This window comes from Echeneis naucrates, chromosome 6, assembly GCF_900963305.1.
Source record: "Echeneis naucrates chromosome 6, fEcheNa1.1, whole genome shotgun sequence".
Taxonomy (NCBI): domain Eukaryota; kingdom Metazoa; phylum Chordata; class Actinopteri; order Carangiformes; family Echeneidae; genus Echeneis; species Echeneis naucrates.
In genome coordinates, this window is record NC_042516.1 from 9,182,340 (window position 1) to 9,470,697 (window position 288,358).

The 288,358-nt window shown below is 39.5% G+C and overlaps 5 protein-coding genes and 1 non-coding gene across 9 annotated transcripts; 2 read left to right on the top strand and 4 right to left on the bottom strand.

Moving 5' to 3' along the window:
* The first annotated feature begins 761 nt into the window (after positions 1-761).
* On the top strand, positions 762-79,960 carry dnah5 (dynein, axonemal, heavy chain 5). Of its 3 annotated transcripts, none has more exons than XM_029503497.1 (87): positions 762-851; positions 8,468-8,602; positions 8,760-8,873; positions 9,240-9,350; positions 10,232-10,450; positions 10,868-11,005; positions 11,499-11,675; positions 11,841-11,954; positions 12,092-12,199; positions 12,609-12,731; positions 12,966-13,181; positions 14,417-14,524; positions 14,808-14,893; positions 15,331-15,538; positions 15,649-15,762; positions 16,015-16,221; positions 16,476-16,556; positions 16,924-17,014; positions 17,194-17,339; positions 17,846-18,017; positions 18,279-18,533; positions 19,166-19,362; positions 19,530-19,623; positions 20,348-20,490; positions 20,641-20,717; positions 20,846-20,970; positions 21,101-21,336; positions 21,688-21,906; positions 22,128-22,190; positions 22,448-22,686; positions 23,361-23,508; positions 23,674-23,766; positions 24,780-24,979; positions 25,133-25,286; positions 25,616-25,779; positions 25,986-26,142; positions 26,382-26,594; positions 26,878-27,102; positions 28,080-28,252; positions 29,413-29,483; positions 29,912-30,019; positions 30,135-30,322; positions 30,769-30,963; positions 31,561-31,695; positions 32,014-32,121; positions 32,616-32,769; positions 33,662-33,808; positions 35,184-35,425; positions 35,872-36,048; positions 36,633-36,837; positions 37,068-37,210; positions 38,706-38,840; positions 39,213-39,335; positions 41,497-41,710; positions 42,066-42,289; positions 43,210-43,408; positions 43,545-43,714; positions 44,220-44,350; positions 45,765-45,918; positions 48,247-48,514; positions 49,288-49,411; positions 49,583-49,690; positions 50,455-50,569; positions 50,964-51,140; positions 53,136-53,339; positions 54,165-54,344; positions 55,917-56,054; positions 57,795-57,930; positions 58,147-58,328; positions 58,597-58,731; positions 60,397-60,552; positions 62,823-63,005; positions 64,330-64,434; positions 64,820-64,958; positions 65,393-65,507; positions 65,838-66,028; positions 66,881-67,002; positions 69,119-69,268; positions 69,907-70,152; positions 70,345-70,564; positions 71,554-71,759; positions 72,393-72,596; positions 74,674-74,889; positions 75,844-76,056; positions 76,824-76,976; positions 78,176-78,407; positions 79,809-79,960. In XM_029503497.1, the coding sequence occupies exons 1-87, from the start codon at positions 762-764 to the stop codon at positions 79,958-79,960; spliced, it is 13,926 nt and encodes a 4,641-aa protein (XP_029359357.1). The 3 variants fall into 3 exon arrangements, with proteins under 3 accessions (XP_029359357.1, XP_029359359.1, XP_029359358.1); XM_029503499.1 differs by lacking the exon at positions 762-851 and adding an exon at positions 5,469-5,525 and having other exon boundaries at positions 9,225-9,350; positions 17,846-18,023; positions 18,300-18,533; positions 19,169-19,362; positions 20,363-20,490; XM_029503498.1 differs by lacking the exon at positions 762-851 and adding an exon at positions 5,469-5,525 and having other exon boundaries at positions 8,760-8,865; positions 9,193-9,350; positions 17,846-18,023; positions 19,169-19,362; positions 20,372-20,490.
* A 1,873-nt stretch (positions 79,961-81,833) lies between these two features.
* Positions 81,834-129,919, bottom strand: adcy2a (adenylate cyclase 2a). The gene is made up of 25 exons (XM_029503500.1): positions 129,674-129,919; positions 125,815-126,012; positions 116,086-116,247; positions 104,714-104,863; positions 102,405-102,553; positions 102,145-102,256; positions 101,808-101,935; positions 100,471-100,629; positions 100,195-100,327; positions 99,931-100,107; positions 99,793-99,836; positions 99,579-99,659; positions 98,600-98,669; positions 98,298-98,395; positions 97,989-98,073; positions 95,051-95,188; positions 93,861-93,980; positions 93,568-93,752; positions 89,042-89,126; positions 87,083-87,241; positions 85,710-85,856; positions 85,356-85,466; positions 85,146-85,260; positions 83,723-83,847; positions 81,834-81,986 (listed from the first exon to the last, which is right to left on the bottom strand). Exons 1-25 carry the CDS (start codon positions 129,902-129,904, stop codon positions 81,834-81,836), a joined length of 3,315 nt encoding a protein of 1,104 aa, XP_029359360.1. The 5' UTR covers positions 129,905-129,919.
* A 25,957-nt stretch (positions 129,920-155,876) lies between these two features.
* LOC115044933 (terminal nucleotidyltransferase 4A-like) lies at positions 155,877-165,741 on the bottom strand. 2 transcript variants are annotated; one of them, XM_029504307.1, is made up of 12 exons: positions 164,841-165,741; positions 164,416-164,539; positions 162,458-162,504; positions 161,674-161,794; positions 161,414-161,521; positions 161,203-161,331; positions 160,138-160,351; positions 159,450-159,576; positions 159,251-159,354; positions 158,893-159,077; positions 158,522-158,659; positions 155,877-158,346 (listed from the first exon to the last, which is right to left on the bottom strand). In XM_029504307.1, exons 1-12 carry the CDS (start codon positions 165,560-165,562, stop codon positions 157,903-157,905), a joined length of 2,463 nt encoding a protein of 820 aa, XP_029360167.1. In that variant the 5' UTR covers positions 165,563-165,741; the 3' UTR covers positions 155,877-157,902. The 2 variants fall into 2 exon arrangements, with proteins under 2 accessions (XP_029360167.1, XP_029360168.1); XM_029504308.1 differs by having other exon boundaries at positions 158,893-159,095.
* A 629-nt stretch (positions 165,742-166,370) lies between these two features.
* Positions 166,371-175,353, bottom strand: ice1 (KIAA0947-like (H. sapiens)). Its single transcript, XM_029504489.1, has 20 exons — positions 175,136-175,353; positions 174,922-174,980; positions 174,108-174,219; positions 173,873-173,949; positions 173,748-173,785; positions 173,557-173,639; positions 173,330-173,406; positions 173,210-173,247; positions 173,010-173,092; positions 172,894-172,930; positions 172,546-172,602; positions 172,324-172,422; positions 171,910-172,205; positions 168,955-171,444; positions 168,482-168,653; positions 168,232-168,392; positions 167,810-168,000; positions 167,572-167,672; positions 167,374-167,472; positions 166,371-167,110 (listed from the first exon to the last, which is right to left on the bottom strand). Exons 1-20 carry the CDS (start codon positions 175,223-175,225, stop codon positions 166,929-166,931), a joined length of 4,542 nt encoding a protein of 1,513 aa, XP_029360349.1. The 5' UTR covers positions 175,226-175,353; the 3' UTR covers positions 166,371-166,928.
* Positions 175,354-185,934: 10,581 nt separating this feature from the next.
* On the top strand, positions 185,935-186,006 carry trnae-cuc (transfer RNA glutamic acid (anticodon CUC)). The gene has a single exon. It is a non-coding gene; the product is annotated as a tRNA-Glu (tRNA).
* Positions 186,007-189,413: 3,407 nt separating this feature from the next.
* adamts16 (ADAM metallopeptidase with thrombospondin type 1 motif, 16) lies at positions 189,414-237,402 on the bottom strand. The gene is made up of 24 exons (XM_029504491.1): positions 237,009-237,402; positions 236,770-236,860; positions 233,699-234,057; positions 224,132-224,585; positions 221,610-221,812; positions 219,843-219,926; positions 218,928-219,087; positions 217,267-217,372; positions 216,738-216,875; positions 213,267-213,420; positions 210,911-211,006; positions 208,084-208,232; positions 206,264-206,436; positions 206,019-206,149; positions 205,515-205,638; positions 205,124-205,368; positions 204,793-204,928; positions 203,194-203,320; positions 192,962-193,166; positions 191,694-191,888; positions 191,517-191,573; positions 191,213-191,416; positions 190,916-191,063; positions 189,414-190,810 (listed from the first exon to the last, which is right to left on the bottom strand). The coding sequence occupies exons 1-24, from the start codon at positions 237,090-237,092 to the stop codon at positions 190,695-190,697; spliced, it is 3,939 nt and encodes a 1,312-aa protein (XP_029360351.1). The 5' UTR covers positions 237,093-237,402; the 3' UTR covers positions 189,414-190,694.
* Positions 237,403-288,358: the final 50,956 nt, after the last annotated feature.

Sequence of the window (288,358 nt, forward strand, 5' to 3'; positions counted from 1 at the left end):
CTAGAAAGATGTGGTGAATCATCTTCCTTAACTCTCCATGTCACTGGAATCCCCATCATAATAATCTTCAAAGCATCTTCGGCAATGCAGTATTTGCTTTTCAAAAATAGACACCAAAAACGAATCATTGTGTATTTCTTCTCTGTATAAGGCAATTTTTTGGTGCAAAACACAATAATTAGCAAATGAGCCATGGCAACATTGAACATCATGATACAGCAGGTTGCGTGTATAAAATGCAATTTAAACAGGATGAATAAATAGAATTCAAACTGGTCTGGAGGTATAAAGTTTTTCACTGTTTGCCACAACAGCCCTTAGAAGAGACTTCTTAGGGTTGTATTGAGAATGCAGACACTGTGTGATGGACAGAGGGAACAGCCAATCAGATGAGGGTTGACTCATGACGCACTTGTGGCAGGTGTCAATAAAGTTGCCCCTTCTGTTTCCCCCAGGTGTAAGTCCGCTTCAATCAGAACCGACGTCCATTGTGTGTTGATTTCTTTGTAGAGTTTTTTTTTTGGGTTGTTGTTTGTTTTGATGCTGACAACACTTAACACACCGCCCACTGCCCCTTTCACAAATACCCCGTTACCTTGGGAACCGCTAACAACATACGCGGTCGTCGACGACTGCAGTAGAGTCTGATACCTTTCGAGGAAGATCAGGAACATAAAAAAACAAAACAAAACAGAAAACAGAGTACACAAACAGAAAAGGAAACTGGATATTTCCCCAGGAGGTCTCTGAGCAGAGGAGCCATGTCCTTCAGCTCCAGGCTCACCAAAGTTAGCTACAGGAGCCGACCGTCACAGCCGTCCGTCCAACTGGAGTCACTCAAGGAGACGCAGGTTTGATTTCCAGTTACTCAGTGATAATCATGACGAGATGACACTTCTCTTTCTGTCTTTCTTTCTTTTATATCCAAAGACAAAACTCAAGGTGAACAGGTGAACCCTAAACCTCGGGCCTCAACTGGCCCTTCTTGTCCATGTGGCCTTGGAAAACACTGAGACAGGCATATGATAGGGGGGATTATCTGTTAATGGGATCTTTTTGTTTGCGTTTTTAAAGAGTCCTCATATTGACATGTAGCCATTACAACTGTTTGTATAGAGGTCTGTTTTGTTTTGCTACGTGCATAGTTGTCCAGCACAGCATTAAACATGTATCGATTCAGCAGGTACATGTTAATGTCATATGCGTATGGCCATCTTGCCTATTAGAAAAGGATCCACATCCAGTTGCAAGATGAATAGGTACACCTCCATGAAGCTTACATGTTTCCTTCAGGTAGAGCTTACCCTGACTGATGTAGGTGGGCTGAACAAGGAGAAACACCTGGTTCTGATTTTTAAATTTCACTATTTCCCAAAGGCCAGCACTGTGCAAAACACAAAACAGGAAATGCCAGATACATGGGATCATGACTTGGGACAGTGACACCTTACATCAGAATTCCCTTTGCTCATAAGTGGAGAACACAGAGGGAGGAATTAATCTGCACTTCATTTTCAAATTCAACAGCATCCTCAGACTTTTTAACAACTGCTATGGGAACTCCTACACAATTAGACTCCCTGGGATCACAGCAGTAGTCAAAAATCGCTGTTAGAAAACTAGTTTTAAGATGCGCAGATTGCATTATCGGGATTTGACCACGAGATGGCGTTGTGTCCATTGTGTAATTGCTGTTGCCATGGGCACGCGATTCATGACAATGAAGAGGTAGTGGAGCTGTCAACTTTAGAGGGACTATATTTAACGTGTGTTGGTCTTAGTGAATGTGCGGATATATCAACTATGTTATGAAATGAATTGTTTTTGTGAGCGATACATTCTGTGTATGCAGCCACTCCATAACGCAGTTAAAATCCAGAAAATTCAACTTTTTTTGACTTCACTTTTTAATTTTTTTATCGTCACTCATCTCTTCAGATTCACCCCTTCCACAATTGCAGCGTCCAGTAAAAGAAATAGATTGACCCAGCACAACATACCCTGTCTTGTGTGTATCAATAGACCATTAGAGAAGCAGTCTGTCTAAGTCTAATAAAAGAGATAAGAGATAAGCTAAATTACTGTACAAAACAAATCCAACACAAAGTGATCTATTGGATTACATGCAATTGCACCCAGGACTGTGTAGAACAAAACAGACAAAGTCAATGAGAAGAGAAACAGCACAAGTCAAAATCCGTGTTAGTGGGAGCATCCCCTGGGAGAACCATGGACCTTCTTCCATCTCTGTCTGCCTCTTTTAGATTCCACCACCTCCTCATTTATAATTTAGGGTCACTCTTCTATTTCATGACAGCTCCCAACCAGACAGTTCAACGTAGAAAATCAGTCATGGCGAAGTAAAAAATTGATGACCCAAATGCTTTTAAATGCAATGCTTTGCAATCATTTCTTCAACATCAAACCATCAGTCAGATCCACATGGAGAGAAGTGTGCTCTCTATCTGCTGGATGCCAAATTGAAAGCTAATGGAATTTTATATTAATTGATTGAAGGTCTATGTTTTTGTGTATGTCGCATGAGTGAATATGTCGTGTTCACTGGGTGAATTATTAGTGTCTCCACACTGGAGTGGCAACTAATATTTAATTTCTTTCAAGTCAATTCCTTTCATCTATAAAATGTCAAAGTGGCATGTCTAAATTAATTGTTTTATAATAATAAAAAAAAAAAAAACTAAATTTGAATATCCAATGATATGCAGTGACAGATTGGTAGCAAATTCTCACATTTGAGAAGCTAGAAGATTTGTAAGATTTTTGTATATTTGCCTCATAAAAATCTTGCAATTTAATAATCTTCGTTAATGTCGACTGTCTAGTTAAATTTTATTTAGCATCTCATCTCCCCAAAATGCATATCATTAAGTTAAATACTGTCTGCCTGTAAATATATGTGTTGACCCAGTCAGCATTAAGTCTGATTTTATTCTTGTTTTAAAATTTTATTCATATAAGTTTAATTTAATTTAGGGCAGCATTGCGACATAGTGGTTAACAGATAAGCTGTTGAAGATGGATTGATGAATTAATGAATTTAATTTATTGGTGATGCTTATTATAATCAAAAAGTACTTTCCATGAGAAACCTATTTATTCTTCAATGGGATCTTAATATCTTGTTGGGGGTTAGTTTTTATTTCCTTCAGCACTGATACACAGCATATTTTATGTGCCAGTGTTTGCGTTTATGCATTGTTTCAACAGTTAGTGCTTTTATCCACTGTTTGTATATTCCTATACATCAGTGTTTGAGAAACATTGATGTATAGGGCGGGGCACGTAGACATGCCAGGGGGCCGCGTTTGAACCCCAGGGAACAGGCCTTAGCAAATGTCTTAGCTTTTTCGTTGCCACACCAAAACAAAGCATAATTACACACCCGGTGCAGTAGCTGGTGTGTGCATTGTGTCTAAAAACTCTGGCAGTGGACAGCATGAAGCCAAATAAATTGAGGTGGCACTTAGACATTACACCCCAATCACACTGATAAGCTGCTTGAGTTCTGCCATTAATCCTGTGAAAGACTTAATTATTTTGATTAGAAAAATCAGCACAATGTTTTTAATTTATTTTCTTTTTGTAGATTAAAGTGGGTTTTTTGTTGTTCCTGGGGAATGATTTAGCAGTTACACTCATCTAATTGTTTAAGGTTTACAAGGATTTAAGTTTGTCGAAGTTAGTGCAAATTGATGCATGTTTAGTCTTTTCTGAAAATGCACTCAGAATGAAAAACAGGGTTAATAAAGTAAACCTTTTTGTAAGCAAGCTCAATACTAACATACTAAAGTAATACTAGTATAGTAATACCATACTACAATACCCATAGTTGTGGGGGGGGGTTGCTGCTTTGTAGGGGGGGGCATAACAGAAAACAAGTGAGAATGACTGCTATACATCAACAACCTTCCCACCCCTACATTCCCCCGCATCCTTGGCTCTCCATCCCGTTGTTGTGACAGAATTGTAAGGTGAGAGCGGGCCTTGGTAATTGTCCTACTGACAGGTGGTCATCCAACACCTCATTATCTACTTAGCAGTCCCCTTTTAGGAGCATCTCATAATTTCAGGGCAGCAACCTTTCTCACATGGCAAATAAGAAGGCTGATTGCTCACATTCTGTATGAAGGCCAGTTGTTCCAGTCTTGTCTTCTTTGTCGAACACTGTGATTCTCTAATGTCATGAAATGCAAAGCCAATTAAGAAGGTGGAACAACTTGAAAAGAGGTTTCAGCGTGAAAGGCCATTGCTGACAATGCTGCATTTTAAACCAGACTATCAAAACAAGGTAAGGTGACCCAAGCGTTCTGAAGTTACAGGCAGCTTGTCTTCTTAGCTAACTGCCTCAGCCAAATGTAATTCATCATTAATGTGTGAGGATTCAGTATACAGCTAAATGTTTGGATAAAATGGTAAAGGGTAATGGCAAAAGTCAGAGAAAGCATAGAAAATCTGCTGCTATCTGAAAATGTTTTTCTGAACTCCCAAGTTATACTGTAAATACTCAGCACAGTGAACCGTAATGGCTGATTTCATGGTTATGGGAATAAAAAAAAGACCGAACTTTTTACAAAATATATGTATATTATTGCTTTTATTAGAGGAAAGAAAAACATAAGAATCCAGCAATTATTGCAGTCGGTAGGCTGATCTGGTTTAGTACTGTTTTTTTTTTTTTTTTTTTTTTTTCTCCCATTTTTGCTGTATCATCGCATGTACAAAAAATATAAACAAGAGAAAAAGAGGAGTGGTACTGTAGCCTAAAACTACTGCTAATCCACATTGAGTCAATATAAGTTTATTGCAATCAACGGACACACTGATACTGGCCTGTTGTGTGATGTTTTGGCATCAAAGTTTGACCATTTGTGTTTAACTGTTTTATAGATAAAAAATATACACATTTTCCCACATTTAACACTACATCATTTGCATCGTGATTGTACAAGACAACACAAAACATGCCCTTAAGCACTTACTTGTACTAGTTTGTTACTTGCACTAGCTTTAAAGTGAAAATTCACAGCTCTATTCCGACTGACTCACCTACTTTGTTAAAGCAGTGACACCAGAGGTGTGTTTTCTTTGTTTGTCCGTATGTGTTCATGCATGCGCATTTTTTAGCATGTTAATGTAAAATGCTTACATGACAAGCTGTCAGTGACCCATTCTTCATCTGTATCTTTACACACATTGTGAAATCACAAACGTGCATGTGATGACCCTGTGTGTGCCGCTGGCCTGCGGACCGTTTTGAAGTTTGTTGGAACAGTTGACCAGTTGAAAGTGCAGCATCAGCTCTGAATGAGCTGGCTTCGGTGGTCACCGGTGTAAACTTGATAGGTCTAATCTCGTTGAGGGTGAGAGGCATCCATCTGTACGTGCAGATGAGAAAGTGATAGCAGGTTGCACAGAAGATGTAGAAGGCTCTGGGGTTAGGAACTGTCATGGCGCAGGTGTTTAGTAAGCAGCTCTGGAAAATAACAGTTTCCAAGGTCATTCAGGTAAGACAAATATGCAGCAGTGTTTTTGTGGCGCCTTGTAAGGTTTTATTTCTCATTTCAGTGAATCCAGCTGCATAATTTTCCCCTCTTAAGGGACAGCTTCCCTCTACTATGACGGAAACCACTTTAAATCAAATAGACAAAATTTGCTCCAAAGCTTTATCCACACCCACTGCTCTGACTTTGACAGTGCATGTTATTTCTATTGCCCAGAAGATGTGGATTAAAACAGGACTAAATCGTTATCTGTGTGTATTTGAGATTTGCCAAAGCACTGAAAACATTTTGCATTACTTTTTAGAAAAAAATATTAGATAATCAGATAACTACCAAACGTTCTGCTGCACAATTTTTGTCACAGCTGTTTTTGCTTTAATTCCAAAAACTCCACTTTGTTTGTTACAGGGCTTGTCAGATTCATAGCTTATCTCAGGATGAGGCTTTGTTTTCCCTTTGAAAGCTATTAATGTTGTAGCTTTTATTACGTTGGTCTTGCTGGCTTCTGTGTCTGTTATGGGAATAACTAAATATGGATGTGTTTGGGTATCTGTCATTGTTGGAGCCATTTATTGCTGGCTAGTTCATTTTATATTTTTATGTATTGCATTCAGTGGTAACTTTTTTTGTATATTGTGCACCACAGTGCTTTGTGCCTATATTGTTTATCTCTGTGCAGCAGACACTTTGTAATAAAGACAGAGAAAGTGTGCAATGGCTGGTTGCACGGCAACTGTTGGTTTGGCGTGCTTTTTTTTTATGGTCAACCTGTAATGTGGGGATTTGTACAATGTGTGTGCATTGCTCTAATAAAGACCTAATCAAGGTTGTTGATATTCATTGCTGTGGTTCTGAAGTTGCTTATTTAAACTTTTTTGCAATATCTTCTTCTTGTGAACGCATCATGCACGTTGGAAGCTATAAAATGTAGCTGCTTCATGTTTGGCTTGCTTTAAAGTGAAATACAACTCAGCACATAGAAAAAAACCAAGTAAAGAATGCGAGGAATGTGTGACGTGAATGAACTATGACTCAGACCTCTAGTTTTGCTGCACTTAATAACTGCCCTGTTATCTGTTGATGCAGCCGCTGTTCCTGAGAGTGGTTTGTTATTGCTTAGCAGATTTTACCATGCATGCTGAAATAGTAAATAAATGTGTATGTATATTGAGTGGCTGATGCAAGTGCAGGGCAGGTGCATCTTTTTTTCACAGATGTCACCGTGGTCACTGTCTGATCTCTTATAAAGATGCTGACTGGCTAATGCATTGCAGCTTTTACTCACCGTGCTGACACTCACAGCTTGTGAGGTTGTTGTTATACACCACCTCACTCTGGCCTCTCATCACCAACCACACATGCTGTAACTAACAAGGATCAATACATTGAGCCTTACCGATCCAGAGTTGCAGTGTAGCAATGTGTTGTCTCTTTGTACAGCTCTACGTCCCTTGCCTTTTATCTTTTGTCTGCCCCCTCTATTTCTTTCTTTTTGTTTTTTGCCTCTTGTAATTTCCTCGTCCTCTTGCCATCTTTTCATTGGTGCATTAAGTTTTTGACTATGCAGTCACTTCTTTCCTTCAACACTGTCTTGTCAGCCTAATCTCTTCTAATCCATTTGTTTGATCTTGTTTCTCCATATGTTCCTTTTAGCAGTTTATCTGTTCTATCCCCCAAACCAAGTCATATCTATTTGCTCAAATCTGATCTCACAATAATCAATTAGGAATGGCTCAGTGTGCTTCCATGTGCAGTATGCCCTGCCCTCCAGTGGATGCTACTACCAAGACTTGAAGTAATTTTTAATTGAAACCCCCCCCCCCAAAAAAAAAAACAAAAAACCGCAACAGATATTTAAGGATAAGTTTACCTGAAGTAAAATCCTGGGTCGATGAAATGCAGCCACACGGATGTCTCTCAAAGCCCATAGAAGAGAGCAGAAAGAAAGGTAAAACGTGATAGAAACCCAATCACTTAATTCATCATTTTGAATGTTAAACTTTAATCCAATTGCTGAAAATTGTTTAAATGGACTGGCATAAAAAAGAGCAAGTTCTCAAGTGTTCTATTTTTGGATTGCCAGTCGCAGTGGGGTGCTTCCTGCTTTGTTGCAGAACAGGGCCTTTTAAAAGATGGTCAGACCATCTTGACGTCAATGAAAAAAGTATTTTAAGCCAGAAAGAGCTATTCCTGTCATCCCCTGTTTAAATTCCAGACAGACAAGGGGGAAGGTAAATAAGAGAGTCTGAATGCACCCCTGCAGCTGGCACCCCACGTAAAACCAGGTTTCATGTAATTTATTGGCTGGCCTTGTTAGTGTTGCTAATCAGCAGAACCTGGCAACCCAATGTGGTTGACTTTACCCCCTTGAATCCAAGCCACGGCCTGAGGTAAATTTGCAGTGGCGCTGGTTAATCCAGTCAAAGACCCTGGAATTTTGTTGCATTTTGATAGTGCTGTGACCTTTTAAATTTTTTGGAGAAATCCTGATATTGGCTTTGGACATATTCTGTCATATTTGTTTGGAGTCATATACAATATAAAGAAAGATAATAATGAGGATTTTTTTTTTAAATGCTTGATCATAGAAAACTGTGCATGATGTGGTGATTGAAATTATGTCTGAGCCAAAGTGTAGAGCCACAGGCCTTCAGTCAACTGTCACTACCAGCAGACTCATCACGACACCCCAAGTATGTTAAATATAGATGGACTCATCATGCGATTCCTATGAAAAACACTGTACTGTATACTCTATATTATACTATACTATATACTTTTTTGTCTTTTTAAATTATCATCGGTGAGCCCGAGTTGGTCAGAATCCTCATGTTCTTTTCAGCAGGAAATTGACATATGTTGAAATTTGATTTTTTTATTATTTTTTTAATAACTTGATGGTACCCAGATAGCAATTATCTATAATTATCTGTGCTTATTGTTAGCAAAAGTTGAAAGAAGAGCGTGAAGCTAAGCGTGCCCAGCTGGATGGAAGACATGACTACATCCTCAGTATTGTTGCTTCATGCCTGGGACTGGAGAAAGCCGATGTGGAAGATGCCATACTTGAGGGCAGTCAGGTAATTCACACTCAAATTCTCACATAGACTGTTTAGAGTTTGGTCATATTTACAGTGAGAGGAGAAAGCCCTGCAAAAACGCCAAAAAATCTCTTATTTATTTACACAGTTGTGTCTGATTGTGGATTTTTTTCTTTTTTTTTTTAATGTTTCTCAGATTGACCGTATGGAACAATTTTTTATGGTGGAGGGTCTTCCACACCTCATGTTCTACCATCAGGACACTGAGCCAATGGAAGCAGGTAACATGAAAATGTACACTCGTATGACTGTATCTGATTGACTACAACACATCAAGTTGAGGTCTTGTATGTTATTTTTTTTCTGTCCCTGAGGGAAGTTATTGATTGAGATCTTGTGTAAATTGTTTGTGTAAATTCATCTTTGGCCCCACAAAGACATACACGCAGACAGGACTGCAGAGCACATACAACATACAAGAGCTTCTGACACCACAGATGGACAGACATGTAGCATCACATGTTAATGTGCAAAATACATACGATGACAACTCACAGTGATAAATTAAAGCCTTGTGCTGTTGTGTGTCCAATTCTTTGCTTTAGCTGCACCAGCAGCCACAACACCAGCTCCTGTAACCTCCCAGGTTGTTGGTCAGCAGTCTAGTTCCAGCAAGAAGTTTAAAGTGTTTGTGACAGATGGGAAAGACGTGGCGTTGACAGGGGTCTGTGTCTTCTTCACCAGAGCCAATACCTCAAAGGCAATCACCTCTGAGAACATACACAGAGTGAGTCCCTTTGTACAATTTTGTTAAAACCAAGCATGACATTGTGCTCTTTCAGGGTAAGTGAATGGTGGTCATTTCAAATAAAGAAAAGCTGTGGACTTATTTTAGGCAAAAACAATGATTTTTATTAGTATTGCACGTTGTATATAGGAAACTTTTCCCTACTCCATGCCATTCTCCTTTTTCTTTTCATACATACACTCTTCATTGTCCTATCTTAAATGGGTCTTTCAATTTTTCCTACTATGTATGAGAATATGGCTAATGGCAACCATTTAAAATTTAAAGTTAGGAGAAGAGATGACATAAGATAGTTTCAATAGCTTTATATGGGCTTCAGCAGGAGCAGTACTGGCTATTGTTTTGTGCTGATCACCATGAAAGCAGTAACGCTAATCACTGCTACTGATAACAGGACATGTTTGCTGCAAGACACTCACAGCAAGAAGTGGAAGGTTGACAAATTTGGTCAGTGTGTCTGCACAAAAGAGACAGCACAATAGAGGTACACAGGCACACTGAGGTACAAAGGAGCATTTTGCACTTCATTAATATAGTATTTTTTTCTTTCTAAAACTATTTAGTTTAATCCAAATAAAAATAATCATGAAATTATATGTGAATTTGGGTTTGTGTTTTGGTCACCTTGATTCTAATGCATTCGTTCTTTATCTGCTGTTATAGTGAAAATTACAATGCCACAAATTGATTTCCATAGGGCTACTGGCTACTAGATGGCTTTAATGTCTGAACATGAACAATGTTTTTCTGTGTCTGCTGTGGATGCTTTGTATTCAACAGGCAATACAAGACAATGACTGCATGGATGTTTACTTTTTGTAATGATGTCAGTTTTTTTTTTTTTTTTTGTATTTTCTTAGGATGTAAATTTCAACATGCTGGACACAACAGAAGGGGGTTTGTTAAAAAGTGTGGAGCAGTTGCTCTCTGACATCTTCATCCCCACACTGAGGAAGATGAACCATGGCTGGGGAGAGCTGGCCAGTCCTCAGGCTGAGGCTGTCAAACAGGAGTTCATATCATCACTGGAAAGCTTTGTGTCAGTTTTGTCTGGAGCACAGGAGAGTCTGCAAGAAAAGGCACGGAGCAGACACTCTTCAAGAACAAGTTTAATTCCTAATTTATAGCCAATGAGGAAATTGCTCCAAAAATCCAAATATCATTTTAACTATATGTGCACTAACCAGATATCACAACCATGCCAATATATGTATGTTGCTTAGCAAAACAGGTAATTGCAAAATGATTTGGTTGACTATATAGACATGAAGGCCTTGCATCTCTCAAATAAATGTGCACAGCCTGTTTTGAGCACTTCCTTTAGATACATTTTCCCCAGATACAGTACCAGTCAAAGGTTTGGACACAAATAAATTAATTAAATGAAAATAAATATGAAACAGGATCTGTATTTCAGTTCCAGTACACACATAGGCATAAAAGAAATTAATCATAAGACCACAACAAAAATGAGCCATGTAATTGTTGGCCTCCAGGTTACCTTGAAGGAGTGTGATACACTTGACCTGAGTGTGCTTAAAGGGCCATCAGACTACATGGCAGCAGCAGGCAGCACAGAGACCACAGAAAAGATAGAGGCCTGCATGAAAGTCTGGATCAAGCAGATAGAGCAGGTAAGACATTTTTATTTAATTTAACCTTTATTTAACCAGGGGTATTGCAAGCATCTTTTACAAGGGAGACCTGGCCGAGATAGGCAGCAGCAATTAGTTAGACATATTAGTTAACAGATAAGAAGCTATGTTCAAACTAATTACAATTGTTGCCTATCTTCAAAATCACTGTAATTTTGTACTCTTAATTATAGCAAGCGAATGCATTTAGAAAAGGAAAACGTAATATCTGATTTAAGTCAGCTTGAAATGTCTTTGAATGTGCCATTATAACAACTACAGATACAAAGCAGTTAACATTTAATTTTATTTTTTTTTTCCAAAACATTAAATGGTCCAGACTAATTCAAAATCTTTTGAGGGAAAAGTACAACAAAAGCATTACAAAATGGAATATGCTAAATTCAGGGAAAGTAAAAGAATACGCTGCAGTAATGATGTATAAAACATTTAGTATTGTCACAAGTGTTTATCATGTATTTCTGTGCTGCAGGTCCTAGCTGAGAGTGACCAACTGAGAAAAGAAGCTGATGACCTTGGCCCACGTGCTGAATTGGAGCACTGGAAGAGACGAATGTCCCGCTTCAACTACCTTCTGGACCAGCTGAAAAGCCCCGGTGTTAGAGCTGTACTCGGTGTGCTCCTGCTTGCCAAATCTAAACTTATAAAGGTCAGATATGACTCTTAATCAGCATTCAATTTTAGTGACTATATGTACCAAATGTAAACACGCTGTCTTTCTCTGCTGCTTCATAGGACACTTAGTTATCTTAACATGTCTTAACCAATCCTGTCCTATCAATTGTGCAGCTTTTTCACTGTTTGTTCTATGCAGTCGTGGCGGGAACTGGACACCAGGATTACTGATGCAGCCAATGAGGCCAAAGACAATGTCAAGTACCTCTATAGTCTGGAGAAGTTCTGTGATCCTCTTTACAATAGTGACCCTGTAAGAAAAAAATTCTTTTTCCAAACAAAACCTTTAACCACAGGCACTGTCTTCAAGTTTAAGTGTCCTGATCTCTGAAGAGGGCATATGCATTTTTGTTATTACATAAGTAAAATGTAATTTCTGTTTTATCCCAGGTGTCTATGGTAGATGCAATCCCAGGCTTGATCAATGCCATCAGGATGATTCACAATATCTCTCGCTACTACAACACATCAGAAAAGATTACATCACTTTTTGTTAAGGTAGGAAAGGTTGCTGTTCACAATACTACAACAATGACAATTGTAATTAGAAAATTATATTCTAACCAACAATGCAATTCAGCCAAGTTGCCTGTCTCCGGTCTGTTTTGATTTGAACACTCTGGTATCTATAATTGTCATGCTTTTATGGATGAATGAAAAAAAAATCAAACATTCATGTTTTGTCTCCTAAGGTCACTGTGACATTAAGGGATTACTGAAATTGCCATTTTTAACATTTGATGTACAAATTAAAAGGTTACTTTCAAAAGATCAGGTGTTCTTTCTCATAACAATGTGTTTGCTAATATTTTGATATTCTAGTTACACGTATAGGCCCATGCTGTTTGGACCCAAAAACAGTTCAGATGCCTTTTCTTCTTTTCATTACAACCATCACTATGTCCAGGTGACAAACCAGATGATCACAGCCTGCAAGGCTTATATCACCAATAATGGCTCCAATTCAATATGGGACCAGCCACAACAAGTTGTTGTTGATAAAATCAAAGCTGCCATCCACCTGAACCAGGTACTGGATTGTACACATTAGGAGAATACGTTATTTATCATGTGTTCATATTATTATCAAATGTGGTGTCTTTGTGGTATTTTGTGTATTTTTTTCCAAAAGTATGTTCATCTTCACTTGGTAAGAAGGGAAGCAATGTTAATTTTTCAGGCAACAACTGCTGCAATTTTGATGTGATAAATGGATGAATAGGAATGGGATTTGTTTTGTAACATGTTAACCTGTGTCCTTTAGGAGTACCAGCAGTGTTTCCATAAAACCAAGCAGAAGCTGGAACAGACCCCTTCAGAGAGACAGTTTGACTTTAGTGAAATGTACATTTTTGGGAAGTTTGACACATTCCAGCGCCGACTCATCAAGATCCTGGAAATGTTTGACACATTTTCAACCTACTCTACGCTGCAAGACTCTAAGATAGAAGGATTGGAGACCATGGCCACCAGATTTCAAGTGGGTGAATTAGATCATATTGTTGTTCAGAAATTTTTATTAACATAGAGAGCTATTCCATTAGCTGATGAAATGCAAGTTCTAGCCAGCTGAGCCTGCACTTCTTCTGAGAGCCATTAGTGTTGGACAGTTTCATTGTCAGGCTGCCAAAGCTGGTTGTACAATGAACAGAACAAGTTTGAAATCTCTTGTACAACTAATACATCTGTACATACAATTTAATTGAGGATGACATATGATTTAATTCATTCACTTTCTCAAACATTTGCAAAACAATGAGGGGAAAAATATAGACAGATAAATATATAGGATATGTATGTTGAGGTATATGAGATATAAATAAGAAAAAAGGCAGTGAAGCTCAGGAAAGAAAATATTATGTACAGTAGGATTTAAAAAATATATATATTATTTATATTATATTAAATGATTATATTGCCCTGGCTAATCGAGAAGAACACTTGAATTTTTGCTTAGTCATTTTTTTTTTTTTTTTTTTTTCTTAATCAATTCATCAAACTGGTGTTTATGATTTCCCTTGGGAGTATATATATATGATGTGACATATCTGTTTGTTTCACCTTCCCTGGATGTGCAGACTGCTGAAATGCAGGGAAAATGGGAGGTAATTTCTTGCTTCAGTTTTTGGCATATAGTATAGCTTGGCCTACTTTAATAGTTGACTGCATGCAGTTGTTAAATTCACATCCATCAAACTTAAAAGAAAACGCCACCATATAATGCATAATAAGATAATACTAACTGCATGGAGCATGAAAAGAGGAGAATGTGTTGTTCATATTGGTTGTTTCATTTTTTTGTTGTGCATTCATTTCCCACAGCCAATAAATCCTTTTCAGGCTGTCCTGTTTACCTAATGTAATTCCCACAGGCTTTATATTACCAAAACAAAGAGAACTGCATTCATAGATTATATTCTTCTTTTGGCAAACTTCACAGTTTTGTGTATGCATAATTTACAGTAAGGTTTAAGATTGCGCATTTCATTTCCGCTGTTTTAATGCATTCTATTCCTTTGCAATAATAAAACTTTGATTCATTTCACAAATGTGCCCACCATCATAAAGCCCTGACTCATAGTTGATCAAAGAAACAGGATTTACGATAGAACAGTGGTGAGAAGAGAGGCATTAAAATTTCAGATTTTGAACTGATGAATGTGCAGCAATTAAACTTGTGCATTGCATTCATACATGTTTGTGTGTATGTTATAGGCTATAGTGCTGAACATGAAGAAAAAACACTACAGTTTCTTAGACCAGAGAAGAACTGACTTTGATGTTGACTATGAGGAATTCTGCGAAAACACTGCTGATCTCCATGTAAGTAAATGATTATAGACAGTATCTATTAGTTTATTTCCTCCATATTAGAAATAAAATTACTATTCTACTAATTAGACACTTCTGTCTGTGTACTAGAGGGAATAACAAAGGTGTAAATTGCACTGCCTCAGCAAGTAAACCAAAACTACCAGGAAAGGTTGATCAAGCTTAGTTAATGTGCTTACTCAATGTGCTGAGAAAATGTAAATGAAAAGATGTGTGTCTGACCTTATTAGCCAGATATTTTGATAAATGTTGTAGTTGCTCCCTGTGTTTTCAGAATCAACTTAAGAGTTTCATGGATACCACCTTTGAAAAAATTCAGAATACAGAACGAGCTCTAAATGTCCTCAAGAAATTTGAAAGGTAATCCATGTTATCATCCCATGTGTAACAGGTATTTATAGCTGCCAGTGGGTGACAGACATCTGCATTTCTCTGTCACCTAAGGTTGACACCAGCCCGTAAATAAATCACAAGTCATACATTCTCACCATGGATCCTTTGACTCATTTCTAGGGAGGGTTACTGCTGGTCTAGCTAATACTAAATTGCATTAAATTTGCCTGTTTAATGGTCCCGTTTGTGCATATAGACTCAGACATGATTTATTGGCACATGTAAATGGAATGTGGTCATTGTCAATGCTCTTAGGTCACAGAAGAACCTGAAAGTGTTGCTAAGTGTTTAGGGTTTATGATTAAACTCTTGTGTTGTAGACCTTGACCAAAAAAGTCAATACTCATTGTCCATTTTTAAATTCTGATGAACTGTTTGTCCTTTTGAAATTGACAAAATAACAGACTAGGGATCCCAAATCTTGGCATCGATGAGAAGTATCAGCGGATACTCCAGAACTATGGCCGGGACATTGAAATGGTCTCCAGAATTTATATGAAACAGAAACTAAACCCCCCCATTGACCGGGATTTACCACCAGTGGCAGGTCGGATTATGTGGTCTCGGCAGCTTTATAACAGGATTCAGGGTCCCATGGATCTCTTTCAACAGGTAATACAATTTCTTTTGTGTAATTAAACTGTTATTTTTATGTTTATGCAGTATTATAGTTAGTGTATTTATCCTTCTAAGTTATACAGCACCATTTATTTCTTGTGTAGCACCCTGGTGTTCTTTCCACACCAGAGGCAAAGAGGATCATCCGGAACTTTAACAAGGTAGCAAAAGTCCTGTTGGAGTTTGAGATGCTTTACCATTACAACTGGATGAAAAAGGTAATGGAAGAAACAATGAAAGAAGGAAAATGAAATTTTATAGATATAAATGTTACAACATATAGTATGGAACAAATAAATGAGATGTAATTTGAACAAAACTAATACTTTTATGAGGAAAATATGTTTAGAATCTGGACATTTGCAATGTGCACAACATACATATATGCATGTATATTCTTAATCACTCTACTTTCAGTTTCCTTTTTTCACACAATTGTCTTTAAACTGCACATTGCACCTCATTCCCAGGTGGAGCATGCCCGTTTTGGCCTGCAGGCCTCTTTGCTGGTCAGATCTCCAGAGACGGGGGAGCTGTTTGTCAACTTTGACGCAGAGATTAATACCCAGATCAGAGAGGCAAACTGCATGACAAGGATGAGTTTAGAGATTCCTCCCTTTGCTGCTTTGCTGCAGCAGAAACAGGACACCTTGAAAAAGAACTATAACATGATACAGGTGGATATACAGTCATATGCATCTGCAAGTACTTACAACATAAAGAAGAGAGAGGGAGAGAGTGTTTGCTGGTGGCAGGATAGCATGGACTTTGTTGGAAATTGAAAATCCATTAATGCAAATCATTTAACCAAGACAGAAACTATAAAGAGAGAAGAACAAAAATACATAAGTGCATATTGCAAAAATATTGTTCTGCTGAGAAAGTAATTTCACTGTCTAAATAAAACTGTGTAAATATATTTCCTCTGTAGTTAATGCTGAGTGAGAACACCAGAGTGCGGGCAAAGATTCAGAGTGCTTTTGAACAGCTGGCCATGCCGCATGTAGCTAAGGTAATGTGTGATTATGCTCGTTTCATTCGTCCTCTGTTTGAGCTTTTTTGGGATTGTATTGTCTCTGACTTTAATTGATTTTTTAGCACTTGGAAACTCAACACAGTTTTAGTTAAAATGAGACAAACTCATTTAGAGGAAGGGAAGACTGCTTCAGGAGAAAGGGACACAAAAGACAACAACACATTTGGAAACGTTAATGTAATATATATATATATATATATATATATATATATATATATATAAATTTAATACATTTCCAGGGCTCACCATATTTAAACAACACGTTTTTTTTATTGCTTTGTTAGACATAGTTTATCTGAAATAAATTGTACATAGTACATATCAAAGATCACTTACTTTACAGGTGGATGAGGCTATACAGCCAGGCTTGACCTCCCTCAATTGGACATCTCTGAACATAGACAAGTACCTCAGCAACATTGACAAGACTTTGGGTAAGAAAAAAACCCCCCAAAATTCAGCACAGGCGTTATCTGATAAAACATGAATATGTTCTTTGTGTACTCACTAGTGTGTGTTCTGAAGAAAAGCTTAAAAAATAAAAAATATTTTCAACTGTTTTCACTTTTTTCCACATTTTATTTTTGCTTCCTCTTCTTCCTCGTGTCTTCAGTCGACTTGGAACTGTTGATGGACAGGGTGAACGACTTGGTGAAATTTAGGATAGATGCAGTGCTGCAGGAGATGAGTGGCTCCACACTGTGCGTCCTGCCTGAGGATGAACCGATGACCTGTGAGGAGCTTGTTCAGACCACCAGGGTAAATACATAGGAGTAAAAACGACACCATTAACCTGTAGTTCCAATCCAACCTCCATTCCTCATACAAAGAAAGTGTATACAGAATTTAATAAGAAAGAGCTTTTGAATGAGCTCAAATGGCCCTGCGTTCCAGGCTGCAGGTCATCAGTTATGATTTATTCACATGGGTGAATAGCTGTTGTGATATGACAACAAAGTAATTTTAATGATAGCAAAGGGAATGTGCTGTATATTAAAAATGTGAATGATGCATTGACTCATGGGAACACTCTTGGAGCCCCAATGCATGGAAATCACTGACACTAATTGAAGCTGACATAATTTGAGGTCTGCATATCCTCATTTAAGTTATACCAGTACTTTGATTGGAAATTTAAATAAATACAAAAATTATAAATATACATGTTTAGATATTGTGCTGACTTCTTAACAGAATGCTATGCTTAAATGCACAGCATTAGATGTTATATTAGTTTATGTCACACTATATACATATGTGTACAGGACCTGTGCATAAGACAGGCTCAGAATCTCCATACGAAAAGCTCACTAGTGGAGGAGGCTGCTAATGAACTGATCAACATGCTGTTGGAGTTTGACCACGTTCAGCGGGAGGAGGTGGAAAGAGTTGAAGAAGAAAGCTGCGTCGAGCGCAAAACCATGGATCACGCGGATAGTGAAGGTACATGAACATTTTACTCTTGAGATCAAGTAGAACCAGATAAAATATGGTTCAACAAAATAGCTGGAAGATATGTGAATGTGAAATAGCATATCATCACATGATTGCATGTATGAAGGCTGAATTAGACACATTTCATTTTTTTGAGTATTTAGAACTTTAGAACGTGGTGTTTATTCACATTTGAAATTCTTCAACTATCAAGGCAAACTGTAGTCAATGTTTCTTATAAATGTGTCGCTTCCTTCATCTAAGGGGATGATGAGGGCCACTCAGAGAGCCACCTCTTCTCCAGGAACACTTTGCTGCCTTCAGCCAGTGTTGGACCTTCCTCACCCTTGATGAGGAGAAAGAAAAAGAGAGATCTAATGGAAGTGATGGAGGAGGAAGCCCAGGAGCTGCTCTCCTACTTTAACCACCGCAACGTGGACGCATTGCTTAGATTAACACGCAACACACTTGAGATGCTTCGCAAGCGCATCCATGCTTCTTCACTCACGCTGTTTTTGGGTGGGTCCTGTGTGTGTGTGTGTCAGGGTAATGATAGTCTTCACATTAGAGCCATGGCTCTAATGAGCCTTTCAGGTGAAACATCTTCCATAACCTAAAAGAAGTCCAGTTGCTGTTGTTCCAAGCCCTTGACGCTGTGTAACCATTTTAAAACATAAGTGCGAGTGAGTTATCGTATTATAAGTATTATATAATTGTTACCTCAGTTTTTTTTTGTTTTTTTTTAATTCAACAGTTAATCGGCTACTTATAATAGAAACTGAATGTCATATTTTTAAATGAATGAAATTGATACCTAATACAAATTGAAAACATGGTACCTTAATCTACTCTATTTCATGTTCCATTTTCACATGTAGCTATTGTTTGTATTGTAGCTATTACTGCTATGTTGATAAGTAGTGGAGCAATAAAACACATTAGATGTTTTGGAACTCTTGATATTCACTGTAGCCTCAATAGACCCCAACTGGCCATAAAATGAATAGCCTAAAATTTTATAATGGATATAAAAAAAGCTATGCTTGTTAAGGATTGTAAAAATATACAGATCTTTTTTCCAACTAAGTAATTCTGCGCACATAAAATGTCTTTAAATGAAGTGTCAGAGCATCTTTACTCTCCCACTGCAGCAGAGAATGAGTCGACCAGTCAAGGCAAAAGCAGCAGTCAGCAGGCAATCTTCAGGCTCAACGTTACCCTCTCCATCCCGAACATTGCTGTAGTTCCAGCTCTGGAGGAGGTTCAGCAAGCTTTAAATCGGGCTGTAGAGTGTGTGGTCAGTGTCAGCAAAGGAGTGGCCCAGTGGAGCAAAGAAAGGATTTCCAAGGTGGGTTTGAGCTAAAAAGGGAACAATAATTTATGGCAAGTAAAAAACTTATTCTTGCGATAACTGTAAATAACTAATGATACTTGATACTTTTAATTTTCTGGATTGATAACTTCATGTTCCTGTAGTCTAAGATGTCCCCTGTCATTTTCTTTTTCATTTCGCAGAGGAAAATGAATGAAAGACGCATGGCAGCCCTGAAACGAGACAGTTCAGAGAGTGAATCAGAGGATGGAGCAACAACACACAGGAGCCTGGCTGGTATAAGCAGAGGTGACATCTAATTTCACATAATCTGAACAATCCAACATCTCAACAGCTGGACAATAGAGTTATTTATCTATATTGTTTTCAACATGAAGAACGCAAAATGCCAACTACTGCACCACGCTCTTTTGATATTAAAGATTTCTTCATTACACAGTTCAGCAGAGCAAATCACATTTGACTAGGAGTAGAAAGAAGTGTGTTGATGGAACTGACATGAATATGTCCATGACTTTGGAGGCAAAATAGTTACAACAACAGACCTAGTCACCCACATACAGCAGCTGTTTGATTTAAATCGCACAATAGCTAACATGGAGTTAATGTAGTGAAACACTCAAAATACACAAAATATTCTCAGGAGGTTCACTGTAGAGTCACAAAAACCATGTTCAATAAACTCCAAAGTTGGTCTCTTTGATCGTTGGAAAAATACAGATGACTAAAGCATCCACTGACTTAAACATAAACACTGTCAGAAAATGCCAGTGTAAAGTGATTTTATATATATATATTTTTTTTTTATATATTTTCAAGTATCAAACTTGTAGCTACAGTGCTCACACTTCACTCTAACATTTATTTTTTTTGTGTGTGTTGGTGCAATTATCGGTGAGAGATTAGAAGCAGGTTTAATATGCAGATAATGGGCACATCCTGCGTATGCACTATATGCACTTTTTATCAAAATGTATTCTGTCCTCCCAACTCTTTCCAGATGGCAGCACCTCAGACATTTCAGCATCTTTTACTCAGGCCATGCCATTCCAAGCCAGAAACTACTATAAGAGTGTGTCTGAGAACAAGGAGATAGTTAAACTAGTGTCTGTTCTCAGTACGTCCATCAGTTCCACCAAAAAGGTATATCTTGTTTCATTCAATCAGATGATTATCTTAATGAATAGTACATATATGGAATACGCTAAATCTGTACAGTCAGCTGTAAAGCTGCAAAGGCAAAACAACTGTATTTAAGTTTTTAATTCCCCCCACTTCCTACATAACATGCAGGAAGTGATGACTGCCCTAGATCGTTTCAGCTGTTACCATCACATCTGGAGAAAGGACCGTCAAGACACCATGCAGAAGTATAATAAATTGATCACTGATCATCATATCTGACTTTTATCTCAGGCAATTACAGCCTTTAAAAACTACAAAAACCATCATGCCTTTTCTTGTTGTTTTTTTTATTTTTTTTGTTTTTTTTTTACAGCTTCACCCAAGGAAGTCCCCTGCTCTCAGAGTTTGAAAGCCAGATCCTTTTCTATCGAGATCTAGAGCTGAAGATAAACTCAGAACCAGAATTCATTACAGTTGGAGCTTTGGCGCTGTTCACAGGTTGGATTAAGTTATTTGCTGGAGCTGTTACTTGCAATAGCTATAACTTAATCACTACCTTTCAGATTCTAAAATATGACACTTCAATTTTCATAACTGGTAAGAAGTTTCATCTACATCTTTGTCCTAGCGGACCTGAAGCTGTCGCTCACTTCTGAAACCAAGAACTGGATGGTGGACTACGGACTGTGCTGTAACAGGAAATATCGCTCAGAGATGGAGCATATCTTTGCTTTTGTAGATGAAGCAGGAAAGAAACTGAATAGACAAATCAAAGATTTGGATGATATTCGCATCGCCATGGCAGCACTCAAGGAGATAAGGGAGCAGCAGATATCTCTTGATTTTCAAGTTGGACCTATTGAGGTAAAGCAGAGCATAGTAACATTATTCTGCCAACCTCCACACACAAACAGATCGACACAGTGGAAAATATCTGGATTATTCCAGAAGTGTGCTTGAGAGCTTTTTAGCAGTGTTTGTTTAAGTTGTGTGTGAGTGTGCGCTTATGTGTGTGTGTGTAGTGAGATCATTTGTAAGGCCCAAACATGAAGGTCACTTTAGTTGAGTATGAAACATTTAAGTGATATTTATGAGAAGAAGAAATCCACTCAGGAAACCTGATTCAAATGTTGGAATAATAAAAATTAGGATGTACGGAATGTGTGATTTTTACATTTTTAGATGTGAAATTATAGCATTTTTCCCTCCTCACAGGAGTCCTATGCCATGCTACATAAATATGAGCTTTTAGTGGCTAAAGAAGAGGCCGATAAGGTGGATACGCTGCGTTACACATGGGAGAAGCTGCTTTCCCGAAGCACAGAGGTGCAGAATGAGCTGGTGGCCCTGCAGCCAAACTTCAGAGGAGAACTTGTCAGCAATGTGGGGGCCTTCCTAGAAGATTGCCAACACTTTTATCAGGATTATGAGAAGGTGAAGGAAAAACGGCTGTACACTGAAAGGCTTAGGTAGCCTTCTCAAACACTTACAGTATAGTCCTAAATACCCATCCAGCTTAAAACAATGATTTGCTTAAATTACATTGATGACCATTGTGGCACACAATGATTATGCTGTTATTTAAATTGCCAGATTAAGATTTAGCTGAATACCAGCTGGCAAATTTCAATTTCTTTTTTTTTTTTCTGTTTCAGGATGGCCCTATGGCGGTAGGGCTCGCTCCTCAGGATGCCAGTGATAGACTCATCATGTTCCAGGTTTGTTACTGATAATGACTTTTTCTGATAATCAGTAAATTAATATTTTTTTCTCTGTCATTTAGTGTTTTTATAACACTGTTGTAATGGTTGAGCTGTATCCTACATGATACTATGACATACATAATACATACAGCTTCACTGCCCATGGATTCTGTAGAGCAACTCATTGCCAATATCACACCAAATCAGGATTGTTAGAACTTTCATTATTGCTTGAACTGATTCAGGATATTTTGTGCCATTGTTCTCTTTAGAATCGATTTGACAACTTGTACAGAAAGTACATCACTTACACAGGTGGAGAGGAGCTGTTTGGACTTCCTGTTACCCAACATCCTCAACTGCTGGAGATTAGGAAGCAGCTGGCTCTGCTGCAGAAGCTGTATGGCCTTTACAACAATGTAATCGAAACAGTCAATGGTTACTATGAGATCCTCTGGGCTGACATCAACATTGAGAAGATCAATAATGAGTTACTGGACTTTCAAACAAGGTTAGACATTAATGTAAATTAAACTCATCGGTATAGAAAAGTGACAATATATAAAACAACATATAAAGAAAAGTAATGTTACAGAGAAACAAAAAGAAAAACAAATTGAGTCAAATGGGCTGATTCACATTAGTCTGCCTTTCCCAGCAGCATCACCCCTGTCCTGCCTAAAATTGGCTCCTTCCTCTGGAGTTATGCTATAATGCTTTTCATTGAGTATTGCATGAATGCTCCAAAAGATTTCAATTTCACCATTCCCACCTATGTTTGTCTCTGCACTCTGTCCTCTACAGGGGTTTATACATTCTGCACATGTCAAAGGGAAATTGCAGGAGAAAGAGAAATGAAGAATATTAAAGTACCATAAAGTGGAAAAGTAGTTTTTAATGTCTCCACTTTTTGTGTTCTGTTGTGAGTGTGAAACAGGTTGAGCGTTGTAAGCAGTTAGCAGGAACCAAGAGAGTATGTGCTGATGTAAGAGGTGACTATTATAGGACATCTTCACCCTCTGGCAGCCATGGTGTCTATAAGTTTTTAGAAGTGCACAGAGCAACTGTGCAATATTGTTGGTGCATGTACTTTCTAAACAGAATGCACACAGATATCAGGCCTGTGGAGTTCGGTAGGCCGGTATTTGTTTGTTTTGTTGACTGTTGCATCACCATGACTGGCAGGTGTCGCAAGCTGCCTCGTGCTCTAAAGGAGTGGCAAGCCTTTTTGGACCTGAAGAAAACGGTTGATGAATTCAGTGAGTGCTGCCCACTGCTGGAACTCATGACTAACAAGGCTATGATGACGCGTCACTGGAAAAGGATAACTGAGGTCAGAGACACAAGGCCACCACTACATGGCACTGCAGTCCCTAGTTATTTCATTTCAGAATGACTTCAACACTCACTGTATGCGATACATTAGGCACTGTTGTTGACATGGTATGCATTGACAACCTAGATTCCTTGCAACGAATTTGTCTTTTTCTGGGAGCAGGTGACTGGACATACATTTGAAGTAGAAACTGATACATTCAAGCTTCACAACATTATGGAGGCTCCACTGCTCAAGTACAAAGAGGAGATTGAGGTAAAAATGGATAGAATGCTACCTATATGGGAAAACATTGATTTGGAAAAGCACCTTATTTTTATAAATGCATCATTGACATCTTTGTGGGTTCCCAGTCATTCAGGTCATACCTTTCTGGCAGAGTTGAACGTAGGATTCATTCACAACTGGATTCAGTTGGAGATTCTTGAATCATATCAATTTAGAAGAATCTGTTCATCCATATTATAGATGATAAATAAAGTAATGGCCTTTGGTCATTTATTTTTATTGATCAAATCCTTGAATTACATTAAACTAATATATGCCCGTACAGCAGCCCACAAAATGTCAGTGTCTGGATTGCCGCCTGTTCCTAAAAAAATGTAAATAAAAATTGTCATCAATATTCCGAATTTACAATCCATTTAAAAATAATGCAAATCAGATTTATTTCTACTGGAAATAAAAATAATTCACTAGTGGCAGAGATGCATAGACCCAAGGGTGAGGAGAGGGAGCCCTCCAATTCTCCTCCCCCCTTAGGAAAATGCACCCAAATGGGCTCTATAGCAAGAGGTAACAGAACTGCAATATGCCTTAATGTTATCTTCACAACGCACTGAGCATTAATCTTGGTTTCAAATGAATGTGTTGACGCTCCAGCAACATTTTATACAGGCCATTAAATAAGCTGACAACACATTAATAACTGTTTTGTTCTGGTGATAAAAATCAAGTAATGTCTATACAGAAAGCATCGTTCAGTTATTATACTTCTGGCATTTTGTCAAAAATTGCTGATGATAATGATGATAGCAGAAATTAAAAAATGTTAAAAATTAAAAATGTTTGGGGATAATATTGTTAATTATGCTTGTTATCCTGACAAAGATTTAGCACTTTGTTATACTATGCTCCTATTTTAATTTTCTGCTACTGACATTTATGGGATGACACTGACATTCGGTGGTATGCACTGTGTATATACTAACTGACAGTACTCCTGTGCTCTCTGCGGTATTGCTTATGATTTCTCAAATTTCATGCAGGATATCTGCATCAGTGCAGTGAAGGAGCGTGACATTGAGCAGAAGCTGAAGCAGGTGATTGCAGAATGGGACAACAAAACCTTTACGTTTGCCAACTTTAAGACCCGCGGAGAGCTACTGCTCAGAGGAGACAGTACCTCGGAGATCATTGCCAGCATGGAAGACAGCCTGATGATATTGGGCTCTCTGATGAGCAATAGGTATGTCTGTGGTCAAATTACTTTGATGAGAAAGGATCAATACATTTTCTGTGCAAAACATGTTCTGCCACCAGAGGACTGGGAAATGTGATTTGATCTTTTTGGCATGTGCTGTAATTTAAGGTTGACAGGCTGATGTAAATGCGTTCCCAGGTATAACACCCCTTTTAAAGCCCAGATTCAGAAGTGGGTACAGAATCTTTCCAACACCACAGATATAATTGAAAACTGGATGACTGTTCAGAACCTCTGGATCTACCTGGAAGCTGTGTTTGTGGGAGGAGACATTGCCAAACAGATGCCCAAGGTAGATTATAGAAATCCAAGGAATTTGTTCTCTAATTATGTCTGTAATTTTTTGAAATGGCATGGTTACCATGGTTAAGTCTCTATTATTAATACATATAATATGATGTCCTGGAAGCATCCATTAGCATGGTGTGCAATCAAAATGTGGTAGAAATGTATGGGTGGCATGTTTAAAAATGCAATCTGTTTCACATTTTTTGTATTATTGCCAAGAATATCCATTCAATATTAGTGTCCTCTGCAAGTCTTTGTTGTTAGCAAAAGCCAAAAATGCAATCTCTGACGAAGAAATGACGAATGGACTTAACTGATTCTAACCTTCTCTAGGAGGCAAAGCGTTTCTCTAACATTGACAAATCATGGGTGAAGATTATGATGCGAGCCCACGAGATGCCCAATGTGGTACAGTCATGTGTTGGAGATGAGACTATGGGACAGCTGCTTCCCCACCTCCTTGAGCAACTGGAGATATGTCAGAAGTCACTAACAGGGTGAGCATGAAATTGGAAAATTGTATTCAACTCATATGTCCAAGTGATATGACTATTCAAAGCTGATATAGCAGAAAAATTATTCCAAGTGGTGTGCTTTTGAAAACAATTGTAAGAAAAAATATTTTTTATAGTTCTGTGCAGATGTATAGACACATGTATAGAAAAAGTAACATAACTTTTTTTTTTATCATGCTGTCAAACAGCTATTTGGAGAAAAAGCGTCTACTCTTTCCTCGTTTCTTCTTTGTCTCTGACCCTGCCCTGCTTGAGATCCTTGGCCAGGCCTCTGACTCCCACACCATTCAGGCCCACCTTCTTAATGTCTTTGACAACATCAAATGTGTCAAATTCCACGATAAGGTAATTGGTTTTATGCAGCTGCTTATCATTCTTATTGTTTTGGGATTTTTTCTGCTCAGTGTCACAGATCATTGGCATCTTTAAACCCTTCTGACAAGGAAAACAGAAGGCCATAGTATTAAATTTAGTAAACATAAAAAAGTGAATGTGAAGAATGTATACATATTTGATATGTTATATTACATATATTCATTGGATCAGTCTCATTCTAATAAATAAAGCATTTTCATCTCTCACAGATATACGACCGTATTTTAGCTGTGTCATCCCGGGAGGGGGAGACTGTGGAGCTGGAGCGTCCCATCACAGCAGAGGGAAATGTAGAGGTTTGGCTCAACGCCCTGCTGAAGGAATCGCAGCGCTCTTTGCACTTGATTATCCGACAGGCCGCCCTTACCATCCAAGAGTCTGGCTTCCAACTCGCTGACTTCCTTAACTCCTTCCCTGCTCAGGTAGGCTGTAGTTGGATTTAAAGCAGTAATCCATTACAGTATAAAAACCTGGGCCATTTGTTGACTGTGGGCTGTTAATTAGAGGAAAACATGTGAGAAACATGAAATTTTAGGGTTATCTACACCAACTAAATGAGTCTGCTTAATGTTCCGAGGCATGTGTTGTCCTTGTCCTCATTTCCTGTAATGTCAGTTTCGATTTGAAAGCGCTTTTTTTTTTTTTTTTTTTTTTTTTTTAAATCATTCAGTGATCTAATTCTTCAAGGTGTTGTTGTTGATCTAGGTGGGCCTGCTAGGTATTCAGATGATATGGACTAGAGATTCTGAGGAGGCTCTGACCAATGCTCGTTACGATCGCCGCATTATGGCCAAAACCAACCAGCTCTTCCTGGACCTGCTCAACACACTGATTGACATGACCACAAGAGACCTGGGTTCAGTGGAGAGGACAAAGTATGAGACCCTCATCACCATCCATGTCCATCAGAGGGACATATTTGATGACCTGGTGAGTATCCTGTTGATAATTTAGTCATACCTCTTCACCTTTTGTACAAAAATATATTGAACCAGAAAAAACAAACTTTGTATCATTTCTCCTCAATCTTATATCTAATCAGAGTGTAGGGCACTCTGATTAGATATAAGGCTCTTCTTTTCATGATGTACATTCACTATTCACCCACACTGGAATTAGGGTATCAGAATACCGAATGTTGTTTTTTGCAAAAAGTCACTCTGATGAAAATCTTCAAAGCATTTCTTATTGGCAGGCAAGTGATATTTAGAACTACAGAAAGGGTGACTTTGAAGTCTACCCCTCCAGACACAATGAATTACAATGCTGATATCCAAGGTGAATAGAGCAGGTGTCAACTAACTTTATTTTGATGCTTTTTCATCATTATTATTTTGCTCACTTTTAAATTGCTTTGGATTGAAGCACCTGCCAAATAACTTAATGTTAATCTAATTCCACTCACAGGCTGTATTCAATTCTCCCCCTATGCTTTGCTCCTCACCTCAATGGCCTCTCATATAATGTCTGTTGCTCTTCTTCTACCCAATCCTCTTTTCCTCTCTGCACCTTTTCATCTTATTTCATCTTTCTATTCATCACATTCTCTTCTGACTGTACCTGGCATATTCATGTTACCGATCCCCTTGACTTGTGTCCTTCCTGCTTCCTTCTCCTGTATCCTATCTTTTGCTTACATCTCATATTTAAATCATGGCCTTTCACCTTTTTGCTTTCATCCTCCATTACTTACCTTGCAACTTTGTCTACCCATAACCTTCCATTCATTTCATGCCTCTTCATACATCCTACCCTTCTATTCCTCCTTCTCTCTTTCTTCTAACTTTTATCTCTCATTTCTTGAGTGTTGACCTTCACCTTCCTATTCTTTACTTGCCTTTTTCTTCCCCCTCCCATCTCTCCCTTTTCCTCGTCCCTCCTCTCACCCTCACCCTTACTCCATCCAGTGCCGGCTGCACATCAAAAGCCCCAACGACTTTGAGTGGCTGAAGCAGTGCCGTTTCTACTTCAATGAGGATTCAGACAAGATGATCATCAACATTACAGATGTGGGCTTTGTCTACCAGAATGAATTCTTGGGCTGCACTGAAAGGCTTGTCATTACACCGTTGACTGACAGGTATAGGTCCACACATAAGGACACAAGGAAAAAATAACACACTGACACACAAGACAAAGGTTAAATGATAATCAATCTTTTTGACTGTGCTGGCCAGAGATCAGTATGAAAAGGTAAACAGATACATTTATATTCTTTGTACATGTTAAAAAAGGCCAATATTTTTATGACCACTTGTTTTTTGTACAGTTTGAAGAAAGATAACAAAATTTTGGAATAATTACTGGCTGCCAAAATGCTCTTACATCAGCCAGCAAATATGTGAAAGACAACTATTTGCTGATGAGCTAATATGTATGCAGCTATTCGGAATATGTTAAGGCACTGTTATGTCCTCTGTGATGATGCAGGAAACAAACGATTAGTTTTTCATTGAAAAGAAGAAAAACTGATGCAGCTCAAGGTTAGCAACTGTTAGTAACGGTTGTCTCTTTGACAGTAGAATTGGTCACTGTAACATCTGACATCAGCTGACATCAGACAGCATCTCTACAAAGAGGTGGCATGCTGCCCTTCTGGCTAAAGGCAGCAGGGTAGCCTTGTATTTTCCCTGCCTCCTTTTCATGCCTGAAACATTATCTGATTCACTGTCTTTAGCTATGATGTATTTTGCTGTTTTCTTTCAATCACTGATTGTTTTTTCTGATTCTCTCACTTAATCTGTCCTTTATTCTCTCTACCACTGCCTCACCTCCAAAAATGAGTAAATGTGGAACTGATGCCACATGAAAGCAGGAACAATGATGATTGGAAAATAATCCAGCGGACAATCTATTGAAAAGCAGTAGATAATAAATCATTTATTTGTTCTTTATCCTCTACAGTACACAAAAATTATTGCATGCACAGTTTTAGAATGAGGTACAGACCATCTTTTCAGTAAAAAGGCAGAACTTAGCCAGGGCCAATTTCAGGTCCTATTGTCAGTCACCTCTCTAACCAAGGGTCGCTGAGCAAGAAGCTGAAACTCCATTGGCTTCATGAGCAGCCCTCTCTTCCTCTACCTGGCATCTAGGCTGCCTGAATGATCATACCACATTACTTTCATTGTGTGAGAAATCAAATGTGAAGGGAATGACAAGCGCTTTGTCAGAAATTTAATTCTTAACCTTCTATGCCTATGAAATCATATTGAAGTTTGTGTGTGTGTGTATTTTCAGGTGCTACATCACCTTAGCCCAGGCTCTCGGTATGAGTATGGGTGGAGCCCCTGCTGGCCCAGCAGGAACAGGTAGGCCTGGAAAAAAATCAACATGAAAACTAAAGAAAAATACAGTTTTGTTTAGTTTTGCTGGACCCCAGACATTTAGAATGCAATATAATAGCTGATGGAACTGAACACAATGTTTTGCATGCATGTCACTAGTGTGGCAGTACTGTAATGATGTTAATTGTAATTGACATAGTGTTCAAAAGATTTTGCCGACTGCATATGTTCCTCTCTGTCTGTGGTCCTGTTGCAGCAAGGATTTCTAACCTGGTCTGTGGGATATTTCCTGCACTGATCTTGAGACATGGTGGAAGAGGGGTTGTTACTTTTCACAGATCAAAGGATTAGCATTAGTTTTGGTGTTTTAATGTGAGAATGATCTATTTCTGTCAGCATTTAAATGGCTGTAGTCATTGTAGAAAGTGACAAAACTTCTTTTTGCTTTTTAGGCAAGACTGAAACCATAAAAGACATGGGTCGCTGTCTGGGAAAGTACGTTGTGGTCTTTAACTGTTCTGACCAGATGGACTTCAGAGGCTTGGGAAGAATATTCAAAGGTAAAGGTCACAGAGTAAATTGGTGCTTTTATGTTACGTAAATAACTGAAAAAGGACATTTGGGTATTTTGAATATTTCTAATTGACCACAAAATTGCATGTATCTGGTCTCCAGGTCTGGCTCAGTCAGGCTCCTGGGGCTGTTTCGACGAGTTCAACCGCATCAACCTGCCTGTCTTGTCAGTAGCCGCCCAGCAGATTGCAATAGTTCTCACCTGCAAGAAGGAACGTCGAAAAAGCTTTGTCTTCACTGATGGAGATAATGTGGATATGAACCCAGAGTTTGGAATCTTCCTCACCATGGTCAGTAGCACAACAGTACTACACACACAAGCCAATGTGTCTAATATTCAGGACAAGGGTCAGTCAGTTAATTACCATTAGTCAGTGTTCATTACTGTACTCTTCATCCAGTAATAGTAATAACAGCCTCCAAAGGCAAGTCTTTAAACAGAAGAGTGAAATAACTCCAGCATGTGTGGAGAGGAATCATTTCTCTTTATCTTACTGTGTGACGTCACTGAAGGATAATGCTTTCTGTAAATTTTAATGATAATCAACATTTTTATAGTTTGTGATTATACATTTGTTATAAATTTTACAGTTTTCATGCACCTGCTTTTTTGTTTGTTCCTCTGTAGCACAGGTTCTAAATATTTTATGTATTGCAGTGTGCATTATTTCTTCATAATTAGCATGTAATTGTTCCCTTTTCCGTCTTATTTAAGAGTCTTTTTCTGAATAATCAGAATCCAGGTTATGCAGGTCGCCAGGAGCTTCCAGAGAACCTGAAGATCAACTTCCGCTCAGTGGCCATGATGGTTCCTGACCGTCAGATCATTATTAGAGTAAAACTGGCGAGTTGCGGCTTTATAGACAACATAGAGCTTGCCCGCAAGTTCTTCACTCTCTACAAGCTGTGTGAGGAGCAACTTTCCAAACAGGTAAAAAAAAAAAAAATGCTGGAAGAGATCTGATTGGAAAATCTTTAAATTTTAATATTTTCATCTTTCCCTTTACCTTTTTGAGTAAATGTCGTATTTTAGCCATGCATTTAAAAGTTTGGGTTTGGGTTAGGGTTATTTATAACACAAGGTGCACTTGTGCTCATTTCCGAACCACCATCAAGAGCACAATTTTTAGTGGAGAAAATAAAGTTTTTCATGCAATGAGTGACTTTAGTTGTAGTATTATATCCCTCATGTAATAGCTAATTGGCCATTTGGGGACAAAAGCTTTGAAAAGGTCAGATTTAGTCACGTCTCAGTGATATTCTTAAGAGAAATAAAAGCATGTGTGCGTGTGTGTAATCCTTAAATCAAAGTTATTAAGTCACTATTTGAGCCTCATGTGGAAATATGAGTGGAAACTCATTCTTTGTCTTATCACCTGCATTATTATTTAATGAGTTATAGTGGAAAAACTAAAGGTTTATAGTTTTTGGCAAAAGGAGAACAGCGGAAGGGGTGGTATGAAAACTCACTTAGAGGAATCCAGTGTTGTCAAAGTAAAATCTAAAATGTTTTTTCCTGACTGACCAGGTTCATTATGACTTTGGCCTACGGAACATCCTGTCAGTGCTGCGGACGCTGGGAGCAGCCAAGCGAGCAAACCCAAGTGACACAGAGTCCACCATCGTCATGAGGGTCCTCAGGGACATGAATCTCTCCAAACTGGTAAATTGAGAATAGAAAATGGAAAATGAAAAAAGGAATAGAATAGTCAACCCAAATTCTATATTTTCACAAGAATATTAGATAATTGCACATATATATATGTATATGTATATATATGTATATATATGAATCTCACATGACTCTGTATGACTGTATGACTCTGTTTCAAATTGTATGTATGTCCTTGTATTTCAAGTTGATTTGATGACATAAAAGAGTCATGATGACATACAATTTGAATCAGATTTATGATGAATTATTCTCAGTTTGGATTTTTGCTAGCTTGGCTCACCCTGTATGCATTTGTGTATTTGTTAGATTGATGAGGATGAGCCACTTTTTCTGAGCTTGATTGAGGACCTTTTCCCGGGAATCCAACTTGATAAAGCAGGCTACCCTGAGCTAGAGGTTGCCATTGACAAACAGGTAGGAGGGAGTGAAGAACGAGTTTGTTTATGGGAGAAATGTACAGTGAGAGAGCGGAATGGGACCCGATGAAAACAGGGTGGAGAAAAAAGGGAAAAAAGGTGAAGTTAAGTAGATGACTGAGGGATTATAAAACCCTTCTTTCTTCAGGTCTTCAATGTCATTCTTAAATGCCTCAAGCTACAACAACTGATGGGTTATGCATGATGTCTGTCACTACTTGTTAAGGGCCTGGCCTAAGTAACTGTGGAAATCAGTGCAGAAGAAAATACAAGTAGTACAGTTAAATATTGGGTCTTCAGGCTGTAGTCTGTTTTGTACTATCATCTCTCCATTAATCTACACTTGTCTTGTCTCCATATGCTATATGCTGTCCAAACAGTATCAATTCAGATCATGTCTCTGTATTTATGTGTACATTGGTGTATGTAGATGCTTAGTATGGGAAATATAACAGTGCTGCAGATTAATTTACTATAAATATGCTATATCAGGTTGAGGATGCAGGTCTTATCAGTCACCCACCCTGGAAGCTGAAGATAATCCAGCTGTTTGAAACCCAGAGGGTCCGACATGGCATGATGGCCTTGGGGCCCAGCGGAGCTGGAAAAACAACATGTATACACACACTGATGAGAGCTATGACGGGTAGGATTTTGTGCACACAGGTATTATAGAGTTTGCATGCTATCCAGCACGCAACACCGTCAGGAAGGCAGCTGATCTGTTCCAGATTCATTCTACAGCATTAGACATTGACCCTCAGCATACAGCTTGAGTCAAAGAACTATCTTCAGAGATAAAAGGAGCGAGGAGTCTGACCCCCACAGAGCCCTGCTCTGAATATTTCATCAACTTGGAATTAGAGATAGATAACACTGAGACAGTTTAAACCCACTGAAGAACTATTGCAGAATACTTACTTGTCTGCCATTATAAGTAAATTTGCCTGGTGCTGCAGTCACACTTAAAATTAATTAGATCAGGATTCTTTACCCTGTTAGTAGATCGCCCTACCACACAGCAGCTTTTGGGCATTTGCTTGTGTTTGCTGGCACACGGAGAGTGACACGAGACACCTGTAGTCCCATTGAAATACTATGCTCTGCAAAATTTAAATGATTCCTTGAGGCAGAGGAAATTCCTCGATCATTTTTGTAATCGAGGTACTCAAATTATTTGAGGAATCGTTTCAGCCCTACTTTCCATTATTTTACAAAGCATTGTCAGTTTACCTTTTGTGCATCAAATTTTTGCACAGCTATATAGGTACGGAAGCATGACGAATGTTTTAGCTGAGTGTTTACATTGTTTACCAAGTGGGTGTAAAATTACTAGTAAATTTCCGCTTTGGCCAAACTGCATATCACTCCCATACACAAGTATACATGCAAGTCTATTATTATATAAGTTTACTGTCTCTTTTCTGCTGTTAGACTCACAGATGACACATCATAAATCATTGTTGAAATTGCTCTTCATTTGCATCCTTTTCTTGAAATAAATTGATTGTGCACGCAATACCTCCCTTTATTTTCAGATTGTGGTCAGCCCCACAGAGAGATGCGTATGAACCCCAAAGCCATCACAGCTCCTCAGATGTTTGGTCGCCTGGATGTGGCCACAAACGACTGGACTGATGGTATCTTCTCAACACTGTGGAGGAAAACACTGAGGGCAAAGAAAGGTCAGAGAAGTTAATTACTTAGTATTGATTTAATTTTTGGTGCAATGTGCTGATATTAATGGAGTTTAACATACAAGTGACTAAATTAACATTTGTTGAAGTGTTACAACTTTGTGTTAGTGAAATTATATTGGGCAACTCAAAAAATACAACACAAATGTTTCATGGCAGAATCCTTCCTGCTAAGTTAATATGAGAATGAAATAAAATATCAGTCATCAGTCCTGGCGACTGAGTCGCTGCTGTTTTCAGAAATGGATCTTGAAATAATTCATTGGTACGAATAAAAATCATTGATTTAGATTATTTTCCTATGAGAACTTTGAGGAAACCAGCTTACAATCACATTGCAGAGAACTTTAAATATCTTGGGACTTCCTTGCTTCCATAGTTAAAAGCAGCACCAACAGCTGTTTTATCTTTCTGCTCAGTCCTATGCCTACACACTTCATTAATAATGCATGTGTGCATTGGGCTGAATGCACATTATGCGCTTGCTTTTATGTGTCAAAATATGCATCTGATGTGTTCAGTTAATCCTACTATGCATATCTTTGAACACGATACATTCCTTATATTTCTAAATTGCCTTTGTGCAGCTGTTTGTGGTTCATGCTGTTTACAGACAGTAATCCAATGCAGAAAGGTGCTGTGACAGGATGTGAATGACAGGCCTACAACTGACATATTCTACTAGAAAAATAAAAGCCCCCAGAGAATATAGTATAATACAGGTGCATTTACCATTTTCAGGTACATTTCCAAGTATTGTCTATTTTAATAAATCATGTAAAATTGTGCTAATGGCTCATGTGAATAAAAGCAAGTCATAATTATATTTAATTATTTTTGACTCTTCAAACTGTGAGTCCATTTATTTAGCAGTGAATTTGGGTCAGTGCTCGCAGAGCAGAGCATAGCATAGGATCACAGTAATCTCAATACTGTGGTTAATACAATACTGTGTTCAAAAAGAACCTGATATATTAATGACAGCATCGCTGTATAATCTATCCTGATCAATTTCTTGATTTGGAGTTTATTCCTTTAATAGTTGGTCTTGTATTGGCACTTTGATTCCAGTTATTTTAGCTGAATAGCAACTAGATTGGAATTATATTTATGGCCAGTAATAATATAACTGATAAATTACAGGTCTGATGTTCCCTACAAACTGATAATTTTTTTCCTATTGAAAACCCAGTACATATCAGCAAGTATATTGCAAAAAAAAAAAAAAAGAAACAGTTGCACAATGTATTCTATGTATCAATGGAATATTCAGAGGCCTTTTAATTTAGGATTTTAGGTCAAAGCAGTAGTTCACCTTTTTCATCCATATGAAACCAAACAAAAACACTGTTTTCTCTCCCAGGAGAGCACATTTGGATAGTTCTGGATGGACCAGTTGATGCCATTTGGATTGAGAACCTAAACTCTGTGTTGGATGACAACAGAACTCTTACACTGGCGAATGGAGACCGTATACCCATGGCTCCTAATTGTAAGGTGGTTTTTGAGCCACATAATATTGACAATGCCTCTCCAGCCACTGTCTCACGCAATGGGATGGTGTTCATGAGCTCCTCTGTGCTCAGCTGGAGCCCCATACTTGAGGTGAATAAACAAAATGATTTTTTTACTCCACTATTGTATAAAAACAAATTGTTTTTATTATGATAATTTCTTGTATGATGTATGTAGTAAAATTAACTGCTTCATAACATCTAACTACAAGGGGAATTCCTTTGATAACTATTGGAGTTTGGTAAAGGATTTGGACATCAAAGACACAGTTTCTGTCCAAAGGTCCTCATTGAAAATTAAAAATACTGAAATTAAGCCATATTGCTTCTAAATAGTCCAGAAGTGGGCATGGCTATTTCATTCTGCAGGAAGAATAGTTTAGAGGAATTCACTTCTGTGCTATAAATAAGCAGGATATAACTGGGCCACAGAACCAATACATAAACAGTTCCCAGGCCTCATGAGGTTCAGCAGTTTGAAACTAATGTAATTCATATAATCTTAACTGACTGCAGTGATATGCTCGCTTCTCTCAGGGCTGGTTGAAGAAACGGTCCCCTCAGGAGTCAGATGTGCTGAGGGAGCTCTTCTCTTCCTCTTTTTCTGAGCTCTACCGCTTCAGTGTGCAGTCTTTGGAGTTCAAGATGGATATGCTAGAGGCCTTTGTCATCATGCAGTGCATCAACATGCTACAGGGACTCATGCCACCTAAGGTAAGGTTAAAATGTTCTGACTGCACTCGTACACCATTAGTGTATATTTCATGGTGAAGCTGATTCATCCTGCCAAGACAAAAATGACTGTTGCGGTGAAAGATGAAATTTACATAAATAGATGACAATTAATCACACAGAAAAATAGAATGGAAGCTAATTGATGCCACTAGCAGAAGTATAAAAGCCATAATTATGCCCAATTTTTGCAATGAGGGCATAAAAGCATTAACTCCAAATAATACATTTTGGATTTTGTTCCTTTTTTAGGAACAAAATAGGTATCATTACACCTTAAGTAGTGTTGGCCTGCCATAATTAGATCACACATCAATTGCTCAGTGGCTCAGTAGCCTTATTTTAGATGAGATTTGTTTTTTTTTTTCCTTCACTTTTGCACAATTTTTGAGAGCCTGGTAAAATTAGCATTGCCCTGTTGTGTTACACATAGGCCTTTTTTTGTGTTGATGCTAACACAATTTGATAAAAACTTTTTTATGTTTCTTTCTCCTCACCCTGTGTCCCTGTCTTCTCTAATATTAATTGTTTTAAAAGTACATGGGTATAATGGTTCTAATCTCCAGGAACAGTGTGGTGACTTATCCAGAGAGTACTTGGAGCGGCTATATGTCTTTGCGCTCATGTGGAGCATTGGAGCCCTACTTGAACTGGACGACCGTAGAAAGATGGATATCTGGCTCAGAGGGAATGACAGTATCCATCTGAATTTGCCAGACATTCCTCATGGCAGCGAGGACACCATGTTTGACTACTATGTCACAGCAGATGGTATGCACACATTGATAAACAGATGTTATCACCTATTGAATAGCTGCCAGGGAAAATTAAAGCTATTCCTTGACAAGCAGAGGCATCATACCTCTTGTTGCACATTTTGATTGCAGGTAAACATATTTATCAAATTGGAAAATAACCTGGAAGCATCATTTTTTGTGTTCATCTCAACACCATTGGTTATCTGTTGATGCTTTATTTATTTATTTATTTTTTTATTTAAGGTCATTGGATCCACTGGAGCACCAGAGTGGAGGAATATGTTTATCCATCTGACATCACCCCAGAGTACAGCTCTATTTTGGTCCCCAATGTGGACAATGTTAGAACAGACTTCTTAATTCAGACCATCGCCAAGCAGGGCAAGGTATGATGTGATGCAGAAGGTTACATTTATAAACAGGGGCAGTCCTTGGTAAAAGTATAAAGTAGTGTAAAGCAATTGTGTCATACATTTTATATATACATACACATTTACCTCTTCATTGATTTTGTGAAGGCTATGATAAAGTCAAAGCCAATTTTATTTATTCTCTATCCACGATGTAATGATTCATTTATGCCCTGTTTGGATAACATGGCAGAATAGTTGGATGAAGCATGGCTCAACTAAAAGACCAAAATTAAAATGATGTGGTCAGTATTCCGCTTAAAAGCCCATAGAATGCTCCACAACATGTCATTCATCATATTGTCTTTGTGTGCCTCTGTGCATGTGTTTACATAATGAGTCATAGCGCCACAAGCGGAAAGTGGGGAACCTCTGTATGCTGGTGTGCTTCTAAAGAAATGGTTTGTGGTGTCGATGAGATCTCTTTTAATTCCACTCATTCTGGAAGCTCTTTTCATTTTTATTGGGTGCGCTTAATTAGCTTTTTTCCAGAGTGTGTACAAAATGTACAGATAAAAAAAAAAAGTTATTTCATTATGTTTAATGTTAATAAAGGCTGATTTTATGTGTGTGTGTGTATATATATGTGTATATACAGTATGTGTGTGTGTGTGTGTATATATATATATATATATATATATATTACCACAGGATTTACCATTAACAATAATTTGCAGTTGAGTTTTCTCATCCCAGTTTCTAAGATCTTTAATCGTAGCATTACACTAGTTTAAATCCCAGGAGTTCCCAGGAGTCAAAAATCATCCATAATAATGAATCTAATAATGAATTAATAATTGGACGTGATCACTAATCGCTGATCAGTAAATTAAGGCATTGAAATATTGTGTTATTTTCAGCCATCTTGTGCAAACATTACACCCTTTTCAAACAAGCATATTAAGGCTGATTGAAAAATGTCTCGTTATGCTATCTCTCTTTTTGGTGCCTGTATTCAAATCACAGTGCACACATTTGTCCTGTGATGTCTCTTAGCCATTCAGAAGTTATTTGTGGTGGAAATTCTTATTTCATGACAAAATAAAATGTATTCAACTTTGCCCATCTTGACTGTTTTAATATAAGATATGTATAAGAAAATTGCTTTACAAATTACACTAGATAATAAACAAGCAGGCAACAAGGACAGCAACAGCCAGCAACAAACAAGAAAAAAAATAACTAAAAAAATCCAGGGTCACATTAATCCCATTCAGCTGAGTGGAGTCAGTTATTTTTTCCCAGTAAGGTTTAGAGAAGCATGACAATTCCTTTGAGATTCACATAAACTGAAGGTCTATATTCACAGGGCCTGGTTTATCTGTTTACCAAATATCAATCTTGTCAGGTCATTCAGTTCAGATTTACTTTTAAATTATTAATAACTGGAAATTGTGTTTTGAAATGTTAGCATACAGATTTTGTTCATATAGGAAGCTTAGGCCTAATAAAAATCTCCATGTTTTTCCAGGCTGTTTTGCTGATTGGAGAGCAAGGAACAGCCAAGACCGTTATCATCAAGGGTTATATGTTGAAGTATGATGCAGATACCCACATGGGCAAGAGTCTCAACTTCTCCTCTGCTACCACACCCCTCATTTTCCAGGTAAAACAGAACTTTCTCTTCACAACCTACTTAATTTGTTTGGATTCCACAGCTCATTGTGACACTTTTTGCAGTTTAATCTGATTGTAGATACTCTATGTCTGCATTAACTTGTCAAGGATTACCATGAACCTGGGAAGACTTATTGATCAATGTCTGGTCTGATGAATCATGTGCAGACTTGAGGAAGGAACACTGTCTTCTTTCTGTACATGGCTAAGCTGCATATTGATCAAGCTGTCAGAACAGATTATGTCTAAATGGAACTTAATAGATTGGCCATCTGTCTTTCTCTTCCCCTCACATTTTATCTTTTTTTGTCCACATGTGTTTTTTTTTTTTTTTCCTTGCTCCCCCTGTTTCCCTTTTTAGAGGACAGTTGAGAGCTATGTGGATAAGAGGATGGGGACCACGTATGGACCCCCTGCAGGAAAGAAAATGTCCATTTTCATAGATGATATCAACATGCCTGTCATCAATGAATGGGGAGACCAGGTTTGGGATCACTTCGATCAGTGACAACCTGTCCTTTAGTATTTCCACATATTTAAATGAATGTTGTCTTTGTCCAAACTTTCTCTATTGGTTTTTGTATAGAACAAACAGATTATAAATACTAAGCAGAAAAATATATTTCTATTTACATATATTAACATTGACCAGAGAGCAAATAAACAGACACACGAATAAGGAAAAACAAAAGAAAAGGAAAGGGGTGGGGCTCAGTTCATTTCTGCTACAATGGTCAGAGAGTCAATGTATGAGAGGAAGGGCTGCCACATCTTATAGAAACTGCTTGAGGAACCTTTCAAGGAGAGCCTAATCATCTCTAGTGTAATGCACTGCGGTACGTCTATAAACCATTCATTATGAGTCGGGGGAGGGGGGTGACCATTTTAGAAGAATGAGTCTTCGCAGTAGTAGTGTAGTAAGTAGTGTGGTGAATGCAATGATTTTTCGTGTAGACTGAGGCACACTGCGTTAAGAGTACAGTCCAAAGAGGGGTTTGAATAATATGATTTGGCCTGTTGCTTTACTAATTATTTCAAATATTGCTGCCCAAAATTCTGATAATTTAGGGCAAGACAAAAACATGTGCACAAAGTCAGCAAGAGCCTTCCCACATCTGTTACAGGAGTCTGTTCTGTCAGAGTAGATTTTGGCCAGCTTGGCATTATTAAGATAGGCTCTATGTAGAATTTTACATTGAAGAACTACTTAAGACCACCTGTAGCCTTCCTAAAGGGGAGGAGATCATGAGGGAGAAGGTCAGCGGCAGAGTTAATTGGTATGTAATCACTTCTTCCCAAATTAAGTTTGTAACCAGAGTACTTTCCAAATTTCTCAAAAATATCTAAAATTATAGGGAGACTGGACGCAGGGTAGGAGATGTATAACAAAAGATCATTAGCATAAAAGGAGATTTTGTGAAGCTTTTGTTGGCATGTGACACCCTCAAACCCATTCCCACTCCCCAGCCAAATGACCAGGGGTTCGACTGCCAAGGCAAACAATGGTGGGGAAAGGGTACAACCCTGTCGGGTGCGTCATACTGTTACAGGCTACAGAAAAAGTATAGAGAAGTTTTATCCAATCCATAAATTCAAGGCTGAGGCCAAATTTATCAAGAACATAAAAAGGCATCTCCACTCTAAAAACAAAACAAGTTCAGGGGAGAATAGAGAATATTAAGTAACCTGCTTGTGTTTGAAGATAAATGTCTCCCAGAGGTGAAGCCAGTCTGGTCAGGATTGATGAGGGTCGATATGACTCTCTAGAGGCAGCCTGCTAGGACTTTCGCTAGTATTTTAAAATCTGCGTTCAAGAGGGAGATCAGTCTATAGCTACTGCGAAGAAGCTGATCTTTGGCCTTTTTTCATAGCAGTGTAATTGAAGCCTCTGACATTGTGGGTAGAAACAGGCCCTTTACCTGGGCGCCATTGAAAACCCTAACAATTATTGGGGCAAGAGTTGCAGAATAGCTCTTGTAAAATTCAGTGGCGTAACCATCAAGTCCTGGTCCTTTATTACTCTGTAGAGTGCTGATTGCAACTTCAACCTCAGAGACTGTGATAGGTGCACCTAGGTCAGTAGCAACCGCTGGGTCGATTTGAGGGTACGTGAGCAGGTCAAGGGGGTTTGGGCCTACCCAGTCACATAGAGAGGTTTCGGAGAAGTACAGTTTAGAGTAGTAGTCTATAAACACATGTTAATAGCGGTGGGATTGGTTGTGGTGCCATGAGAATCTGACCTAATCCTAGGTATAAGTTTAGATTCAGCCTCAGTTCGTGCTTGGGTCCTGGACCTGGTTAAAATCACCTCCAATTATTATTTGATGATCAGCAGCATTTGGAATATTAGAAAAAATGTTGGACATAAATTTATCACCGTGCCAGGTTGGAGCATATATTGAGGCCAGGCCTCAGGGATGTTCTGTACTGTAGTCTTTGAGGAAGAAAAACCACAAACGATGATTTAATCTTGCATTATTAATTTCAAGTAGTTTTTATTGAATAGAACTTTTCTGTGGTTTGACATTTTTTGATGATTTAATCAAATTACAACATTAAATGAACTGATGCTAACAGCAACCATTTCTGTACCTTGTTAAGCATCTTCTTGGTTTAAGCCCCTGCTTTGTTTCCCTTCATCATAGGTGACTAATGAGATAGTCCGGCAGCTGATGGAGCAGAATGGGTTCTACAATCTGGAGAAACCAGGAGAGTTCACCAATATTGTAGATGTTCAGTTTCTGGCAGCTATGATCCATCCAGGAGGAGGCCGGAATGACATCCCACAGAGACTGAAAAGACAATTCACCATCTTTAATTGTACTCTCCCCTCAAACTCTTCCATAGACAAGATATTTGGTGGGTAAAGACAGTGTAATGGAGAAGTAAAATCCTCACCCATTGTGTGTTTTTTTTGTTTTTGTTTTTTGTTTTTTTTTAAACAATCAATCCACTGTCAATGCTACCAGAGATAGTAAAATAAAAATGATAAAACTACTAATACTTCAGCAAGACATGGACATGAAAACATTTTATTTGCAATTAACTACAATAACTCATCAAACTTTCTTATATTTTATTATCTATTGCTACAACAATACACTGAAAATGTGCTATTAAATTTTAATCAAAGGACACACTACGTATCATAGCTGTTTTTGTCGCTCCTGTTTTCAAATGAACAAAAATCCATCTACTTACTAATATTATACAGGAGTGATAGGTGAGGGCCACTTCTGTGCACGCCATGGTTTCATTGAGGAGGTCCGGGACGCCGTGCCCCGCCTGGTGTCGCTTACCCGCCATCTCTGGCAGTTGACCAAGGTCAGGATGCTTCCAACTCCTGCCAAATTTCACTACATCTTCAACCTGAGGGATCTATCCAGGGTTTGGCAAGGCATGCTCATTACCACTGCTGAGGTGGTCAACTCCATCCAGGTGAGAAGTTTTAAGCAGTGTTTACATTCATTTAATGAGCAGGGCTGTGTCTTGAGTTTTAAAATGTTATGTAATTAAGAGTTATATAATTAAGAAACATGGTTCACATGGCAGATTTGATAATCACAGTGCTTTAACTTGAGTTCCCCTTGATGTCTGTTTATGTGTATGTGTAAACACCATGGGGAGAAATATATGGAGTGTTATGTATGTATTATGTATATGTATTATGTAATAGAGTAGAACAGTGCAGTGTGCTTAATGATCACAGCATTTTAGTAGAGGAGGGTACTATGTGACTTCATGATATAATGTTATCGTGCAATAATATTTGCAAAAAATACACATTTTTGGTTGGTAAGAATGAAATGAGAGAAAAATGTACGGACATTTGAAGTTTCTGGCATTGCAAACTCAATTGTTGCTGAGAACTAAGTCTCTGTTGGTTTCTGGTCTCACCAAATAATAGAATAAAATGCAATATATCTTCTACTTCAGGCTTTCTTAACATTGTTGCTGAGGCAGCCAGTTTAGCTCAGAAGACTTTGGCTACAAAGGATTAGGCTTGAATACGCTAAAGCACATATAGAAGGAAAATACTGAGGTATTAAATCTTAATAAATGTGACTCTCCCAGCCTTTCATATGAAGGTGTGATATTCTATGTCCAGATTCATGCAATCAATAAATCAGTCAGTGTTTAGTCTATTGAATTTCAACATGAACAAATGGTCCATTGTCTGTCCTTCATGCAAGTTTTTGCAACAACCTTGTCCTCAAATACATGCAATTGTTCCAGTAAACACTGAATATGTACCATTCTTCACCTGTCATTCTGGTGTGTAGAGAGATTTTTCTCATCGCAAGGTTTTTCACCTTAGTAGACTGAAGGGGAGCACTTATGAAAGAAATAATTCCCAGGTGTTGCTGGTGTTGTGGAAGCACGAGTGCAAACGTGTGATAGCCGACAGATTTACCATGCCTGAGGATGTAGATTGGTTTGACCAAACTTTGGCAAAGCTGGTAGAAGAAGAGTTTGGCGAAGAGCACAAAAAACTGGTGGACTATGGAGTGGACAGATACTTTGTCGACTTCCTCCGAGACTCACCTGAGGCTACAGGTATGAAATTAATCAACATGAAACTTCTATAGCCAAGAATGGAAAAAAATGTCAGCAATGTTGTTGTTCTTCTGTAAAAAATGCAATTGCTTTGCCGTTTATATTGTGATTATTTTAAAATGTTCTTTCATGACAGAGGAGTCAGAAGGAACAGACCTGGATTTGCCCAAGGTTTATGAGCCAGTCGAATCATTTGAGTGTTTAAAAGACCGCCTGAACCTGTTCCTTAGCCATTACAATGAGAACATCAGAGGTACTGGGATGGACATGGTCTTCTTTCAGGATGCGATGATTCATCTGGTCAAGGTACTCTACGGGAATGTTTTAGCCACATCACTAGGGCATAATAGAACAATAAGTGTTGTAAAATACGTAGATTTCATGCACTTCAAAACAAACCCAGACAGAGCCCTGAACTTTTCCAAGCACATTTACTGGACACACCACTGGCACACCACATGGAGTTATTTAGGCATATTCTGCAAATATGTGTTTTGTTTTGGTTTGGTTTTTTTTGTTTTTGGTTTTTTTATTAAATTGGTCAAGGTTTTTCAGTGTGCAGATATTTCGGAACAGCCTCAAAGCTCAAAAGAGTCCAGTTTTACTTTAGGAGAAATTGATTTCTGAAGCTTTCTGAAGCTTGCTCACATTGACAAACTCACATCTCACAAATTGCAATTCTTTCTCTTGCTTGCTTATTTTATTCTTATTATGTTTCTGACACAAAAACATATATGCACATAATGAATACATTTATTGATTTTATTTTATTATTTTATTTTTTTGTCTATGTCTGGATTTCTTTGCTCAGGTGTCAAGAATAATCCGAACACCGGGGGGGAATGCCTTGTTGGTGGGTGTTGGGGGCTCAGGCAAACAGAGCCTGACCAGACTGGCCTCATTCATAGCTGGGTACCGGACTTTCCAGATCACTCTCACACGGTAATGCTCAGTATTTGAGGTGGATACACGCACATACTGTATGCAAAGCAATTATCTTTTCTCTATATTCCATAACCAGATCATAGGTGTTGCTGCAATTCAACTATCTGTCAATTGTTCTTAAGTTAATTCACCACACAGTTGGAAAAGACAAGTTTCAACCCTTCAAAATTCAATATGTCCTGTCATTTGCACTTTAATATGCTTTGCAATTAAATTTGTTGTATTGACAACAAATCTTCTTGATGGTCCACGTGTCACTTCATCTGTATAAATGCATTCTGGCTCAGTTTGACATTTGAGAAAGATTCATCTTTCAGGAGCTTTAATGAACATGCATTAACACTTCATCAGTTTAATATTTACTGTCCAATATTTTAGCAGCTCTGATGATATTGTTTCATTCTTTGTGAAGCAATATCCTCTTCTATGAATTGCTTTTTAGTGCCGTTACTCATTTTGAGTCAACTGTCATTTTTCCACTGCTCATTTTTGTGTCACACCCTGATCTTTCTCTCTCTCTCTCAACTGAAATGTTTTTCCTCTCTTGGGCCCTGTGTACATTTATTGCCATCATTTTCCCTTTCTCCTCTTTAATTTTCCTGAATTAATATGAATGAACCCCATGTTTCCCGATGATACGTCTCCCTGCATTGCATATTTCATTGCTGTCCCTTTTCTCTAACATTCGAACACTTACTTGCTGTTGCCTTTTACAGGTATACAGTATACAATTCTTGTCTTATCTCTGCAATGTGAAGTACTCACATATCTATCCCTTTTCAATTCTGCTATCCAAACTCAGTTATTCTCTTGGTAGATTTTTATTTTGTCTTTCTTTCACATTTTCCGTATTCCAAATGTATTCAGCCCATTAATCTTCCACTTTTACAGTCTTGCTTATTTTTCATTTCTATCATCATAAATCATTCAGATTGATGCACAAACAGAAAAAGATGGAGGCGCATTTGAAATTGGGAAAAGGAAATAGCTTTTTTCGCTCAATCTACAGATCAGTTGCTGCGTTAACTAATAAAACCAAATGCTGCTTGAAAATCCAACTGTCTGTATTAACACACAGTTGACACTGACAGTGTAGTAGTGTAACTAGTGGTTGTAGATTATTGTAGATTAAATCTGTGTTGTGATAGAGGTTAACATATTTGAGATTTGATTTAATAGAGATTAATGTCATTATAACACATAACAAACCTCTGAAATGTTACTCGCCACAGTAATGCACCCCTGACAGGTCAAATTTATGTTTTTTTTCTCTTCTAGTCAAAATTTTCCAGAGTCACTCACACACACACACACACACCATTTTCCTTCTCTCTTAGTTTTGTTTGGAATAAACAGTAGAAGGGGGAGGCGGTGTATATATTTTTATCTTATGCATCCTGTTTTCTGCCAGCTCTTACAACACAGCCAACCTGATGGATGACTTGAAGGGTTTATACAGAACAGCTGGCCAGCATGGGAAAGGCATCAGTTTCATCTTCACTGACAACGAAATCAAAGAAGAGTCTTTCCTTGAATACATGAACAACGTCCTGTCATCTGGAGAGGTTGGAAGTGCACATAAAAACAAAAACAAAATGTCTGTCTATTTGTTTTACACTTAATGTGAATTAAAGAGTTATCAATGTGTGAATGAGATGTATCAGGGATTTAAAAAGTACATTATCTCAATTTCAGTACAGGAAAAAGACAACTTCACTGTTTAATCAAAAGGTTGTATAGCTGTCGATCCACCAAATCAGCAGGTTTGTGTCAGAGGGTTAGGGTTTGAAACCCTGGTCTTTCTCAAAAAGGCAACCCAACGTTTAGATGTGGTTGTTGACCAAGCTTTGACTATTGATATTTCTATAAAAATCAGTTATATTTTCCTATGCTGAAATAAGCATTACACAACTGTGATACCAGAGAGCTGCACCACACACAGAAGAGTTAACGCAAAGTCTGAATATGGACTATGAGTAGTGCAGTTTATCTTAATTCAGTCAGGCTAAAATTGTAATGTCTCTTTCTCTAAATGTATACTGTTTTTTTTTTTTTTCACTTTCTGTCTTTCTCTTCTTTATCTACTTATATTTGAGCAGAGCTTTACATTTATAAGTGACCTAATATTGATTTTACACACATGCCGGACTATATGTAGTATCTTACCCCCGCTTAGTTTTCACTTTTCCATCCATGTGTACAGTATGAGGGGTTGCAATGATTTTAATACAAGCACAGCAACCAACTGTGACCTTTATCATCTTTTTAAAACCATTTACAGTCAACAATAGCAGCCATTTTCTGAGTTGTCTTTTTGTTATGTTTTGTTTTCAAATAAGTGTGGCTATGTGCTACTTTTGAAATATAGTTTATATTTCTAATGATCCATAATGAAAATAAATATGTGAATATACTTCCATTATCTTTTAATAATAACGACACAAGAAGATTTTGTCAACTGGAAGGTTACACTTGTCGACATACTTCTCAGTTTTGCAAAGAAATAAGTTTTTGTCCAGGTCTCTTTTCCCTGTGTCTTCATAGAAGCCAAAATGCTTTCAACACTAGGAGGCGCTAGTTGGGTTCTAAGGCCCATCTTATAAAGCTGTTATAGGCAAGGATTGAGTTTTAAATTTCTGATTATGATTTTTCTTATAGAAATGACCTCAAGAAAAAAAAAACATGAGGCATCCAAGAATCAATTTGTTCTTCCACCTCTATTTGACAGCCTCAGCAGCCTCCGCCTCAATGATCAGCAGATCCTTGAAAGTATATAAATTGCTGTGCTTTATCTTCCATCTACAGTGAAACTTGTCAAAGAAATTGAAAATTGTAAAACATTTTTCTCTGTTTCATTTAAATTCAATATTTATTAATGTAGGGCAAGTCAGTTCATCAACATTATGGGCTGCTTATTTTACGCAGCCCATTGTGTGCCCTTACTTTTTTATTTGAGTCAGTCCCTGCTTTTCTTCATGTCTAGATATTTAAAATTTTATATCCCATCTACGTCAATCCTTTACCTCCTTTTTTATTTTTATCCATTCTTCATTTTCTTTTTTTTTGCTCTCTAAACTGTCTATCTGTTTTCTCTTTTTTAACCCCCCTGGCTGGATGAAAATTTAAGCAGCAGCAGCTTTATCGGAGGGGGGAGGTAGAAGTTGGGAGAGTGGTGTCTGTGTTCATGTGTTATTTCTTTCACGTGAGAGGTTTGTGTGCTGTGTTTGTGGATGAGTGAATGTGTGAGACAGTTACCATTGTGACAGAAATGAGAGCCAAAAGGAGTGTGAGGTTGTTATTAATCTGAGATAAACCAGCAGATGGTTAGAGACATGGTGCTTCTGACTACAACACCTCAGATAGCAACTTTATTTTATTTATTTATTTATGTATTTATTTATTTTTGTCACCATGAAGCTAAAATAATAAAGCAAGCTTGAGGACAGCCTCCAGAAGTGCCTGTGGCTCTGTGCCAAACCAATCGATCATAAAATAAAATACAGATTTAAATCATCTTCTATCCTGAAATAAAATGCAGCTATTCAACCAAATTAAGAATACTATTGTGGTAAAGGAAATTCACACAAGGAAATTATGTAGCCAATCAAAAGCTAGTGGGAGATTTTAGATTATCTCTTCAGATAAGAAGATCAGTTACCAGGAGAGCTTTTTTTCCTCATTGTCCCTCTCTGAAAATCAGTTTTTATTATGTTTGTGTCACTATTTTATAATAATATTTATTATATTAATAAATAATATTTATTTATTTATAATATTAATATATTAATAACTGTATTGGTGTACTCACACACACACACACACACACACAAATAGATATGTTGCTCATTGATCAAGACTTTATGACATGAATGGTTGTGTATTTTTGTTCTCAGGTGTCCAACTTATTTGCTCGTGATGAGATTGACGAAATCCTCAGTGATCTCATCCCTGTCATGAAGCGAGAGTTTCCCAGGAGACCGCCAACCAATGAAAACTTGTATGAGTATTTCATGTCACGAGTCCGACATAATCTTCATGTGGTTCTTTGTTTCTCACCCGTTGGAGAAAAGTTCCGCACCCGAGCATTAAAGTTTCCAGCACTGATATCTGGCTGCACCATGGACTGGTTCAGTCGCTGGCCAAAGGACGCTCTTGTAGCAGGTACACGTCGCAGACAAATTTTATTTAATATTTATTTATGGTTTATGCCTGACATTTGTTGCCCATGATTTATACCATATACGATACACATGTACACATATTTGTACTAAACTTGGATATTAAAACATTTATTTCTTGGTTACCTTGTTAACTTTGTCATTCTTGTGCTTTCTCATTACTGAAAGCTGAAACAAAGTTTTCTAATTTTCCGGGTTTGTGTACTTGAATGAGATGAAGAAATTGAATATCCCATTAGCATCAATACAGTTGTCACCGTTGCCTTTTTAAATGTTGTTGCCTTCAGTAATGCTTTCCTTTAATTACATTTGTATGCAGTAGATCATAATTTCAGCAACTGTAATTTGGTGCATCTTATTTTGTTGAGAAAAATCTTTTTCAGCACATCTGTCAGGAACTGTTGGTTTGCTTTTAGAGAATTGGTTGTGATTTTTTTTTTTTTTTTTTTTCCCCCCAATTATCACCCACTGCTCTTTCCTTCTGTTTCCACTCAAGTTTGTTGAATTACTCTGCATTATGGCACAGCTCCTATAGTAATAAATCTGCAAAAGCCAGTTTTCCTTATTGACCTAGTCAAGAAAACAATAATGTAGATTTTTTTTTTTTTAAACTGTGTCATTGTGTTTTACAGTAAATAACCTGAGATACGTTTACAATTGCTGTCTGTGGCTAATTTCCTTTTTTCCCCCCCTCCAACTAATTCCTTTCTGTTTTTCTGACTCTTTTTCTTCCTCCGCTATCTTTCTGTCCCTCAGTTTCGGAGCATTTCCTCTCCATCTATGACATTGATTGCTCACCACAGGTGAAAAGTGAGGTTGTTCAGTGTATGGGCTCATTCCAGGATGGTGTGGCAGAGAAATGTGTGGACTACTTCCAGAGGTAGATGTATTTGGTATATGACTTCATTAGACAGCTAACAGCAGAAAGATGCTCTTGAAAATCTTTCAGCATAAAAGCCATGTTAATCACAACATAAATAGTTGCGCAGAAGAGTCTCCATCATTTTAAAATGACATAAAATTAACCCAATTCAATATCTTATCAATCCAGATACCGACGCTCCACCCACGTCACACCGAAGTCCTACCTGTCTTTCATTCACGGCTACAAGACCATTTACAAGGAGAAGAGGTCTGAAGTCCAGACCCTTGCCAACAGGTAATCGGACTCAAGAGGACACATTTAGATAATTGGTATGATTTCAATGATAGCCCAGTGCAGCTCTTTGCCAGCTTTAATTCCACCTTGGCCTAAAATTTCTACATCCCTTTCAAATGGTAAAGCTGCAGAGGTGAGTGACTTACTTCATGTTTGCAAGATATCAGTGAAAATGGGTTGGAAATGAATGCCTAGAAATGATAGAAATGGATTTTATAAGACTTGTGAGTCCCTCTGCGTGGTCAACCTGCGGTACCACATCAGTAATTATATTAGTCAGTAGTCATGAACTAGGTAATGATAGTGACACATTATCAAAATGCATGTTGTCGTCAGGGGTTACAGATGTGCTTTGTATTGTTTTCCTTTTTGTCATGATTTTGAACCCATGTCAGCTCATCAGCTATTCCCTCAGTCTCCCAAGATTTAATGGCAGCTCCTGAGGGGAAATCACTATATCTAAAATTCTGAGCAGATGCAAGATAGATAGAAAGCAGCCAAGAAGGAAAAGATGTTTTCCCCTAAAATAATAAGCAAGTATTATCCCCACCTGATGCCCAGTGGACCAATGATTCAGAATGTCAGTCAGAACGAGATGTATAATAATGCCATTCACTTCCTTTTTGTGTTTTATTTATATTTACAAGAAGCAGGACCGCAGGTGTAAATGTGAGGATGCCTATTAGATATTGTGGCAAATTGTAGTAAGATGTATGCTTAAATTGTAAGCAGCTTAACTGATTATGTTTAATATTTCTGTCTAGGATGAACACAGGTCTACAGAAACTGAAGGAGGCATCAGAGTCTGTAGCAGCGCTCAGCAAAGAGCTGGAGGTGAAAGAAAAGGAGCTCCAGGTTGCAAATGACAAGGCTGATATGGTAGGTCACAGAACATGCTTTTTAATTAGTCAACATGTCACTAACACTAGATATGAATTAGTTTTTGAATGAAATCAGAGGAACACTGGAGAGTTGGCTTGCATGTTCACATTGACCTGTGAACATTATTTACCTCAAGAACATTGTATTTGTGTTGTATTTCCCATATTTCTGGTTCATTGTGGTTGTATCAGTCAAGTCTATGCTGACATGGCTGTGAGTCTCATATATGTGAGGTGTGTACGTTTTTTGTTTTTTTTTTTTTGACTGAAAAACTGAAATTAAAAGTTGAAGGAATTAACATAACCTTTTTTGTTGATTCCTAAAAAGGGATAAACGTTGAGATTAGAGTGATTGATTGATTGTTGTTTGTGTTTACTGTGTGTATTTCTAGGTGTTGAAGGAGGTGACTGTAAAGGCCCAGGCAGCAGAGCGAGTTAAGGTTGAAGTGCAGAAAGTGAAAGACAAAGCTCAGGCTATTGTGGACAGCATCTCAGCTGACAAGGCCATCGCTGAGGAGAAACTGGAAGCTGCCCGGCCAGCTCTTGAGGAGGCAGAGGCAGCGCTGCAGGTATGAGTCTGAATGTTAACTTTGATTCTCTGTGATATCAACTCATTTTAAAAATATTTTTCAAATGCTTATATTATTTGAAGGATTCGTTAACTGTACAACGTATCATACATATATAGAAAGATTTTTGTATGTATGTATGTGTATGTTTTTGTTGTATTTTCCTGTGGCTCATCTACTGTACAAACATGTCAGGTTTCTTTTAAACGTACTGTGGAAAAGGTACCTCTCCTGACGGTCTCTGGAGTATACCTAGTTGAGCAGACACAGTATCTGTGCACAGATTTCCCCTAAAACATAGCCCAAGGGATAAAAACTGTCCCCCCCCCCTTACAGGTTACTTTGTGTTGCTTCAGGGCACACAGAGAGCCCTCTGTAGATACAGTGGGTTGTGCTTATTGCTCTCTCCCCCTGGTGTGTGTGTGTGTGTGTGTAACTGTGTGTGTAACTGTGGGTATATCTAAAGTTAGCTTGATGCTCTGGGCCTGGAGCTAAACTGTAATTAAAGCACTTCTTCTGGGAAGATGGCTGTATGCAGATTTCCTATGGCAGCCCTCTGATTGGGATTTTCATCTTGCTGCTGTAGATGGAAACCTTAATTATGCAAACAGGCAACCCTGGGCAGTCCACCTGAATTGATGGTCATGCATTCTGATCATGTTAATTTCAAGAGATATAGAATATTTTCAACTAAGGTGGGTGACTGACTTTGAAAAGTAATCTCTATAGTTAGTTATTTACACACAGTTGTGCTCTTACTGTAACTTGAAGACAATGCTGGAAAAACTTAAAGCAGCACAAGCATGTCTTTTTGAAAATTCTCGCAGGGCAGCCTGCAAAGCAGCTCCTGTAGAGCCACATACAATATTTCACAGGATCATACTACATTTATAATATCTATGATGTATTTATTTATCTTATAAAAAAAAAAAAAGAAAACATAATGTCAAGCCACAAAAGTCCAAACATTGACATTCTGTAATATGATCATGCGCTGGGCAGCATGGTGGCATAGTGGTTACAGTGGTTAGCTGTTATGCCACAATAAGAAGGTCACAGGTTCGGTCTGGGGCCTGGGGCCTTTCTGTGCAGAGTTTGGATGTTCTCAGCATGGGTTTCCTCCCACCGTCCATAGACATGCATGTTTATTTTAATTGGTGAATCTAAATTGTCTGTAAGTCTGAGTGTGAGTGGTTGTTGGTCTCTGTCTGTCTCTGTGTGTCGGCCCTGTGATGGACTGGTGACCTGTCCAGGGTGACCACGCCTTCACCAAATGGAAGCAGAGATTGGCTCCAGCACTGGCTCTAGCATTAGTTTCCAACAGCAACAATCATAAATGAAACAACAGCATTCAAATAGCACATGTTCTTATATTGGGTGAGTCAGATGTGAAAATCAAAGGTAACAATGCTATAGTCACGGTGGCCTTGCAGAGGATAGACTCTGCTGGCTCAATCTCTGGAGATGAGACAAGCAGGCAGGGGAACAGGTGAAATCTCCAAATAATGCTCACTGGACATTTTCTCTACTCTACTGCTTTCTGTCTCATCCTCATCGGTCTCTTGAAGTAATTCTCTGTCCGGCTTTACAGAATTCCTCTTTCTCTGTCGGCTTTTACACCAACTCTTTGTGCTTTTTTTCTTCCCCTCTATCTCTCCTTGTCACACATTCTGCTCTTTTCTTTCTTTTTTTGTCAAACTGCAGCACTGTGTGTCCTGTCAAAGAAAGTAGTACTGAATAACGAATGACCCTATTCTCATCCCAGTTAATTCTCTACTTTTTATATAAAATAGTGTGGCCTGTGCATATCCAATTTTACTCTCAAGTTAAATTATGCTACAGATGGGTGCAAGAAGTAATTATTATGTAAAAAAAAAAAAAAAAATGTGTTATAGCTTTCCTTGTGTTGTAAATAGTGTTAGGACTTTGCTTTAAAATTATCCAAAGGGTAAGACTTAAATGAACCCGTGTTGTCCTTTCTCTGTTCCCATTCAGACAATCAAACCATCAGACATCGCCACTGTTCGAACACTTGGCCGCCCCCCTCACCTCATCATGCGGATAATGGACTGCGTGCTGCTGCTCTTCCAACGCCGGGTCAACACAGTGAAGGTCGACCCAGAGAAGAACTGCAACGCGCCATCCTGGCAGGAGTCACTAAAACTTATGACAGCTGGAAACTTCCTGGGCAGTCTGCAGGTACGCTCGCCGTTTTATATAGTAAAACACCTGAAATTGGTGTATGGAGGGTTTGCCCACATATGCTCTAAACCACACACATTATTTATCATATTGAACATGAAAATAAGGTAAAATTGTCACGAAAGACCATCCATAAAATTTGTTCAGTAAAATTAAACCAGAAAAGAAAAAATATTAATCTGTGCAGATTTTTCTTGTTCTCACCATTGCTTTATTTTTCAGTCCACAGCTCTTCTTGTTCCACTTTGTCTTCTGTGCTTTAGTTGCTTTTTTTTTTTTATCTACCCATCTCTCACATTTTTTCTGGTACCTTTTATATCATCTCTCTTGTCACCCAACATCACTACACCAGGTTTTCTTTTTCTTTTTTTTTAATCTTGTGCACTCTTATCTTTTTGCATCCTTGCTTTTTTTTTCTATCTGTCCCTTTTTCTGTCACCTACTTTGCACAAGCTTCTTTTTATCCTGTTTTCTTTGCTTCTTAGATTTCCGTCCCTCATTTCCACATCCAGGCCTCTCTCTGTTGTTTCTGTTTTTTCTTCCCTTCCTGTTTACTCCATCTCATTCTTTGAACTCGTGTGTCTTTCTACCGCTCTTCTATCATTTCCTTTGCAGCTAGCACTACCTGTTCCCTCTGTCATTTTGTCTCATAACTACCATTACTCTGTATTTTTGTATTCTCTAACATAGTTTTTTTTTTTTTTTTAATTTTAGGGGTGTTACATGTGTGAATGATCTGTACAGTAAAAATCCAATTTCTTTCTGTTTAAAACATCCCATCCTCATCCCCTCCATTGCTCTTCCCCTCTGTCTTCCTTGCAGCAATTCCCCAAAGACACCATTAATGAGGAAATGGTGGAGCTGCTGCAGCCTTATTTTGAAATGCCCGACTACAACATTGAAACAGCAAAGAGGGTGTGTGGAAATGTTGCCGGTCTTGCATCCTGGACAAAAGCCATGGCCTCCTTCTTCTCCATCAACAAGGAGGTCTTGCCCTTGAAGGTAAAATGCAGATTAAGCAACGTGATCCTTTGGTGCAGCAGGTGGTGAAATGGTGCTTTTCTAGTTGCATGTGTATTTAGGACTGAAATATAACATTACTTTTGGTTGTGCAGACCTATAGATCATTTAAATTGTCTGCAAGTCCAGTGTGCACAAACAACAATAAACACACGCACATGCACGCACACACACACACACACACACACACACTCTCTGAGCAAAGTCCATGGCCTCCTACTCTGCCACCCTGATTATTCAGGAGCACTTACTGTGAAGGAGAGTGCTTGTTTTTCTCCAGAGAGACCCTGGGTTACACAAATAGAACATACTGTCTCTGTTATGGAAGGATTTGTTCATACTCCTACACTTTGATAGCAATAATTTGATCTGATGGTGTGTATAATATACATGGCCCAAATATTTAATACTGACAGCAAATTAGGCTTTAAAGACAAATAACATTTGATTCATGCCAAGTCTCATGACCAACTTTAATTTAATTATGTTAATTAGTATCTCTAAGATTAGGTAAGAGACTTATTTTAAGATTATAACTTCTTCTTCTCTGCAATATATAATCTCAAACGTGATACTTTTTAATATATTTCCATGCCTTCTTGTCCCTAAGTCTCGTTTTCTTAATTTCTTAACTTCTGCCACTTCTTCTTTGCAGCTTAATGTGTCTGCTCAACTTCATTTTCCTCACCATTCTTCTTCGCTCATTTTCTTCATCGTTCTCTTTCACGTTTTCCTCTCATTCTGTACAACCTCCATGAGGACTCCCTGCCTTTCCTCTTTGATCCTGACCTTTTGCAATAGCCTGGAACACAGCCTGGTAAATTGATTTTCAGCTCAGTGGTAGCTTCCTTTTAAGCTGGCTGCCAGGCTGCCAGACAGAGATGCAGTTGGACAGCGAGACAGGAAGACAGACAGACAGACAGTGATGGTCCTCTCTGATGTAAATTAATATTAAATGAATACTCCAGACTTCTTTTCTAGGCCACCCAAATATTCTTAGACATGCACACTTATACAAGCTCTCAACTTTTCTCCAAATCTGTCTCCAAACATTTTGCATTTCTTCCTCATCATTCCTCACCCAGCTCTTCCCACAATTGCTCCTTTTGGCTCTTCCTCACTTGTCCTCTGCCTCCCTTTCTTCTTACCTTGCCTTTCTCAGCACCCTTTTTTCCCTACTTTCTCTGTATCTCCCCCACTTCGTTTTGGAAAAACTTGAATCTCCAGTTTAGCTCTTAGACTGCACATTCATACGTCTGCACATGTTACCAATGCTCATACGCTTCTAAATTCTTTGAAAGAAGATTTCCATCCTTTCAAGTTTTTTTGCCAACCTTTCAAATGATTTAATATCATCAGTTTTTCTCTTGAGACAGTACTTGCTAAATATGTTATTCCTACCACCTTTCTCTATTTTTTTCAGTAAAATCCTCCCTATCTCCGTCTCATGTAGGTTTTCCTCTCTTTGGTCTTTTCTCTCCTCCTATCTCTCTCGTGCAATAAAGGAATTACAAATCCCTTTGTCTTTGTCTTTCTCTCTCCCTTCTGTATTAGGCTAACTTGGCAGTGCAGCAGAATCGCCTGGCCATAGCTAATGTGGACCTCCAGAAGGCTCAGGCTGAGCTGGATGAGAAGCAGGCAGAGCTTGATGTGGTACAGGGGGAGTATGAGAAGGCCATGATGGAGAAACAGGTTAATATTTTTATTCAACATCCTTGAGAGTCATGTGTAAATCAATTTACAGTTTACAATTTACTCCCAAAAGACATCTGAAGCAACACTTGGATCATGTGAGATAAAGCAGATGTGAAGTGAATTATTTACAGTGTTTCTGTTTCAACTACAGGAACTTTAGAGCATTACAATTTAATTGATGTAAATGCAATAAATGGGCAGCATTATATCATAGCGGTTAGTGCTGCCCTACAATAAGAAGGTTGCGGCTCCGGTTCCCAGCCTGGGGCCTTTCTGTGCAGAGTTTACATGTTCTCCCTGTGCGTGCGTGGGTTTCCTCCTTCCATCCAAAGACGACAGATTTGGGTTAACTGGTGACTCTAAATTGTTCGTAGGTGTGAGTGTTAGTGTGGGTGGTTGTTGGTCTCTGTGTGTTGGCGCTGTGTTGGACCTGGTGACCTGTCCAGGGTGTACACTGCACTCGCCCAGAATGAGCTGGGATTAGTTCCAGAACCTCTCACAACCTGGAAACAGATAAGCGGTAGAAGATGAATGAATGAATGAATATGTAATAAATACTGAAAGAATTATCTCCAATTCACAAATTGGTGACATTTCAAGGATTTTTTCTAAGACTAATTCATATCAGATGATGATTGGACAAGTAGTCTGTTCCTCTGAAGCCTCTAACATAATGAGGAATTACAATGTTAATATGCTTAACTGAGTTTTAATAGCAAATGACATTGCTCTGCTTATCCTACATTCAAATGGGTCAACCTTTTTTTTTTTTTTTTTTTTTAATATGGCTGGCACAGCTATCTTTGTGTTTTATTGTTAATTTTATAAATCCTGAGAACACTGAGATTACTCATCTCAGCATACTTGTACTCACTCATTCACTTAACAATATATTTTTATGCATGAATACAAGTTCAACCATTAATAAATAAATAAATAAATAAAAGTAAAATATGTGGAATGATCGCTGAAAGTATGATTAATATTTTTACTTGCATATTTGTTTAAAAAGATAAATCAAGCTTATGTTGTCCTGACAACAGTGCCACATAGTTACTTGTGAGCTGTGCTTCTTGAATTTGCTGCTGAGGATTTAACATCATTGCCATGACAATGAAATATTTTCAGCAAATATCAGCACTCAAAAACTCTTTTTAAAATAGGCATTTCCATAACTTGAACCCCAAGATGTCAACTTAACTTTAACCACTGCCTGAAGATCTATATTAAACTGTGTTATCCAACCAAGTTACACAAGTAGCACTTTGTCAATAAATGCGGTTAACATCAGTTGTGTATACTGTGTGCTTTTCTACATTGTAGTATGTGTCTGTTACAAATAACACCATATAAATGGAACACTATGTGCATCCACACTCCCTGATTAGGAAAACTGGACAGCCCAAGTGGACTCTTTTTATAATTCTCTGATTAGGACACAGAGCTATTCCTCTCTAGGGGCCTAAGGTAACATGGATGGCCCTTCTGTAAAAAGCTTTAGAACCACAGACAGTAACCTAGAAGTGTCATAAGGAAAGAATGTATTTGTCATGTCAAGTATTCAGTCGTATTGTACTGGGTTTACAAATAATATCAATCACATCTAGTATATCTGTATTTATGCATATAAACCTGAGATTAGCATCTATGGACATTGAGAAAAATCAGTGTTAGGGATGTGTTGGAGTTGGACAGTTCAACTTACTGACCTGTTTGTGTGCCATCCCTTCCCATCAGACATTGCTGGAGGATGCTGAGCGCTGCAGACACAAAATGCAGACGGCGTCCAGTCTCATCAGCGGTCTGGCTGGTGAAAAGGAGAGATGGACAGAGCAGAGCAAAGAGTTTGCAGCTCAAACCAAACGTCTTGTGGGTGGGTTTCTAATGATGGCAACAAAGCAATGTCTCTGGAACCAAATAATCAATAATCATTCATAACTTACTTTTTCAATGAATGCTGTATTGCTGTATTGAATGTATTAGACATCATTTAACACTATATCTGTTTGTAATCCATGGAGCAGAAGGCCAATACTTTAAACTAGCATGTGTTCAAAAGTTGAAAGATATTTTTGTCTTCTTGTTCCAGGCGATGTCCTTCTAGCCACGGCATTCCTCTCTTACTCCGGCCCTTTCAATCAGGAGTTCCGTAATCTCTTGCTGAGTGACTGGCAGCGGGAGTTGAAGCAGCGTTGTATCCCATTTGGCAACAATCTCAATCTGACTGAGCTGCTCATTGATGCACCTACTGTTAGTGAGTGGAACTTACAGGTCAGTGATCAGAGTGAAGTACATATAATTTAACATATAAATATACACCCATAATTACTAACGACTACCAGGAAGATAAGTGGAGAAGATAGGGTTAGATAAGATAAGTTATAGAAACGTTTCTCTGTGAAACATATTGAAGTGTGGATATATTTATGGAGACTTCATAGTGCAGTTGCCTCACTAAATTCATTATTATTTAGTTTTTTTAAAGCATAAATATGTTTATTGTTAAAATATCATCAGTAATTTGTCTGCCATCTCACAGGGGCTCCCCAGCGATGACCTTTCCATTCAAAATGGCATCATTGTCACCAAAGCTGCCCGCTTCCCCCTCCTTATTGACCCACAGACGCAGGGAAAAATCTGGATTAAGAACAAGGAGGCTAGGAATGACCTGCAGGTTTGGGATTTTTACAATTTATTATTTTTTTTTTTCATCTCTAGTTTCATCTGTACTTTATAACACAGTTGGACAGTGGCATTCAGTTTTATTTACACTTGATAACCCATGACGACAAGTGAAAGCTTTATAAACGTTTGCTAGATTATTGATCTGGTAAAAAAAAAAAAAAAGAAACCCAGATATCTCTCATTCATCTCATTTACAGTGCTCATATGCTCTGTTGTGGTAGTTAAAACTCTGGTTAAGTGCTTTATTTGTCCTTTATATATATATATCTCAAACTCTCAAACCTGATTGGTGTTTGTTACAAAGTGTTGTTGTTGGTACCCATATATGAGTTCCCAATGGTCACTCACATTGCATCTCAGGATGAAAACCAACTCATAGGTCAGGGAAAGGACATACATCCATTTGGGTCCTAAGCCCTGACAAGAATAGCATTGGTTAGGGGGCTAAAAAGAACCCAATGGCCACTTAAACAGAGCTTCAGTGATTTTCTGAAGCCGAAACTTCAGGCGTTTAGAGAACACCTGAAAGTGGCAGCTCCTGTTCCCATTCAGTCTGACAGTTTAAAGGATCTGCATGGAAGAAGGGGATAAACTGGACAAATCCAGGTCTGCAAACAAACCCAAGAAGACTTGAACATGTAATTGCTGCCGAAAAGACTTCTGCATAGTATTTAATATAGGATATTTTTGTAAATGAGGGGTTTCAGTTTCTGATTTTGAATAATTTTCAAACAAACAAACAAAAAATAAGTTTGAGTGCAGATTAAAAGGCCACATTCTTTATCCGTTGAAACTTAGAAATTAAATAAAATATATAAAATAAATAAAAAACCATAATAACAACAGAACTCTGATGGATAAATCAATTATGCTACACTGTCTTTTGACAGTGTTACTTCAAGGAACACAATAATGGCTTACAGTATGCCAAGTTATTTATTCTGTATTTTGATTCCTTTTTTCTTTGTCAAAAAATAAATATTGCAGAAATTGAATATATATATTTTCTTTCACATTGTAAAAGTCCTGCAAAATTCTGCAGCTGTAATAGGGCCAGCTGAGGTCACTGGCCCTATTAGGGGCAATCTCTGAGCCAAGTCACTGCATTCTGCGGTCCTATTATGAGCTTCCATGAAGCATTCCTCTAAGCACTGGGTTTTTCTGAAGAGGTCACTTGTGGAAGTGACCTCATCAGACTAACTGTCTTATTTAGTTATTTATTTATATATTTATTTATTTGAATTTTCTAAAAGAAAATCTTCGAATATATTATTAGTATAGATACTCTGGGCAGAGTCTATCCTTTGTACTGCAGAAGGAATAAGGGAGAAGTGAAATGTAGCCCTCAACAGAATCAGATTGTCCTCAGTTTCCGTTTTGTAAATTAGTGATTTTTCTCACCAATCAGGCATCAGCCTGCTGAATGAAAATGTGATTCCTGCTGAGGTCAGGTTTTAAAATGGTAGCATGGTAAAATTAACCTATTTTTGCCTTTTTGTTAGACAAAACATTTGCAAGTTGCACCCTTTTAGACCACATTTTTGGAATTGCATTGATTTATTATTCTGGCTACCAACTGCATACCATATTGAGGTCCCACTAATGGCATTTTTAAACCTATGTATTAACTAGAAGTTTACTTGTCTGATCCCAGATCACCTCACTGAACCATAAGTACTTCAAAAACCACCTGGAGGACAGTTTGTCTCTTGGACGGCCCCTTTTGATTGAAGATGTAGGGGAGGAGTTGGACCCCGTACTCGACAACATCCTGGAGAAAAACTTCATCAAAACTGGCTCCACTTACAAGGTATCACGACACAAATAACCCTCCCAAGAACTCTATGTACGAGATTTCCTTTTTTTTTTTGGGGGGGGTGGCATGTGAAAGAGACAGGTGTCTTGTGAGTGCTGGTGGGAGGCATGATGGGATGATGGGTACCCAGGGGCTAGTCCCTTCATCCCCATGCCAGCTGTTACACCTGTATGGCTGCAGGTTGATAAGCACAGAAGGAGGAAAGACAAGTCTGTTCGCTGGCACTGCACAACATGGACAGTGCTGGGTTGAGGAGGAGAGGGTCTTTGGTTTCTCTAATCATGCCAGCTGGAGCATCTGACCCAAATCATGTTAACTGTCTGGGGACAGGTTAAATTGTGCTCAGTGAGCCTGGTTTCTCACGCTGTGTTTTATAGAGTGCACACCCAGTGATTGTACAGAATTACTCCCTCCTTTTTGCCTGGGTCAGTGGTGTAATTGATTTCTATTTTTTTCATCATCATGTTTTATTTTGGCCATATTAGAGAAGTTCACCAGCATCGGCTTGCATTATATTTACTGATTTTGATGCTTAAATAATCATACATGCCATCTTGTGTTCCCTCGTGGATTAAACTCAATTCCCTGGACTGACAAACAAAGCTGTAAACATTTTAGAAAAGAAAATGAAGCTTGTTCAGGGGATTCACTGAGGAGATGGTGAACATAAGTTTATAATAAGTCATGTCACAGTTTCTGTACTTTGTTCAAATAGCCATCTAGTATTTTTGTAGCCTGTAAAACTTTTTATTTTTTTCCACAAAGCACTAAATATCCACATTATTTAGGCCATTTGATTAGCACTTTAAATATTTTTACATGAGAAACAAACAAAACAAGAGAGAAACAAACTTGATGTTCCTGCATTTAATATGTAGCCACACTCAGTGCTTTCTCATAGTTCATAATGATGACACTCTGAGCTATAAAATGAAACCACTGTATAATTCTATAAAGGGTCTTATTGGCTTCAAGAAACAGCATTTCCTGTTTATGAGAAATGAAATCTAATATTCCTTGTGGATATATTTTGCACTTGTCATTTGTGGCTGGTCGTTAAAAAGGAGGATATTTTCTATCTCAGCCTCCTAATTTCTTGCAGTGTTCTGTTGGCGCAAGATATTTTTCATTTAGGAAACTGCTGAGAATGAATCCTATTTTGTCTGCTTTTTGTTAACCAAAATGACATCACTTAGGTTTGCATGTTAGGTAGCTTTGCATGTGAAATGTTGGTATTAGAGGAGCATTGTGTGTGACGGAGAACTGTTAATTATACTTTCTACCAGTAAATTGTTTTGAACTTTCCAAATAGCGTTTTTAAGTATCTTTTTGTCTTGCTTGTTAAAAAAAAAAATAATAAAAAAAATCACTTGTCACATTCTTGATCTCATTTTCAGTCAGACCAGTCAGAGTCCTGTGCACACAGCTTGACAAACACAAAACACAAAACCATACAGATTGTAAAAGATTACTAGAAAGAGGCAGAGTGAAACTCGCCTGCAGGCATTTCTCCTGCTCTCTCTCTCTCATTATCACCTCTCAACTTGCAGCTCTGGCTGATGCTGGTTATTCAGCAGCTGACGCTGCACCTGCCTCCCTTTCTAACACATGCATGCACTCACACATAAATTGAAGTACAACTGCACTCATACTCACACCTTATGGTGACTGCAAATAAACAGGTGTTATATGTAGACAACACATTGAGCCAAAAGTCTCTTGGCTCCCTGTTAAGAGACCCAAGCATAGGTGTCAACGCTCTAACTGATGTCTCTCTCCCACCATTTCCTGAAAAGATTTAATTTCTATTAATATCCTAGTGTGATTATGAAGTGAAGGTGTCCGCAGACATCAGCTCCAGGCAAAAACTGTCAGATGGATGATTAAAAGTCATACTGTCATGAGTGATTAAACGCTGATCAGAGCAAACACACACACGGAACCATACAAACACAGGAAATGGTTCTGGGCACCAGTATCTGCTGGGTTTTGTGGATACCCTGAATACCCTGGCTGTGTTTCCTAGTGTGAACTATTCATGCATTTTTGTATTTGCTTAAATGACTGCTATGACAAATTATATGTGTCTTCCTGAGGTGGATTATGAATGACATGACACAAATGACACAAAAACTCTTTTTAACATTCTCTTTATTTTTACAATTGTGATAACGTAATCTAAATTCCAACTGTAAATTTGTATGCATAGTATAGTGTATACTATGTTATATAGCATATTCATAGTATCTGCCCTGTTTTTGCAGGTGAAAATTGGAGACAAAGAGGTGGATGTGATGAAGGGCTTTAGGCTGTATGTGACCACCAAGCTGCCTAACCCAGCCTACACCCCTGAAATCAGTGCCCGCACCTCTCTCATTGATTTCACCGTCACTATAAGGGGACTGGAGGACCAGTTGTTGGGCAGAGTCATCCTCACAGAAAAGCGGGTAGTTACTCTCAAAGAAAATGGGAGCCACTTTCTGTTTGTTTTAGCAACCTCACATAAACCAAGATGTGATGTTCTATTACATCATTACCAATTTGTTTTGTTGAATTATAACCCTGTTTTTTTAGGGAGAGTGCTATTCTGACCAAAATGCAATTTGCTTAGATCCCTGTTTTTCCCTTGTAGCTCCCGGAGAAAATTGAAATTCTGGCTGGCGACAGCTTTTCCTGCCGTGTACCTAATTTTTCTTGTCTGGAAAGCACACACTGTATGACAATATAACAGGGAGGTTATTAGCAGTGTTTGAATTTAGAACATGGCAATTGTTACACTCTTGAGACACAATGTGAGAAAGCAAGCATTCATCTAGAAGTAGTGTTCATATGTAACAATTCTAAGTCTGTTTACAATGACACCTGTACACGATCAGTGACTTGACTCCTTCATTTGGGGCAAATGCATTGTAATTGCACCAAATTCAGAGGGTGCATTGACTGAATGTGTAGACTGTAGCAAGCCCATTTTTCTCTAGTAATGGCTGATCATCAGTTGAAGGATTTATGCCTGATGTGAAAAGTGGCTCCATACTAAATATGGATTTAATCATAATGGGAGCTGAAGCTACTGACTCTGCGGCAAAGCCTGTGTCTCTGCAATTCATAAAGCTTTCACAAGCCCAACGATGTTCAGTTACTTGCTTTTACCTCATGTCACAGCTACAATGTATAGACAGTTTTCATCCTGTATGTCCTTTCCTATATATATACTGAATAGCAGGCTTCCAATACGCTGTATCACACGGTTTTACTATGGCTGAGAGATTGTTTGGTTCCTGCTTCTTAGAGAGGATGCATTCTCTTTAAATCAGTCAATGTGACAACCAGGACCCTGGCAGCTGAGGAGTGTTGAGGCAAATACAGTATGTCCTTGTGGACTCTTTTTTATTTCTTCTTTCTTCAATGTTCAGTTCTAAGGTTCCATACGAAATAATATTTGCAGTCAGATTTTTTTTTTTTTTTTTTGACAGAAAAATGTGAGAAGCATTAGGCCTCCATCCCTTAGAAACCAGCATTCTAAAATTTGGCCTTCAGGAAAGTAAGCTGTTAATCTTGTAGTATAATTGCTTTAAACCACATGAGTGATTCTGTCAATAACATGTGAAAGGTTTTTGTGCTTGTGAGAGCTGTGTCATTCACTTCTCTAAAGACCAGATATCCACAAAAGTTGGTTTGGATGAAAAGATTCAAGCTTACTTTCAGGGGTAAACTCTTTCAGTTTAATGGCTGGTATTATAACCTATGTGTATATGCTTTTGTTGACACCAGGAACTTGAAAAAGAGAGGACAGACCTCTTGGAAGATGTGACATCCAACAAGAGAAAGATGAAGGAGTTAGAGGACAACCTCCTCTACCGACTGACCAGCACACAGGCAAGGACGTACAGCACATTGTGTGATATATAAGAAAACCGACCTTTTTGAGAGTCATCGGCGTGAATACTGTGGTGGCGCAACTTGGAAATTTTTTATTTTCAATTTTTAAATTAGTTTATCTGCCTTCTTAATGCCAAAATAATACAGTAATACCTTATTGTTAGAGATATTTGCTGGAAAATATGCTCATCTGGTGTGCCTTAAAATGTTGGCCACTGCATTTGCTGTCAGACTGAAGAGCGTCATTAAGGATGTCACCCCAGAGACAAATAATAGTACATGCACAGTCTATCCACCTATGCCTCTAATTCTGAGCTCTGTTACCATGGATAGCGTTTCCATTTCCATTCATTTCCTGACTTGCAAATATATGTTTTTGTAGGGTTCGCTAGTGGATGATGAGAGTCTGATTCTTGTCCTTGGCAACACCAAACGCACAGCAGAAGACGTCACTCAGAAACTGCATATTGCTGCAGAGACTGAGATCCAGATTAATGCTGCCAGAGAGGAGTACCGACCTGGTAGGTCATGACAACTGATTCAAATACAGAGTTCGAAATGCAAATACAGTTTTTTGATTTTCTGGTAGTTTACTTTAGTGGAGTGTGTCTGCCATATTTCAGTCAAGGAATCAGGTGAAAATTTTTCATTTTCAGTGTGATTCAGCTCAATCAATGATAAAAATCCATCAATGAGAACATATTTTGTTTAGTGTAGCAAGATTGCCTTTCTGTGCAGCAAATTTCAACATTCAACAGTACACAGTTTGATGAAAGTGTATCACAGGACACAGGTGTGTGTGTGTGTGTGTGTGTGTGTGAGAGTGAGAAGAGATTTTTTTTTTATTATTCAAGATTAAAGGCCAAATATAGTGTCAATAGACATATTAAAGAATTCAGTTGCAAAGACCATCAGCCAAGTGCTGTTCCAATTGTTGTGTTGTGTGCATTCTTAGTGGCAACCAGGGGCAGTATCCTGTACTTCCTAATCACTGAAATGAGTATGGTGAATGTCATGTATCAGACCTCTCTGAGACAGTTCTTGGGACTTTTTGACTTCTCTCTGGCAAGGTGAGAATATGCTTCCTTTTGTCTCTCTCTGTAATCAACATTTTTAGACTTAACACACACCTTTGCTTCTGCTTAAACTGTAATACCAATATGCTTAAAGGCTAGATGTATGTTATTCATATCATAAGCATCACAACAAATTAAGTTTTGTCAGTAAACCTTGCACATAAATGCTCCTGCTCTCTAATCTGTTTAGTTTTTGATTTGCAGTACTTAATATTAAAACTCAGACTATGTAACTTTATAGCATTCTCCCAAATAGGAGCTGAAAAGATGCAAATTGTACTAAACTATGTGTGTCAAATTTGTTTTAAAATGCTGCTTTAAAAGGTCCTCAAAAAGCCCGATCACCAGCAAACGCATCACCAACATCATAGAGTTCATGACCTTTGAGGTCTATAAGTATGCAGCACGGGGTCTATATGAAGAGCACAAGTTCCTCTTTACTTTGCTGTTGACATTGAAGATTGACATGCAGCACAACAGGGTCAAACACGAGGAGTTTCTGATACTCATTAAAGGTAAGACACAACAATGTGCAAGGTTTATTTTGAAAGTTTCTGTTTTGCACTCATGCTGCTTAAAAGTTGGATGATATATATATATATATATATATATATATATATATATATATTTGCCACCTTGGTGCATTTATGTGTACACATTACCAAGTAAAACCAAAGGTTTTCAAGTCCTGTCAGTTTGAAAACATCTACACTGAGACATGGAGAAATTTCAGAATGTTACAGTATGAGACTGCAACAAAAGCAAAGACATTATATTTTAGCTGAAGTTTGTAGCAGTATTTTAAAACACAAAGGTTTGCCCTTAGACTGATTCCTGAAAACATGCATTGGATATGACTTGACCTTGCAGTCAAACATTGGCAGCATGTACCTGTTTCCACTTAGACAACATTAAAACCTCAACATGTAAAGAGGAGAAGCTACAAGTGTTGTTGTACGTCTATGACTCACCTCAGCACAGCCTCCAGGATGTTTGATAAAGTTGGTAAAGACCCAAAAAGATAGACTACATTTACTAATATTTTTATGATACATGTAAATGTTTTCATGATTCACTTATTGCTTATAGGATTTAACCCTAACCCTAACCCTTTTAAGCTTATCTTGGTTTCTTAACATTTCAAACATATTGGTAGTGCTGCAGTTCACTGACTCAGAGATAGTGTACCCCTCACTGCAGGGATGAAAGCCAGCTATGACAACTGGCAAGGCCAGAACTGCTACTTGCATGCAGCTTTGACCATCTGTCAGCTACGACCTGGTGAACATAGACTCACCACATGACTCTTATGAGAAGGTTATGTTTGTATGTCTAAAACAGTGTGTGTGTGTGTGTCTGTTATGCAGGAGGAGCATCTCTGGACCTAAGGGCTTGTCCTCAGAAACCAGCTAAATGGATTCTTGACATGACCTGGCTCAACCTTGTAGAGCTGAGCAAACTGTGGCAGTTCTCTGATATACTGGATCAGGTACAACACACACAGAAATTCACAGCTTGATCAACTTTGGTGAGCTCTCGCAGGTGCATGACATCTCTTTTAGTCGAAGGTTGTAGATACAGATTCTCATCTGTCATCTGTCTCACACACGGATACACACAGTAACACACACACACATACAGATTCAGAAATGGTCTCAAGGCACTTATTAAGTATTTTTTCACAGCTCCCTTTTGCTCTAGTAAGCATGTCAATATCGGTCTTGCCATGCATCACTGTCATTCCTCTCTTTTATACACACCTGCTGTCACTCATCGCAACTGACTGTGGTTTACATAAAAGCACATACACCCTAGTGGGTGACTGACAGCTTGGTGGCTCTCGTGGAGGGAAAACTCAGTGTTATGTGAAATTAGCTGTCTTTGAAAAAAAAAACAAAAAACCTACTTTCAATCAGTTTCTTCTGGTTGAGCATGTGGCACACAAATATGTGTTTTTTCTGAGTGGATGATCAACAGGAAGAGTGGGATCAACAGTTCTTTGTTTGATGAAATCATTCTACCAAAATGAACAAGTTGGGAAAAGGATTGCGCTGTAATTCCCCCCAGAGAGAAAGAGAAACTAATCTGAACCTCTGACTCAGACTTGACACAGAAGCTTTTACACTGGCCTGCCTCTCACACCCAAAACAAACATCACCCAGGAAACTATTTTAACATTGGAAGAAAATTGATTTACATCAACATTGTTTTTGATCTGAGATGTGAATGTGTAATACATTTCCTATCAAAAGCATATCTTAATGTGCTCTGCAGCAAAGAACCCCTTTAATTCTTAAGCAGAGCTGCTCAGTGGCTAATAGACCAAAAAAAGCAACTCTCATTTGTGAATGTCTTTAGCTTGATGAAGGGAAAGCAGGTGGTTGCTTCATGCTCCTGAATTAGTAATGGTGATACACATATTTCAAAATCACCAGTACATCTGTCCAGCCTCTTTATAGTAAGATGTCAAGCTCCAGAAAAATGTATACTCCAGAAATTGAGTGTTGATGGAAAATCAAATGCCAGTTTTATCCTACTCTAGTAACACCATGAGTGAAATATCATATAAAGAGTAAATGCATTTTATTTGTCAAAGAAAATAGTAGATAAACCTAATTAACATGGCTATGTTTCTGTCTATATAATTTATCTGATTTTGCTGGTGTTCTAACAGGGTTTGGCAAATGGAAAGAATTAACTACTTGCACAGTAAAATGGAAACCAGGAATATGTCTAATATTCTAAGTTGGTTCTATATCTGACCATTAGTTTTGTAAAATTCACCCATTAATACATGAAGAAAAGATTGTGTGCTTTCTCCCTACAAAAATCCCATTGACAGCTGTAAAGCTGTATCACATATCACTAATACACTTACTTACATAAAGTGGAGTAGAAAAATATTCCTAAAGACAACTACCAGGTATTGCAGTCCATGTACGGTAAACATGATTTTCAATTTCCTGCTTTTCCTACAGTAAAGTGGTCTCTTTTGTGCATGTCAACACAGGGATTATTAAGCTATGCAATGTCACAGTATATGAATATACATACACATACAGTACACACACTTTCTAATTCATTTGAATGAGAAAGTGTGTCCAAACTTTTGGCCTGTACTGTATATATATTTTTTCCTTTTTAGATTCATTTTTCTATTGATCAATGACATAAATGTGTTGGGGTGCAGTATGTAATGACTGACTCAACTGCAACAACAGGTTAGCCGTATTATGCAAATGTGCACAACTTACTGACTGACTTACATCACTGGCCAACTGATTACCCTGTGTGAGTCACGAAGTTATATTTCAGTCTCTATTTCATTGTTGTTCCATTGTCTGTCAACAGAAACTGGAAAAAAAAAAACCCTGCTTTATTGGGAAATAGTATTATTATGCATTAAAATACTGCATATGTGAGCTAAGGGAGTAGGAGAGAAGCAAGTAGACAGGGTTACTGAATATAAACTATAGCCTAATTTTCACACATTGACAATATAGGATCCAGAAATATATCAAGTTTTCATATACTGTAAAGCTATAACCAGATTTGTGTGTGTGTGTGTGTGTGCGTGTTCCTAAACTTTTTATAATGTCTTTCAGATAAGTCGTAATGAGAAGCAGTGGAAGTCGTGGTTTGATAAGGAAGCCCCAGAAGAAGAAGTAGTTCCAAACTCTTACAATCAGGCTCTTGACTGTTTTCGACGCCTGCTTCTCATTCGCTGTTGGTGTCCTGACAGGACCATTGCACAGGTTAGAAAAGCCACATCTGTGTGTGCAGGGAAGATACCCCGATTCCGTGATCTGGACCTTGTCTCAATACACTTTCCATTTTCATAGTGAACAGTACAGGTCATCTAAATCCAATTCAGCTGAGTAGACTGACACAGCAGATTAATAAATATTGGATAGGTTAAGGCCTGGAAGGAGATGTCAGTTTTCTTCAAAGATATACTTGTATTAATGAGACTGGGTCTAGAAAAAAAGACAGTATATAAATCTCTTAATCTACAGCAACATGCCCCTTGGCCAACACTTTCCATGAAGAAAAGATATGCTCACATTTAGTTAAACAGCACTTTCACTGAAGCTTGCTGATGTGAATATCTAAAATGATTAATGAACACTCTCTTGTAACTGATGGCTAGTTTTTTTTGGTCCACTGTAGATAGGCCTGGAGCCCCTCTTAGTTTTTATTGACAAACAAAAAGAGAGTCAAAACAAATATTCCACTCAGTCGCCAGTTTTTATAAAGATACATTTATTCCAGTATTTAGCCTGCATATTTGGCCTGTAATGATGAACATTTTTTCCCCTGGTTATTGAGTGTGTTGCATCATGAAGCAGGAAACAAATCGACTGTGCGTCAGTATTCTACCTCTCTCCTTTAGGCTCGTAAATACATAATGGACGCGATGGGAGAGAAGTACGCTGAAGGGGTGGTTCTTGACTTGGAGAGGATGTGGGAAGAATCAGACCCACGAATCCCTCTCATTTGCTTCTTGTCAATGGGCTCAGATCCAACTGACTCCATCATCGCGCTGGGGAAAAGGCTGAAGATTGAGACCCGATATGTCTCCATGGGACAAGGGCAAGAGGTCCATGCCCGCAAGCTTCTGCAGCAGACCATGGCTAATGTGAGTCAGTGGTGTGAGCTTGCTGCTATTTTTGCATCATTTCATCCAGTAGCAGAAAATATGGTCTCACAAATGAGCAAGACAGTAAGATTTTAGTTCAAATGAGTACTTCTAAATGAGTTGCTCTTTTTTGGAGATCTGTATTATCACTTTGTCTGGATGCTCACAATTACCACCACTAAATGTCTGCAGGGGGGCTGGGCCTTACTCCAGAACTGCCACCTGGGCCTGGACTTCATGGATGAGCTAATGGACACGGTCATAGAGACAGAATTTGTACATGACAGCTTCCGCCTTTGGATGACCACAGAAGTCCACAGACAATTTCCCATCACCCTTCTGCAGATGTCAATTAAGTTTACCAACGAGCCTCCACAGGGCCTCAAGGCGGGGCTTAGAAGGACCTATGGAGGTTGGCCACTTTGATTTAATTTAAAGGAAAATTGTTACAAATGTACCTTATTGTGAATGTTCAGTGGCATCATTGCACAAGGAATGCAGAGGCACATAAGCAGTATACATCCCATTATCAGTCAGTACAACGCTTCAGCATGAAGTATGACAACAGTCTATAGTTTCATAATTATCATACTGAGCAGGGTAGATGGGTATGTCTGTGTAAGTTAAACAAAAGTTGTTGATGTGTACAGCTGGATACACACACTGACAACCACGAGCAGTTGATCAGTCACATTAGTTGCTATATATCCTAATAGATGTTAATATATCCTAAGGGAAAGTCAGTGGTAGAAAGGATGATAAACAACTGTTTGGCATTGTGTTAGATCCAAGCGCCTGGAGCTTATAAGGTTATTAAATTACACAAAAAAAGTTGAAACTGTCAAACCCTAAAGAACAACCAGCTGTTCTTTCCTGAGTCATATGGTAGATATGTGTTGTTCCCAAAGGATAATTAAGAGTCTGCATGCATGCTTATATTCTGCTCTTGACTAATGGCTATAATTGAAAATTGCATTTCTTCATTGGATTCTGAGAAATTGCATTTGTTTTAAGTAGTGCACTCCAAATATTATTATTATTTATTTTTTTTTATGGCTTTAGCAGAAACTTTTTCAAGGAAAAAATGTTTGGGGAATCAAGATGTGGTAATTATGCATTTAAAACAGGCAATTTAACTTTCTGTTGGAGTTTTAATTCCCCTCCTTTGTGCTATTACTTGATAGATTTCCTAAAAGAGGATGACCAACTTTCATTACGTCAAAGTAGATGCGTATCCATTGTGCACGTAAATCATACCTAGAACACCTTAAACCTGTTTAGTAATAGATTCAAAATTAAAAATTTGTTAGTAATACTGATTTTATTTTTGGTCATTGAAGTGACTGCTCGTTTGTTGATGTGTGTGTGTGTGTGTGTGTGTGTGTGTTTAATCCTTGCCAGGTATAAACCAGGACCTGCTGGATGTCAGCAACATTGTGCAGTGGAAGCCGATGCTCTATGGAGTTGCATTCCTGCACAGCACAGTACAGGAAAGAAGAAAATATGGCCCCCTGGGGTGGAACATCCCCTATGAGTTCAACCAAGCTGACTTCAATGCCACTGTCCAGTTTGTTCAGAATCACCTTGATGACATGGACATTAAAAAGGTAGACGTGAAGCTTCTCTAATGCCCTCTTGATCACAGAGATTTTTATTTTGTTATATCATTGCACACATCATTTACACTACAGCTCTGAGTGCAGAGTTAGAGAAAGAAAAAAATGTAAAATAGTGAATAATAGACTTATTATTGGTGGAGAAAGTGACCAGCAAGTTGTCTCTTGTCACAGTTTCTTTTGGCAGCCTGTTAAAAACTAATAAATGTACCATAAGAAATTGGGCTTTGTCAAATGATTACTCTAGTCCCACGGGGACACATTATGTTTTCGACAACATAATTTTATTTTATAATACAATTCTTTTAATTAGGAAAACTGATCGACAAAAAAAATCCCACTGGCTTTTCTTCCTTTGTTAGAGTTTCTGTCACACAAAAATGTACCCCTCTATGTGGCATTTATGTCTTTAGATATGAAAGCAATTAGTTTCAGTCAGCACTCAAAAACATGTCCATCAGAAGAAGATAAAATGCCGCCCGTTGCCTGCCCTGCTGTGTTTCTACTTTCCTCAGGTTGTGCCTCACAACAAACTGAATGATTTAGACTAAAACAACTTGATCAACTTTATTTCTTTTGGTCAGTTGCCATGACAATGGCAGTCATTGGTTCTTTACCTCTCAGGGTATATCATGGAGCACGGTGCAATACATGATCGGAGAGATTCAGTACGGTGGCCGCGTGACTGATGACTTTGACAAGCGCCTCCTCAACACCTTTGCAAAGGTCTGGTTCAGCGAAGACATGTTTGGACCTGCCTTCAACTTCTACAGGGGCTACAGCATCCCGAAATGCTCCAGTGTTGACCAGTATCTGACATATATTCAGGTGAGTCACTGAATAAGTCATTTTGTACACGACTAAATGACAGGATTAATTTGAAGGCAGTAGATAGAGGATTTCCTGTCCCCTGGCACATTATAGTCTTAAATTTCTATTTTTGCTCAAATTGTGTCCCTGTCATGTGGCGATGTTTTTTTTCTTTTCTTTTCAATGCTGACAGCCTTTAGTGACATGACAAACGCTGAAGTAAACAACACGTTGCCATTTTTGATTTTAGATACAATGTGGCCATGTGCATTTTACTACGGATTATTTATGACTTATTTCTGTGCTTACGTGGTGTGTGTAGGTGGGTGGGGGTTAGCGTGTGCTTGTGTGTGTTTGTGTTTGTGTCTGGGGGCAGTTTCTGGGCCTGTTTCATTAAAGCTGGTTTCATTATGATGGATGCTCGGGGTTGCAAGGCTCAAGCTCATTCCTCTGCACTGCTTCTTAAATAGAGAATGACAAATACAGCCTTGGAGAGTATACACACACACACACACACACAATCACACTTACACTCTAGCACTCATGTGCTTTGTGTATACAAATCCTTGTACATACGACCTTCTCACATTTTATCCACTCATATAAAATACACAACAGAGAATTGTCTGTTTGTGCTTGCATTTAAATGAAATGCAGACAGGAGCCAAACTGAAATTCCCTAAGAGGAAGTAAATGACCACAGAAAGGAAGAAAGACTGTTCTCTCCAGCACACTCTCTGTGACACTCTCTTCATCACCTCCCATTTTTCTCAGTGTATTACCCAGACTCCCTCCTGATGTCTGACTCTATTTGAGTGCAGCGTAGTTGTTAGAAGGATGAACTAGCTGATCGTGACATAAATCACAAGTGCCTCCCCATCACAGTGCCTCCCCCAAACTCTGAGCTGTTCTAAATCAACAAAGAACCAAAGAAAGAGCACAAAGAAATCAGTCAAGTTTTTGCTAAAAATATATTTACATTTAAACATGAAACTTATCTTCTGTTGCTGTGTAAAACTGTCACTTCACACCACTCTAAGCCAATCTTGACAGAAAAATAGAACATCCAGCATGTTAGATCTCTTTAAGGAAGCCCATTAGCTAAAATACAATAACATATGGCCTGTCTTGTTGCCATCATTGAGACAAGACTCTCAGATGTTTTCAAACTTCTAAGGTTTATCTTAATTAGAATTTAATCCAGCAACTTGAATTTAAATCTCCCCATGATAGCCATGTGTTATATTAGGGTCAACAGTTCACCATCAATGAACCATATTAGTACGGCACTGTTTAACAATGTCAGTGAAGGCATGCAACTATAAATAACTATATGGCTTCTTGTTGACTGCCACAGAGTCTGTACAGTAGGTGAACACATTTGATCAGAAGACAAAAGCTTTCATGTAATACTGAGTTGTTCTATCACCGACACTAACTATGCAAATTCAAGTGTGCACAATCTCTGAGATGGGAAATTGTCACAGCACACATTTCACTGTGAAAGCACTGACAGGAATTGGTATCTTGTCTTTGTATATGTCGCATCACAACAGAGATGGGAGCTCACTTTCCAGCAGTAGATCCTTTGGCTCAGCATGGGGGCCCATTGAACACTGTTGGCTGTGTTTACGGGGCAAAAGCCAGCAAGTGATCGAGGTTAGTTAGGAGGGGTGGCGTGAATCTCCTATGTGCTATACTCTCATGACGCTCTTCACTGGAGGGTGAAAAGAAGCAGCTGGTGACACCATGTGCATCAGAGGAGACACTTGGCTGTCTACACTTCCCCCGGGCCAACAGTGGGCTTAGCAGTGACGGGAAAAAAACTGCAATGCAGGGAAATGGGTACTTGAAACTGTGGAGGAGAAAACACATACAAACCTACTTTACATTGTTGGAAAATTTCTCTGACACATCATCCGTGACATCCATCATCCGTCATCTCAGTCAGAGGTGGTATGCTGCTCAATAGGAGCACTAGGACGGGATTCTCTCACAATAGTAAAAATATTTTTCTGCACACTCTCTTGTCCTAGCACCTGACTCCCCACACCCTCACCTCCCCAGTCCATTAACTGCAGCTCTTCTTTCACAGGGTCTGCCAGCCTATGACACTCCAGAAGTATTTGGTCTCCACCCAAACGCAGATATAACCTACCAGAGTAAACTGGCTAAGGACGTACTGGACACCATCCTTAGCATTCAGCCAAAGGACAGCTCATCGGGCAGAGGGGAAACCAGAGAGGCTGTGGTGTCAAGGCTGGCTGATGACATGTTGGAGAAACTACCTCCTGACTATGTACCATTTGAAGTAAGCAGTGTATCTGTCTGTGTGTGTGCGTGCGCACCGTAAACCCCCCGAGGTGAATGAAGAAATGTGTGCAGTGTCTGTGCAAAGCTGCCTGGCGGGGTACGCTCAGCGAGGTGGGATGTGTGTTAGGGAGGTTATGGAAGGTTGTGTGTGTTTGAGATGTGACAGACAGAGAGCAAAAACGACTGAGGTGAAAGAAACAGAGGGGGTGCGAATGCAGCTGAAGCTTTGTTTCTGTGGTTTCTGTCCTTTTGTGAGTCATCTCATCTAGTGCAAGGTTTGTCATTGAAAAGATGTCACTGCACAGCACACCCCCTTGTCTCCCACTTTCACATCTGTCTGCCAGCTTGTCTCCCAATATATAAAAACTGTTAAAAAGATATGTGGAAGCTGACTTGACCCCTTCCCAGACACCTTGAATAGGTTTTAAACAATTGAAGAATTTTGTGTGGTCATGTCCCCAACCTATTGAGAGTGAAAACGTGTGCTTGAACACAGAAATAAGTGTATTTGAAATGAAAGACAAATCTTTCCTGGTTTACATTGTGAGCGGCTTTCAAAGTTTACTTGAATTAACAGAAAACCAGAGAGACACCATGCTTTCAGTCATGGTCTCTCTCTGGTTTTCTGTTCCTCATAAATAGTAGTACCTGTCGTAAATTGGCACCGTGTGCATGTGAAGCATGTAGACAGTTTATTTTAATCATCCAGATAAGAACAAGAAAAGGTCATGAAGCACTTCCAATGTTGAAAATGAGCTGTATTGAATCACAGCTCAGGAGCATGTCTTCCTGTATTACAGTCACCAATGGGGAAATGCAACGATAGAGCAAGCCTGTGCGCCCATGCACGTCATTTCATACAAATAAAAATTCTTTATAAGATCCATCGAAATGAAATAATACATGTAAAATTATTATTAAATTAATAAATTGTCTTATTTAATGAAACCAGGTGAGAGAACGTCTCCAAAAGATGGGTCCCTTCCAACCAATGAACATCTTCCTGCGTCAGGAGATAGATCAGATGCAGAAGGTCATTGTTCTGGTCCGAAACACTCTGACAGACCTCATGTTGGCTATCGATGGAACCATCATCATGAGTGAGAACCTGCGGGATGCCCTGGACTGCATGTATGATGCACGTATCCCTGCACGCTGGAAGAAGGTCAGTACAGCGCAAAGTCTGATTGATCTCGTAAATTGAACTCACTGATGTTACACTGAGTACTGTTATTATTTCTGTGTAGACACAAAAAAAAAAAAAAAAAAAATATCCCCCAAAAATAGATGTGACTCCATAGCTTTTAATGCAGAATGATAATGACACATTTTTGAAAGCCTTTAGGCAGATAATACTATCTCAGAAATCCTTTCATGCCCGAGACTGAGACATTCATCCTGAATGCTTGTTTATTTCTGGTAACATCACGTATGCCAGGCTGGCTATCATCAATCAGCCTGTAATTTTCCTCTACACTGATGCTCCTTACCTTTTTTCCATAGTGCACAAATCCCTTTCTGTGATAAATGAAAATAACTTGCAAGCAAACTTATCTGAAGAAATGGCCAGAATATAAATGTTAAGAGAGGGAGAGAACAACAAAGAAGTCCTACTTGGCTTGACTTTTCCTGTATCTTTACATCTGAGTCATTCAGACTTTCAAGCTGTGCTCTTACAAACATGACATCATTAAAATAATTTAGACTTGAATGGCTTCTTGGCTCAGATACAGAGACTTTCTCTTTGTGGTGATTCCTGCTTTCCCCCCACTTGCCTCAGCTCTGAATGCTGAATACTTTCTTTTCTCTCGTCTTTCTCCTCTGGTGATTCACCGTGTCCCCCTGTTGTCCTCTCCTCTGATCCACCTGAATGAGAGTTTTCGGATTCATCACGATGTTTGGTTCATGTTGTTGTTTGTCTTTGTTTGTCAGGCATCATGGGCCTCCAGCACCCTTGGGTTCTGGTTCACAGAGTTGCTTGAGCGGAACCGGCAGTTCCAGGCATGGATCTTTGAAGGACGGCCCAACTGCTTCTGGATGACAGGCTTCTTCAACCCGCAGGGCTTTCTGACAGCCATGAGACAGGTATGTACGGCATCAAGGCTTTCTACCTACTTTCCCATCACCAGAGAAGAGGCCAGATGGCACGCAGAGGGAGAGGGAGGCGCATGGTCACAGTCACACATGCCAGCAACCATGCAGCCATTCTCACACGAACAAACACAGACTCACTCACTCACCACACTCTCAGTATGTGAGGTCCATTTCATGTCATCCCCCTGTTGGTAGGCTTCATTACTCAGTTTTACAAATATCCAAAAATGTATCTACATTTACATTAAACATTAAAAAACAAGTGAAAGTGGGATGATGATGAGTTTGTTTTGCTATGTGGTTTGTAAATTTGCATTTACACTTTCTCATCTCTCTCTTGCATTAAAAGCATTCCCTCTGGTGTCCTTGTTGAATGAAATCTACAGTGAACATAGTCGCTGCAACTGCTTGTTTTGAAGTTAATGGGGATAAATGATTGATATAGTATTACAGATTTACTATTTTACTATACAAGATATTGAACACAAAATAAATAATCTACTTAGAAGGTTAGGATTTGTAGAGTGAAGTATGCTTACAGGGTTAACAACAATTTATTATTTTTTTTTAACCATTTATGTAGAGTAGTAGTAGTCATTGCTTTGCTCATCTGACTCCTATTCAGTTCTTACTCATTCTACCCCAGCTAAAAAAAGCACTTTTTCTCAAAGACAAGAGAAGACATTATGAATTCAGATGTGTTTTGCCAAGCAGGGACTTCTGGATGACCATGAAAATAGACAAAAGGCATTTTAACTCACAAAAGTTGTAGTTTCACAGGAAAGGCATTGCAGCTTTTCATTGGCCAATGGCATCACTAAACATCTGCAGGGAACTGTGATTGTGTGTGTAGTGTGGTGAAAATCCAGGCTTGTTTGTAAGAACCAATGTTTTTTGTTCACAGTGTGGTTCTTTCCCCTCTTTCAAAGTAAGAATAAAATGACTGAAATGGTACACAACTCACATTTAAATAATTTATTGTGCTTTCTGCTATTGCTCCTTGCTCATTTTGGGTCATATTGGATCATACTGGACACCTTCATCTACAATGGAGTGGACTTATTGCCCAATAGTGCTTTTAACATTGCACCGTCCAATGCTGTTATCAAAATAGATTCTTTCATGATAGAACAGTCAAACATTGGCTCTGCCTTGTTGTAAATGTTGAGAATTTGTCCCTTTGCTCATAGGAAATCACCCGGGCCAACAAGGGCTGGGCCCTGGACCGTATGGTGCTGTGCAATGAAGTAACCAGGTGGATGAAAGACGACATCACTCAACCTCCCACAGAGGGAGTTTACGTCTATGGCCTGTATCTAGAAGGAGCCGGCTGGGACCGCCGCAACTGCAAACTCATCGACTCCAAACCCAAAGTCCTCTTTGAGACAATGCCTGTGATTAGGATGTTTGCTGAGAATAATGGTGAGATAGTTCTTTTTTTTTTATTATAAAATTTTTTTTAAAACAGTGGATGCAGTGGATTTTGAGGACAAAAATCTGCCGTAATCGTGTTTTTCTCTTGTGAACACCAACCATTCTAATCTGTTGGTCTCCACTTTCCTCCTCAAAGTCTGCTTCCTACACAGTCCATCAGAATGGATGGATGTAACATTTAAATGTCAAGCAGTCTTAAGTGCTATTTATTTTGCCTGGGAATAGATTAGCAGCAGTGTGTGGCAAAGCATTTGTCCTGGATAAGTCCACACTACGTTCAAGCAGGCTACAGAGAGAAGGACTCCCGTGGATACCTGCAAGCAATGCTGCCTGTGAAATGAATTAATGATGTAATGTATAATGCGTGTAAAGCGTAATGTGGTTTACACCGGGTCCACTCCCAGCTTTTCTCACAGGAAAAGCTGCCTGCTGGGTTTATGTGTCGGTGCATGTTGCTAAGGAGACTGGGGAAGGATGTTTCTGTAGTTAAGTGTTTGCAAGAGTGAGAGTCTTGAAACCTCTTTACTCACTGACAACTTCCGTCAAAGAGATTACTATCACCCCTGCGTATAACATCTTTAAAGCCTGTCTGTGAGCTTGTGACAAAGTTTGTTGTGCTTTTTCGCTTTTTAGCTGATTGTGACTGCTGAGAAAGACTAAAGCCACACTCCAGCATACAATCAGTGAGCCAAGAATAGTACCAAAATGCTATGGGAGTTGTGGTCAATAAGCACACATTCTCTTTATTTGGATGATTTTTTAATTTGATTATTATATCACTATAATTTGATTTTAGACCTCAAAAGGTTTCACCTGTTCACTTTATGTCGGAGGTTTCATCTAAAGAAATCAATCCATCATGAATATAATAATGTAATAAAGCTGAAGAAATGCTTCATACTTTTAGCCTTATCTAAGCCTTGACATCACAGATTCCTTCCCCCACACCATTTAGTGGAAATGGTAGGACCCCAATGTAAGTCTTACTAAAGTATCAGTTCAATTTTCCACAGGGAGGCACGTCATCATTTTTGAAAACGAGAGGCTCGTTTTTGAAATTCTGAACAAATATTTTCTTTCCAAAACATGTTTTGACTTTGATTTCTATTCATTAATGATTGTAAATTAATGGGTAAATTTATCTCCCTATACTTGAATAGTGGCAGTGGTGTGAAAACTTCCCGAAGGCATGCTGAATTAGACAAGTGAATAAAAATAGAAATCAAAATAATAGGTAGATTTGGGCGTTAATATGGACGTGGAACATGTTGTGCGATATCTGTTAGGGTGACAGTAGGGTTTCAGTGAGTTTCAGTGGGTGGTAGGTTGCTGCTGCTCAGTTTTTATCTAAAGCGTTGCTGTATTTGATTTCATTTCTCTGTTTCACAGGTGTGAAGGATACTCGCCTCTACTCCTGTCCAATCTACAAGAAGCCAGTCAGGACAGACCTGAATTACATCGCAGCTGTAGATTTGAAGACTTCACTTCCTCCGGAATACTGGATCCTGCGGGGTGTGGCACTCCTCTGTGACGTCAAATGAGCACTTTATGTTTGCCAACATATTGTGGTGAGAGGTTAGCCCTGATCATTTGCATGAGTATGAAGACTGTTGGTGAAACGTGTGGATCCATACAATGACACGTATACAACATGTTATGATTCGAGACCGTAAACACAGGACTCTTAAAGGTAACAACCAATCCCTGACACCTCTCTGTGAATGACCGTCTGGTTGAAGGTGACTGAATTGCATATTATTCTATGGTGTGATTTCTAGGTTAGGATGGTGACCACGTTAGAAAAAGTATTTCACTGAGAATTAATTCACTGCTTCCAGAACTTTGTGTTTATATCCCATTAATTTAAACTAAGCAAAAGAAGAAGATAAAAATATATTTCATTGCAATGTTAGTCTCCTAAAACAGAACTGTGTGACAGATAGGACGGGGGCAAGGCTGTGATTCATTGTTGGCTCTCATAAGTCGATTGCGTGTCCATTTGTCCAGGGGCAAGTGTGCACTGCTGTCCTGAGGAGCAAACATGTTGAGCTGATTCTAGCTGAAAGCTTTGTGTTGGATTGACGTCATCAGCATGTGAGTACTGTGATGTCTCACACTGACCAGTTTAGGTTGCTAAGGAGTATCAATCCAATGTGCAGGGACATTTTCATCATCCTGCAGTTTATTATAAATCAACAGGTTAATATGATGTCAGCTCATCAGAACCATGCAACCAATAACAGCACTCCATAGAACTAAAATACATAGAAATTTTAATGAAGTTTTTACAAAAAACAATGGCATCGTCAAAACATCAAAATCCATTTCTTACAAAACCACCGTACCATACTTACTCTAAAGCTACCCTGTACACAGAACAGGCTTAGGTTTCCCAAAAGAGGTCTTTTCAATAAACTCATCTATGTATTTTCAGTATCCAGCAGTCTGTCTTGCCTTAAAGATTTTTGTCATAATTTTTAGTGTAAACACAAAACAAGATGGTTTGTGTAAAGACATTTTTGGGAAACGTCGCCCCTCTTGAATATTATAATATATTCATAGTCACTGTTTTTTGATGTGTGTAATGGTCCGAGACCACCTGTAAAATACATCCAAGACTTCGTGCTTCTAACAAGGTTAATGGAGTTATGTACACATATGTGTGTCTCCTTGTTGGTTGTCTGTTTAAACAAGACTGGCTTCACCTTGACAACAGTGCTCATGCAGTTTCACCATTGATTCTTTGTTCTCTGCTTTTAGGTTATTATCTCATTATCTGTCTGCAACCTTTTCTATCTCTTTGTAATTTGAGTTGGAGGCACGAAAACTGCTTATACTTATACCAGCATGTGTGTTTTGTATTATCGTTCATACATTTTCTTTTCCTTTAGTTACAGAAAGGATTTTCGAGATGCATCGATATGAAAATTGCTGCCCCACGCCTCTTTGTAGTGTAAATTATTTGATATCCATAATGTACTGTTTCTTGTAAAATGAATAGAATAATATTGTTCTTCATGTATCTGGCAGCAAAAGATGCTTTTCTGGTAAAGTGATGCCACAAACCTCCCAGAACTCATTTTTAATTTAGACTGTTTCAGACTCTGGTCTCTGACTGAGTCACTGTGACTTTTCTGGACCCAAACTGTCAAATAACAAAATATCTCAGGAGTTACTGCCTACCTGCTGTACAAGCTACAGTTACATAAGTGACAAAATGTATACTACAGCTGTGGCACTGGCCGCTTGCAATGCAAAATTACAATCTGAGTTTTGCCCTCACAACACAGATCCTGTTCCTTGGTGCCTTACACGTTCTGCTATAAGAGCACTGAGAAGACCAGTCTCCCTCATGTATTAGAAATGAATGTGCTTTGTGTCTGTGTAAACTCCAGTTCGTCGTATGAATCAGTGTTACGGCATTACATTCCCTTGAGACAGCGAGCGGGTCATCTCTGTGTGCACAAAGTAGGTCTTGAGCTCCCCTTTGCCTTTGACGTTGATGATGCCTCTACAAGAGCACATGTAGCCCAGGGTGAGAAGGATGCGACTCGTCTCCTCTGTCACCTACAGGGAGAGTCAAATGGGTGACATTCATTTTGTTCATCTTACACAACTACGTTAACTTCCTGCCGGCAAAAATACTCAGCTCCCTACAGGAATACATTTCCAAGAGTTGAGGAAATATCTGTCAGCCAGTTTGTTTGCAGACAAAAATCCAGTATTAATCTGGAAATAAAAAGTGTTGGCTAAAGCCCATTATGCATGTCCAGTTGGGCTGTGATCAGTGTCCCCACTGTATTATATTTTTAAAACAAGCACAGCAATCATTTCATGACACTGCAATTTCCAAACTACCAAGCACATGACAATATGTGAAAAACTAAAGATGACCTCCATTTCTAAACACGACACTGAGAGCAAATGTCCCCTGGGCTTTTTCAGTAAGATGAGTGCAGGATGTTAAACATCTGCACGCTACATTGGAAGAACTCGTTTGTTATTGTTACCTCTGCACATCTTTGAAATATCATCAAGAAAACATGGAAAGCAATTGAAAGTGCTAAAGTAGTTCTACACTGCAGAGCAGATGGCTGTATCAGATGTGTACAGGCTGTGAAGTGTATTTTAGCCATCTGAAGACAGAATGATTCTAACAGGCACGACGCCACGCAGGTGTAAAAAAAAACAGGCAGTTTGCTGAACTGATTTGATGTCCTTGTTTCCAGAAAGAGGACGGAGGCAATATCAGCCTCATCTCTGAAACATCTGTGCCGACATTTAAAATCTAGGCTTTTTAAAATAATACAGTCCTGTCAGTCACGTTGTGTTTGAAGCTGACAGAGAATCAGTTTTGTTACTGGATGCTTCACAGAAAGCAGACTTGCTTTTGTTATTAACAAACTGCCATGTGGTTGTGCATGTGCCAGCCAGACCACATCGAGGAAATGTTGTCCAATGTTGTTCAAGTGGCTGATTTACAGCATATGTTAAAGGTCAAGTATTTTTGCAGAACATTATGATGTCACAGTGAAACTGACCATGTTGACATCGTCGTGATTTGATACTGTTAGATACTGTAAGGAATTGTGTCATAGTTAATGCATAAAGTCTTGACTTCTGACAAAAAAAAAAAAAAAATGTTTTGTGAGGCCACAGTGACCTTGACCTTTGACTGCTAAATCCAAAATAATTCATCCTTCATTTCAAGTGGATGTTTTCACTCTAATCTGTCCAACAGAGCAACATAAGACATTAACGCTGCTGGTCACAGCTGTTACTGATGTAACAGAAAGAAAGAAACTGATGAATAAAATAATACTTAATGCTAAATTCAATATTCATTTGTGGTGCACCAGTTTGACAAGATTTATTAGTCTTAGTAACTGATAATTTATATGTGACTTTTTGGTATGCTGTGCTAATAACACTAATAATAAGCATGTTTCATTGATTATGAGCTCACTTATGCGCTAACTGGGCCAATTCATTAAACCGCATTATCAAAAAGCAAAACAGAAGACTTAGTTTTTACCTTCTCTCACAGGGGGGAGTTCTGTACTCCTTAAACTGCTGGGAAGTTTAGTTTTTAGCACAACTGACTCCATTAGGGATTTTTAGAGACTATATTCACCTGTGGATCGATAATCACTTTGAGCTGGTAAGTAGTTACAACAGCAGGATTTGACTCCACTGTGGACCTGGTGCCATCGAGAGAGAGCTCAGACTCACAGGGACACACGCACAAACTGCTAATAGGAGTGTGAAGAAAAAGCAAAAGGTTATTGCTTTCTGTTACTCACCTGTATTGTTCCCAACACTCCGGTGCTGTCCATTCTGCTGGCTACATTCACTGTGTTGCCCCAGATGTCGTACTGAGGTTTCTGTGCCCCAATGACTCCAGCTATCACTGGACCGTGGTTGATACCTGAAAGGACGCACACCATTTAGTGAAGGTTTCAGACTCAGAGAATGTATCTCGGTTACTACACGCATTCTTACTTTTCATCTAAATGGGGAAACAGCGATCTATCCATCTATGACTCCTAACACAGGTAGGAGTGCCATGACATGCAAAGACTAAAGTCACTAAAAATGATTAATGATTAATTACTGAGCGGAGCTGAAGCAGAGCAACGAAAGGCCTTCAGCGAGAGACTTTCAGAGTAAACAAAAGTTTTTCACAAGATTTCATCAGAGCATGAGATGAAGTGGGAGCTAAATGCAGCTGAGCTGTTAATCCCCAGCGCTCTCAGCACCTCTGCAGGCGCTGTAGCTTTTCACAGCACTGAGTTGGCACTGGGTGTCTCTTCACTCTGTCTTCTTCAGTCTTCAGATTGCTGAGGAAATGCTATGTGTACAGTTGTGCAAGCAGCACAAACAGGCACATAGCTCCTGGTTTTGTCCAGCCCCTGTGGGTAGGGAATTGTGTCTCTCTGATGGAGCCTTTTAGGCCCATCTGGAAGCAGCGGGATGTACGGTCGCACACATGCACACTGCTGAGTTAATGGACTATCCCATGTTGCGATTTTCACAGACAGGTTGAAGGTATCGAACTCTGACTCTTATTGCACGCAGGGATCAGGGACCTGAGACCTGGCTGTCTGCTTTCCTCCTCTATAGTCCCCCTCTCTCTGCCTTTACGTTACCATGACTATAGCTGCATCTTGACATGGGTTTTATTTTCTCTGTGTTTGGCCTGTGCGTATCTTCCTTCGTCTCTGTCAAGATTATATGCCAAACACCAGAGCAGACATTCGGTTGATATTGCCAAATCTAGATTCAATCTATTTCTTTGAAATCCTATAAACCAATGCAGTGTGGCTTTAAGGAGAACAATAATGTATGCTAGAATTACAACAAGGAAAATGTGCACGTCTGAAACGACTATCAAATCAGATATTAGTTGTCCAATGATGCAGTCGTGAAGCTATAAGGACTGGATAAAAATGTCCAAAAAATGTTATGTATGCTGTGCTTAATGATGCCAACATAAATGATATCCAGCACTTGTTTCTTTGTCGGTCCAGAAGTTTGCGTGAGATAACAAGTTGTTAAACATGATGCAAAGAAGTTATCGACAAATAATGCGATGGCTGTTTCCATTCTCATAAAACCAATTAACAACACGAATATTTCCCTAAATATATAATAATCTATTTTCAAATCAAATCCTGCCAGAACAGGAACAATTGATTTTATGCTCCGCATTTTTGTGTAACTCACCAACTCTGAGTTTGAAGTCATTGAAGGAGTGTTTGTTGATAACATCCAGCTTCCCCACCAAGGCAAAGGCAAACTCCACCATGGTCCCTATGTGCATGTACTGCCTGTCGTGCTCCTGAGAGGCAATGCAAACCCCAAAACAATCACAATAACACAGAAATTAGTCTTTTAAACATAAACCAGTTGTGCGTACGTGTGTTATGAGTCTACCTGTGATGTGTGCTCCACCCCAGGGGATGCGTTCAGCCCAGTAGCAGCCATGTAAGTGCTGCCGATGGTCTTGATCTTTTCCACGCCGCTGAATTTAGGCTTGGACAGCAGCTACGCACACAAATACACACACAATTCAGCAGCTAAAATAAATGAGACAGTTAACCTTGGGAGTGATGGCTTGTAATTTTACACATTTTGCAAGTTATATAGACACACATCTATATAACTTTTTTTCGCCCTCTCAGATACCAATATAATAAGCAATCTCATGTCACATTCCAGTATTGAGGCCCTTGTTTTGCAGTTTGTGTGTGGAACCCTGTAAAGATCGGAAACATGAGGGTCATTTACCTCATCAAAGTCAGCAATGATTTCGTTGAGGAGCCGGAGGCACTCTAGTCCTTCCTTGTTGACGTCAGATTCTGTGTAGAACTCTTTAAAGTCTGGGATAGAAGCGAACATGACACACACCAGGTCGTAGGACTGGTGGTACAGATCCTGCACAACACAAAACACACAACTTTAGAATGGGCAGCTGCAAAACAAAGTGACCAAACTGACAAACCACAGAGCTGCACTGTAGATAAAACACACATAAATGTTGGATGCAGATGACGTGACAGTTTTCATTTAGATTTAAGATTAAAGTGTTGGGCCGTACTCATTAAAAACAGTTTCCAGTAGGATCACAGTTGCAGACAATAAACTTACCAAATAAAAAAGCTAAATTCCCCCAAAATCTGTTGCTCTGAAATCAGTTTGAAAGGCAAAATGCTCCTTAAACACGTAATGAACAAAGGGAGATACAAACTCTTAATTTACCTTCCTGTATTGGTGAAAACCATTTGGTAAGGTTTTCACCAAATGAAGTCAACATTTCTCAAAAGTCTTGTCTGGTATTAGCATCGAGGTCACATGACGTGGTTCAGCTTATTAATCATGGTTTAGTCAGCCTCATCAGAAACCATCAACAGTAATATTGAAAACATTTGGGTGGAAATAAGATCAGTAGTACCATTATTTATTTATTTATTTACTTACTTTTTCTACTCCTGCTTGAAAATGAGTCATTTGCTGACTTATTTGAAGAGACTGATGAAGAGGAAAGCCTCACAGGGAAGTTAATGACATCAACAAATTCATCTACCTCATGTTCTTCAGTGTTTTGTAGTCATCACAGCTAATTTATGATAAATAAATGATTATAAAAAGCTGCAACTGTAAACTGATCACCTGAATTTTTTCTCTGAATATCTTAAACAGCAAATGACCTCGTTTCCAGTATTTCCTATTTACTGCAAGGTTCTTTATGTGCAAGTCAAAATACTCAATTGTTCACTCCGGGTCTTGCAGAAACCTTTGGCATGCCATCATTAAAGCAAAAGTAAACAAGACTTTGAGAAATACCTCTTGGATAGTGCTTTTGCTCAGAATATATGCTTTGGTTAATGGGTGGATCGAAAATAAACATACTTAGCAAAATAAGAAATAAAGTATGCACATTATTTCAAATTATTATTGTATTGACTTTAAATATAGATTTTGGTTTGTGGTAAGAGCCTTATCAGAGCTGATGATTATAATGGATCTTGGCATAGAGCCACTGGCACAACAGGACCTCTGTGAAACCACAATACATCATTCCTGCTGCTGTTCCTAACAGTGCAATTTGAATAATCTTGCAGCACAACGGAGAGAAAAAAATATATATAACATATGCGTACCTCGTTCTTCCAGTTGCGTGCCAGGAAGTGTTCTGCAACATGAGCCGGCAGCACATTCTCCAGCAAAACCCGGTTCAGGTTCTCCATGGTTTCGATCTCCTCGCACTCTTTCTTGAACTTGTTCTTCCACAGGAAGTCCAACCTACAGTAATATTCATTCTGTTACAAGAGGACACAGAGGTGAAGAGACTGAAGGTACAGCTGTACAGCTTGCTTCCATCAAGTCACAGAGAAAAATCTGAAGTGTGAACTTTTTCCACGACTTTAAGACAGAAGAGAAACTTTGACTTTGAAATTCATAGAACTTACATCAAGACAGACTGAAATATGGTTGGTGCCAGTGAGATCAAATAGAAAGTGATCACCAGCACGACGTTAACAACACGACATGTGGAGAGACACAGCGAGGCAAGAGGGATGTCTCAGGACAGATGGAAAAATATCCAAAGTACGAGGCCGAATGTGATACTCAATTTAGTTTGAAGCACTAAACAACCGAGTATTTCATCCTCTTTCTGAGCAAGGTGCTGATTTGAAAGAAAGTGGATGTTTGTCAGAAAAATGAACAAGCATAGAAAACATGATTTGAGATCAGAAAAACTACTTCTTGTTACAGTTAGGGAGCATAAAAAGTGGTGAGTGGGGTTCAGAGGCTGTGTATGTAGAGCAGCATGTGAGACCGATTGCTTTTGCTGTGCAGATGGCTGCACCTGATATCTTTTCATTTAGTTGGGCACGTCAATAATTTGTCTTCTGCTAATACATTTATTTGCCATTCACACTCAAACAGCTTAATATTACTTGGTATCAAAATCCAGTGGCAGTTGCTGTTTGATGCTTTGTGTGGCAGATTCCTGTTGTCCTAATACATTTCTTTGTGCATGTAACAACAGTTCGGCAGTGGATTAGTCACAGGACCAGTACATTGACTCATGTGTTCAGTATGTTTTCGTGCATACTGTTAAATCCCCACAGAGGAAAAAGCAGCTGCTGCTGTTCTTCCAGGAAACAAGAGAGGCCACAGGATCGACAGTGTCCTATTTAATGATTCGCAGTGATGAACCTTAATATACAACACTTTCATTAGAGTCCTTTTGTGCACGCTGCACACATTCCTTGGCCTGCTTGTACTTTGTTCTCCACACTGAACTGTGGTGCCGAGGTAGCTTCCTGATGTTGTACAGTGATTAACCTGCAGTGGAGAATTTTTCACGGCGTACAATAACAGGAGTAAAGTCCACACCGCTCTGCACAGTGGTCTCTCTGGTCCCTGCTTCTCTGGGCTTTTCTTACCAGAGTAGCAGCAGCCTTGCTGATGTAAAGCACTGGCACTGGTGTTGAGATGGCCCGTGTGCACAGCAGCAGAAAGGCTGTGCAAATGTGAGTTTGATTTGGAAAAAGACTGGGAGCTGTCCAATAAAAAACTATTTTAAATTATATCTACAATATATTAATATTGTTAACTAAGATACACGTTGGGTGGGTGGGGGGGGCAGCGAGAAGCAGCAGTGTCGTTCCATCAAAAATCTAAAGCTTGCTGTGGTGCTGCTGGAGAAAAATACTCGCACTACTGACCCGGGTGCAATCCCCTAGAAGCTCTACCTCTGGCACGGCAGGCACGACATCAAAGTCAATTGTTTTCATGCATGAGAGACCAATAATGGTGGAGGGGGATCAAGGAGTCCCTCATCAGGAGCGGTGTCAGTTATGTAGAGGATATAACATTAAAGCGTCTGACGCTGCAGTCGTCACATTCTTACAGCGCCAACAGCCAACACAGAAGAGCACATGCAGAAGGAACTGCGAGATCAAAATCAACAAGGAACAAAACAGAAAAATAACTGTGCAGCGAAGGAAACCAAGAGGGCAATGCTGGTGCTGATGCAAGAGGAAAGCTGAAAACCATTTCTTTCAGAGACTTTCAGTAACATCATTCAAGTTATTATAGCGTGGACTTACCTGTCTGGCGAGCACGAGCAGAGTGACGAAGAAGATAAAGAGGGAGATAGAGCCCATAGACTTCAGGTCTTTGAGAACCCCTGGTCTTGAAAGCCGGAGAAAAAGGAAAGAATGTGTTTTTGTGAAAAAGATAAAGGCAGAGAGATCAGAGGAGGGGGGAGTAAAGTTTAGCAGTGGGTGAGAAAAGGTAAAAGGGAGACATGATTCAAGACATTCCGTTAAAAATCCAAAGACTCAGACATTTGTCACATGATTGCTTAGCAGACCATTTTATTCCAAGCTGTCACTAGTTTAAGGCTGTCACTTCTGCTTCGCTCCTACACGAGCTTGTTTACCATTTGCATCCCCTGGCTGAATCTCCGCTAGGTTGCACTCAACAGAAACATTAAGACACGCTAAACAGATTGTGTTCATGATATGTGAAGATTCAGCGGTGCAAATACACCACAAGCTCCCATCCCTCCGGCACCGTATGTCTAAAAATAGAACATCAGAATAAGCAGCCGGCCAAGCTGCAGCCATTGTGCGTGTGTAGTGTACTGTACATGCACTGCACTGTAAAGCTGGGAGAACATACACATTCGGCTGTGCACATGCTCAAACCCATGAACACGAGTGCATTTTGCAGAATTTCATATCCTTGAAGTCACAATGTAAACATTTTTTGTTTTGCTTTAAAAGGAGACTGGCTTGTCCCTGTTTAAGTTCTGAACGTGTGATAAGATTTAAACTGAAATCTTGCATCCTAATTCCTGCAAGCGTATTTGCATATTAATGGACTCCACTCTTATCTAGTGCAGAGCTCAGCATACAGCAGAGGAAACTGCAAGTCCTCCCCTCGCCTGGTTCATTGACTAATGAATTCTCTCCACACATTGAGAGGCGATGACTGAGGACAGATGGCACGTTAGGGAGGTTTTATTTGAAGACAAATCAGAGATGGAAAGCACACAGACAGGAAGCCAGGATGTTTTCCTACTTAGAGAATAATGGGGTGGCTGCTTCCGTCAAATGGGCTGCATCATCATCGGCACAATGCACCGAGAAGGTATCTGACCTTCCTCAAAGAAATTGAAAAAGAATTGTTTGTGTACTCTCTCTGTGTCGGGCTGCTGCACCCTTATATCCGTTTGCATCCGAGCACATCCAATTAAAAGATTAATAAAAAAAAAAATTAAAAAATTGTAAGGTGTGTTTAAGGTGAAGAGGAAAAGCAGGAACGTAGAACACCACCTGATTATTACAGGCAGCTAAAAAGTAATAATTCTTCATAATGAATTTCCAATTCTCTGATTTTGTATTATCGCTGACCAAAGCTGTGAGAAGTTTATCAGCCTGGCAGGAGTCAAAACTTCGTATCCTGTTTCAGTCGCTCCGCAAAGAAAAGCTACAAGTTGCCACAAAGGTGATACAAAGAAACTCCTCACACAATTTAGCTCTCAAGTGGCAGCATCATCTGATGACGCCTCTACTGATGAGAAGTGATTGATGCTCAAGGCTCCAACTTCTTTTATTTCAGATATTCAAACATTCAGGACGTCCTTCTGCTATGAAAAGAGAAACCACAATGGGTGATGTCATAATGTCCAGGACAACTCCCTCTGAACTCAATTTCGTTTTAGTTAAACCAACAAATACCCTAACCCTAACCCTATCTCTATCTCTATCTAACATTTGCTTAAATGACAAACATAAAAAAAGACTCTGAACTCTGTGCCGTACCAGCATGCAACATTTTATGTAGCCCCATCCTGACAACGGGGATGCCCGGTTTTTACACTAATGATGTTATGCTGCAGCTCTACAGGTGGTGCTGGTTGTGAGAGGCGGTGTCACACACGTTTAAAACGCTGCTAGACATTATTACATTTTTAATTAACAGTTCACCCAGTTCTGGTCAAAGTTAAACAGCTACTATGTGCAATATTTCCAGCATGTGCTGAGAATGGCTCATCTGAGGAACTTTGATATTTCTTCTCTGATACAGCTGAGTGAGTTTTATCATGACATGGGGGGAGGGTCAATGGATGTTTCTTACAATCACTGAGGCTAGCATGAGATACTCTGGACGGTTACCAATGTTGGACAGCTTTCTACGATTCCCCGGCTCACATCAATGTCTTGAATCATCAAACTCCCAGTTTCCATCTGGTGCTTTGCTCAGCAGCAGACTTTCCTACACTGTCAAATGAAGACACAACACAACACAACACACCACACTGATTGAGTTGGCCCAGAGGACTGTTTTCCATTCAGCAAATGTCACTGCTTGGCCTTATGTGGTACCACATGGCATGTGTGACAAATCCATGGGGAAGACTTCTCCCTTAAAATGTCTTAAAGAAACTGATTTCATTCCTCAATTACCTCATTTATGCAGCTGACACTTATTAGGCATTATTAAACACATCTTATTTCCTGAGCCGCTGACAACACAGAGGCCTGTAGGCATATGGTGTGGAATATAAATTCAAGTGAATTAACTAAGCGTGGAACAATTAAGGAAAACTGGGTGAAGGACAGCAACAGCTGAGGAGCATATTCACGGAAACTAATTAGAGTTGGCTACCCGGTACTCAAGTTTTAGCAAATTGGTGCATTCAAACTCTCCGTTCATCTGTTAAGATTGATGCTGGTCATACAGTGTGAAGGATTTTTTTTCTACTGTCTTACCAAGATGTTTCATTCAGCAGCTTCAAGTCAGTACCACCCACACAGAGTTTTATATCTCTGCCTTCTAACGAACAATGGTATGTGTTCTAAATCCCTCCTCACCCTGTTCACAGGGAAACTTCTGCAAAAAGCCAAAGTGTTGTTAAATTTGATTCCGTTTGGAAACTCACAACTCACATAGTTATTTAAAGTGGTACTTTGGGATATTTGGTGTGGGATTGTGTGTTGTACCCACTTTTTGGTTCAGATAAACATGCCTCACGTTTTGGCAGATGTTCACTGTCCAGCGCAACAGTCAGTCAGCTTCTACGCGCTGCTTCCTGCTGCTTCTCTACACTGACAGTGTGCTCATCTGAATCTCCTGCAGCTCAAACACTGATTAAAGATAAGCAGCCCATACAGCATCACATCAAACAATCTGAACTATCACTTTTAGGTTGACAGACTGCCGAGAGAAGACTAACTTGACTTAGAAGATAATCGCAGCCGCACAAAACTTGTCATTTACATTTCATCCACTTGATAGAAAATGAGTGTTCTCCATTTTCACCCATGGGAACACACTGAGAAAATGGGATTAGACCTCACTGCTCAGAGTTGGTTTGCATATATTCAAGTATTAATAGTTTTCTTCTTGGTTTACTGGATGTTCCCACTATTTGCCGTAATTGCAGGAAATTTTTTATATGACTAATGTGAAATTGCACATGTTGTGTCTCAGAGGGTCCCTGTAAGTTTGGAAATCCTGAACAAAGTAATTGATCCAAATGCTAAATACTAACTACTTCTCACTCTTACTTTTACTTATTTCGGTGTGATGTGAATAAAATATTATTAGGGAGACTGTTAAACAATGACAACTCCTCAAGTCCTCAGTCCGGTCAGACCAGCACTTCATCCTTACCTCCTCAAAGCAAAACCCAAGAGCAGACGTCATAATTGTGATGTAAAGCTTTTTAATTGGAGGCAGATTCGTTTTTGCCCGCTTGGCTGTTTCAGCTACTCGCATCAGTAAATGTGGATATTTTTACACCAAAATTGGTATATGCACACACTACAGAGCTGCTTTGAAGTACTTTTAGAAAACACAGAGTACATAAGAGAGAGGTCAGCTACAATTTAGCTGACAGGAGGAGCTCCGTTCCGTCTGTTGATCAGGGGCCTCATTTCTAAACGTGGCGTACTTCACTTTCCACGCAAAGATTGTGCTCTATAAAAAACAGACAGACTTGACGGGAGCATGTGTGCAGCTCTAAGCAACCTGACGAGCACAACGATCCTAAATATAAATCCAAAGCAACCAAAGAAGCTTCACAGGTAGAGAAGTCGGAGTGACTACATAAATTCATCATGACGCTGACCCATGGCTTTTTGGGCTTACACACACTTTTATTAACGATCCTATGCACAGTTTTATAAATGAGGCCCCAGGTCTGTAGAAATCAGTTCTCAGCAGAAACAAACGACTTACACTGCATGTTTAGTGTAGTTTCTGAGTCAAGTCTACACTGGCAGGGTTCAGGATGGGCAGGATGTAGTTGAAAGCAAAAATAAGAACGTGGAGAATATTTTGATAGTGAGAGAATCGACTGAAAGTGGGACTGGTGCCTCCTAAAGCTCCCCTCTGGGCACCTGCAGACTCACTAACAAGAAGATGACCTTGAGTTGGACTTTCTTTCTCTCCTTAAACTTTTTGGTGATTATGATTTCCACTCAACTGAGAATCCCACAGCACCTCCACGTTATCCCATCGCAGCTTTCAAAAGATTTTTCATGCTGCCTACATATTATAAACATCAATTTTGAATATGTATCCATCTGCCACTCACCCTTGTTTGTCATTACACACGTACCTGTCCAAGCTTTCATTCTTGTAAAGGAATCTGCTGTACTCATCGAGCAGGGAAGCATGTGTTTGGAGAATAATGATGTTGTAAACCACTACAGCTGTCAGCATAATGATCATCTTCAGCTCGTAGTTTATCCTCAGGAATACTGAGCAAGAGATCAGGCCCAGGATGCAGCTGTAAATTAAATACTAGACACGCATAAGAAAGACAGACAGGTGCCCAAATTATTATAGATGGCAAAGGAAATATTTTGATCTACAGCAAATCATGCAATATTCATGTTTATCACCACTTACAGGAAGGTAGAAATTGTTCTTGTCAGTGAAGGTAATTAGTTGTCCGTTGTGGTATATCAGCGTTTCATTGGTCGAATTGTTAACAGGACTCGGAGGCAAGACACTGTCTTCCAAAAAGAACTAGACATAGAACGAACAAACGAAAAACAAAACACAGAGTCAAGCTAAAATAAAGGCCTGTCTTATTTTGTGGCAAAAAGGAAAAAAAAAACAAAACAACAAATCTACAGAACCACAAAATACAAGTTTCATAATTACATACATATTGCAAACACTTGCAGATGAGCATCCACAAAAAACAACTGAACAAACAAACAAACTCTACATTAGACTCGCAAGAGGCAAAAAAAAAAAAAAAAAAAATCTTATTACCCATGGTGACAACCATTCAATAATGTCCTTTATAGAAAACCTGCAGGATAGGATGAAGATTGGCTGCCCCGCTGAGCAAAGCCAAATTAATTTGGTTCATCTGCCCTGAGCAACTGGCCCACGTCAGGCGCAAAACAAGATTATAATCTCTAAAATCGATTTGTGTGTACACCAAGGTCCTGACACAATGCTTTATCATGCACCTTTCCCGCAAGCCTTGGGCTATGATCCCACCTTTGCCCAAGCCTTTTTTTTTCTGTCTTTTTTTTTTTTTTTTTTTTGCTTCCATAAATCAGATAATCAATGCACAGGAAATAAAATAACTGAATATTATTTATACCAGTCCCTTATCGATGCATTCTAAAGGCATTGACACTGCTAAACAGGGAAAACACTGCGCGTCTTAAAAAACAGCTGGACAACAGATGGGTTGCTTGGCAAAAGAAAACATTTAATTGTGTGGCTAAAATGTGTGTTTGAAGAGGATATAGAAATGAACGGCTGGCATTTTAATAGACTATTAAAAAACTATTCAACTACCAACTATCTCCACCGCCGCTTACAATGATTTCTATATCTGCTGAAGCACTGCATTTTTTTTTGTTACACAAAAAAAAAAAAAAAACGACTTTAATTCACAGCATTAGTGCCAGCATGTTTGTTGAATACAATTTTCGAGAAAATCCCTTTTAGTTTATCGTCAACCATTAATTACTTCCTACAACCAATCTGAAGGCTCGTGTTACTTTTTTCCCAAGTGATTCCCAAATAGCTGTGTTATCCTTCCGTTACTATAGTATCTGCACATAGGAGCTTACCATGTTGAAGACTGCCATTATCAGTATTAGAGCCGTGGTTGTCATGGTGAGTGTGATTCGTGGCCATGGCTTGTTGGCAATAATGACTGATGACCTTAGCAGCCACATCCAGGAAGTGGAGGCGCTTTTACTGCAGTGCTGCATGTGGAGAGAAAAAGTGAAAAGAAATCATGAGTAAATAAGAGGACTTGGTAGCTGAGACATTAGAGGTCACAAACACATCCAAACACGCAAAGAAGAAGCACACACAAACATATACGCACACACTGTCTCACAAGTCAACTTCAAATCAGGGAAATAACGTGTACGTGGATATACAAAATAAAACCAACCATTTAATTGCCTCTGCTGAGTAAGGACGATTGCTGTGAAATAAATAATGACTGTATAAAGCATTCACAAAGTGGAGCGCCTATTACTGATTAGCTCCTAATTGCCCCACAAGCGTCAATCAACAAGTTCAGCAGGCATACAATTATCTAGAGACGGGGGGCTTATTATTGTAACGATGCATGCTGTGATACATTTGAAACTGCATGCAATAAAAAAAATAAAATAATAATAAAAAAAAAAGAGATGATACTATATGAAGTATATTGAGCTACGAACAAAGCCTTCAGTTAGGCTTTAATGATGTTACACTAACTTTGATTAGAAATCATCAAAAGCTAACGAAGGTATTACCTCACACTTAAAGCAGCTCCTTATGACTGAGGTTGGTTTTTTTTTTCCTCACATTACATGTCAAAAATATTGCATTGTCATTTTATTACATTTATATGCTATTTATTGCTAAGTCTTTATTGGTGCAAAAAAACAAAGCAAAACTTAGAAACTATGCTCAGGATCTGAGAAATGTTGACGGAGTCTGCTACAGTCAAAAACATGCCCTCTCTGTAGCGCTGAGCTTTGGCAGAAATGTGTTTCATTGCATGACAGTGAGGGCAGCACGGGGGTGTAGTGGTTAGCGCTGTTGCTTCACAACAAGAAGCTCGTAGGTTCGGTTCCTGGGCCTGCAGCGTTTGAATGTTCTCCCCATGCTTGTGTGGGTTTCCTCCCAACCAGCTGGATGTGGGTTACACGCTAACATAGGCCGTTGTGGTTATGGCTAAGCCTTGGTGGTATGTGCTGGTGTCCCTTTTTTGCCAAATTATTGCAGCAAAATTCTAGTGACTCCGGCTTCCTCCCACCGTCCAAAGAAATCATGTTTGGGTTAACTGGTGACTCTAAACTGTCTGTAGGTCTGAGTGTGAGTGTGAGTGGTTGTTGGTCTCTGTCTGTCTCTGTGTGTTGGCCCTCTGATGGACTGGTGACCTGTCCAGGGTGACCCCGCCCTCACCCAGAGAGAGCTGGGATTGGCTGAAGCAGCCCCTGCGGCTCAGAAATGGATAAGCAATAGAAGGTGAATGAATGAATGCAAGACGGCCCATTTGCCCGATCATCTCAGAGTGATATCTGATCATTGCTCCAGCTGTGTGGACGGGACATTTGAGGAGCTCAGAGTGGATCGTTACGATACAATACAAACTGCAGATGGCAGACTGTAATAGGCACAGGCAGGAATACATAGCTGGTGGAACTCATCATTTTGTTTTGAGGTCAATGTGGTATCCACAAACAACTTCTCTCCTCTAAACTAGTAAACCCAACAATGAGACGTATGATTTAGGTGAATCAGAATGTGAGAAACAAAAACCTGCTAGGATTGGATTCAGTCAAGTTCCAATCACACAACCAGCCGAATATAAATTCAAGATTCTTCATCAAATAAACATGTTTTGCCTTTCTGAAGTACACCTCCAGTACTGATAATAATATTGCAATAAACCACGCTTGTGGGGTTTTATAAAATTAGTTTTTGCCTAATCTTATTGAAACTTATATTAGAAGAGTGCAAAATGTGTAAACAAATATAATTTGCATTAAAAATCTCATCATTGTCAGCATTCAATAATTAAACCGAAAAGGGACCAATTCTTTTTTTCCCCAAATGGAAAAATCTCCCTTGACATTGTTTAAAATATCCAATATGTTACATGGATAAACAACTTACGTCTTGAAATGCTTTATTGGAGATTATGGGATTATTTTAAATACACTTGACGAAAAACCCAAAGGCCCCATTCACAAATTTGCTGTAAATTATTTTTATACATGATTTCTTTTAATTCCACAGAATTGTAGATGGCACAACCTAAGATAAAGACCCTACAAAGTCAAATGAACATCAATAAAGCAGCTCGGGTTCCTCAACTTCAGCTATCAAGTGCTGTGTTTTATTTTAAAGCCTTGCAGCCTCCCAGGGGAGCACAGACCAGAGCCGTAACGCTGATTCTTTCTTGTTAAGAACTGAAAATTGGACACTGGGCAGAAAGAGATGTGCAGGCTCACAGGTTATGGAATTTCCATTAGCTCGTACGTTTTAATAGAAACTTACCCATGTTCTCCCCTTTTTTTTTTCCTTTTTCTGAACTTTTCATTTATTTTAAATTAAACCCAAAAAAAAAAGGTGAGGTACTTTGCTGCCCTAGAGTGTCTATATATGACAAAATCACTTATCATGATTTCACTTCAAAGATGGTGATAAGTCAGGAGTCTGTGGGCAAAAATAAAGGCATCCACCATAGCAGCTGTGTGCATGAGCTCTCTCAGGGACATTGGATGTGCTGAACAAGGAAATGGGAAGAGGTGCTTAATTTTCACCACAGTGTCACACCAGGCACTTGTCTTAAACTGTGGGGGACTGAAGCTGATGGCAAATGCCCTTAATGGGCGGTTGAGATGACCAGAGGGGCACTTTGACCACTCATGTGCCTTTGGTACGACATTAGAACAAACATTAAGCACTGAAGTGTCACATTAGAGAGCAGGCATGTCCTGGTTAAATGCAGGCTTTATCATAAAGCAGCAACATCTGCGGGGAATCTTATTCACTCACCAGGAAGTGTCCAATGAAGCAAATGAAGAGAATTAGGGAGAGGATAAGAAAAGCCATTCCAAATGATAATCCCAAGATAGTTGTTCTAAAAAGAAAAGAAAAGAAAAATTTACTTGGTTAGTTTAACGTCGCTCTGTGAAATGTAAATGGAACAACTCTTAGTTTTACATTAATGGTCAAGGCAAAGATAGAAGTCGAGTTTAGCCACGTATAATGAATAAGAATAAATACACCAGATACATTTTCCACATTAGCATATGTAAAATAGCATTAAAAACAGTCGTATGGTTTTAAATGAAGTGCACATACTTTGGAAGGACGAGTATCTGCACAATGAAAATGCAGAAAAATATTAAGCAGGCGCAGGTGACGTAGTACTTGAAGGCAGGCAGGGTTGTTGCTCTGTACTAAAAAAAGAAAATAAAAAATAATAATAATAATTTTAAACTCTTATTAAAAAGGTATTTCGAGTGTGCAACTGGGAATCTCAAGTTTCTTTATTTACAAGATTTCAAGAAATAGTAACTGGAGAAAAAAGATAAGGCAGTGACATAATACTTTCTCTGCAGGAGCTACTCAAACATTTCTACTTTCCGAAGACAGCCTCTTACCTCCTTCTCCAAGGATTTGTTATGAAAGAATAACGATATTCTCTGGATGTCCTCAGATTTGAGCCACTGCCTGGAAACATGAAGACACAGTAAAATTCATTTCACATTTGAGAAGTGAAAAGTGAATATATTCCATTCCAGCGCAGCTATATCAAATACGAACCAACTTTTCTCAAAATTGATTGACACCCTTCTAGTAGCACGTCTTTCTGGTTCTGCGCTTGTTTTCTAAAATTGCAGTACCTCGAACCTTTCAGCATGGCCTCTGTCTAAACGTTGGTACAATTTAAAACAGCTGAACAAAAACAAACAAAACTGTTTTTTATACCATTTCATGTTTATGTAAACATCTGCCGTCATAATCACAGGAGTTTTTTTAGTTTTTTGGGTTTTAAGTACAGTGCAAGGCAAGTTGGAATTGTACGTCATGGTCTTTAGGGGCAGATCAAGTGTTTTCTGAAATGAATTAAATTGAAGTGGAGAAATAAACACTCCCTCTCCATCGTGTCGGCACAGTGATGCATTTTAACAGCCATGAACTACTCAGCATTAAATGTTAACCTCACGTGACAAATCTCCAGTGTTTGTGTGACGCCTTTTGAAACAACGTCAAAGCTAGTTTAATGCAAGGCCAGAAAACTTATTAGAGTTAGAATATTTTTCGCTGATGTGGTCACACAAACAGTATTAGTCTTCATTTTCATTTTACCAGGAAACTGCGACTGACTAACTAACTAAATCATTAACTACTCTGGGCTGGGCTGAACTTGGTCACCATGCTCATACATGTTAAAAACATGTATAGCTGGTATTAGAAATATTAATAATATTCTATGGCATTGCAGCATGCCTTCACAAATTACAGATGCAGTGCAGTTTTCAAAGACGATAGATTTCATCAACATTAGGATGATTTCCTCTGCATCCTGCATGAACGATGATTCTCGGATTAATACTTGCTTTAAACGATAAATCTTACTTTTGTGCATTTATCCCATCAAAGGTCCTAATCATCCTCTCGTTAAATTCCTCCTCAAATCTCTTCTTTTGAGACTTTGTCCTGTAATGGGTGGCAAAAAACACAGAATATCTTTTAAATTCTTATACTAGTCACACACATCAAAGCCTCTAGCCGTTAGAATAATCCTGCCACAGATCAACTGAAGCTGCAGCTGTAAAAAGGAGCAGCTTGCCTTTCTGATCTCCTCTGGAAGTGGTACTGCCCCATCGGTACATCCTAGACACAGAGCACGAGGAGAAGGAAGGGTTACAAGCTTCAACTGAACTTCTGCCTCATCTACATATCGACACGTGTTGGAAAAATTACACACAGCAGTGTTGATCTTCCCATTTTCATTCGTCATGCTGTCTCTGTGGTGCAGGTTGGCAAAAGGCTTGGCGGCTCCCCACGACTCCAGGTAGCGGGTCATCCTGACCGAGGCCCTCATCTTTGCACCGTCTAGAGTGTGCCTGGGGCGGTAATGATGCTGAGGACTCCGGCGCTCCACCTGCGCATACGTGGAAATCGTGCTTCATTGAATTTTAGTCAGTGCCTGATATTCGTTTTGTTGAACATGTTGTACATGATAAGGCACCTTTGGGTTGATGACCAGGTAAGTGATGACTCCATGCTCCTTTAGGTAGGGGTCCCTTTCCTGTCCATCCCCATCTTCCACCTTATAGGCCCCATTCAGGTGCTCTAGTGTCAGTGAAGTGATGTGGACTCGTCTGGCAACGAGCGATCAACAAAGAGATTTTCTGTGAATGCTAATTGTGGTTCAGCTTAATCTCATCGCTGAGGACTGCCAATTCAGTATAATAATATTTTAATTAAATGAAAACAAGAGCTAAATTATTTCTCATTCACTCACCCTGGTACACCTCCCGCCTCCATATGATTGGCCAATGTGACGTCATGTGACCAAACGTCGTACTGCCATTTCTGAAGCCCGATTACACCACACAGGACATTCCCAGAATGCACACCAACACGCATGTTGATGTCAACCCCTGTGGCATCTCGCACTTTCCTGTCAAACGCCGAAAAGAGACTTTCATTCATCTGGAGCAATAAAAAAAAAAATAATCAGCTGAGCCACGTATTCATGTCGGACAGAACAAATGCAGTGCTCGCTGTTGTACATTCAAAGAACTGAACCGCTGTAAAAACAGGGCGAGGCAAACCCGCCACACTATAATTCCATTTTTCACCGCGAACCAAATTTGCATCCCACTCATGCTTTTAAATTTCTTTGACTGAAGTCCAACTAAAGTTGCCACGACATTTTAAACAATAACAAACAGCATCAATCTGATCACTGGTAAATTATTAGCATATGTATCAAAACCCTGTGAAGTTACACAGTCAGAAACATTGTTATTTCATGTTAGCTGGTCTTTTTTTTTTTATCTCAGTTAATTCCCATTCCTCTTGACTTGATATCTATAGATAAGATAAGAACTCCTTATCACTAATGACACAGTTGAAGCTGATAAAATGGCAATAAACACAAAGTGTTACAATCTGGAAAGGAAGTTTCAATACATGTAGCTCAAAAAGTGCCACCAATTTAGAAACATCAGGAGTAGTACCTGACAACTTCTGGAAGTGAAACAATACTTTTGAGAGGTTTTAGTTTCCAGCTAAGAGTTCAGAGTTCAGATAATGTTTGTTACAGTTAGTACCATTTAGTCTCTCCGTGGTTCAGGTGTGATGGATGAGTCACTACTGTGCATATTTCCTTCTCATCAATTTATATTTTGCAGCAGGTGACATTTTAACCTTTTAGTGTCCTGCTCAACCATTACGCAGAGCACACTTTGATATTTCAATGCATTTTAATCCGTTTACCATGAAGTGTCATCTCAACTGTTTGGTACAGGCCTATATTTTAAAAACTTTTTTTTTTTTTATTTGATTTTGTTGTTATTATTGCCCCAAGGAAATAAAAATGCGAAGAAATTATTTTTCTATTGCTTTTTCTTAGTGAGGACATTGAAGGCTTAAAAAAAAAAAAAGTACACTACCAGTCAAAAGTCTCTCATTCGAATGAATAGGAAAGTGTGTCCAAACTTTTGAGTGGTAGCATATATCAAACTTACCAGTGTGGAGTTATTTGAAGCATGAAATGAGACCAAATGCGGACTAACAGTATTTTTAAAAATGGTGCTGATGCTCTATAGCAGCATTGATATGTAACTGACTTACTTGATGGCCTCACACATGTCCAGACCCATTTTCACACAGTTCTTGGCATGGTTTGGCAGAGACTCTGGCAGGCCAGACACACAATAGTAACAGTCACCGAGGATTTTGATCCGCATACATTCATTCTCCTGCACATACAGAGGCGGAAGACAGGCAGTAGATGCATCTTTTTTTTTTTTTTTTATTTAATCACACACAAACCCTTTGTATATTCAAACTTATAGCTACACAGTGTGTTGTCTGTTGATGACACTGAATGCTAAAATCACACACACTGCAAACAGTTTGTTAGACTGTGTTATTTTGTCAGGGTCCGGTAATGAAGAGAAATGTTTACCTTGGCGATTTGATCAAATTTCCCAAACAGTTCATTCAGCATATGCACCAGCTCTCCAGGAGAACAGTCGCTGGCCAGTCGTGTAAAACCTACTATATCAGCATACAGTATACTGGGAATAGAAAAATATACACACATTTATATATCAATATACTACAACAACTGTCGTACAATATTTTTGAATGAAAAACTATAGCTTTAAAAACGACTTAACATTTATGGTGAAAAATTATTTTGTCCCACAGAGAGATAAAACCCACCTGACATTAGTATGTCTCTGGACATAGAGATTGTGAAAATTGTTAGTGTTCTCCATCTGCCCGAAGTTGGGACCCTTCAGTCTCTGGATAATCTCAGCTTTCATCACACGAGCAATGTGAGCTGGTAACAGCGACAACAGGAGACGCTCCTGATGGCAAGTGTATAAACAAAGTGGAAGTAGCAGGACAGGCATGGTTACGAAAACCAAGGTAATATAAAATAATTAGCACCTTTTACTTTTTTTTGTATTAAACATTTGCAGGACAGGATGACAGCAGCCATAGAGCTTTAGCTGTCCTATTCCTGATTTCCTGATCCAATGCCCCAAAGATTCACTCACTGTCTGTGGCATGGCCAAAATAAAATGTGATTACTGATGAAAATGCAAACAAGGCTTTGACTTTACTAACAAATGAAGCTGTCAGAGTCAATGTTCCTCAACGAATCAGTCGCGCCTAATCACCCACTGAGATGACTTGTTACTCTCGAGTCATACAAAAGATTAATTCAAAGTCGATGTGTATGTGTCTTCGATGAGTATTTTACTGAATTTGCCCCCCCCCCAAAAAAAAAAATTAAATAAATAAATAAAATATATATGCATCCTTTAATCACACAAGGACATTAAAAGTTATTACCATCCATTAATTTCATGCAAAATTGTGTCAGGTTGACTTAGTATGACTAAGAGTAATAATTACCTAAAAAAAATAAATGAATAAATAAATCTTCCAGTGTTCACTATTTTATTGCCAGCCACCGGAGGAAAGACTGAAACCTTAAGTGGCATCTTAAGCAACTGTTTCTCTTTGAGGCAACAGTAGTTTGCAGCCAACCTGCAGCGCAATTGGGAAATAAAACTCCTTTTAGGATGAAGAGAAGCTCAAGATTGGAGCAAAACATTTAATTAAGCTAATGCCATCTCCAGCTTGAAAGGTTTTCTGCACCACTGATTATTGCCCAGCCCTGTCAGTGAGGCGCCAAAAGTTTGATGTGAATGAGAGGGCCATGGCGGCTGCTAATCATCTCTGCCAGGATTTTAGATGTATGATGAATTCCCCCATAGTCCCTCTTGGCGACTTATACTGGAAATGCATGCTCTCACTGTACTAAGGGGCACTTTGGATGAAAGCAATTAACTATCTGCATATATTATTAGTGCACTGAGCACCCAAGAGGAATATGTCTCAGCAGTTTCCACTATCTGTCGTAATGCAACAGCAGCACTCCAGTATCACTGCAAAATACTTGACCAAAAGCATTTCCAGTGGTAATAATACGGGCTGGATGCGGCAGACCGATGATCTGCACAAGCCTGGGCTCTCACAGAAGCTGCTTTCACCGTCTTCCTCCCGTCAAACTGCTACTGCAGCAGCTGTGGTAACGAGTTGCATGTAGCTAGCTACATTCATTTTTGCTTTGTTGGCTTTTCCGAAGGGGTTATGACATTAGACAGGCGTTCAATGGCTGTTAAAAAGGAATCAGAGAGATTTTTGTGGGAAGACAAGAAAAATCACCTACACAGTAACTAAAAATATGTTGCTTCGGCCTTATCACCTGCATTTCAGATATTGTCTTTGCAAGTAATCCTTACACAAGTGTTAAGTTGAAAACTTCAGTATGAATGACAAAAAGTGTGTCAATATCTTGTCAACATCACGAAAAAAGATGCATGTCAAATATAAACACGCAGACATGAAAGAAGAACAGACCTGAGGATATCAGATAATTCAGTCAATAACCTCAATTTAAAGTGTTTGCTGAACATGGATACATCATTGCTTTTTAATGTTTTCTTCTGCAAAGATTTTCAAAAAGAAAGTTAACAGATAATTCGGCCCTCCAGTAGGCTCCAGGGAAGATTATCACCCGGACATGAACAGTTATCACATTCTCTAAGACACAAACCCTGAATTCTTGGGGACACATTCATTTCATTAACACAGAGCTCAAGCACTGACAGCTTCAGTGAGGTCCAATTTCCTAGACCACTTTCCTTTCAATTTGATTGGGAAAGGGAACATTAGCAGAGAGAATGTTAAACGTCATGAACAATATGATGCGCAGATATATAGAAATAAAGTGGAATGAATGGAAGCCTTGACAATCCTGCACTTGCAAGTAACACTAAAAGGCTGATTTAAAAAAAAAAAAAAAAAATCATATAGTTCCACAAAAAACCTTTCAGAAAGAGTAATTTTGCTCTGGATTTGACATTTATGCTTTCATCTTACATGACATTGGCATCATACTCCAACTACACATGTTCAGCCACTCACTGGTCATTAAGACTGATTGGCCGCTTTACCTGTTGTCTCTTCTCAAACTCCAGCTTAATGGGGGACTTGATGCAGTTGCATGTGTCCTGATAGGTCTGCTTTAGAGCCAGCTCCATCAGATGTTTGTGATACGCCCCTGCCATTATTCCACACATGAAAATGATGATATTCGCCAAAATCTGCACAGGAACAGAAAATAGGCAACAAATCGTATTAGACAAAAAAAGAAAAAAGAGATACAAAAAAAACTCTGAAAGCCAAATATTAAGGAATTAAAATGCACATTTTTGAAAGCGTAGCTTTGAAATGAAATACGCTGAAGTTTGCAATCTGTTATCTGTTGTATTGAACATAAATGAAACAGGCTGTATCAGCTATAAAAATGTGTGATCAAAGATCGGATGATTAAAAAAGCTGTCTTATGTTTCAATGTGACAACAACGATCCTATTTTATCAGAGAAATACATTTCTGTGACTGAGTCCACAGCCTGACTAAAAGCTCTTAAGTCAGAAACAGACCAAATGCTTTTTATTAAGGGTGCTGCACCCAGACAGCTTTTCGCAATTTTCCTGTATTTAATCAGGTGAAACTCATTGATATTTTAAAATCGCTTTTAGAAGAGTGACCTGGCAGTATACCAACCACTCTACATACATAAATACGAATATAAAAATCACAATGTAAAAATTGTTCCAATCACAAGCATGGATCTCCTCTCTTGATTCTTTAACATCGATCTGAATTCGCACAGGCTAATGAACTCAATGAGTTTTAAGAAAACTTGACCTCCAACTGAGATCCCGCAGTAATTTTGATATCAGTGTTACACACAAATCAAACACATTCAAGTGCGATATATCATATACAAACAAAACTGCTTTCATTTCATTTTCTTGTGAATCAGTATATCAAAGGCAATAGTGTCCACCCACTGATGACTGCAGGGATAGACAGATACAACAGAAAGGAGAGGGAAGGGAATAGATTTTAATGCCCCCCCCCCCCTCAGCATAAGCTTTACTCTCGACTCCCGTCTCTGTAAATACTCTACGCCACATCCCACTGCAGGCTCCGATGCACCATTACAATGCTAAAGTAATTGCTGTTAATCAAAGTCATATTTGTGTAAGAATCACTGATGTTATAGATCATTCTAAGTAGAACAAACCCAGGCTGATTATATTTGTTATCGATGAATGTAAAAGTTTATCAGGTGTGAAAGGCATTCCACTGGATAGCTCTGCGAACTCAGCTTTCAACAAGGCAAAGTGACATTTCTAATTTCAATTTCTATCAATAAGACAGTAGCAGCACTTCCAGTTTTATTTGAGCCCAATATTCATATAACACGATAATGCTATGTAAGGTTTGTGCTGATTTTTAGCCCAATTACTGTGTTAACTCTTCCACATGCTTTCTTGGCTCCTGTAATAGCCTGACAAAGTTTCAGACATTGCCCTCAGACCAAACCCTACAGTCTTTGCCCCGCCTGCTTTCGATTACCTACACCAGAGTATACAAAACAAAAACTGTGGTATTAAACGTTAAAGGTTAACTTAAAGGTTTTCACTATAGTGTGTGCAAAGTATTTGCCAACCTGTATAATTTTTTTGCCCCATTATAAAACAAATTTTCTTTTTCGACTCTCACTTCCATGCATTAATAATTGCACTCCTACGCTCGATGGTTCATTAGAGGAACTATTATTATAGGATGTGGCACGTCAATGACAGCTGAATGTAGAAGGACCCAGGAGGGCTTACAGACTTGAGCTGAATATTTTGCAGTTGAAATAGATGGAGAATTTAATGGTTCTCCATCAAATTTTAAATGGGATCATCTACACACTCTTTCATGCACACACATGCACACACATGCACACGCTGCTCTTGACTAATTTGTTTGACTCGCTCTCCTAAATTCCCCTTTGACTTGCAGTGTGTGTCTTTCAGGCATAGTGGTGACCTTACTCCAACGCTGGAGAGCAACAGATTTATATTTTAGAACCAGGAACAAGGACTAAATCTGGGACCTCCGTTTGTTTCTGTAATACTTACAGAGCAAGAAACTCAAACATATAAAACTGTGTCTCATATATATATTCTAGTGCAGAGAGTTAAAATGGATAAGGATAGTATAGTATATATCAGTCTCTGACACAGAAAATCTGCCAAATCTACCAAAGTTTATTTTTTTATTTTTTTATTTTTTTTTACATTGTAAAAGTTTTCAATTACATTGTTCTAAAATAAGCCAGAAAGGCACCCAAAGCACTTTGGATTGGAGACAATTATTTCATCGATAACTCTCAATGACCAAACAGGTCACTGTTTAACTAACCCAAGGCTACAGTCACCACAAATGGGATCATATTGTCTGTAGGTCTGAGTGTGAATGGTTGTTGGTCTCTGTCTGTCTCTGTGTGTTGGCCCTGTGATGGACTGGTGACCTGTCCAGGGTGGACCCTGCCCTTGCCCAGAGTTAGCTAGGATTGGCTCCAGCACCTCCACGACCCAGAAACGGAAAAGTGGTAAAAGATGGATGGATGGATGGAAGCCAGAGTGTAGCAGATGGTCTGCTTATTTAAAGGGCTCCAAAACTCTGAGGTGACTCTCCAGTTCCAGTGGAAGGAAAATTGCTCTCAGATGTTTGGACCACATTTTTAAAAAATGGTTAAGTCAGATTTTCTAATTTGTTTGCAGAGGTGGTGCTAACCGGGTTTCCTCCTGTGCACAGCAAGAACCTGATACTTCTCGCTGTTCTATTTCGAATAATAGGACAATTTGTAATCAGCAGCACTACTGAATAAGCACAAGTGGAACCTGACGTGTCCAATGCGTATATAATGAGTCTCAAACAGCAATAAACCCATAATGAGAAGCAAAGATGTATACAGTCCCCTTACATGGAAAACAAGCTCTACCTTTTATCCACTGAATGCTTAAGCACCAGCAATGTACATGCCGCTGCTTTATATTTGACAAAAGCAACTATGAGGAGAGAGGCCATATGAGTGTGATCTGCTGGCTGCTTTTATGTTTACAGCTATTCACCGGATTTAGGACAGACATACCTCTTGCTGTCCACTGAATTTACTATTCATTCTTTGCAGATTTCCAAACACAACCCAAGTAGTTTTTTTTTTTTTTTCAAAATTATTAAAAAGGTTTTACATTTATGAGCCTGCCTTCATTCAGAACAGTTTTTTTCCTATAGAAAATGAATAAAACAGGCTGGACTTTGACACAGCAAAGTGTTCAAAACCGAGAGTTCAGAAAAGTACACTGAATGATTGAAAACAGGTACAACAAGATGGATAGGCTGCTTTGTAAAATGGTTTTAAGTAGTCCATGTTGTATGGAATATTTTATAATTTCACTTTAAATAACTCTAGTATCAAAATATTTAATTGAAAATCTATTCAGCGATGCATGAATTGTCTCTTTGTGAGCTTGCCAATTGAATTCAATAGCACTGGAAGGCCACACACGTCAGACGAAGTGCTGCTTTCTAGTTTCCAGTCCTTAATGCCAATGCGTGCTGTTTAGGTATTACTTCACAGTGATAGGTGGGTGTGGAGGCCGTGTAAGGGAACTTGCTGCTTTTGAGATCAAACCCACCAAAACTGCTTTCTGTATGCTGAAAAGATTTCCTTTGGCCTTACTCCAGACCAGAATGAAAGGACAGCTGGGTTGCATTTCAATCTTTTTTTTCCCAGTTCTATGCTTTTCATCATATATTGCAAAAAAGACACAAAATGACTACATTATGTGACGAATCCCGAACACAGCAGACCATAAAATATCACCCGTTTTCATCTGCAGGCAGTGTTTTGTCTCTTTAACAGAGTAGATTAAGTTCAACTTGTCTGTTTCTCTATTTAGGTGCAACTGCTGGACAAAACACTGACCAATGCAGATCATTGTAAATGTCAGCTGGCTGTGAGAATTATCCATATCGCACTAATACACAATTACAGATAACAGGTCGAGGTGAGGTTGTCCTCGACAGTGCTTTGAGGCATGTTGGTGATTTGGGATCAGACAGCTATGTTTTATACAGGGTATAATGGTGGGTATTACACCTACCAAGGGTAGAGGAAGACTTTGGAAGAGGAAGAGTTTTGTTTTAATAACCTGTTGGGTGCAACGTCCAGCGGATATGCTCTGCTTATGTCTTGGACAGGAAATACTACTGGCAAATGCGCTCTTGAATCATGGCATTGTTGAAATAGACCCTCTTATTCGAGAAGAAACTGCTACTTTTTCCAATTAAAATTAAACTACAGCATCCTCAAAAGAGAAGTGTACAAGAACCCCAGAGAAAGGGGTCCTGAGAGACAGAAAATAAATCATTCAGATCCTAACGGCTCCAGGCTTGGTTTTCAAATAAAAAGAAGAGAAAGAAGAGACCAATAAAAGTCAGCAAAGGTTTGGTTCAAACACAGCCATTCTTCACCTCAAAAAGGTAGATGTAACACACAACAGCTAGAGAAAACCTTTGTGACATTCGAAATAGAATTTGAGCGCTGTGATGAATTATTTATGATGTACCTCTCAGCAATTAATACCAAAGAATGCAAATGAGTGCTGCTTTTGGTCTGAGAGGGGAGGTTGCGAAATAAAAATATGGTGAGCATCTAATACTGCCTTTCAATCACAGGAGTGAAGTCAGATTAGATCAAATCAGAAAGGTGTGCAAGGATTCACTGAGCAAAAAAAAAAAAAAAAAAAAAAAAAAAATTAGAAAATAAGAAATGTTTTACCTTGAAACAGTGCTTAAATGCTAAAGAGCTGTGTGTGAATAAAGAGACAAATGCAGAAATATCTCACTATCTTTGAGCAACAGACGAAAGAGAGGACTTTCACTCACTTCAATAAATTAATTGTTCCTCCCCACCAAAACTTGATCTGCACACTTAGAAAAACGCACAAATGCAGAAACAACACAAGCTGCAAAAAAAAGCACAGACACAAATGGTGCCTGAGCTATGAATAAAAAACCTGTATAGTACATGTAATTTAGAAATCATAACATTAGCATATATGTCAATATATAAATGATTTTGATTAACTGAAAAGCTGATCAAATGCTCTAATAAACACGGATGATTCTGGGAAAAGCAGCAAATCAGTAAATACCTTAAATTACCCGAACAAATTAAAAATTAAAACCAACAGCACAGAATTAATATACGTGTTTGTGTGTTTCAGTGTAGAAGCCTCTGCGCATGCACATCTGTGCTTTTTGTGAGATACTTTGACAAACATAGTTTGAAACATGTGCTTTCTGTATTGAAGCGAATTAAATAGAATAGTAACCACACTGGTGTGGGTGTCTATAAGGTAAATATGGCCCAAGCAGCCAGATATCCCATAAAACTGAAACAGCTTGTTTCAGTTTTAGGTAACCACAAGCCAGCTAGGCAACAAATCATTTCCGAAACAGTTGTGAGATAAACGTAGAACACATCCAACAACAGCTTTTTAGAAATTTAGAAGAACAAATACAGAACTAATACCAGCTGAACTTTTTGTTGAGGTTTGACACCAGTAGCCTTGTGTGTATCATCATAGCATTTCTGGTGGGGTTTTTTTTTAAGCTATTTAAAATGCAAAACTAAATTAGTGAGATTATTTAGATCTTTCCAACAAAATACCATAACTTTACCTTCACAGTGTTAGTATTATAGCATGTGTTGATAACACAACAGAGTATTTATCTTTGGCATATTTAAGTGAGGTGGCATTGTGGTTCCCGGAGACAGACAGAGACCAACAACCACTCACAGTCACACTCAGACCTACGGACAGTTTAGAGTCACCAGTTAACCCGAACATGATGTGTTTGGATGGCGGGAGGAAACCACACAGGCACAGGGAGAACATACAAACTCTACACAGAAAGGCTCCAAGATGGAGGGGGAGCAGTAAAATAAGTAAAATATCCAATATCCAATATGAGATGTCTTTGTGTCTTTGTCTCCCCCTGTCTGAAGCTGCTGACGTGTGGGGAGGGGGGCTGTGTCATGGTGTTCCATTACTTTGCTGCCAACCTCCTCCCTGCTGAATATCCGTAACACCGCATGAAAACCATGGTCAGATCCTGAAAGATGCTGCAGATCTTTTACCAGTCTGTGGTGGCAAGTATGCTGTTCTAGGCTGCAGTCTGCTGGGGAGGTGGGACAAAACAAAAGGATGCAAGGCAGCCGGACAAACCGACTGACTGGAAGCAGATTAGTCTCACTGGGGGCTGTGGTGGAGTGATGCACACGGAGGAAGGCAGAAATTATCTTAAAATACTTGGCCCATCCACTTCATAATTCCCATCTGAATCAGAGAAACCACAGCAGTGGATGGAAAGATACAGAACATTGCTCATTCCCACTGCCATCAGACTTTACAACTCCCAAACTACGAGAAGATTAGCTACTGTTAGCTGCTGCTGTTTGGTAGCTATTGGCTACCAAACAGCAGGATTTCCCCCTGAGGATAAATAATGTATTTCTGATTGTGACTGTGATTCTGACAGCCAGCACCCCACTGCGACAAGCATCAGGTTCATTCCATCCAAGATTCACCTGAGAGAAGAACAACTACTGCTGGGCTCCATTTCTATGGCACAACGGAGGTACTTCCACACCATTACAGAATAAAATGAGTGTTATACAGCACTCATGACGGGTGAAAGGAGCTTGAATCATTTCGTAATGATACCACAATTCTGTATAGAAGGAAGGTAGCACATGGTTTCTATTTGCTTTTGAATCTGCCTTAATTCTCTGAGATCTTCATATGCTGTATGAGCAGCCTTTTATCTAGATTCGTGAGAGATTCTCAATTTTTCTCTTAAACTTTCCGACCCTTAAATCATTGATGAATTAAATAAAAAGAAAGAAGTGAAGTTTTAAAATCACATTTTGCATGATGATTTGTTTTCTTCTTATGCATTTGACTTTGACTAAATTTTTGCACAAAAGGTAATGACTTTACTGCCACTATCAGAACCACATGGTCTTCACCTTAAGAAATGCCAATAAACTGAATCAAAACATTTTAATTGTCAGTGACGACAAATCAATACTGCTAACTAAACTCAGAGCCAGCCTTTGTCTCGTGTGTTTTCCAGTGGATAATTTGTTCCTTGGCAATCATGTGTAGTGCCTGCACATCATCTCGACTGACCCTTGAGAAGAAATCTGTCTCCTTATAACAACGCCTTGCTCATATCGCTGTCACAGTCTGTCACAGCCATTGCATACAGGTAATACAAAATAAGACAAAAATAAAAATGTGCCTTTCATTTTTTGTTTACCTTACCTTTAGTAAATTCAAGTGATTGGAAATGAGTTAAAAAAAATAATAATAATCACACAGCCATCTATATAAGGTCTAATTGGCAGAAGTAACAATGCAGATCAGAGTAAAATCCAAACCGTGAGAAAGAAGAACCGCTTGCACAGCTCCGAGACAGGACTGTGTGTACAAAAACAGCAAGTAATTGTCAAATGGAAGATGTTTGGAACAACCAGGGATATTCCTGTCTCCAGCTGTGCTTTGATAGTAAAGTGACCAAGATCCTGATGGCCACTCTGGTTGCCTGTGGAGATGGAGGGAGCCAGGAGGAACGCAATACTGCAGCGCTCCACAGGTCTCGGCTTTATGCTGGTGCCCAAACAGGAGCTTCTACTCTGATAGATTTGCAAAAAAGGCCCCTGAAAATCTCTCAAACGGCAAGGAACAAGATACTCCAATCTCACACAACCAAAACTAAATTTTTTGGCCTCAGATATGATGCTTGGAAGTCATTGTCCATCGTCCCATATCGACACTCTGAAATCCAATACCGTCTACGAGGTATCAACGGAGAAAGTGTCTTTGTCCTTCCAGAGGTTACTCTGGGACTCCCCCTGTCTGAAGCTGCTGACATGTGGGGAGGGGGCTGTGTCATGGCGGTCCTCATGAAAACCATGGTCCAACTGCTAGGTCTGCCAGCCACACACCAAATGCGTTAAGGAGAATCCATCTGGATGTATTTCATCTGGGACCCCTATGTAGGATGGAGACTAAGGACAGCAGAGGAGTATGAGGAGGTAACTGGTGAGAAGCCAGAAGTTATTTTGATTCTGTCAAGAACCTGGAAGGAGGAGGATACCCACCAAAACAGATGAGCTGAAATACAAAAATCTCCTGACATGCTGCCTTGAGCTAAACTCTGACCTGCAAATTACTCCAGAGGAAGTACTTAAGCACAATTTTCTAACAATGGCTCATCTAAGAGATGACGTGGCAGCCAGCTCGTACACCAACACTGCCCTTCAGCTGTGGAAAACTCAGAGGAACCAGAAGATGACAATCCACAGTCTGCTGTCATGACCGAAGAACTCAATGATCCATCTTGGCACTGTGGAAACAATTCTTTGAGTCTTTCTATTTATTATCTGGGTATGATGCAAATACAGAGGATGTCAGTATTGACACAGAGTGACAACAACACCCTCAGCAACAGGAGCTGTTAAAGTAACAACTTTAGTTCTGAATATCACTCTTCAGGAAACTATGCCGACATCAAGCCCATCAGCAACCAGTCAAGAAACAGCTGCTCCAGTTTTCGCTGCCCTGTGGAACATCACTGTCATCATTTCAACACCGGCCAACAGTTACCCCCATAAAGAAGCAATATCTCCCTCAAGCCCAACCGGTGATATACAGCCAAACACAACATATGGAACGTCAGCAGAAAACAACACTGTGCAACGAAGAGCTATCCTGTGCAACAGTCCAAGCTCCAACAGTCTGCCAGAAGACTGTTGATGATGGAACCACTGGCTCCACCCCATCAAACCAAAAAAAAAAAAAAACTCACCAGAGAAATGTATTTCAAATGTATTTAATTTGTCAGCAGAGAAAAGTTCTCTCTCTCTTTGCACGGAGACAGAAATAGTCCAACCCGTCACCCTCACCACCAACACTGCCACCATCTATCCAACACATTCAGCTCTTCTCAGTCAGCACAGTCCTCTTCCACCAAGGCACTTCAAGAGTTGGTGCCCAAACCTGGCTTTCATTTGGTTAGACAATCGCATGCACACACCCCACCAGCCTGCGTCAGAGCTTTCTTCCCTCAGAGGGAGATTTTCCTCTCCACCGTAGTCAAGTGCTTGTTCCAAGTGTGCCAAGCAATGGTGGCGCCTTCACTCTGGACTCTCTCCACGTGTTCACACAATATGGGGGGCCGTGTGTGTGTGTGTGTGTGTGTGTGGTTGTTCGTGGGCCTGTATACATGCCAGAGTGTAAATGTAATGTGTGTTGTGTTTCTGTGTGTGCACAATGACAATAAAAGATTCCACTGTCTTGGTGATCTGTGCTTAATGAGAGCTATTGAAATAAAAGCATTTATTGTTCTCATGAATATACTGTATTTTATACATTTTTCTAGTCCTCATGATGTCATTAGAATTGAGTAGGTATATATTCAGTCTGTAGTTTTTACATGTTGCAATAATTCCTCAATCCACTAAAACTATATTTAGTGCAAATACAATGTTTCAAGGTGGGAGATACAACAAAGCTCAAGTTTCCATTAAATTTATCCTGTTTTATTCAATTTTAATTTTTTTTATATATATTTTGTTTATTCTTTCATCTAGTTCCTAACCTTTCATTTACTTTTATTTTTTAGGTTTTAGTGTTAATTCTATTTTTATTATTGCTATTCATTGCTTTTATTCACTATCTATTTTAATCCTACCTCTGGATTTTCCTCACCACAAACTGAGAGTGATGATGATAGCATTTCCTCAGCTCCAGTTTTTATTTAGTATTTGGTGAGTTTGGTGATTATTGTGTAGGGGTGGGATGTGTGTGCGCTTTGTGCGTTTCACCAACACCTCGAGCAGGTCCTGATGTGACACTTCCATGGAGTTCAACAACAGATTCATCTTTAAAATGAAACATTCTGACTAATTTCACTTATGCATTTCGTTCTTTTGGCAAGGTATATTCTCTTAAAGGGCACCCCTCTCTGGCAGATTTGCTACTGGGGTTCTGCAGACAGATACGCTGACCTGACACACAAAAGGAGCTGACAGATAGTGACCATGTAGCACACCGCCCCAGGCTGTCCAGACGCCACGATGGCTGCGCTGCCGTTGCACGTAACAAAAAACGTTAATGGAAACCAAATATCAGCGGCATCAACAGAAGCAATTAAGACTCAGAAATGCATTTCAAACAGGCAGAAGAAGCAAGAACCCAAAACATAGGACAGAGCTTGAGTTGCACATGCTGGCTTTCACTCTGGATGATGACAACAACGAAGGCCGCTCATATTCCATCTATCTGCCTGTAAAAAGTGCATCTTTAAGTTATTAAGGCTGCAGCTGAAATATTAAATCAGTGAGAGGTTTTTCTTTTTTTTTCTTTTTTTTTTTTTGACAAGCTTGTTTTGTGCATTAGTTGTAATTAGCCCTAGGTGTATTGGCAGCCACTGCCTTTGGAATCAGTTTTGAATAAGATCAAATTACTTAGCCTGTATTAGCCAGATAATTGCCTTCCTGATATTGTTACTTCTTTGTCTTTCTCTGCATATGCCAAGTGACTGCACATTTTACGTTTGAAACGACGACACTGCTGGAAAGTGGGTGACCTTTTAATAAAGAGCAAAAAAAAAAAAAAAACACATTAGAATTTATATTGCTCACCTGCTATGCTGAATTAGTTTAAAGGTCACATTTGTTTGTTTGCTAAAAATAAATACTGTATGGTTAGAATGGTCAGAAAAGTTCGTTTTAGGGAAAGGATAGGAAGGCAGATACATGCATTGGAAAAAGAAAGATTTCAATTAAGATTCTATCTGGATGACAAAATAAACAAACCCAGAAAACAAAGAGTGGATAGGGCAGGATGCAGCTTTGCTGAGTATACAACATGTTCATGTGTGTTTACTTGTTTTAAATACAATGAATGTGGTGTGTGGAACAAATTTGAATAAAACAGATTAAATAGAGAACATTGAGGACTACCACATGACAACACAGGTTCACTTGAGCTGCCTCTGTTTGGGACAAAACTATTCTTACCCTTTAGAGGTAGTACAAATTGTTTTTGTATGACCCAAAGATTAAAACATGGGCTCCAGCTTTAACTTTTTTCACTCCATTTCCAGCCTTTATGCTTAGTTATCATAGCTGCCTGCTAATGATGGCATTATTAACCATGACAATGGGGTCTCATATATATAGCATGAACCCAACAGTATAATTTCTTTCATTATCAGCCCAGTCTCATATGTAATATGGTGACCACAACATTTCTAGCATGTTCTCCCCACTGGAAGTGTTTTAGGCTGATGTTTGCAGCGTATTTGCCCTTGTTGTCCCACCAAACTGAACACCTTACCTGCCACACTACTGGTTCCATGCGATCAGCTGTGGTGGACAGGCAGACACTCAACACAATGGTGTGAGAGATGGAGGTCAGGGCACTGGCAATGATGGCGTCCCGCATAGAGAACGGCAGCATGGTGTAAACCACAAACACAATGAACAGGAAGAATGACACCTGTGGAGAGAACGACAAAGAAAATGAGAGTGATGGATGCACAAGAAAAAGGAAATACAGACAGAGATAAAAATAAGTGCTGACAGTCTCTGTGGGGAAAGAAAACTACGATCCAGGAAGTCTAAACACCATGAACGCTTCTGACTGAAGTGATGCTTATTTGTTGTACAGCTAATACATTAGGAACAAAACATTCAGGCCTTTACTAGGAGGTATTTGATATTAACAGATGCCTGGTAAAATTAAAAAAATTAAAAGATGGATGACTTATATTGGTGTCATTCTCGACATTTGTATTTAATCTTAGCTCCCTTGACAGTTCAAATTTGACACCTCTAATGTAACGTGCAGAGGGCTTCCCTTTTTACCCGAAGCTCCACACGCATTGGCCTCGTGCTACAGGGTTAATATAGCTCATCTGCTGTTGTGCATGGACAGAAAGAAGCCAGTGTCCTGCTGCAGCCAGGTGCACGTTAACCTTTCGTGAGTTATTTGCAGGGCCAGTGGGAAAGCAGGGTTTGTGTGTGGGGGGCAGTAAGATGGAAACAGGAAAGAAACATAGCAAGAGGGGGGTGACTGAAAAACAGAACTCCCTCTGTTCAGGTTTGGGTGACGAACATACAGCTCAAGACTTATTTCTTCATAGCAACCTCATGAATGTAAATAGTCAGAAAATCGACATTATGCTTTATTCATGTTTGGATTAAAATTCTGGTCATACGATTAATGTGTATTCTATATTAGCGATGGAAATTGCCAAAAGGGAACCATGTCTTGTTTTGGGTTCTGGTTGCTGTGCGATGGAGGGGTGATTAATGATGAAATAGACGCCTTCTTTAAGAATGGAGGACCTCAAGCCATTTTTACTCTTGTAAAAATTTATGTTTTAGCAACTGAGTTAGTAAAAACAATTCCTCATCCAAATTATCAGTTGAATAGTTACAATAGTATCACAATGGCCATCAAATCAAGTTTAGTATTTTTCCTCTAATATACTAAATGTGTTGCTGATCATTATATAATTTATAAATGGACATTTAAATTTCAAATTTCCCTCATACTGGGGGTGGATGTGAATCAGTGGCTTGTAAAGTCAGATCTTTTCAGAGAATATCAGTAACACCAGGATATATTGACAACCCAATAAATCAATATAACCACCTTCCCATGCATGACTGCCTCTGAAGAGCAGGTGCAATCCTTCACCGGTGGTTTATTGCACCATGTGGCAAAGACAGAAAAGCATCCCCTTCAATAAAGATTGTGTTATAAGCATCGGCTTATTCAGTTATTTAATCTTTCAAGTTCTCCCCCCCCCACTAAATCTAAATATTGATACTTGAACCCAGGCCAGCACCATGATACCAGTGACCATTTTATAGTGGCTTATAGTTTTTGTTTTTTTTTTCATCCAACATTAAAGTACCATATATCTATGTATTTACAGTACAGGCCAAAAGTTTGGACACACTTTCCTATTCATTTGAATGAGAAGGTGTGTCCAAACTTTGGCCTGTACTCTATATATATATATATATATATATATATAGACAGTAGATGGTAATGGGGATATTTCAAATATTTGGATGACTAATTTCATAAAATTTCAATTACCTGGTATATTCTTAAACTGTTTGATAAATAAACTGCTTAGCTTTCTCTAGGTCTATGTTGGTCCATTTTACTTTGAAAACAGACACACATTGGCACATATTCTCTGCACGCTTGAAATAAATTGACTCTTGTGCCGGTCAGGGGGGAAAATATAAAAGCTTTGAGCTCCCTGAGCATGGAAGTACCTATTATAAACCACGGACAACAGAGCTCAGTCAATATAGGGCTGAAGAGACTCAGAGAAGGTCAGAGAGAAGGTTATCCAAACAGTTAGCCCATGACTGAAGCTAGATGTGTTAAATAGCCAAGAGAAATGTTCATTATTGTTAGTGCACTTAAAAACTCAGATGAAAAAAAAACACACGTATCACACCACCATAGATTTTACAGACCCAAACACTAATTACAGTGCTGGTCTAGCTTTTTAGACGACCTCTGATGACCAGGTCTGTGTCCTCCTTTCTTATGGAACAATGCTATTGATGACACTTCAATCACCGAAGCCAATCAGACGTTACAAGGCGTAACCTTTGATTTCCCCTTGACCACAGGCACATAAGCTGCTATTACACAGGATCCTGTTTCTTGATGTGAACTCGAATATCTGACAATTACATCCTAGTCTGTATGGATCTGTCTGTCATATCTTATGCCACCGATCTCTTGTCAGCGGCCGTTGCACAACCATGGCCATCAAACTGTATAGCTCCCCAGACCGGCATCTGCTTTTTTTTTTTTTTTGCTTTTTTCAGAGGAGCTTATGTTTAGAGAGCAGCAGTCTGGCATTTCCATTTCCATTTCAGTTGAACCCATTTACATGACTGCAAAACCAATAGCTCCCTGTGATAGTCCCTTCTACGTGACAGAAAATATTGCTTCTTCAGAGAAAATGAGGGCAGCAGTGATGCATAGATTTTAGCCAAACAAAAATTGGCACTGTATTTGTGCTTGACAACTTCACACGTGCTGGAATAGCCAGATCCTTCAGAAGTACAGTGGAGAATAGTTAACACAATTAATCTAAGTGGGTAAGTTACACTAGTTTAGGCACTAGTTTAGATGAGAGACAGCAAACGCTATAACTGTTGATAAACTGAAAGAAAGCTGAAGTTATTGTCAAGTAAAGTGAGGAGAATCGTGTGAGATGTTGTCTTCTGCACATTGTGGTCAGCTCCTCCCAGTTAGACATCGTTCAGTGAAGGTTTTTCTGTGGAAGCTGAATCCTCTTCAGACCAAAAACCCCCTCTCCTAACTTTAAGGCATGAATAAAAAATTTTTTAACCGGTTTTATTTTCAAATATATAGAAGGAAAGTGGAAAAAAGTCAGTTTAGGGTGTACAAATTCACAAACAGAATATGACACCACAGATCAGCAACTTAATGTAATCCATGCAACATGGACTCTACACACAGACTCCATACTTTATAGAACTATTTTTTGAAGAGTTAAACAAACTCAGTAATTTAATAATAGCAAGTTTGATTGATGTGATTTCTTGTTTCTTTGTTTTGGTTTCTGCAGAAGGGCAGAGGCAGAAAAGGAAAGCCGTTTCCAATCTTTCTCTAACAACCTTCTGACAATGTCACGGCTGAGTAAAGCTGGCAACAAGGGTGGAACTATAATGTAAACATACAGGCGAAAAGGAGAGCTTTTGAGGCAGCTGACTGTAGAACAGAAAAGTGGGCAAAAATGGAAGGAATGCAACTGCAATGTGCCAACATTAACAATCTGGCAGGAGGGTGAATAGCCTGTTTCATGGAACACAGCTGCAGAGGTCTGTGTCAGGTGACTAGCAGAAGTGAAAATATTAACCAGAGATGACTAGTCCTGAGCTTTGAGTGAGGTGAGAAAAAGGGGTGATGATGATGAAGGAAATGACACAACCCATGGCTGCAGTGTTTCTGATTTTAGATCACAGAGGAGCCTTAAATCTGGAGGGCCTGCGTTTATACACTATAGGAAGTCTGCTCGAGCTTTACTGCAGAAATGCAGTAAAACAACAAAAATGTATATATATATAAAAAAAAGAACTAAGAAAAAATAAAAATAAAAATCATACACTGAACCTAAAAGCACCAGATCATATACTTCACCCTGTTTATAATTTATTATTTATGTCAAAAGAGGAAACACATTAACTTACTTCTGACTACATGATAGAGCTTCTAATTGCTGTTAAATATCATTGAGCATGGCAACATAATATGTTTCAGGCCCAGAAAGCTTTTTTTTTTTTTTTTTTTTAATGCCTGCTCTGAAATCCAATGCCGCGAACTCAATCATGAAACTGAATCAAGATTAATGGAGAGGCTGCTGGGGGAAAACACCTGCTGAATTATCCTGCATACTTGATATATGACACAGTAATAAAAACAGTGAGGGACTCTCATTATTGTGGTTAATGCAAGCACATAAGGGCCATCTCCCTGAAAATTAAGTGGACAATGCTTTTTGTGGTCCATAAAGATACAGTAAACTCGGCTTCTGCCCATGAATCAATTCCTTGATAATGACACTGACGAGGGTTTACAAAACAAATTATAGAGATGGAGCGTCCGATTACATCAGGCTTTTAGTCCACCGTCTGTGGCAAAGATTAGTTTTAGACTAGATTTACAATATAGAGTCAGTCTATGGGAGTACATGCTGTATATATCAGCCTGCCACTAAACCCTACAGACTCATCTTTAGCTACACCTAATCAATCTAAGTTAAAAGATTTACTTATTTATAGTGAACGCAGAATTAAATGCTAAGTTCAAACACTTTGTTGGTTTGTAAACAATGTGTTTGATTGAAAATTTTCGCCTTGATACCATTTTCCAACCTGCAACACCAGTTTAAGATTTCTGCGTCTCTGCTTTGACATTCCTCAGTATCCCTGTTTTCTATCAGAGGTTCCTGTCCTATTTTTGCCATCTACCCTCCTCTCTACTGTGTTACACTAGCAGAACTGATCCTTCAACCAAACTCTCTTTTCCCCACTTCTGCTTTAAAAGCTAATGAGGTTTGCTGTATACCCACAAAGGACTCTGTGTGAGTGTGTGTGTGTGTGTGTGTGTGTGTGTGAGAGAGACAGTGACGGAATCAAGAGAGACAGAGAGAAGGAGGGGAGGAGAGGATGCAGAGTCCAGACATCTCTCAGTGAGGAGTAAGGAATGGGCCACACAGATAAGCCCTTCTCCTCACCGCCTGCAAAGAGAGAGGCCTTTGTGGGGAGAGGATAAGCATCCAATTGATTTCAGGTTTGAAAATGGAACGTGTACAAACTAACTCTGGGAGAGTGGTTACGGTGAATACAACACACGGAGCTGAAGGAAAATTTGGAGCCTCTATGCAACTATCGTTGCACATTGTAGACATTTTCTTCTCCCACTTTCTTTGAGGTTGTCAGCACACAACAAGGTGCAGTGAACTCTGACAGCTGACTATGATCCCATCCAATGTGATTTATGCCACTAGTCTTAAAACAAACAAACAAACATATGGAGAGAGAATCATAGGTGCCGTCTGTACCCGACGCCTGCTTTAAGGTAGGCCATTAACCTTTTTAGCATGCAAGGACATAAAAGAAACAGGATTGTGCTGCACTGATTTCAGACAGTATCGCAACAACTTCTATGTAAAAAAAAAAAAAACAGCCTGCCCCACCCCCCCCAATAAAGCCCTGGAATTGTTTTTGCTTTGGTAATTGACAGCAGAAAAGGGGTCCTGCTACAGCTGTAAAGAATGCACATCGATTGTTGAGGGTCGTAGATAAAAATGTGTCACAGAGCAGAAAAGACCTACAGACAGTAGAATGAAACACAGAGTCTCTGTCACACCACATATCACTGCCCCTGATATCATTATTACCAGATATGAAAAGTTGATTATCTGCATACATTTTAGTATTTGGTTGCAATTGTAGGATGATGTAAACAGATTGATTGATTGATTGCGTTTGATTTAGTTACTGTATCAGAGGGCTTTCTCAGTTGATATAATATTGGATAAGAACATAAAAAACAAGATGCAAACAAGCATACAAACTGACCATGATGCATAAGGCTGGTAAACTACTACTCCTTTTTTTTTTTTTTTTTTTTAGTAAGACTGACGGTAAGCAATAGAAAAAGAACATTGCAGGGAGAGCAAAAATCATTTTGTCTGTGGGTATAGAATATATAAGCTAATATTTAATGCCACCCCTTTCTTGAAGCTGTCCACTGAATTTGATGAGCATAACAAAAAGTCAAGTGGGGGAAAGAAGAGAGATAACAGATACATAAATCTGCCATAGGAGAAGCACAATGATCACACCCTGAATCATAGGCCACTGTCATAAATGAAGGATGAACCTTTCAACTGCTATTAAAAATGTTAGCATTTCCTTGCTCCCTTTTCTTTTGCAAAGTATTCCTACATGACGTGTGGAAAGCTTACAAGCCATGACTACCAGTTAAATTACAGTGCATGCTGCTTTCATAATAAGGATTTTCCAAGACTTCTCTCTCTTTCTATTGTTTTAGAGCATTAAAACGCACCAATTCCAGCTTCTTTCTTTTGCTTAGGTGCTTAGTCACACCAGAAAAACATTTTGTGGGCATACGATGGCAATATAAATGATGCAAATGCAGGTGATTCCTGAAAACATATTTGGACCACCCACTTCTTTGTCATGACTGACAGCAAACCATGCAAGATCCCTATTGAAAGTAAACAAAAGTAACAGGGCAGAGAACTGCCAATGAAGCAACAAAATGCACAGCATTCTCCATTTGGAACAGCTCAAATTTGAACCATAGCTCAGTTTAACGGAAATACTCACAGCTTCAGAGGGAACACGTTGAACAAGACACAAAAAAAAAACAAAAAAAAAAAACAAAAAACAAACAAACAAAACACAAGCTTGACTAAAAAGAAATACAGAACAGAGCTCATAAGCATCAGCATACAGAGAGCCTAAGATCTCATTTATCAATTCAGCCTCTCTGTCTTTCTCCATCAATTTCTATCATGTAGTCAGAACAATTTCTCCATCAAGCCATACAAGTTATTCAGTCATCTGTCTGTCTTTTCATGTCGCTAAGAGAAGAAATATTTTTCTTCACTTACTAGCAACAGCAACATCGAATGAAAGAAATGTGACAATAGCAATCATCCTTAATGAGCTTAGAGCTGTACATGGCACATACATTCAGTGGGAGGGCATGAACGTTTTTAGGTTCTCATAGCTCCCTCCTTGCTACAGCGCAGAAAGTATTTAATTAACTCTGACTTGCTCTTTGCCTCCCTTCATTTCTTTTCTAAGGGTGAAGTCCACTTAGCAACTGCATAGTAACACCGGGGTGCTAAGATTCAAATGCAGGGTTATTAATATAATTGGTTGACAGGCAAATGTTCAGCAAGCTCCAATTCCAGGGTTACAAGTGGAAGACCTTAAACAGCAAAGTTTCTTCAAATTGTACTTGAGGGTTGAGATCCAAAATGGTTTAAGGAACCAATTGTGTTTCATGCCCACGTCAAAATATGGTGTCCTGCACTTATATGCAAGTTATAAAATCTTTAACCTTATTAACCAAACGTATTGTACAGATGTACTGTATAGAATAAACACATATTAGCTCGACTGCTCAGTACAGTAATAATTAGGATGAGCAAACCTATTGACAGACTGTTTCTGTAAAGGTGGCAGCAATTTCATTTCTACAACTTCATCATAGATTAAAACTGGCCTCTATTGTTGCCGTCCCTCCTGCAGATTCACAGCTGAAATCCGGTGAATCTTGCTCTCACCTATTTTGATCATCCTCAAAATTTGCCACTTTAAAGATCATAGCACACCCTCCGAGTATGGTAGACATGAAAATCTTTTTCTTTAAGTGCAGTCACCCACGAGACTCTGGAGAGGCTTGAAATCCAGATTCAAGCTGATAGAAAGGTAATAGTGTATTTCATTTATACAAGATTGTTGTTGACACAACTTATTTTGTAAATTATTTATTTATTATTTATTAGCTTTCTATCACTGGCTAAACACAGAGATGGAAGTGAGTGCACTGATATTAGGAGTAGGCTCTCTGATAGTAAACGAAATGTCAGTATATTGGAAATGCTGGATTCTAAAGTGGAGCAAAGTGAGAATGCTAATGATTCATGTTAGTATCTATAGATACTATAGAATATGGGAGCAATGATCAAACAGATAGAGTGCGATGTCAATCAACGATGCCTTGTCTGAGTCGTAGATGTAGCCTTCAGAGAGCAGTAATAGCTTTATCGTCTGACATCTTCACCAAGGAAAAAGGGAATAAATTCCGTGGCATGAATCAATGCAATTTAAGTTATCTTTTGCGATAAATGAGTCCACGCTAAAAAAATTTTCTTTCCAAGAACTGCTGAATGAGTACAGCGTTTGCATGATGAGGACTTAATGTACTGTGCTGTTTTCAACTAGCCTAACTGATGGATGCCTGGGACTGTAGTGATGAAGAAACAGCTGTTTTGGGTTTTTTTTTTCCATCTTGCCACATTTAACTGGAAATGTAATGTTTCTGCAGTGTACTCTACACTGCATCGGGTGCACAGCTCCTGGAAAGAGTTGTTAAAGCCATCCGAGGGGACAATATATATTTCTGTTTATTATAACTCCAAGACCACTGGCAAATTCTAGTTAAACAACAACAACAACAAAAGTAGTAGTAGCAGTTCATAAAAACGTCATGGTCAAACTGGTGTCAAGTAAACATCATTCGGATGCGTTCTGACTCATATGCTCCACCAGAGTATTGAGAGGGCCACATGGGACACAATCAACCAACTCTGGTGTCCTAACAAGCTTGAAGAATGAGTGTACAGAAATAATTTATTGATCTTAATCAATCATTACTGCTGTTTCACACAGAACATCTGCCAGGCTTTCCTTAGAGCAACTGACTGCACTTTTTCATCCATATGACACTGTTATATTCACAGTTTTTACTCCAACAGCAAAATTATTTGTAACTTCATAACAGAAGTTACAAATAATCGAACACGGTTCATTTATAGATGTCTGTATCAGCTGCTTTTCAAGTTTTTTAAGTGTTTTCCACATTATGTATGTAACGTCATCATTTCCTTGTTCATTGTAGCTCCCATAAAAAAAAAAAAGAAAAAAAAAAAGAGGTGGATAGTAATAAAGGGGAAAACAAGTCAAGTTGCATGTGCATTAGCAATACAAAACTTTAAAAAGGGTCTGTTTCAGGATGTAGGTCAGAAATGACAACAGATTAAATAAGAGCTTAAACAGATTCTTCTTCCAAGCAAAGCAAATCTTTTGGTCTTGTTTCTCTTCCGTCCATGTACGTTTGAACTGCACTCCACACTCTCGTCACAGCTTTAGTCATATTTGTACTTGCGAAACATATGCTAATATTTTAGGCTGGAACCAAGTAAAGATTATTATTATTTTTAATCGTACTGAATCATGAATGTGTCTTACGCATAAAGTCAAGTCAAATCTTTAGCGCCTCTTGCCATGCTGTTTTCAGGTAATCAGGAAAATGTTGTCCTTGTAGTTTTCAGGCTAGTGAAAAAAAAAAAAAAAAAAAATGTTCTTTGACACTCAAAAGAGAAAAAGGACAAGGATATGACTGGGATTGTTAAAGCCAACTAAACCCCGACAGACGTCATCGTCATTCACCACTGAAGAAGTCAACTCAGTTTTTGAAAGCACCATGCATCAGCAACATGACAAAATTAATTTATATTGTCATCCCTCAGCGTTTATGGGTTTAAATTTGACCCATGACACCCTAAAGCATTTCATTTTCCAGAGACAGTTCTTTGAAGTGAGCCATGAACTGTAAATGTCTTTACAGTTATATCATGTCCAATCTGCTGAATATTACTTTTACTCAAGCCACCAACACGTCAAAGTAAAACAGATAAAACAAATAAACTGATCACAGAAAACATCTGTGTCTTACCTGATCCCACGGACAGATGATCCCCCCGGAAAACATAAAAAGGTAACCCATGGCAACCAAGCAGGCCCAGATGAGCAGAGAAAAAACACGCAGAAGCTTCTTGAAGATGGATTCAATGCAGACAAGTACAAACACAGCCAGGAAGATAGCCAATGCTGTGGGCACAGTGATTACAAAGGCCACATGGTCCTCAATGCTCTGAAAAATAAAAATAAAAAATAAAAGCAGGTTCATCGTAAGAAAGAGAGCGACAGTGAGACGTATGGACAAACCATTTAAGAATGATATTTGTAATTTATCTAGAAAAAATGTATAGTTCATTAAACCTAAAACAAAGTTTGCCTGAAAGAGATCATATTCAGAAGACACGTACTTCAGAGGAGAGCACAAAACTCTGTTTTTCCACGTCAGTGGCATGAAGACACATACAAGGCAAGGCAGACATGTGACATAACCCAGTGAGAATATTTTATTCAAACAACATCTTACAGGTAAAATAATCTTTTGCTTTATTAACCTGAGAGGGATCAAATTAAACAAATACCCCTTTAGCTCCTTATGATACCTTCTACTTCCTGCTCTGGATGAAACGCAAGATTTGGAGACAAGACTCAAAATGAATGGCAGGTAACAAATACAGACTGAAATATAGCAGCACTACAAATTACAAGGATGTTTTAGCTTTATATACCAAAATCAGGGTTTTTTAGACAACTGGGGCCTGCTGGAATTTTAGGGCAGCTCGGCTTAAAACCTAGATATGATGGTGGAGAGACAACTGTTGATCAAAACACTTGGTTGACCACCCAGCCTCAGGTGGACGAGGTACAGCGGACCAGCACCTGTCATCATGTCCGTCACTGAAAGCACACAACATGCATGGATGCTCTGGCACTGGGCTCACTGTGCCATCCTGAGCATAACTTGTTATTATAACACTGCGGACTGCTCTGCTGGTGATCCCAGGAAAGAAAGAGTACCACCCATCCTGTTACCATCTATTATCTGCGCATGAGGTATTGGCTTCACTTTATAGAGCATGCCTCAGCACAGCTGCTCGATGACCGGTCATGTCCAGAGAGATACTTCAGGGGGGATATGATCGGAACATAGATCAAAAATGTTGACGGCAAATCAAAGTCCTTTCCTCATAGAATCCATCCAAAACCAATTATAGCACACAACATATAAAATAATCAATTAACTTGGTGTAATATAGTCAAATCATAACACAAACCAATCAGGCTTTTCAATACACAACTCTAAAAGTGATAAAATGAATTGATAGTGAACTCAGAACATTTCATGGAGCAAGGAAAACCCCCTAAAAAGCCACCAGTGTTAACTGGTAGCCACATTCATAATGGATTTCCTGCTGGCTCTCTGAAACACACTTAGATTTGAGAGTTCTAATAAAAATTTCAGGAGTTTCTTAAAGGTGGATGTAGGAGGATAGCAGAGTGAAATGAGTCGTTGCGGCTGCCTGCCTTTGTCAGGATTCATCCCATGAATGCTGTTCCAGGGGTGTGACAGCGGATAAAAGGGTCAGGATACCAACGTGCAGTGCAGATATTTCACACGCCGATGACCACATTGGGGTGTGTAGTCAAGGAAATCTGTATAATACAGTGATATTTAGCAAACCAACCTGGAATTCAACCTTGTTCATTCAAGCTCATGTCACATTTCAATTCAATTTTCATTTTCTTTCAGGTTTCCTGCTTGGAACCTTATTGCACAATGTCGTCATTTCCTGTCCACGGAGGAAGAAGTTTTATGTGGTTTCCTGTTGGTTTTTGAACTGTGAAGGCTCCAAATGTCCACAAGTTACATTACACCATGATGAAAACCACATTGTGAATGGAATATATTCTTTTAAACCAGTTGTAAAAACAAACAAAATAGTCATGCAGTTCATTTAAAATGGAATAATTTTACATTTTCTAGTCATCGCAGACACTAATCTCAAAAACATATTTTGTCCATTCAGTCATTGCTTTCCAAAGTGAGTTAACCATCCAATCTGTTCTTTGGCCCGAGTGTCTCACATTGCTCCTCTGTACGCCTCTCCCATTCTTGTCTATCTGAAGCCCTGCCCTGTCCCTCAGTCTCTTCCTCATGCACACAGTCAATGCACTGGGACAGGGGAGGACGTGTGTGCCTGCAGAGAGCCACAGAGAGTTTGTCTCGCCCAGAGCAGAGCTCCAAAACAGCACAGAATTTAGGTCAGCCAGCAAGCAGAATGAAAGGATGATAGGAGACAAATAAAAGAGACAGACAGATATGAGGAGGTGAGAGATGACAAAGCCATGAAAATAGAGTGAAATGGAGAATAATATGAAAAAAAAAAAATCCTAACAAACAAGAAAACTGTAAAGGTCATATCTATACAGCACATGGGTAAAGGAAAAAGGATGCTGATATAGAAAGGATTAGAGGGTAATATTATCCTTAGAAATTGAAATTTCAAATTTCCTTTTTGGTTCAGTACCCATATTTAAAAACAAAGTACTTCAATGTGCTTCAGTGTCTGATTAAATGATACATAAACACTTGAACAGAAATTCAGCATGCTGGATCAATTAGGAAATCCAAAGTGAAATTGAAGTATTGTGTCACTGAAGTAATTCAAAGACACAAATGTCAGCTGCAGGTCATGCACCGGCTCAAAAATGATGGGTGAGGAAAATATGGCCAGATTAAATAAGATTCTTCAAAAGATCGTTGTCGCCTGCAATCTTTTTGATTTGACATATCATCTGGTGACTAATTAGGCTTTCAGTGAGTGGTGTTTCGCCTTGAATGGTTGTTTTGATTGTTGGAAAATGGAATGACTAGCTCTCTAGCCACGCATGTTATTCGTCATCTTCTGGTCATTATGTATTACAACAAAATTATACAGATTTTCCGTAAAAAGATGCTTCCAAGATCTTTTTTTTTTTATTCAGTTTTCATTCAGTGTTGTATGTCTAACTGACATACATAGACCCTCCATTCATTATGTTCTTATGAGTATTATGGGCTGTAATATGATGTGTCATGCAGGTCAACGTTCTCTCTGCTTCTGTCTGTGTGTTTTGGACTAAACCCTTATTAATGGCAGACTCAGCAGACACAGGGAATGGGAGAGGCAGCATATTTAAATTTACAAACAATGTCTGGCTCTTTTTAAGATCAGAATGTCTGTCCATTTTAAAGTGCCTCGGCTTTATTGCATTGGATTTCTCAGGTTTTTAGAGCAAAGATAATCCTGTCAAAATAGTGACAGAGGGAAACTGATCTCCTTTCTGTAGTGCAGTCAACCGCGCACTCAGACAATAACTAAGCCCCTTAACCCCCCCCCTCCGGACCACCACCACTTTTATCTCAACCTTCTCTTTACATTAGTGCTGCAATGAGGACAGCATGCTGAGTGCACATGTGCATACACAAAGGTGTAACACAAGCATGTTCGTATGTGTACGAGCCCAAAAGGGTGCTGAGTACACATACTGACAGGCCAGCAGCTTGTGTCCAAGTGTGCACACATATGTGCGCCATTGGCAGGCCAGTTAGTGTGTCCTTAATGCTTTACATGTTTATAGCATGTGAAACCCTGCAATGTGTGTGTCCAGGTTCCCATGCGCCAACATGCATCTATCCACACTGTTTACAGAGCAAACACATGATGTGAATTTTTCTAAACAGATTGTTATTGCTGTTACAGCTATCACACGTAGATCCGATACATCTCGCACACATCTCGTTGTATTTTAGTGTTTTAATCCTAGTAATGTGTGTTTCTGGATCTTTTTTATGCTTCAGAATTATTTGCATGGTGCATTTATGTGTGTGTGTATATTGTGAATGAGCAGCTTACCAGTCCCGAAGCAAAGAACACAGTCAGCAGAGCCAGACAGGCTCCCATCACTATAAGCAGCAGAAACACAATAAGTGGATGCTGCTGGCTCATACAATAGTAGGACTCATACAGCCAGTCCGGGGACCTGTTCCTCTTCTCCTGACCTCCTCCTCCTCCTTTATCCCCTTCACCAGACTCCCCTGATCGGTCCAGGAGATAACGCTTCCTACTTATTGCCTCCTGCCACATGGATCTTGGAGTCGAGAAGGAGGAAGGGGAGGCAGGGAAACCAGAGGAGGTGGTCATTGCTGAGGTATTAATAGTTTCCACCACAGATGAAGAACAGTTGCTCTGTTCTGCTTTACTGCTCTTGTTCCTGTTGGAGACCCCGGTGTGAGACCTTTTGATGTCCAGTGTATCTTTCAGTTCCTCCTCCACCTCCTGCCTTAAGTCCTTCAGGCGGAGACAACTGAAAGCTGAGGCTGAGTCTAAGTCAGAGGCAGCACGTGCTGGCTGGAGAGGTGGCAAGAACAAACCGAGAGTAGAGCGCAGCATCCTCCTCTTTCTCCTTCTGCCAACATGTTGGAGTGGGAAATGAAAGGGAGTGCAGAGACTGAGTGCTCTTTAGAGCGAGAGAGAAAAGTGGGAGGGAAGTGGAGGGAAAAGGGGAGGGAGACAGGGGTAAGGGGGAGGGGTGGAATAAAAAAAAGGTTTAGCAGGAGGAAGAAGTCAGTGAGTAAGAAAAGATAAGAAAAAAATATTAAAGTGAATAAATAGTGAACTGACATGTATATAAATATGGCCTGGTTAACACAGTATAGGTGGGAAGAAACTACTTAAGCTCAATCCCTGGTGCTCAAATTAACAATTCAATCAAAGGAATGATAATGATTTTCTGACCTGAGACAAACTCTTAACACATAATATTTTGTAATTTTCACATTTCCTCAAAACAGCTGCCAAAAGCTGAAGTTCAAATTGCTGCAAAAGTCGAGTAGAGAAGGGAAATTACACAGAAATAAAAATCTATTTAAAAAAAAAAAAAGGATCAGTTGAAAGGCAGAACGGTGGAATAGTGGTTTGTGGTGTTGGCCCCACAACAAGAAGGTTGCGGGTTCGGTTTCCTTTCTGTGCGGAGTTTGCATGCTCTCCCCGTGCCTGTGTGGGTTTGCTCCCACCGTCCAAAGACATAGCATGTTTAGGAGTACACAGGACGGACCCATCCAAACCACCCAAACACAGAGAGAGCATGCAACCTCCACAGAGGAACTGCTATTGGGCCCAGAACACCAGCTCACTGCAGTTACAATTGTTTCAGGAAGCTTGAATTTATGTGCTTGGTGATTTTGTCAGACATATAAAATTTGCAGCAGCAGGTTAGAAATGACTCACGTCTGACCCATTTCACCATTTCAAGCTTGCTCAGCTATTTAATGCACAGAAAATTTTGTAAACATGAGCAGTATTGGTCAGAATTTGGATGCATTAAAATAGCATGTATGTGGGTGGAACAGCAGAAAAACAGACAGTGGACTGAAACTGGCTGACACTAGGCAGAATGCAAATCCAACACAGTCCAGCCATACACTAGGTTTTGACCTTGTCTTGTAATTTAAGCTCCTAAGGCATCTGTCGCAGCAGCACGGACCGCAGTGAGGAGCAAATGCAGCAAAAGGAAATCTGAGAGGAGACAGAGTTAATCAACATCACAGAGTGAAGTCAAAATATACAGTCAGACCATCCAAACAGCAGAATGTGAATACAGAGGCTAGATTTTTTTTTTTTTTTAAATGTGATTATATCTTTGTAACAATTAATCAATACACAATACACATTTTTTTAACTCACTGAACTCTTCATTTGCCACCAAACTACTGAAGAAGAATAACAATTTCAAATGAATTGATTAAGAATTCAAATTGATATACAAACATATTGAACCTCATACTTGGCCATACGTGGCCACCACGGCGAAGGCAAGGTAGCTGAGCGTCATGAGTTTTTTAATTTGTTTGGCTTGGCATTGAAATTCTGCGGTCAAGAAACAGCTTCGCCGCATAAGCATTGGATGGAAAAGTAGGGAGGTGGCCAAGGTCCGCCACTTATCTGGTTATCTTTCACAGGCTTATCTGGTCTTTTCGATATTCAGTAAAATATCTTGGAAAACGATTCATTCTAAGTGGCATAGTTGTCGAATATAATGTGTGCGGGTAGTGATGGGTTTTACTACAATCACTGTTGGGCTTTAGGGAAAAAATTAAAAAAGCATCGATCCTCTCCTGGTTCACGTTATTACTCAGAGATAAGCCATCTTCATGTACTCCAACTGTAACAACGTGTTTGCTCAGCACAAGAGCAAGCAAAACTCCAAGCGTCATTTTTTCCCCCAACTTAAAACGGAATTCAATAATTAAAACTCAAAGCAAGACGCAAAATGCGGTTTCTGTCAAAATGACTGCATTCTCGTTTTGTTGTTCTTGAAGGAATTCAGTGTTAGAAGCTTTAATCGTGTTTACACAGTAACAGGCTCAGTGCCGTGTTGCTTTCAGTACACATGCAAACCAGAAAAGCGCACATCTGAGCTGAGCTGAGCCGGGATATCTCATCTCTTTGGACGTGAGACAATCAGTTCTAGACTTTAGATGAAGTTTTTCTGTGTGTTACATCAGCCTGCTGTATGTATGTGCCGATCAAAGCTGATCAAACTGCAGACAGCACTTTCAGATTACACACATACTCCATACAGCGGTTACCTCTGATCTGCTGATATGTAGCTCTCAATTCATTAAACCGACTTCGGGGGATCAGTACTCCTCCGCTCTAATCGGCAGGCAAACAAACCAAAAATTATAGAGCTGCAGAAAGTTCAGTTGCGGGACAGAAGAGGAAACAGTGGCAATGTGTAGACACCGTGGTTGGTATCTGTGTTTCTGATTGCTCATAAGTGCCAATACATTTAACTGGGAGTTAAAGATAGATGATTGGACTATTTAATGAGTGTAAGCAAAAAAGATGTTGCATTATGGGCTGCTTTTTGCCCTATCACTCATAGACAAGCTAGATTTTTCCCAGTCTGTTTATTGTGAGTTTTCCTGGATGAATCAGTGTGTACTAATTGTGTTTAGAGCTGTGTCGGATTGTTGATTGGATACACATTTGTCTTTGAACAACAATAACAGACCAGCTGTTTGACTCCTAGCTGAAACCCAACACCTTTTCACAACACTAACTTCCTCTGATGATCAAAGGTGAAAAAAAAAAACAAAAAAAAAACAGAAGCCTGGTAATATTAAATGGAGAATTTGAGATAATAGCAACAGAAATGTTCAAACTGAGAAAAGTAAATGAAAGTGGATGCTGATTCAGACATTTCCCTCCTCTTCTTATTTCTGCTTGTTATAGATGCAATGTTATCATAAAGAGAAAAAGAAGTGTTTTAGGCAACAAAACATTTTCCAGCTTCGCAATACCCTGCTCTGTACACTTAGCTAACTAAAGGTACGTGGACACAATCAGAAGTAGTTGTTTATTGGAGAGTTGATATATTACTCAAGTGACTTTCTTCCCTGTCAGGCCAATTTGTCTGCATTCTCTGCAGGGGACTCTCCACTTCAAGGAACCCCTTCAGCCCAAACATTTGATGCTGTTTCTAATGGGCCTCTCATCACCAAGCAGCTAAGGGGGACATTTACTCTACCAAGAAAAACCAGCAGTTGCATGCAGACAGAGGATAGAGTCTGGATGACTGAAAAACTTTCCAAGATGAATAAATTGCACTGAACATATCTCCGTGCTAACCCCATTAAGACGTGCTACGGGCTTTCCTTCCGTCCCTGTTTTCTTGATTTGACATAAAATAAGTAAGTGCTGTTATCTGATGTTTTTTCGGTTTGTATTACCAGTATTGGTCCCTTGAAAACCAAAAGCAAAAAAATAAAAAGACACTTTTTACTGTACCACCAAATTAGTAAGGGTCAGCTTCTGCTATGAAAGGAGACAGTACAGCTGAAGCTATGGAAGTTAGCCAAATGCCAGCTGAACATGCTGTGATCAGACAAAAACCAAATAAATCTGTTTCCTTCTCCTCTGTTATTAACCACTTAATCTCTCTGAGGCCAGTAATGGTTTTCAAGAATTTTAAAAATTCATGTGTACAATTATTGGCACAACTTTACCACGACTCATACTGGGAATCTATGCTCAGGCAGAATATTCATCATTAATTCAGAAAAGGGGCTTAAGGGTAATATAACCTTCACTATGAAAAGTGAACATTGAAAGATTAAAGAGATTTCAAGGAAATATCACTCTCATAGTGTATTTTTTTATATTGCAGTCTGCTATTAAAAACCATTATTATTTTTTGATGATGGCTCAATCGTTAACAAGCGTTGTCAGACATATAAATGGCATAGGTTATCAAATATTAGTGCCAACTGATCAATATTATCATAGAATCAAAGCTTATGCCAAGCTAGATCATTATGTTGGATACAGTTTGGGAGCTGTGCAGCCTAAAGTTCTAAATTAAAGCATACGCTATTGCATTTCCTGTTTCCTGGAATATTAAACTTATAGCTCACACAAAACCTGGTCTTCTGGTCACCGTCTTTCTGCACACATCGAGCGCTCAGGTAACCAGTGTTACCCGAGTCTGCTTAGCATCAGCAGCTCTGGGCTTGTTTTTCTGCTTAGTTGCTTACTAATATCATCACTCACAGTTTTTTAGGTTTTTTGGCCTGCCTTGCTCCCAGTACGAGCTCGTCCTGTTCTCTGCAACAATGGGAAAGCAGATCATTTGTTCTGCTTCAGCATCTGTCGGAAACAGGATAGCAACCCTGACACTCGGCCTATTTCAGATGGCCAGTTAACAGCAACACAAAGTATGATTTCTTTTGATCAATGTTGGTCAATCAATGACCAACGAGGTATATTTTTTCTGTACATTTGCCTGGCTAGTTCATTATAAGCCACTTCTTTAATTACATTTTTAGGAATTCATTTACTTGTTATTCTTTTGTTTTGTTTTTTTGCTCTCCTCGTGCTTTAGTTTGTCATCCAAAAGTTTAAAAAGAGGGTAAAATGTGTTACTGAGTGCCTTTCAGTGAACAGTTGCGCATGCATTGAAAATATAACTTGGCCACCTCTCTCTTCCACAGTGAAGTAGGTAAGATCAGCCGTTTTGGGCTTCATTTTATTCATTTGAGGAGGAAGTCACTTCTGATGGGCTGATTTTCACAGAGCTACTAGTTTTTTCCTCAAGAGATCGTGTCTTTTTTTGTCAGCTGATTTTTTTTTTTTTTTTTTTTTAAATCAAAATGCCCAAATCAACCCACATATCAACCTAACCACTATCTGTACAGCCTTGTTTTATTTTCTTCTTCCTTTTTTGTATGGTTTATTATTTTTAATAGGTTTTCGCAACTTGGACAAAAAAATAAAAATGGCTATATCAGTAATTTGCAGTCTGTTACCTTCTGTTATATAAATTAAAGTTGGTTAACTCAACACTGCAGACTTATCTCAAGACGCTCTAAGGGAATACATTTTTTACTATGGGTGGTGTTTGTTAGAAGTTGCAAAATATTTTTTAAAATATTTCTGGCTGAGGTCAAAGGAACTATGGTTTCTGCACATTTTATTGGAGATTGAGTTTATCTGAGGGGATCTAAGTGGGGTTTACCAATCATGCTAAATTAGATTACACATACATCTGAAGATGCTTCCCCTTCATTTGCGTTAAGTGAATGTAGCTTTGGCCAGGAGGAGTTGATGTCATCAGGCGGCACCCATCGTTCATAACCACCTCCTGGTGGTAAAGCTTGTAATAGGGCGCTAAAAACCTTATTCACGTTTTCACTTGTTCTCTTAATTATTTCAGTGCTATTAATTTAATACACTGAATTCATATTCCACAGTACGCTGTAGTCTACAGAGCCTCATTTCATTCTCAGTCTGACTGCCTCTAATTCTCATCTGGCATAACCTAGATCTGGAGATAGATGTGGATATTTTCAGACACTACAATATATAATTTTAACCCTTCATTATCTGTGCACACTCACTCAAGTGTCTCATTGTAACCTGTCAGTGTGTTTTTGTGAACCAACTGCATTTGCTTATTTCAACCTCTATTGTTTCTGCACGTAAATTAAATTGATTGCTTTTTTCTTTTCTTTTCTTTTACTTCCTGTTTTCACATACAATTTCTAGCTTCAAAATCATTATCAAGCAACACATGGGGTGTTGTTTAATTATTGGTCCTTGGCCAGATAAATGAGGTTCTTCTTTTGTCTGGAGAAGAGAGGAGCTACCATGTAAAATCAAAATGGTATTTCATTTGCTACACGAACGATATGCAGTGCACAAGTTTTAACGCTGCTTCTCTTTGAAAATGACTTAAATTATTCACAGCTCATCCATGGTGAGAAAGGGGTGAAAATTAGCTCTTCATTCACATTTCAGACCATGTCACATACTCTGCCTCAACCTTTACTCTCTAATTTACCCCTAACAACAAATCAGCAGCTCAATTTGCCTCCACTTTAATCTGCCTAGAACTCTGATTACACAGACCTGTGACAAGTAAAACCTTAACATCGACAGCAGCTATCAAACATGAAACTGAAATAAAATGGACAGATAAAAATGCTATAAAAAGCTAAATATTTAAAAATAGGTAGAGGAATACAATTGCTTTATTGCCTTTGTCGTTCTTTGAATTGAAAATACAGTGATGCTATGCCCTGAAATACATGACGTGAGTGTGTGTGTGTGTGTGTGTGTGTGACTTGACAGAATGAGAACAAGTATGGGACTTATCTTTCTCTTTCACTCCCATCTTCTTTTTTTCTGCATTACATTCCCCAAAGGGAGAGGTAATCAGCTGCTGACCTTTACAGTATTTTCCAGCCAACCAACTATTTTCTGCTTTCTCTCTTTCTCCTCCTCCTTTGTGCCACACAGTCCTTTAACGTCTGGTATCTGTCCTCTTTCTCCTGGCACCTCTCCTCTCACCTTTCTCTCTGTGCTTCAGTCTAACCGCTCCTCATCTACTTGTAATTGTCTCATCTAACCCTCTTTAGGCACACACTGTAACAAATTAACTGCAGAATTTACAGTTAACTCCTGCCGATGAAGTGCTATAAAATTGCTGTTAATTGCAATAAAAAGAATTAGAAGTACATTCCTGGATACTGTTTACTGTTTTTTGTTGTATATAAATTACACCTATTTATTGTTGTTGTGTATAGAAACAACAATGAATTGAAATTTAGTTTACATGCCGACTAATGTTCTCAGTAAACAGCTGTCAATTATTCAAAATAAAATGTAATTGCAAAATGCTTTAAAATCTATTATACAGTCACATTTAGCAAATTAATCGTTGGGATTGCTAATTCTAAACCTAGCATCCTGAAAAAAAATGTGCTGAGCAGTGGAACACAGCCAACTCTTCAAGAACTTCCTCTGACAGGCAGTTGTGCCCACCTGCCTCAAGGGCGCCACCATCAAATCCTGTCGGCGGCTCAGATTTTCACCCTGTGGCTCTGAAATGTTTTGAACGCCTGGCAATGCAACACATCTAATAACTGCCTCCCTGCAGAGCTTGACTCAGAACAATTCCTCAAAATGATCCACAGGTGCTCCCATTTCCACCATGTTCCACCCGACGCTGTCTGCTAACGCATTCTTACAATATATCCACAATTTCATTAAACTGCTGTGCCTGTATTGTTTGCAGTCAGAACCAAGTGAGAACAAAACCTGCCTGTATTTTTACAATGTGAAAAAAAAAACAAAAACGCTGTTCGCTACTGTAATTCTTTTGGACCCATAATGCATTGCAATACACAGTTGAACCTTAACTACAATAAAAATGTCCTGAAGAAATTAAAGCAATTTGTTAAAGTGTAGGCTCCTTGTTGGAATCTTACAGATATTGGCTCAGTGTTATGTTTCACAAAATGTTTTCCTGCATTCTGGAGATATATGCAGATGTGGTATTGCATTGCAGTGCTCGTTTTGAGGGAAGCCTCTCAGTATCACACCTGCCTTTTTCTGAGTTTCGGTGGTTATTCCAAAGGAAAAATAACGCTGGCACGACAGCACTGTCAGTGGGGGCCTCCCAAATGTTTCAGCTAAAGACTTTACTGGAGCAGTGAAAGTTGCATCCTCGCACAGCTTGTGTTTGAGGAGCCCAAAAATGCCATCCAGCTGCCTCTCCAGTACACATACACACTTTAACTCACCAATTCAAGCTCTCAAATCAGCAACCATCTTCTCCCCAGAGGGGGCTCCGAAAGCTTTCTCAAATATTTTACAGAACAGGCTGTTGTGATACTTATGGTAACATAAGTACAGATAAAGAGGATCTTGCAGTTTGTCTCTTTTGACACTTGACTAACCTGTAGCAGATCTAGAGGTCTGGAACAAATGGAGCGATCTACAGCCAGCAAAAAATTGTTGTCCCCCTCCTCCTCCCTGTACTTCAGCGTGGCTGGAGCGGATGAAGGTGAATGACCTTGCCAGAACAGCTCTGTCAGATGCCCAATGGTTCTGGCTGACATAGCAGCCTCGCCTGTGTTGATGCCTGGTGAGGACGGTTCCTCCAGTCCACATAGAGGCGGTAAACTTCAGCCATGTGCTGATCTGTTAATCTATAACAGAGACAGTTAGTAGGAAACAACTATACCCCCCCCCAAAAAAAAAAAAAATTAAAACAACAAAATCACTTCAAATGATTCTGTTTTAACAAATTATAGCTTTCTATTTCATCTGGGTTTTTTTGTTGTTGTTGCTGTTGTTGTTTTTAATGATGCCAATTACATGTCAAAACACATGAAATACATCTTCCATCTTCCAAGCTGTTTACCTCAAACTGACAAGTTGTCCGTGAAAGTTAAGTTAAGAGCTCGGACAACATTATCACAAAAAAATTTTATTTGATGAATTTGTCAAGTCATGAACATCAGAGCAAAAGTGAAGCGAAGCTATGTCTAAGTGTGTAACCCTCCTGGCAGTGTCCCTGCATTCCTGCTGAGTGATTTAAATATCGTGCTGGCATTTGTTTCTCCAATCAGATGCCGAGGCTAAGGGCAGGTGCTGCAGCAACAAAGTGTACTTTTGCGTGCGTGCCGTCCAAAAAGCAAAGCAAAGCAACGACCCCAAAACAAATGGCAATATGTGTCTGTGTTTCCAGTGGTCTGGAGACATTCCTCAGGGTATGACGGTGATTGCATATGTATTGCGTTTGTGCATAGACATGCAGCATGTCTGGGTTTAGTGTTTTTTTTCCTTAGTCTTATGGAGTTTTGCACACTTGTCTAAGGTTTTTGGGGTGCATCTTGTCTAAATATGCACTTTTCAGAACATAAACAAATGTGTTTCTGAACAGCTCAGTTCCCTTTTGGGGCATTGTCTCAGAAAAGCTTAAAAATTTATTCATACAATAAGTCTCAAACATAGCTACTTTGGAAACATGACCACCCTGAAGGACAGGAGAGCAAATATCAGGGGTTTTAGGTCTACACAAAATCAATGACTTACAACTAGATAAAAATCGACCGCAGGACAAAATCTTACCCGACAGAACTGTGTAAACTATATATAATATTTGCACTGTTGATTTCTGAGTTTACCTCAAATAATTCAGTGCTGCGTGAGCTTTGGAATAGTTTGATTATGCCAGAATCAGTCATGACTAATGGTCTTTTTTAAACATATGCATGAACCCAATAGCCCTCCTACAGAATATTCTAAAGCTGTACAATCTTCCTCCAGTGAGTTACATTATAGCCATATTTGAATCTTAAATCTTTTTCAACGTCAAAACTATTAGAGTGTTTGATGGGGAAATGCAAAACACAATAAAAAATAATATATATACAAATAAAATTCCATGAAGTGTATTTTCCACATTATATCTACTCTGGAATAATGCAGTAAAAACACTTTCTTCTCTCCGGCCCTGTTTGAAAGTTACAGTGAAAAACTTACGTTAATTCATAGTTCATATCTACATTTTTTTTTATTAGTGTCCAATTTAATAATCTATATTTCACTTACAATGATTGTTTTTTTTTTTCTACTTGCAGGAAGTGCCTCAATCATGCAGCAGCAGACACAAACTATTCACCAGCACCCACCAATTATATATTTATTTTGGGGCTTTCTAAGCCATTATTTTATTTCCATTAGTAACTGGCAGAAAGGTTGACAGGAAATAGAGGGGAATGTCCTGCAGCCTGCACCTTAGGGCCCCTGCCAGAATCAAACCCACCACTGTGATTTTATGGCCTGCTCCTCCACTCAACCACTAACACTGTCAGCAGCCAAAAATTGGTATCACCATCACACCCAGCAAATATGACTAACTAAAAAGCTTTTAATAACTCTCCATCTTCAAGGTGTTGAGATGATACTGAGTGAATGCCAAGTCAAAACTGTAGGTGGAGTTTTGTTCATTTGTGAGCTGTGGAAACAGCCAAAGGCATCAAAATCGCAACTTGAAGTAAAAATGGCTGACTTCCTGTTGCAGTATAGGTTCAGGAGACTTTTTTGCGCATCTGGACATGATATATCCATCCAAAGTTTTATTTTATTTTCATAGGAAACTGTAATTGTCAACTTACCTTCCTGCATTGCAGCCTAAACAGTTGAAAATGGCGAAAAGTTTGTAACATTGGCCGCTAGGTTTGGCCATGCAACATGAAATTCCCAGCATCTGTTACTGATTGTTGTCTTGTTTATCTTCAAACAGTGAATGAATTGTTGCATTGTGGTCACTATTCATCCGTCAGCTTCCTTTAGAGCGGACAAGGTAAATATAAACTAATAATGCTGAGATTGCCAGTAAACATTTTCAGCTATAGTCTAAACTCTGAATAAGAAACTAATTAGTGACATTAACATTAGCCGTCTCTTAAGGTACCAACAGATGATGTCCTGTACGTTTAGTTTGCACCAGTAACATCTGAGGCCTCTACAGTAGAGTCAGAACAAACACACAGGAAGGACATACACAATCCCACAATACAGTGACCTTGCAGAGGACCTATTATTGCTTTTCTGAGCTTCTCCTCTCTGGGTGTTATATAGCGTCTTGTGCATGTAAGTGGTCTACACAGTCACAAGCCACAAGGTTTACACAAAAGGAATTCACCACTGTAGATTTAAGATATAGAAGCTGAGCATCAAGCAGGGTCCGGCCAGAATCCATGTACTCTTCAAGTGGCTCAGAAAAAAAATCCTGCTGCTGTTCCCTGCCAAAACATGCAGGTCAGGATTTTTTTATTTTATTGTGTATAATGAAGACCCTCTTCATTACTAGTTTTGTGCAGCTAATTGGGAATGCTGTACAATGCTAAGATACAAACCAGAGGTGTGAAGTTATTTTATGCCTGTATCATCTGCGATCAGGGTGGCAGGCTGAGCAATGTTGATTAAAAGCTGGCCCTTGATGAACATTTGCTACCTTGTGGTAAAACAAATCAGGTGCTCATTGTGAGGTAAAAGTGGGCAGAAGGGCTGCTGGGCTGTGCAATGTTGGAGTTAGTAAATGTGTGGTTAAATCACTCACCTCTGCTGTGTCTCCTCTCCAGGGTGTTCAGGCTAAAAAAGTCCCCAGCTTCCTGAGAACCCATTTGAAGGTTCTGGGGGGAACCAGTTAGCTAATTAGTGAGGGGATGCCAGTCAGCGGCTGGTCAGTGGAGGGCGCCCTCATCAAGTCAAGAGAGGAAAATCCAAAGAAAAAACAAACATGCTGTAAGATGCAAATAATTATTAAAAGATAGCATCATTTCAGTCTGTGGGTGAATGTCAATAGTAATTAAATGTTTTTTAAATATTCATTTGGTTTCTATTTTATTTCATTCACTTCTTGAAGTGAAGGATGCCGGTAAAACAGAATACAGTGCAAAGCCCGCGAACATTTGATAAGCATGTGACCTGAGGCTCTCTTTTCATTGGTTTGAATTAGATTCTTTTTCCTTTTCTTCCTCTAATGTGTAAAACAAACTGAACCCAAACCAGAAAGAAAAAAAAACAAAAAAAACAATAGAATTGAACAGTGGTCTTGGTAAAATGTTACACCCCTACTTTATGTAGTTCTGCAGCATAACTGAACTGCTTCACTAAAAGTTATGACCAATGAACCATTGTTGGAGGCTTGCATTTTTCAAAACAAAAGGACCAAAATATCATTTTTTCTACCTTCTTTTTTTCCCCATTACACCAAGCTGTTACCGAACTCTGGCTTCTGTGTACTGTTACACCCCTGTGTGTGCCAAGTTAACTGCCCCCGTCGCTTGGATTAATATTGTAGGAGGAGTTTGCTCATGGCCGACCTGGAGGCCGACTTCCTTTGCGCTTTGACTGTGACTCAGCATTGATACATTGATATGTTCAAGGTGGGATCATGAATATGAATTATAGTATATATAAAGCCATTTGGATTTAAACTGAAATATCTGTCTGTGTAGTTGCAGTGTGTACGGAGCCATGAGTGTAAACCAAAAAAGCTCTCAATTACTTTTATGTTATATGTAGTCATTCAGAGAAGATTACAAAGATGTTGACTCAAGAAACTTTAAAGAGTGTAGCATCTTCATAAACATTACAATCTGATTACCCACTGCTTGCCTGGCCATTATATGAAGTCATCCAGCCAAGGAAATGAATTGCCTCCCACTTTCTCATTTCCCAGAAATGTGACTGTAAAATGTGTCATGCTGTATTATAATGAGAAGAAAAGACAGTGGATGGTTATTGTTTTCCCACCTTCATCTTAAAGCACTTTTCTAAGCTTGACAGCTGTGACCCCAGTGACTCTGCAGGAAAGTTTTACTTGCTAATTACAGTCAGGCATCAATTAATCAGAAGCGGTACCCAAGTAGACAAACACGACTGGTAAAAATCTATATGACTCTCTTTTGTGGAGTGTAGAGTGAATGTATTTGAGAATTATCCCTTATCCAGCTTCAAAGCCACAGACGCTTCGTACAGAAATCTTTTTAAGCCTCTGAGCTTCAGCGCCCAGATATCCTCTTCATGGAGCCTAAACTTGAATCCCATAAAGTAGCGGGTGAGCTCAGCTGAGTTCAGCTGTACAGCTGTATAGCACTCATATTTTTTGTCTTATCAGCCTTCTGTAGGACAGCGCTCAAACAAGCATGATTAAACAAGACACCATAACTCTGCCAATCCAAGCTCCAGCACTGCTGAAGTGATACCATGCTGTGAGGCTTTATTTTTTCACCTTTTTTCTTTCGTGGTCTGGGGAGGTTCAGTGCAGCAATGAGACAATATCAGAGATGAGCTGTAGAGTGGTGTGATGGGTTGCCCATTGCTAATTCCCAGAAAGAGGACACATATTGTATTGCTGTTGTTGAGCATCCAGACAAAAGAATGTTTCTTCAAAGCAGGAGGTCAACTTTTGTGATTTATTATGTGGTAACTGGAGCAATGAAACGGAAATATATGAGACAACTATCGTAGCATATAACATTGAAAAAAAATAAAATTAAAAAAAATTAAATATTTCATTGCAGGGGGGAAAATGCCTTTCTCATTAATAGGCCACAGAGGATCAATGCTGTCTTCATATCATAAGATTGTTTGGAAGCAGGCACAGCAGTTGGCTTTGGCATATCAAGAAAAACACTGTGGACAAAGATTCATTCATGTTGTGTATATCAACCACAACAATACATTTCCACAAGATCAAATCTGAATTAAATTGATTTAAACCTAAACATTTTCTATAAAATGGTATGATAGCAGGAAGCTTAGAAAATATCACAGAGAAAAGGAAAGTAGAGTAGAAAATCCCAACAACAGCGATCGTACGGCTGCTGATAGCGTGCCTGCTCATGCTGTGTGAAAAGACTGTGACAGAGAACTGATACATGCACGCACAGTGTGGCATATCCTAAAATACTGCACATAGCTGACTGGCCAGCATGTGAGGCAGGATGTGTTAATGAACAAGGTCTGTAATTAAAGCCTTGCCTTCATTAAAGGGCCCCAGCTGCCTGGGTTCTACTGATAGACTGCTGATAGACAGGCTGAGATCTCAGGCTGCGTTCTAAAAAGCCTCCAGCTTTTTAGAGGGAACTGAGGGAACAAACTGAGCGTCGGTGAGACCAGAGTGGAGTGTTTGTCCCACTGTGTCCATCCATCGAATCCCTTCTTTTCGATAGACTTGTGATCGATTATATCGTGAGAGGAGTCTGTTGGCCTCTTGATATGTTCTCTTTGAATTTTCAAAAAGGCCATTGGCAAATGGGTAATAAATTCATTCCAACCAATACCTGTCCAGGTTGTTAACAACCAGCAAATTATTGCAGTTATTGGAATGAAATATATATGGGATTTTGTAATTACACTGGTCCTCATGTCATTCAATCCATATAAAAAATATTGCAATGACTGAACCGTAATATTGGCATATAGAATTGAGGTTTCGTAACAACAGCACTAACAACCTTTCACTCTTTATTTTCCCAACAATAGCTGTCCTCTCTAATTTACCAAAGTCGGCGGTTTGATGTGTATTTCCATATATTTGATCTTTTAATTTGTTGCCTTGTAGTGATATTGGCGGAGATTAAAATCAGGCAAGTAGAAGTTATCCACTGCTGTCACAAAAATTCTTTTCCAGTCACACTTGAGGACAATCTGCGTCTTGGCAAGAGAAAATTAATCACCCAACAGTCGATTTACCTGTCACTCTCTTCCAGTATCCCAACACTGTGGGCTATATTAGACCCAGTTTTCAAAGTGAGCTTTCGTCTCGGCCCTTCTTCCATTTCATACTATGATGCCTTTAAAATCATCCCAGACATGCATTTAGATGAGAGTAAAGACCAGCTGCAATAAACCAATCTGGATATACTGTTGGCATAGTTTACTGATAATGTATTTAACAATAGCATAGAACCACAAGACCATTAACGATGAAATATACCGTGTTATAATGGTCAATATTACATCATCCTCCTCCCCTCAGTATAAGAACCCTGACTGCCTGACACTTTCATACCATGCTCTGCACTGAACATCAGTCTTAATGTGAAACCCATGTACAAATCATGTGATTTCACCCTTTTTTTTAACACTTGCAGGCAGTTATGTCCAAAGTCGACTGTCAGAGATTTGCTTGACTCGAAGTAGCATCTGCATCACACAACACAAAACCAAAACTAAAATTCCAAGTAGTAGCCAAAAAAATGTATTTACCCACGTGGTAATGCTCACGAGTTGAGGAGAGCTGCTAAATTGAAGCATTCGTAAAGTAATTGAATCAATGAGCAATATTATTAAAAAAAGAAGCTGTGGTAGCTGAATAGACCACCTATATCTTCACTGTGCTGTCCCTAAGCATGATCATGCTTATCACGCTGGCTCTGCAGTGTAACCGGCAGCTTGTTATTGTGAAATACTGACTCGCCTGTGTAAAACTGCTGTTGTCCCTGCAGGACTTAATTTAAGTAAAATATATGTCTTTAGCTGATCATGGTCTTATTTCATCCTTTCACACAGATTTTGGGGCTGAAGTTATTTGTTTTATAATTTATAAATATAATTGCATGATGACACATGATGATTATTAATAAAGAAATAAATTATTTAAATGAACTAATCAGCATATCCTTTATTAATCATAAACAATTAATTAGCCAGAATAATAGTGTAGGTTGTGCACAGAAAGCTCCAACCCAAAATTGCACATTAAAAGTTGTGTTTTAAATTGGTTGCGGTAGCTTTTACAACTGCATTACATCCAGCCCACGCACTATCTATGCTCAGCTCTTTAAATACTATTGCTGCTGTACTTTACAAAGAAAATTATTTCACTTATTAATAACTTGAAGTAATTATTTATGACTTTGGCAGAAACAGATAGGGCCTGCGGCGTCATGTTTCCAGCTTGTCGATGCGTCTGTCCATTCCCTTCTTGTGAAGGCGATATCTCATTAATGCCTTGAGGGAGCATGGACTAAAGGGAGAGCTGGTTAGATTTTAGTGGTTAATATTCAAGGTGAAGCTCATGTGACAGTTTCAGACTAGAATGAAGTTTCAAACAAACAAATTAGTAAAAGCGTACAAATGAACCGTAAACGTAATGAACCAGGGGGCAGCTGCAAATCCACCAAGTATAAAATGTTTTCATTGTATTATTTATGGTTCTGGCTCCCTTTAAAAATCTCTGCTTCACAGTCAGCAATCAGACCACTGAATGAATTTCATCTTAAATTGGTGAAATCTCCCCTTTGCTCCCCTGCTCCGCCTAAAATCGAAAGACTAACATTGTATTTCAGCCGCCTGACCCCAGTAGAAACCTGGATTCTTTTGTTGTCTGCTGATGAGTAAACTGCCATCCCTAATGTGGATTTACTAGACTTGGTTTCACTTGCAAGTGAAACTTGAAATCCATCCAATATGTGAGCAGTTAGAAATCACTGTTATGAAAATGACTCACATGAAAGGTGGTGTTGTGTAGGTGCAGTGCAGAAGGCAGAAGAGGCTGTCAGCTTTGTGCTGATCTCATGTATTTAATTGCAATGATGTCACTGACTTTCCACGTCTCACACACACATACATACAGAGCGTGCAACAAAGCTTGTCCTGAAGGTCTTTTTGTTGTGAAAACTTCTAACTTCCAGACTGTAAACAAAAGCAAATGGTAAGCCCTGTATGTGCACAACAATTAACAAATTCAGACAAACAAAGCAGCAGAATAAGGTGACCCATCAGTGCAGGCCTTATTACGAAACTGTAGTCATGGAAAGCATTCAGGAAGAAAGGCATCTAAGCTTTAGATGTGGATACAGTCAGAGAGAAACAGAAAAGATGAGGGAGAGAAGGGGGACGTAGCAGCTGGATGTGGGTTACGCGCTAACATAGGCCGCTGTGGTTATGGCTAAGCGTTGGTGGTATGTGCTGGTGTCCCTGGTTTGCCAAGTTATTGCAGCAAAATTCTAGTGACTCCGGTTTCCTCCCACCGTCCAAAGAAATCATGTTTGAAATAACTGGTGACTCTAAACTGTCTGTAGGTCTGAGTGTGAGTGTGAGTGGTTGTTGCTCTCTGTGTGTTGGCCCTGTGATGGCCTGGTGAAGTGTCCAGGGTGACCCCGCCCTCACCCAGAGTGAGCTGGGATTGGCTCCAGCAGACCTGTGACCTGGAAACAGATAAAGCGGTTGAAGATGAATAAATTCATGAAAAAATCTAATTCTAGTGCACAAAATTTTACACACAATACAACACAATATAATGGTTGCCAGGACAACGCCCTGAGAGCAGAGGCAGAGAGCACAAAACCAGCTGATCTTTGGCGGTGAAGCCCTCAAACTACAACAGGTTCCTGAAGCACTGTGTGGTTTTCGGTGCTTCTTGAGCATAAAGTGTGGACAAGCCAGCAATGAAAAAAACTGCTTTTCTCCTGAGAAATGGTATTGAAGTGAATGGATGGGGGACGTGTTGTTGGGAGGCTCACAGATCAAAACAGGACAAGAATCTCTACTACTTTGGAAAAAATGCTGTGGCTGTCTCAAACTATGTGCCCGTGAGGATACTTCAGCCAAACTACACACCACACAAACTCTGATCACATCTGCTAAAAACTGAGAACCTGTCAAAATTGAGCCTGATATTTGAAAGTTTTCTGCCCAGAAAGATTAACGATATGAAAGAGCTGAAAACTCTGAAGAATAAACAAACACCACAAACACAAACACCTTTTCAAATTTGAACAGATTCTGTAATCTGTTCAAATTTGAAATACAGGTTTGAAAACCCAAATACAGGTTTGAAAAAGGCTGAAAAAAGGCTGAAAATTTGAGTCAAACTACACACAAATACACCCATTAATTTTATTTGGGCCGCCAAAAATGCATATTCCTGACAGAAAAATACTACGCTGGGTTTTTCTCAAAGCCCTAGGACAAGTGGCGAATTGAAATATTGACAAAAGGGAATATGTTAAAATAATATTAGTAAGACGAGTAGAAGTAACAGGATAGTGTGACTCTGTGCAGGGGCCGGAGGCACCAACTACTATCATTATTATCCCAGCTAGACATTGTTTTGGTTCAGCGTCACAGCTTTTCACTTTACAGTCTTAATGATACACTCGGTGTATTGTCCCTGAACAGCACTGCACAACAAAGAGGCAAAGAAATGATCGTGCTGAGGAGCATTTGGCAGCTGAACAGCTGGATAGTTTTTTTCTGGAGGCCCGAAACTGAGCTAAAAGGAGAGATATTTCAACTTGTATTCAAGTGGTCGCGCACACAACTACCAGCAAAAGCCGATAGGGCTCCTCATCAAGCTACTTGAAGACACATAAAAAAATTTTTTTAAAAATCAAGTAATGAGCTGCAAATACACATGTGAGCTGAACCTGCTCTATTCTGTGAAGGACTAAAGGTCTGTATGGGCAAAGTCTCTTTCTTAAGGCTCTACAAAAAAAGATGGTCCATTACTCACAAAAAAAAAAAAAAGGTTTTGTGCGAAACACCTGATTACAGGTGTCTTTGGGTCATTAATAATTTTTCTACTAGAGACGGGCTGAATGGAGCTCTTTCACTGAGTAGAATACAGAATTCAGAGTCCATTAGGCCTCTTTGAATTAGAGAAGAAAGGATATTTCAAGTGAGCATTCTGTGAACTATGAATGAACATAGAATCAAGGGAAGTGAAGATATCTAGGCCAAGAGAAGCCACGGACGTTGGCTAACAGAGTGACATGCTTTTATTTCAGAAACTAATACGAGGGATAAGCCTTATGAATGCAACTTGAATGAGGTATAAATGCACATGTTATATCAGGGCTCCCATTTTTATCCCGTTATACCTCCATGTTTGGCGAAAGAGGAAAAAGGATAGTCAGCTTATTCAGGGGCTGCATTATGCTAATCCAAATTAAAAGTGCAGATTTACGCCGATTACACAATGTCGGCCTGTTCAGCCAAGTCAGATATGAATGTATTAAACTAGAACAAAACAAATTGTGTGATACCTGCGTGTCACAAATGGTACTGATCAAAATCTCAATGAAATATGAAATCTTTTTATTTTTATTTGTGGTAGAAGTTTGTGAGGACTCCTGCATAATGTATTAACATGCCGACCCAAAGGATGCAGATGGTACCAGTTGACTGATGGATGTGAAAAAAAAAAAAAACAAAAAAACAAACATTAGATATCAGGTTGATGTCCCAATTTTGCTTTTCATGTCTATATACTCACCAGAAGGTTTACTTTCATCATACAAAGTACCACACACTCCCGGTGGGACAGACCTGTTCATATGAAGTATTGAAGAAAGAAAGAAAATATGAGGTAAAGTGTGGCAGATGTTGCAGACATTCATTAATTCACAGGATCATGCCTTTCCAGAGATGCTATTTTTGTATCAGAGAGACAGAGATGTATCTCTGAGTAGAGATAGGAGAATGATGAACATATTTTACCACAACGGGTGAACATAAATGGTGAAAAATGCCACTTCATGAGAATAGAATTACCAGTGTGGAAGATGGCTTATGCTTCCATATCTTTGATGATGAGATCATTTTGTGGCCTCATCATCAGTCTCAAAGTGGCTCCGTGCTGTAAATAACATAATGGTGGAAGTGTGTTCCGTACAGAGAACAACAGACAGGACCTGTCAGAGCTTAAGCCAAAGCCTTTGATCAGATTTCATTGTGTTTTCTCAGGAAGATACAGCGAGAGGAGTCGAGGAGACTTGATAATAACTGAAGAGAAACGTTAACAAAGAATCTGCACGCCGTCAGTGATTTCTTAAATGGATCAAAAATTCTTATGAATGTTTCATTTGGATTCAGTGTTTGAAATCAGATGGTCTCTCATTGGCCACACCTGAACAGACCACTTTCATACAGCGACAAAGGAACTGTGACAACCAGGTAGACCCAGATGAGAATCACCAAGAATGGTAGTGTTGACATTTACTTATTTTATTTCCAAATATCTGTCAGTCTAAATGCATTAATAAAGTCTCTTGATAACACTTCAGATTTGACTGGCATCTCCTTTGTGTTTGCATTCACTGACTGTCGTTCCAAGAATGCTGTTTGCAAACACTAATTACATTCACATGCTGATCGACATCACACTGTGGTGTTTGTGTGATCGACCTCAATCTGAAGACACGCAGATTTTTCTACTTTCACGGTCCTGACAGGCAAAAACAGCCTGAAGGTTTGAACTGCTGACCTTTTCTTGGGAGAAATTAAATTCTTATGTTTGTGGGATTTAGCGGTGGGTACTTTCTCTATGTTGTGCATGCATGCATGTTTTGCACACATTTATTCACACACTGATTTGGAAAGGAAAAGGTCATGAAAGGTTTATATTGGATCCGGGATCAGAGAAAGGAGTCAACTACAAAAACTTGTTTGGGTGGAGGTATTAATACGCTATTTATAAAATGTTTAGACTGCAACTGTGATTTTGTGTCGTCTTAACTAAACGCACACGCTTGCTGAAGACTGCTCTTTTCTTCATCTGGGGTAGTTACGACACACATCATGCTGCAGCAGTAAAGACCGTCGGGGTATAGGTTCAGCATGGTGGACGAGTCAACTGGCTTTTTCATTTGAAGGCATTAGACTGTCCTCAGGTTGATCATGTGTGTATGTCCATATTCACGCATGTCAGATGAGCACTTGTGTCTGCGGATTTTCAATGCGGGGCCAATGACTAATCTGGTTCATTTATCCCTTGGGAAGAAGGACCAGCTTTTAAAAATATTATGAGCTACAGCCTGTGCCAAAATATGACTACTATTTAATCATCAATGAAAACAGAGCCAAACGCGGATGGCAACTTGAAGGCAGGATCTCATTTCTTAGGCCCTTAGTCAGCTGGTTTGAGTCCAAGGCTAAAAGGGGTCCCAGTGATGACACTCTTTGCCTTGGTTTTAATCAGAATAAAATGACAATGGTTCCAGATGGAAACTCTCCAATAACTGAAACTGCAGAAGTGATGTTTTTGAAGTCTTCCACTGTCTTGTTCTGCCCTCACTGGCAACCTGAAGCCAACAAAAGGTCCACCACTGCCCCCACCAGAAAGCACGAGGAATCACTACACAACAAATCAATGACTGTCTGTGACTGTGTTTTCCTTAATGAAGTACGAGTTGCTCTGACTGTGCAGCTGGCTTACACACTATCAGTCCCATGTTGGGCCCAACAGGAGGAGACAACCAGCTGGAAACCATTTAATCAGCAGTCAAACAGACTTTGTACCAACACATAGGTAACAAAAACACATTACCAAAAAAGAAAAATCTAAACATGAAAATCACATGATTTTTAAATACATGTAATACATGTAAAATAAGAGCTAAAGATTGAAAACATGTTGGCAGGCTGTCAGCAGAAATTGAATGGATTGTTAAATGGGGGGGAATCTAATTTCTTCTCTTTTGGCACATTTTTTGTGCTGTTATACTACAGCTCCCCCTTGTGCTGGAAAGCTACACACACAAAAATGTTCATTCAAGGCCCTCAAACAGACGTTCCCTTTTGATGATCTCTGCTTTTATGGCAGTTTCAACACTGAGGCTGATGTCCCCGTTCGCCTAGGTTTCATAGTCAGTGAGCTTGAGGAGCGTCCTCTGGGGACAGATCAACACGTCAGCTGATCAGCCCACAGATAGGTGAGCCACCGACATTATCTGTGCTGAAAGGCAACAGTTTTGTAAAGCCACTGTCCATAATTTAAATCAGTTATAAATCAGAACTTGAAAGGGTGTCTGGATGGTAGAGAGATCGTGTCACAACACCTAAACAGTCACCAAGAAGGCCCAGTCTTATGTCGTTATATCCACAGTTCTGTTGTATAAACAGAGCCAAAGATGCGAGGAGAAAGGTTTTCCAAGAACAACATTTCGAAGAACATGAAACCAAAAAAGAAAGAAAAGAAACTGTATTTTTATCTGAATCAATATCCCTTCTTTTTATGAACTTCATCAATGTTGTTGACGTTGTACAACATGAATCAATTTAAACTCCATCCAAGAATACAAATAAAAATGATGATGATTTCAAAAATAAATGGTAAAGAAAAGGTATTTTTGATAGAAACTGAATAAACTGTAGACTAGACTTTGTTTCTCTGATCCATGACTGTGACAAACATTGGAATTGTTTCATACTGAGCTTTATCTGGGTTAGAACATGCTTAAATACACTTTCTCACTCACTTTCCAAATGATTGTTTTAATATGTGAAATTGTTTTAACGATGTATTTAGAGGGAAATGGAGGATTGGGACCATAAAGAAATTACTTTTGTGACTTAGTTTATTTAGCACATTACTGATGCCAACATAAGCTGCAAAGTACTATATTCTAAGCCACTTTATGCATCAGACAGTTATTACATAAACTTTGTTTTTCTGGTAGTTTTGTGATAATTGATGCCTAAATTGTTCTCCGGAACATGACACTGCTCGGGCTGCTCAGTCTTTGCCTGCTGCTGGCTCTGTTGTGTCCCAGCTGGACAAGAGGACAAACATGTCCCATATACACCGTCCGCTGTGATGAGTGGGCCCAATCTGGCTCAATCTGTGCCTGGTGCACCGCTCGTAAATCTCAAATTCAGTGTGACACCGTGGAGAGGCTGCGGAGAGCAGGTTGTCGTGAAAGTTATATGTACAACCCTCAGGGCCCAGTGGAGGTTATCAAGAATGACAACAGGTAAGTATAACACTTTAAAAATCTGTTTTATAAAATCTTTGGTGGATGGAAGAGAAGACCTGGGAAAACCAAAAAATACAAGGTGTGGCACCACAGACAGCATCAAATAGTCCCATCAGACACTGTTTTTAGGTTCCATTCAAAAAATTGGTTCAAGGCCACAGTGGTTTCAAAAGGATGTATTTTCTTGGTGGCGAACACCCTGTATGAAAGGTGCATACATGTGTATGTGTCCTGTGTGTAGGAACACATTAAGAAAATACACAATTAGCCCATTTGTCTGGAAGAATTTCACACTACACAACATGACAGTTGCTACACTACTTCAGGCTGCAGTACAAATGAGGGGCCTCATTTATAGTTTCGTTTCTGACTCTTGTGATTGTTTTCTCTAACTTTGCAACAGAATTATCAACGGTTGAGACCGGAGATGCTGCCTCAAGAAGAAACAAACGCGTTCTGTAAAATGATTATCTGCCTCTTTTGCTCAATGTTCCGAATCAGCTTCCTGCATTGGCTTTTTGTTCGCTTCATTTAGCTTTGATAGCTTTTAGTTGTGGTAACAGCCTTTTTCATCGTAATTCTTTCAAACATCGGGCAAATAAAATAAAATTCACAACCCTGAAAACATTGTGATGAGGCTATGCTATATTTTTCCAATTTTAATTATTTTTCCTGAAAAGGCTGCCTGTGATTTAAATTGAGCTCTAATGAATGCTCAAGTTGATCTAAACGGCATGCAGAACAATTAGCATACTGCAGTGTGAGTGAGTGTGAAGGCAAACCTCTTGCTTTTATTACTGATCAGGTGTATTCAAAGTCGTGTGATGAGACTTGTGGTCACAATTTTCCTTTCTTTTTTTTTTCTATCAACAGCCAGATCAAATGTCACAGAGATTTGGTTGACAGCAACAACAGATGAATCACTTGAGCTAATAAGAATGAAAAGAGAGAGCATAGGATAGAATTGCATCTATCTGTAAGACGATGCTGTGATTTCTTCGAGGTGCTGAGTGTGGTACAATGCTGAAAGCTCTTTGAGAAGAAAAATAAATAGTTTCAGTAAGAAGTTTGAAAACAGACGGTAATGTTACAGCCTGGCACTTCTTATAAGACTCTACACAAAAAGCAGATGTTATATCATCTTACTTTCTACTCTCATCATTTTCTCTGAAAAACAGCAAAAATAAAAATCCAAACAACAAAATCAATGTTTCCATAATGACCAAATGATTCACATTTCCCTTTTGGTCAGACTCCATCTGATAAAACTGATAATCTACCTCCAGCGGATATACCTATAGAAACCGTACAGTGTCATATAAATATAAATAACAAATTCATAGCAATGACTCATAGCACACAGCGTGAGAACATTTGGACTTTGCAGTGCACTAGTAAATCATGAATCCAACCATAAACAACTCCAATACGGAAGATAAATCTAGCTCTAAAAGGGCTTTAAAATCGATAAAGTGAAAAAAGCCCCGACTTATTTTTGGAAATGAAAGAGTTTAATGCTAAATTTTTTAAAAACACAAAGCCACTGCCTGCATACAACATCATCACAGAGCAGGAGAATGCACTTGAATAGTTTAATTGATGTGCTTATAAATAGACCGGATTTGACCAATTTCTGATCAATAGAGCATCAAGTTGTGGCACATCCTTCCAGCAGCAGTCATTATGTCAAATATGTTTTGGCTGTTCAAATAGTATATTGCTGTAGATTTCAGTGGAGAAGTTTCCAGCTCTCTTGACAAAACAACATTATCCCAGAAAGAGATAGAATTTATGAGAAGTGTTATATGCAACGCAACAGCTGGCATCTTCGGCAAAAATTTTGTTTCGCTTGCTGTTATTCTTTGGACTACTCATCTCACTGAGCTATCATACTGAGACCAATAATGCTGCTTGTTCATCTCATCTCAGTTTGAAAATAACAAAATTAAACTTTTCATCGTGCAGTTTGTTTCATGGATTAACAACCCCACAGAACTTTGCACTGGAAAGTGAATGTCCTCCAAACGCTGCCATTTGAACAATGCTGTTTGCAAATTAGATCCACATACTGATTAGCTTCACGTTGCGGTGAGTTTGTTTGTGAGTCCTCAGCAGGATGATATGCAGATTTTGCAGTGCCCCAGTGCTGGCAGCCTGAAGGTATGAACTGCTGACCTTTTCTTGATGCTTATTTCAGTGTGCCTATTTTTCACACATTTATATTTCATTGAATTTCAAGAAAATGGTAATGAAAACTTCAGATTTAACCCTACGGCTTTTAAAAAAGTTCAGATAGTTGGCTCTTTGTAAATCAGGAAGTTCAAAAATAAAATCTGACTAAGTCTGAAAGGAAATCGCAATAGAATCACGTCATGAGGGTGAACAAAAGGGCTGCTGAAGCTGAACTGCTGCCCTGTTGAATGCTGAAAAAACGGGAAGAGACATCTTCAAAGAACATCGATGCAACCAAGGAAACCTAATGAAGTAAATAGAGGCAAGACAAAGCTAAAAAATAAATCCTGTCAGTGATGTGGACAGGAAGTAAAGTAAGACAAGTTAGGTAGCCTTGGAAAGGAGGAGGAAAAAAAGGAAAGCTGATAATGATCCATTAGTTTTCCTTGTTCGTTTGTTTGTGCATTCAGGAAATCTGACTGTTCTTGCAAATAACTGACACATTATGTTGCAACATCTTTGAGCACAAGAGGACAAATGCTGTGTTTTATGGCAGAGGCAGCTGGATTTCTAATCTGAACACATTAGACTGTGTCTCCAGGTTGATTATATGTTCACGTCCCAACAAGGCAATTTTCAAAAGAGCATCAATGTCTGATCTGGTGAAGATATCCATTGAGAACAAAGAACCAGCTTTTAACAAAAAGATGGCTACTATTCAGTCATCAATGAAAACAGAGCCAAACGTGGATGGCAACTTGAAGGCAGGATCTCATTTCTTAGGCCCTTAGTCAGCTGGTTTGAGTCCAAGGCTAAAAGGGGTCCCAGTGATGACACTCTTTGCCTTGGTTTTAATCAGAATAAAATGACAATGGTTCCAGATGGAAACTCTCCAATAACTGAAACTGCAGAAGTTATGTTTTTGAAGTCTTCCACTGTCTTGTTCTGCCCTCACTGGCAACCTGAAGCCAACAAAAGGTCCACCACTGCCCCCACCAGAAAGCACGAGGAATCACTACACAACAAATCAATGACTGTGACTGTGTTTTACTTAATAATGTACAAAGTCCTCCGATCGTGCAGGTAGCCAACACACTATTACTTCAGTTATTGTTGGGTCCAACACGAGGAGACAACCAACTGGAAGCCATACAAGTAGTCTGAAAACACACTGCAAAATAATAATGTATTTAGCACTATGCAAATCTCTGGTAGATGCTGATATACAGGGATGTTCAGAGAATCTAATTTTACCTGCAGTTCAAATCAGTGGTGGCTAGCACAAAAGGAAACACATTTATGAGCTAAGCAGCAAATGGGAGTTTTAAAATGTTTATTAAAAAAATAGAAAAACTTACATAAAAAACAAGGTAAACATCTATGTCATTCATTTACACTTTACAACCCAATCGCAGTTACACAGATATGAGCTGGGGATTTGAGTGCTGAAAACAATGGGAAAATGCAAGCAACATCATTGTGAATCTGTCCGTTTGGTTGTCAGGGTGTTATAATAAGACTCACGCATGACTTCAAAGTTTGGTTTTGTTATTGGCTCTACCAATACTCCAATAATGAGGACATCTCTCTAACCCATGCTCAAGTCCTGATATGGATTGCTGGGCAAGTTCTGTATTGACACCTTGTTTTAGAAATAATGACTTTATATATGAAAAGGTAAACCTCTGACATGTAAGGATCTCCAGTACAACCAGTTTGTAAAAGAGAAGGGGAAAAAAAAAAAAAAAAAAAAAAAGTGATGTGACATACTACAAATCATTGACTGCAATAGGAGTCTCCTCCTTGAGCATACCTCTATAGGCTGTAAGTAAAAATAAAAGTAACCTGACAGTACTCATAGAAAGAGACAGAAAGCTTCGGCTACATCCAGGAAAGGGGGCAAATTTGGTCATTTACAAAGGCAGTTAACCTGTTGCTTTAACAGAATCAAAGGAGATATAAGGCAGAAAACAAGCACTTTGCTGGTAATTATTAGCACCAACTGTTTTTGAAATCTAATTTTTGTAAATGAGTTAAAACTGCAAAAAGGGCATTCCCCCAGAATAAGGTTCGACCTATCAAGAGGAAAATCACCCATATTAAAGTCAAACCACTGAAGGGAGTGATATGTTTAAAAAAAAAAAAACAATTGGAGGTGAGAAAACATTTGGACAGGCAGTTGGCAGAAGTTCAAGTGATCACAATATGATGGTAGTAAAATGAGTAAAATGGTGGCATAATGGGATTTTTGGCAGATTTCTCATGTTATACAACAAATCTCCCTTGTGCTGGAAAGCTTTTCACATAGGAAAACACTCCTTCTACGCCCCAAAAGCCATCTATTGCACAGATCAATGTCGTCTAGAGAAGAAAGCAAAAGTATGGTGGGGAGAACCCCTAAAATAAAACTAAAATGTGAAATAAATTAAATAAAAGCAAGTCTGCATTGCATATAAATGCAACAAACTTAAAATAAGGTGGCTATGTTTACAGTACAAAAATATTGTGTCAATGTGAACAAACAAATCCCTCAGTGACAAAAACAGAATAGAAGATGACACACACACACACACAAAAAAAAAAAAAAAAAGAAACAGTACATTCAAACAAGTCGTCACAGTTTAAGCGCTTGAGACAAGGTCCGTTTTGTGCCATCACACTGAAAGCATCTAAGTCAGCGTTGTGCTGCATAGGTAGGAGGGTAGTGCTTCACTCAGTCTAGAGTACAATTTGCAGATGATAGTCAAAGCTGCAAGAGCTCTGAATTGCGAGCATACTAACAAGTGTTGCATTAAGAAAACCAAAAGAAAATGTTGAGAGAACAGGTTTGACAAACCAGTTCAGTACTATGGCACATGATATTCTAAGATGTGCAGGTCACATGGAAACTTAACCTGACCAAACTCTTCAGCCACATGCTGCGGATTTTAGCTGCTGGGAGAGGATTCTGTGTGGGAATCAGTAATGCCTCATACAACTCGGAGTCTGTGCTGGTGTACATCACATTTAAAGGAAGGGCTCTGACTACCATCAGACCGATGTAACAAAACAATTTACAACCTTCATTCTCCTGCATCAGCCTTATAGCATTAGTTGGTGATGTTGGCAGAGGTGGACCACTTGAATTCAAGCACAGTATAAATTTTTGAAAGCCTTGAAGATGGGAGGGGAAGAGGGGGGAAAAGAAAAAAAACAAAACAAACAAACAAACAAGCAAAAACAAAAAAAAAAAAAAAACGGTATAATGAATCAATCACGGCTTCTTAGCTGAAAAACTCATGATGGCTGAGTGAGGTTTTCACTGTTAATACAAGTAATGTCAAGTCCTTTGCTTTCAATCCTTTATCTACTCTGGTTGAGAGCAGGAAGGCTGTCCCTCTTCCTGCGTCGCCAGGTGTTACGGTTGTATTGTTGCTGGTTTCTGAAGCCCGATGCTGTGCTGTGACCCTGTGGAACAAACTGCCGCTGAGGACTGAAATTACCTTGAGAATGGTTTTGACCTCGGAGGCTGCCACCTTGGTTGTGCTTGAAGGTAAATTTGTGCGGCTCAATGGCGCCGTGAGAATTTGATCTCATGGTGTAAGTGTGGCTCTGCTGTCCTCCACTCAGAGGGTGGTGACGGTGGAGGGGGCTCGGGAGAGGGCTTAAGGAGTTAGTGTGCTGGGAGAGCTGTGCAGCTTGTGATCTGTGACTGTGCACAACACTGATTGAAGGTGGATTCTCATGATAGAACTGGCAATTGGAGAGGGAAGAGATGGGAAGGTTTTCTGGGAGGGACATTGGGACCTGGGAGGAGGGGGTTGGATAGAATATGCAAAATTGAACTTTGCTATGACTAGGTTTTTATGCAATTGAAGTCATTTGATGTCAATTCAATTATTAATTAAAGATATACACAACATTGTGATTGTCATAGCCATGTATTTTTCTAACAACTATGATACAAAGAGAATAAACCAACCTGAGGTGTGGCATGGATAAATCCTGCTGGATGTGTGGTCCTCAGGTCAGTTGTCAACTGGATCACAGGATGGGCCGAGGCCAGGGTGAGGGGGTGAAGAGGAATAGCAGCATTACTACAGGGAGGAGAATCTGACTCCTGCAAAGAGACACATTCAGATCAACAACACTGCAGAGGCAGAGAGAAATTTTAAATATGTCCCAAGTTATGGCCGAGGTTGTAACAGTTGCTATTGCTGCTTCCACTGCTGAAGATGGTCTTTGTGAGTGCAAAAAAAAAAAAAAAAGACAGGAGGATAACACTGTTTTTCATTGGTCATAAACCACTGATATAGTAAATGCTTGAAATGTCAGAATATACTTTGGACTTACTATGTCACTTCCAGAGGAGGATGATAAAGAACATGCTGAGGATGACGATGAATGGTGTTGAGGGCTGGGAAGGAAGACTGGAGAAGGTGAAGGGGAGTCAGCACTGAGGGGGGATGAACTGTCTCTCTGATCCTCCATAGAAACCAGCATCAGCCTGGCAAGGTCCTGCTCACAGGTCTCTACATCTAGAACCAACAAGAAAACTACAGTTTGAAAGGTTGTTTGTTTGCCGAGCATGCTCGCTGTCACGCCTTTAACATTTGACACCAAAGATGTAAACTAATTTTTATCCTTGTACTACAATACTACAAACTACAATTCCAGTGCAAGTGTTGCAGAAACAAGATGCCAAAGTTACCGTGGTTTTCCAGCTTGGCATACTGCTTAGCTCCCCATTTTTCGATTGTCCAGTCCCTATAGGCCAACACCTCTGGGCTGACTTTGATAATGCGTCCTAAAGTACTGCAACACAAAAAGGCACAGGCTAACAATGTTAAAATAAAGATAAGGAGAAAAAGAGAAAAGAAAAAGAGTCATGATTCAAGGAAGAATCCAACCTGTCATACTCTTTGTTGGGGTAAGCACGTGCAAGAGGAGACACACCATGACTCAGCACCATGTAGGCAAAGTCAAACACCTGCTTGACCTTGAGCACGCCATATGAACTCCTGCCCACATCATTTCCTGTGAAGATCACATGATAATTTAGAATTATAACCTTATACTATAGATAATCTAACTCATTCAAAATCCACAAGACATCAGTGATATCATGAACAAATACAAAGTAGTTACTGGAATACTTAAGGAAAAGCACTGGATTTAAGTTTATACACAAGAAATATTATATAAAAAAGGGAATATATAAAACTAACTAGGAAAAATGAAGTAAATGTATCATTAACTTTTCACATTTATTTATTTATTTATTTATTAATTACAGACTATTACAGTCTTCACTCTTCAACACACATCTGATGTTTTTGCCACTTGCTATCTTTCTTTTCAATCTCCTCAGTTTTTAAGTCACAAGGACTATGATTTACAAATCATTGCCAGTGCATTTTGACACGTTTGCTTCTTTTTTTGATTTTCCACCTTCTTTGGAACATGTTGTGATTTATTTGTATGCGCAACATTTTAGTCCTATGAAACACCTTTGGTTTTTACATCCCCACCATATGTGGAAGGGTGATCTGATCACAGCACTGTCCATGTATGCATCACATTAAAGTCAAGTCTGACCTGGTTGAATTGGATCTTCTATGCAGAGCATGGATGGCCTGTTTCCATTCCCCATGTCTTTGAGCATTTCTTCCTTGGAGAGGTACGCGCCCCCATTCTTCACCCGGATGCCAGTTTTCATGTAGTTGAAATCACGGCTGTACAGCTCAAAGAACTCGATCAACAAGATTCCCAGGTTGATATTGGCACGTCGTGTATCGATCCGAGGATGTAGCTGAGCAACAGGAAAAGGATCATTCATTCTCTTTAGAAGTACCTTTTTTTGCATAGCTCCAGACAGATTAAGCAAATACTGTAAAATAGGGCTGCAGCTATTCATTGCTGATTAGCTAATGATTATTTTTTAGTAATGTAAATATTGTGTCAATGATTTCCTCAATTAATTAAATAAATTCTTCTGCCTTATCAAAAAAAAGAAAATAGTAAGTCAACATGTTACATTAATTTGTGGCGGCCTCACTTTGTAGACTTGAGAACTTTCGGTAAAAGTGTGGCATCATTGTAGACATTGCTGTTATGGTTTGTAAGTTCCATTTTACAAGGCATGCACTGCACAGTGTTTTCATTTTTTTGCAACTTCAAATTGTCCCACGCCTTTGCATTTTCCATCCTTTCTTCTTTTCTGCCATTTCTTGGCTTTGCTCCATCTTATCTACAATTGCCCCACTGAATATGAAAACAGTGTGTGACATTAATAAACATTCGTTTTAAACCCAAGTAGAGCATCTACTATAATTCCAGTGGAGTTCATTAATCAAAGCTTTGGTTGAAGAAACATTTTTTTGTAATCAAATTATTGGAATTGGTTGAGTAATCATTTCACCCCTACTGATATTAAGCAATTTTATTATTTTGTACTGTTTGTTTTGGTGTTAAAGCCACAAAATAGTTCGCTAAAATAACAGCTAAGTAAAAATCTATAAGAAAAATAAATTTTAAAATTGTGCCCTTGCACTCATTGACCTATTTGGTGACTTCAATTGTATTACTTTATGAAACATAGGTGAATTCCAATCAGACATAAACATGTTTATCTCAAACATAAACATCTATATACAGATATACCTGCAAGAAACTGATGGCCATTAGAATAAGGCTATAAGAGCTGATGCCTCCAGTGAAGACTTCGTTCAAATCTCTCTGCAGCAGGAACTGCTTCAAGACGAAGATCAGAGGTGGAAGAACAGTGTACTTCTATAAAACCAAGATAAATGTTAGAAAGGCTGAAAGAAAAGGAAGTGTTTCTGTTAAAGCTGTTAAGAATTCAAAGGATTACCTTAAGGTAGCTTTTAATGAATTGTGCTGCTTTCACTGCGGTTTCTACATTGAAGCTGATGTCCACTTTCACTTTTGTTTCCTGGTCAGTAAGTTTGATGATTGGCACCTGATGACAGATCAAAATGTTGATCCATGAGTATGCGCATTTTCAGGATTTGTTTTGAAATTACATTTCTATAAGCCATATTTGGTATTTCAGTTAGTTGTAAACTTAAGAGTTTGGGACAAAAACAAAGAGATACTCCTGCTGGGGCTTACTGTAGCTTTGTCGAGGACCTTGATGGGATACGGGCCAGCCACATTGTGTTTCTTCAGGGCTTGTTCCAGTTCCTGCAGTGGAGGATAGTCCCACTTTCCAAACACCACCAGGTCAATGTCACTAAGAGCAAGAACACAAAGCACTTTGCACTCAGAAGTTTATTTCTCTAAGTAATCTGTCTAAACACAATGCACAGTGATGAGCCTGCCACCAAAAAAAAATTACATCCTGTTTTATGTCGTTATACCAATTAGAACTTTTGGTAATGTGCGTGGTTGTTGGTGGAAAGGTTGTCAAAGAACAACGCAACAATTTGACAGATTAAGATTTTCAGAAGGACAACATACAAGAAAAGAAAATTGCTTTAACTGAAGTAATTCAATAATGCTTTAACAATAAAAATAAGGGTAATTAGTTGTTTTTGATGTGGCCATCTTAAAGACCAAGTACTAACTCATAATTTATCTGTTGTGGTTCATGTCATTTATTAGTGAGCACTAAGTTAATACACTTGTGTGATATTGAAAAAGCCCCAGCATTAAACAACAGCTGCTTCATTTCCCAACTTCAATTACACTTAGACTTCATCATTTCCAAATGAGGTTTCAGCCAGTACAAAGCAACACATTAAACTGTACGATATTGAGGGTCTGACGAAAATGAACATACCCTACCAAATGTAGCACCCGGACTTTTTCAACACTAGCATGTTGATGAGATGTTTCTAAAGAGACCCATGTGATGTTAGACTGTACACGCAAAAGTGGAAAAAACAAATGTTACCTTGTTGGTAGATAAAGTCCAGTGCTGAAGCTGCCAAATATCTCTACCTGCAGAGTAGAGGAGAAATTAATACTAGCTGGATGTAAGTTGTAACAGATCATTATTACTCTTGTGATGTGTAAACCAGTTTACACACAAGCTATTCTGGCAGTTTGACCTTGATGCATGTAGACAGTTTGGAACCGTCAGGAGTAGTAAAGTAACACAATTTGCAAGATCAGTCTACAAGTGTACACTTTTGTGTCTGCTGATTTTAACAAGTCAGAAAACAAAGGCACACTTGAAGAATTTGCTGTTCTTTCCATGTAGTGGCGTTTGGGAAGCTTTCACACTGACCAAGCATATGGGTTTTATAGATAGTCATTATTTACATATGTAAATTTATATTTGTTCTGTATAAATTATGTCTATGTCAACAGAAGAATAAGCTTTCTTGATTGTGGCTTGCCAAGAACATGAAAAGGTGTTCACAGGCCAGCACTATCATCTTCATAGTTATTATTACAAAACAGTGTGAAATCTTAAAAAAAAAACAAAAAAAACAAATACCATGACAAACCCAGTGTGTCAAAATATGACAGTGGTCTCTGGATGGTAATATTATAATATTATCTCTGACTTCAAATGTTCCACTTTCCTGTTGAAAAAGACCACATTAAAAATTAAAATATGAACTGCCCCAGCCTCAGAAGATTTACACAAAATGGTCGAGGGAAATCATTTAGGGAAATAAAGAAAGAAATACGTAATTCCCAAAGAAGCCCAGTGGGATCAGTTGACCAGCATGAATTCAAATTGTTTACAATGGTAACTGAAAGAAATCTTGTTTATAAATGTACAAACATTTTCTTGGCATTATAAAATGGAAAATACTTCACAGAAGTTACAATGGAACTGTAAACGTAACAGGTAATTATTTCTGGCCAGTTTGGTTTAATGTGTGTTGTAAACTAGGCTACTGACAGCCTAAATTGTGGCCAAACAAGATATGCAGTAAACCTCAAGAAGCTCAAGAAGGGATGCTGGCTACAAAACACAATACATTTTATTTACGTAGCAGCTTTTGCAATGTAATTTACAAATCTATACGCAAGAGTCAGTACAAAGCATATATGCATTTTAAAGTGTGAAAATATGAGAATTGGCTGGGGGCCAAGACTGTGACTTGTGTATGGTCTTTATTCATAGCTCATGAGCAGTTAAAACATTTGATATAGTGTAAATGACTGGAGGAGAGTCATCAAGGCACCAATTTATCAGATAAAGCACATATAAAAATCAAAAGCAACCTGATACAGCATCCCTACAACGAATCTTACTCTTTCTAAAGCTTTTGAGACACAATTTAAATATAGTCTGTGGTTTCAACAATGCGTCAAAGAGGAGGTAATTTATTATACTGGCAATATTCTGTTAACTCTGTGCAGGTAATGGGGAGATAACACAAGTTACACATTATTCAGGTTGATGTGAAGTGATCCATAGCGACAGACACACCTCAAAAAGTGTTCAGAGCTGAACCATCATCCAAACTCAAATATAATTAGCTTGACAGATCAAATTAACCTTTTACGGTTTATACTTTGAGTTTTCTGTCAAATGTTTCATTACTTGTTCTTAGACCCTAACAATCTGAAATACCCAGTTTACTCAGCAGCTAGTATTAAAAGAAAAACCTAATAAGTTAAGGACAATGACACAGTGAACAAAGTGAAGAGTGACAATTTTAATGTCAGCCTTGTCCAAACTTGGCAAATGAAGGTTTGGATTTAGTGCTCAATGCAGGATTGCAAAGCAGCACATTCTTAAAATTGTAGTGACCATGGGCATGGGTTACATCTCAGCAGGCCAGAAGATGTAAGCATAGTGGTATGCCTCAGTTTAAAAAAAACAAAAAACCTAATAAATCAGGTCAGATGTAGGTCAGAGTGCCACGGGAATACGACTTTCAGACTCACCTGGGCTGTGGGCCACAAATCCTTGATGACACTTTCAATCCTGTTCACAACATCTCTCCTCATGGCCTCCTCCTCTGGCCGAGGTGACATGAAGTTGAAGAAGTCCATTATCTCTTCGTGCAGACTGCAAAGGGACACATGGGGAACAAGGTTGTTGATACAAGACTTTTGATACATGGCATTTCAAAACGAGCTAATGCACCAAACTGTGTGAAAAAATGAATTGATTTGCGATTCAAATTGATGATGTAACATTTATTGTTGTACTTTGTAAATTACTTAACCTGGATAAAATAAATCCAAGAAACAAGTGCACAATTTGCACATTCTGCCAAGAACCCCATGAGGTACCCAGATCTCACTGTGAGAACACCTGAACAGAAGTAAATAACCTCAATAAGAATAAAATCTCCATATTTACTCACCCATTGATGCCCGGGCTGTACCGCCTGGTTTTCCATAAGCTACAGGAGGAGTCCTCGTAGTGTCCGTGGCAGACGTAGGACAGGAGCGGGTGGATGCCGTGGAAAGTGTTGGCCCTGTTCAGATGCCTCCTGCGGCCGGATGAATGTGACTGATGGTGGTGGTGCTTGTTCCCGTGCTGATTTTTCATCCCTGTGGGGGTGTGGCCGCCGGGGTGTTGCATGCTGCGACAGTGTAGCTGAACAGTGTGAAAAGGCGGAGGGGGATATTGCTGCTGTCTGAGGTTGTTCTCGTTCAACTCGTGCTCGCCGTAGTGTAAAAACCGACTGGCCTCCTCCGCCACGTTCAAATTGTCGATCTGCAGAGAGGATCCGGAGGGCGACGAGCTCTCGGCCTCCGAGTCCAGGGAGGAGGAGGACGGCGACAGCGAGCCCTTCCTCCGGACACTTCCCCTGTCTCCGCCGCCGCCTCGCTTCGGCAGTCTCCCAAACACAACCCCCGGTGTCGGGGGGAGCGACGACTGTGGCGGGGCTACATTTTTGCAATACTCGCCGTTCAAGTCCGCGGAGTTTGAATTTTGCGCTGCGAAGTTGCGCTGGAGGTGAAGGTGATTGTCAATGCCGGAGTTCGCTCCAAATCCCTGAGAGGTTTCCCAAATGTGCATCCACAGGGAGTTGGCAGGTCCCTTCTGCTCCGGCTGGATCCAAGCGGTCCTGGGATCCATCGGACTCGAGTTCACCGAGAACCTCTTCGCGGTAAAATGGCGAGCAAATTTGGCCGAATTGAACGCGTCACACCGAAGCGAACAAAAATAAACCCCACCACGTCGTTTTACTCGTTATCCTCTGTGCTTCATGTCTGGAAACTGGTTTGGTTTTTCAAGCGGCTCGTCCAACTCCACTCCCCCTGTAAGTCAGCCAATATGGCGCACCCAGCAGCACGGATCCGCTTCTACGCATGTCCGAGGGATTTAAATCTTTGGGCACACCCCTCAGCATCGTGACGTGCGTCAAGTCCGGCATGCGCACCGCGGGAGGAGCGGAAGTGGAAGTATTTTAGGTTTGCTTTTCTGAAATATCACGTCAAACCACCCACCAAACACATAATGCCTAAGAGTTCTACATTTTTTAACGTATTGTGCGATTAAATATATTATTGATGCTATATATTGAATCGGAGTGTTACTTAAATTTGGATATTTCAGGCGGAGTTTGTTTTATTTTGAAGGCTAACCCCCGGAAATGGTAGTTTGCACACTTAATAGCGATAAGACAATTGTAGTGATTTAGCTGCATCATTAGTCTGCGTTTATCGTATTTATATCACGTTAGACCAGATTACCGCTAAAGATGTGGTGGTAAATGACTGAAAACCAGCGTTTGTCGAACAGTCAGAGATTCAAAGGAGTGTGTGTTTTAAAGTGATCGCTAAGCTCTGATACATATCAGGTCTAGTGTAAGACACATAAGAGGCCAATTTATGGAGAGGAAGGAGATGGGAAACGGCAACAAAGCAGTTATTTTTGTTCAATATGAGACATTTTTAATTTTGACAAAATTAAATTAACTCTGAAACTGTAAACTGTACAATCCATTCACTGTTGCAATATTGGTTTTCATTAACAAACTTTAACCTCAATATTTACAAATGCCTAAATCAATTTACAGTAGCACTCAGTCAAATCAAAATATGAATATGCATTTTTGAGGGAATGACTTCAGTATAGTAGACATGCACAAAAACATGCTAATACTTATGAAAGTGTGAGCAGATAAAAAAAAACTAAACTGTAGAAAAACAAACTTTAGATGTATTTCATTCTAAAAATTTTGAAAATATTTGCTATGAATTCATGACAGACATATTTACCAACCATGTTCATTTTAGATAGAAGTGCATATAAAACACACACAAAAGCAAATGTTTAAGAAGTCTTTGACTTTCACTGCAGAACTTCAAGTCACCTTGTTACAGGCAGCCAATCAGCTAGTTAAAATGAACAGTGAGGTGCATGATGGGATCTTCTTTCTAGTCTTTAGAGGAGGCAAAGAAATAGATGTCCATGTGAATTAGGAGCACGTGTGTCTCCCTCATGTCTTGACCTGTCTGCATATAGAGGCTAACTGGTTCATGCAGCTACTGACAGCAGGAGGAACGCTCTGAGACACTTCTTCTCGCCACCGGGCAAGGGCGTCCAAGGCTGGTTTCGGGTTGCAGGGAGACAGATGATAGATGCAATAGACAGCTGCTAACTGGACCTGCCATGACAAACCTGCTCAGAGAAGACATGGTAAGATTAGAGAATGCAATGGATTTGTATGGAATGTATGATGCCTCTAGATGTCCCATTTTCCTTCACGTCAGGATATCAGAGCATCATCTTTTGCCTATTTTTAAGTTTATAGCCAAGTATTTGTATGACATGTCAGAAAGATAATCAGATTTGTTTCTGAAATCTCAGCACACACTAGAGGTGTATTTGTAACAGGCAAACTGAGCCATTCTGCATTCACCGTGATTTCTCATATTTCATACCTTCAGTCTGTCCATGCTGAATAAATGTGTTGATGACGTTGGCAACAGTTATCACAGTGGATATACATTTTTCTTTGATTCCCTGATGACCGAGGTATCCTATATAAAGAAAAATAATGAAACATTAAATTCTACTGTCCTTTTGTGATTACTACATTACCCACAACTCCAGATTACTGTTAAAACCCCAAAACTGACCTATGAGTCGGAGCACGGTGGCAACAGCTGCATCAGAAACGGGCGTTTGTTGATCTCTGGGCTGCGTCACCCATGTATTCATTAATGGCCACAACTCCTTGCTGTTTAAACAAAATGAAGAAGTTAGTACAAGAATACAGAAAAGTAATAAATTACTGTTTGATTTTCTCTGTCAGACAGATTTGATTTAAATTATGCCATCAAGCAATCTATGTTCACAGCAGAAGACATAACTAACCTCAGTAAATTCTCGTAGGTCCACTTCCACTTCTTTTGTTTACAAAGGAGATGCAGTGTGAAAACATGTTCCCAAGCCTCATCCCCCACATCATACCCATAACGATCATGATGTGTGAAAGACAGATTTGACCCTGACTGAAGAGCAGACACTGATCTAGAGATCAGCTGGTCGATGTCCAGAGGTGGACTCTGCAGAGAAACAGGGAGATTGGGTCTTTGATGGTCAAATCTTTTTTTATTTGAGAGGACACAGACAGGAGAAGAAGAGGCGATAACAAATGTGGCCTAACTTGAAATTGAGGCCACAGAGGTTTGTTGTTGTGTTTGAAGCAAACACGCAGTCAGTGAGTGTGTGAAATGCCAAGGATATTGATGAAATGTCAAAGAAAGAAAGATAAAAATGTGTCAAATATAAAATACCTTCTCCCAACCGAGGAATGCTGACAGGCAAGGGAGGAGCTCTTCCTGTGCAATCAGTTTGGTCACAGTATGTATGGCCTGGCATAGCAAACTACTGTGTGAGAGGACACTGGGCCATGTTACCACCATAAACAAAATCAGCTTGTCAGCATCTGGAAAATCTGCAATGAGTAAAACAAGAACTGTCAGCAAGGTACCTTGGTGGAAGTAGATTCAGAAGTGTCTTTGAAGAATACAGTAAATGGCTGACCTTCCATGAGAACAGTATATGCCAGAATGTGAGCCTTCTCCCAGTAGCTTTTCTGTCGACAGATGCCGATGTAGACTCTACAGAGGGCCTGGATGTAGTTTTTACTGAGTTCCCATTTCACCGTTTTCAGTTTATTCAAGATGGATGAAAGCATTTGTGAATCCACATCATGCTGAAAAGCAGAGACAAATAAATGCAAATGTTTATTTTATATGAAAACTGACATTTAGAAAAACTATATAACACTTCATCTAACTAAACAAAAGCTAATTCTAGTCATTTATTTTCACATCTAACACTTGCTTGCTTGATACAACACATTATGGTTGCTTTAGCATGCCGCTGCCTTCAGACTCAACTTCATTGTCATGCATAGTAAAACTTTTTTAATATAAGATCGATCTTTCTGATTAAAATGGATGATTGCGCAAAACAATTAATTCCATGAGCACAAAAACAAACACCATACTCACCAAGCTGTTTTGGCAAATCTCAGAGATGACTTCCTTCTCCTCATCTCTGAGGACAGGCTTTTTAGGGAGGCTGCCAACATACAGGTGACTTTTGATCACAGGCAGTAGATCAAAGCACTGGTTTTCAATTTTCTTTAAAGAGGTGAGTACAACATTCTCCTCTGGAGGTTTTCCATCTTTCACAGATTGAGATAGGCTTTTGAGCTGTTCGAGCCTCAGAGTTTGGGGTAAGATGGCTTCTCCCCTGTTCAATGAGCAAGAAGGCACCTGCTCATGATCAGCTGTGTGAGAAAACCTGTCAAGCTTAGGACATTTTCTGTTTTTAATTTGAGGCAAACTGTTGGCCTGCCTTTTTTCTCCTCTTGTCTCAGTCTTGGTGAAGGCAGTTGAGGCTGAGTTGATAGTTTTAAAGCCAGACACATGACTGTCGGTCGTTGTGGGTAATGTTCCACTGTCTGAAGAACAAATGCTGAGACCAACACTCCCTCTGAGAATGCTCAATGTTCGTGCACGGGCAGAGAGCTCTGGATACATTGTGTCAAGAATCCTCATGGAGTTTTCCTGAGAAGGACTGGAGGAAGAAGAGGGGGGGGAGGTCATTGTTGTCACAGGCAGGCGGCCTGGGACCGGTAAGGCATGTTTTGGAGTAGCAGAGCCAAACTGAAGTGGTGATGAGGGGAGTCCATTTGGATGGAGTGGACTGTTTAGAGATGAAGAATTTAAATGCTGACTGATGGGTGTCTTGTGGGTCAGAACAGGAGTGGTAGGAGAGGCCAATCTATCCATGGGTGAGGGAAAAGAGAGTTTCTCAATAGCTTGCCGTGGATTGATTGATTTGCCCACTTTCGGTGGCGTACTCAGAGGGGTTAGGAGAGGGGGGAGCGGAGGGCCCATTTCAGAGTGAACTTGCCCAATGCACTGTGGTGTTTGATCTGTAGCTGGAGTTGCTGGTGGGCTAGCTTCTTCCTCCGTGATTACATTTGGGCTTTGTTTTTCAATCACTCTTGTACATGGCTCCAAACTTTTATTTTTCTCATCCATGCAAGTAGCTGACTGAATTAACGAGGCAACACTACTTGCCTCTTTGGTCTCCCGATGGAAGTCTTTGACAGCAACCTCTTCAATTATGCCAGCTTCCTCCAATCTAGGCACAAGCTGCAAAGCTTTTTTGTTTGTTGAATTGTGTTCAACTTCAGCCCCAACACGTATTTTTCCTGAATTTGAGTGAGGTTCCATAGGGCACAATTTTACTGTGGGTAACATACATGAAGGGCTCAACTGCCTGCACAGAGAATGTGTATTTTCTTTTAAAGATTCACAATTAATAGTCTTTATCACTTCAGAGAGGGAAGTCCCATGATCAGCCACTGTTTCCGTATTCTTCATCTCTGTGTGATCTTCTATTTGGGAAGAAGTTTCAGTGTTTGCTTGAGCAGATTCAAGGGCAGCATGGCTTTTGTCTGCATCTTTCATCTTTGAAAGTGAACATATTTTAGGTGACTGAGGTCTGGTAATATTAAGAGACTCTGGGGAAGAATGTGTTCTTTTAGTTCTTTGTTCATCATTCACCTCAAAACCATTCATAGAGCCATCATTTTTAAGCTCCTCTTCATTATTTTTATCTGACACACTACAGAAGTTGGCTGGGGAGCTTGACAAACAAATGCTATCTTCTGTAATGTGTGTTGTGCCACTGGAAAGAGACAATTTTATCTCCTGTGGCCCCAAAACAGTGAAACCCTCACTGCCCTGTTTCAAACAACATTCTTGATGCGTTTCGTCAGCTTCTGAACCATTTTTGGCTTTTGAAACCGCTGTGTCTTTCCCAGTGTCAGCGAATACTGAGGTTGTAACAAGCTGCCCATCTCCAGCTTCGTCATCTCTAGTGACACCACTTTCTCTGAGTGACCCCCCTTCCTCAGGAGTGACTATCCTGGCATCTGTAACATCAGTGGGATCTGTGTTTGCATCCGTCTTTGTGGCCATATCTGACTTATCATCCTTTGCTGTGCCTAAAACGAGTTCAGTTTCAGAGACACTGCTGGCAATGTTGCAACTAGGATTTACAGTGCAGGGGGGTTCTTGACTTTCATTTGTTAATGATACAGCCACAACCAAAACTGCACTTTCTGACAAGGAGGTTGATGACTGCAATTGCAGTGTCTCCGGCTCAGTTTGCATGTGTTTTTGAAGATCCACTTCTTTCCCATCTGAACTACTGTTGTCCTTCATCACAGTAATACCACTTAAGTTATTTTGTCCTCTGGAGTCATTTTCATCAGAAATACATTCCACTTTATGAGCTGTGACTACTGGTAAGTCCACATTCTCCTGTACTGTCAGTGCAGAAAGGTTTGAACAGTGGTTTGACACAGATCTTGTGATGGGTAAGAAGGCTTCTTGTTTATGAGGAACAGCATCAGTATCAGAGAGTTTGGGATGGTTTTCCATTTCTCCAATATCTGTCTCCATAGTTTCAACCTCTGTATCCTAACAAAAACAAGACAATAACAATGTAATAACACAATAACATAATAATTACTGAATTTGAATTACAAAGTTAACCAGACCAGTCACAAAAATTACTAAAAAAGGCTAAATATATCAATTTTTTATACAACTTTTTCAGCAGCTTCCTGCCTGCTGATGCTGCATCATGGAGGTGAACGTCAAGTCACTTCCAATAGTATGTTTTACTTAAAAAAAAAAAGAAAAAAAGTCCCAAATCAGCTCATGACAAGTCTAAAGTAATTAGCAGGAAAAAAAAAAGTTAAACCTACATACCCTCTTGTAATTTATAATTCTGTTCCAGCATTATACAGAGAATATATAAATGTTTTGGTCATACTTAGGAATAGTGATTAATCATGATTAATCCACAGCTACCCTGTGATCATTCTGATTAAAAATTTTACCCATTTGACAGCCCCACATAAAATTTAACCAAAGCCTCACCGAATCTGGTAGTGGTGATATACAAGAAAGTATTGGTTTAAACATTTCCATGATCTCCTCAATTGACATTTCAGTGCTACTTGGGCCAGTAGATAATTCCTTGGTTTCGGGTTCCTTGGACAACTGCTTGCTCTTTTTGTACTTTTGCAGCCTCGTGTCACTTGACCTCTGAGGAGATATTTGGTGCTTGATGGTTTTCTGTGCATCAGGAAAATCTTTCAATTGTGCATTCATGGCTTTTTTCTGCATGGGGTAATTGTGAGGCGCCCTCAATTGAGTGCACAGCCCATAGGGTTCTGTAATTACAATGCAAAAAAGAATGCAGGAATTTCCTCAGTGAAATGGTAAAAGAAAGACACACAATTCAAAATTAAAGTCTCTCCAAATTAAGAAATTGCAGCTGAGCTGACTCACTTGATGATACATCACCAGTGAAGTGTAACAGCTTTTCTGAGTTCTGCTGCTGAGGTTCCACACATTCCCACAAATTTTCTAGCAGCATCCGAATTTTTTCTGAAAACATCCAAACATTGAATAAATAATGACAAATAAAATCATCTTATCTGCTTTCCTGGTTAATTTAAGCCTAATTTACCAAACAACTATAAGTTAAAACATGCAAAGCCAACTACATGCCTTTGTCAACTTGAGGCTCCTCTGGTGAATGTGCTTGAGTTGATATACTCCTGTATTCTGTGAAGAAATGATTCAGATATTGCCTTTATTTATATTTGAGTATATGATACAAGTAAACAAATAGACACTGCCATTGGAAACAGCTTATAATAGGAGAAATACAGAATATTTTTAATGCAATAAAAAAAAAAAAAAAGTCTTAGTTTGATAATTTGAAGCCATTTTAGCCATTCTATTGTTAAAAAGATTACTGCTCAAACAACATGACATGACAGGAAATAGAAAACAGAATATATTGAATTTACCTATACTGACTGTATTAATTTAATAAATGTAATAATTTTTTACCTTTACTCCTTTCTCTTTCCAGTTTCAACAGTCTCACCTGCAAAATAATTGAAATATGAAGTTCAATAGAATAAAATTACATATGAAAAAAATATCTACAAAGGTCATTACTGTACCTGGAGATCATCAATATGTTGTTGTAGTATGATCTTCTCATTGTTCAGTTTGGAGATTTGATGATTCTGTTTGCAAACCGAGTCTGAAAACACAACAAGAACATGCATAAATATCTGAAACAAAATCAACAAACAAACATTGTCATATAACTACTCAAGTCACACGCAAAAGCCTTAGTTATACAAATTTTAATACCAACCTTCAAGCAGTCTGACTTTATTTTCAAGGTTGTCCTTTCTGTTGATGACACGACAACAGTTAATCTCAAATTTATTAATTACAGCCCACTCTAACGCAAGACTTTGACAGGAGTTCTTACATGCTTGTTGTCTTGGCATTCACCTCAATCAGTTTTTCAACTTGATCAGCTTGTGCCTGACATTTGCTTAGAGACGTCTGAAGAGATGAAAAGATAACGTTAGAGAGATTATATTTCAGCAATTCTACAATAAACCCCTTGGGGTTTGGTAGTATCCAGGGTTAGTTACATGATTATAAAATCATAGGACTATATATTATCAGAAGAGACCATGTTTTAATATTTACCTGTGTTTTCAGCAAATCAGTTTCGACTTTAGCCTTTTCCCTCTTGAGGTGGTCATTTTCACGGGACTGTGTTTCTGTCAGCTCTACAAGTTAGCACCAAATCAGATGTGAATTCACACAAAAGTAATATTACTTGAAAACCGTGTTACTTCTTAGCTGGATTTAAGTTAAAGATTGTGACTGTAAATTACCTTCCAGATGTTTTAACTGGTCTTCAAGTTTCTTATTTCTGAAAGACATGAAACATCACAGTTACCATCTTCCCCATACAGATACCACCATGATCTGAACTTTTAACACGGGCACCATCCCTTACTCTGCCATTGTCTTGGTGTTTTCTTGCTTCAGGTTTTCCATCTCTCCAGACAACTGTTCATAGACCTTAAGAGAACTCTAAAAATATATACATAGTGTGACCATCAGCATGACAGAAGTTTAAAAAAAACAACAACTAAATGACAAAAAAAAGTGTTGACTGTAGCATCAATATCAAAGAGACAGATACAGCCATGCCATCAGGTGAGATATTCCTTCAATAGGATTTTACTTACCTTCTTTTCCTCTAGTTCTGTTTGCATAGATTCATAATCAACAGTTTTTCTCTCTAGAGTAACCAATTTGATCTTCAGCTCCTCCAGCTGTTGTTGAAGCCTGATGGTGTCACTGCATAAAACAAAAAAAAGAAAAGGAATTCAAGTGGATGCAACATTAAGCTTTATACAGCTGTTATGCCTTGAGTACAGTCCATGCGCAGTCACTGTTGACTGATATTCAGTTTTCAAAGATGTTTAAGAATTGGTAGAAGCGGTGTAGCAAATTTATGCTTCAGCATAGCTATTCATTTATATTCATGCCTAGTCTGTTACAAACACTGATCAGGTTCTTGTTTCAATGCCATAGTTAAGTCCATACCTTGTAGGTAAAACAAAGAAACCAACAAATGAACTGAATCATAAACTGTGTGGTGTTTGCAATTGTTTGCTTTGGAAAAAAGAGAAACACCAGTTGACTGTTGGTTACAGGAGTGCAAAACAAAAAAAAAAAAAAAAAAAACACCAAAACGAAACAAAACACAGTTTATATAGAAAAAGGTTTTAAAAAGTTAAGATTTTTGTGTTTTATCAGGTAGCGCAATGCAGACGTCGAGAGACATTTAAAACACAACTTTAAAATGCATGCACTAAAATGAAATGAAATGAAATTTAAACCTGCTACGGGCCTCACAGAGTACAATAAAGCCCCTGTCTGACTGGTGATGTTTCACAAGGTCAGTAGATCAAAGTGTCTGATTTATAATCGGCGGAACAAAAAGTTTATCTGTGTACAGAAGTGTCACCATGGCGACCACCACTCGTTCATACTCACTCCGAAACTGTTATCTTCTGTTTCAGAGCCAGAAATGACGACACATACTCATTCAGGCTCTGTAATAAGAGAAAGGGAAAAACAAAAACAATCAGGGAAACCCACAAATACCGACTTAAACTCATTCATCACATACGAACACGTCAACGGTCGGACAATGTTTGCGTTTCACCTCCCGAGACAAAGCACAACTGTCACTGAAATATGAGCTGACCTGATGCAAAACAGAGCAGTTCTGACAGTTTCCGACCGTCGCGTCCGAGGCTATCGCCATTGTTTTCGACTGACTTTCCCCAGGCATCATGGTAAGACTAATACCACCATAAAACTCTCAGCCCGTCCCTTTCCTCCTCGTTTAAAACGACGAGCATGTCACAGTTGGCCAAATTTTTACACAGGTTCAAAACAACTTCACATATTCGCGTCTCCCACGTTGACCGAGGACCCGAGCCAGGCCCCAATTGCAGGAGCTGTGTGAAATGCCGGTCCGACTAAAAAATAAAGTTACACACCTCTCATTGTGTCGTTAACATATTCTAATTCTGGCATGCATTAAATTTATTTAGACTAAAGTAAGTGTACTTTACTATATTCAATTTTTTTCCGGGCATAAATGTGACGGTTTTTTTTTCCCCCGGATTTTAGTTCAGGCATTGCATGATGCCATAAAGGGGCGTTACCCTCAATGTCCCCAGTCTTCAGACCATACAGAGCCGGTCAGTGTACAGTGTCTTGATGCAACCTTGTTATGATTTGTCGCTATATAAATAAATTAATAAATAAATAAATAATTTGATTTAAGTCTTGCTCTTGTTCTGTTTCCCTCCTGTTGACTGCCTTCCCGGTGTGTCAACCGATTTGGTTCCCCCCAAATTCCTGTTCCCCTTTACGCTGATTTACTGCTGAGTCGTGCGTAGTTGCTATGTTACCGTGCGTACTTAAAGAAGAAACGTGGTGATACACACCAGGTAATAATACGACCATGATGTAGAATGACCCGATCGTTATGGAGAAATAATCCAGGTAGGGTGAGGATTATACATCGTGGCCATGTCTGTACGTGTTCCAGTTAATAATACCGCCACTTTCTGATCACCGTCACTGGACTGATGCTGACTGGACATTTTCCTACCGAACTTCAGACAACAGGCTAGCATAGCAACAGTAACCAATGGGGGCGGGGCTTAGCGAAGGCTCGGTGGCCAAACCATTTGTTGTGGGGGGGTGGTTACAATTAGGAAGAAAACAAGAAAACAAGTTAATATACTCAAGTATTACATAAACTTTCACTAAAAGAGTTCATCTCAGTGGGTGACTTGTTCGCTTTACTGGTCTAGTCTGTGGACGCGTCCTGTCTCCGGTCTGGTCTCGGTCCGTTCCTGGAGGGGTGCCGTCACCCGTCTGGTGTGGTTCGGCCTAGGTCCTGGGGGGGGCGCCGTATCTGCATTAGCCCAGTCCATCACTCGCTACCAACTAACTCCGTAGACACGTTCAGGTGCCCACACCGGGAATGGACCTTTACATACATACATTACATTACATTACATTACATACATATTCAACATTACATACATTTAGGATTACAGTAAGTCATACAATCACATATTACATATGACATTATATTACATATTAACTAACCCCGGGGTTACATTACATTACATACATTACATTTACATCATACCTAGCCGGGAACCGAACCCTTCTCACCTAGGTGCGGGGCGGCAGCGTTACCGCTGCGCCACAGCGCTGCTCAAGTTGCCGCGTACATTTGCGCTACTTCACCATTTCACATTTACGTCACCTGACCTAACCGTGATGACGTAGAACCCAAAATGAGCTGGGATTGGCTCCAGCACCCCACGTGATGCCTGTTGACTTGTTTATCATTTTTATGAGTAAATAAGTACCATGCTTTGTTGCTGATTTTTTCTGGTGTATATGCTACAGTTTAACTGGTTGATCGATCAATGATAATGAACCACTGAGATGATTTGCTTATGTTCTTATTTGTTTTCTTCCTAATTCTAACCCCCCCCAACAAATGTTTTGGCCAACGATCCTTCGCTAAGCCCCGCCCCTCGGTTACTGTTGCTATGCTAGCCTGTTGTCTGTTGTCTGTAGTTCGGTTGGAAAATGTCCAGTCAACATCAGTCCGGTGGTCAGAAAGGAAAAGAAAGAAGAATAAGAAAATTAAGGGTTGAGAAATTTTCTATACAAATGTTTTTAAAAAGGTGGTGACGGCGAATTTTGGACGAGAAACGTAGAGCAAGGTAAGAAACAGGGCCGTTAGCTTGTAACGTAAGCTAACTGGCCAGCTCTAATGCTAACGTCCATTAGCCTAGCTTGTATTAAAGCCCGACACAAAACGTTATCTTTGACAGAAACAGCTGAGTTTGGTAGCTCCACCAGAAAGGAAGACACAGAGAGGAGAGACCTCCAGCTGCAGTCAGGTCACAGAGACATGAGAAATGTAGAAGTACTCCACCGCTTCAGACGCAACAACACACACAAGGACCAGGACATTACTCGTTGTTAATGTTTTGTGTGTGTGTGTGTGCGCGCAGGCAGACAGACTTGTATTCTGTGATGAGGAGTTGGACCTTGTTGTTGGCAGTGATGTCCACAGAAGACATCCAAACTCTGGCTACAAGCTAATGCGTGTTCCAGGTAATAATAAGGCCACGATATATGATGTAGAATGACCCGATCGTTGTGGAGAAATAATCCAGGTAGGATGAGGATTATACATCGTGGCGATATGTTTAACTGGAACACTTACAGACATGGCCACGATGTATAATCCTCACCCTACCTGGATTAATTCTCGGTAATGATCGGGTCATTCTACATCATATGTCTTGGTCTATTATTACCTGGTGTGTATCACCACGTTTCTTCTTTAAGTACGCACGGTAACATAGCACCTACACACAAATCAGCAGTAAATCAGCGTAAAGAGGAACAGGAATTTGGGGGGGAACCGAATCGGTTGACACACCGGCCCTAATGTGGTTCACCTGTCTTGTTAAATCTTGTTTTCTTTCTAGTCTCGGTCGGATTGTTGTTGCTCTGCTGATGTCGTTGTCTCTGCCTTGTTCCATGTTCACAGCCTCTTTTCAGCTCCTGATTTTTTTTTTTTTTAATTAAAATAATTACTTTTCCTCACCTCAACCTGGTTCTCGGTCTCCAGCATCTGAGTCACCCTAACACCTTGACAGAAGAATCCAACCAAACATGGACTCAGCGGAGAGCGGCTGGCTGGCGGCCGTGCTGCGGGAACAGGAGGCTCAACTCTCCCACAAGGAAGAGGGTTTGGTCGGCTGTCGTCCCAGCTGTGGAAGCTGCAGGGACACCCACCCATGCAGCCCCCTCCCACTCCAGCCCCTGTCCCGGCTGGGCCGCAGACGCAGCAGCCATCTCCCGTTCCTGTTCCAGTTGCGCTGCCGCCTCTAGAGTTTGAAGCGCTCTCCCCTGCCGCTGCCCAAACCAGGGTCTGTCCCCCCCCCCCCCCCCCCCCCCCCCCCCGCTTTTACTGCTGCAGTTCCCAGAGGTCAGAGGTCAGAGGTGATGGTATGCTGTTTGAGATAGTTGTCTTGATGTGGCATTAGGAGGTGTAGGGCAGGTCACAAGGTCAAGTTTAGGGAGTTAGTCACTGTGTCTGGTCAATTTTTTTTTTTTTTTTTGGTAGTACAAGTTCTTTGTTCTGAATTTTTAGATTTATTTATTACTGATACGTATGTATGTGAATATTTACATGTTTGTTTGTTTTTTTTACTCCATTCAAGCACTGTTTTGTTGTGGTGGTCTAACATACCCATCGTCTTGTTTCTAAGTTATCATTGCGATTTTCATAGTGGAAATTGTATTGTTCTTTTGGTGGATTGGTTTTTGGTCCCAGAGAGTCTGAGATCAGCTGCAGGTGAAGCTCTCATACATTCTGTATTCCCTACTTGTGTAATTGTAACAAATCTACAAGTTAAAATGGATTCTACTAAAATGTAAAGTTTACAAATTCACATTAAGACCACAAGTTCTTGACTTGAATCTTTGTGGCTGATCTTGAAACTTTTCATCATTGACAACACTCACTCATCAATATTATTTGTGCCTTGACCGGAGTCCAGACTATTTTATTTACAGAAGCCTAACATTCCCACCATGAGTGAGGAGTATGGTGTTGAGTTGTGGGGGCCTTAGAGAGATAGGTGAGGTTGTTAGGAGGGTGCTGGGGTCTGGAAGTTGTTGAGAGATGGGTGGGGTGTAATCTGAGGGGGAGGGTAAATCTTCATCTGAATTTTGGGGCAGGGTGAAGCTTCAGATGTTAATCTGAGGAACTCCAGCACGTCAGTCAGACATATTTTAGGGCTGCAGGTTGCAGAACAGGAAGGCTCAGTCTGTTCAGTTGGTGGGGTGGAGGCCTCTGGGGTGGCCTCTATCATGCTGATTCAAGAAGAGGAGGGCTCCATAGCTGCTGTCTGGCCTGGATTGACAGGGAGCTCAGTCCAGACAGTCCAGAGCTTATGCTTCAGATGGCTGCCAAACACACACTGATCAGTCTGAGACTTTCTAACACTTTAAGTTCTACCACCACTGTCAAAAAAACCTTCACCATTCTCAGTAGTTTCTTACTCAGTTTACAGCAGAAAATAAAGGTCAGCATTCATCACGGTTTTCATCACTTAAGTAGAAATGCTATTGTACCTTCAGCTGTAGTTGTAGCCTTTCTCCTCACTCGCTTTCTTTTTTTGCCCTACAAAATGAGCACATTAGACTTTCTGCGTGACATCACCTTTGTGCAGTGACTGTGTAGCATTATTTAATATGATATAAACACGTTTGCATCATGTACATACATAATTGTCACTGCAGGAGCAGTTTGGAAACATCTGGGCATGGAGTTGCTGTTCCCTCGCTGCTTGCTCATAATATTTCGCCTGCTCTTCCTTTGGAAGGGATTTCCACTGCAGACAAACAACAACACATTTTCAAACATTAACAGTTATGGGCCCCACAGTCCTAAAACACTGGAAATCCTGGTTCAGGAATTTCTCTATCAACATACCTTCTGTCCAAGCAGAGTGTTTATTACTGCACTGTTGTTGGTGTTCAGTTCTGCAGCAGCGACGTTCCTTTGCTCCTTCTTATAGAGCATGAAGGCGTTGAGTGGCTTCTTCACATATTCCTGGTCATCGTCCTGTTGTTGCTCACGTTTTCTCTTACTGTGGTAAAACAGATTATCACCAATGAGCCAAACTGGAATGAAAGACAGAGTCTGGATGTGACATGCTCCTGTGACCCAGTTAGGATGACTTACTGTGATGTGGTGGAAACAGAAGGAACAGAGGAGACGACGGGTTGGGCGGCTGTAAATGTGTACACCACCTCACCGTTCCTGCATGAATAACATCAGACAGATAAATTAGATTACAGAAAAAAAGTAATTCAAAATACAGACTGAGGCTTCCAGGTGTGTGTGTGTGTTACTTACAATACACCGACAGGAACCAGGTTTTCCTGCATGCTGTTTGGAGGACTTAAAACAGGCACGATGTAATACTGGCGACACAAAACACAAATAACACACATAACAAGTGATTAGACTAGCTGCTTCATCTTCATCGTCTGTGTCACCTGGCAAACAATCACAGTAAATCACCATAACACAGCAGAAGTGGATGCTCCTGAAGGGGTACGCAGGAGTCAGGATTATCTATACAGGCCATAAATATCAGCTTACACAAACCTGTAAAGTGTGCATCACATAGGTTGATGCACACATCACACATTGGAAAATGCTTTAATTAATGCTTTCAAGCCCATCTTTTGAAACTTTATTTGTACATATATAAAAATTTCTTTCAGGAACATTTAGACTTATTCAACAGCCATAATGAATGTCACCAAATAAACAAATATAACATAAACACAAACAAGACAAGCATGACTGTGATTAAAAGTGTCCACCAGCAAGGAAGCTTAAAGGGTTTTATCCAAATACAGGGGAGCAATGTCTTCTCACCTCTCCTCACTCCATGCTGAAGTCAGTTCTTTATTGAACGGTGAATGTGTGGGAGGAGGAGGGGAGGGGCTGGGGATCTTGTAATACCACCTTTAATGACTCCAATATGATTTAAATGTGTACCTTGAACATACTTAGGTTTAAAAAATATGTATACGTCTTCATTCATCTCATGAAACCTGGTTTCTAATCAGTTTTTAGTGGAGTGTCAGCATCACAGTGTGAGACCTGTTTCAATTCTAGTCTTATGACTACAAGAAGATTCGTTTTGAAGTGCATCGCTGATACCAAGTCGATGCTCCTGAAGCTGCTATCCACCAGGTAAGTGAGGTTTCTTCAGTGTGTGTTAAACCTGGGCCTTACCTGTGGAGGAGGAGCGAGGGCATCTACTGTTCCCAGGTTCTGGGGTCCAGGCCACTGGTAGGGCAGGTACTGTGAAGAGGGGAGCAGAGGTTAATTATCTATATATGTAATATATTATATATCATAAATATAAATAAGAGGTCACTGATGAAGTCCTCAAGGTCAGGGGGGAGAGGAGCAAAGATGGACCCCGATGGCTGCTCAAAGCTTTCTGGAGCTGTTTCTGTGGTACTGTCTCCACTGCTGGTGTCACCCAAGAGGTCATTGATGAAGTCCTCAAGGTCAGGGGGGAGAGAAGCAAAGATCGGAGAAGGAGGAGAGAGAACAGGGGGAGCAGGAGAAGGGGCAGGAGTAGGAGAGGGGGTAGGAGTAGGGGTGGAAGTAGGAATATGAGGGGAGGGAGGAGGAGATGGAGGCAGAAGTGGAGAGATTAGTTCATCTACCATGTCTGGTAATGTTTGAAAGATCTCACTCCATTTTATTCCTCTGCTGGGATGATCCAGATGTTCTCTGATGTCCATCTTTGCTGAGCTTTGGACACAAAGAGAAAGCTGTTTGTGAGACTAACAGCTTTGTATTTATTTTTCAAAATAAGTTTGTATGTAGCTCATTTAGAAAAGACAAAACTTTTCAACAATAAATAATTATTCTTTTCACCTCAGCAAACATGTTGATAAATATTAATGTGATCATATCATCAGCCTGACGTTCAGCCAATAAAACAATAAACTGAGCTTCTTCACTTAGTCAACAACATTTCTGGTGAAGTTTAAAAACTACAAATATCTCACAGAAGAGTTTTGAGTTGATCAAAGTTATGATTTTGAAAAACACAAAGAACAAACATTTTTAATAAATATTTTTTTATGCTCGACTTTTAAAAAAATCTATTTCAGTTCATACTTGTTGCGTTCACTGATGCTTTGGTCAGTTCACCATTTCCTGGTCTTGTTGACGTTTCCAGTTGAGGTCTGTGAGGATATTTGTGTCGCTCTCTGTGATGACTGCAGGTGAACTGAGCTGAAACTTTGATCTCTCATTGTGTGAAACATTCTATAGAACTGTGATGCAACAAAGCTCATTTAAGTTTTCTATGATATATGCGGAATCACACATAATCATGATTACCATGACGACTGCTGCCAGTCAAGTACCCCTGATTTCAATATACCTCACATACCACTAAGGTCAATTACCCAGATTTGAACTACTTGCATTCACGGATCAGCGTATCAGTCAAAGTTTGCTTTTGTTTTTTTACTGAAATTAATGCAACAATGTAAAGCAATCTTACCAATACTTCCCAACAACGCATGTGGTTTGAAGTTTAAACAGCTGAAGTGTTTATACGACTTGTAATTTCTTGCTTCAAATTTGAAATTTAGACATGCTTTCATGGCCACATAGCTCAACAAACTATCCCCAGAATTATTCTACTAACAAGGGCTGGGCGATAAATTAATTTAATCTATTATTTAGAATTTGTAGTTTAGGGCAACTTGTTTTTAATGAGAATTATTCATCTTGGACAGCTAAATACAGCAATTCACCTTAAACAAAAATGGCACCCAACTCAATCAAAAAAACACTAAAGAACTTGGGCACTTTAATCCTGAGGAGAAATTTGTTCAAATCACACAAGTAAAAATCAAAACTAAATAAAAGTAAACTTGTTTTGAATTACTTTGCAGTTACTTTGAGTAATTTGTTTGTATTAGTTTGCTTCACAGAAAAAAGTTTTGATTAAAATCACATATCGAGCTTGCTGTGAAAAAATCAGACATTTTATTCTTAAAAGACATCACCCAGCCTTAATATTAATATTCTCCAAGCAAGATGGAGTCTTAACTTGTTTCTCTGCACTGAGAGACCAGAACTAATTCAACACAAAGACACAAATCCCAACTACATAACCCACCCTGACACTGCAGTGGGAATATACTACATGTGTCTCATTGCACTTACTGTATAGTTTGCTTTGTCTTCACCTGAGTCCTCACCTGATTCTTGCTGAGCATTGGTCCTGTTGTTGTTCATGATGTTCATGACGGCCTCTTGAAGAAGCTCAAAGAAGTACTTCTGACCTTCTGATGTCATGTAGGATGATCATCATATCTCCACGGGCCTGAAGAGATATAAAAACATACACATAACAGGGACCCTCAGTGAGTTTGAAACATCATTCCCATTCTAATGAAGACAAAACACAGCAAGGCACGGAGTCTATCCATGAACCCTGAGTTGGAGACTTTTGCTTCCACAACTCACAGTAGAGCCAGTTCAGTCACCCTGTCATGTTCACACCATGTTATGATCTTCCATGATCAAAGAAGAAACCACCATCTATGGAGCTCAGGGGAGTCATACTAAAAGTGTACCTACGCCAAAAAGCAGGAAGTGGTGTAGTTAAAAAGAAAACTGAAGTTATTGTAATCGGCCCTAAGCACCTTAGAGAAACCCTATCAGAGCATCTAATCAGTCTTGATGGCATCACTTTGGTTTCCAGCTCCACTGTAAGAAAACTTGGAGTAACGTTTGACCAGGACATGTCTTTTGTCATGTTTTGTCAGATTTCCAAACATATAATGCTAATAGTGCTCTCTCATCGTTACCACGAAGTGCAAGCTCCTGTTTAGCTGAAAAGCAGGTTGCATTTATCAGGTCCTTCAAAATCTCACGGTTTTCCTTTACCTTAGCGTTGTGGATGCTAACATTAAGTCTCGTGTTCTTTCAGAGCCAGATCAATCCGTGAGTTTCCAGAAGTTTTTGAAGAAATCTGACTTTGAATGTGAGTAGTTCATGTATGCTGAGGCTTCTTGGCAAGTTTTGTGAAATCACAAAATCCAGTTCGGGTCCAGACTTTGTCAGTCGTAGAGAATAAAAGGCGGGGAAAGCAGAAAAGGCGGGATTTTTTTGTAGCACAGCCACATAGCCAATCTTTTCGAGAATACCAGTCCGTCTGAAAATAACTAGTTATATTTCGTCCCGCCGTTTGAAGCAAACCTCGTAGTTCCGGCGTCGGTCTCACAGTATTTATCACGCCTTGTTTTGACTGAAAATCCAGTTTTGAAAAACAATCCTTAATGTGGAAACCAAATCCTCCATGTCCAGGGTGAAAATCCGCTGCAGTTGTTTGGTCGGTGTTTGAATTTTTGCAAGAGTAAACCGAGTCGTAAAGTCGCTATCGCCCCCTACGTTGAGGCGGCGGTACTGGATTCATGTCAGATCAGTAAGACACACATTACACACACACGAGGAATACTTTACCGGACACTATGGAAATGAAGACGTATAATAAAAGTGTCTCCAAACATGATTATACATCACTTTGTCCGCTCCAACATGTGTTAATAGGACATCAAGCGGCAAAGATGAGTGAGATAGACTTTTATGTTGGTGTATTGTGTTCATCACTCACTTTTGTGGTCTTGGTCAGGATTACTTTAAAAAGTAGACATAGGATTGAAATGATAAAATCCTTAGCCCTTGTTTTTTTTCTGTGGGCCCAGAGGTGGAGGCCACAGGCTGAGGGGAGGGTTGCACAACGTCCCCTCCCCTGTGACATTCATGAGCAAAAAACTTAATTATTAATAATTTTTAAAGATGTGTTTAATGTTTTATTTACATTCTTATTTAGATTATGAAAATATCTACCCCAAATGTACCTCTGATTACACTGAAAATGTCTCCTAATCATTGATCTCCACCTGTGGAATAGTTTAAGAGAAATGAATAAAGCGGATTCAACACAGCAAACAAACATGAGAGTATATGACGACTTTCTTTGACAGTTATCTCTGTGTGAGGGTCACCAAGGGTGTGTGCTGACGGCCTGAGTAACACTACAGTGTCTCCTTCAACTGTAAAATAGACTTTTCTCATCTGAGAAACAATAAACATGCATTTAGTATTTTACCACCAAAGCACTTATACATCCCCTGGACAAAGAATAGCTGCTGGGTCTGACTGAACACCCCGTTGTATCCCCTCCATGATGGCCCTGTAATCTGCTGGAGCGGCCCCCTCCACTCTTTCTCCTCTCATTTTTCTTCTTGTTTGCTTCCGATAATACTAACAGGTAATATGTTACACTGTGTATCATCCACATTACACTAAAAGAGTGATGAATACACACCACTTTGGATGATATTCTTGGCTTGGCTTGTGCTTGGTCCAGATTTGCTGGCAAGACCGTTTGGCCCTGCTGGCACTACAACTGATAGAACACCAGTTAGAAAATGTATTTATTTATTATCACAAATAACACAAATCAAATGAATTCCACTTGGATTTAAGTGATTTCCGTGTATCCTTTATTGTGAGAAAATGTCAGGGAGGGAATTACAGTTATATAATGATAGAGTATATTATATGTGTTGCTTTTAGCTGTTCTTATCGGTCTAACACTTCATAGCTCTCCATTATCATAATCTGCTCCTCTTGGCTGAAACGTGCGGCACGTAATCGGACAATTTTTCTGCGGAAATGACGTCAAATGACGCCTAAACGCCCCTGTTTATGTGAACGCGCACAGAGCCTGCGGAGGCTGGAACTGGTACTGAGGATGTGATACCAGCCGCCCATCGTGGGCGCTTCATATATATACAGGAGTGCCCCCGTGTCGTCATGTATCCCTGGTGGTCTAGTGGTTAGGATTCGGCGCTCTCACCGCCGCGGCCCGGGTTCGATTCCCGGTCAGGGAACTAACTTTTTAGTGTCACACCGCACATTTTATCAATACTTCACAAGGGCTTCACCTTCACCCTACTTCACCGTCTTCATGGAGATCAACCGCTCCTAAATGTTTGATACTACATGAGTCGTTGCACATAGTTATATATTTCTATATATAATCAGCAGAGGGTGCTGTTGTACAGAATACCGTGTTCATCATTCTCTCTTTGTCTCTCTGGGTCTCACACACACACACACACACACACACACACACACACACACGCTCACCTGAGATACAAAAATTAATTTGCTAAATGCTTCTAAGGGTTTTCCCCATCAGGCAAACATTACGCTGGAACGGTAAAGGTCAAGAGAAGCTTTTAGGTAAATTGCTGTATGCCTCATTTCTGCAAAGTAATTGCGCAGCATGCCCGGCCACGTTGTTAGAATGTGTACACACTTACACACAGCCACGCAAAGCCTCAACATTGTGGAGCTGTCTGAGGTTATTATGTCTCGGATTTTGGGACTCTTTGGGTGGATAAGAAGCCTTTTCTTTTGAGAAGTGTGTCTCCAGTGACAGAGAGAAAGCAGCTAAAGGTCCTGAGATATGCAGTAAGGGCATCCTGAAAGGTAACAACACTGTAACTTCACATGAACTTTAGGAATACAGCCTCAAGGCGGAAGCCCTCTCCCAACAGATACAGTCAGAGATAGCATAGTTTCTTTAAACTGAAAAAGGGAGTGTTGCATACGCTTTCCCCTCTTCCTGTATGTGTCTCACACATAAGCTCTTCTGTCAGCTGACATGGGTGAGGGAACAGTTTGCATGTTGCCAGATTTGTCTTGATCAACCTTTCTTATCTACAGAACACTTCAGTCTTTGTAGAAACAAAACTGTTCAATCCTGTTAGTCCCTTTCTTGTTCTGTCAGTGGAATTTCTTTTCTTTTTTTTTTTTTTTTTTTTTTTTTTGTACTTGCTGAACCACTGGAGAAAATTACGCATTTTCTCTCTAATGAATGTAAGCGTTCAGTGACTTTTACTGTCATCAAACCATGCACTTTTATCCGTGATAACCCAACGACATTTTAATAATAATACACGAACTGGTCACAGTCACAGTGACAGAAAAACACATGCAGATCAAGTTTCCCACGACAGCAGTTTGACTCACCTGGAGCAAATATTGTTGCACTGTGGGATGAAATGCAAAATGACGTAACATATAACAGTAGAGAAAGTTAGACAGACTATGTACTTTTGTGTCTCTCTTTTTTTTTTTTTTTTTTTGCAAGTCTTAGATTTTCAAACTGCCATTAATGAAATTCAATTAAATGCTATTAATAAAGTACTGAAACCTATATTCAGTACTATAGTATCTACACACTCATAAACACAGAAGTGGAGTGCCCACAGCTGGCAAGCGATGAATCAACTACAGAAGGCTGCTTGACAAGGGGGAAAACCCCTTTTTCTCTATACCCATATCGCCCTCCGGCTCCCTTCCTGTCTTTCTCACAGCATTTTTCAATGACAGCCCCAAATACATACATGGCCTGCCTGCACTCCTTTTTTCTTTCTCCCTCCCTCCCTCTGCATGTGAAGGCCTTGGGGATTATGACAATGGTGATTTTGTTTTGGGCATCTGTGTCTCCTTGACTTGCTGAGAAATGACTAAAGAGTAAGACCCAGACACAATATGTCATAGGTGCTGAAATGGCTAATACCTCATCGGCATTACTGTTAGCCTGTATGAGCTGCATACCGAAAACTGGATCTGGAACTTAGCCCCTTGAAGGTTTTCTTAGATACCAGATCAAACAGATTTTTATTGGGTTATGAGATGACATGTTATGCTAACATATAGCCTAGTGCTTCAATCACGCAGTAATGGGATTTCAAAAGAGCTGCTTAAGATAACAAGTCAAGTTTATATGTTCACCTCAATACAGTATTACAAAGGCCTCAAATGAGTCTGACCCTGATGCATGCGAGGTGTCTGGTGAAGAGAGAAAACAGAGTAGTCCAAAATATCCATAGTAGGTGACTCCATTTTAGGACTGTAACGGTTGGGCAAAGCTAAAAACTGCTCTCATCGATATTTTAACGTTAAAGTGATGTGGCGTTGCTGGCACAGACAAACCTGGGTGTTATTACAGGTGTTCCTACTTTAATAAGTCGATTCAACATGCTCGTTGATTTCAGATCTATGTATTGTCTTCATCTTTACCATGCTGCACATCCGTGTTTCTATTACCTTCCCAAAGATGTATGTAATATTGTGGCATTTATATGACCAACTAATATTAGCTTCATATGCCTTTTCTATTTCTGAAATCCTGCAATTACTCTGAGATATGTGCTGACAGCCTAGTATTTGATGAGTCTGTAGATTTGGGACTACTTCCACAGTGAGTTTCAGGCTTGTAATCTTATTTTCACAAGTTCTGTGGCTGATAAAACATGGCAGATGAGCATTGTTTGCTTTTTATAGCTAAACTTAAGTGTAGGCTACCAGCACAGTGTTTTTTTTATTACAGGTACACAACCCTGTCTTTTAGGTCGGAAGGATATAAAATTTTATAATGACTCAAATTGAAATCAGTGCAAATGCCGATCTTTGTCTCCTGGAAGTGAAGGGAAGTATTTAAATCGTTGTCATCTTTTGTGTAAGTCAGTGTGGCACGGCAGAAATGCACCAGGTAATTTTGTGCATGTCAGAAAGAAAGCAGAGAATGGATAGTAATAATAGTTATTACATTTTTATATCAAGCCTGTCAGTTACAAAGCCGTGTAATAAAGCCACAGATAGAGAGATATGAAGACAAATTGCCAGCTGAGGAGATGAAAACATCTAACTAGGATGACAGTGGTGTGAATAATACCTATATCTCATGCTACACACGCTCTCTCTCTCTCTCTTAACCTGACCAGTTGAGGCAGATGGCTGCCCTCCCTGAGCCCGGTTCTGCCCCAGATTCTGCTTCTTAAAGGAGATTTTTCCTTGCCACTGTTGCCAAGTGCTTGCTCTTGGAGGGATTTGTTGGATCTCTTTAACAACTCAATAAAACGTTAGGTCTGGATCTGCTTTATATGTAAAGTGCCTTGATGCAACTCTGTTATGATTCGGTGCTATTTGAATATATTTTGAATATGAATATGTAGGCAATATATATGTATAAATATATGTTGCTGAAAGGCATGACCTTTGTCAGTGTATGATGACAACATAGTTACAGATTTCAGCCAAAATAGTATGATTGAAGAGATCGGGTTCCCTTCCTCAGCCTTTTTTTTTTTTCCACATTGAAATGATATGTTTGTGATCCTAACCAAGAGTTTGCACCCCCTGGAAGAGGAAATTCAATCAGACTGACAACTGACAAGAGTGAAATCACGACTCTTGCTCCAGCTGAGATGCTGACATGGCACACATTTGTTTATTGGTACATTGTGAAACTCAGTGAAATAGCATCAGCCATCATCTGCCAGCTCTTTTAGCCGTAGCCAATATGTAATGCATCATTTTTGTGCCATATCAATGCATGCAATACACGACTGCCTTGAGTAATAATGTAGGACAGTTTAATGCAAAAAATGGAGTGCCTCTTTACACAGCGTGCTCGTACCTTTTGTTATTGATCATCTCTAGTAAATGATCACTAACCAATGTTGACCTTACAAGACTGGGCTTTTGACATCACAGAGTTGCGTCTCCAAAAATAAAATACATGTTTTGAATAAAAAAAAAGGTGCAGTTTGTCAGCATGAAATCCTATGAAACATAATATAAAATATAAAGGTACTGGGCTTAGGGCAGAGTAATAAAAGAACATATTTATATTGCTTATTAATACAGTCTCCCAGCAATGCTGTATTGTAAAGCCAATAAATAAAGCAAACAATTCTGTACATGGGTCACACCATTCATTTGTTCTTTCCTGAAACTTGAAGATTTCACATTGATTTGGTGACAAAAGACAGCGTAGTAGCACCAACGAGGCAGTCAGCTCACACACCCTGGAAAAGTTCTCGCGTGTATGATGCATTTCACTTTCTTTGTTCAGCAGTATCCTGCTGTGATTATAACCAGCCTGTTTTTTTTTCCTTTAAATCAAGTGTTAGAAATTTTAACCATTCTTAATATATTTTTTTAAACATCCCTTTTAATTATCAGAGCCCAGATTTCCAGTTCATCAAGAATTGCAGTGCACACCAGGGCGCATCACATGTTGTTACGAGGCAGTGCTTGAAACCTCATCAACCGTTTTTCCTCTGATGGTCATGGCCTTTGGTTGGCTGGGAGATGTTGGGCATCCTGGGTGCAGAGCTGTTCAATAATATACTTTACATAAACAAATCTGGGATTTTTCAGGTTTTCATTTTCTTTAGGATGTGTCAGTCCAAATCGCTTTAATCAAGATTCCCATTTTGCAAGTTCCTCCGTATAATTCTCTTCTTTATTGTACTGTCCTGATCCCGTTCCTGTGTGGTGCTGTCAGAATCACGTTCTTGTATCCAGATGTCCGGCATCGCAGGGAAAAGATAGGGCACTGTAACTCTCTTGCACTTCCATTGAAATGTCATTTGTTTTTCAGTGCTCGCCACACGCTTTAAGCAAAAACACCGTCTTTCCAAGCATGGACTTCAAATATAGTCTTTTGTCTACCTAACTACCTATCTGTCTGTGACACAGACAGAGTCACATCGTATGATTATAGGTTTGAATTCGAACATGCCTGGCAGCACTGCTTGCCGTAGAACTTGTGGTTGCAGACCCCATGCTGGGGCACCAGATAACACCAGCTGAAGTAGTCTCTGCAGGCAATGTCTAATGAAAGGGGAGGAGGGGGGGGGGAGATATCTTAAAATTTGTGTCTCTTCTGACAGTATTTTAAGACTATGGATTAGAATAACAAAATGTTTAATTGAGTACCTTTCTTCTCCGGCTGTGGGCAGAAGTTGGTGTTGCAGGCCTGGGACATTGAAGGCTTAAGGTGAAGGGAGCAGCCAGGAGATGGCTTCCCATTAGCCAGGCATTGGACCGTCCTGGCCTGCACTCCTCCTCCACATGTGACTGTGCACTGTGGAGTGCAAAAGCAACAAGGTTGTTAATCCATGCTATGAACGCATGTCACGACAGAGAACACATTAAATGCCCCTGCTTTCTTAACGAGTGCTTACGAACCGCGTTGAAACGCTGCAGACACTAAATGCGACACAGCTAACATACCTGAGACCAAGGAGATGAGTGCCATTCTGGGCGAGGCGGCAGTGGAGGCAGGGGCCGCGGTGGATTGGTGCGATGATGCGCACTCCATGTGGTGGTGCGAACTGGACACTCAGCCAGGATGCAGGGTCTCTGGAGCTCTACTGTGGGCTTGGGGACATGGTGGCACTTCTTGGCAGCGAGCTCTCTGTATTTTCCTGCAGTGTCCTTCGTTACGGAAACAGAAAGCACAATAGTATGCTACAACGTTCCATTGCATAACGGCGCTGTGCAAACTTTGAGTGAGCACAGCTCATAACATACAGACCTTCTCTGCACATTTGATGAAGCGTGTCTGATAGCCACGGCCACACGCCACTGAACACTGGAAATGGAAGAGAGAAGCATTTTTGCTGAAACACAATTTCACGTTCTGCACAGTCGCTGCTTTATTCTTTTTAGTTTGATATTTTCTCCCCAATTTTCATAACTGCTTTAGATGTACCTCTTGCCATGTGGAGACAAACCACTGGACCTTTCGTTGTTTCTGGCAGCGCTTAATGAAGCACGCTTCTTGACAGGCAGGTTTCGGCAAGCCTGCGCACACACTCTCTGGCAGAGTGTGTGTTTGGGCACCTGGGTTGGTGCTCGTACACACTACTGTCCTCTTCTTCAAGCCGTTACCACACTTACGAGAACACTGCCAAGTAAGAACAGACCCGGTAATGATGATACCTTCTGCTGTTAAACGATTTAAGCCTTAGCATTCTCTGCATGACTTGGAAGATCTGATAATGGCAATGCAATTAACAAGTTAATTCCAAAAATATCATGAAGGAATATGCTTACTGAGGCAGAGAATAAATTTAATAGACAAATCAAATCTGTACTGGAGCATTATATGACTCTTCAACCATTCACACACTTGTTTTCCTGAGAATCACAGGACCCATTAGATTGAACATTTTATTATGGAAGAACAATATTTTAAATCAATTTTGACTTAATGGGATCAATGCTTTAGTGTATTTGTAGCACACTCATCATTTTAGAGTTGGCCATTCCACTTTCTCTTGAATCAAAGTGAGGATTTGTGGAAATGAATTCAAAATGTCACATAATGGAGCTGGAAGACATTAAAGAAAGCCACATCTCGGGCCAAAAATCTCAGCAAGCCAATTACTCACAGTGTAACGTATATTCACATCCTCCAAACAGGAGGTCATTGTGCTTTACTTTCCTAATAGTTCCTTTGAGGTAAGCCCATATTTCCTTAAATATCCATTTTGATCCCATGGACAAATCTTATGGCACAGCCTAAATCAAACTTCTGCAAGTGTTTAACTTCATCCAGGAAACAGGGGGCTGTGACTCACTGCCCTGGGCCGCTGAGTACTGTGCAGGAAGTAAACGACACCACCTGTGACAGGTAGGTATGAACATTTGGGGTTAAATGGGACTACAATAGTGAAACGAGTCGCCACACATTATGTATAAGAACATGAGACATTTCAATGGGCACATTCACAGTTTAAAGCCACTGAGATCACCGTCATAAAATGTGGTTAAGCCATCAAAGCTACAGTTCACTTAACAACACTGTGTGGAGCATGTGTGCCGCTTCGAACACCCCCCTCCCCCCTTGTTGATAAACGTTTGGTTGGGTTTATTTCAAACCACTGCAGCAGTATGCTGTTTATAGCATTGCAGCGGCACTGAAATGTACCATTCTAAGTTCGGTCTTTGTAACAGATCATCTTCCAGCATGCTCACCTGTGACCAAGGCCCAGTTGTCCACACTGGTGGACAGCTATGTGTGCTGCAGGTTTGCGTCCTGGCTGGAGCGGGCTGGGGACAGTGGGAGTCAGCCAGGTCGTCTATGTTGGCCTGGCTGGTTCTCTGGACACACTGGACCTGCCGCGTCTGCTCTCCTCCACCACAGCTCCGGCTGCACACCCCCCACACTCCTACAGACCAGCTGGGACAACAAGACAAGCCCGCTGAGTCAACATGCACAGCTCTTCAATCACTTACTCAGACAGGCCTGCGGGAATTTGCCAGTGACACCATAATGGGACCACTTCTCTCTTCTAGTGGCTCTGCAGTGCTCTCTGCTGCTTACTCTTCTTCAAATGTTTCAAAATAGAAATGACTGTAAATCTCAACACATACTGTCTTATTATGTGATTAATGGACTTATTCAGCATTCTTCTACACGCCTTTATATTTCTTGTTATATATCACTGACATCACACATTGAGGAGTGTTGCTGTCCTCGCCCCATAGAGCTTAGATGATTGTTCATGGCTGACTGGCTTCAGAGCAAGTCAGAACAGCCAAAACACCAGGCTGTAATTTAAACTCCCCAGCCCTCGCCTTGCCTAAATTTAGCCCTAATCAATGCCAAATCCAAACATCATTGCATATTCTTTTCACAATTACTCGTATTTGTACTTCATACTCCTGGAAAACATGTTGGCATACTGAAAACAACTTAGCTGTATCATCAAGATAGTGCTTATTTTAAGCATCCTTCATTTTAATGCATCAGAGACACTTAATCCTCCGACCCTCCTGAGTGCTCGGATTAGGACAGTGGAGTTTATATTACTTTTAGTGCATTTTTTTCAGATCTGCAACCTGGCAGATCTTGTGACTTAAGTCGCCCTAATCCCAGTTCTCCTGTGTCTTCTCTCTCCCGCTCCATCGCATCTATCCCAACTGACCCCAAACTCGAGGTGCAGGTGGCTTAACCTCTCATCACACAATCTGTCATCCTCTCCTGAAACTTCACCGCAGTGTACCCAACCAGCCTCAAAAGATCTACCCCAAGCAGCCCTGAAAATGTTGCTGTCAGCACACCAACTTGTTTACATTAACAGTCCAAACTTTATTTGTGGTCATTTGGTGCATCACTTACTTGGAATGTTGTATATGCAGGATGAGAGGAGGAGAGCTCTATGAATGCACTGATGACTCTAAATAAATATGGATGGAGAATTTACATCTGGCTTTGTCAGGGGGAAGATACACACTTAAGTATGATCAAAGGATTGTTTGAGGGAGGATGAACTGACTGTAGAAATTAAAATTTTTACTTTTTACTTTTACTTTTTTTACTTCGTGTGATCAACAAAGAAATGCAACACACTATTAGCCTTTGGCACGGACACACACATGGACCCATTGTGCTTGCAGAATTAGATAGATGGAACGTGTTCATATGATTTATGTGTGTCACCAAAAATATTTCAGCACCAAAAGTGAACATGTTTTCTATGATGTAACAAACTTGCTTGTAGTGCTTAGTGGATATCATGGATGCATTATGTAAGAACATTTGACTCTTTGCCACAGTATGAAATCATACGGGCACACTTTCATTTTGGCTCTCTAAAACCACTTGGTTAAAACTAAGATATCAGCTTAAGGAAGAGCAAAAAGTAAAATATAGTCATCTGACCTACAGGAGTTAAAAGGTTGTAATGTAGTAGCTGATTATGATGACACATTAGAGATCTGATAATTCCTGAAAGATATTTCTTTCTACCACAGATTTATCACCTTAGTGACCTCAGTGAAATGGTCATGGGCATAATATACTGATTGATGCCATATCAAATTATAGACCACCTTGTGATCCCTGCCATGCCTGCTATCAGTAAGAGTTGTTGGAGGATGAGTAAGCATCTGGACAGAAGCACACGGGATCAGATATCCTGTGGACAGAGTGTCAGATAGCTTCTGTGGTCTAAATGATGCTGTGTGGGATTAAATAACCTCTGCCCAGTGTTTATGGCTGCGTGTGTTTGTACTTTCACGTGTATGTGTCAGTATGTGGGCCCTTCTCTGCTTATATTAGCGTACGTCCGCACGGTGACACAGAGTGATATCATGCTCTAAATGAGAGTGGGCATCGGAAACCTTTTTTCCATGATGTAATGCCTGCTCAGTCCAACTCGGTGGGTGCAGATACAGCAAAATGTGCAGAGCCTCAGAATAGTATGATCTGCAGAGATGGACTGATGACCACAGCCAGATAGGCCTAGTCTGGTCCCACCAGAGCATGTTTTCTTTCCAGATGCTCGGCGAAAAAAAGAAACACATGTACTCACAATGGGTCAATATGTTTCAGTTTAGCTCCACTAAAAGGCTCTATACTACACCAGGCATTTCACAAAGATGCAACTGAAACCAGTTCTGGTGGTTAAAATGATGAAAAAGTACATGCATGTTGTGAACCTGATACCAAATATGAAATTTAATAAACTGCTGCAAATAAACGTAATCAGAGTAAAGAGCACAGAAACTGCAGCCTCAATATTTAAATTGCAACCAATAGGAAACAGACAGATTATCTCTGATTGTTATTGCAGTATTGCTTAGGGCTATAACATAAGAACTGCTTAAGGACTCTGCAAGCTGCTTTATCAAAATAATGCAATGAATTCATAGATAACATGTTATTTCTCTCATTGGCAAGTTTTATTTTTAAAAGAGTTTATAAAAGTATAGGACTGCATAAGTAATTAAAAATAAGTCCTGTCCCTAATGTCCCCAGAACCTATAATCAATAGTGCATATAATAAGGTCATTACATTTCCCAGCATTTTATTCATAGCATGGACAGTTTTGACTAATTCAGAGCTGAATATTCAAAGTATTTTACAAATACACACACACACACACACACACACACACAGACATGCTCGAGCACTATCAGCTGTTGATAATGGAGGAGCTTTGCCTGAGAGATGTGTGTAAACAGTTTTGAGATTACTTTACAGCATCTATTATCACTGCGTCCTCAACTCAGTGCAAACACACAAATCCATTAGTGAGTAAATGCAAGGAGAGCACACGTCGCGCCAACTTTAAAATCTTTACACTGGCGCCTGTTAGTTTTCATATTGATTCAAAATTCTTTTAATAGTTTATAGGGCACTTCATGGCCTTATTCTGGACTGCTTTTATTTTGGAAAAAATAAAGAAAGGCCCCAGGTCCAGGAACCAAACCCGCGACCTTCTTGCTGTGGGGCAACAGTGATAACAGTGCTAACAACTATGCCACCGTGCTGAAATCTTTTTATCTTTGATTTATCGTTAACAATTTGTATTTTAATCTCCTTGATGTGTCCTCTTTGTTCCTTTGTGAACCATTTAGAATTTCTGGCTGTTGTATGAAAGGTGCTATATAAATAAAACCTGACTGATGATTGATAAATGCTCATACAGGTAGTGTGCGTAACTTTGGAAGTGGTAGAGAAAGGAAAAGAAAGCAGGTGCAAAGAAATATCAGGAGTGCATAAACATGCGTGATAAGCACGGTGCAGCAGGAACCATATTTATAAATGACTTTTAAAAAGTACAGACAGTCAGACAGACAAGCAGACAGAGAGAGTGTATGTTTGTCATAAAGCCACAGCCCCACAAATCCCTGCTGAGAGATTGGAAGTACTGCAACCAGAGCACAACTTATATTGAATGACAGCTATCCTTGGCTTGCTGCTTGGTGGGATAAGAGTCTGTATGTGTCTGTCTGAGTGTGTGGCAGGACAGAGTTGTACAGGTCAGAGAGGGAAAAGACGTCACGTCAAAGTGTCCAGGCCATTAGGGTTATGTTTACGGCTGAGCCTGAAGCCACTCAGGTAGTCTGGCAACCAGACCTGCTGTTCGTCTGTGCCGTATGCGTATTTGTCCTGCAACTGACCTCAAAGGTTTCACCTATTCCTCTGTGTGTGACAAGAAGACAGAGAGAAACAGAAACAGACAGTGAAACAGGCAGAAGCTGACCCGATCTGGCTTTCTTACAGAGAGCAAGAAAAAGAGGCCAAGGAGACAGAAAGTGCTCTTGCCCCTCAGGAAATTTAAGCATCTGCTACCTACAGTATCCTGAGGGATGACTAAGAAGTTAAGTACTGACTGAAATCTGTGGAAATGACAGAGTCACAGTGACTGACTACTGGATAATGACAGTGCGATCACATACTGTAAATATCTAGATAAAGCTTGAATTGTTTGGCCTGTTGGCATAAACCCACAGTGAGCAAGATTTCCCCCTTGTCCTGCTTGATGTACAGTAAGCTCTCTTCTCTGCTGACATGTTTACTTTCCTCGAGGATCCATTTACAAATAGGACCGTAATTCAATTTTTCACTGTAAGCGTGGCATAGAAACACAATATACTACAAGGATTTGGTTCCCATACATATAGAAATATATTAACATGTCCATTTGTGTTATCTGAGGCTCTATATGACATTTTTATAGTGTTTTCTTTTTTTTTTTTTGCCATTGCTCTAATCAATTTTTACTGGAAATCATGTCTTCCTGGCTTGATTTAACTAACTGTAACACAGTGTTTCCTAAACTGTTTTTGGCATGAGCCAGTTAGAGGCTGTATATAATTATATCCCCCACTTGCATTTATCAAAAGAGTACAGTAACATTTTATTTAAGATGTTTGCACGTATGACTCCCATTTGTTTCTTTTAAACGTGAAAAGGTTAAGCTCTTCTAAAACTGCCAAACCTTTTATGAGCCAATTCCACTTGTTCATATTTTGACTCTGACGTCAACATTTGCTTTACGATGCATTACATTACTTTAATTTTTGGGAAAAAAAAAAACAAAAAACAAAATAAAAAATAAATAAATAATAATAAAAAAAAATCTTTTATGATATGAAATAAAATGTTTTAATTACTTGAAAGGTTGACACTGGGTGATTGCAATTAAACCATCACCAAGACAACTGAGCAGTAAGTACATTGAACCTTGTATTGAAAGTGCTTGTTACCATTTTCGTATGTGAATTATGAATATACTTAGGAATTCTGACACTCTGTCCAGGAAGCCACTACTTGTGCAATGTCATACACATTTACATAAAGAAAGATTTTACAGCATGTATTTTCAACTTATGTTGGCAATGAAGCTTGTTGTTTTTGGCTTTTGTTTTTTTTTGTTGTTTTCTTTACAGAGCCTTGATTTCCCATTAAGATATAACTAAAATGTTTGTATAAAATCGTTCATAAAACTAGTACCCCAATACAGGCCAGCAGATAATAATCCGGTCTTGAGGAGAAGTACAGCAGTCGCCAACCTGACATAACATTTTGTGGACAAAGTGCCTCAGAGCCCTCAGTGCACACATCATTAGCTTGGGTGGGAATCATCTGTAATGCTGGCAGTGGCACGCTCTGGTCACAGCACCAGTTTTTCTTGAATGTGACAAGGAAAACAAAGCAGAAATGACTAAATTACACATAACGTATTGCTGCAGAAAATGACACAACAAACCACAAACGTGCCATTATAAGTGAAAAGGTCTGACCTAACAAAGCCCCAGAGGACATGGCTGCTTGTTCTAACAAATTCATAAATACATTTTTGTCAACATGATCACTACTTTATGTCAGTGAATGTGAGACAGCTCTGCGGTCATCAGGCATCAGAATTTCCCTAGGATACCTGTTCCAAAACGGAGACACACACACACGCTGAGCTAGAGGGAAATATTCATGCACTGGCAATTCAATGCCTCAGAAAAATCCCCTTTTAAACAGCTGTTGGTTACTATAAAACATGAGATAAATGGTAACATAACAGGGATTCCATGATTTCAGTGTTGATTACATAATATTGGTGTCCTGTAAGTGCTGCATCTCTGAGAAAATCTTTTTGCTGCAGGAGGTGCTGGGACGGAAGCAGTGGAACAGAGATTAACAGAGTGATGACTTCATTCAGCAAAGAAGGAGATACTAAACAAGAGCAATGACCTGAAAGCTTGAATATGACCATATTTTACCCAACGTCTGCATCGGAGCTAATAGATTATCATGATTACCACTTCAGGGTAAGGCACAATGGACACTCACTGCCAAACTGTTGAGGAGAGGGTGAGAAAGTTTGGGTGGGAGTAAGCTTCAGAGTAACCAGACACCATTGGTGCTCCTCACTGCCTTGCCATGACTTGTGTGTCTGTGTGGCAGGCTGAAGTTGATGGCCAGTCATCGTGCTCGTGATGACATGATGCCATCAACACCAGCATCGTACATCATGAACGCCTGTGTGCTGTCCACAGTGCATTACATGCACTTTCATACGAATACTCCCATAAACTATGTAGCAAATGGAGTGTTAGCTACATCACAGAATCTCACATTTCTGACCGTGCAGCAAGCCACAAAAAAACTAAATTGTTCCTCTATTTACTTTATTCCTAAAAATTACACATACCTGCAAAATGTAATTACATTTTAGATCAGCAAGCATCCTCATTCGATGCAAAGTGGCCAACACTGTAAGCACTAATTTCCATGAACAAAAGGTGAAACAAGGCCTTACTGTGCCTGTCACTGGCATAGCCTTCTAATATCCAATAGCAAAGAGTTCTTATAGCACTTTAAGTGGCTTGGCTTGGCCACAACATAACAAAACGGTTCTACACACAAGGGACAGAGTCACATTTGGACTTTCAACACATGAAACTCCAACTGAGATGAGGTCAGTGTCTCAGCAAAACCTTCCTCTGCTCAAAAATCAAGACACAACTTGTCAGTAGTGTCCACTTCATTTGTAAGAATTTGGCTGAAATTTCAGACCATTACTAACAGTGTACATGGGAATACCCAGAAAAACACACACAAGAATTGACGCTTGAACAGCAGCTGTCAAAGGACTGCAGACGAATGCTCTTGTTATTTGTCGAGGGACAGATCTCACACTGTAAAGGTGCTGCTTTATCTTTGCAGTGCTTGTCTTGCCAGAGACTCCTAGCTGTACACATACTTTGCATTTATCCAAACTTTCAAACTTTAGCCTGGTAGTTGCATGTTGTGATACATTTAAGAATTTCCCCCATTGGGTTTGTAGTTGTGGTGTTTAATTATTATGAAAAATGTCCACAGTGTGGCAGTGAACACATGTTTTGTTTAGTTTTTTTTTTTTTTTTTTTTTACGATTTTGTGTTGTGTTTTTATTTGTCTCTCTTTTTACACTCCTTTGTGACTGGTTGCACAGTTGCACCCAGTGAACCACGACAGCACAGAGGAAGTGGTAAACAATTAACTAGAGTAATTTATTTCATTATTTGAAACAAAGCTTAAGATAATTGCATGTTTGCTAAAACCCTACCCTGAATTTTGATTGTCCATTTCTATCTCAGCCACTGTAAACAGGAAGGCCCCTTACTTTGCCTTTAAAAGTTCTGGATTTTTCCACCAAATGAATCCACATGGAGCTATAAACTGTTTCAGACGTTTCCATTTGTTTCTTGCCTTTCCATAATCAAAAATACAAGTGCAAAGGCTTAGGGAATCAATAACAAAGTGTGTTTAACTGCTCTAATGCTTCAAATATGAGGATGTCTGGCTAACTCACTTAACTGAATTAGTTAGACACCATTATGTCCAATGCAAAAGAGTACAGTATGTCACACTTTAATTTGTTATAGTTTATGGAAAAATATATAAAAACAGTGTAGTATTTTAGCACCGTATCAGAACTGGTGAATTCTACTATTGTAAATAAATGCCGAGTTCAAATGCATATTTCCGAAAGGCGGCATTAGTGAATCATTAGAAACAGTACACTGGCTGTTGCCCACCTATGTCTGCAATCAAGAGCCTATTGTTTGAAAAAATAACAAAGGATTTCAAGTTACAAATCTGCCAAAATTTTCATTGTAAACTGCGAATGGGCTTTGCCAGAAAACTTGACAAGCGGAGCAGCGGTTACTCAAGGGGAAATGTTTTTTTCCTATTTATGTATTCCACAGTAATTTTGGCTTAGACTATGCCAAACTGAGGAAAGTGACTCTCACGACATCAGAATTAATTTTTCTGTTACAAATGGTGGCCACGGGAGAAGTAATTCATGATGCATCCTTGTTATTGTGTCGGTGAGCTTCATTTTGCTTAGGAATGTAAGCCTTAGAGATCCTGATGTCTTAGAGATTATTAGTCCAACTGCACTTGCAGAAAATGCACTCAGGGGATGCAATACGTTATCAACAGCTGTAGGAATGAAACAGCTTTCCACTGGTCACTGCCCTGATATAATGGGTATTTAAAAGTTATGTGGCCAATAGCCTGCTGTAAATGTGAAACAACATAGTAAACCTTTTGTTCATCTCCAAAAGTGGTCAGTTCACAATTCACATCTTTTCCACTTCAGTGTAAATATCTTTTTGTACCCAATGCATTCACATCTTGCTCGATCAAATCCATTTTCCTGAAACTTTATCATTATCCGTAAAATCCCAAGTTACCCCTTCATTAGAACAAATGTTGTCTCAAGAGCGTGTCTCACTGATTTGTTTCCTGGCCATAATTTTACCCTTCGTGACAATGTCCAGAGCAGCAGAGACGAGGGAGGGACATTCCCACGTGTGTCTGTCTTCCAGTGTGTTCACACATGTCCTGACTGTCAGTGGGTGCACCACTCCCTATGATGTCCGCAGTGTAGGACCATGTTGACTGATCTTTGATCCTCTGCCCTGGACTTGCGTGTCAGGGGTATAGACAGTGACCGAACCAACTGAACCGAGCCAAGATCCCATTGAACCACACCCTGAAACCACAGAATCATTAGCGGGTCTCACTCCCACTCTCACTCTGTCTGGTATTATCATTCATCATAGAAAATATGTTGGTGCGACGGTGGTGGCATTATACACATTCGAGAAAAGCCCTCTTGGCTACAGCGAGCTGGAAGTGAACCCTCTGACTTTGGTTCCCAACTATAAATGAACCTTGATCATATTTCTGGTGCACCCTAATACGTTCTGATAATCAGCAGAGTGTGGAAACTAACCAGCGTGTCCCACCAAATACACTTGTGCATAACAATATTTTCTAAACTAGAAATCTAGAACCAAGAGGTCCTCAGTGGGTTTTCACAGTTCCAGAAAACTAGTGTTTTGTTATGTGCTTGAGTCCCGCAGTGATGGTACATGTGAAAAGATTTACAAGTCCTTGGCCTGCAGTTTTAAACAAACACAGAAGCTAACTGTTCCTGACATCTGATGAGGTATCACTTTGAGCAGCATGAAGACACAAACAGAATATCCAGTGGAAGTTCCCCTGTCTTCCCCGTGTCTCACACGCATGTTTTGGCCAAAAGTTATTTTTCATTACAAGGGAGGAAAATGTCGTCATGGTGCAACAGGTGCTTTACTGGGGTGGGAAAGGGTGGAGAATATAGCCAGCACTGCCTGACACCCTTCATTCACTTTATTATGAGGAGATAGTGTGGGAATTTCAGAAGAGTTGACTCAACCAATAAACAGCTCTGCACTGCATGCAGGACAGATGTGTAGGTGTTGTAGACCAATAACACATGACAGTCAGGAGGCGTGAAGGCGAAATGGACATAAGGTGTGAGGACGACCAAAATGGTCATGTGCGGGTCAGAAAAAAAAAAAAAAAAGAAAAAAGAAAGGACAAAGGATTTTAAGACAAACCCGAGAGGATACAAAAATTATGTCAGCAAGATAATATCTTCACTAGCATGTTGAGCTTGTATAACTTTATCCACCTATTTGGCCTCTAAACCTAATCTGCCTCCTCATGTTCCTGACATGAACATGCATGCACTGAATGTGGAGCTATAAAAGCCAGCACTGTTTTTGGCCATCATACAGCCTGCAGGACACTTTATGGCTCTGCAAGGGAACGTCAATTGAACAACTGAATAACTGACATATCCTGAAGTCCAGAAGGCCCAATTTTAATTCTTTTTCCATCCAAAAGTATTTATCAGAAAAATATGAGGAACGGTCTGCACAGTTAAAATTGTTCTAATGATGTCCAGATTGAGAGCCAGTTAAAATCAGCGTAGACATATTTATGAGGTCATTTACAAGCTTTTGAGGTCAAATTATCATCGAGGCTTGTGATTCAATGCCTAAATGACTAAGTGCAGCTGTGTTCAAAGCACGAGCCATGACTACCACTACTACTATTACTAACTTCTACAACACTGACATGAGAGCATCTTACCTGGAAGGACATGGCTGGGTGTTGCAGGGCATCAATCCTGTAGCTGGTCTGGATTTGGGATTGCAGTAGGATGTGTTCACTTGCACTCTCAAATCCTTGTAACATGCTGACTTGGTATTCATCTGGCCTGTTGGGGATACATGGAAATAAGTTATTATTGAGAAAGGAGAATAGAATCATCATTTTGTGTCACTGTGTTTTCTCGACTGCAAATTGCCTACTATAAAATATCAGAAGTAAAACAGAATTATTGGATCACAATCACGGTACTGGATCAAAGTGCATTCATTGGCATGGTTGGAAAAAAAAGGCTTACGGTTCTTTATTTTGGAAGCAGCAGCTTCATAAAGTGAAATTTGGAAATTATCCCACTGCAACAGTGAAGCCTGGTTGCATGCTACTGTCTAAACTGCTTGACAAATTCCTGCAATATGTGAGAAGTGACACCTGTTTAATAACATGAAATCACTATGATACTGGCATGACTCTGTTGTTATTTTATTTTCTTCTTCACAGGTTAACAATCTTCTTTAAATGTTGTGAATTTTCTGTTCTGTTCTGACGTAAACACACCTGACCATGATCAGACTGTTTTTGATTTATGTGAAACTTGAGTCCCAGGTTCTCAGATCTCCTGGTTGGTATTCGGCTTAAGGCAAGGTCAATCGGCACATCTCAGTTCATACAGGTCAGTTAGTCAGTCACACTCTTTAATAAAGCAAACGACCCCCAACCTATAGTGGCCTACAATCAGAGCACAAAGAGGTGTAGGCGGTTAGGGCGAACCACAACGGACCAGGGTGGGGAACTTTAACCTGGAGGGTCAATCAACAGGAACTCTACACTGGGGGCTTTGTTCACACTCATGAAGCCAAGCAAGTGCAGGCAGATAAACACACATACATATGAGAGCACTCAAAGGGAAGTGTGTACGCGTAAACACCTATAAGCGCTCACACACACACACACACACACACACCCACACACAAAAAGACGCACGTTTATCTCCTGACCTCTGCTTACAAATTCCCATGCCAGGGGCTTCTCATGTCATTACCAGTCTTTGTACATGTTTCTTTGTGTGTATATGTGCATCTTATTTTAATACCAGGCCTCTGATGAAACAAATGCCACTGGTTGAAGTGGTGCGTGTATATGCTTGCTTGTTTTTGCATGTGTGTCTGTGTGTCCGCATGTAATGGCAGGTCTCCAGAGGAACAAGGAGAGGTCCGACCAGCCCAGAACAAGAGCTACTAATGTCCCCTCAGTAATGATGGGAACACTCCTCTCTCCATTTAACCTGCAGCTAAAAGCCTTATAGATCAGAGGGTCCAGAGTGAGCTGTAGATGTGTCTCCATTGATCTACAAACTGTCCTCTTAATCTGTGGGTTGGCCCAGATTACTTAAAAGGGAGCGATCGGTCCTTTTTCATCAATGCCATAGACTGAGATGAGGTTTGAGCAAACAGAAAAACATGTCACAGCGGCCTATCTCCTGTGACAACTTGGAAAAGTACATTTTGATCTATTTGCTGTGGAAGTGTAACACGATTGAAATCTACAAAAAAGGATTTTTTTGGCAGTCAGATTTGTTCATACCTCCAGCACAAGTTGCTGAGCACTGTGAGCGTATGATGGCCCACGTGTAATTGTGTTTCATGTGATTCTTCTTCTCATCAGATTTCTTCAGAGTGTATTCCCAATGTACCCCTGGGTTCCAACCTTGCAACAGCATCTACAAGACAAAGAACACGATGAAGATGACAGATTCAATAAAAGTAACATTGCATGCAGACACATAACTAAGATGTAGAAAAGATCTCCACAATCAAAATAATGCATAATTTTACAGTCCATTGGAAAAATTGCACAGAAATAAGTCACAGAACATTGGTCCAATCAATCATTTTTGTCTCTATTGATCTCAAACCTCAATGATCAATGTTCCATTGGTGGGACCAGTTGATATGAGGCTCTCTGGTCTGTTGTAGGGCCTCTTGTATTCAAAAATGGCACCAGCAATGGGATGTCGGCCTGGCCAGTCCACTGTCCAGTGTCCATTCAAGTAGTAGCGTCTGTGGGTGTCCCTGACTGCCAGGTATGAGCTTGATGTATTCAGCTCCATCACACGGATGCTCCGAGCCCCCGCTGGGATGGTCACCACTCCGAAGTACTCTGAACAAGACAAGAAGAGATTTTAGATAAGTATCAAAATCTAATATGCTAATACCATGACCTATGAAAACAACTACACAAAGTATTCTTGTGTATGAACTATAATGAAACAAATCACCAAGATGAATGAATTGACTTTTACGTACGGTTAGTGTAGTGCTGCTTGGTGTACTGTCCTTTGTAGATTTTGCAGGTGGAGTTGTCTCCTTTACATACCCCACAAGCATCAGGCACAGCTGTGGAGCCCAGCACTCGGTCACAGCCTACTCTCTGTGGGAAGAAAGCATCCCTGCTTTTGACAAAAACTAGATCATAAAAATAAAATGCAACTTTACATCATAAAATGCAATAAATTACAACAGATGAAAGCTGTAATCTTTCATCCATTTTTGTGGTGACAGGTCAGCTCTTCCTTCTTCATTACATCTGAAGTACCGGTACTTGTGAAATGTGTAACAAGGGTGGCTATTGATGTTGTCTACTGCTAAACCCCTTCTTGAAATTTATAGCTTGGCCTCAAAGATCCCACAAGTGATATTGTCTTCAGAAAGAAAGAAAAAAAAAAAAAAGTCCACCACGAGTTTCATGCTGTGAAGTGCTTCAGTACAACCATGTTACTGTGTCACTGCTTTTGTGATTTAAAGTATTACCTCACACAGTCCATCAATGCAGACGTTGGAGCTGTCCTGTGAGCACAATGTCCCATCCTTAACTTTACTGGCCAAGGCGAAGAAGAAATCGTAACCCTCAGCAAAGCAGTACAGCTTACAAATATCTTGATCTAGAAGGAAAGTATGTAACCATTAGGGCAAGAGAGAAAAACATGTAGGATTCTTCTTTTGTGATTTTTTTTTTTCAGGAGTAATTCAGAAAATGTATTCGGCGACTGTCTCACCATCGACTCTTGTGTATGGTCTCCAGGTGTAGTACCATCCTCTGAACTGTTTGCTGTTGAATTCGGCACACTGTTGCGCCCTGAAGTCGATGGCATTGGGGGGGCAATCCTGTGTGTTACAAAGTTTGTAGGACCTGGAAGAGCCCTCGCAGAACTTACCTCCATATGCAGGTCTGCAGGAAGGAACACGTAACAAAAAAGTAAGCTTTGCATTTGTTACTGCTTTTTTCAAATATAGTGTTTGACTTTGCAATAGTTTTTTTTTGTAATATTCTGATTTCTGGTTATATGTATGTGATCTGTTGTATTTTAGAAATCACAGAATTTCACAGTATTTTGGCATGGCTAATGTGCAGTCCTTCCATCAATGCATGTTATTAGTGAACTTCTCAAATTACAGGTGTATGGCTCGAGGCTGTGTTCCATAAAATCACTTCCAAGTGACAACTGCACCTCTATAAGCCCCCCAATCACATTGTCATTTTTCCATCTCTAGCTTTCAGAGTCTCTCCCTTAATATATCTCCATTTCAAGTGTTTGCATTAAATCTCTCCTCTGTCCCCCTCCCTTTTCCCCTATTTTCTCTGCCTCTCTCCCCTCGCCTGTCTTTGTCTTCCTTTCCCACCACCCCCATCTCTTGGTCTTTCTACACATCACCTTCTGTTTAATTTAGCCCACCACTTGTCAGGATCTTGGCATGACATGATAAAGAGGAGGCCTCGGCTTTTAGCACTGGGCCCCCCAACTGACTGGCAGCGCAAATAATCCTGAGTGACTGATGAGTAGGGGACTAAGTGAGCAGATAAGTGATGAAGCGACAGACCCATGTGAGGGATCTTCACTATTTTAATCACGTGTCTTTATATACTCATGGCCCTGAATCGAGCAATCACAAGAAGTACAGACCATCTCTGAAGTAACTCTCCAGCGAGTCCTTGGTGTAGACAGTTGTGTTATGGTATTTCTACACGTTTTACTGTATAACTGTTTACACATTCCTTGTAAAATAGCATTAATTGAATTAAATCCTGCAAAGTAGGATATGGCATGTCTATTATTAATGTGATCTGGACAGTTATGCTTTCTGAGCAAAAAAACAAAAAATTCAAAAAATATGTAAATGTTCAAATGTAAGCTTAGGCTTTGCATTGACATTTTAATGACACGACCTGAAAAAATGCCATCATTGTCAGTCAATGTTTTGCTGGGTACGCATATCTGCAACACAGAACATGTGAACATGTTTTCAGGCAAGAACAAGTGCAACTGCACTCAAATAGACATTTAATATCGCTTGAGGTGTTTAATTGAGCTAAACCTAAAGAATGGAAGAAGGGAAAAACAACGAGCCCGGCACTACGGCTCACCACTTTAAAAGCTGCAGCCATTTCATGAAATCCATGTACAAAAAAAGAAATACACAATCATTTTGGAGGTATGCACAACGATTTCTTTGCAGACACTCACCAAGATTAAAACATGCTAAAATAAGAAATGGGTAGACTTTGAACACCAAAGCCAAAGCTACATGTAGTTCATATTCTGCCAGCGCTGGAAAAAGGGTAAGAGCAAGTAACAACTTTTCACTTACTGTAAAAACGAAGTTGCTTTTACATTGAATGTCAAGTTAATCTTTTAGCCTCCCAGTTCGTTTTGCTTGCTTAACTCACTGACATGATAGTGCTACTAATGTTTTTATGACAGAGTGGTCTTGCCTGAAACTAAATCATGATTAATAATTAATAATTAATAATTATTAATGATTGTCCCTGTCCCTGCTTGGAAAGAAGTGTAATGTTTTTTTTGTTTTTTTTTTGTACCTGGGGTTGTTGCACTGCCTCTCTCGATACGTGACGCCACTCTCGCAGCTTCGAGAACAGGCAGACCAGGACGACCATTCCGACCACTGGCCATGCTGAGGCCTGGGGCCCTCATCGCCCTGTTTCACACACTGGCCCCTACGACACCACTGGAGTTAGAGAGGGAGAGGAATTATGAGTGGGATAAAAGGAGGCAGAAGAAGGGAGACATACAGAAGTGAAGAGCAGTGTTTTAAATTGTCACGAACATAAAGACTGTCCAACAGACCCTGCTCTTTATCTACTTTATGATAACTTTGTGTCAAACCGTAGCAGAGGCCTGTAAGAAGATTTCAGGTTAACTGCTTTCAAAAAGGTTGTGGTTCAGTCCTGTTTTATGTACACAGCAAAACTTTGAGTGTGCTGCTTTTTGGTGTGAAGCATCTACCTTGAGCTGTCATCAGCTAGAATTAACACAGTTAGGTCAAACACAGCTGAAATGTCGAAAAACTGTCTCATACCTCATAGACAAGGATTCTCCTAAAATAATACACTTGAAATTGTTATGCACTTTGATGTTTGCATTTAGCATTAAGCTATGTGGTATGTGGTAGAAAGTTTTGTTCTTTTTGTTCTTTAAAGCAGTAAAAGAAATCAGCGTGGTAATTTTTCTTTACTGTCTTCTCAACCATTTCAATTCTGAAAGAAAATAAATATATACATACTTTATATACAACTTCTTTCCAGTACAAACCAACAGTGGGGTGGGTGGTTTATCTGCCTTTTTGTAACTCGTTCATTAGTATTTATATTTTATTTCTACATAGATTCTGATAGAAGTGAAGCAGGTCGTGCAGACTTTATGCATGTTCACGTTTTACAACATTCTCCCCATGTCTATGACAATCTGGTTGTTCTTAACTTCTAATGATGGTTGGGAGAATACACAGGGGACCACCCTGACCAAAATGCTTTCCACCCATGAGCACTGCCAAGTCCATTCCATGAGGTAACCACGCAGGGCAGAAGAGGAATATTGAAGTGCTTAGAAATGAATGTGAAGAAAGAATGTTTGTAGAGTTGTGTATGAAACAATGGAGATGCGAGAGGATGTGCTTGAAAGTAGAGTGAAGTTATTTACTGTGTATGCTTTATAAAGGCTGAGTCATTAACTCACCAGCCAATCACATATTGTAAAATACAACAAGTAATGTGACAAGACTTTGCAAACTCTAAACTCTGCTAAGGCAACATTATGTCACAAGCAGTTTCCTGGTCCAGCACTGGACTGGATTTGTACATGTCAATATGACATCAGCCACAATATGCTGAGCTGCTCGCCTTGGAGTGATTTCAGGAACCTTTACAAGAACACACAACTTACTTATGTATATGCAAGTATTGAGAGCCGGCATATATTCAACTGTCCTTGATCTCACTGTGTGTTCATGCCTGTGAATTTTAACACACACGCACACACGTACGCATGCACGCACACCCTCCAACTAATCTCGTGGTCCTTGACTATGAGGTAGAACAGCTGATTTCCCCTTAGTTTTCCCCCTGCGGCTGAGTGCCACAGATTCCTAAGTGAGTCTGTCATTGTTTGTGTTCAGTTAATTGTCCCATGGAGAGAGAGAAGTTGGGTTTAAACCATCAAGTTCAATATACTGAGAGGCAAATGTCGATGAGGGGCTGTCAGGGGAGACAGGGTAAGAGAGCAAGGGAGCCTAAGGGAAAAGTCATCCTGAAAGAAGAAAAAAGAAAAGAAAACTAAGAATAAATAAAGAGCACAGATTGCTGTTCGGCTCCAATCCCAATGGTATATTTTGCCACATCAGCAACAAACCGATTGCAGCTGCTCCCTGAGGTAAAACAATGGAGGAAGACTGTGGTTCTTCTATCAAGAAGAGAGGGATTTTATTGACGCTGCACTCAAATGAACTCAAATCAAAAACGCAGTAAATTCGATTCAAACGCTTAACTTAGCTCACAAATGCATTTATTAGTCTGTGCTGGCTGCCGGGACACAATGACATTGGTGTGTAACACAATCCTGCTAAAATATGTGCAGTGTAACACAGTTCAAGGCCTTTTTTCTTAAACTGGCAAAGCTGAGTGGATGCATCAGCACTTTATGAAACCTAAGCCCTCAATAAATGTCACTCTCATAGTGGTATGTCTATCAATACATCCTCTCTGCCTTAAGTGCGTTGGAGACATCACTTAAAAAGTGCTACCTGCTCTCCTTCTGAATGTCACACAGTTAATAATGAATAATCATAACAATAATATGAAGTAGAGGTAAAATTTCATTGGTTTTGTGTGGATCAGTCTATTAAGACAAAGTGGGGAATCTGAAACTGTCACTTTCAATGTTCTTTTTTGTTTCTGTTGGTCTTGGAGAATCCTTTTTTCAACAAAACTCAATGGAAATGTTTGTGAAAAAATCTTGTTTTATGCCTTTCATTTGTGGATTTATTTTGGTTAGTCGTTGCCATGGCGCATATTAGCTACAGTCATATTTTTTTTTAAATGGTGTACTTGTATTTGACAAAACAAGGCAATGTTTTCAACACATATGAAATGCAAGTTAATTTTGGCTCTTTTGTCTAAGGGTGTGATCAAAAGCAACTCGACCTCCTGAAAAGATTGGGAATGAGGCTGTTGGGAACGCTGCTGGTCCGACTACTTTGATTGTATCAAAGTTTATAAAAACAGTAGAATAAAAGTGAATGGGCGCTCATGGCAGTCATGAGGTACCACTACTTGAGGTCACAAATCTTGTGAGGGTATCACCCACCCGCAGATACACACACAAACACAGGAAAAACACGTGTTAAATCACCATATCAGGGCCACAGGCAGAGCCTTCTGCAGCTGGCATGAATTTGGTCTCACACTTCCTCCCAACTCGGTGGCACCACAGAGCCTTGCAGATATCCTGGGACAACATGAGAGGGAGGGTAAGTCACATGGCACTGCTAACATGCTCTTTTTCTCCAAAATTCAGAAGTGAGACGTTCAGGATCCTACTCAAAACATCTGTAAACAAAGCCAGCAATGGGAAGAACAATAAATTATGATAACATTGTTATATTGCCTCTTGAGGGCTATTAAAACATGTTGATGGAAAGTTGGGGACGAGGGATTGTCTTAATAATGATCTCCTGGCGTGCTATCAGTGTGCAGCGACCTTGTATCTCCAAAATATTTATGCTTCAGTAGCTAGGATAACAACATTTTGGAAAAAAAAGAAAAGAAAATACATGAAATTTGGTCCAGTTGTTGCAAAGCATTGTTCCACAAGCAACACACCACACCTGGAAGAGCAAAATATGCGTGTCAATTGTTTCTGTTGCAGAATGACTGCACGAATATTTTAATAATAAAGGCATAGAAACAGTCCCCTGCATTTACGTGCATTAATAGGGAACAACTGTCTTACCAAACTTACATGATGTCATGGCTGTGCTTCTCTGCAGTAGTCTAAAAGATTCAGATGGGAGTACTGGGTGGTTTCCCTGTATGCGAAACATGGTCTGCTACATTTTCACAGCAGTTCTATCACTGTCCCAATGACTATATCAGATTTTGACAACTCAGTGCAGATGTTGACAGGCACCTCGGCCTCAGCTTGTAGCTGCCAGGATTTTTCATGGAATCCATCCCGTGGTCTGTTTGTCTGGCTGTTTTGCTTGCTCAGGCCTTTTGTAGCAGTAAAAATATTCGAGAGAAAAAGAGAGAGAGAGAGAGAGAGAGAGAGAGAGAGAGCGAACAATAGAAGGAGCAGACGAGGAGAGATAGTGAGAGGTAATGCACAGAGTGAGATATAGCGTGAGTTAAAGAGAAAAAGAGAAAAACACCCATGCATTCATATTTTTTTTTTTTTTCGTTTGCTGGGGTAACCCAGCTTTATCTGACCACAAACACCTTTGAGAGTACCGTTTGGCTACTCCACTGGTACTTTATCTTGACAACGCCTGCCAAAAAGTTTCACAAAATATGATTTCATTACACAATGAATTGCACCACAGAGGCTGATACTAAGCTGAGTGTTTTTTATGAATAACAAGTGTCTGGAAAGACAGTGAGGGTTGCTTGGGGATTTTTGTGCCTGCGCACCTTGCTGCTACCAGGTGCATGAGTAGAGACAGTTTGAAAACAGGGAAAAAAATGCATGATTATGTCAATGCTTAGATGGGTAAGGTAAGGAGGATAGCATGTGTCAATATCATGGGATCAGATAATAATCTCTAAGCTTCATGGAGCCTCATTTTCTAACTTCATGGAAGCCTGTGACCTTTGTTAAACCATCCACACTGAACTCCAACACACCTTTATGTGCTTAGAACTTAATTAAATTGATGTTTTTGAGAATATCCTAAACATTTTAACTGAAACATTGAGGGCATTAAAGATGTATTTTGACACAGGAAAACTGGACCAAAATCTCAAAGTATATATATATATATATATATATATATATATATATATTACTAAGCTGTCTTGCTGTGATAGTTGGAGGTTGTGGAGTGTGGGCAAATGATGTTGACACCCCCTTTATTCTACTGGTCGTCTGGCCATGACCATGTGATTTTACTGCTGTCAAAGTGCAAGTGCCGCAAGAAAAACTAATAAATATCTAATGACTCCTTTTGTGGGGGGTTGGGTGCGTCTTGGATTCATAGGGAGAGTATGATGTTTGATGCTGGATCACCAGCAACATCTTTAAAGCATCATAAAATGATGAAATGAAGTAACTAAATCCTAAGCAGGGTATCTCGAACAGCAACATCAGCACTAATGAGACAATGAGAGAGCAACAAGGAGAGATTCCCATTGGCAACTCTGTGTATGTTTAGTCATCCAACCCTGTGAGCATTTCATGGATAGGATTATAATTCACAGTCTGTATATGCATGTGAGAGAGCAAGTGTGTGTGTGTGTGTGTGTGTGTGTGTGTGTTGTGCACAAGGGCATGCAACCCTATATGCATTGTGTCTTTTCCTTTCTGTTTTTTTCTTTTTTCCTCTAACTCCTTTTGTTTTCCAAGGAAACAATTGCCATCAGTTTTTTTTATAAAATGTACCCAGGTTTCAAATAGTGTGTTGAGAAAAACTTTGAGACAATTGTGCCACAGAATTTTAAACGGATTTCTGAATCTGCATGGAATGGCATTATTGAGTCAAAATCTATATTACCTTCTTAAAATCGAGGGTGCAGAGTTTGGCCTTCTCCCCAAACTGCCATTTGCACTGTGTATCTGCATCGTACAGCTCGCCAGGCAGCTTCTCAGGGTATGGATACTCCTTGACTGCTCTGGGTTCATCTGATAAGCACAGAGCCTGGGCAGAACTGGGGGAGAAGAGAGGAGCGTAAAAGTGAAAAGAAAGGACCCATGATGAAGAAGGATGAGGGAGTGGGCAGAAGGGGAAGAGGTACAAATAATTATCAATATTAAAAAGAATTTGGTAACACACAGAGCACATGCAGATGTGACCATTCAAGCAGACATGTGATTCTGTGTTATGCTTCATTAAGCAGGTAAATGAGGCTCCCTGTTGTGCTCACAGAAAATCCAGGAGGGAGAGCATCAGTCCATGTATTCCATTGTTCCTCACTTTGGAGAGTACCATAAAATGTTTCCATGAACACAAAACAAGTTGCCAAACTCAAACCTTGAGAGTAATGGTATTAATGTATCAGACGCTCAATTATGACAGACATAAAAAAAAAAGCACACACACACACACACACACACACACAAAAAAAAACTTGCCTATATCACTCATATCCTAACAACAGCGGGGGTTTCCAATGTCAACTGATATCACTGGTTACTATACAGAGATGTTTTACTGCTTAAACACTGCAGGCAGGGGGAATATAATACAAAAATATGGTGGAAAGAGCATGAAAAGGCAGAATATGTTGGAATGATTCAACGTGCTAGTGAGTGGTCCTGATTGTTTTAGCAGAGTATTCGACTGTGTGTGTCTGTATGTGTGCACGTGTGCGCATATGAGATCTTCCATCACTTTATGGGTCCTATGTGTCTACAGAGAACAATAGCTGTTCTGTAAGTGCAATTTTTCTGATATTGTACATTATTCATATGATAAAGTTTCTGGAAAATGCATTATATTTACAGTGTGCATACATCGACAGGTGGATAAGTGAGACTGGTGCGTAAGCATATAGCCCGTGCATGCAGGGCCTCACTCACACATAAAATTACATGGCCAATGTAGAAATAATTTTTTTCCACAGCTGTAAGCACTGTGCACCACAAGATTATCATCTGCCAGAAAGAAATAAAAGGAATTAAAAAAAAAAAAAAGGGGGGGGGGTCTGAAAAAAGGGTCTGAAAAGCAACCATTCTTCTTCTTCTTCTTCTCAGATTCCCTGCAGGTCTTCTGACTCACATCTTCCAGATAAACAAAAATTGCCAGGCATTTTCAATCACCCATTGTATGCTGGTACATCAAACACAAAGTTATGTGGCAAAAGTCTTTAAATTCTTCATGATGTATGCAAATGACAAGAGTGGCATGATGAGCAATGGTTACGGACAGATTCTCACCTGAATCATTATATTCTATATTCAGTATAATCACTTCTGAGGCTGACAACTTGAAAAGTCATCCTAAATTTGTCATCACCTCTGGCAGTTAAGACATTCACCAAAATAGTATTTAATGGACCAGTTTAGCATTTTGCTCAAAGTCAGACAAGAAGATCAATTGCACCCTCAAGACTTCAGCTACATGAAGCAGCATCAGGCAAATGGTTTGCTTATAAACACACAGGGAAAATTAGCTAGTCTGGCTCCGTCCTCAGGTAACAGTTAAGTGTAACTTTTAAAGTTGACAGTTTTCTGTCTTTTATAAGAGGTTGTGCGCCTGACTGTTTTTTTGTATAGATTTGTGTAAAAGCTAAGAGCCACGGTTTCTTCCAAGTGTCCAGTCTTTATGGTAAATGTAAGCGAAGCTGAATATCATTCAGATTTGACAGTGTTATCAGCCCTCTCCTTCTAACTCTCAGCAAAAACATATATTTCCTAAAGAGTGACAAGACAAGCACTTTTATAAGAGACAAAGTGATGTTAGTTTTAAGATGTCCAGTGAGCCAAACTGTCCTTTAAGAGATGTTCAACTCTGGGAAAAGAAATAGGAGAATTTTGTAGCTTCCATGTATCGCTGAATTTCTTGTGCCTTTCCCTGATACAAACTAAAACAACTGTAAGTGGTTTTTTAAGGGGATTTTGTTTCTATGGCCATGAAAGTTGTCCATCCATTTTAGGAATGACAGAGCTGAGATAAAGTATCTGCCCATAGATACAGTGTTGGTGCAGAGGAGAGGCAGATTTAGAGTGACTGAGAAACAGAGGACTGTTGGCTGACACAAAGCTCCCCTCCACAGAAAATTAATTTGGAGATATCTACAAGACTAACTTGACTTAAAAGTTCACATTTTGCCAAAAACATTAATCTATGATAACATTCTGTTGATTACAATTAGGAAAATGTACACCCCTTTTTTTGTTATCATTTGGTGATTATACAGGAGGAGGAACTTTGGTTGGCCCAGTGGTGCAGAGATCCCCTCCACATGGCCTCAGGGGGTGATGGGAGTTTAATATAAGGCTGACAGGCCTAACAAGGGTGAGGTCACTCCAGCTCTAATAACTCAGCGAGGAAATACACTGTCTGTCTCCACCACTCTGAGAGGGAAGGCCTGACAGTTCAGTTAACACACTGGTAAATTTAGTGGAGGGCACTAGATGTGGTGCTATCTGGTTTCAAGTACACACACACACACACACACACACACACACACACACACACACACACACACACACACACACACACACACACACACACATAGAAGACCAGCCAGACACATGGACGCTATGTCCATGATGCTTGTTTTTCACTTGGGTGAGCAGGCTGCATCCATGAAAATTGAGTTATTGCATAAACACACACAAAAAGTCCTGTCTCACACACTTTCAGTCACATGCACCCTAACAATGACATATGCAGCCTGTATAACAGCACTTACAGAAGAGTAGCTGCACCACATCACTTAACTTAATGTTTTGTATATTTATACATTTCAGCCTCTTGCATGCATATATTCTGTAGGCCTGTTTGCTTTTGCGAAAAAAAAAAAAAAAAAAAAAAGCAAAGCAACTCCTTTAATCATTCCAACATAAGTGCAGTATTTCACTTGGCACTCTTTGGATCACAGTAGAATTTGAAACTGATGCATCTGCAGTTGACAAGTTTTTTTTTTTTTTTTTTTGCCACACGTGTTCATCTATCACTAACACATGTTGAATAATACAAACACAATGCATCTTGAAAGTGGCAATAGCCGAGGGGGGCTTTTGTTTTAATAATTCTCTTTTATAAACTAATATAGTGCTTTATACTTTTGCCTTTTTTGCCTCATGAGCACTTAACAAAAGCTGGAATGAAGATTTGTTCATTACTCATTGAGTTTGCCATATGGATGTGATGTAGCTTGTGTTCTGAAAACTGAAGACTGTTCAAGCAGTGCCACCCATAAATGTCTGTAATAACAATAAGTGCTTCTTAAATCAACTCTCCCAGGATTGTTTCACCACAATAAAGACACAACAGTAACGCTAAAATATGGGAGCTTACTTGAGGAAGCGACTGAGGTATTGGCGGCTGCAGGCAGACCAGGAGAAGATGCCATTGTGACCCGCTAATGTGGGAGACATGATGTTGCCTTCTGACTTCTTACAGACGTTGCCCTCCCCATCATGGACCATTCCAAAACTGTGGGATTGAAAAAGGGGAAAAAGATTTATCTTGCGCACGTTATGGCGACTGTGCTCCACACTGATTGCACATTTTTATATTGTATGAACAGTAAAAGACCAGCTGTAACGTAGAACTGTGTTTGTTGAAAGGGTGAACAAGAAACTTTACTACTACTACAGATTAATTGAAGGGTTAAAATCTCATCAAAAGCCTGTAAAAATTTGCACATATACATAAAAGATTGTCACTGTCCGTACTAAAATCATACGCTATATATATGCTATATTTTAAATGTTCATTACAACTCAGCAGCAACATATTTTTAGATATATTATATTTTATTTTATATATTTTCCAAAATGTGCTGACATGATGCATCATGAGACTTGGAGAGGGATGACCTTACTTGTGTCCAGATTCATGGGCGATGGTGAATGCCAGACCCAGGCCTGTGTCTTCATTAATGGTACAACTCCGGTACTTGCTGCACATCCCACTAATTGGAGCAAAACCTGCAAAATTGATAACAATGACCACTGTATTTACTCCAGATAACCTATTGAACTTTTTTCCAATGTGCAATGCATTGCCACAGATGAGACGCTTTAAGACAGGAAGCACAAAACATATTCTTATCAGGGCTGGTTCTGGATTGCATTGAGAAAAAAAATATCAGACGCACTTCAGCTGTGTTCAAATCCCTCCATATGTTAAAATATGAGACTCAGTGGGAAGATTCCCCAGACCCTTGATACCTTTTTAAGTGCATTTAAGAACATTCTTTCTCTGTCTTCACTTCTTTTTCTAAATCCTTCTTTCATTTTAAATTCCCTTTTACTATTCAGCTCCCTTTACGCCTCTCTCTTTTTGTCTGTCCTCACACACGGCACCCCTGGCTCTGAATCAAAATGGATAATACTCAGGGGGGGCTTGTTTAATGTTTTAGTCTTGCTGCCTCAGGGAGAATTTAACCTTGTGTTTTGCTATTTTATGACTGTAAGTCATTTGCTATAGAGTACAAAACTCCTACAGTAATGTTATTATGCGCATAACTAATGTTAATAACATACCTAAACATTAGCAAGCAGATTGACTGTGAGAACTGCCATTTAGTTGCTTTTTTTTCTGTCAGAAAAGAGGTAGATCGTTGATTTTATGTACGGGTTTTGAAATATGGAGGAAAACATTGAGGGATAGGGTAACAGTTACGCTCATAAACTGTGTTACATGTGGACTGATGACTGCACTAATATGCGTCACACCTTTGGGAATTGGTGAGAACTAACTATTTTTTGCAAGCACACATACTGACAAATGCGCACACACACACACTCACTCACCTTTGAACTGTTAACAGCGACTGGGACTAATGTTAGTTTCGACACTTTGAAGTCAAACCTTAAAACTAGGGTTTGAAGATTTGAAGGTTGTGTGTGTGTATGTTAGGGACACAAAAACTTTTTTTTCTCACAGTGTGGAAGGAAACAATGTGTTTGCATTGCCATTAGGACAAACAAGCTGTCTCACAATGATAGTTTGTATCCATGTATGTGTGTGTGTGTGTGTGTGTGTGTGTGTGAGAGAGAGTAAAGTAGCTCATCACCATACAATTTTTTGATAATTCATGTTCCTCTGGTTTTGCATGTCTGCATTTTTATTATTATTATTATTTTTTTTTTTTTACTGATCTTCATCATGTGAATGAACTGCTGTAAATTGTAATTGTAAAAGTTTAAAACGCCAAGTCAAGATGTAGAAGAATCATTTGTTTTTCATCTGATGTTAAACTTGATATCACATTAAGTTATTCCATATCACTACATAGATATGTAATCCTGAGGGGGTAGAGAAGATCTCAAAGCTTCTGATCTTTTTAACATCTGGTTTTCCTCCTAAGATTCAGAGCCACACCGTGTGACAGAGTGAGATTTTGTCAAAATAACTGACATATTCATATAAAATATCCAAAGCATTTCAAATTACAACTATTCGGATATTGTTACTAGAGAATCTGCCTCTCCATTTTTAACCATTACATGGAAAATGAGGGGAGGCATCAAGACGCACCAAGAGTATCACAGGGCTCATTCTTCCACGAGCAGATATCGAGTCCTGTGAGAAGGATGGCATGGTCATGACGGCGCCCCTCTCTTCCTCCCAGAGTAGACTGCCAGTGGCAGAAGCTGTTCAGCGTGTGGTCTGCATGGTGGTTGATCACCAAGCCATCCTTGTGAGATATATCAGATAAAAGGAGGCAGAAAGAGAGACAATGTTGTCTTTGTGGGAAGATGCTGTAAGCAGACAGTGTTTTGGATTTATTTTACAGAAATGTCAGTCAAATTAAAAGGTATTAACTTCCTCTGCCTCTTTATTCTCTCCTCAAATGCCAGCTCTTTTCCTAATGATTTACCAAGATTTACCAAGATATAAGACCAGCTGTATATCAGACACATTCAATATATGTCAAAGGCAACTGGTCAATGTAAGAAGGTACACTGATAAATCTACAATGAGTAGACACCGCAATCTTTGACTGTGAACTGCATTAAACTTCACAGTACTCCACCTGTTCCAATCCTCTCTGTTTCTTTTTTCTCAGCCTGTCTTTCGATCTCCTGCTCACTAGAAGAATTTCCCTCCTGAATTTGACAAACATGCGAGGAAATGTATACCCCATAATTAACCACTGTTAAAGTCCTTAGTTGTTGGAACGACCCCGGGAAAATCTCTCCGGCTTAAGGGATCTGGACTTTCAGGCAGAAAAACAAATAAACAGACTTGCAAAGGTCAGGGGGCTTAGAATGAGGAGACACACTGTTATTGGTTTTCTTTGGGTTTCTTCAACAAGAATGGATTCAAAATGCTCTCTGTGACAAATCTTCAAACCCCACAGTTGCCATCAATCTGTGTTGTTTGAGAACTTAGATTCTTGCGCATGTGAATATTCCACCTGACACTGCAGACAGGCTTTGAAATACTCACCTGTTCTTCATCCAGAAGCACAAGACCTACTATAGCTATGTTGATGTTCCCTCCTATTGTACCGTCTTTGAAGAGACTGGAGACCTAGAATACACAGAAAAAGATAGTGCTGCACATTGGTGTCTTCATTATTTAGAAACTGCTTTTCTTACAGCCCATTCATCAGTGAAGGTTCTGTCACATTGATACAAAACAGCTTAACATCTATCTAAAATGACTAACAATAGTTAAAGACTTGGCAACAGACAAGCTCAGCTGGTTCTTTCTTATCCAGTTAAACCTAGTGAGCATTGAGATTTTCAAAGAGATTAGGAGAGCTTGGTGATGTCAGGATGAAGTGTTTTTTTCTGTTATCTGATATGCTTTTTAGAGTCTACAAATATAAAGCCACACAAAAAGTGCTTAAACAGGCTAATGTTGTGTACTGTCTCCAAAATACTAACTGGAGCATCCCTCTGACATGCATTCATCAAAGCATGCATCTAATAAAATCTTCCTCATGATCAATAATGAAATTCTGAAATAATTGTGGTTGATATTTTGAGATATGCTTTCTGTGTGGGGACTATTCCACATTTTGGAAAGGTCTAAGTCAATCAGACCACACACTTTTTCATTCCTGGAGAAATACGTTTTTTGAGGATATCATAGCAAATAACTGCTGTTTCCACTTTAGCTTTTTGTACACACACAGATATTCAATCATAACAGTCAGGGGTTTAAAATCAGCCTCCTGATCATTCGCTTCGCCCCTTCCATATGAAAAACCCAGGTGCCACAAAGCATTTTTTCAGAAAACTCTCATGCATTCCTGATGTTCCTGATGTTTGGTCTTCGTCTGCACTGACTCATTAAAGACACACGGCTGTGGTTTGTGAATTCAAGCAAAAGCTCTGAGGTCAAAGAGGCAATCAAAACCACTCAGACAAACTAAGACATCCTGGAACACCAGTGTTTGATAGAGTTTCAGACTTACACACTTTAACAGATACAGTGAATCACTGTGTTTTTAACTGCCTCATAAAAGAAACAATCACACCAGTTTCCATAGAGCTTCAGTGTTTTGTGGTACATAATTTGGAGTGTGCGTTTTAAATATGCAATTACAAAATGTTTTCGAATGTAGAAAACATAAATCTACTGCTGCACATGAGATTTTATTTTCAACACATATTAAATAAGCTTTTCTGGGACGCATGAGAGCTGGCAGGTGGGTGAGTGGGTTGGGCGTTTTCTGTGAAACTCCATACTGCATTCAGGTGACTCCTGAGAGGCAGGCTGTGACTACTCCGGCTTGGTTTCTACTAGAGGGAACGATGTTTTCAAAATAGATGGATTATCTTTGGATTTGTCAGTCAGTCACTAAGTAGCAAAACCAGCGTGACAGAATTTGCTCACAGATCAGCTGAGAGGGACGGGGGTCACTGTGATCCACTGCAATGATCTCACTTAGATATCAGTTTCCTGTTTTTAAATGTCCTCCTCCTAATAAGCGAGGATGGAAGACGAGGGTGTCCAGTCACTAAATCTAATCTGTGGCAAATGTATTAAAACAAATACGTAGTCAGCAACTTTATTTAATGTGATGAGACATGCCAGCATACATTTGTTGTGCTGTGTGTTACTGATGTTAATTCTTACATATTGCTGGAACACATGGTGCAGCTGGTAAACAAACCCTTCACAACATGCTGGTATGCTCCCAATGATAATGTGATAGTTACCATTTTACACTGGTGTGTAAAATTGTGAAGAGGTTTCTCTTACCATATTAAGCACAGTCAGAACATATGTGGTTATGTTTTCATGGCCGTGGTTATCCATCATCTTCCTGTCCACCACCACCAGCGTCTCCACATTGAGCTTCTGACTGGATTGCTTTTTCATCAGCACTGCCCTTTTGTTCCTTGGGATAAACTTGTACTCATCTGGGAGGATAAATACGTCCTCTTCAGGAGGTTTGGGCATGTCTGGAAAGACAGATGGAGAGAGACAAATGAAGATCAGTTAAATTAACCTCTTTTAAACAAATCTAAGCAGTAATAAGTGATCAAACTGAGTGCAGGCTACGTGACACATGGCTGCAATGTCAACATAATTAGGAACAAACTGTGGGATAGTGCGTTATAAGTGATTTATGGGCGAAAAAACAATAGTGCTTACAATAACAATTTAATAGTAGTTATAATGTCCATTACAAATATACAATCCTTCCGTCCCACAACTGATCATACTGTGTGTTGCACAAGATTTGAAATGAACCCACAGCCACAAGGCAAATGGCCACCTTTGCTTGTGAGTGTTAACCAGTGATTCTGGCAACTAGCTGACAGCCATTCTGAATGATTAACTATACTCTTTCTTACATGACCTTATGTCATGGATAAAATGCAAACTGAGCTTGCTTTCTGTTGTTGACTCTGGCAGTCTCAGTGTTATGCTACCATTAAGTAAAGTGTGAAACCACAGAATGTGATGTACTGTGCATCTGCAGCACCTACAGCAAGTCAAACTTTCGAGCTGTGCAACTGTTTTACGAAGGTTTTACATTCTAAGGGCTGTCAGCTTAGCCCTTAACGAGATCTCTGAGCAGTTTCATATTCTGTAATCATAAGGCAAAGGCGGATGGTGAGATAATGGCAGACAAAGAGGATTGATGACTAAGTAACAGCTATTCAAAAACTGTCAGCTGTCACTGTTTCAATCCAAACTATGTTGATTACATTTTTTGAAGGTTTCCAAAATTATGTCTCTGTCATTGAAAGCTTTTCTTCTTAAGGGCAGCTCTGTAAAATTGATAATGTAAACTGCAATAAAAACAAGCTGATTGTGCAGACTTATTCGTGAAGATGAACATGTTACTCGTGATGAATACAGAGTGAATCTTGACAAATGCCCAGCTCTTCCCTGGTTTTAACTCTCCTTCTGAGGCTCGGCCACCTCTGGGAACAATCTAGAGTCAGTTCTACACTATGACACAAAGTCAACAGTACACACCAGTCAGAGGAAAACAAAGCCTAAAAACCATTGTGGCGTTCACATTATCATCTCTAATCTCCACTGCCATGTTTTTAAGTTATCAAAACTTTCACCTATCACTGCCTGGGTGTGATAAACTATAAAGGTTCGAAGGGTTGCTTATATAGGGGGAAGGCAGGTGAGCCTTTTTGACTGAGACATTACACAGGTGTCCAGTGATGTCACCCTGTTGGAATGTAAACATCTGTGTGTTTTCACACGGGACAGACAGCTGGGGTTCTGCAGGGTAATGGCGGTGGTACCAGTCCAATCCCTGCCGTCTCGCTTTCAAGTGACCCCCGTGACACCAGCAATGTTAACTGATCTTGTGGTAATTTCTTGAGAGCAAACATTAGTGACAGCGTAAAGTGATTATCGAACATTTCCCATAACCCTTCACAGGTGAAATCACCAGCGAATTCAACCGAAGAAAAAGTGATAGATGTAAACAGTGATAACCTTGTTCAGAGGTAACGTGCCATCATGTGAAATACAAATCCAAAACCTCCTCTGGTTGCAAAACATTAGTGACATTCTGACTGCGGAGTGTTTTTTGACTAAGTCATCTTGTTGCTTTTCTCTTGGACTAATGATGGGCTAATGATGGGCTAATGATGAATTAAGTGCCACCTGAAACATCGTTCCACACAGCGGTGAAGCGTAAGAGGAGACACAATACAACACTGCAGTCTTTGCTCTTGATGGTTTCTGCACTCACATGGTGATACTAGCATTCACATCAATTAAAATTAATGCAGGAAAATATTCTGTTGGAGACACATCTCTCTGTTCCCAGTACTGTAAGCAGCCGCAACCCTGTGAGGCTGGCCGCTAACAGAGTTAACCGAAAATGTCAACAAAGAAATTATCATATGTCAGCCTTTTTCTTTTTCTTTGTGAAATTGGAAGTGGTGTGACAGTTCCTCAAAGTGTGTTTTAACCTCTCTGAGTTCAAACCACTAATTTAGTTAGACCTTGATATTTAACATTTCTATTATGACAGTGCCTAAAATATGTAATGCGATAAGTATGTCTAGGTGGGAACGTTCTCCTCTAAGTGTCAAATGTTGACCAATTTGTAGAAGTCAAACACAAAACTAATGAAATTTGTGTCACTTACAGTGCACTCTATCTCCCTGATTATTCAACATTTGTGTGAAGACGTTGCAGCAGTATTTCATGCACCTCATCATGAAGCAGCAGTGTATGATTGTTCTAATGCTGCTTCTAATGTTACATGTGGACCAGAATGATAAATTGCCCTTACATACATTTCTTCCGTCTCCCGCAGAAGTGTTGCCTCTGCTGCACCCCGTGTCTGTAGTCGTTGTCAGTGCGATGGCTGCTGCTGTGATGACTACTGCCATGATGCTCTATCTTTTGGCCACGACTGCTGTTGTTGCCATAGCTGCCATCGTGAGACCGATGCTGTTTTTGTTGACTCCTGTGATGATCTCCTTCACTAACAGCCATGTAGGTGGAGCCTGTCTGTGAATTTGCCGATCTCTTTGTGACAAAATGTTGATGTGATTTCTGAGAGGCTGAATCTGTGGATCGCCTCCAATGCACGCGTGACTGATGACCTCTCCACTCTGTCTGAGGGACACTCTTGTAGAGGATATGCGGCTGGTGACTGGAGGGTGCTGTGAAGTTCTCTCTCTGGGCCATTCTCATGGACACAGGTCGCAGGAAGTAGTCTGCATCCTGCGTTCTGATCAAACCTGACTAGAGTTAAATCAGACAGTTACATTAGCTTTACAGCAGTGATCTGTTGGGTTAACACACTCGAGGTATGAGACCAAAAAACAACAAAAAAAAAAAAAAAATCACAATTATATCAGTTTGGGGTTGACATCAAACTGTATTTTGTAAAAAACATAACATTTGCCTTTATTTTTACATGAACTTGTTCTGACCTGTAGACTACATCTTTAATAATTAATATCTGACTCTTCAACAGCTGACTCATTCTCCCTCACTGAAGAGCAGCCTAAAGGGGTATAGTCATATATCACAAAGAAAAAAAAAACCTCAATAACCATCTTCAGCTATTCGCTTAGCTACCCATTCTGTCTCTGTCACCAATTAGTCGAGATTTGACTCATAGGTCACTGTGAACCTGAACCCCCTGTCCCCCCCACCCCAAAACCTCAATTACTGGCCATGTTTCTTCATGTTTAACATCTGCTTTGCCGTTCAAGGTCAGATGTCATCGCAGGAAAATCTAAATAAGACTTGGTCGGCTAGGCTTTCAAACAAAAGGGCTGGCGTGAGGATGAAAGGCGGTGGCATCTCTCTCCTAAACAATGTGCACACTGGAGGCGTTCAAGGTTTAGTCAGTCAGATGTATTAGAAAAGTTGCACACAAAAACAGCACCAGAGGATGCTCTCATGAGATTGATTTGTTTTCGAAGCTACTTATTTTTAGGGTCATGCTAGGGTGAGGGCCACATTTTAGTTTTATTTTTACGGGCAGTGGTGAATGTTTGACAACAAACATTTTGACAACAGCTTCAATAAAACATCACTGTGTTTAGGACTGATCGGAGTTGTGAATTGCTATTGCAAAGTTAGCTGGTTTGGTTGAATATTCATCCTGAGCTTTTTGTTTTACATATACGGCTGTTAATACAAACGTTGGCTGTGCTGTGACACCGAAACTTACAAATAGGGTGTCATGTTTTTGATTTCAGGAGACATGTTCAGGGAAACCCATTGTAAACTTTTAAAGCCTCGGTTAGCATTATTCTCTATCTCTGTTTCAGTCTCTTTGGGAGACACTTTTTCATGTCTCATCTTCCATTTTCAATAAATTTCTATCAACACAGCCAACTCAGACACTTGGAGATAATTTTCTCTTTCTCTGTGCCTCTTTTTCTTTTTTTTGTCTCTCTCTGTCTTTTCAAACACCCACCACATCTGTGTTGACAGTCAACTGGCACATAGTGCTTGGACTATAACTGCACTTGGCAGTAATAGCATTTTCCCTAAAATACATCTAATTGACTGCAGTGTCCTTTTGTTTTTTCAAAATGTGCTGTGAGTGGAGTGTGAGGTCCTTCATCGCTGCTGCCTTTCTGCTGGCTGAAAGGATCAGTCTGAAACAGTGGCAGTGGTGAGGCAGGGGCTGTCTTTGGAAGTTTCAAAGAGAGCAATTGCACATGTGCGACTAATGTGTGTGTGCTCAGATCTGTCTGTCCAGATCTTCATTTAAGTAGGAGTGTCACTTGTTCCAATTTTTCAGAAGAAGAATTTGCTTTTTGATGTTGCTTTAATGATTTTCTGCAATGATTTCCCCTGTTTCATCATCACTTACAAAACTGGGCTTCAATCTCTGCCAGCCTATTAACCACAGATCAGGAAACTAGAGTGAGAGAGTCCCTGGAAAATACAGTTAGTGCATTATGCAGTGAATTAGAAAATTGTGAACTCAGTACATATGAAGACCGGCCAATACAGATGTGCCCGCTGTGACCGTTGTGACTGTACAGTTTACAGTTTTCATCACGTACTGTGGAAAAGAAAGCTATCATGCAGTCATTTCGTGATTGTGCATCATTAGTTCCACAGCGGCTAAACTGGCGTAGTGGCTTGTGTCCTTATTATGACTGACAGTTTGCAGCAAACACGAAAACAGAGACTTCAGAACTAATCCATGCATCTGTGTGACTCCTGACATGTTACGCTGTCACAGGAGCTCATGGTCAAATGCGGGGTGTGCTTGTTGAAATCCCACGGTTAAGTTTTATGCCCTCACTACAACACAGTGGGGAGCGGTTGCTGTTTACAGGTGGTTTTGTGGCAGATAATGATTGTTTCCCACCCTACAGTTAGTGGTGTTTGACAGACAAACAATAACCACAAACAGCAATGAGGAAATATATTCAGAGACATATTCACAGCCGGATACGTGCTGTTTTGGCCTGTACTTATTATGGTGATTACAATCTTTTAGGCCTCTTTGAAAATACACATTTATAGAAAACAATGCTTTATAATGAATTCCTCAGACGGTGCACATTTTGCTACATCAGCAACTTATGATCACTGTTATTTCTATGCTCTGTTTTAAAATCCCTGAAAAAGCCTGGGAATCCAGGACAAACATTACTTCTAATTCTGACTATGGGCAATTGACTTTGATGCAACACAGCAGTCTGCTTTGGGGAGTGAGTGGGAGCAGGATCAATTATTGAGAAAAAGAGAAAAGAGAGAGATCTTTACTAATGCATTACCACCTTCCACTGTAGCCTGCCAGCGGTCAGAAATATGGTTCTTTTCTGTCATTTGCCATTATTGGCTTTATTTCTGGCCAGCACTTACCAATGGCAGTTTAATGAAATGGGACAGATAAAGATGAGAATCCATGGTGGAACTAGACAATTGTGGGTCTTCCACCTGGAGTCGTTACAGAAACTGTCATGTTCTGATACGTTAAAATAGTAGTCTGGTGTTGACATATTTAGCTGGTTGACATTCAATTGGAGGGTTGTCAGACATTTTCAGTCAAGGCTTCACTTTTACTTTTGAATAGTGCACTACACTGTTCAAATGGTGATGTTGCTATGTATGAAGATGAGTAGAATCTTGCAGAGGGAATGATGCCGCCTCAGTCAAAGTCAACAAGCAAGAACATCTTCCCAGTCAGCATCACAGACATATATTATATTCTATGGTGACTATGGTCCATCTTTGGAGCACTGATGCTGAGATTTTGATGTTTATGTAGTTGTCACATTGGTGCAAATGAGATACATGTGGAATTATGATCAAATAGGCCAAGGAGGTCTTAAATGAGATTCTAATACCAGGATCGTTCAGCAAAATCAAATGTAAACATTGTCTTCACTGCTCATCTGCATATACTGTATGTAATCAGAGTACATATTAGATGATTGTTTCCAATTTTCCATGCCATTTTTCAAATTTATGTGCCAATTTTAGTTTATTTATTGAAGATGTCATTTCATCTTTCATCTGTCATTTTTGTGTGGTCTTCACATAAAAATCTTTTAAAAATGTTTTTGATGCAAAGCTGAGCTAGACATGAGCTATAGTTTGGCTTGTGTTTGTAGTCTCAACATACTGTAACATGAGCCATATGTTTGTTTCTCCTCAAGATAAATTAATGCGCCTCATTTCTTTAAAAATCTGTACCTATCTTTATGTTCTTTATGAATAAGATATTCAAATCCATTGTAATAAACTTGTGTTAGCAGATTGTGTAATTTTAAAATAATTTTGTATATTGTGCGTATAACACAGCCTTAAACAAAGCAACTTGGATCCACAGCAGCAAGCAAATCCTACAGATTCTGCTTCTATAATGTCTTCAGTCTGTGAAGCCTGTGCGGCCTTATACAAAACAGCGCATATGTGTATGCAAAGCCACGATATTGAGAGAATAGGTCACACTGGTGCCTTTTCTAAATAGCCAAAGTCATCAGATTACACACTGAGTTCTACGAGGTGCAAATAGCAGTCATAAAATGCTGAAATACTACTTGGGAGGGCGCAAACAGCTGGACTCTCTGGAGTCAGACGCATCCAGACAAGCAGTGACAGGAATGAGGTAGTGGGGGGGCAGGAGAAAAGGTAGAAAAACGGAACTAAGGGGGGAGGCATTCAGCACATTACAAGGTGCACCTGACTGTGCTTTCTTTTTGCTTGCCTCTGCTTAACTTGCTCTTCCTGCTAGGAAACAGGGCAAAAATGTACTACTTTATTTGCAAAAGTATGACTCAGGCTTTTGGTCTGAGTATTAATTTTAATTCAATCCAAGCATATGAGAAACAGAACATGTCTCAGAGTTTATAGAATAATCAGATTTACTTATTAACCAAAGGTACTTTCATGCATTGTAAGAAAAAAAAGGCAATCCAGTAAATGAACGAAAGTATTTTCCACCTAAGGATTAGAAAAATAGTAATAGTGCATCTGACAGGTGGAAGTGCAGCAGTAATTCTTTTTGGTCTTTGGTGCATGCAGAACTGCAAACTGATTCCACTGTGGCAAAACTTCTAGCTGAGGCCAGGGATTCAAACTGAGTGTTGACAGGGTTATTGAAAAATTTAAAATGTTACTCAGACAAAACACTTCAGCAATAGATACAATGTTTTAACCAAATGGCAATTTCACTTCAGGCTGAACCTTAGTCATCAGTTGGCTAGATATACAGAACACGTTGCACAAACTGGAGTTATATCAATTTTGAAAACTACAAACTGACTTCATTCCAGAGACACGTCCATGACTCAGTACTTTATCTGCTTTCTATATCTTAAAACAACCTAAAGTAGTTTTTAACTGGTGACAATCCTTTAAGAGCTTTTGATGTATCTTACGTTGAAAATTGATTATAGCAGCCTTCCAAGACCACACTGCATGCTTTTCAAAGAATCATCACATCAATAGACTATACCTCATTTATTCTTGGAAATCCCAGAGGTGGGACTAGTGTGCAGCCTTCTATTATTGTTACTACTACTACGGCTCCTGAGGCAAGAAACACAACCGTCTTTTTTACGAGAGGATAACATCTCATAGTGATTTGTGGTGGGAACATATTGGACTTTTTCCACTGGTACAAAAGAAAGGTGTGCATTAGACATAGAGATGTATGTGATGACTACAAAGGATGATGTATGTGCAGATGAGAAAATTACCTAGAAACAGAGTTTGATGTGTCTCCTATAAATGTTTACTACTTCAAAAGTGAGTCATTGTAAGAGAGGCAAGACATTAAATGGAATCCAAAAATAAAGTCGTAGATGTGAAAAAGGCATTTAAATTTATTTAAAACTCAGTTGTTACTGGATCTTGGAGTTCTGTCAAATAGCTCATGGATGCTTACTGGTTTTTATCTGAGGATTATCCTCCAAGCTAATGTATGTAACAAATCCACACCAATGCACAGTGGTGATTTGGGCTAAATGCAAATGTCATAACACGCTCATTATAACATTGCCGAATGTTTATTCACCAATGATTTCCATTAAACACAAAGGAAAGCTGAAGCTGACGGAAATATCTCAAATTATTTATTTATGGAAAAGAACTGGTCAAACTTACATTTTGACCTGATGATTGTGTGAATTGAGACGATTAGGGATAGTTAATAAATAACATCTATATTTCACTGTGCAAATCCTTCTAATACATTTTCAGATATTTTATCTGCAGATCAAAGTGGGCCAACACGCCGACATGGCTTCGCAATTTTGCTGGCATGGCAAAAAAAAAAAAATCCCACAGGATATCAAATATAGGGGAGAAAAAAACTTATTCATGGCATCAGAGTTAAACAATGCCTGCATGTCACTCTACTCTGCTCAACTCTCTAACCCCCCATAAAATCCAGACTAAATCGGATTATGCTGCGGCATAAAGTCGACACAGAGGAGGACCTGTTTTATGATCTCCCGCTCCACATGTGTGTAGTCCACTGTACACAGTCTCAAACCATTTGGCAGGTGAACAGTGCAGTCAGTGGGACTGGCCTGCTGTTTTATTCCACCAATCCCTTGCCGATAAGTAAGAAATTTTTATGGTTGAACTCCCTGCTGTCATCAAAGCGGGGCTAACCACTATATGGACTGCCAGAATAGTGAAGTTGAAAAGGCAACTTATGTGCAGGCTTTGCAACATAACACTCTCTACAAGGGGGTTTCAGTGTTTGCCATGGAGGGAACAGTGACCCTGATTGCCTTCATCTCTACATTTTTCCCTCTTTCAGTCTGATATTGCTTCATTTTATACTTTGTATCCATTGCCAAGCTTGAGAAGACTCAAACATACAGGCTGCGTAAGTCACTCTAGGTGCATATGAATGATGTTCAATCCTTTACAACACATTTTCTGGACCAAAGGGGGCTGGAAATGGTAGATTCTGTTCTATGTGATGTGGTGGTCAGGTTCAACTCTGAAAACATCCTTATCAAGGAAAATTTCCTCAAACAAGGAAAGAGAAAACAAGTGTGATGAAATAGTCTCATCAGGTTGTGTCGTGTTACACTTGGAGGGCAGCGACTCTAACTGATCCAAATATTGATCCCCTGGTCAATATTTACTTTTCGCTTCCAAATAGGAACCTGACTAAAGCGCAAGGTCTCTTATGGGCCTTCAAAAGACCCACTGAACTTTGTTACCAAGGTTTGACCAATCAGATGCATCTATCTGGAGCAAAGGGTAGGTGTAGATGAGCATGTCCCACACAGTTAAAACTATTTAAAAATTGGAGATATATACACAATGGATCTTCTAAATTTGTATATAGAAAGTGAATTTTATATTACTAATACCTATATGAATCATGATTTTACATCCAGCTTATTTGGGAAGCTGAAATAATAAGTAGTGTTTCTATTTAGAAGAAAACTCTGCAGGTATAAGAGACATTTGGTATTTTTGAAAAACGGTGAGTATCCTTTGCTTTCCCCATCAGACTAAATACCTTTGTCACTGATGTAGCTTCAAACTCCCCCAGTTCACATCAGAAAAAGTCAAATTCCCATTAATTCACTGACCCAGTCCATCTTAGCCAGCCTCAGTCGTGAGAACCACATTTACAGACTCTGCAACCCGGGACCTTTTGGCTGAATCTTTTATTGGGATCTGACACACACACACACACACACACACACACACACACAGAAGAACAAGAAGCATCCCTGGAGATGTGCCATTTTCTGTCTGTTGTTTTAGAGGGCAATTCTCACACAGCAGTGGTTCTCCACAATGAAAATAGCAACAGCAAACCAGCAAAGTCTGGCCTGGAACTTATTACAATTAAAAAGTAAATGTTGAAGTGAATTGTAATGACACTTGTTTTTCAAGAAAAAACTGTGAAAATATCGTAAATTTCAATTACCATATTCAATTTTGGCTGTAACTCATTCAATTCCTTATATTGCACACCACACCCTGAAATGCTTTCAACATGCAATCCCTTCTTTCAAACTGTGAGCCTCAAGAGTGCATTGAAATTAAGTAACATTAAAGACATTTCCCTGACATCGGCCCGGTTGCTGCCTCTGTCTCCACTGATAGTTGAGTTCTAAAATAATATGTTTATGTGAGTTCAAGACTGAAAGGTTCAGCATGCGTCTATTAAGTGCTTTGTTCTCTAGTCCAGACTGCTAAAAGGGCCAGTATAACACTTGAGGTCTTAGGGTGGAGCTGTCTCAATTAAGCTAACTTAATGTCATTCTTACAGTACTGTTTCCTTTATTTTCGTGCAGCACAGAAGGACCACCAGCACAAAGCTGAATTTTGGCCAACTTTCTCCACAGAACACAAACAAGTCCAAGGGTAATAAGAGGAACCTATCCATTGTTATCAATTCAATGTTAGTTGACATGCTAGAGTATTGCTTTTAACCAGGACCAATTGGATGTACTACATGAGAAGAGACAGAAAGGAAACCAAAATTGCGCACAAACATCACCGCAGCTGGCCTTTCACACACTTCAGGCCAACCTAACATAAATACAAGCTGCACTGCTGTTAGTAACTTATCTGATATGAATTTTACACAAGTAAATCTGCTCAGCTTTGGATTGGATATCAGCTTATTAAGTGCGTCACTTTTAGTAGGTTGTAGATCATACTAATATCATATGTTGTTGATTACATGGTTAGCTTGCAATCCAGTTGCCAACTATTTACATGCTAGCACCCCACCCTTCCTTAAAGACAATTTACTTCAATTACGTTTTCCGTATTTTGCAATTTGCACACAGTCAGTTTGCTATTTATGGTTCCAGCTGTGTTGGATTGGGATTGATGCTTGGGATAAGTTTAGAGTCGAGTGAAAAAGATGCCACTAGTGTTTAGAAAGATTAAATAAAGGTTGATATGTATGAAGTGTACCTCATCTGTAGGTCCCAAAACATGGTCATGCAGTAAGCTGTATGCAAAATAGGAAAATGAATACAACCAAAAGTTGTTTTGGGATATTTGGCATGAGTGATTTTCCTGGCAATTAGACAAAACATTTGGTGGTGTTTTCAGACTTGACTTTTCCATTCATTAGTTATTCATTAGTTGATCTAGGCAAATGTGCAATATAGTACATGGAACTAATGATGCAAGACAGATTGAAGAAGGAAGTAACATCCGTGCGTGACTAGCAAACTGAACCAGTGGGTTTTTAAGTCAAATGGAGAAAAGTATGAGGCAAAGTCTTTGACTAGACCAGTCAGACAATGCAGCCTCACAGTAGCTCACTGAAACTGCTTGGTGACTGCATATGTGTCAAATTAAAAGACAGTGTCTTACAATGGAAAAAAAGGGGTTTTACCTAGATTAACTGGCTGTCTGTAATATGACTGTCTTCTCCTTTCATCCTTCTTTTCCCTCTCACTCTTTCCTTTAGCTCCGTGACCAACTGTCATCTGTGTCTAATGTCATCTAACCAAAAACTACAATACATGGAGGCTATTTATACTTTAAACCATTTACTTCTACTTTCTCTGCTCCAATTCAGTGTTTTTTTAAACGCGACTTCAAATCCCAAAGTGGTCATTGATGTTTGTTATTCTGCCTCACTGGGTTTCAGCATGACAAGAAAACTAAGTTTTTACATATATATATATATATATATATAGTTTCAGGGTCCTAGGATGAGCCACTTTTGTCTTCCAGGCTTGACATTTATTCTAGGTTACTGAGTGAAATTATAGTATTCACCTAGTAGATTAATCTCAATGTTGCCATCACTTAACTGATGTAAAAGTGTCCAGGACACATACTTCCAAACTAACCCGCCTCAATATTTCTAGTCTCCACATCTGATCCGAAGCCTCCCGCAACACAAATCCATGCACATTCAGACTCACCATCCCCATGCATGTAGATAGTGCCACTGAGGAGTTGACCCTTGACCTCAGTGACCCCTGGTAAAAGCAGAGGTCGTCTTGATGGTAGGCCCTCAGGCTCTTGGTGCCGTTCTCCCCCAGGACCTGGATAGTGAAGCCAGGTGCAATCAGGCTCTCCGAGGCCTCTGTCAGCTCCATGTGGAAGTCCTGCCCCAAGCCACTCAGCCGGAAATGGACAATTTTGTTGCTGCTATCCGTGTTTGATGAGCTTGTATCTGGTATCAACGATCTGCGTTGCCGTCTTCGCTGATGGTGGGCAACTTCATGGGAGATGTAAACACCTTGGTGATTGACTTCATATGGAGATACAATCTCGTACTCTGGAGAGACAGGGGGATGGACAGAGTGAGCTGGGAGATTATTTTGGTGTTTGTAATATCTGTGACAAGTGAAAAGTGATTTATATGCCATGATAATAAGATGGAGAAGAGAGAGCAAATAAGAGTTAGGGTTTGGATGGTGAAGAACATTTAGGCAAAACTCTGAAGTATTGATGTGGACTATGGGATAGAACTGTAGAAGATTTTGCCAAGATAGATCTGTGGCTTCACAGATATATTTTGTAGATGCAGCTTGGCAAAAATTAAACAGTTTGTCCGTATGGTCAGTTCAAGATAATGTGATGTGTCAACATCATTTACTATGAGATACTGCATGCTATGTCAGCTGCTACCTTGGCCGTATTATGGACTTAAGAAAACCTTTTCCATTCTTTTGTTAAATCTCCTTGACCTGCCTCATATACTTTTGCAGAAAGGTCAAGAAAGAGTTACAAGAAAAGGAAGGATTCTAGACCATTCCAGCACATGGTGTTCAGTGAAGAGTGAATCATGTTTGACCTAGTGTTTTACTACATTTTTTACTACAGCTCAGGCTGAATAACTGCAGGTCATAAAGAGGGCTGGTGGCAGGTCACTGGCCTGGCCTCATACAACGGTTAAATGTCTAATAGTGCTGTGGCCACAGAATCTAATCTGCTTTCCTCCAAAGGTCAAATCAAAACAGAAGTTGACTGATTTCTTGAGCTGTGACAAAATTGGTTTTCTACAGGATATCATGGCAGTAGATATCACTTGTGTTCTGAGAAGGAATGACCTGACCTACTAAAAGAGGGCATCCTGTGTAAAGAAAGACACATGCAATTGTTTGAGGCTGTGGATGCACTTCAGGGTTTTGAAGATAATTCCTCTTGCAAGTCCAAACAATATATACAATGCAACAAAATTGGTGATGTTAGAATAATGTCTTTTCACGTAGATGTTTCTTACTATGATGGGATCTCATTATTAAAGAAAGTGTCCGATACTCTATTAATGCATGAGTAACCAGCAAGCAAATGACTAAAACAGCTTTTCGCTACAGTAATGGCCGATGTAAATGGACCGAGGCTTGCCATGGGAAAATGATACGTGGTCGTTTTATGGCTAAAAGTGCACAAAAATAACTGCAACCTTGGACAGGCAACACTCAACAAGGGCCGGAGTTAGTTACTGTACAGTATGACCTGCTTTAGCAGGTCTGAATAATGAGTAAATATAGCACAGACGCAGACATGTTTTGGCAGTCAGTGGGAGAAACACGCAGGGTGACAGACAGTGTGTCATCACTGGCAGTGTGAAAGCCTGAATTTTGAACTTGGCTATGTGATGCATTTTGGATAGGCTGACCTAAAACCTGTACACACAGTGTGACATACAGTATACTTATTGGATGCATCCCATTAAAGCGCTTGGCAGCATGTGCCTATCCTGCATATGCTTTACCATGCGTGGTCATCGTGGGAAGTCAAATTCTGAAGCCTGTAATGTACTGTAACCACCATGATCACCGAGAGCTGCAAGACTGCAAGGAGCAAACACTTCAGGTACTTAAGACCTTCAAGCCTTCAAGCTCTTAAATAAGACAGTTTTCTGCTTTTGTCTACTTTTGTAGCTTTGACCACCTCCCCCAACACACATGCACGCACCCACGCACACACACACACACACACCCACTACACTGTGTTTGTACTATCCTAACTAAAAAACCAGCTGCAGTGACCCATGTCTGACAGTATACAAACAAAGAGTCTGTCAGAATATGGAGTGAGCACTCACACACTCATTCACTCACAGACAAGATGCAGTGGTTATTTTGTTGGTTTAGCAGCTCCTGAGTGCCATTAGTGCTAATGGTGGCTCTGGCTATTGGGCACCTTGGCTTAAACTTCACAATACATTGAACACATGAACTTTCGGCCCACCCATTCCAGCAAAGTTGTATGAATGTAAAACACATTAGCAACGAACAGTAGTTGTGAAAGCGCTGTCTGTGAGATGCTCTGAAACTGAAAGGAGGGCTTCCCCCCACGTCTGCTTCAGATCATCCCCATATGTGCTCATTGAAAGTTTTTCGACATTTGTTTGTTTGTGTGTCTGCTTTTCGTGGTAACTTAAAAAAAAAAAAGAGAGATCTGAAGGAGAATGCGCAGCCAAAGAACTTGCTGACTCAGCACACCATATGGGGTTAGATCCACAAAACAAAGAACAGATGAAAGCCCCGCACTTCCTGCTTGCACTAATTACTGAACTGACTGAGCAGCCACAATCAGCATCAGTGCATCTTTCTCAGATTGACTGCATGGTGCCTTATAAAAAAAAAAAAAAAACTATAAAAATATGTGGAAGCCCTTTCAATTATCAGTGCAATATATAAAACAAACCTTGGTAATTTCTTCAAAAGTTTTTTTTTCCTAAAAACCTAAAAACATGTGAAATGATCCATTAGAGAAAGAGAAAAACTCCCTGTTTTGTGTTGGAGCCCCAGCTGCAGCTTCCCCAATGAGGCTGGCGGCGGTGGCTCGGTGTCAGGGTGCAGGTCGCCCCCCGGCGGTGAAGAGAGGCAGCAGCGGGGCCGCAGGTGAGCGCCGTTTGATGCTGCTGGCTCCTCCATCCAGCTTGACGGCGGCGGATGGCGACGCACACTGACTCACTTTGCCTCCAGGCCACAGAAGCAACCCCGGGGGTGGAAAAACAAACCGTGCACCGACCTACCTGTGTGCTGAGGTAAATTGAGAGATCTCAGTAAATCCGATGCTTCCCGGTGATCCTCCGAACCGTCGGCCCAGGTGGTCGACAGCAGGCTCTGCAAGACATTAAATGGAAATGAGAGCGCACCGCGCCATCCTGCAACGCACCGTTTGAACCCAACTGAAGTCATATGAGGTGTTGACGACTTTACGAGCTCTATGCATGTGCGTACAGGCGCAGCGGAGATAACACGAGTGACTTACTTTCCCCGGTGGGAAAAAACAAAGCAGGTGGAAAAAGAGCAACGTCCAGGCTTTCCACTTCGCGCAAATCCGTAAGAAAGTCATGACTGCGGGTCACCTTTCCCCCTGAAACCGCCGAAACCAGACCAACACACCACCGGTCCCAGCGAGCGGCTGAATAAAGCAGTCCAACAGCTGCAGCAGCAGATGAATGAAGCATCAACCACTTTCAGATGGAGCTTTCTTCAGTTGTGGTTTGGGTTCTTTGCTGTTCCATTCATTTCCAAAGCGCAGCGTCCCAAACCGGCAAATCTCATGAACTCGTGAGGTTCTCTCTCCCGGCAAGTCATGTCATTGTTTTCTTTTTTTTCTTTCTTTATTTCAGTCAGACAGAGCAGCCAGTATCTAACAGCTTTCCTTCCTTCCCCCTCTCTCTCTCTCTCTCTCTCACACACGCTCCCCCCGCTGCTCCCTCTCTCTCTCTGCCCAGTGACCCCCGCGGACCATTTTGACTCCCAGTGAAATCATGTGATTGTCTTAAATAGGCTGCGTCTCGGCGCGGCAGTAGCAGTCTATGAAAGTCTCAGTGCGGTGTGAATGTTCTTCACCCAGGAACACTGAACACAAGGCTGCCGACGACACTCTCTCTCTCTCTCTCTCACTCACTCAGAGTGTGTGTGTGTGTGTGTGTGTGTGATCGTTTGGGGGTGGGGGGGGGGGGGTAGCCCACAGTAGCCCACAGCCCGTAGCCAATCACATTTGACACCTGTGACACCTGTGTGTCAAGGTGAGACAAGGTTTGTCTATTTTGGTTTGCATGATGTGTGTGTGTGTGTGTGTGTGTCTGTGTGAGTGAGAGAGAGAGAGAGAGAGAGATAGGAACAGAGCTGGTAGAGTCAAAAAGAAAAAGACATAAAAGAACAGGTTGAATGCCCTGTGGGTTATTTACAACAAATGAAATGGCTTTATATGAGCTCTAATATTGTGTTTGTTCCACAATGGTTCATCTGAACATGATGATGCATTTCAAAGAATGCATACATGCAGGAATGAAAATATTTATTTAAAATACAGTAGTAACCTGTAACCTGAATGTGATCTGCAGATTACACCCTGCAGCAAGTAATCAGTAATTTGTGATGGATTACAGTCTGAAATCTGACCCAGTTTAATCCCATCTCTCCTGTATGCCGCAGCTGCACTGATAGGCAGCCTGCCAACATTTCTTAACTCCCCACAATCATTCATGGAAGTGGTGAGCACTGTGGGAGCCAAAGGATTGGGAGCGCTTGTTTCATATTCTGGAGCATTTCATCCTCCCCAAAAGAAAACCAGATGAGTTTTCTGCTGTGTGGCAGGAGAAACAAATGTGTGACGGTTTACGGATCTTATTGGCACCAAGTCAGAATATCCGTATGAGAGCATAGAGGGAAACAGAGATTGTATATCAGAGATGATGATTTCTTTACGGCTATGTTCCATAAATATCCGCCTGCAGAGTATTTTTGCATAATTTTCTTTCATTTCTAAATTTGAAGCACAGATATGATATCCGTCCTGACTGACCCACTCATTTTGTTTTTGTTGTTGTTTGCTATCCAATACCGTTGTTTGTCATTTAATTTAGGACTATGTAAGGAAAACTCAAGTGTCATGTTGCAACATTTCAGAAAGAGCAATGTGAGAAATCCTCTGTGACAAATTACACCAAGCAATGTAAGAACAGAGGCTGGAACTTAAATTGGGGCAGAGACTACGGCATTCTGTGACACTATATCCTGAGGTCTTTTTCCCTCTGGGAAGTGCAATGAGTTTCATACATCTGCCAAATAGTATGTGTCATTTTAGATTAGTAATAGTGTAACACATGAAGGATTCACGTACTTTAAAGGACAGGAAGGGAATAAATAAAACAATGTGGTGAAAGCTTATCCAAATGACCAACTTTCGTCTAAGTGTAATTCTCTACGGATAAAGAAGTTTGATTTTGATTGAACACTGTCACCTTCAAGTTGACAATATATTTTAAGCATGTAAAATAGACATATATACACATATACAAAATTTAATTGCACATTTCTATCTATGTTTGCCAATTCTGTCTTTAGTAGTGATGGAATACTACAATGAGGAGAATTCATAGCACATGTTTTGCAGGCTCAGGTAATCTTTACAGTGTCAGCTGCTGCTAAGGTTAGATCCCCCCTGTCTGTTTACTTGGACAGATGTGCAAACACTGCCATGCAATACTCACTCTGCACAGATGTGACTGATAGAGTGAATGTACGAGAAACACACTCCTCACATATTTCATACAACAGTTCTTTACATTTATTTAAGAAATGCAAATGTATACACCTGACTGGAGAACTGCCAAAGCCTGAACGGTCTCACAGCATACTCTTGTGATGTACAGTAGTATATTTCGTGTTGTCCTGTGGAGTGGAAATTTTGGCTGCGTGCGTGCGTTTATGTTGGTGTGGGGTGAACAGATCAAAAACAGCAGACTGAGAACTAAAGACGCTTCATTGTTTGAAGGGACTGAACATAAAGAAACCCCCTGTAGTCCAAACTGAGCTGTCTGCTGTGAGTGATTTGAACTCTGACCCCCTGAGCTCCTGTATGCTTCACAGTCTGCCCGCCTGTCTGAAAGCTTGTTTGTCTGCCTGTCTGTCTCTCTATCACCTTGACTATTTTCCAGATTGCCTAAGCTTCAATATCATCTGGGGATCTAAAATGGCCTGGAGATGGCATGTGATGGGAGCTCAATCCTTCCACTCATTCCACGTGTATTTCCACTTACAAAAGACATTTAGTCACATATGCATTGCATCAGTTTACATCAGAAAAGCCACAGAGTGGTAAGGGTTTGATCTTTACACTTGTCTGAAATAAGGAATGGACAATGACCTCTTTTCCGCATAAGCCCACGTGTAGTCATACATATTTGCTTGCTTGTGGAGAGTTTAATTACCTGACTGACACCATTCATCTAACTTTACACTAAGCAAATTATAGCCAGCAGCAGGCTTAGCCTACAGCTCATTAACTGACATGTTTTGTTGTATCGGTGGAAAACAATTATGTAAAAATGACTAATTGTAAAGTTAGTGTTTGTTTCTTGGAAACTTGTATAGCCAAATACCCCCAAAATGGGGAACTGTCATTCTTACACTTAAATAAAACATAAGGCATCTATGACAAAGCCAGGTTTACAATTTTACCATGTTTCATCTTAATTCCAAGTTATCCATCTTGACATTTGCTGTTCAGAGGGAAAGAGAATGATATTGATCTTTTTCATTAATCACTCAGCAGGAAATTGAATAAATGTAAAATGTTTTGTTTTCCAGAAATGTTAACAATTCATTTGAGTCTCACAAATGCAACTCTAACAGTTTCTTTCTGCTGGTCTCATTTAAGTAGCTGTCTAAAACTGTCATCCAGGCAACATGGGTCTGAGTGTGAATGAGTGTATGCTTGTGGTGAGCATATGTGAGTTTGTGTGCAAACTTTCTTAAGCGATTATACATGCATGCGTCTTTGTGCTTTGTGAGTTTGAGCATGTAGGCTGTACATGCACGTATGTGAATGTGTCTTGCTTCTTGTGTATGTGTATGTGTGCTTGAATAGTAAACTGACAGCAGCTGTAAAATTCCTCTCTGAGCATCACAGAGGGGAGGCTGATGGGAGCTGACAGGGAGAAAGAGTAAAGGGAGGCGGGAGAGGAAGATGAAGGTGAGAGTGGAGCCAGGGGAGTCAGTGGTTGCCAGCTACCTTGATGATTGAAGGTTTAGTCCGGGTTTGCAGAAATTCTCTATCACTGTTGAAGAATACTAACACCTTACTTCTATTGTCTTGACCTTCTGCAGTCTCACCCACACACATTAGAAGTTTCAGCTCAAAAATAAACTATTTCTTCTAAATATTTGGAAATATTTGTATTTTAGAATACAACTAATATCAATTGAAAATGCATTATATAGCATATCGGAAAAAGTATTTTTTTAAGTAAGAGATGTTTTACGTCACTTTTATGCAACATTGTCATTGTAAAATGCCACAAATGATTGATTCTGCAATAAAAAAAGTTGTTATGAAAGTTTTAGGCAGACAATGACATATTGGTACATGTATGTGTATTGTATTTTTGCATGACTTTCAGAGATGTACACATGTGTTGTACAAATGATGACTAGGTGAGGGGGGAGAAACCAACAGTGTATTTAAGATTATCTGATAGTTAAAAACCTGAGTATGACAGAAATAAAGCAGACCTGACAAATTTGTTCCATTTTCAATGATGCTGTTGTTGTGTAACCCATCCTTCCATCTGCATCATCCAGGACTGAGTATGCTTTGCAACATATGCTTTGTCTTTAGCTTCTTCCAGCTAACTGGATAGGGGATAACAACAGCTGACATTAAAACAAAGTCAGATGTGTAACGAAACAAAGGACAGGGAAGTCGTTCTCTCCAAACATTTTGCCTCAGAAGAAATGACTAATAAAGTTCATATACATCAATCTACTACAACATGTTGTTCTGTGTTATGCTGTTTGACAAAAGGTTGCCTCATTTTCTGAATCTTTTAAGTATTAAATGACTTTTTTTTTTTTTTTTTTGAAGTCTTGCAGCACATATGTTATACTGATCCTCTTAAAAATTAGGCCAGTTCTATTAGTGGGTTACAGCAGCAACCCCATAAAATCATGGAGCCGTGCTTGCTTCAGTTATTTAGCACCAAACATAAGATTGTTGGTACAGTTGGTTCGCCAGCACTCAAGTGGAAAGTTGCACTTGGAACACATTACTGTACAGCTTCACCCCGCCTTTTCAAATAGCCTCCACTGAACTAGATAATGTATTGGACACGGTTGAGGGACTCAAGCATTAGTCTTCATAATAACCACTGATTAGTGAAGTTATTGTGCTGATGTCAGTGCTCTACATCAGTTGCCCTGAAAAGTGTTGCAGTGTGGGAGGTCTTGTTCTGATGCCGTTTGATCATGTGAGCAGTGATAGTTCACATTGGGCCACGACGCTGGATGAAGCTGACATATTCGTGATTAATCTGATTTATAGTGGCAATCATTGTGTTGATGTATTGCTGTCCAAATAGTGGGTTAGACTATTAATCCAATCAGCTGTGCATTGTTTTCCGCAACAAGTGTCCTATGAAAACACTGGTTCAGCTCTAACTGCGTGAAGTTCTTTAATTACAACATTAGTAGAGTTAATAGTTTGGGTCACAGATTCCGATTTGAGGTTGTAAGTAATTAAGATAATTGCAGTATGTTTTATTTACTTTTATTTTAGGAGACAAGGCACAGAGAGTATTTCACTTTCCTTGTTACTAACCTATGTCTCAAAATTTCTTTGTGGCATTAAGGGACCACATTAACACAACACCACACTCCCTGGGTTTGAGGGCCCGACATGAAAATGAAGGGCTGAGAAATTGCGCTAATTATTGGTAGTGAGCTGTATGTGATCGCTGGGGCAGAAAGAGCATCTCTAGAGGGGTGAAGCCTAAAAACAAAGTGGCCAGTCTTATGACACTCTGCAGGGGCGAGAGCCTGCTAAAGTTCACCACCTCTGTATTGTGTAAGCAGCGCTGTTATAATAACTGCTTTCAACTGAACCTGGAAAAGAAAAAAAGAAAAGCTGCAGAGCTTTTATCAGAGATGGCAGATGGAAACAAGTCCGCTGGATATTCTCAGTTGGATATTCTGAAAAAAAAAAAAAAAAAAAAATTAATGTAGAATCTTTCCATGAGTATATGTTTGGAAAAAAAATCTCACCTTTATCATTTGAACTGAAATTCATGACAAAAGGCCATCTGCATGAAATCCAGACTGATTTCATCTGCCCTTCCAGTCTGACACGCCACACTGTACAGTAGCTCTATTTTACAGTAGCAGACCCAAAGGAAAGAGTGTCTCTGCACCAAAGCATTTGCATGTCTGCAAACTGTCGGTGGGGTTTCACCTTGTGGGAACAGATGTCTGGCCAAGAATCTTTGACCCACAGAACCCAATAGTGTCCATAGTGTGGTGTGGAACTGGACCTGCTGGCAGGAAAATTAGGAAAAGAACAAACATCTCATTTAGCCCAAAGCCTATGTGTGCAAAATTCTTGCTGAGAGGAGCCTAATACACAAACCTGTCAATATGCCAGTTTTTACATGACCTATGTTTTCCATTTCTGTAATATTAAACGCCTGCTTTAATGCTTAGATTTTCTGATTAATGACAGGAGTCAACTGAACTTGACCTCTGTCCTGTGAACAGAGAATCTGCACATTTAGATCATGAAGTATTACGTCCATTTCAGACAACCACCATACATTCTTGGTGAACTACTAAATGCTTCTTCACTGTTGATTTACCTCGCAGAGACAGCATGCTGTATATCTTCTTACTCTAATGCAGAGATCTCACTGGGAGTTTGGGCTTATACAGAGGCTACAGTAACATCCACAGAACCACAGGAGTTTCCAGGGAACCAATGTTGGTTAGCCAAAGTATGAAGGGCCAAAGATTCAGTTTTAAATGTTCAATGAAGTAGTTTAGTCAGGATAGCTTGGTGAATGATGCTCTTTAATGTGGGAGACAGAGCAATGCAAACCAATTTCATGAGCAAGAGTTTGACAGAAAGATTCTACTCAACTCTTGCAGATGTTAGTTCTTCACTCCTGATCCCAACATTGATCAACACAGCAGATTGGAGACATTAACTGTGCAGAAATTCATTACACTTTTCAAGTGATTTCCATTTTGCAGCAGAGAATTGGCACTGCTGTGCAAAAGCTGTGTGAGGTGAACTTGCTGATATGGATTAATATTGCCCGTCATCGGCACATAATGCTGAGAAGCCTTAATTCACCAGTCACCTGACCAACAACCCGCCTCACCCCCCTGGATAATCAAAGTATGGAAAGCTCACAGACCACCCAGTAATACACACACGCATATTAGCACTGCATGGCGCAAGAGAAGACTGCCCTCTTGAAGGTGGTGGATTTTTCCATAAAGTCTTGTGAAATTAGCAAAAACTAGAGACTGAAATATCAGAGAAATGGTCAAGATTATGGCAGCTTCATTGCACTTTTACAAATGTGCACACACACTAAGTTTTTCTAAGTGATACAATGGCCTGATTGACAAAGAAACCTTTGTCCAAGCCTGTATCGGTGAATGCCAGAACCATAGTTCCCATCCATTACAAATTTCTTGCCATGATTGAAGAGAAGGCTTTGTATGGTTGCAGGAGCTCTCAACCTTTCCCTATGAAGTGTCTGCTGCGTTCTTTTAGGAATACTTAATTTCTTCAAAGTGCAGACAAGCTGAACAGCATCATACTAATGGGCATTCAAGCTGTGGTTTACTCACAGCAATGAATGTGGCCATGAATGACCCAGTAAAAGTAGGTGATGTATAAGCCAATGAAGGAGGAGCAATTTCTGTCCGTTTGAGTTAAGTTATCAAATTCTGTGCTGCTAAAAAACTAACAATATTAAGTATATATCATAACTGTCAATGTCATCTCTGTGAAGTTCAGACGTAAATTGTTCAGAATTAATTTAGAATTTAAGACTTTACAAGAAGGAAATATTTACCAGTAATGTGTGTTACTGAACAACCTTCTTGCTGCTGGTACAGTTGAACATTTAGATTCAAAAGATTAAACGAATTATGTAATATGAGATACACATTTTGCAAGCTTATGGTCTGAAGGCAAAAGACAAAAAGGCTTTTTTTTAATACATAAAATTTTAAAATGTTTGTGTTTGTTTATGTGCACATCATATTTAGACAACATGAAAAGGAGGAGGAGGCATTTAACCGAACAACCCTCCTTTCCAGTGGACAGACCATTCACTAACAACAACCACCGCCTTTGGATCCCTTATCACACTCACAGAAACAACAGTGACAACAACAACACTCTCCACCCAATGAACAATCATTACAGGTCATCACCTCTGTCAGAGTGTGTCCCCATCAGTGACAGCATATGGTGACCAGGTGTAGTTAGAGCAAAGCTGTAGTTTGGTTGTGCGTTTCAAAGGTCCTGAAATGCAAGTTGACAGAAGCTAACCCACTCAGACTATTAAATCTGACGGGCTCCTCTTTTCGATCAATTCACCAGTAATTGTGTTGTTCATTGTGGCAAATGAGCAACAAAACAAGCTCCCATAAATTCTTTATGAATCTATTTCTGTGATCACTTTTTTGACTTAAAAGGACCCTCCTCTGGTATGTAGCATGCCCTCTGACCCCATAGTGCAGGGAGTTTACATATCCATGTCTGCACTAGTAAGAACAACATTCCTAGCTTCGATGTGGGTCAAAGATGACAGAGATCTGATACAGACATGTTGGGCATATCTGACATTCAGAGACAATTTTTTGCATGGCTGAGACAAAAAATAAATAAAATAGATAAATCAATAAATACTCATGAGTACAAGTCTGTGCATACTTGCATTTGTCTTTTCTAAGTAATGTAGCCTTTTGTTGGTTTGCACAACCCTCTGCTGGACTGCATCTAATCAGCAATTAGTGTACAGTAACATTTGAACACAATTATATTGCCGGTTCTCACTATTTGCACACAAATACACAGGATGTGCGTTGGCATTTTCCTTCTATGGCTAGGCAGGAGCTAAGTTAACTGGTGTCAATCGCTTAGCTAGCATCGCTAATGAAATAATATGGTAGTGATCTGAAAGTCTGTGCCCCGTTTAGACAAGCTGCGAGTCACAGTTTACATTCAGGGTTCCTTTATTAGTTTTTTTCTGAAAAGTAAGTAGTGAGATTATATATGTTAATCTGTTTATAAGGTACCATTGATGGGTAATGTTCTAGTATTACTGAATATTCATTAGAAATATGCATTATATCTTGTCATTTTCTCGTTTGTATAGCATGGCATGCATTTTTTTTCTGTCTGGACAAAAGAGAACAGAATTGGTATTCATAATGCTCATAATCAATCAATGATAATCAGGGCGGTCTTTATAATGCTGAGGTATTAATGTATTAAATAATATTTTACCAGGCAAGTTATCAAGAACATTTATTTGGCCTGTGAAAGCTGCTCATCGCATATTGACCTCCTTTACTTGGTGGACATTTGGAGCGGTGAGTAAGACCAGTCTCTGGAGACTTGTGGAGATGGCAAACAGGCACTTTTTATCACAACTGGTGGGAAAATACACAAAGCTTGGATCTGAAATAAATGTAGTGGGAGTTCTTTCAGAAACACAGAAACATATTAAACCAATTTGCTTGGATCGCATGAACTGCAATTCTGCATATGAAATCAGATGTTCTGTCTTGTATTTTTTAAAGGTATTAAGAGTCTTATTACATCCTTTGTGGTTAGCCTGTGTTATCACAACCACTACAAATGTCAACCATTTCTGCAAAATGACAACTTATTCAAATTGAAGGTACCACATAATAAAAAAAGAAAAGAAAAATAGAGGAATTTTGCTATGAGTTGTGTGAACTGTCTGCTGCTGTGACACAGATGAACTGAGTACACTGATGCGAGGGGAAGTAGACTGTCTGCAGCTCACGTTGCCTATAAAAGCAGTCAGTCAACCATGCTCAATCTGAAACACACCTAAAGAGTAGTTCCCTGTCTTTATAGTTTGACTGTAAATGACAAGCATAGCCTTCATCCTAAAAATGTATACACTAAAAACTTTGCTTCACTGAATGAAGGGAATGACAATATTAAGGAAATGATAAGAATTCCAGTCTAAATTTGCAGCAAAAAAAACAACAAAAAAATACATGAAACATGAATGCATCGTTTCATGGTACATGAAAGCAAAGCAAAGCAAAGCAAAGCTTTTTAAATATTAAAATTACTGTGGGAATTGGCTTATCAAGTGTCTCTTAAAGCTAGAAGTAAAAGAGGGGAGGACATTTACAGGACAGCAAGCTTCTTGATGAAAAAAAGGCTCATGGAGACTTTTTTCAATCCCAAACAGGACGTATGAGTCACAGGCCCTTTTCAAAACAAAACTAAAACATCTCATGTAATCTGATCACAAGCAGACATCTTTAAATACAGGTGGGGATGCACCCAACAGGTATTGAGGACACATTTTGGATCACACACACCACGTTTGGATGTGGTCTACATGTGGCTAAAATCTTTTGATGGTGCCTCTGTTCTGACCTGACGTTAACATCCGACTCGGGTGATCTGGAGTGGACGAGTACAGGTGTGAACACAATTGTGCCCCTGGGATACAATGAAGGATGTCCTGTCAACTGATGTACTCTGCCTCTAATTATATCCCACCACATTTTTATAATAAATTGAATACATCTTACTCTTTCACGTGGTTTATTCAATTGTAGAGCTGCTTGCATTAATTTGCTTGACTCATCCGTGCCACTCTTTCATTTGCTTCCTCTTACGCGCACACACACAAGCATACTGACAGTAGGCGTGTCTGTCAGGTGTACCAAAAAGTACTACATACCTGTTTTTTTGTTTGAGCATATAAAGTGGTGAGGTGAGATTTAATCTCAACTCTTTTAATATCTGATCACAACTAGTTAACTCCTTTTCACATGTGCTGTCAAAATGGGTCTCCACATGTGCCTTGAGTTATTACTTGTCTCACGCATGTCAAGCCAGAATCACAGTAGATGCCCATTTTCTGCAGCTGCAGTGCACAAGCACGACAACCAGTGTGCTTCCAGTATCACATGGTCACTGTATTTCTGTTTTAACCAGGTAACATGGACACAGAGATGAAGTAATGAAAAGAAGAGAAGCAGATGCTTATTTTTCAGGTCAGTTCAAATGTGATGATTCAATACACTCTGACAGACTAGGAGGCAGCATACATGTCCAAAGCTGGTTTGTGATCCGAGAATAATAAAAGTCAAGCCAAAGTCAAAAAGTCAAAAAGAAGAAGAGGGCACATACTGTAGTTCTCAAGATAATGGCTGTTTGAAAGCACGATAAAGTAGTAAACGTATAGAAAATGCAGCATGTACTCGAACCAATATTGTTTTTTGCATATGTGCATATGGCCCTGTCCACAGCAGTACATCATTACATCCTTAAGTTTGTGTGCAGTGCACTTCTCTAAACTGGGTGTGTGATCATCTATATCTCCTGCAGGCACTGACTATAGTTACTTTAAATGCTCCGCAAGGCATTTTGATTTAATATTCATAGCACTTTGAAGACAGAGTTTATAATTGACATCACATATAAAAAAATACTAATTGTTTTTCATATATGTAATGTATAATTTTATGATCAAATCCTGCATTGAATGGGATGGGTGGCAACCCTACTAGTATAACAAAGCATGTCAGGTCAGGTTAAGTGAGAAGGGGGGCTCACTGTTTATCTCACATACAGAAGTCCTTTACCCTAAAGATATCAGGGACTTCTGCTTTCATTTGACGGTCTACATTGTTCCAAGCTATAGCTTGCATGGAAGCATGTTTGTATGGACACAAACACTGAGCGAACAGTGTGGCAAAATATCACAGCGCACAAAAAGAACAACAACAACAAAACTAAACAAAAACAAACACACAGAGTGGTGAAGGCTGAGCTAACAGCAGGCATGTAAACCGGTAACATGGACGTGCCAGTGTCCTAAATCTGACCAGGGGTTTGTGCGCCCCTAAAAGTGTTAGTGTCTTTGTTTAACCTACTTTAATTGGGGGTTTAATGTTTTTAATAAGCCGGAATTAAAAAATAAAGTGGATTTGTTCAACTGTTGTGTTAGTTTAGTGCCCATTGGAGCTGAAGGAGATATATGCCTGTAGATGAGGTTATGCTGCTGGAGGTCCAAAGAGACTGAAGACAAGCTGATCGACTCCTTCAGTGGTCGAAGTGAACGAACTGTTCTGCTCTGAGAGATCGTGATAGCTCACCTGTAATGAGGGAAGCTGTCGTGTTGCACCGCTGCCAGCCTCAACACCTGCAGGAAGCGGAAGGTCCCCGTTTCCGGTGTCGGTTATGGTTATGCTAATCAGGATGATGACCGCCTGGTGGCATGAAGGGAACGGAGGCCGCACGACAATAATGTCCATCTTTTTCAGCATTGAAAGTTTTGGTAGCTAAAGTTCAGACTTGGTCCTCAGTCCAGCGTTCATGTGTCTTTTCCTCATTTTGCATCTTGAAACTTAAGTTGGTGCCGTATCAGAGGTCCGCTGCGCCAAACCGGAGACGGTGGCCGACGGGTCTGCCGGTGCTCTGTCGCGACTTTACTCTTGCAATATTACGAGTTTATTTACCTAATATAATAATTTTGCGATAAAATTACTTCTTTTTTTCTTGAAGTCTCAAAATGCTTATTTTCCACAAAGCGACCCCCCAAAGTTCGTCAGTCACACAAACTAAACAAAACGCTGTAGTTACTCGGCCAATTACGAATGATGAGCACTGCAGGCCACGCCCACAAACTTCCTGTTTGGGGTTATATCAATGTCCCGGGAACACAAGATTAAAAAAAACAAAACTATTTCCTTCACTGAAAGCGGCAATGTGGCCGTTCGGTTGTGTGAATTTTGTGCCTATCCCAGCTAATGGCGACACTGTCAGACCCCAGTTTACAGGCCTAATCCAGAGAGGGGTGAGTTTCAATAATGAAATGAGCACACGCAATCAAAGGATAACACAAAAGAATAAGAATGAAATGTTTCAAAATTAATGACAAAATATTTCTTCCATGTGTTCGATAGCTGACCAGCTAAAGGTGCCCTGGACGGCTGTCCAACTTGCTTCCACTGAAAAAGGAGACTGCCAGCAATGACCAATCAACAGTATGTGTCTTTTTGTTTATTTGTTTGTTTTTACATCAATGCTGGCTCATGTCTGTCTATCTATACCTTGTGTTGTCTTATATCTAATATGTAATATATCAAAAGCATGAGCTAAAATTATTTGACTAGAGAGGGGAAAAATAAGCAAGACGTTCAGGGAAGGTTAACAGCACATATCTGCAATAATATCTGCATCATGCAATCATGATGTCAAAATTAATAAAGAAAAATAACTCCCCCCAGCTGCATTGACCATGTTATGAAAATACAAGCAATTTGCTTGGCAATTCATGAAAGTGATAGTTTCATAAAATATATTCAAGAGAGTTAGAGGGAGATGCCAAGATATTTCAAGTTCTAATGAACTTGGAAAATCAAGTATTTGTTTATTACATATCTTGGTAACTTTAGTTAAAATTAATTTGTGAGAGTCTGGAATGTTTCAGTGAAGGATCATTCAACAACACATATGAGATTACTTTTTCAGTTCCATATATACCCTTTTTTTATTATGTCACGTATTGTGCCCTTTGCCTTCAGATTTTCCTAAGGGGTCTTACACACATAAGCAGAAGGGCTACAAGTCTTCAGTTTGTATTATGTTTACTTTTTCACAAGATTTTAGATAACTGGAGAATTGCATGATGCAGGATTTTTCATCCTGTATCATGTAAATTTGATAGAGCCAAAGGGAGGAGCGGGTTTCCTTACACCTTCTACTACCAAACACCATTCACTTTCAAACTAGTTGTTTTTAGCCAGGGTGATGAGTAACCATTACATTTCTGTGCTATGTGGCAGAGGAAGGAAATAAAGTGAAAACGTTTGGACTAAAGCTACTTGACCTTAGGAATCTTTTGACTTAATGGGTGGTTTCTTTGGATCCTTGCTCATTCGGATGTTGATATCTTTAGCCTCTGAATATTTCTTTAATTTTCATCAGATGTTGATTTTATAAGAGACAAATGAAAATTTCAGATGTTTTTAAATGTGATTGATGGCTGCTAAACAGTGGGTGATTTGAGCATCAGCCAGGCGCTAGTATTTGAATCTAGATCACTTTAACTAAGGTCTCTGGGAGGTAAAGCTGCAACCACCTTTTCTTCATTCAGATAGGATTAACAGACTTAAACTCAATTTTTATCACAGCGTTTAACAAAATGCTTTCAGCTCTACAAACTCATAAGCTTGGCTTTTCTTGTATCTACTCTGTCACATTTATTAGATACTGCATTTCCCATTATATTTTCCCACATGCTCATATTCAATGCAGCACTGTATTTATGTCAAATGAGTGTCAGGACCAGTCGAGGTTTATGCAAAATAACTACAGAAACTCCACTCTGGGGTGGCACCTTTGGGTGTAACTGAAACACAAAGAAAGTCTTGAAAGAAAATATCAAGAGCCACAGGAGAAGAGTCTGTTTCATAGGTGTGACTTCAAATAAACTGACTTAATAGGGAAAATTAAACTTTAAACTGAAAACAAGAACACTGAACTGAAACCAAGATACAAGAGTAACAAACAAACAATAGATACTGTTAGAAACGGGGAATTGGTTAAAATTGTATTGTTTCTCCTTGTGATTTATTTTTTGTGAACTTTTTGGTTCTTTGTCATTCACACTTTGTGTCTGTTACCATTTGCGAGTTTGCATATTTGCTAAAATAATATTGTTGTTTTTAATTCATTGTAAATATTCAATTTTTGGAGAGAATTGTTAGCAGCTAAAGTTAAAAATATAAAATTTCAACTATCGTAATCAGCTGACATCTTGGAAACTTGGAGTTCCCAAAATTAGAAGCAAATATGTCATTATTGAGAATCTCTGACCCCGTGATGAGTCCAGGCGATTCATACAAACTATACGGTCAGTTGTAAATATCTGATCCATCAATTTGTTCCCAGAAACAAGCCCACCATTCTGTGTGTGCACTGTTACTGTGTGCACTGGCTATTTTTTGTTCTTGATGAGCAAGATGTATGAACTTTCCACTCAGAGAACGCATGTTTTCTGAACACTGAACATTTTTTTTGTGGCACCATTTATTCGGCTGTCGGCTAAATCATTGTCACAACTAAATACAAGGGGTCTGTCTCTCTCTCTGGTTCTTCAGTTTTGTTTTTTTTTTCTAAAACCAAACTGTTGCATCCAAGTGACCCCACATGGACTTGCATGGACTAGCATGAATTGCAGTCTACTCCCGTAGGTGTCAATTCAAAGTGCTTACCTGTGGCAGGTTTAGTGAATGCCCCCAATCCTCATCCATTAGCCAAATGCTGACATTTTTATGCCAAGGCTTCTTTATGACTGACAGGTATTTTTGAAAGCATAACAATGAAAAAGGGTTGGTGTGAGAGAAGAGTGTGAGATGTTTGTGTGTGAGCCTGTGTATATGTCCATGTACTGCAGGCGTGTTACTCACAGAACTGTATTTTATAACGAAGTGAGAAATAAAGAGAGATTTAAACACAGAAACAGAGGCTCAACCAGAATTAATTGATATTCCAAACACCTCGTCAATCACTCTTACATTGTTTAGGTGTCCTACCTTCATCATCACGGACACATCAATCAGAGACTTACGGAGTTACAGCTCATTTGCTATTACACTGAAAACACCATTAAACTAAGGTGATTACAAAGTATGAAATAAAGTCTGAGGAGGGGTTTTTTCATTAGATTTGGTAATATCCTATTTACTATTTGAAATACAGTGGGATAGAATAAAATTCTTCAGTCATGTCTGATAACTTACAGATGGTAAAAAATCAACCCACTGATAATTGGTAGTAGGTAATGGGGATGTCCTTGGACGGTTTTGCCCTGCTGATAGCTTCTTTTTTTTTTGTTTTTAGTTTTTGTACATTTGACAAGCAAGTGAAAAGTATAAGTCATATATTATTGTCATATGCCCATGAACAAAATGTTAAATAAATTCATATCCAATTATCTTGTATTATGAGTATCTGGTTTTTATGCTCTCCAAGCACTAAAGTCCTTAAATTTCCAGTGGAATGACAGATGATTGTTATTATTCTGAAGCTGGAGTTTTAGTCATTTTCAGTTAAATCATGTAATACTACATTATACTGTATTCTGTGTTCTTTACCTTGCAGGTAGATTCATAAATAGCTAAGTAATTGAAAGAACCTTGCAATTCCTCTGCCTCTGGTACTGTAGACACACTTGATGCTTAACGGAGGTTCTACATTAAATGCTTTGCTTTCTACGACAAACAAACTGTTTAATGAGTGGAAATTTTGACGCTACAATCGAAGAGTGCATTGCAATCAGCATAATAAATCTAAAGTCAGCACCCAACCTTTCAAGACTGACAGCCTCTCTATCTCTGCTTGACTCTACAGTTTAAGCTGTGGACACACAAGTGCTCAAAGCCAGAGCTGCATTCCATAATGGCTGAGAAAGAGAGTAATTGCAATTTTGCTTTCAAAGGAGAAATCATTATTCTGTGATTGTAGGATAATTAGAGTTGCCGTAGCTAAAAAAAAATAAAAAGAAAGACTGACAAGATGAATGACCAGCACCTGCTTAGATGTTATGCATGCGTGCACGGGGTCTGCATAGTATTTGCATGTGCAATTTCGAGATTAGTGATAATGCAGGATACATGCCCTTGGTGAAAACATATCAGTTAAAACATTTCCACCTTGACATTTAAATGTAATTTAGGTCCTGTGGTATTGATGATGTTTTGATTTTAGAGCCAAACAGAGGGCATGTCAGCAGCTGCCACTGACTGCAGATCATCAGTCACACATTAGCATTTAATGTGCACATGCTGGGTTATATTTGTATGTGTTCATGTCTTATTTTGTGATATCCTCCATGCTGCCTTGTACCGGTACAGTCTCTGGCCACTAGAGGGGGTAATGAACTTAGATTTTGATTATGAATATATACCTTAATGATAACATTCACAGCTGTTACTGCCATTTTAAAGCTTTTACTTATACTAATGGTAATTTAATTCCTTAAGTTAAACATGAGCACTGAAACCTTTCCCTATAGCACTGACTCCATTTACTGTTCCCATGGGTTTGAGGAAGTTAAGGAAGCAAAAGAAATGCAGAAAAGGATTTACACTGAGTGGGGGAAATCCCTGAGCCGCTCTCCTTATGTGTGACACATGCTTCGATCAGAGATGCCTGACATTTCTGCTATATATCCTCTGAACAGCTGTTCAGGGGTTGCTCTCACATTGAGAGACCCCTGGAGCCACATAAGGCTCCATGTGGATGTACAAAAAGCTGCACTCAAATATAAGCCTAAGAGTGGATATTCACCCAATCGTTTTCTGGCCATTAAAGGGTGAAGCATGTAGACAATTGTACTAACATCTTTATGCACTAAAATATTTCCTTTTGTCTTTTAAAGAATCTTCTAGAGAGACGCATACACATCCGGCAGCATGGTATGAACTGTCACTCAACTCAGGTTGTCCCTGAGTCCATCGGTCATTCAAAGAAAGGTAAGTGACTTTTTTTTATCTTTGTCAAAACTAAAAAAAAAAATCATTGTATCATTAAATAAACACAGATACTCCCCCCCCCCAAAAAAAAAAAGATTTGGTGGTCTGAGGGGTTTGTCATCTTATTAAACTTGATAGTTCAGAGAATGGCTATGATTGCGATTTTCCTGGAAGTGTTTATGAATCATGCCAGGCTATTCTCTAGCTAAGTAATCACCCAGCAGGGGACCACATTATAGAGCTCATTCTTTCAATTAACACAGATACCAACAAAAGGGATTAACACTCTGTGGAGAGGTTTCCCTTTTTTTCTTCTCAAAAGGTATTCCTCTACTGATTTTGTGTATCCTTTTTTTTTTCCTCTCCATCTCCATGCATGCGTATTCAAACGGGTGTGAAATTTACAATACGTATGCCAAACATGTCATTTGTGTGTGTGTCTGTGTGTGTGTGTGTGTGTGTGTGTGAGTGTAACAGTCTGGGCCAGACGGGTACCAGCTTTGATCAAGGCAGGTGTTGCCTAAATGTGACGCTTGACAGAAGTTCACTTTCTCCCCGCAGAGGGAACAGCCCCAAAACTAACACAAAACATTAATCTGACCTGCCGCACTACAGTGAGTTTACATTACTTGCCCTTGGTGGTGGGTAGAAAGTTTGTTTTTGTTTTCATTTGTTTCATACCTCCAGGCTTTTTAACAGTAAACAAATGAAAAACAAAAATGATTTTTTTTTTTATTCAGGGCGGTCTCATTGAGAGTTTAGTAAATGTTCACAGCAGCTGTAGGAATGATTGCAGTACATTCACATAGCATGAAAACCAACTGTGAATAAGTAAAAATACTTTTGTCATTTATGAGGATGACATTACAGTGTCTTAAATGACAAAAAAGATCTGTAGTGCAACAAACAGGAGCAGACCTGTATGTGGCACTGATCATTGCAGTTTGGAATATATTTAGATTTGGTGCATTGTGACGTTTGAAACTTTTTTTTTAAAGCATTGTTTATTCATGCTGTAGGCCTGTTACAGAGTGTGTTGATGCTGAAGAGTTGTATTATAAAATGTCATGTGAGTCTAGTGAGTGTCTGATTTGTCAGACACCCCAAACTGTTGCACTACCTCTAAATTAGACTTTCATAAGAGCTGTATGAAAGAACTTACAAACAGAATGATTATATACTTTGGGATAAGCAGTTCAGTCTCTCCCTCTAGTGGACACTTTCTGCTAATAACTTTTCAGGAGCATCTTCAAGATGTGGAAGTTGAAATTTTTTCCACACTTAGAATAGCAGGAATTTAACTATGAAGAAAACTACATTTCGATTTCCTATAGAATCTTGTTTCACATTTAGTTTTTCTTTCACTCACAATGCATTGCTGTCTTATTACCGATCACACATGAAAGACATCACCCTGACAGGTGACAGCTGTGTGTGTCTGCAGAGGCACTGCAACAGGAGAAGTGCTGAAAGTCAATGTTTAATCTGGATGTGGTGTTTACATCAGTGCTGATGTTTTCCAGTGAATTGTATCATTAACTTTAGTCTTATAACTAATGAGTGTGCATTGAGAATGTGTGCATCCGACTGAGGGAGTACATGTCAATTGGTTTGGCTCATTGTAACCACTTCATATTAATGTTTGAAGATAAGGCAGCAGAGAAGAAGGGGGGGTGAAGAGGAGAAATACTGCCACCCATTACTGTGGCATGTAAGTAGCTTGATCTTGCACATTAGCCTATACCTCTTTTTTTCTTTTTCTTTCTGTTTGAAGAAAGGCAAAAAATGAAAAGATCATCTGCAGGTCTACGATATGATGTTTGACAGTGGTGCTGCCATGGTAAGTGGCCCCGGATGGAGCAACTGATCCATGGGAAGTATACAACAGCAGTCAGAAGGTCTAGTGGGACTCCTCCTCCTTTGCCTGTGCTAGAGCTTCTCAATCAATTTCCCTTCTGCTTCCTTTGATTCAAATCGATAGCCATCATTGGAGAAGAAGAGATAAAGGAGAACAGTGAGATCATCTGCCATAAATCCACAGGGGAAACGATGAAATTGTCTTTTTGGTAGTTTACCCTTTTTCACACTGAACATTTCTTAACTGAACAAAATTCAGGACCTTCTGATATAAATTGTGACCACGAAGAGGTTCTTTAACCCAACATTACTAAATGCACATATAGTATGGAGATACATGGACAAAGACAAGAACACACTTATGTCCTCCACTACTGCTCATTTCTCCTCTTTCCAAGCAAAAAAAAAAAAATCTATCTCTCCATGTTCTAATATATGTGTCCTTTTCAATAACAAACAGATGATCATTACTTTACCTAAAGATGAATATTTAATACACATGCATACTCTCAAAAATATGAAAAATGAAAACTGCTAGACAGGCAGAGACAGAGCAGGCTAAAAGGGAGGATACAAAGCACTTAAGTCTCCTCATCATTACGATGGCCCCTGGTACTCAGGGCCACCAAGGAATCCCTTAATTCCTCCAGCATTATGCGCTTCAGACTCTTTCATGTCCTCCGTATGGGAGACGGCGAGTGGAGATTGGTGGGGGGGGGGGGTCGCTGGAAAAATTCTAATATGTCTCTTGCTATGAAAAAATATGCACATACGTTTAGCATTCAGATTCTCCAAGGGCAGAACAGAGGAGATGGGCACATGTCAGCCACCATATTGTGTGTGTGTTTTTGTGTCTGTATGTGGATGCGTCTCCTTGTGCATATGCACATATAGCTGTGTGAGGAGGCCACTCTTAAATGGCTCGGTCTTTATTTATCTCCAGTGTGTGTCTCTCTCCTGTGGTTTCTATAGTAATATTGATAATTTGCCTATTCTGCGCTGGAATAGAGAAAGGTCGTGTTTCTATCCAGTCCTACCTAATATATGCTGTGCTAAACTGACAGGTTGGGTATTGGTTAAACTGACGGAGATGTTGAATCATTGGCAGAGGTTAACTGGTTTCCTGTCTGGCTGACTAAAGTGACTGACTGGTTATTTGAAGTTTAGACTGGCTGCTTGTTCGGAAGTTGTGGGGATGGAAATGGAACGACTGGTAGACGTGCTGGCATGTTGACTGGCTAACCTGATGAATGGCAAACTGGCTGGATAGCTGACTGGCTTGTAGACTGACTGAAGGATTAGCTGAGTGTCTGATTGACTTGTTGGCTGAATGACTGTCACTCTGAGCCGCTGCCGAGATGTATGTCTGGGTGGCTTTTTGGCCAACTGTCTAACTGGATTGATGGTTGTTTGTCTCATAGACTCTAAATTGATTTGGTTGGTGGTCTGTTGTTTCGCCTTTTAACCCTATTATACAAACCAAACAAGGATGATAAACACATCTAAATATACACTACCTAATACATATCTGCTTAAATATTTTTAATGAGCTTCAAGTTGCAGTGGTGATATTTAATTTTTTTTTTTACAGTTGATAATAACAAATGAGCATCATTCCTTAATGTTTCTAATTTAACAATCCTCAGAGGATCTTTTCTGCCTCATAGTTACTGTAATTATACTCTTGTATAAGAATAATTGTGCTGGAATTTCAAAAATACAAACACTTTTAAAATGCAAAACAAATGAGTCCCTTTCACTTAATATGTTGGTATCTCATTGTTTCCAAAACCTTTTGTCATTGTGCTATGAATGTTAGATGTTATGTTGATGATGCTCATTTAAGCAGCATGTCTGTGACAATTACACATTTATTTAAAGGAACAAAATCCTTTCTCCTTCTCCATTTTCATCGCTTTTCTTTAAACCGGCCCTGAAACAACTAAGAATATAGCTTTAATATGAACATGACAACAAATTTAGAGTGACTGTGGTTTGGCACAGACGACTACGTGTGACAGGCAATATTTCACCACTGTGGCCACAGGAGGGCACAGCAGGCTCATCTCTCACCCTGCTGCTTTATTAAGATGGAGACAACAAGGAGGAATGATCTTTATATCTCTCTCGGCCTCCTTCTCTCCCTCTCATTCTGCATGTATCTCAACCTTTTATTGAAATCTCCCCTCTATTCAGATGTGTCCATAATTAATTACACAATTTGCTATCATTATTCACAGATGTACACACACAATTGTGTACTTCACCACAGCTGAGGACTTCATTATCTGGGGAACCTGCCCCTCAGAATTTCCACAGGCTTGCTGGGCCTGCCTCATCAGACATCTTTAAAGACTTGCCATCTATTCAATAACAGTGACCGTTTTTCTCTCATTCTGCAAATGATCACTGATTGTTAGAATAGCCACAGCGCTTGACTTTTGGCACCATATGAGGCGACGCAATGTTTTCATGCTGTCAGATGAAAACATTTTTTCTCCGGTTGTTAAAGTTGAACAGAATTAAAGTAAAATGTTGGTCCAAATGGATACAAGCATAGGGGATTGTGCTTTCCTATGTGTATAACATTAACAGTCAAATCTGTCAATATCATAACAAATTTGGAGACGCAGCATGAAGATAAATAACAAAAAAAGCAGCATTTTATTTAATGTAAATGCACAGCTTCATTTTAAGACTCACTAACCCAAACATTACAATATTAAAGTGAACTAGTGATTTTAATTCATGATAACTTTTGAGTATAAATTTTAGCATCTCTTGCAACTTTCTGAGCTCAGCCTTTGCTAAATAGCACATTATATGCATTTTGAAGAATTGTTCAAACTTTATTTGCTCTTTTTTTGCCTCCGTCTGTGCTTTCTTTGTTTGATATGTTTTAGCAAATGTAGCTCGAGTACATCTGCAACCAATGTTGAATGCAACTATAAGATAGGCAATAACTTAGTCTAATAACTTAAAGTAAAGTATTCCATGTTTAACCTACTTACACAAAACTTCTCTCACAACTTAATTATAATGTGATTAATATTGTCAACGATAATTACATTTTTTATGACAGAATTTTAAGTAAGCGAAGATGCAAAACATTATCATAACACTCCCCATTAAGTTGTTTGTGTCTGTTTGTTTATTCAATTAAATATTAACAGCCTGCAACTAAAACTGATTAGCAGTTAATTCTCTCACACAAGTGGTCTGACAGATCTGGAGGATACAGCGAAACAGACGTGTCAACTGAGAAAAAACAATCACATGGTTAAAGAAGCAAAGTGCGTCTGCGTGAGCTCATTACAGTGAAGGTATTGTTTCTAAGGACTTTGCTTCAGTGCAGTTTGTACATGCATGCTGCACTCTGAAGCCCGTGATATTAATATCAGATGTGCAAGAGAAAGGACATGTGTAGAGATTATTGTCATGATGTGTTGCCCAGAAACTAGTGAACATCTTTCATCATGCAAAACCATGATGAAATTTATATCAAAAGACTCAAAATCACTTTGGAAGAAACGGCTGCAAGAAAACCACTGAATGTTTGAACTGAGGTCATATGATTTTGGCATGAAGCTGCCAATTGGTGTTAATATTGGTTTTACGTCCCAGAAATGAAATAGAGGATGAAGGGAGTAACAATGATGTTGACAGTTAAGGGGAATAAAACAATGAACAAAATGTGGAATCACTCTGGATGCATGGAGTCACGATTTATTCAATTTGAAACAAAGAGCAATGGAGAAAGGCAAATAGAAAAAAACCTTCTATAAAAAGAAAGCAGCCCTTTTTAATACCAGCCGAATTGAGCTATTGGGCCCCGATGTGTTAAACCACTCATTACAGAAGTGAGGAGAGGGGGCGGAGCTTAAAAAAACAAAACAAAACACTGGACAGATTAATACCTTAACAATCAGTTTGACAGTCAACAAACCGGCCTTCACTGTACATTTACTTTACACACTGACATATGCAGGGCAGGTGAGCAAAGAGTGTTGTGAATATCTAGAGAGTTGTGTTATGAGCATTTAACTGATGGCTATGCTCTTAGTTGGGATAATGTGACAACCAAAGTCGTCTACTTCAGATTGATGGCTAAACTTAATATGCAGGTACAGCTGAACATCTAAAACCTTTGCATACTACATTATAAGGCTGTCCTCATAAACCATCAACGAAGGGGTTTTTAGTGTTAATCTAGGTAAGCAGGTTTTATTTATGGGTATGAATAATTGAGCGTCTATTAGAATATCCCTCAGTCATGCATTGATGGAGGTACACATGAATATTTTAAAATATTAGTGAGACCTGGCTTTACGAATCTTCTGTCTATATCATTTAAAAGTCCATTTTTCCTGACATGTCAGCTTGATGTCACTTTAGGACATGCATTTGAGTGACCATGGTGACAAGAACATTAGTGAAATCGTCCTTTGCATGACAACCATTTTATATCATATGGACTATCCTCATGTCACTGTAATCATCCATTTCAGTGACCATGTGAAGCTCACGTAGCAGCTTGGCTATCAAGTGCAACCAAAGTTGAAAAAAGAGGGATTCTTTAAATGTTTATGCCACATGTATGTCTTCGTTAATGTGTATTTATTGATTGAGATGACAACTACTAAATTTGCACAATTGCAAAGTGCAATTCTATACAGCTCGGTGACTAATAGCAGAAAAAAAATCTTGCTAAGCCATTTTTTCCTGTTTCCTAAGTATCAAAAAATGATTGGTGCAGACTGCGATACATTGTCATTGATGACCAAACCAATCTATTGCAAAATAAAGTTGCACCACTTAAGACATTAAGATTAAAATTTGTCAGGGAAATGTTTCACGCGTTGCGTCCACTGTGTTGACAAATTGAGTGGAAATAGGCATCAGGCATTCAAATGCTCAACACATGTCAACACATGTTGATAATTACCTTAGCTGAAGAAATAAAAATTTAGTATGTTGGCACACTTATGATTTATTGGTTGTATGTCAGTGTGAAATACTATTCTATACCAAAATAGTAATTGTATTCAAATATTTTCTCTTTGTGCTTCCAGTGTGCTATTTCTTTCCTTCTGTTTATTCCTCTGTGTTTATATTTTGAAACATTGTCACGTTGATAATGCAAATTAGTAGCTGCGTTTTCATATTCATTATAGACATACATTCACATATGCTGCTAATTGAAAAAGAAATGTACTGAAACACATCAAAAATGATCTTTTATAATGTGGTGCGTGAATTACTATGTGGATCTCAGTGCTGCTTTGATGTGTGAGTCGTCCTGTATCCTGTGTCTGCACTGAATCTGGGTGTTTGTATGTTCCCTTATTTGCACATGGCTGCGTGTGCGTTATTGCACATAAGAAGTGGTGAGTGTGCGATTGCAAACCTTTTGTGTATGTGGATGCGTATTGTTGCATACCTATGTTCATGTGTGTGCACGTGTATATGGCTGCCTCTGTGTGTGAGAGAGAGATGGCAGCTGCTGTCACCTACTGGGGCTGACAGTGGTTAAAGACAGTAAAGCTGTGTGCGTAACAGGCCTGCTGTCACTTCCTTCCGTGTGTTATTTTACTTCTCTCTAATGGGCTTTATTTCATTGTCAGCTGGCATTCTACCCCCTCCTCCTTTCTCCTTTCTTTTCCTCCTTTTATTCCTTCCTTCCTCATTTTCTCACTCTTGACACATTACAGACTGCCTTTGGAGAACAGCAGAGGGCCAGAGACCCCCTGCCAGCCATAATAATGTGGTAAAACAAGCCGACAGGTACGGTGTGCGTGTGTGTGGATGTGTGCATGAATATGTGTGCACATCCATATTTGTTTAAGTTTGTGAGTTCACAGGCATGTGATGTGTGTGTCCGTTCTTGTCTCCATGCGCATGCCATGCATATGTCTTCCTCTGTGTGGCTTTTTCTGTGTCCTGGAAAACCTATCAAAGTCCTCCCCATTAAAAAGCCTACTGTGGCACATTATTAGCCCCTGTTACAAGGGCAATCTATCTAAGCTCAAACTAAAGGGGGGAGGAGGGGAGAGGAGGGCTGGGCAGTGGAGTGGTGGGGGAGATTCCTGTCAGCTCAGTGAACATTAGCTGTCCCAGAGTGCTTGTAGCCGCAGCAGGTGTGCTGACCCACCAAGACCCATCAACCCCCTGCTCCTCTCTCCCTCTCTCTCTCTCTCTCTTTTTTTCAGACACACACATGCACACGCACAAACTCAGTCCAAACACATATGCGGATGTACACATATTCATGGACCTTCTCTCACACACACACACACACACACACACACACACACACACACAACCAGTACCAGCCACTGAGACAATAGCTCCTCAGATCACCTGGAGGGAGATGAAGATGTTTCATTAATAAGGATGCAGTCTCCTATCACTTTAGTGGTTGTGGACAACGACATAATGTTTCTGAACTAAGGTGTATGAATGTGAAGGGGAATAATGTGTGCTGATGATATGTGGAATGAAATTTGTTCATCGAATGTAACCTGGAAAGATTGAATGTTTGTGAAAAGCAAATTTTTCCAAATGAAAAATTTAATTGAAAAGAAAATGAAAACAAAATGCAAATCCAAATTGAAACCAAAATATAAAGCTATTGTGATTAAATTTCTGCAGAACGAGAGGAAAACTTGCGTTAAATTTATAATCCAAAACAGTATTAACCCTAGACTGTGCCTGTCTGTGCATAAATTTATGTCTTTGCTGTAACATGTAGTTTCTGACCTACCCTGACTCACTGCAGCTCAGTTCTGCCAAGCCACCCTCATTACTTAACTCTTTCAAAAAGTTTAATAATAAATCTTGCAAATATTCTGAGTGGATTTCTAGATCACAGGGTCTGTCTGTAATATACAGCTACGAGACAAAGGTTTGTCACAACCTGAGATTTAAAAAAAGAAAAAAAAAAAGAGCAGTATTCAGACACACAAATTGAAATATCCTGTGTCAATGAATTATTTGATGCGATGCATATTCACTTTGACTGCACTCTGCACTCATATTTACCACATCCTTTGGCATTTACCAGCTTTCCATTTGACCGTCTCATTTGCTTAGAAAAAAGCCCAATCTGCAAGGGTACAGAAAAGCTAAGGTTAGACTCTCTTTTCAAAATTCCTTTTGTATTGCTACTTGAGTGATTTTTTTGCATGGCACTTTATTAGCCTGCCTTTTACTGTCTGCAACCACTAGCACACTCAAAAGGAAAGGGGAAAATGGAAGGGCGGGGTAAGGTGGATTGAGACAGAGGAGGAGGGCCGGGGGAGGGGGGGGGGTGAGAGATGGATGTAAATGTGGAATAATGTAGCAGGAGTGAATTTGCATGGTCAAATGTCAAAAAAATGAAGCCTTCCCCTGAGCCTTGTCAGGGAAAATAACATAAGTGGCGCGCTCCAGCACTGCCATGCCATTAGCGGTTAGTTCTGCCTGTCATCAGTCACTGAAAAGAAGAAATGGCCATCATTATCTCCAAAAAATGGACCGAGAAAGATGGATACACCCCCCGCTCCTTCTCTGACAAAGAGGCATGTGCACAATATAGTATGTGAATGGGTGCACTCAAACACTTATAAGCACACAAAGGCAGACACACCTGCATATGTGTGTGTAGCTGTATGACTGTGCACATCAAGCCCAGAAACAAAAAGTATGTATTTGGTATACTTTAATGCTCTACAGACACGCACAGGTAAAATGCAAACAAACAGAAAATAAACAAACAAAAAAACACACACAAAAAAAGTGATGCAAAGTGACAAAGGAGATGGTGAAACGCGTTTGTTGTGATTATACAGTGTGTGTGCGATGTGTGAAACTAGAACTTAAAGCCAAATCATTGTTTGTCACCCCTCTAGCATTACTTGTCCCAAGGCTGTATGCAGCAGATGATATTAATTCTCAGTCTGGAATGATATCTTCATTTCCATGCAGTGTCCATTAACATGCTACATACTGTATTCTAACAGCTGACCAACAACAGACAGGCTGCATAATTAAATATGCTACTTGGGGAGAAAGAGGAAATGATTGTGGATGAGAATTGAGTACAAATGCGGACAAAAGAATCATACATTTCTTTTGATATGCACACACACATGGAGCTCGCTGCGGGAAGGAGGCTCTGGCAAGCAATTATATAATAAGCTTAAAGACCATAAAATCTGCAGTAGCAAGGACAATTAGCCATTACATTCCATGGTACTGATAGCCACACATTGGTTTTTGAAGATAAAAAAAATCCTCTCACTGTTACATTGTCTGGACACCATGTTGAATTGTCTTAACAAGCGTCGACAATTCAATTATTCTTTTTTTTTATTTGCTTTTTTTTTTCTTTGCTAAAGAGAAAAGTAGATATCTCTGTATTTGCATATTGTTACAATCATTGGCATACATTCAAATAAATCTGAGACAAGTTTACTTTGTTGTGCAGCAGCTTTGTGCCATCACTTAATTTGTCCTTGAAAATATTCCTCTTGACATTCAAGAATGCAATTTCCATGTGACGATGAGACAGGGTGGGTAACAATAGCAGAAAACTGAATATAGGTATGCATTGAGGAGAAGTCCATGAATTTTAAGACAGGGAATATATTGAGAAGCCTGGCACCAGACAATGAACGAGAGAAAGAGAGAGAGAGAGAGTTAGAGAGAGTACAAGAGAGAGAGAGAGAGAACAACCGAGCAAGAGATCAGCATGGCAGCTAATGTAATGAATAATATCTCAAGTGTAAATCCAGCCAATTGAACCCAGGGCTGCCTTCTCCCTCTAGCAAGGCTAAATGAGTTTCCATGGGAATGTGGATAAAAGGAACGCAGACGTCTAGGTCAGGCATATTGGAGAGGAAGAGGCAGAAAGGCGCTGGGAGTATGAAATAGAGTCCTCAGGGTCTGGTTTGCAGAGATTTGCACTTGTGCTAAGCCACTTCAGATGTGAGCGGAGGGTCTAACAGCCTTAGACTTGAGCATCAAGGTATGTGTGTAGGTCTGTTGTTGAGCTGTGTAAGCACTGAGGGCAGAATATACCCAGGAAGGGGTGAGAGAATTTCATACAAGTAATGCCTTCTGTGTTCAATTCACATATTGTTGGTGGAGGGAAGTGATGCTTGGCATAGAATATTGTTGCTGTCAAATCAAGAAAGAGAGACATGCCCCTGTGCATACACAATGCACAAAGAAACGCACCACCGCAGATGTTTCACCACACTATAAACAGTGTGTGGCTCTTCCTCTTGCATGCCTTCCCTCTCAATATTGTCCCTTATGCTTGATTTAATTGAAGGTCTGAACTGTCTCCCCTTCTAGCAACCTGTCTGTGGTACTTTAGAAGCTGTAGTGACCAAGTTCAAAGTGACATATCTAGGACATGTGAGGCGCACATTACCTTGACACAGTTGGGCTGTAGAAATTAGCCGCTGTCTGAATTATTAAAATAACAAGGGACATTTCATGAGATTGGGTGGGGAGATATGCCCCCCACCGCCCGCAATTCTAATTGTCCACTTTAACTAGTTTCTTTGAGCCTTCAGCATCAGTCAATGTAATGTACTGGTTTGCAGATTTCTTCCCTCCCATTAGGGAAGAGGAACAAGGCATGGCTGTCCACTGAGCCCACCTCATTTATTATAATGACCTGCCAGGCCCAGACATGAACATATTAAAGTTATAGGAGAGTGGGACATGACAGGTGCACACAACCTTGTCAGATCCATGTTGGTCTAGTTAGAGCATAAAGATCCTCTGCTATGAAATGACTGACAGGCAGAAGAGTTGCCAGGATGTATCTTACTGCAGAAATAAGGAAATGGTAGACTAATTGTCAGATTCATTTTAATGTAAATATTAATATGCATATCCACACAAACACATGTATTAAACTTTCTTTAGATTTGGACTCAGTAGAACGTGACTGAGTAACTTTTTTTTTGGGAATATTTTATTTTCAGATTTTCAATTTAACAAAACATACACAACCCACACAAACCAAAAAAGGACCTAACTCAAAGGAATAGGTTACTGAGTAACTTGACCAAGGAAAACTATTTAAGACATAGTACGAATCTGCAAGGGGGAATTAAATGTTCATGAAGAAAAATTGCGGAAAAAAAACTTAAAAAATGTAAAATTATATTTATTAGTTCAGATCATATCAACATTTTGTTGTTGTTGTTTTTTTCTAAAACCATGCACACCTGTACAAATTGATATTCTAAATATTTTTAGCAATGGAGCCACCAAAATGACTTCTTGTGGCCATGGCTGTTGCTCTAACCATAAACAAATCATGTATTCTGCATCATATCTTGTGAACCAAACAAGGTGATGCAGTCAAGGTGATGTCTCCCCCCACTGTTTTTAAGATCAGTATCATGCACTCAATGCACATTAGATATAATGAGAAAGAAAGGTGAGATTACAGGGTGTGTTGGATGTTATGACAAACTAAATCAGACAATGGGAATACGTGGTGCATGTTACAGGTGGTGATGTTAATTCATTCATTCATCTTCAACCGCTTATCCGTTTCCTTGGTTTCAGGGGGTCCTGGAGCCAATTGCAGCTCACTCTGGGTGAGGGCGGGGTCCACCATGGACAGGTCACCAGTCCATCACAGAGACAGACAGAGGCCAACAACCACTCACACTCAGAGCTACGGACAGTTTAGAATCGCCAGTTAACTCAAACGTGATGTCTTCGGACAGTGGGAGGAAACCCACGCAGGCACAGGGAGGCCCCAGGCTTACCATTATGCCACCAGGCTGCCGTACTGCCCATCATATAATAATCATCAGAAACATGAGAAGGCAGAGGGCTGAATCTTTGAATGGCCTCTTCTGCTCAGAAGGGTCCTAATTTGGTTTTCAGGCCCACTTTAGGCTAGAGGCCAGCTCATCCGCCAAACATGAATCCCTAGGGAGAGGAATAATGTAACCATTAAGAAATTACAACACACTGAGACGGACAGAGACGAACAACCACTCAGACCTACGGGCAATTTAGAGTCACCAATTAACCTAAACACGCATGTCTATGGACAGAGGGAGAAAACCCACAAAAGCACAGGGAAAACATGCAAACTCCATGCAGAAAGGCCCCAGGCTTGGGAATCGAACTGGTGACTTTTTTGTTCTGGGGCACAAGTGCTAACCATTATGCTGTTGTGCTGCGCCAAGTGGTGATGTGGATCCAACAATACAAAAAGATTATTGTCTTTTTTGATGAATTTCTGACTCATTAGAATCTTATTTTAAATTGTCTTTGAAATTTATTGGATTTGAATATATGTATATAGGGGCAAATATATTAGTATGTATGACATAACGTACCAGATCTGTTTACATGTCAGATTCAAATAAATGATGTCAACATGAAACACCAAAATCATAATCCACTTATCAGAAGTGGAGGGCCAACAGTTATCATTTAGAGACTTCAGTAAATGCAAACACGCTTTAACTGTCATCCAGCCTTACACTTCAACAAATCGCCTTGCTGTTTACAACAAACGCTTCTGTAATCCCAGTAAGATCTAAGTAAACAAATGTAGGCTTTCTATGTCTGCATAATGGAGCACTGCCTTTACATTCACCCTCGGTCCCAAACTACTATTATCTGTTATGGCCTTAATGCCATGTAAAAGACATACACAAACACTGGAGCACTTTGAGTTTCGTTTTTTCCCCCTCCCAGAACTAACATCCAAACTGGACTTTATAATCCTCTGCCATTCTTTTAATCATCTGACACCCAGAAAGGGCAATATCTATTTTCATCTGGTCCTGATAGGATCTCTTTAGGATTTAAAGACGGGCCTCAGCATGCTGCGCCCAGCAGCTCAGCTGTGATCTGGGGCTTTGGGGAGTTCTCATTAGGCGTTAGCGGCCCCCAGATCGAAGAAACCCAGTTCTGGCTAGTGGATTTTTAATCCTCCTCTGGCCTGTGTTGGGAGATGGAGTTATTTAGGGCCTTTGATTAGCCTTGCAGCTGCACTTTGATTAAGAGAACTTCTAAAGATCAAGCTGCTGGGCTGCGATTTGGAGGTGATGGAGGATGTGTGTGGAGGTGGCAATGTGTTTATTTAAGCTGTGTGTGAGTGTGAAGATGGCTAAGTGTGAGCATTATTTCAGCTACATACTGTGAGTTCACATGAGATGTGTTTCCAAACACTTGTCTGTGGAGGAAGTGTATAAACACAATATAGTCAGAGAGGAAGTGGCAAATTAAATATGTTATCGAATTACTGTCCACTAAACTCCTTCTGCAGTGTTCTTCTTGAAGTGGACAGCCCTGCCAGACAAAGACAGAAAGACAAAGGAAAATACACACGAGGATGACGGATAGTCGGAGTATTGTCGCGGTCAAAGAGTTTCAATGCCAATGATAAATTGATCATTGGTGCCCTCTCTGTTCTGATCAGGTTCAACTCATCAGGTAATAAAGGTAGGCTGCTCTTTCAGTGTCAGGCTGAGAGTGGTACCATCCAAGGCCAGTTGGATGTCCTTCAGATGTTAAGTGGGGATTGAACCCTCCTTTGTACTGCGGTTGTGTGAACCTTTGAGGTGACTGTACTAAGATCAATGGAAAAATGGAAAGCTGGATAAAGGAGGACTTGCGTTTGATATACTGTCACATCTTTGTCTGAAACCTCAAAGAAAAAGACGAAAAAAAAATGTACAAATGTACACACACCAAAGCAAACAGCTACATTATGCCCATGTTTCTATAATGGTTGTGGCCCAGGAGGTAGAATATAACATCCACTGAGAGAAGGACAGTGGCTTGATCCCTGACTCCTCTAGTGAGCAAGTGGGCAAGATAGTGAGCTCCAAATTGCTCCTGATGTGCCATCGGTGTATGCATGTATGATAGAGATGTGTGTGTGTGTGAACTGGTGAATGTGACTTGTAATGCAAAGCGCTCAGAGTATGATCAGACCAGAGAAGGCCTATCTGAACGCCGTCCTTTTACAATTCATATTACCTGGCAAAAGCATCATGGTAAATTGTGAAGATTGCTACACTGTTCTGTTGCTATTTCTATTTCTTAAAACTAAAGACAGCATTTTTTTGGGGGGTAAGAGGAGACTTTGTCATAAGAAAAGAAAGATGTCTGGGACGTCTGGTGACATGGAATGTCTGCTGGAAAAATTAGCATGGATCTCTTTGAGAGAGACTCTCATGAAAACCTTATGAAGCCTAATGACTCGTAATGAAGGCTCTGGTTTGTTTTGGGAAAAATTCATGTGAGTTAAGTACCACCAAATGCTTTTGGGACGAGATGCATATTCATGATATACAGTCTCTTTTTGTATCAAGGTAGTGGCTTAGCATGAGAGAAGTATACAGATCCAATAGATTACTGAAGGAGCTATAGGCTGTGATGAGAAAGCAAATGATTCATGAGAACAGTTTTACTGTATGCAGTAGTGTGTGATAGTATTTTTGATGACTGATGTCAACACACTACAAAGGCTTTTTCACATGATCAGTATTGGGAATATCAACTTAATAAAAACATTTTTGATATTATCTATCATACCCGCGAAGTAATGCAGACCACATGTCATATTCAGACAGCATATACATCTGAATAGCTTATCCAAGATGCAGTATGTTTTGAACATTTTTATATGAAGGATTTTGTTTTAATTAAATACTATTGAAAGTCTGTCAGTTGCTCCGTGGTCTTGCTCTAGCTGGAAAGTAGTACAAATATCAAACAGAAAGACCTAACATAAAATACAGCATTGTTTTAAAAAAAAGAAAAAAAAACATCTACACAGATATAAAATAAGTTACGATGTGAAAAATATGGGCATTGATACAATAACGTTAAGAGAAGAATTATCATAGAAGCCTGGCTGGATTTCTCCCAGTGCACAATCCTTTTTGTCTTTGTTAAATGTTTCCTTTATTCTGTAAGTGGATATAAAGTTCAAGGTTTTTCCTGTTCTCTTCCCTTGTGAGGCACTTCAGTAAGCAAAATATGCATAATTAAACAACTAATTATGCAAAGTATTTATGTTTCTTTCAAGCCGAGGGTAAGTATAAAACATCCTGTTTTTTGTGTCACTAGATTTTAGCCACAACAAAAGCCAAACAGAATAACAAGGTCACAGAGAAAGAAAAGAACATCCAGACGAAAGTCCAATCAGTGTGGCCGTGGCAGTGAAATGCAAATTTCAGAAAGGAGCAACACAAATTATGTAATTTTGTGGGGAATTAAAACCTTTGTTTTGGTAAAACTCTGTAATTGATGTTAATTTATTGTGTCTCAGAAACAACTCACTGCCTTCCCAGGTTTCAAAGTCAAGAGTCACTTTGCTTTGTAGCACGGGAATGTCACTGTTGTGGAGATATGAGGTTAAGCAGTGAGCAGGCCCTGCCACCTTAGCTTTGATTCCAGGGCTAAGTATGTACAGATATCTGAGGTGTTGACACTTCGCCCTCTAAGCCCTATTTCTTTTCCCTGGGATCAGAGAGGCTCACTGATAGCAGATTATCTCTGCGGCATTTTGTGGCCCAGTTGGCACCCTCATTTGTTATCTGCTCACAGATACACTGAGGTACAGTCTGTGTAGGTAGAGAAATGTCAGAATAAAACATCTTAGACATATGCACTCTTGGCTTTTTTTTTTTATTCATTGAATTGTGTGGTTGTCTGTGAAGTAATGAAGTCTAAAAAAAAAAAAAAAAAAACAAAACTGTGTTTGCACCTCTGTGGAACTTGAACAGAGATACAAAAGGTAGCCATTCCTCAGATTTGTTGAGCTATGTTTTGATGAAGGCCAACAGGCGATGTGATTATAAAACACTCAATAGCATAGAAATGATTCAAAGTTGCATTGCCATTGTTATGTATACGACATAATGTTCAGTGGTTACACATGGTTTCGCTTTTTTTTTTTTTTTTTTCTTTCCAAGAAAGGATTCACTTTGTTAAAGGGGAGGAATGCTTTTTTTTTATCCATCCGTCCATTCATCCGCTTCAGCCAACAGCTGTATTAGCTTCAGTGTTGCACCAGAGAAAACATGAGCAGCTGATTTCACCCCAGATGCTGTGGCAGTGCTGAGTAATGGCATCATATATGAGTATTATGACTGAGCTCTGTCTTTCTACTTCTACTCAAACATTTTCTCAAAATCACGATAATAGCAAATCTCAGCTGCACTTTGATATTATCTTCAAAAATGTTGCGAACTGAAATTGTGCCCTTGTGAAATTCCACTCACTTTGAACATGTATGCCTAAATATCATCATTGTAACGCCAACCCTGTGCCAGAGCTTCGTCCACAGAGTACCTCAAGGGTAACATTTTTTGATCAGCAAAATAACTCCCAGGACCCAATAGTCTTCATTGAGAGGCTGAAAATCTAAACCACTGTTGCCAGTAGAGGAGCAAATCTATCCTGGAATACATTTTCAATGCTGTGGCTGTTTTTCAAACACACCTGTACTCAAGAGGAAGCTCCCAGTACAACCATATTTTATCAAATGAATCGAAATGCATCGTACCACTTCACTATGTCTGAACATTTTGTAACCTTTGATTCAGTTGCTCTCTGGAGTTTGTACTCTATATTTTTCACAACTTCCTCTGTGAAGGCTGAACAGCATGTTTGTACATCGGTGAAGTTAGTCTAAGATGAGAAACATGTCAGACCCAATTAAAAGGCAGCCCGGGTGTCGCCTGACACAAAGTGACAGAATTCAGATTCGGTAAACAAAAATAAGAGCATCCAAACATCCCAAAGTAGTTCATACTAAATGTGTTTTATACATATATATATTTTTTTATTTTATTTATTTTTTTTCCCACTCACGCTCGCTTCAATGTGTCGTCTTGCTCCTGTGTTACTTTGATATATGTGGTTGACTCTCTGGAGTGCTGACGAGCCTTTGATACTAGAAGGGCACAAAATAAAATCTTCCCTTTGAAAAACAATTTCAGGGAGAGGGGATCAGTATAAATAGGCCTTTTTATGTGCACCAGGGGCCGATGTGAATCTGATGGGGAACTTGTGATAGGCTTTTTTAAATGGCAATGCAAAATTGATGAGTGTAGGGGCCTGGGCTGTTGTCGTGTGGATGGAGATGTGACTGCATAAGGACATCAAGGCTTGAGACGCGCGCCTGCACACACACACACACACATACGCACACAAACTGTGCAGATGCATGCAAATATAGACAAAGCAGAGAATACACACAGAAACCCACGTGTGCGCACGTACACGGCCGCATACACAAATGCACATGCACAAAGACAAACACACACTCTTTACTGGCTTTACACTCACACTCCAGTCAGGGTTGAAGGCTTAATCGAGATACAGAGAAAACGCTCCAGAGGAGGGGAGAAGATGGTCTGACCAGTCATCTCCCTTTCTCTCTCCACCTCATCCCTCCATCCCTCCTTCTACAAGAGCCCACTATCCCTGCTATCTGTTATCTCCACACAGCTGCAGACTGCGCTGCTCTCCACCTTGTCCCCCTCCCCACCCACCACCACTACCACCATCTCTTCCAATCTTGATGGGTATTGGAGAATGTAAGAGAAGAGTTTCCTGATAAAGCTGTCTAATGAACATACAGGAACTTTAGTAAGTTAAGCATCAAAACATCGAAGGCGGTTTGAACTTTGACTCCCCCTGCATTAGTGTAGAGTCCTTATCAGGCTTCTCGAGTGGAGAGATTAGCCACTTCCTAATGAAGCGGTGGAATCGTAAAGGTCTTACTCCAAGGCAGAGTGGATTGCTTCCAACATTTTTCACTCCGTTATCTCCCATACCCAGATTGCCATTGCTAAAAAAAAAAAAAAAAAAAAAAAAAAAGGAGACAGAGGGGAGAGAGAGGAAGGTAAAAGGTCCTCCCTCCCTCCTTCCACTTCTTGGATTTCAGGTCATACACAAAAATCAGATCATGCATATACCAAACAGAGGTAAACAATTATATCAAACTTGCTAGTGGAGAAAATAAAATGTTATGTTGTGCACTTTTTGGGAGAACTCTTGTCTACTTTACTTTCCAGACTTCTTTTACTTTTAGACCTGAAGCAGTTGTTGGGAGTGGGAACGCATTATCTAAATGATCCCCTGTGTTTTAGTCAATCAGGAGACTGCAGACAACTTATAAATCTTACATGCCTCCTCTTCCGTACCCAGTGAGGTCAGACACACATTGCATATTCAAAACCTACATTAAGACACCCACCCATTTTCCTCCAATTCCTTGTTCCTTTTTGCAGCCTCAATGAAAACATGCAGAATTTTCATCAGCCATTAGATTGTCATACAAATAGATGAGATTGTGATTTATGCAAATGAATAGAATATGGAGTGATGATCTGATTGCGTAATGAATGCGGCCTTTGTTTAACGGTCAACAGGTTTACTGCTGCTTACAACGGTGCTATTGTTGATGGACATGAGGATGTAACAGTGATATTCTTGACTGACTTGCATGCCTTATTAATATTCTTGGGAGGCTATCCAGTTTTAACCTTAATCAGGGGATTTTGTTGAATACATTATGTCAGGGGGCTGAATTGATGTAATTGAAGAATTTAAACTTCTAACCTCGAGCAGTTTATGTTGTTTACTCGTTAAAATAGCATTTATATCATTTGCGGTGTTTAAATCAAGATGACAGGCAGATAACTTTGAGCCTTTATCATTTAAACAACGGGATAATTGCTGTCTGTATCTATCAAATCTAATTATATCTCACCAAATGATAGCAAAAAGAAAGCATGTAGAGTGAGAAACCTTTATACCGTACCATTCCACTTATGATGTATATTCTGGCAAATGCATTATTCACCAATGAATAGCTCTAAATTTCAGCTTCCAAAAAAAAAATCAAACTTTTCAAACAGACAGGAGAGTGAGAGTACAAGAAGTGTTGTCAGTTCTGGCCAATGTTCGACATGCATCTCAATCCCTGTAATAGCACTCCTTACTCTGACACATGTTAATAATTGATTGTTAAGTGATAAGCCTCGCTCAAGCATGAGAAATAGCCAGGGCCCAGAAATAAATATGAAAACCCATCACAGTATAATTCATAAGGTTGTGTTCGATCAGTGTAGGCGTCTCTCAAGGTTCTCCATTATTCATAACATAGCCTAATATGCTTCGTACTTCCTCTTCTGGCAGAAATCATTATGGTGTCCTCCCTTATGGTTAGAGTCAGAGACAATGATTGACCATATGATTGGGAAATGTTAAGTCTGACGTCAAATCGTGAGTATTTAAGTCAAAACATAAAGTTACTTATTTGGTTTATTTGCTGGTGCAAATCTGTCCCAGCCTCACTTATTAAACTCTGTCAGCATCATGTTGCCTGCGTCCTCCCTCGTTCACTTGTTGTGTCTTTGATGTAGCAGTGGGACTTTGTTTCACTGCTGTTTTCACATGACAACCAAACATTTTTCTAGCACGTGTCTTGAGATGGCAGGGCTACAGGGCTACATACTGCTTATCGCTACTCATTACGCCAATCCTCAGGAGGGCTAAAGTTTGATTTGTAACCAATATCGGGAGGTGAACCCTTAATGAGATTTTTATGGACTTTTCTTTCTAACTTCATTAGGTTTTTATGAGTGACAGACGGGTGGAGTGGTCCTCATGCAATCCTCTTACGCATTGGAGAGCAAAGGAAGAAGCTTTCGGATGGAGGTAGAGAAGGATAGATGCTGTAAGAGAGAGAACAGAATTTTTCGTGGCAGGAGTGGAGTCTCTCTAGAGACTCTCACAGATAGCCCTGCGAGAGGCTCCCATCAGGCAGAAGCCGAGGAGCCTTAAGTGTTTTATGCGAATTCAATACGGCGGTTAAAAATACCAGAGGGAATATCACATTCATATCTCTGTCGCTCGCCTCACTTAATACTGGGATGGTTGGCTGGGTGGATGGAAAGGAGAGGAGAGGAACAGGGAAGAAAAGGGGTTCATTTGGTCCCTTCTCAGCCTCTGCAGACAACGTGACAGTTAATTCTTGATGTAGCAGCTGGGGAACTCTCTACTTTCTACACAGGCTCTTTATATAATGAAAGTGTCCCTCCAATGCAATTACATTAGGAGTAGTTTGAATCAGTAACTGAGACGATATAGCTATTTTTCACAGTAGTTAGCTTAATTATCACATCCATCATCATTCACAAAAGTGATTTTTTTTTTTTTTTTTTTGGCAGGGGGGTTCTGTTACGTCAGTATTTCCTTTTGCCCTTTGAGTTGAGGAGTGTTTGTACAAGAGCCGCAAAGAGCCGTATTCGTGAGGGACTAAAGTTTCAGTTAAGTATACAGTGGGGAAAGAAAATAAAATTCACTGGGGAGTCACGGCTGAAACAAGTTTGAGCTATTACAATTTTTATACCATCTGCACTATATTTCTTTTTTGCAACAAACAGTCGCATTGGGAAAAGTATCTGCAGGAGTTCGAAAGAATTGCACATCAATGACAACAGCTCAGCAAGTATTTTATCTGGAGTAGAGATTTATGGCTTTTAACCCTGCATTTGGCTTTAGCTCTGGCCTTTTTTGTACTTGAGAGTATGTTCTTCCTGCTCATCACCTTATTTGCACTTTTCAAGTTCTCAGTAATAGAGCTCAAGGCCTCAAGTAAGGGATAAGCTTTCTAGCACATGCTGATTTAAAGGAAATTGTCCAGTTTCTCTAATAATATAAAAATTATATGCATTTGTTAATAAATAGCATCAAAGGCCCCCCCCCTTATTTTTTTTTACTGATGTCATATACATATAAATGATATTAAGGATAATTTGACTTTTAAGGAAACAAAATTCCCATCATTATTACCTAGACTTTTCCAATTATAAATTTTTACTGAAAAGTCATAAAACATCTGTGTGTACCTCTGTTAGTGTAAATAACAGGGCTGTCTGATTTGACAGAATCCTGGTGAGAGACAAGGAGATGGGAGATACTTCCTGATTTCCTACTGACGTACTAAGTGGCCATGTTGCTGTTGCTACAGATCTGTGCCTGTGTGTATTTATTTATGAGAGAGAGTGACAGAATACGCTCAGTATCATTGCAGATTGCCTGGAAGCCTCACTCTGCTTTATTTAACTCCCTCTATGGTGATTACCCAAAAAGAAATGTAATCGGTCTCCAAGCATTGTGCCATTGTTTGGCTTTATCAATTAAATTAACCCCCATTTCAAATTCCCTCATTGTGCTTCGCAGAGCGACTCTTATCAGTAACAGAATCATGGCAGTCAGGAGAAAATGAGCATCCTCTTTCTGTTCCTCAACAATCTAATAATGAAACAATGCAAAAGACACTCTGCGTTTCCCTCTTTCCTCTACTCACTCTCTTCTCTTTCTTCCCGTCCATGCATGCAGCCATGTCTTCTTCTTGTTCTTCTTCCACTTCTTCTTCTCCTCCCTCTTCTCCACTTTAGCTCCTCTTGGCTTCTCTCCAGTCTCACTTAAACCTATTAGCTCTATTACTGAAATTATTCCCTTCCCCGGCCACGTCTTTGTGCAGATGGAGTGAATTTCACACTTATCAGAAGCTGTGGAGAATAGAAAGGAATGGCTCTGAGTCAGTGCAGTGTGTATGTGAGTGTGTGTGAGAGTGCTTGGTCTGTGTGCATTATGCTCCTTGGCTGCTCATGGTTGCTTCTTAATTAATACTTCTTTGTCCTGAAGGAGCTATAAGGAGAGACGCAGGAGTGTATGCATTGACCTCATTGTGCCATTTGAGGGCAGTGCAGACTCAAGGTTTTGGATAAACAGCGGCCCTGTGCATGCCCTGCTCAATAAAAGGGGACAATGTAAAAGTTTTGTTTTACCTCTCCACTGCAATCTACCATTTGAAGAGGCAAGTGTTTGTGTGTGTAAAAGTGGACACTGTGATTCTTATATACTCAGAGGTTGTACTGCTTCTCGAGCAATCAGGTTTTATTTTGTTTGTTTAAAAAAATTATATATATAAAAAAATTGGCATGAATTCTTCCCTCTTTCATACCAGACAAGACACCTTGTTTCCAATTAATGTCAACAAGGTAAATAGTGAGTCAAAAAAGCATAGGAATGTAAACAGAGGGAATAGAAGACGGTAAAAAAGCAACACGTCCTCTTAATTGACAAAATGATTTTTATGTCATGTTTCGTATGGAATATGGCAGATTCTGGTGCAACTAAATGCTATTGAAGCTTTGCTACTGAGCCAGAATGTGTATAGCATTGTGAGACTGAAGCAGAAAAAAAGATGATGAAGATGAGAAACTCTAAATTGTACTTGGGTTGTGAAAAGATATAAAATATTTATATATCATCTAAACTGTTAAAATTATTATACACAAATTTTGAGAAAGTGAAACCCATCACAACTTTTATCAGCGCGCCCAAAACTATCCTATACAGGCGATCCTTCACAACAAATATTATTCTTGGCTTGACTGCCTGCTGTATGTAATAACTGGGTTTCTGTTTTTCTCATAGAGATTTCGGAGGATATAATTTATTGAAATGTTGCAAGCACATGTTGTCTTGACAGGACATTCTTTCTTTTAGATTTGAAACACTGTTACATAGAAATATGGCCAAACATTTAGACTTTTTGAAACTCAACACACACTTTTTGTATTATTTCATAGCCACATCGGCCTTAGCATTGGCTCGCTCCATGTTTCCAACCTGTATAAAACAAAGGGCTGAGGTGGTGAGGGGGGCACATGTCGGTTGTCAAAATAACCAGGTGCACGGCATTTTAAAGAACTCTCATAACGGCACTCACATATGTATGTGTCAGCTTATGGTCTTTTAAAGGACCGTTTTATGCAGTGGCAGCCAGCACATGCGGAAGCTTCTTGATGATAGTTATTTTCACTTCACGGAACCGCGCTTAGGCTCTTTTACGAATAAAGCGATAACAGTGTTGCCACTTTAAGTAGTGTTTTGGTACACACTAAGACCATCAGTGGTTCTGCAGATATAGCTGTTGCACCGAGTTGAAGTTTTTTTTAATCATCTTAACTGTTCTGCTTTTACATTGTTGCACCACAGCACAAGGAAGAGGAGGTGCAGTCTTCATAAATCTGAGATAGATACAAGGCTCTTTATTTATAGATATAATCTGTATAATTAGAAATGAAATATACACAACAATATTAACTCAAATTTACAGCAAAACGACTTAGTCATGAATGTTCTACTTAAAGGTGTACAGTACTGCAGCCAGCAGAACCCTCCACACATCTTAAGGACCTACTGCGACACACACACTTGATCATAAACACACGTACAGAGTATAGTCTACATGTATGATTGGGTAGCACTGTATGATTGATAATGTGATCCATCGCTCCCTCCTGAGTAGCAGCGCTGGGCTCAACAGCCGCAGTGTCTCCATGCTTACTCAACCGTAACACACCCAGCTTTCACTGGGGCCCTGCTATATGTGTGTATGCGCGTGTGTGTGTGTGTGTGTGTGCACGCGCATGTTTCCAAGGGACATAGCTGTGCATATTATTGTGTTTTGCGGAAATCTGACTTCACCTTCTACAGGTTAAATATTGGTAAAAACTGTAATTTCTTTTAAGACCCTGAAATTTAAAAACGCACATTGTGACCGCCTTTTTAACAATTTTCCCCTCACTGTTATTATCCACTTTAAGACACTGCCCCGCTGAGAGAGTGTTCGCCTGTATGTGTGTGTGTGAGAGAGACAGAAAGAGAGCACTAATTTCAGGCACCTTCTTGTCAGCATTGTGTTTTTAATATTGGCTTCTTCGTTCTCCAGCCTTCCCGCCCTCTCTCCCACTCTTCCTCCCTCCCTCCTCTCCACCCTTTCTCCTTTCGCCTTCCTGCTGCTTGTTTCCTGTGACAGGGGAAGTGGCAGCTCCTGGTGACCCTTGACCCTGGGCAGGTCACTTAGGAAGATATGTGGGACATTGAGGACTTTGTTGGAGGGCGACAAGGACTCTGAGAAAGGAAGGCTAGCCCTAATAAGGTGAAGGAGCAAAACAGAGGAGGAAGAAGTTATTGTTTGGTGGTGCAAGAAAATTGCCCCTACTTTCATATTCTACAGTCAGAGCCATTATTAAAGCGAATCATTAGCAGTTACAGACTAGAGAAATCTTACTTCTTTATGAATACAGTCGTTTAAATAACACCATATTTTCAATATTTCGTACTGGCGCAGTTAAAAACATACATCTAAAAAAAAAATAAATAAAAAACAGTCTTTGTCCCTGTAGCAGGGGATACGATTTTGCAAGCTGAAAAACAAAATGGTTCTTGTCAGTTTATTTAAATAATGATCACTCAATTAGAGCTGCAAATATAATTTATATATTTCATCTTTTGGAAATAATCCCGATAAGCACAAATTCCTAGAGTCATGTATTTCTTGAAACTGAGCTATTAATCATTTACAGTAAGGTAAATTGTAGCAGAATTAACAGCTGTGTTGTCGTTAATTACAAGAGTGAAAATGTTTTCTGCAGAGCTTTTTCTGTCACTCAGATTTTATTCACAAGGACAGTCCCAGAGTATCCTCCTCATTTGATGGATCCTCTCAAACGTCACCAACAGGATGCAAAACAGCAGTTCCACAATATACACAACACACCCCACAACACCATCAAAAACCCTCCTTTGCCGTTTTCTCCCCTATTGTTATGCAGTTTTCCGTGCGACCACGTTGTCTCAGAGGCTCAGTTAATGAATTCTGGACAATTAGTGGAATTGAAATTTATTGACAGAACAGCAACAAGCCAGGCTGCCTTCCTGCCCGGCTGCATGGCTCTCATTGTCCAGAGTGTGCGGAGCATATGCTATTGAGCTGCGCTCCTTGCTTGACAGCAAAGGGCTGGTTCAATTACATCAATTGCTTGATGACTGAGGAGAGAGCAGCGGGGCCATGCATGCTAGTTTGTGATAAGAAGGGAACTCTGCAGCGCCGTGGCCCTCATTATGCAAGTCTGACAGTAACCTAGAAAACCCTGGAAACTGTAAACAATACAAAGCATATGTTTCTTGTTTCTTTCTTCTTGTTTTAGAAAATTGATTCCAAGAGAGTAATGACAGACACAATGTAGGGCTGACCAACGCGCTCCGACACACACAAAGTGCCATACTCTTTTGGGGTGGATGGTGTATTCACTCTGATGAATTTTTTATTTATTTATTTTTTTTAAGTCAACCACAAATTCATACTCTGTCCGGGGTGGATAAAGGAATGGACGCGTATGGAGCAAGTCACCCACATAATGACTAGTGTGGGGTTTTACTGTTTTCGGTCATGGATAATTTTAAATAAACTTGTTGACATAATGTCACAGCCTACCGCTAAGCTTTCAACAGACTTTCTCGTTGATGTGTTCAGTTTGGAGTGCTGACCGAATAATCTTTCAACAGTCTAATGACGTAACATTCCCAAATATCAAGAGCCAACAGTTTCTCATATTGTCTTTGTATATAATTATGGGATTCTGTATGTCATGCATACGCTTGTATGTGGCGTATATTTTATGGATTATTTTCCCACAGAACAACTTGTCTTTGTCTTCTCTCCTTTGATCTCAAACAAAGACACAACACTGTGACATTCAGTATTATTTATGGCAGGCTATGAATTGACTCCTAAGCCCAACGAACTGCAGTTAGCTAGTTAGCTAGGAGCATTCTGTTTGTGTCAACACTCCCCTTTGTGTGTCTTGAGTGATTTATTATGTAAAAGAGGGTTGGTTGGGGGGAGCAGGGAGGGTGACACTGACCTTCCTTTAATTAACACTGATGGAGACCAAGGTGAGAGGCAAGATGATGAAGATGGATCTTCCCACATAAATCACCCTTCCTGCAGGCTAGCGTGTGTGTGTGTGTGTGTGTTCACGTCATTTCTAACAGAAATAACCTTGTGGTTCACAGGTTAAATGAATGTTTGCGTAGGTGCAGAACCTTCATTATTTACCCCCGATGGGCTCCCCTTTGTGGTTATTTACTCAAAGCTTTAATTGATTAATCCCACCACTCCATTCAATATATTTTTGTGGTATCTCCAATGTTCTTTTTTTATGTCCCCCTGGGATAAAAAAAGAAAAAAGAAAAAAAAAGAAATAGGCATTTTAAATGATGATGAAACTGCTCCAAGCAGCATGGGATTGTATTGCACCAAGATAGTAATATGTCTTGTACAGCAGAAAGGACAGCGTCTGCGCCACCTGAAGTCTACATACTGTAAAACCAACCACACTTAATTTCAAGGTGCATACACATAAAAAGAAATCATATATTTACAATCACATCTTTATATATATATATATATATATATTTTTTTTTTTTTTTTTTTTTTTATATGAAAATATCCAATTAGTGCATCAATCGAGATAAAACAACTCAGGTATTGTGAAAATCTAAAAACGACCCATCTTTTGTGGAAAGTTCACAATGCGTCCTTCAGTCTAGATTTTCTTACCACACTGAATTTTGCAGCACTCCAAAGGCAAACACATGTATGGCGGCCCCGTCTGTATGGCATGTTAAACGCATTTTCTTTTCTTAGACAGGTTGGTAATGTGGCTTGACTCGGTGTCCCACCCCCAGTCCCACCTCCACCCTCTCGATCTGCTGCGCCGTTAACTCTCACCCTTGACACATCCTAAAGGTCCATAACTTAACATACTCTGCAATTTTGCTGCAGCACTGCTGCTGCTACTCTGTCAAAAGGAAATGCTCATAAAAAAAGACACGAAAATGCATGCACATGTTTAAGTGATCCTCTTCTAGGGCCTATTCTGCAACTGGCATCTTATTTTTCAATATTTACAAGTTCCATTCATGTTAAAAGATATTAAATTATGTGAGAATATTATTATGACAGTGTGTCAACATACAAAATTCTGAGAACTGGTACTGCAGTTGGTCAACATGTTGGTTTGTTTTTATCTGTTTGCTATTTCCATAAATTTCCTGAGGCCAATTAGTCACCACGCTGCATGCTGGTTGTTGAGGTTGTCACACTGTCAGTATAATTGTGAGAAATTAAATAATTGAAATGTTTCCATCTTCGTCATTCCCATCAACATATTTCTAGACTTTTATGACATACGTCGAGTGCAGTGTATTATTCTGATTGAGACTTTGTGTAAGCAAATGAGCACAACATATGCTCAAATGTGCATATGCTAATCAGTTTGTTTATCAGTGAAGCAGTTGGTCGGCACGCGCCACTCTGTGTGTCATTCCGCGTCTCTTGACATTTCCACGGCGTAAAATGTTTTATGCATTTCTATCGTTTTCTTTTTTTCCCCTTCCCTGTTCTTCTTGGTCTTCTTCTTGCTCTTCTTCTACCATCACTATCCCACCATTCATAAATAATGTATTTATTTATCATGAAAATCTGTTTTGGAATTAGAGACTACCCCCACTTCAAAGACAGGAAACCTTTGATATGTTTGATTCTCGCAGAGTATCCGTTGGATTTATTCAATTTATGCAAAGCACCTCCAGGGTAATAAAGGTGGCATTTGAATACATTTGACTGGACTAAATCATATAATGAGGACAGTTTCTGCCCTATATCAAAACAGAAAAGAGACCCTAATTCTTCAATGTTAATAGATCATTTGGTGAAAGAAAAATGTTTCGCCTGGTGAACTGACAACAGTGGACAGCAGTGATTAGCTTACATCTACATGGGTAATAATCTATTGCTTAAATTGACTGGGAAGGAAAAGAGAACAGTCGGTGTGACCCTTTTGTTCTGGTTGCAAAGTACAGAAATGGGATGTCTGGGGGGAATAAAATAACTCTTTTCAACTCAGCAATCTTCAAAACGGCTCATGATAAATTAGACATGACCACATACCACATATGATGCCTGAGTGACTGAGCTTTGGAGGTGTGTTTTACTCGAGTTGTGCTCTGTGTCTTTGTGAATTGGGCCAAGATATTTGCAATTATATATATATTCACATGGAGGTGATTGCTGCTGATTGTTAATTAACGACCTGGGAAAGTTAGAAATGCAATCTTATTTATAGGCCCTACATTTCTATCATCTTCAATCGGTAACATGGGTTTTTGTTGATCTTTTTAAAAGTGTATTTGTTTGTACCAAACCGCATTACGTATCAGGATCAAAGGTGTGTTCATTCTCCTGAAACTAAAATCGAAATTAAATTAATGAATTATACGAATGATCCTGCGAGATGTAAAAATGTCATTTTTATGTGAATCTTTCCATTAAAAATAAAACAAAAAGAATTGCAGAAGAAAAAGAACAACAACCAGAATATCCCTACATCTAAACTTAAAATGTGTCCACTTCCTCTGTCGCTCTTTATCTATCCACTCTGAAAGGTTGAAGTTTATACTGGACAGCTAATTATCTGGTGTGTTTATGGTTTATATAAAAGCATCAGCTTTATATGACATACTGTCATTTTTCTGTATAATTAAAACAAAAAATCTGGTCTTGTGTCAGTGTCCAGTCCCTGTCTGCCTAAAACATAGAGAAACATACTGTAACATTTAAACTAGTCAGGACAAAATAATCTAATGTCGATTACCTGACACACTCTGGACTTTCTTTGCGACTCACAGCATTAAGGCCACCTTTCAGGGTCCCCCTCCTGTCCACTCCCTGTAGAAGAGTGATGTTTCCACTGTGGACAACTAATTATCCAGGTCTGACCCTCAGCTGTCTCCAAGCAGGATCCTATTAGGCAGCCAGCAGGTTGAAATCACCACCACAGACCCCCTCCAATCCCCTTCCATCGTATATATTTATTTCCCTTCACTTCCTGCTTCTGAATATTAAGAATAGATTTTTACATGTATATGTGTGCACCGAGGATGGGATTGATAGTGGTGGTGGCGAAAGGAGGAGGGCGTGGGGAGGGAGGTGGGGGGGGGCTACTCCGCTGATGGGTGAATGGCGGGCCTGAAAATGACGAGGGGGGCTGACTGAATGCTTGTCCATCACTCCCCATTCTCCTGGTTACAGGTGGTCTCTCATTTTCTCGACTGGCGCATATCTGCCTGCCTTTATATGACAGCCTGGGCTTGCCAATTTGCATGTTCGACAGACAACAAACGGGCCTGTGCATGTCAAAATAGGTGGCGGTGCGTGACAGTTTCTACACAATGCTGTCTCCTTTTGGCTTGACCCTCGACCTCGCGCCATGTCTCCTTTCATAATCAGGGAAAGGGGAAGACGGGGCGAAGAAATCATCCAGCCTTCCTTCCTGCCTCCTTCTGCTGCTGCCTCTTTGGAATAAATCTGATACCAATGCCATTAGCTATGCTTTCCCCCTCTCACTTTCTCTTATTCTTAGTCTGTTTTGTTCTGTCTTGCTGACTGTCTACCCACTTGTCTCTCCACCCTGTTTGTGTTTTGGCATAAAAGCATTCACATTTATAAAGTCTCTGTTTGTCTGTCATTTCAAGATAAGATTTCAGGGTTTGTTTTTTTTTTTTTTGTTTGTTTTTTTTCCCCCCCTGACTCTAAACAGAGATAATGAGATCTGTCTTCTCTTGTAGTGACCAAATCATTGCCAAAAAGCAAGATATTATTTTTTTGGATGCTTGCTTGTTTATTTTAATAATTTGAACCGACTGACTTGAAAAAGTTGTGAGGAGAAAATGTTTATCCCGCAATTAAATACCTACCACTTTAAAGCAAACCTGTAGCAACATATCATTGGTTTCATCTTATCAAAAATCATCAAATGTTCAACAAAATTGCACTTTGGCAAGGCAGTCACAGGTTTTCTCATTACCCACGTTGTGTCTTATGTTTCATGAAAGCAATATCTACTATTGAATACGCGATAATGAGTTTCATATCTTCATTTTCATCAGTCTGATTAACACTGTGATAGCAAAGGAAGACTAATTGCCTTTTAACACCAGTGACATTTCCCTCTTACACCTTTATTCTAATGACTGTTTGATATCTCAACACAAATTTTTTTTTGAAACTGCAAGCTTTAGCACTACTGGAAAACTTCCACGCCACTGACTTTGTTAATTTACACATGAACTTTCCTCCCCTTGTTCTAGTGGATAAGAGGCTGATTTAAAATAGATCACCATGTTGAATTGCATATCCAGGAGTGGGGTTTTAGACTTAAGACATAATCACGCCGCAGAGTTTTATTAAGTCTTATACTTTACATATTTAAGGAGACCATTACATCATTAGCTGATGTTGAACGGGCCAGTGTTAAAAGTCAGAGTGGAATCAGGGAGAGGTTAACAGAGAGGGGGGCAATGAGTATTGAAGATTGTTCTGTCATCAGCACATAGTAAAATAATCCTGAATTATATGCTAATCAGCAGAACTGAAATGCCATATCTCAGCCCAGGAACTTGTGTTAAAGTACTTTCCTTGATCAGAGCATGCTAGTACTTGGTGTAGGCCTTTGTTAAGTCACTTGCAGTTCTTTTCTTGCTGTACATGGCTTTGCTGCCCCATATGGTTGGGATATTTGTAATGTATTTCAATCTTCACATGTCCTCGTGTGTATCTTATCATTGGCTGAGACAGGAGACTTTCCATGCTATGTTAGCAAAATGCCCAGCTTTAAAATTGAAACTGAATTCCTTTCCATCACTTACAACCCCAAGATTGCTGTCAGTTATATGGCATGAATGTAAAAAAAAAAAAAAAAAAAATCTGAGTAGACTTCTTTTCCCATAGGTAGTACCTTACCTCCAACATGCTGATGAACTTGGATTGACCTCTTAACAGAAAAAATGTTTATGAACTGTTTACACTTACATTTTTGAAGTGGCTGCTTCTTACTTGATGTGTCGAACAAAAAGAGAAGGGCCACAGTTACAAAAGCACACAAGCATGAAAGGGGGTGTAATCTTTGCTTAATCTCTTGTTCAGTTTTGAGGTGGATGGCAGTCATGCATGTAATGATAATTATTGCTCTTGTCATCACAAGTGTCAACCTATCTAATATTGGCAGGGTAAACATTTCATAAAGGAAGACGTTCCTGTTCCTGATCTGCATGGGAACTATCAGCCCTCCAATAAAGACATCCACTGCTGTTGTCTCTTTGTTTCCTTCTTTTGCTTGAGAAGCAGCGACTGACTCTGGGGATTACTTTTAATGTTGCCTTAATCCGTCCCATGGAGTCTTGCGTGTTCTGCCATTGCAGGGATCATTCTTTGATATCAAATGGTGAAGAGAGAAACTCTAAAACCACTTCAGATCCCTCTTGTGAAATGTGTTGTCAAAACACAGGTGGAATGTGAATGTTGAAACCGCAGTGTGTTTCAACCAGTCTCCATCTCCACCTCTACAGAATCAGGGAGTGGATTCACAAAGCAGTGAGCCTCAGAGAGACACAGGGGGGACACAGACAGGTACTGAGAGATGAAAAAGAAAAAGAAACAGACGGGGATAGAAATAAAAATGCATATTGAGAGAAGCTGTTCTTTTTTTCCTGATTCTCAAAATTTTGCAGAAACCAAACCAAAGAAAACCAAAACAAATGCTTTTAATATAATGGTATAGATATAAATATAATGGTATCAGTATAAAGAAAAGGCAACCGCTGCTGATTGAAAGTGTCATGAAAACTAGAAAAATAGATTTAATGCCCTCAAGTGCAGTGGTGTACTGTCCAGCTACGCTGTGATGGGCTGAGTATGATAAGCAGATTCACAAAACACTCTGGTGACACGGTGCTTTCAAGAAATTATGTAGGTTTATGTATGTCATTATGTAGGGACAATTGCTCTTCTGTACAGAGGCACTAAAATGTCACTTTTGTTCATCACATACTTGTGAAAGTGACATTTGCTTCATTGGCCCAAATGATGCAACAGCAGATCAGGACAACATAGCTACTGTGAGGTCCCTCGCTTCACGGGAAAATAAACAGGATGACTACACCAAGTTACATCCTTGTTCTTGCTTGTTCACTCACTGTCAAAGCTCCATTGTATTCTACTCAAAGCTGTTCTACTTTCAATCTAGTGAGGGGTAAATTTCATCTAATGTGATGCAAATTTTCTTCATATTATGCATTACAAATAATTTCTGTGGACCAGGTAAAAAAAAAAAAAAAAAAAAAAAGGCAGATAGAAAGGTTCATTTGTCCAAGTGTATTAATCATTGTGTTGAAACAAGGACACAAAAAAATGAAAAAAAAGGGAGAAACAGAAGAAAACAATGAACAATGAGAGGGAAGATAATCTTATTCATTTGTCTGTCTGAATCTCCATCAGCATGCTCCTGTCCTTACATCACAGACACAGTCTCTCATTAGCAATGACAGCAAAACATCATTGGATGTGTGTGTGTGTGTGTCTGTGCTTATGACCATAATTCAAATTTAACAGTACTCTGTTTGCCCCCCCCCCCCTCCTGCCTCTCAGTTTCATGAGCCTGTTATTTATTTCCCTCATTAGCGATTGTTTCTTTCCATTAGAGAGCGCCTCTTCATGCCAGTACAGTCCTCGGGGAGAGCAAAGAGAGACCTGTGCTCTTCTTGGCAAAAGCGCCTCCGTTTCTAACCCTCTTAAGTGGAGTTGAAACAATCCCCACTACAATACCCCTTCCCATTGCCAACCCCACCCATTTTTAGGATTCAAAGAAAAGGTGTTGGCAGGGGTGTGTGTGCCTGTGAGGAACAGTAGTATGAAAATCAAGTGAAGATTTGATCATACACTCCTGCCATTACCTGTGTACTGACATTCTTGTGAGTTGGGTGCCACCCCTTGGTACAACCCCCACCCCTGCACACACACTCATGCAAAAAGCCCCCACCGGTACACACAGGAATTTCCAGAGCCCAAAGACAACACAGAGGGCCCTCCGACATATTTGCCGTCATCCTCTTATTAACTCTCTCCGTTTGAACAGGAGCACATCAAAAGTAAGCAAAACACATAATTACTGGCATTAATATAACGAGCTCTTGGAGATAAGCCACTCTCCTTAGCCCACACCCTCCCCCACCTCCCATACTCGGAAGGCATGAAGGAGGGGAACAGCGCAGGGAAGGTAGAGCTGTTCAACCAACACGAACAAACATATTTAGTAGATAATTAGTAGATAATTTTGCAGGTATGTCTGGCACAGGCCACAAAAAGCAGTGTTAAGGAAAATAGCAGGGAGGCAGTCAAAAGAGGGAGGCTTGTGGGATGTGCGAAATGCCCCGCGGCTCTGA

Coding starts and splice junctions, on each gene's coding strand:
- adcy2a (XM_029503500.1), bottom strand. CDS start 129,904: ATGTGGCAGGAGGCAATAAGTAGGAAGCGTTATCTCCTGGACCGATCA. Junction 98,670..99,578: donor GATGGGATAAATGCACAAAA/GTAAGATTTATC, acceptor TCATGTTTCCAG/GCAGTGGCTCAAATCTGAGG. Junction 81,987..83,722: donor GAGTGTTGGGAACAATACAG/GTGAGTAACAGA, acceptor CTCTCCCTGTAG/GTGACAGAGGAGACGAGTCG.
- LOC115044933 (XM_029504308.1), bottom strand. CDS start 165,562: ATGGATCCCAGGACCGCTTGGATCCAGCCGGAGCAGAAGGGACCTGCC. Junction 161,795..162,457: donor GGACTTTATCTACCAACAAG/GTAACATTTGTT, acceptor TCTTGCTCTTAG/TGACATTGACCTGGTGGTGT. Junction 161,332..161,413: donor TCATTAAAAGCTACCTTAAG/GTAATCCTTTGA, acceptor TTGGTTTTATAG/AAGTACACTGTTCTTCCACC.
- ice1 (XM_029504489.1), bottom strand. CDS start 175,225: ATGATGCCTGGGGAAAGTCAGTCGAAAACAATGGCGATAGCCTCGGAC. Junction 173,950..174,107: donor CAGAACTAGAGGAAAAGAAG/GTAAGTAAAATC, acceptor ATATATTTTTAG/AGTTCTCTTAAGGTCTATGA. Junction 173,640..173,747: donor CCAGTTAAAACATCTGGAAG/GTAATTTACAGT, acceptor GCTAACTTGTAG/AGCTGACAGAAACACAGTCC.
- dnah5 (XM_029503497.1), top strand. CDS start 762: ATGTCCTTCAGCTCCAGGCTCACCAAAGTTAGCTACAGGAGCCGACCG. Junction 20,491..20,640: donor CCATCAGTTCCACCAAAAAG/GTATATCTTGTT, acceptor CATAACATGCAG/GAAGTGATGACTGCCCTAGA. Junction 63,006..64,329: donor TCATCCTCACAGAAAAGCGG/GTAGTTACTCTC, acceptor TGTTGACACCAG/GAACTTGAAAAAGAGAGGAC.
- adamts16 (XM_029504491.1), bottom strand. CDS start 237,092: ATGACTTTCTTACGGATTTGCGCGAAGTGGAAAGCCTGGACGTTGCTC. Junction 234,058..236,769: donor CAATTTACCTCAGCACACAG/GTAGGTCGGTGC, acceptor CTGTCTCTCCAG/AGTACGAGATTGTATCTCCA. Junction 204,929..205,123: donor ATGGAACATTGATCATTGAG/GTTTGAGATCAA, acceptor TTTGTCTTGTAG/ATGCTGTTGCAAGGTTGGAA.